Below are 249066 nucleotides of genomic sequence, written 5' to 3'. Positions count from 1 at the left end.
GCCAGGAGTTTTTTAGACGAAAACATCGACCTTATATCGTGACTTGTTTTCAGACGAAAAAAAAGACCATGTATAGGAAGGAGTTTTGAGACGAAAAAAAACGACCATGTATAGTAAGACGTTTTTAGACGAAAAAAAGACAATGTTATAGTAAGGCGTTTTTAGACGAAAACAACGACCATGTATAGGAAGGGGTTTTCACCCGGGAAAAAAACGACCATGTATAGTCGGATGTCCATCCATCCATCCATCATCTACCGCTTATCCGGGGCCGGTCGCGGGGGCAACAGCTTTAGCAGGGAAGCCCAGACTTCCCTCTCCCTAGCTACTTCGTCCAGCTCTCCCCTGAGGATCCCGAGTCGTTCCCAGACAAGCTGGGTGACATAGTCTCTCCAGCGTGTCCTGGGTCTTCCTCGGGGTCTCCTCCCGGTGGGGCATGACCGGAACACCTCACCGGGGAGGCGCTCAGGAGGCATCCGAATAAGATGCCCAAGCCACCTCATCTGGCTCCTCTCGATATGGAGGAGAAGCGGCGGGATGTTTTGAGACGAAAAAAAACAACCATGTATCGTAAGGCTTTTTGAGCGGAAAAAACGACGATGTATAGCTAGGCGTTTTTAGCCGAAAAAACGATTGTGAATAGGAAGAACTTTTTAGATGAAAAAAACGACCACGTATAGGAAGGTGTTTTTATCGGGAAAAAAACGACCATGTATAGAAAGGCGTTTTTATCGGGAAAAAAACGACCATGTATCATGAAGCGTTTTTAGCCGAAAAAACGACCATGTTAGAGTAGGGCGTTTGAACCCGAAAAAAAACGACCATGTATAGAAAGGCGTTTTTAGCCCCAAAAAATACGACCATGTATAGTAAGGCATTTTAACCTGAAAAAAAACGACCATGTATAGTAAGGCGTTTTTAGACGAAAAAAATGACCATGTATCGTAAGCCGTTTTCAGCCGAAAAAACGACCATGTTATAGTAAGGCGTTTTAACCCCCAAAAAACGACCATGTATAATAAGGCGTTTTCAGCCGAAAAACGACCATGTATAGTACGCCGTTTTTATCGGGGAAAAAAAACCAAGCATGTACATAGTAAGGCGATTTTAGCCGAAAGAAACGACCATGTATAGTAAGGTGTTTTAACCCGAAAAAAACGACCAGTATAGTAAGGCGTTTTTAGACGAAAAAACCCCACCATGAATAGTAAGGCGTTTTTATCAGGAAAAAAACGACCATGTTTAGTAAGGCGTTCTTAGCCGAAAAAAACGACCATGTATAGTAAGGCATTTTTAGCCCCAAAAAACGACTATGTATAGTAAGGCATTTTTAGACGGAAAAAACGATCATGTATTGTAAGGCGTTTTTAGCCGAATAAAACAACTATGTAAAGTAAGGCGTTTTTATCGAGGAAAAAAAACCGACCATGTATAGTAAGGTGTTTTATCGCGAAAAAAACGACCATGTATAGTAAGGCGTTTTAACCCAAAAGAAACACCATGTATAGCAAGGCGTTTTTAGAAGAAAAAAGACGATAATAGTAAGGCATTTTGGCTGAAAAAAAAAACGAGCATGTATCGTAAGGTGTTTTGGTGTGAAAAAAAATGACCATGTAAGACGTTTTTTTTCCAGAAAAATATGACCAGTAAGACGTTTTTAGACAAAAAAAACGACCACGTATAGTAAGCCGTTTTTATCGGGGGGGAAACGACCATGTACAGGAAGGCGTATTTAGCCATTTAGCGTATTTAGCGTTTTTAGACCCAAAAAAAAAAAACGACCATGTGTAGTAAGGCGTATTTAGCTGAAAAAAAACGATCATGTATAGTAAGGCGTTTTAACGCGAAAAAAACGACCATGTATAGTAAGGCGTTTTAACGCAAAAAAAACCCAACCATGTATAGTAAGGTGTTTTTAGACCCCCCCCCCCCCCAAAAAAACGACCATGTGTAGCAAGGTGTTTTTAGACGAAAAAAAACGACCATGTAGGCGTTTTAACGCAAAAAAAACGACCATATATAGAAAGGCGTTTTTAGCCAAAAATAAACGACCATAAATAGTAAGGCATTTTTATCAGGAAAAAAAACGACCATGTATTGTAAAGCGTTCTTAGCTGAAAAAAACAACCATGTATAGTAAGGTGTTTTTATCAGAAAAAAAACGACCATGTATAGTAAGGTGTTTTATCACGAAAAAAACGACCATGTATAGTAAGGCGTTTTAACCCAAAAGAAACGACCATGTATAGCAAGGAGTTTTTAGACGAAAAAAACGACCATGTATCGTAAGGCGTTTTTAGCCGAAAAAAACGACCATGTATCGTAAGGCGTTTTTAGCCGAAAAAAAACGACCACGATCATAGTCAGGCGTTTTTATCGAGAAAAAAACGTCTATGTATAGTCGGGCGTTTTTATCCGAAGAAAACGACCATGTGTATAGTAAGGCGTTTTAACGCAAAAAAAACGACCATGTATAGAAAGACTTTTTTAGCCGAAAATAAACGACCATAAATAGTAAGGCATTTTTATCAGGAAAAAAAACGACCATGGCGTGGCAAGGCGTTTTTAGCTGAAAAAAAACAACCATGTATAGTAAGGCGTTTTTATCAGAAAAAAAAACGACCATGTATAGTAAGGTGTTTTATCGCGAAAAAAACGACCATGTATAGTAAGGCGTTTTAACGCAAAAGAAACGACTTGCAGAAAATGCACAAAAGACACGGAATTAATATTTTTAATTGGGTGCAATTCGTGGAATATCCGCTAAGGGGAGACACTGTTTTGATCAGAGGAAAAGACAACATTGTTTTGATCAGAGAAGAAGACAACAGCAGCCTCAGTCTTTCATTGACAGACCCAACACAACAAGCCTCATTTCATTTTTCAGAATTGATGGAAGATCAAGGTCCTTCGTGCCACATGAGGGAGTCACCTGCTCACCACCAGAGTCCACCTCCGAGCACAGACCTGCCTTCGTGCCACATGAGGGAGTCACCTGCTCACCGCCAGAGTCCACTTCCGAGCACAGACCTGCAGGCAACACTTTTTGCTCTTCTTCCTGTTATTTGCAAGGTGCTGAAGTCAAACTTTGAGACAGCCTGAAAAGTAGGAGACATTTACACTCATTCAATGCACCATCATGACTACTGTTTTGATTTTTTTTCCTCCCCCATGCAGCAGTCAACACGATCGGCTTCCTGCTCTCGAAAGACCCAACAGTCTATGTCCCTGGTAAGCTTCATGCCCAACACATCTTTGTCTGCACAAGAAATTGACTTACGTGTAACTCACGGATGCCTTTCCTTTCAGGTCAACACACCTGTCCCACGTTCTTCTCAAGAGCTGACCACTTCGCTGCCCAGCAACAAGCAGAGTGCCATCCAACTTGCAACTTTTTCCTCTGCATTTGTGATTGTCTACTCTGCAAAATAAATAAAGTTTGATTACAAAGAACACTTCAACTCAACTTCATTTTTAAACATCACCACAATCTAACTTTAAAAAAATTACAATTTACAAAATTATTTTGTTTTCTAATATTTTTCTTTTTTTTCCCCAATTTTTTTCCCCAAAAAAATTTGTTCCTGGATTTTTTTTCCAGGCAGAAAAATCCATGCAAGTGGGTGTGGCCTGACTGGAATGATGGCTGATGATTCGCTGATAGCTGTGAAAATGGGTGGAGCATGACAATAACATGCTGTGATTGGTGGAAGGGGGTTTGTTATGCAAATGTAGGGCAGTCTGATTGGTCAGAATTTGGAAAGTGGGCATGGTTATGCAAATTGGAGTTATACGAATTATGGCCTCACCATGATTGGTGGATGTCAAATTGGGTGTGGTTTTTTGGGGCGGCCATTGCAGGACTTTTTCAAACTCCCACTTGAGTCTTGAGCTCAACTTGCACTTGGGTCACATCAGACAGTTTTTTCACTGTTCCCGTCGGTTTCACATAACCCAAAAGCTTGATTCCTGGAGTTTCAAGTCATTTGGAGAACAACGGGAATAGTGAAAAGAGACTGTCTGATGTGACTCAAGCTCAAGACGTCAGTCTTTGAAAAGGCTTCGAGTGAGTTGAAGATGGATTTAGTCATTAAAGGCAAAGACTCAGATTCAAGTTGAACAATTTATTGGACAGAAAAGCGAACATGACAATGTGAAAGCATTTGACCAGTGGATCTTTGTGTGGGCCAGTTCAAATTGCACGCACACAAACACTGACGACACGCCTGAGATGGGAGCATGTGCTTGACCAGTTCATGCGTGATGTCACTGACATTTCATGAGATGCCAAGGGGGACATGAGCACATCCAACTTCTCTCACTGAGACAAAAACTAACTGCTGTGTACGGCGCAACATGATCACACTCTTCTGGTCAGGTTTTTAAATGACATTGAAGTGGGCCAAGTTAGTCATATGTATGTATATATTATATATGCACACATAGACACATTGTTATACTAACTTGGTCCACTTCAAGGTTTAAAAACATATTCCAGAAGTGCTTGATGATGCTCGGGTTGTCTAGACACTCTTGTGCGGTACACGAAGCAGAAGTTTAAATTGAGTGAGAGACAGACAGACAGGCGGGCACTCACCTCCACCTTGTAGTGCAATGTGAGATCAGACATCAGCCCTTCAAGCACACCACACAGCTCAGTACTCACGCGTCCAAATGTAGGTTGCCGTCCCTTCCGCATGTGCTCCGAGTCTGGCAGCTGCGCCTTTGACCCAGTAATCTGACTAATCTGGTCAGGCAGAAAATCAAAACAAAAGTGGAAAGTCACACACTGTAGTCCAGGGGTGGCCAACCAGTCAGAGACGAAGAGCCAATTTTTTTACCGAGTTCCTGCAAAGAGCCACATCATACACATCAGCCACATCATTTTGGCCAAAGATCGACTTTTGAAGCGACCAACTTCCCGCGCGCGCACGCGCACGCGCACACGCGCACGCACACGCGCACGCACACGCGCACACACACACACACACACACGCACACGCACACACACACACACAGACAGACAGACAGAACAGGATCGTGTTCTTTTTAGCATCACATACCTGATGGTCCAGTGCTTGTTGAAGCGCAAATATCTTCTGTCTGTGTCTCACACTCCACTTCTATTGTAGTGTCGTCTTCCTCATTCTCAGGATCTTCATTTGGATATCTTTCCTGCTCTGTGTCCTCGCTCTGAAAATAAATGAATCTAGTGTCCTCTGACTCTCCCTCTCTGGTGCTTTCAACTTGCTCCTCTTCAGACCTTTCACCACCATCATCATCTGACTCTCTCTCTGTGTCGGGATCAATTTGTTTCTTTTTCATATAGAAATATGATGTAATGTCCGTTTTTCTTTTCATTTTTAAAGTTAAATGTTTAAATGAAGAGGAATTAGAATAACTAATGCTACTGTTGGGAGCTTTCGTTTTGTGAGTTTATGTCGAAAATATAAATGGTGTGTCGAAAACAGCACTCGTGTCGTGGTAATTTGCTTCTCTGCAGACTGCTTCTCCTTTTCCCGCTCATTTTTAAGGGTGCAGCGCACTAAAGGGTCCGACGAGAATGTTAAGCCACGCACTTTGGTTCCACCTTTCGCGTCAGCGACTCGGCGCGCCTGCGTAATCTATGCTGGGGGGGGGGGCAGAATCAGTGCTACAGGGGCAATTTGAGTCATTATTGGTAAAGTGGGAGACTTTTACTTTCAACCCGTCCATTTCTAAACGTGCCGCCACTCGCAATGCATCTATTTGAGCGATCCACTCGCGGGTCTGTCCCCACACCTAAAGTACAGTGAGCAACCTCCTTTCGAAAAACAAATGAACAAAGTCACGGGTGTGGGAATAGTTTTGAAACAAATCTGCCGCCCCCCCCCTCCCCTCCCCAATGTGAAGCCATCACACTTCCACTGCTGATAGCAGCTTTGGTGTGGAAAACATACAGAATAGTATTCAAGTTAAACGCTGTTCGCGATTGCTTTTTGATTGACAGCTGAGGTCTACTTTTCGGCGGCGTGCTCGCTTTGCTGACGTTGTTTTCTACGTTGAGTCACAACAACAAAATTAAAGGAGCGACGTATCGTAATAACTCTCCCCAATTGTTTACATCTATACACTCAGAGATCAACTGCGATGTCAGTTCAAAATGTTAAAATTACTCACTCAGAACAGGGCTTGTGGACAGCGGATAAACTTGCTCATTGAACCGGATGTGGTACCGTTCTTGTGCTTGTACTTATTCTTCTTCTTGGTGAATTGGATGCCTTTAGTTTATATCCCCTCTACTGTCCATGAAAGCACAAAGGCGTTTAGGCAAACAATCTGAACTACAGTATTTACAGTATTAGCCAAGCGTGCAAAAACACAAAACACTAAATTAGGGCATATCTTGAAGAACCACAGATTTCAAGGGCAGCTGATCCACCGAGCTGGTGGAAATACCGAGCTTTCGTCTACCCCCGTTTGATCAAAGTAATGGAGAGTGCATTGTAGCAACATCTGTCTCGTCATAGAGGGTGTTCTCAAAGACTGGACAAACTGAAGTGTTCCAAGTTGAAGTATTTAGTTTTGTTGACTGCAAGGAGTAGCTTATGTTTGTTTTGTTCACTGCTGCTGTTGCAGTTAATACTCACTATTTTTCTTAAGATGCAGCATGTTTGATTGTTGTTGGTTGAAGTTTAATTTTGTTGATTGTTTATTGTTTGGAGCCTTTTTAATGTTCAATAAAATAAGTAAGAAGCTATTTCTTTGCTTGATAATTGCAGTCAGTAGAGTGCAATATTTAGTTCAAGGCATTTATCAAAATTTATGCTAAATTTGTCATGAATATTTAAGAGAGGGTGGCCCAGTAGTCCAGTGGTTAGCACGTCGACTTCACAGTGCAGAGGCTGGCAACCGATTCAGGGTGTCCCCCGCCTACTGCCCGAAGATAGCTGGGATAGGCTCCAGCATCCCCCGCGACCCTAGTGAGGATCAAGCGGTTTGGAAAATGGATGGATGGATGGATACTTAAAAGTTAAAAGAGACGTTTGAGAGCCAAAAAGAGTTGGCTTTTTTCACTGAGGCGATCCAAATGAACCGGATCACCGAAAAGATCCGAAAATCCCATCACTACAATACATTGTATTCCATTACACAACATGATTGTATTTTATACAATGTGTATGCAGTACAATATTATGGATATTTTTTGGGATTACATATAAAATATATAATGTATATAATATTATTTACACAAACGTTTGGGGGAGATTGGAGCTCCCTTTCAAGTTCACAGATACCACATCTGCTGTACAAGTGGTGGTGGTGGTAGTGAACAAATAATAAATATTAAGATTTGCTTAATACCATAAGTGTGGAAGACCCATTGCTTGGAATCAGGATTACCTGGAAAATTGAAAAGGTGCCCATTCAAAAATGTCAAACTAAATTATTGTATTTATAATCATTTGCAGCACTGTGTACAAGTTCAAGCATGTCTTCATAATTGTGAGGATGTGATGGAGTGATTATTTGTTTCTCCTTCCTAATGGCTCTGTGGAAATCCCTCCATGAAAGCAAAACCTCACTTCAGGATTAGTGCTTGAGGGAGATTTACAAGTGGGCAGTCACATGCTGCGCTCTTCGTCTGTTCGAGCAACAATGCATGCACGATCTGAAGTTGCTTTCTACGTCAGAGGGTAATGAAGACATGATGTGATGAGGACGTGTGCGTAGGACGTCAACTTTGCAGAGAAGAGTGCCGGCGGGGCTCATGGGACAGGAAAACTGGACACAAATGTTCACTTCAGGGATGAATGCCTCCCCAGGGATGGCGCCGCCGTCACCAGAGATGAGTGGCAGCCCGCCATCAAGAACCTTCCAGTCTGAGGGCTCTCCCAAGATTCCTCCCAACCCTCCAAATTCCCCTGCCATATCCATCATGAGCTCTCCCAGACTGTGGCAGAAGGCCTCCATCTCCAGACTGGCAGAGGAGTTTTTCTGGATTGGTGGGAGTGTGGTCGCTCAACCCAAATGGAGGCTGGGCCAATTTGGTAAGACTCACATTTTTTTTGGAACTATTGTGCGGATTTGGTAGAAAATGATGAAGTGAGTTGATATGATCCACACACTTTTGGGATTTTTAGCACACCTCCAGCAAAGTATGACATTTGTACGCATTCGAATAAACCTGCGGGGAGGCCATATGGATTTGAGACAATCCTTTGGGATTAGCTGCAGGCTGTGTCACATGTAGTTTTCAGATTACAAACTGGGGTCACCTGATCTTGGCGTGTGCGCGCACACACACACACGCACACACACATGCATCTGCTCATTAAAAAAATAAATGTAAAAAAGCTGAAAAAATGTGTTTGTTCAACTCCTATTCAATGTTTTAAGTGTGACAGGTAACAAAAAATGCTTGTAACACCTAAAGGTTATTAAAAAGGAAGAAAAGGTGCCATTTTTGTATTTTAGCAAGAAACATGATGCGGAGGCACATGTTTTGCTTTTGTGCAGTTAGAGGTGTGGGGGTTAGGAACAAGGCTTGAACGCAAATTAACATAAAATTAGTAAATATAATCCATATAACTGATGTTCATTCGAATTGCTGTGAAAATCATCAGGTGAACAAATGCAGGAAAACCATCTGTAAATCACATTGTGACACACCCATGATCTCATAACAGTCAACGGAACCCTTCTCACCTCTCACCTCAGTTCATCGTCCACGTCGGCAACTGCACACCTTTTTATGCATTGTCAACATGAAATTGAGATGAGGTTTTTTTTTTGTTTGGGTGGGGGGGATCTCCCCTGTAGTGGAAAGGTGCATGTGCACGATGCAGACAGGGAGCCAGATGACCAAAATGAAGGGAAAGAAGAAAAGACTCGTACGCTTCTACTACTTGGATGAACATCGCTCGTGTATCCGGTGGCGTCCCTCCAGGAAACAAGACAAAGCCAAAAGTAAGCTATTATAAATGTATATTTTTTTCCCCCTCCTTTAATCATAGAGGAAAAAAATACACTGCACTCACAGTCCAGACAATAGGGAAGTCAAGTGAGAAAGTATAGGGAGAAAAGTGTCCTTATCGCCCATGTTTGGAGGCCTGCAATGCACGAGAGCACCGTCATTAACACTTTAATTAATCATGAATATGAACAGAAATCTTTTCTAAATATCCATTCGTCCATTCGTCCATTGTCTGTCGCTCTTGTGCTCCTTAGGCTGATATATAGCAAATGCATGGATGGACGGTTGAATGGATCCTAAAATTACTTCGTCACAGCATATCAAAGCAATCCACAGCGATCGTTGGAATATGCCCTGCGTACAAAAATACAGCAGAGTTGTCAACGATTTATCGTCTTGTTTCAGTTACAATCGACTCCATCCACGAGGTGCGCGAGGGGAAAAAGTCTGAGGTTTTCAGGAGGTACGCTGACAACCGCTTCGATCCAAATTGCTGCTTCAGCATTTACTATGGCGATCGTGTCAAGTCCCTGGACCTGGTCAGCTCCAATAGCGAGGAGGCCCGCACGTGGATTACCGGACTCAAGTACCTCATGGCCGGCATCAGCGACGAGGACAGCTTGGCTCGGAGGCAGCGCACCCGCGATCAATATCCTTTGATGCTGCCAGAGGAGGCAAAAGGACACACACTTAAGTACAAGTACAAAAATAGAAGTGCGGATTCAAGTCCTAAATTTATCCATCCATCCATTTTCCGAACCGCTTGATTCTCACTAGGGTCGCGGGGGGTGCTGGAGCCTATCCCAGCTGTCTTCGGGCAGTCGGCGGGGCACACCCTGAATCAGTTGCCAGCCAATCCTAGGGCACACAGAGACGAACAACCATCCACGCCCACACTCACACCTAGGGACAATTCAGAGTGTTCAATCAGCCTGCTATGCATATTTTTGGAATGTGGGAGGAAACCGGAGCACCCGGAGAAAACCCACGCAGGCCAGGGGAGAACATGCAAACTCCACACAGGGAGGCCGGAGCTGGAATCGAACCCCAAATTTAACAAAGTGTTTAAAAAAAAACATAATAATACTCTACAATACCAAAGTACTTTGTCACGCCTCCAAGCAATCGTAGAATAGTACCAACCCGCATGTCACCTGCCTTAACTTCAAGTCTCACGTGGCTTCAGCAGACTTTCTCGGAAGCAGACAAAAATGGGGACGGCACCCTGAGCATTGGAGAAGTCCACCAGCTGCTTCACAAGCTCAACGTGAATCTACCCAAACAGAAAGTCCGTGCGATGTTCCAGGTAAGACCTTGACCAAACCTTTCAAGTCTAACATTATGCCGCTTTTTGCATCGATCATATTGGTCACCTTTTGGTTTTCATTCGGGGGAAGGAGACGAGGCTGTTGCAGCAAAGTATAAACTGTGTAGTATAAAAGCAGACCAATGAGCTAAACTCAGTTGCAGCCTGCCGAATTTTACACGCGTACATGCCAGACAATCCCAGGACATAGAAACACAAACAATTCTTCAATCAAGCACTCACATTCACATCATCACTGAGTGGGAAGTGGAAACCACACAGCGACGTCAAGTGACAGAATCACTCCACTGTCAGTGACCGGTGTCAATCAATACAGTTTGCTGTAGATAACTACTATAGTTCAGTAAATGGATGGCACTAGCTACTCAATGAAGAAATATGGTCCTATAGTCTAATGTGTGGTGCAGTTGTGGAAACAATACAAACATAGAGCTCCACATCATGTTGCAGGAGGCAGATACAGATGAGAACCAAGGCTCTTTGGCATTCGAGGAGTTCTGTTCCTTCTACAAGATGATCTCCACGCGGCGAGACCTCTACCTCATCATGATTTCTTACAGCAACCAAAAAGAAGTCATGGACCTGCACGACCTCGCCCGCTTCTTGGAGAACGAGCAGAAGGTACGACGACGTGTCAAAATGTTTGCGTGCTTTTCTACCCCAGCTTACTTACCGCTGGTATTATTTAGTGTGACCGTTGCTTATTTTAAGGAATCGCAGAAACACTCTGCAAAGCCACGTAGGACTTTGCTGTTATGATCACTCTCACTGCAGTCATTTGGACACTGTGATAAAACCCACATAAGGTTGAAGAGAATATGCAAACTCCACACAGGAAAGAGGTTCTAACCTGAACGTCAGAACTATGAGATCGACGTGTTAAGTACTTTTCGGATGAGCTGATGGCACCAGAGTCAAAGGACTGACCAACTGAGGGGTAGCGGCAGACTAAGGGACTAATGTGAAGGGACTTGGTAGTACAGACACAACAAACAGAGAGAATGAGGTGGAGATGGTGAAAACTTTCAAATTACACAATTTAACCCGTTATTTTTGATCGTTAGATGCGAGGTCTACCCAGAGAACACCTGATGGAAATTGTGGCGAAGTTTGAGCCGTGTCCTAACAACCTTCAACGTCTGGTTCTGGGAATAGACGGTACGAGCACGACGCCGACTACATCCGCCAGTTTCAGATGACATCCATTCAACTGTGCTTTCTGTCCAGGTTTCACCAACTACATGCGAAGTCCCGGAGGTGACATCTTCAATCCAGAGCATAACCAGGTGAACCAGGACATGACGCAGCCGCTGTGCAACTACTTCATCGCCACATCACACAACACCTACCTCACCGGAGACCAGCTTCTGTCTCAGTCCAGTGTTGAGATGTACGCTTATGTTCTCCAGGCTGGATGTCGTTGTGTGGAAGGTGAACCTCTTTAACCCGATGCTCCCGTTTCAACATGAGACCACCGTATTTAAAAGATGGTCTCGCGCTTTAGATCGCTCTGATGAATTTCACACTCTAACGTTTGGCAAATACACAATGAAATTTGAAGCAATGGAATTGTGTCGGTGGGGCTGCTATATGTATTGCGTTTGAGTACATTTTCCACCTCTGTTCTTCTGCAGTGGACTGCTGGGATGGGCCAGATGGCGAGCCCATTATTCACCATGGTTACACCTTGACATCCAAAATACTTTTCAAAGATGTCATTGAAACGATCAACAAATACGCCTTCACCAAATCACAGTATGCAGTCATTCAGTCATATGAGCTAGTTGAGGTAACAAATCTTTCAAGTATGTGTTCTTCCTCCCCTCTGCAGGTACCCGGTGATTTTGTCCATAGAGAACCATTGCACTGTGCCTCAGCAGAAGAAAATGGCAGAATATTTGAAGGAGGTGCTGCAGGAGAAGCTGGACCTGTCTAACGTCAACACGCATGAATGCAAAAAGTTGCCCTCCCCAGAAATCCTCAAAGGAAAAATCTTAGTCAAGGTGAGACTGAGACGCCTTACTGACAACCTACAGCGGAACCTGCAAAATCAAGCACGATCCAATTCTTGGACGGGATTTATTCAAACATGCATACGGTGCTTACTGCATCAACCACTCTACCTACCTACCTAGTTGCCAGCCAACCTACCGACTACTTACGACCCCCCTAAGTATCTAATTTACCTGCTACTCACCTGCGCATTTACATACCTAACTACCTAACTTTCTGCCGACGACCTATTGATGAAGCTACTTAATTATGTACGAACATATCTACCTGCTATCTACCTACCTTCTAAGCTACCAAACTACCAACCTTCCTACTTCCCTAGTAAGCTACCTACTTATGGCTCTGTCTACTTGACTCCTACCTACCAACTTACCAACCTAAATACCTCCTAAATATTGACCTACCTACCTACTAAACTGCCTATCCTTTTCCTACTTACAACTCCTGCTACCTCGCTAGAGCTCAGAACATTGATAGGCCCACACTCCACTACGCTCCACTACCTCTTTGACCTGTTGCCCTTTAGGAGGTGCTCCAGCACATTACAAGCCAAAACATACTGATGACTCAAAGACAACCTCCCAAAGCTGTCCTAGCAGCGGATTCAAACCAGTACTACAGAAATCCATCATTCTAATACTGCGTATTTTTATCTTTCAGTGTGGTTTGATGTTTCCGCACATTGGTGCTGCGATTCAATTTTGTTGTACCTTCTGGTACAATAACAATAAAGCCAACTACTGGCCTAGTTACCTGTTTACTTACTCACTTATCAACAACTAAATTACCTACTTCATTAATTGCCTACTTACCTACTTTGTTACCAAACTATTTACTTGTACAGCTAACCATTTACCAACCAACCTGCCGACCCATTTACCTACCTACCTACCTACCTACCTACCTACCTACCTAGGTAGGTTAGGTAGGGCATATACCTCTGTCAAGGAGTACGATCCATACCATCGTGATCCAAATGGTAAAATATGGAAGAAATATTCCTCGATCCTGGTTTTCATCGATATTCAACTAAAGTTATTTGACGTGTTGCAGGGAAAGAAGCTCCCTGCAAACCTGGATCCCAATGCAGAGGAAGGAGATGTGTCTGATGAAGATACCGGGGATGAGGAAGAGGAGGAGGATGAGGAAGAGGAAGATTCCCAGGCAAATTCATCTACTGTTTTAAGCACACTTTCATTGGATGAGCACCGTATTTACTGTACAAGAACTCTCGTAGGAGGAAAACAGCGGTCTAGCTGCTAGACAGCCCAAGAATAAGAAACGCTTCGGCAGATCCATCATGAGGAGCTTCAAACGCAAGGTACGCCTCTTGGGTTGGATGTCTTGGATGCAGAGAACTGAAAATCCAGGTCCAGAAAGTAAAAATTCTACCACAGAAGTGGCTCACGCCAAACCGTGGCAGGATATTTTAAAACTTTCTGGACCTAGGTTTCCCATCCCTGACTGGAAATGCTTGGAACATAACATTAAGTGTCATTTATGTGATTGTTGCAGAGGAAAAAGAGAATCCGGGTGAGGAGTAAGGTCAGGTCTGATGGCGAGTCAGACTACAGCAGCAGCAGGGACAGGACACAAATTGTTTATCACCCCAAGTAAAGCTCTTTTCTGTTTCATCTTTGATCTTCCAATTGTGACTACCCAATTCATAAAAGTCAGAATTGCTCACTCATATAAACATTTTCCAATGGATATCAAAAGGTTTATTTGGTTACTTTATTTCACACTTGAATGGTGGGCAGGCCCTTGAGAGACACAAATATCGTATACAAGCAATTAAAGTTAATTTTCCAAAATACTTTAGGAAGAGGAAGACAATGAGGCTGTCCCGTGCTCTGTCCGACCTCGTCAAGTACACAAAGTCCGTGCGAGTGCACGACATAGAAACACAAGGTAACCTTCATTTTATTTTATGATTTGGGTCTGAGAAATAAATGTAATTTTTTGGTGGGTTTGTTTGTGTTGTTTTGTTTTTGTCTGGAAGCCTTTACAAACACTTGGCAGGTGTCGTCACTCAACGAAACCGTCATGAACCAGATCGTCCTGCTGAAACCTGGTCACCTGGTGCGTTTCAACCAGCGCCAACTCCTGAGGGTCTACCCATCCAACTACCGGGTGGACTCCAGCAACTTCAACCCACAACCCTACTGGAACGCAGGATGTCACATGGGTAAAATTATGAAATAAATAAATGTATATTAGTGTGTGAATATACAAGCATGTTTTACGATTGGATACCTTGTATTCCAGTTGCAATGAACTACCAAACAGAGGGTCGCATGCTTGAACTGAACCAAGCCAAATTCGCAAGCAATGCAAACTGCGGATACATTCTGAAGCCTAAAATCATGCGTAAAGGTATGCAAATATTCTTCATCTGTATGAACTGGCGAGCATCCCCTCGATTGTTTTTGTTTTTTTCAGGTGCCTTTAACCCCAATGTGGAGGATCCACTTCCAGGACAGAAGAAGATTCAATTAGTGCTGAAGATCATCAGCGGACAGCAGCTTCCCAAACCTAAAGACTCCATGTTTGGAGACAGAGGAGAGGTCAGTATAAAATATCGCACTGCGCTCAGGCTATTTCTTTTCAGCCTGTGAAGACACGTTACATATTTGATTGAAAATAAAACGTCTCCTCTCACATGAACACTTTGAGACAGTAATTCATGCCTTTGTCACATCCCGGGTCGATTACTGCAATGCCCTTTACTTTGGAGTCAGCCAGTCCTCCATTAAGCGCCTTCAGCTAGTCCAGAATGCCGCTGCTCGCCTCTTGACTGGTACTCGTAAGAGGGAGCACATAACTCCTACTCTTGCATCCCTTCACTGGCTCCAAATTCATTTTAGAGTTATTTTCAAGATCCTCCTCTTTGTTTTCAAATCTCTGACTAATATCGCGCCACCTTACCTCTCTGAGCTCATCCGCCCCTACACACCTGCCCGGCGCTTCAGGTCTGTAGACCAGACATTATTAGAAGTACCAAGAACTAAACTGAGGCTCAGAGGGAATCGAGCCTTTTCTCTTGCTGGTCTCTCTCTCTGGAATGACCTCCCACTGAACATTCGGCAAGCCTCCTCGCTGCCCATCTTCAAAGCCCTCCTCAAAACTCACTTGTATTCTTTGGAATTCGACTCAGCATGACTTAGATTTGTTCTTGGTTTTACTGTTTGGTGCTTTCTACCGCCTTTATTACCGATTTGTCTTACTGTTTATTGTGCATGTTAAATTGCTCCATGTACAGCACTTTGTATGCAGCGATGGCTGTTTGAAAGTGCTCTATAAATACTGTTGACTTGACTTGATTTGTCTTTGGCACTGACAGATCATTGATCCCTTTGTGGAGGTTGAAATTATTGGCCTACCCATTGACTGTTCAAAGCAGCAAACCAGGGTGGTGGATGATAACGGTATTTCAGTTTTCACATCCCATTAATGTAGCATTACCATTTTGAAAGGTAGGTCAGTAGGTATGAAAGTAGATCAATGCATGAACCCTGCATTTTACTGTCCCTCAGGTTTCAACCCCATGTGGGAGGAAACTCTTGTCTTCCACATTCTAATGCCACAGATTGCTCTGGTGCGCTTTCAAGTCTGGGATCATGATCCCATTGGGAGAGATTTCATTGGCCAGAGGACCATAGCCTTGAGCAGCATGATGCCAGGTGAGAGCCGCAGACTGGCTGTGAAGAGGTGGTCACTATCTGTAAATAGTAAACACTCGTCTGAAATAAATGAGATCCCTCTTTTGTGAACTCTTAGGTTATCGACATGTGTACTTGGAAGGCATGGTGGAGTCTTCCATCTTTGTTCATATTGCTATCATTGATGGCAAGGTAAGTTCTTTGCACGTATGCACATTTAACCTTTCATTTATGAAATATTTTGTGTCATAGGTAAAACCAGCAAATCCTGTGCAAGTGGCCAGAAAGCAAATCCAAAAAGCAGCCCAGAAGCACATGAAGGGACTCCATAAGCAGCCGTCCGTCGACTCGTCTGTGCAGTCCTCGGAAGATTGGCCCCCACCATACCTCCGTAAGGATGCCGACTCCTTCTCGCAAGACAGCAGGAACGGAGAAATGGCCGTTCTGGTTCAAGGGCCCGCCACTAGAGCCGCTATGCACAAAGGGATCATGAGTGAACCCGTGAGACGGGCCCACCGAGTCAAAATTCATGACCCTAGGAGAGGGATCTTCAGCAAGATGTCCTCCATGGATTCAAACCCTGTGCCGGCATTGCTGCTTCAAGACAGCTTTGACCTGGACAGCCCTTCACGTCCAAACAGTCCCACTGAAGACAGACAGGATCATGTTCCAGATAAATTCAATGAGCCTCAGTCTTTGTCTGAAGCTGCTGAGTTGCAGACACTTCACACATTTGGACCAGAGGAACCTGAACCTCCTGTGGTGGTCCAAGCAGAGGCACCGACTGGCCCAGAGCCACCGGACAAAGCGTCACACGCAGCCCCTAACTCAATAACACAACATCCTTTACATTCCGAAGCCAAATTTGTACCTCTTGTCCCTCCACCATCCCCGGCTCGGGTCAGAAGGACCTTAGAGGCCCCTACTATCCCCAGACCCTCCACCCCGATACGAACAAAAGTCCGGTCGTGCAGCTGTGATCGAAATCCCAACACCTCCCCCATTACACCCATGGTCAACCGCAGGCCTGCTTCCCACTGGCAAACCGGGCCAGTCCATAGTATGTATAAGGACAGCGGCCGACAGGTGAGGACTGTACCCAACGGTCTGTGCTTGTCCGACAGTTCATCCAGCAGTGGGAGCAGCTCAGACAGCCTGGAGTTCAAAGATGGCCCGGTTGTAGCGGGTTCGGAGCAGTGCGTTGGCACACTGCAGAGGGAGATGAAGACGCTTTTTGATGAAAAGCTGAGAGCGATCCGATGTCAATCGCCACTTTTGTTTGATGATCAGGATTTGTGAAAACATAGCCTTTAGGCTTTGTCGCTACTGGTCAGGCTACCAATGTACAGTGCTAACTTGATTTACAGTTTTGTACGTTGTGTGATCAGGCTTGTTCGTCACTATGCAGTTACGATATACCCCGCATATTTGCGGTTTAGCATTCGCAAATTCTTGTTTTATTTTGTTTGGGTTTTTTTTGTTTTTTTGGGGAGGGGGTATACTCCACTATTTGATGAAAATTTTGGATATTTGCTTTTTGGGGGCTCAGGGCAACACCATGTTAAACTCAGGGGAAGAACTTCACTGAGCCAGGTCGTAGTTCAAGAGAATAATTGTATAGCAAATGCATTTCCCCAACCTGAATGAATTTAAATTGCTGTTCCAGTCTACTACCTCCCCAAAAGACACCTTTTTTTAATGTATTTTTAATAATAAATAATAATAAAAATAGCACTGTAGTGTATAAAATCTTTTCCAAAAATGAATAAAAGAGATTGTAAAGAAATACACTGCTTTTACATAGTATAATTACTGCCTTTAATGTGTGTGGCTGATAGTGAGTGACATCTGGAACTGGAGTCAGTTTGGCCAACTAAGTTTATGTGTGAGATTCTGTGTGTGAGTTGGGGTCAACAGCAGCTCCTTGCCAGTACCTTTTATTGTATTTGTGTTTCAGTGTCGAACTCAACCAACGTGTGAATGTGCATTGGCTGCTTTGGCACTCCTTGTCCACATATGAAGGCATTACAGTGCGTTCAATTTTTTTTCACAATACTTGAGCCACCACATAGCTTACACTCACTTAACCCTTTAATGCCTGACCCATCAAGGAATACCCAGAAAAATCAGATTTTTGGAAACTGAGATGTTCATTAAACATCAAATTTGGGCTCAAAACACAAAGCAAAATGGCCAGAAAGTGTGATTTTTGCCAAGCACTCCATTCTGACTAATTAATAAAAGAAGAACAAAAACCTGTGACATACACTTTTTATTTATGTTATGCTTCCTTTAATATTAATTTTTCACAATGTTTTATGCAAAGTTTGCTTTTATTTCAGTTCACAGTTAGTTGCTAATTGTTTGAGCATTTGTATTACCGGTACATTTATACAATAGTAGCTCAGTAATAAGTAAGATCTATGTAAGGTTTTTATCAGTGTTATAGGCTATCAAAAAGGGCCAATTATCAGTGTGTAAAGAATGATTCTATGCCTTTTCGGTTTCTTTATCAACAGATTCTTGAGTTCGCTTTGTTGCTCTGTTGCTGCTCCGGAAACGCAAGCTGAGCTCTTCAGTCAGCACTCGGCAGAAAGATTTCTGTGGGCAGAATTTATTGAAACAAAAAAGACGTGTGTAACTCTATGTTGATGTTTTTTCATTGCTTTAATGATTTTGAGTTTGTAAATGAGAGGGAACTTTAATTCCAGGGGTGTCCAAAGTTCCAAAGTCCAATTTCAATTCAAAATACTGAAAAATGAGAAGCTACCGGCGTATGCCTCATCACATCTAATATAAAAATGTGTTGAAAATAACAATCATGTAAAACCAATTGAAAAATTGCTTGATGTATTTGTTTTAGCACGTTTCATAAAGTAGAAGAATTGGAAGGTTGCCCTTGCATCCTTCATTTTTCTGGATGCTCACTCAAAGAAAAAAGCTTGAACACCCCTGCTTCAATCTAACTACTCGTAACAATAAAATACGCCTGCGGTGATATGATCCCACCTTCTGCTCTGCCGCACTGCTGCGACTCCTCGAAGCGAGCTCCAGGATGGCCAGCAGTGTTCCAAGCGTCAGGCCCAACGCAAGCACCACAAACATTCCCTTGAAGCCGTGCGGCTGCGCAGCTGCCGCCTTGGCCTTGTCCGCCATGCAGCTGCTGGCCCACCATTTGCTTTGCAGATAAGCCAGCTCGCCTGCCTCGCTCAGCTGCAGGATGGCTAGGTTCAGGTTCTTTATGAACGGGGATCCTTGGAAAAGTAAGAGTCATGCTTAGTCAGATGATGAACACCCATTTAAACAGAATAGAATGTAAATTCAAAAACGTGTTTCCAAATACGTGTTTGAAAATAAATGCTGAAAACGTGCAAAGATTATATTACAGCAATATAAATGTAACACTTTAGGAGGTCGAATAAGAGGCTTCACCAAGCATGGCGGCAATGCTGTATCCCCTCATGCCGACCACCTCATGGGCTCTGACCAGGTCGCAGTGGCGTGCCACTGCCAAGTCCAGAGATACCGACTCCCCAATGAAGGCAAAGTTGCCCTCTTTCACACGTTGGATGCCTTCATCCATGGACGACACCAGACTTTTGCTTCTCTCCATGTGCTCATAGATCCTACGATATACCGGGTTGTCAGAATTCTAGGCGAGAAAGGAAAAATACAAACATAGAATTGGTTTTATGAAAATGTGATAACGCAACCGATATAAAGCCAATACTTGCTTTATTTTGCTGTAAACGCTGCATTTAAAAGTTTGGGGGTCACTTAGAAATGCCCTTATTTCATAAACATGAAATAGAAATATTTTTAGGTCACACCAAACTTTTGAAGAGCAGTGTACAATAACTCATTTCATTTTAAGTATACGGCATCTTCTGTATTTTATGTTGAGCAGCTCACTGTTAGCTACCAGGTGATCAGTTGTTAACTTCCACCGCTGCCAAGTATGAGCTGGACATTTGTCTGTATCATCATGAGAAGTTTAGCACCCTTTTTAAATATATTTTTCCTTTCATTTTCTGTACCACTTATATTCGCTTGGGACCAAAATAACAAAACATCCAAAACTAAAACTGGAGAAAAAAAAACATGTTTGTTCACAAAATAAAATACAAATGAAAACCAACTGAAACTGCATCTGACATCAATAAAAGCTAATATTAAAGAAAGCAAAAATGCTGTGCAATTTTGTCTTTTTCAATTAATATCGTGCATGAGGTTTTGGTTTATCAATTTTGGTATTGCTGTACATCTGTGCAGAAGAAATAAAGTCAAACTGTTGTTTGATAGTTGTAGTCTTATCTTGTACTCTATATATTAAACAAAATAAACTAATACTAAAACTAACAAAAAATAAACAACAACACATTTTAAAAAACATAAAAACTACAAAAAAATAACTAATAATTAAAACAAAACTAATTGAATTTTAAAAAAAAGTCAAAACAAAATCAAAACTATAATGAAAAATCCCAAACTGTTTTAAGCCTGCCTGTGTCACAGGTGAGCCGGAGTCTACCCCGGCTGACTTTGGGTGAGAGGCAGGGTACACCCTGGACAGGTCCCCAGCAAATCCCAATTTATTTTTATTATTGTCTTCATTATTAAATGGCGGGCCATCATGCACACCTTGAAGAAGGCCAGCGTGGAAGAGGCGCTCAGGCACCCGTATTCAATCACATTCTGATTGGCCAAGTCCTCGAAGCCTTTCACGCTTAGCTGAGTAGACTCAGGGCTTTTGGACAGGCTGAGGTTGGAGAAATAACAAGCCAGGATCACCACAGCAAATAGCCACCAGCTGCAGCAGACAACACGTCCTGAGAGCGCACGGGGATGTGGACCGGCACCTGGCAACAAAACAAAACATTAACTCTGTGCTATCCCGTTAAAAAAAAATAATAAGAAAAAGTTATTTCATAGAGAAGCAGATTGAAGGATATGTAGGCTCTGTCCAAATTCATAGGCCGCATCTTTAGAGGGCCACATTTTTTGGCATGACGTCATTTTTGGCCCAACTTGACCACACTTGGTTTCCAAATTCTAGAAAAAAGCAATTTGCAGGCTGGACTCTTTGACACCTTCAAAGGCTCCTCCCGATGTAGCCTCCGTGGACGGCATAAACTGTTTTTTTGGACAGGCTTAATGTGAATTTGGACACCTCATGTGGTAGAGTCACGCCAGAAGTGATATCATTCTTTTAAAAACGCAGCATGTAAATTTTGACATAGCCATAGTATTTGAAGGTTGAATCAAAATCATAAAGAAGTCATGCAAATTAAATCATGTTCAACAACAACAACAAAAAAGTTGGTCGGAATGTGTGGAACTTAATGTTAACAGCTGGCAATTTCCAAGAGTCTGAGAAACACTCACCTTGATGTCACACTGTGCTAATTACCTTGTAGCGTTAGCGCCCCAGTAGCGTACCAAAGGCTGTGTGCAAAGCTGAAAGTGCTCCGCTCACTCTGAGGTTGACTCCACTCACTCGGGCTGACTCTGACAAAAAATAAATAAAAATCTATGTTAACATTCACCAGTAAAGAATCAATAAGCAATATAGGGCTCTGCCTTTTCAGTATTCATCAATAATACGCAGCTTTTCGCAATCCGTGGGTCTCCTTGGTCCATATCACCCGTGAATAGCAGGGGTCAACTGTACTACAGCTTACAGATGACATTTTGAAACTCTTTTTCATTTGTGTCCCAATGCCTTTAACACACTGCCCTTGTGGCCAAGCCACACACATCAGAAGGAGCAGCACAATGTCCATTGAAATGAAGTAACCAATGTGGCAAAAAGGGTTTGATACTGTATATTTCATCTAATTATATATTTAATGTGTTTCCTTATAAAGTGTAATATTATCGTATGCTAGTTTTCTTATTTTAAAGAAACATTCCAATTTTTGTTTGTTTCCTGGAATATTGGAATAGATTAATGGCATTCATTTTTTATATGTCCCTTTTAAAATGTTACTTAACACATTACTGTATCCGAGCAGAACCTTTTATGACCAACCTGGCTACTATCGAGATGCAGGCAGCCGTTGCCAGGTAGGCGATGATAATACCGGCCCAGGTCTCAGCTGAAAAGGGAGTGAGGAAATCAAAGAAGCCCATCCCCTCTGAGATGTCCTTCTTCAGTAGGATGCTTATTCCCGTCTGCATGAAGGGTTTGGTCATGGCGACCGCCTTCTCCCGAGCCGCGGTCAGGGTCAGAGGTGCGATTGCCAAGTCTGCCTCCTGCAAGAAACCTTAAAATGAAGCTCCTCCATGTCAATTGACAACACTCTTTTGGCAATTTTCTTACCCCTCGCAGCACTTCCCCAACCATCCCGTTCCAGTGTCCGTTGTCATCCTGTCTGCCATACGAAGCGTCCTTCACAAGGTGCACTTTGTACCTGAAGTCCAGCTTTTTGGCGACTTCAGACAGCAGGTCCATGCAGAAGCCTTCCAGTTGTGAGCCTTTGGACATTGTATAAGGCTCTTGCTACAGTTCAGTACAATGTAAAATGTGAATATTTAAGGAGTACGCACCATTATATATGAAAGAAATAGGAGGGTTACCAGAATTGTTGTAATTCTCAGCTCAGATTGCACTGATTAAGGGGGAGACAATATAATCGTTACAATCATTACTTTTAATACTGATCTGTGACATTATGTTTCTTCACTTTTAAGCAAAAAACAGCAGTTAAATATTATAATGGATGCCCAAGCAAGAGGTAGAGGTGTACTGTGAGCATAAACCTTAGTACCATATAAGTCCATACATGAGGAGCTTCAAGAAAATGACTTCCTGGGAAAGGCACAATCACAATAACCGCCAATTGAGGAAAAGGAGAATTGTATGTGTGGACTCAGTCCACACATACAATCCACTTTACTACCAGTCCACTGGACTGGTAGTAAAGTGGCACTAATTGTGAATTACACAATTCTAAATTTAATCTAGTTTAAAATTTTTCTAAAATTTAAAAAAATATATTGTGATCACTGAATGACAACACTGCACCCAGGCTCAAAATAAGCAGTTTCACATGGCAGTCTGTGTGTCAACATTTGCATTTAGCACCTCATCAAAAACATTAAATAGAAAAACTGCAAATCACAAACTTTAACCAATTTCCAAAAATTGAACGAAGAATCTCAATTGTCGGGAGTTGCGAACGTGAGTATCAGTGGTTATTTGTCTACATTTCCCCTGTCCTTGGCTGACAACCTTAAAGGTGTACCCCACTTTTCGCACTACATGTCAGGTGGCAGAGGCTCCAGCTCACTTGTGACAGTAATGCCAACAGGCGCTACAGAAAATAGATGGGTGGATAAAACATCCATCCATTATCCGAACTGCTTATCCTCATGGCCGTGCTGGAGCTCATCCCAGCTGTCTTCGGGCAGTAGACGGAGTACACCCTGAACTGGTTGCCAGTCATTCATTCGCAGGGCACACATAGACGAATCCCCGATCACACTCACCCCTACGGACAATTTAGAGTGTTCACGTTTTTGGAATGTGGCAGGAAACTGGAGTACCTGGAGAAAAACACACACACTCACTGGGAGAATATGCAAACTCCACACAGAAGTCCCGGAGCCGAAATCGAACCCTGCACCTTTGCACTGTGAGGCCGGCGTGCTAACCGTGCCGCCGTGGATTATGCAGTGTGAAATAATTTAAGGCAAAATCATAGAAATTACTTCTGCCTTCAAATGGGTACAGTGGGTTTGATTCCCTCCCGGTGCCCCAAAACCCAACCACTGCTGGGCCAGCCCATATAAAAAGGGCAAAAACAAGCTCATGTTTTCCTGGCTGATGTCACGAAGGAAAATCAAAGCTTCCTTTGTGTATTTGGAATGAACACTTGGAGGGCACAATATCTCCTTCCTGCGTCATGGTGATCTGACCACTCTGGCTTGTTGTTAAGGCCGCACTCTTCAGTCCACAGCGGCATGTCCATTCAAAAGGTGTCAGTGTCATGGCACTGAGACATGAGAGGCTAGTCAAAAGAGTATAAAAAGCGTCAGTCCTCCGGGCCAAGGCCCTCGCAGATCCTCCTTTTCAAAAAGATGACATGTGCACAGGCACTTCCAACCCCATGTCACCGAAAAACACAGGACCTTTGTATGGCCCCGTCTTCCACATTGATGATTTACGACTATTTTTGGATGAAAGGTCAACTTCTTTTCTTCATTCTCAGCAGTTGGACAGGATGTGGAGCGAGACTTTTGATGCAGAGGCGACAAATTATGCATTTATGTCACGTAAGGACAAAAACAACACACTGGGGAGTTTGGTGATGCGCCAAAGGAAGTTGCCAAATGCTGTGACCGGGTCACACATTGATATGCTTGGATTCAGGGATTAAAAACTCTGACATATTTTCTAGAATTTTCTCATCTGGTTAAAATATGTGCACTGTAATGTTGCTGTGGTTGAACGGGGGCCAACCAATCATCCATTTTCTACACTGTATCATCCTTTGTTTGGTAAGAGGTCATCTAAAACCTCGAGTTCGCACTGGACTGGTCACAAGCCAATCCCAGGGGACCTTTTGACGCAACAATCTCATTTACACACGCCGATAGACAAATCAGGGTCTTCAACACATCATGCATGTTGTTGGAATGTGGGACAAAGCTGGAGTACACTGACAAAACCCAAGAAAGCAAAGTCCACAAAGAGGTTCAAACTCAAGACGTCTCAACTGTGAAATTGATTTGCATACAACTAGTCCATTGTGAGAGGGGCAATTTCAGTCCAAAATATGTGGACCTAATTATGCTAAAAGATTATTATTATGGTTGTTCAGATAAGGGATGGATGTTATAAGCATTTCTGAGATTTTGGACTAAATATAGAATTAGTTGGTCAAGTCAAAAATGCATGTACAGTATAGAGCACGATCTGTGCAAATTCCTTACCTGCAGTGCTTTTCCCAATGTTGAAGAAGAATCCAACAGATGATAAAAAGATAAACAGCATCCTGATGATTTGACGTTGTCTATCCTGTAATTTAAAAAGCAAAGTGGCTGTCACATATTTTACATCTTTAATAATACATATGTATTATTTTGTGTAGCCTATTTTGGTCAACACTGCACCTGACCGTTGGTCTGGGACGTTGGATCTCAGTAGAACTGAAGTGCACCACAGAGTGAAAGAGTGTGATGTGATGATTTGCAAATTGGTAATGATAACCAGCAGTGACGCTAGCTTGATGGGAGGAGATTGTGAAAGAGATGTGGAGTCGGGAGAAAAATATTAAAGGGGACAGAGTGTGGGAAAAAGACTTCATTGATTTTAGTACTACTAGCAAGCTGTTGATTGTCATTTCTTAATTAAGATTAAACATAAAACAAAAATAATTATACGTTGTGTATTCAACAAAACTACATAACTTACGGAATACTGCCACTTTTATGCTAACACTCAATGAAAAATACCAGAGACAAGAGAACAAGGTGATCATTGATGTGGCAGTAGTTATAACCACTTAAACAACAGATATTGAACATAAATGGTGTAGCAACTCCTGTAGGTGGACAGTATAACAATACCCGCTGGCATATATATTTTTTAATTTCTTGCACAGACACACAAAAAAAGGCTAATTAATGCAGTTTATTGAATCGCTTGGTTGTGAAAGTGTTCTTTGTGTTATATGTACATTGACTTTCTGATACGACTGTTCCCAGCAAGTGATTCGGGCTAATTGTGAGCATGATCACAGAACAAATGAACTCATAAGGCACCATTGCAGCATAAATATATCAGTGAGTCAAAAACATGATTAAATGGGTAATGGGAAAATTGTATATTTTTAATATGTTTAAGGAGCAGCTACATACAAAACAATGTCCTCGCACTTTTGCAGCATTTTTTAAAATGAAAATGTCAGCTATTAATTTTAAGGTAAATGTTGTAAAATGAGTTCAAATGTATCTATCTTAAAGTGTTTTGGGAACATAGTTTGAGCTGTATTTGGGGTTTCAACTACCGTATTACTATTGCCAATTAGAAACAGGGGAGACTCCCGAGACGCAAAACTCACGAATAGTGTTAACTGCACTGTATGTAAACATAACCACGATGACCAAAGGCGCGCTCTCGCAACATGCCGTTGTTTTTCTCATCGCTTTTTCGCGTTAGGAATTGCGCGACCAAGTGCGGTGAACTCGCGTTGCAAAACTGACCAATCACGATAAGGTGCGCCTTGCCCGCGAAGCGAAGCGGCGGTCTCTGATTGGCTGACAGCAGTTTGGAGGCGTATTTGTCGAGCAATCTTGACCGAATATTTAGCCACATCCAAGGTACATTAATTTGATATCTTTGCGGTTACGCGATCGCATGGCTGTGGACTGGCACCGCTTGGAAGGGTTAAGGCACAGCCATGTGAGCGGCCGGGTTTGGGTGCTTCGTCGTAACCAGGGGGGTTTGAGAAGAGGATGCCGCCGAGTCGGTCCCCAAATGACCGGCGAGCTAGGCTAACAGCTAGCATGTCCGCCGCGGTGGTTCCAAGCCTGATCTGACATTTAGCGAGGTCCTTTTTTTCTTCACCACCCTCCCTCCTGTTTGTCACTCGCAAAGCTGAGGACCACTTTTCACGGTAAGGCAAGACATGTTCGGCGTTTGGAATTTAATCGAGAAATTGCCATGATGTTGTCCGAGTTCTGTGTGCATATGTATGTATGTGTTTAGTGCCCTGTCCGACAGAGAAACGCGATCATAGATATCCCTGCTTTTTTTTTTTTAATTTGCCATGTATGACTACAACGGACTAACTATCTATACCATGACTATCGCCATGTCGTGTCGTCTGATGTATACATACATTTAAATGCCGCATGTCAGCACGGTGCATTGTGTGTGTTTTGTTTTTTTTTGCTGGTGTTGGCAAAATATAATTCTGTCGCTTGTTGCCTCTGCGCTGTTGTAAGCCCAAAATGGCTGACGGACGTTGAGCTACTCGGGTTGGTATTTACCGCCCCTCAACCAAACTACACACAGCAACAACCAGTAAAAATAAAATTACGGATATTCGATTGGACACGGAGGAACGTGACAGCGACACTGGCTCCCAATTGGACCAATTGCGACAGAGACGGGGCGTGTCACCTTGCAGGCAACAGAATCGCACCGGCCAAGCCATTAGACACACATGTGTATAGCTGAACGAGCGCCAAATACATACCCTCTCAACTCATACGGTTTAGCCATAGTTCATACGGATTTTGTGGTGAATCTTGGGTATATGGCCATATCGCACGAATCATACGGATTCTGTGGTGAATCTTGGGTATACGGCCATATCGCACGAATCATACGGATTCAGAAAATTTCCGGGTTTTTTTCACCAACTCCAAATGATTTGGAGTTGGTGAAAAAAGTAACGCAGGAACACAACTCTGAACACAGTAATGCCACTAAGTAGAATGATGATTAGACATTAACCAGACATTGTATTATGGAGATCTACAATAAATATAATTGAAAATTCGTGTGGGTTTTTTTCTGCCGTTATTTTTACATATAAAATGCTTTGTTATGTTAAGGATTTTTTGCTCTTTATAAGGATACGGTTTATACAGGTTGGCGCTCTGAAAAGTTGAAAGGTATGCAAATAGAACCTGTATCAACAAACGTGCCTTTTAAAATATTTAAATATAGTTTTAACTGTTTAAAAAGTCACTTTATTTGTCTAATACAATTACCCCATTCAGCGGCACAAAAGGCAAACTATAAGAAACAGCCTTCAGGCTTATGCAGTGCTGTTCTACCAAAGTAACAAACGTTGTTAAGTAGCTTCTTCCAAAACTTTATTTGACCACCGAGATGTTAATCTTTTGTATTTAATCATCGGTAAAGCAAATTGTTGTTTGCACCTGCAGTTCAAACATACATTACAACATCGACAGATGCTTCTTCTTCAAAGATGCGTTTTGCATTATTTTCACGTTTTTCATCAAAATACCCCACGAACAACCGTACTCGTCACACACCCCATTTCTTGCCTTGTGGAAATTGGCCTCTTTTGAGAGGACCTCAATGAGCGAGCCAGCTCTTATTCTGGCTAATATGCTGCTGGGCCAATAGAGAGCCTGGAGTTTGTTACTGTGACGTCTAGGTATGGCGCTAGGGGACTTAACAGGCATGCTTACAGCATTTCCTTGCAGTAACAGAATCCCAAGTGTACGCAAAGTAAAATGTTAAGTCCGGTCAAGACAATGACAGCATTTTCCCTTATGCAGACAGAACTATGAGTATTTGGTAGATGTACACGTCACGAAAGCACACATAACTAACTGCCAGCGTGTGGTCAAATTCACCGAGTGATTAAGAATGTTCACCGATTATCACAAGCCAACACTGTTAGCTGCTGCTAATCTGTGAATCCAACAAAACAGTGCACCCTTGCCTCCCTTTCCGTTTTGGCATAAAAGCAGCTGCGACACAGACATGAGGTATGTGAGTGCAGTATTTCTAAATCACAGTGCTTCTGTGTGGTAGTGTTTCTGATGGTGTGTCCAGCTGTCACTGGAAAGTGGCTCTGGATCTTCGTCCAGCCTCGGTGATCCAGACATGGGATGAGAAACTCGGTATGGGGTGGTAATATAAATTAGCCTACCAGTAAATGTAATTTAACAGTAAGCAAGACATTTTTCTCCAGGAGACAGTTTCAGAGATGGCCAGATAAAAGATTTGCAGGTACATGGTTGTTTAATTTCACAACTGGGGGGTAGGCACTCAAACATTGTTTACAAGACATTAAAAAGTCCTCTTATCATAACATGTCCTCTTTAGTCTTGCTAGAACGTTATTTTCTCACAACATTTAGTCTTGGCATTAATTTGTCTTCTTTTGCTTGTGTTAAGGTAGCTGGTGTAAGGCCCTCCATGCAGAAGGGGAGAAGGTGGGAATGTAAGACAGCTGTCAGTGAGCTCACCATGGGTCGCGGCCGAGGCAGAGGGCGAGGCAGGGGCAGAGGCTCGGCGGGCCAGTTGCGCTCGCCCTCGCCCTACAGACTGCAGCTTTCTCCTTCGCGGGAGACGCTGACATACGCCCAGGCGCAGAAGATCGTGGAGGTGGACCTGGACGGCAGGCTGCACCGGATCAACATCACCGATCCCCTGCCGGTGATCACAGAGGACGAGATGATGGCCCAGGACATTGTCGAGTGCAACAGCAACAAGGAGAACAGCGTGCAAACTCAGAGGAGGAAACCCTCCAACAGCAAAGGGAGGAGGAATTGCAAAAACGCATCACAGCAAAACAAACGACCCAGCTCCCAACAGCAACTGGCATCTACCAATCCCCTGCAGGTCCAGAGTCCGCTCCCGGAGCCCACCTTCCGCACACTCGGCTCCGTTTGCCCAATCGAAGCCTCTCCCCTCCCCAACGCCTATTACCGCTTCATTGAGAAGTCTGGCGAGGAGCTGGACAGAGTGGCTGAGTACGACATGGACGAGGAAGACCTGGCTTGGCTGGAGATGGTGAACCAGAAGCGAGTGTCCGACGGCCACGCATCCGTGTCCGCCGACACCTTTGAGCTGCTGATCGACCGCTTGGAGAGGGAGTCCATCTTGGAGTCCCGCAGCCAGGCGCTGTCCCAGTGCGCCGTGGACGAGGACGCCTTCTGCTGCGTATGCCTGGACGACGAGTGCCTGAACAGCAACGTCATCCTCTTCTGCGACATTTGCAACCTCGCCGTGCACCAGGAGTGCTACGGCGTGCCCTACGTACCCGAGGGCCAGTGGCTATGCCGCTGCTGCCTGCAGTCGCCCTCCCGCCCCGTAGATTGCGTCCTGTGTCCTAACCGAGGAGGTGCCTTCAAGCAGACCAGCGACGGGCGCTGGGCCCACGTGGTGTGTGCCATATGGATCCCGGAGGTGTGCTTCGCCAACACAGTCTTCCTGGAGCCCGTGGAGGGGGTGAAGAACATCCCCCCGGCCCGTTGGAAGCTCACCTGCTACCTGTGCAAGCAGAAGGGCCACGGCGCGTCCATCCAGTGCCACAAAGCCAACTGCTACCGCGCCTTTCATGTCACCTGCGCCCAGAAAGCCGGACTCTACATGAAGATAGACCCGGTCCGTGAGACGGGCGTCAACGGGACCACCTTCTCAGTGAAGAAGACCGCCTTCTGCGAGCACCACTCCCCGGTGGGGTCCCGGCGGGACGCGTCCGGAGATGAGTCCGTTGAAGGGAGACTGGTGGGGGGTAGGGGAAACAGGGGGCAGCGGTCATACACGCAGAGCTCCCCCACGCCGTCCGCAAAGAAAACATCCAAGGGCCAAAAGAAGAAGAGCACGAAAGGGCCCACGCGTCGTTCCAATGTGCCTGTGCTGCTTGTGCCTCAAATTCCCTCCCACAGGTGAGATCATCGCCATTCGTCCATTTGCTATCTTCAGTGAAAGGGAAGCTGCAGCCTGCTACCGCTCATTGAAAGCGAAAATACTGTATGCGGTATGTTTCCTACTGTCTTACTTGAAACTCTGAGACACCCTCCACAGCAGGAGAATTTAAGTCCTCCGGAACCAGACTGTGTCGCTTGCTAATTTATCTACAGGAAATACCAGCGGGAATAAAGATTCACTTGAAAACAAACAGACCGACCACATCCTCACGTCGCCAAATTAGATCAACACTCAATCCAACTGTGCTTGCCTTATTGCTTTTGGCATCACAAGTACTTGTAAGAATTAATATGTCCTCTCAACAGGCTCAACAAGATCTGCACAGGAGTAGAAGTCCAGCGGAAGAATCAGTTTATGCAGAGGCTTCACAATTACTGGCTCCTCAAGCGACAGTCGCGGAACGGGATGCCTCTGATACGTCGACTTCACCCCTGCATGCAGGCCCACCGGACTGCCCAGCAGGTGAGGAACGGTGGAAAAACAAGGAGTAAGTGAGTCTCAACCGCTGATACCGTGAGAGAGCATCAGGTGTGCCATTTGACATTATTGAGTTTCACTTAAGCGGTTTGAAAATTATTATTTACTAAAAAAAAAAAAAATGATATTCATACATGGGAGAAATAGCTTTGTGTTCAACTAAAGTAAAGAGGCCCAGATACACACTGAGTAAGTCGAGCTGTAAATAAACTAACATGCAATGAAAATTATGTTCCCCTGCATAGTCATTATTATTTGCTTTAAAAAAAAAAAACTGAATACTTCCCTATATGCCAATATTAGGGGGCTATATTGATGTGCGTTGAGAACTTCATTTCGACCAATGTACTGCTTTACTACCATCTTGCGGCATCCATAGGCGATTGCGAATTGTTGGGACGGCATCAATTCATCACAGATTATTTGCCATTTGCAGCCGGGCTCGGTCCCAGTCCCCTGTGAATATTGAGGGAACATTAGTTCAGTGCCGCACTATGAGACCGGTTAGCGTTTTTAGGAAAAATATGTGCTGATCTGGTTGACGCACATTTAACATTAGCCTTTTCTTGTGTGTTTAGAAGGAGCCAGATGAGAAGCTGTGTGCTGCCCGAGAGGAACTGCGGTACTGGCAGAAGTTAAGGCAAGACTTGGAAAGAGCCAGACTTCTGGTGGAACTCATTCGCAAGAGAGAGCGCCTAAAGAGGGAGCAGGTGGGTCATGGGTGTAATTTTAGCAGGAGTTCTCAGCAAAGCCTGAGCATTCAAGCCCTGAATTTCCTTTTCAGATGAAAATTCAGCAGGCTGCAACGGAGCTGAAGCTGACCCCGGCACTGGTGCTCTTGCGGACCACCTTAGAGCAGCTGCAGGAGAAGGACACTGCCAAAATCTTCTCTCAGCCGGTCAATCTAGCAGAGGTTGGTAAAAAGTTCATTTAGCTGTAATTCTGCAACCATTTTTTGGTCAATGTCAGTTTTAAAACTTTCCTTGCGATTGCTCGCGGCTCATGTTGTCATTCGACTCATTCGCAAGGTCCCAGACTACCTGGAGTTCGTATCCCAGCCCATGGACCTGTCCACCATGCGAGCCAAGCTAGAGGGGCATGCCTACTGCTCCGTCGCTGAACTCGAGGCGGACTTTGAGCTCATGATCTCTAACTGCCTCAAGTACAACTCCAAGGACACTTTGTTCCACAAAACGGCCTTACAGCTGCGCGAGGTAGGTGGGGCCGTCCTGCGCCACGCCCACAGGCAGTCGCAGAACATTGGCCTGGACCCGAGCACCGGCATGCACCTGCCCGAGTCTCCCAACAAGCACGGCTTTCAGCAGTGCACCTGGGATGATGGTGAGGCACCATTTAGTCAGTCTGGGTTGAGTTTGCCTTGGGTGACACCCCAAAATTCACACTTATGCTTTTGTTCTCCCTCTCAACCAGTCGACTCCCTCTTGGACCCCGACAACAGGCTTCACCTGCGCACGGACGAACAGCTTAAGGCCTTGCTGGACAAATTGGATGTAGTGACTTCCATGCGAACCAGCGGCGGACGAACCAAACGCATTCGACTGCTGCGGCGAGAAATCAACACGCTGAGGCTGAAGGCGAACCAGCAGCAGCAAAACACGCAGACGCTGAACACCAAGGATGAAGTGCAAGAGGAGGATGAGAAAAAGAAAAAGAAGAAGGCAAAAAGGAAGATTCTAGATCACGGAGTTGTGTTCGCAGGTAATAAAGCTTCTTTTGCTACACGGAGAGGCTGAAAAATAGCCGCATCACTGCCATAGCAAAAGGTCTGGGTGTAAAGTTACAACAGTAATTGTTAGTGCGAAAAATATTTGCAGGCCATAAATATTAAACAATGACCACTTATTGTGATCATTGCGTGTTATTCACAACCTCAAAATGTGACGCTTCACCTTGAGCTAAAAACACTTCACTATGCTGTCAGCCATTATATGCTAAGCACGTCACAGTGTATTGAAAATGTGTAAATTCCAGTTTAGTGTTATCTCAAGAAAAAACGTCATTGGTATGATTGTGATATTTAATGTTCTTTGGTTGAAGTGGGATCTTGTATTATTATTTTAGCGCTCCCACCCCCCAAAAAAACGACGCCCCAGCCCAAACCGTGGACACCACTGAGGTAGTTGATTTTTCATGACCATGATACATGATTTTCCCCCACACAGATGACTCCCCTCCTGTGTTAGAACTTACCTGTCCGGCATCATCCCCGCTGCAAGGCGACGCTCCTCTAGAACCGCCCATCCTGGGCATCGTAACAGGAGGCCAGCGGTCGCCCGGGCGCTCCTACAAGCGGCAGAGATCGTCACGAAGCGGCAGCAAAAGCCAAGGCGAGGAGGAGGCCGAAGTGGGCGAGACGCCGTCTTGCCGACCAGAAGCTGTCCACGAGGGCACGCCGTTGGGAACGCCGCCAGCTCAGCTCGCGGTGGGCGTCGGCCGGCGCACGTCCGTCCTGTTCAAGAAGGCCAAAAACGGCGCGAGAGCCTGCAAAAAGAGATTTCCGCCGCAGCACAACTGCAAAGCGGCAGAGGATCAGACCGACGGCTTGGGCGGCGTCTCCGCCGGCCCGCATTCACCCCACGCCAACATCACCGTCTTACCGCTCACTCCCCCTTCGCCCTCCTCACGCCACCTGAGGTCTCGAGGCCACAGCTCAGACAGCGAGGCGGACAAAGACTCTGGTGAGGCAGGTGAGCAACTTCTTGTTTGTGTCTTGTGGATTCCTGAAACAGGGACATAGCAACATTGAATTGCGGTCAGCTTAGAGAGTATTAGTTGGCTACGCTTGCACTGTATGAGAAACAATGAAGATTCATGTAACTGCATCAACGATACTGTTTTGGAGTAGTGTCCTCCACAAAAAATAAAAAATAAAGCATTTACAGTCCACTACTGCATGAGCGTGGATGTAAACAACATGGCACATTTCACTACATACACAACAGTGGACATGAGCTTTCCTACTAAGTTAAGTATTTTGAATATTTTTTACTCTTGAAAGTTGTGCATTATTTAATTCAATCTTTCTTTCATCAATGTAACTTGATTTTATCTTTCATCAATGTTATCGTTTTTCCTCATTTTAAATTGCTACCAAATTTGAACTTTGTATTCTCCACCCCAAATGGTGAAGAATTTGAATTTTTATCATTGCGTGTGGGCAAAGCACAGGAATACATTTTAACGACTCCGTTCCCCAATGTCAGAACTTGAGCAAATTCGTGCATGAGAAAAGAGATTCATAGGCGCCCTCTATTGGCAGGATATGTTTTCATGCAATTACTCATCTTTTCATGCATCCAGTCCCTCCTCTGTAGCATGCCATCTCACCCATCACTCCTCCTGAGAAGTTCATTTGTCAAATATGCCCCCCGACACCAGTTTCACTGATCGACACAACATTGGGTGGATGTGTATTATCCTAACGGTTCATGAAACCTGTCAAGAACCCATGCTGGTATATGAGCCAGAAGTCGGCTATTATGGTTTGAAGTAGCCATTTTGGGTTAATTATAGGGCTCAAATTCTGACCAGAGAATTGAAACAAATCAGCCACAATCAGAAGCGGGTAGACTTGACAGGCAGACAAAGCTTCATGGCCAAACTATTTCGTCAAGGCATGTCCAGCTCCGGTCATGTAGGGCCACTGTCCTGCCTGTTTTCCATCTCTTTGGGCTGCAACACACCTGATTCAGACGATCAGCTCATCAGCCAGCTCTGAAGCAGCATTAGAATGTTCCTGATTATTTGAATCAGGTGTGTTGCTCCTGGGAAAGCTGGAAAACAGGCAGGTCAGCGGCCCTTGAGGACTGACTTTGGACACCCCTGATTTAGTCCATTTGATCTAATGTTGCTCGAGCATGGTATCAAATTTTGATGATCATTTGGCAAATTTCTTTTTGTTTTTATGTTTAGACCTAACAAACGGAAAACACACCTTTGAGGAACACGACGAAGACCAAAAACTCAAGTGAGTGGGGCGCACTTACCGTCTGCCATTGAAATTTGACCCCGAAATTCAAGAGTTCTCCCTTTCTCTGTTTGCATCCAGCTGCATGGCATCGCCTCCCAAACGTAGCCGAGGGAAACCCGCTCTGGCCAAGGATCCCATCAATGACAGCAGAGACATCTCGGACTCGGGTTTGTTTTGTCTGAGGACATATACAGCCTTAGGCCACACACACATCAATATGACAATGTGGGTGTATGTATTTATTTGACTTACCAACTTGCAACTGATGGTACCTGAATAAGCGTCTATGTATTACAACCGAAATGTTTTTAACAAATGATCTTTACTGGAGTTAACAAGAAAAAGTTTAGGCCGCTGTAATATTTTGCGCAGTTTAAACATTTAACTCAAAGAATCCTTCACACCCCACTAGCGTGAGCCTGCACGCACATATAAACATGTTGAGAGTCGCTGATTCCTAATCAAGCTTTCAAATCCAAATCAACTGTTTTTGTTGTCCACAGGCAAGCCTACACTTCTTTGTCCAGACAGCGAGACGGAGTTGGCGCCTCTCGATCTGGTGTGGGCCAAATGCAGAGGCTATCCATCATACCCGGCCATGGTGAGAAAGAATCCACGCCGAGCCTCACTTCCGCTGAAAGAGCCATTGTTCATAATTCCCCCTCCCCGTGGCAGATTGTTGACCCAGATATGCCCCAGGAAGGACTTCTTCACAACGGCATCCCCATCCCAGTGCCTCCCGTGGAGGTGCTCAAGCTGGGCGAGTGGAGGCGGGCGGAGGCTGGACAAAAGCTCTTCCTGGTGCTCTTCTTTGACACCAAAAGGACCTGGTAAGACCCAGAATGGCTCGACCCAAGATGCTGGGTTCTGACACCATATTGAGCTGTACAGGTTAAATGTCGCATTAATACTGGAATGTGATGCAATCAAATGATTTATCAGCAAAACCCGCCATTTGACCAGGGGTGTGTAGGGCTGGGTGATGATAGAAAAAACATAAGCCTGAGTATTTTGGATTGATACTGAAATCGGGATTCATAAAAACATCTATTCAGTGATTTCAAAACTTAATTTATTCAACCAGCAAAACTTACAACTACCATCATACTTATTCATCCCCGTACCTTGAACACTTTATTCTTGAACACTGTTCTTTTTTGCCATGTACAAAAGGACCTTGTAAATATGTGAAATTCAAGCATCGTGCATTTTCATTTTGCTGCACGTGTCCCTTTGCCTCATTGCGTTTTTGCACACATTAAAACCGTGAAGAACCATCTCCCTTACCGCTGTAATGCATTCGTTTGACCTTATCTGCATTGTTTTTCCTTTTTATTTTCGCAAGTCTTTGGACTTACTAGACCAGGGGTGTCAAACACGGAACCGGCCCCCAAGAAGGGTCTATCAGGCCCGTAAGATAATTTAAAAGTGAAAAAGTACATAAAAGAAACAGAATTAATATATTTGATGAGCTGCAATTTGTGGATCATCCGCTAGGGGAATACTGTTTTGATCACAGTAGAAGACAGCATTGTTTCGATCAGAGAAGAAGACATCAGCAGTCTCAGTCTGTCACTGAGACAGACCCAACACAGCAGTAAAAGCCAGCAACCACATTGCTAGCAAAATAGCATTAGCATCAAAGCCATATTCCGACAGTGACTTTGTTAAACGATGCATGATGAAGGTGGCTGAACTTGTATCTCCCGAGAAGCGGCTAGCTTTTGCCAATATTAGCCTGACGAGGAATACTATACCAGATTTATCGGCAGATTTGAAACAGAGAGTCGTCATTTTGTCAAATGTTTTGTAAAAGATATGTTCATTAAATTTCAACATTTTCCTAATGTTCTTGTGATTCTTTGTACAAAATCAAAGGAGAGACATGATACAGTATTTTGGTTATTTATAGCAGAGTATGATATAATTGTAATGGTCCGGCCCACTTGACATCTATTGAGGCCGTATGTGGCCCACAATGTGAAATGCGTTTGACACCCCTGTACTAGACTAACCTTGGGACCTTGGGTATTGTATTTCATGCAATCTCATGTGGAAATATAGACATAAACTAATAATAAAGGCAATTCCTGCTGTGCGCATACACTTGGCCACTTAGGGCTATTGCAGGTCCATGCATGCATGGAGTATACGCAATGAGATCAGAAGAAGAAAAATAATGTTGCTGTTGAGCTCATTTAATATAACTTGTTTTTCAAAGATTACAACGGATATGTGTCTTTGAAAATGTTCATATTACCTGTACGTATGTGTTCCTACAGCATTTGTGAGTGAATATAAGCTATTTGAAGGAATATAAACTCTGCAAAGTCGATGCTAATTTCTCGTCAGCATCTCAGTAGGGCTTTTACATTGACTTTTTTATTCGCACTGGAGATGTTTTTAAAATGAAACATGTCTTGTATTTGAATACACAATGGGTGGAATTCTTTTTGTTGTGCATCTAGTTTTATAGTAAATCCCAAATGGGGCAGTCAAACAGTTTGAAGCTCACTCGGAGAAAGCGGAATCACATAGTCTGTCGCAATCACCATAGCGCATTCAGGGAACTTTGAAAATTTCAGGAACTAGCAAAACACTCCACGTATTTCAGATCATTATTTTTTTTAAAGTTTTTTTCTTGGATTCTAATGCTTTTATGATTGCGAGAAGCCATACTTGAAATCGCACACACACAAAATATATATATATATATATTGTATTATAATTTCCTATCCTTCTGGGATTACCGTATTTTCCGGACTATAAATCGCTCCAGAGTATAAGTCGCACCAGCCATGAAATGTATAATAAAGAACAAAAAAACATACATAAGTCGCATTTTGGGGGGACATTTATGTGATAAAATGCAACACCAAGAACAGACATGTCATATTTGAAGGCAAATAAAATTAAAACAACGGTCTGAATAAGAGTATGATATGCTAATGTTAAATGATGCATAAACAATGAACTGAGAATTTGCCAGGTATGTTCACGTAAAATTAAGAGTTATTCAGGTAACTGTAGCATAATGATCATGCTAACAAGTTTACCAAACCACTAGTGTCACTCCAAATCACTAAATCCAATGAAATCTTCATCCACTGTGTCACTTTTAAGCAACTCTTCACTGACGTCAGAGTCATCGTAGTTTATTTTTTTGTCAATGTTGAAAGCGTCAACACAGGCCTAGAGCCCCCTCTTGGAGTTTAATGTGAAAATAACATGTCAAATGATAGAATGTGTTAATTATTTCACACATAAGTCGCACCCCCGGCCAAACTATGAAAAAAAAACTGATTTATAATCCGGAAAATACTGTAGCCTTTTTATATCCACTGTATATTCTAGGACAAATGTGTTTGCAAATTACGGACATATTCGTGAACGGTGGTCGAGTTCCCTGCTCTTCTTCCATTTTTGACAGTTTAGGTCAAAAGAATTGTTCAAAGTCCTGCTTGAGCTTGGCTTTGGATCTTGGATCAGCTAAGCTGGCAAATCATGGGTGGAGAATCTTTGTATAAGGGCTTTATGTAAATTAGTATTGGGGAAGTGGGCGAGGGCAGTGTAGAACATCTTGGTTATAGGCAACTCTGTAGACATGTAATTAAAGTCAATTGTCCATAATGGGTCCCCCCCCCTCCCCCCTTAATTTTCAGGCAGTGGCTCCCTCGGGATAAACTGCTGCCCATGGGAATGGATGACACGGTGGACAAACTTCGCCTGATGGAAGGCAAGAAGCCAAGCGTTCGCAAGTCAGTGCACACGGCATACGACCGGGCCATGATGCACTTGAACCGTATCCGAGGCAACCTCAACTTCACACCCACCTCCAACTTTATATGACTTTTATTCTTTTATTGGCATTGAACCGCAAACAAAATAGGAACTTCTCCAGGTGCTCTCATGATGAAGGGTAAGTAGTGGAGAAGTGGAAGTGAGTTTGACACAACTTGCTTGCTTTGCGTTTTTATCGAATGATTTCTTTTGACAGTTTGGCCAAAGTGATTCAAGATTTGTAAATATTGAACTCTGAAAAGGGAAAGATGTATTTAGATTGTATTTTGTGAAAGTCTCACTTGACACTCACTTCATGGCTGGACTTCACACACTTTTATAAACAGTAGACACCAGATTATACAGCGGAATCTCCGAACACAAGCTGCTGAGGTTGACTTCAAAGTTGCTCCAATTTCAAATCAATTTTTCCCCAAAAGGGATCATGTGAAGTTTGTTGTGTGTCAGAAAATCGTTGCTAACTGTACAGGTAATGTTTTAAGCACCTTTCCTAAGGGACATGAGCCAAAGTATATGCATAATGTAGCTAAGTAAAACTAAAATAAAGTAAAACTACTCGCTCTTTGTAAAGGCCTGACAGCAATGTAATGGAGAGTCAAGAAGATGATAGGAATGAGTTGAATAAATCAAACACATTTACTTCCTAGATTAAAGTCAAATTATACAGAAGTGAAAAAATCTATATAAATATTTTAAATGTTTTCAAATGCCATTTCTTTTTTCGGTAAACTCTCATGAGAAGAAAGTTTCTTTATTTTGTAAAAAAGTTGAAAAAAGTCAAATGGGATTTAACTTGCTTCAACGAGGAAAACTCATTCAGGAAAAACAGTAAAATTATGAAATTATTCTTTTAAAATTAGCACTCTACTTCAAGAAAAGCTTTTGTGTTCAATATTTTGGACAACTGTACAGTGTAATGAATTTATTTGAATTCACATCTGCTTGATTGTATTTGATCAGTAAAGTCACTGTAAAGTGAAAAAAATGTCGGCTAATTTTGACACCACAGATAAGAGAAGAGTTGTTAACAACCCTGACAAATATGAATGATTAAAAAAAGTCAAGCATGAAATGAAACTTAATGGTGGACAAAAAAAAAAAAAAAGACTACCGGTACACTTTTATGCACTGTGGGCATGTCAGCTGTGTGCCCTGAAAAACAGCCCCCCACCCAATCCCCCAACCGTGAATCAAATATCAACACTACAGCCAGGAAAAAGGGATCCTACTTCAGCTGGCAACTTTCTTCGGCCAACATATCACTACATGTTTGAGCCACAAAAAAAAAATAACCGTTTCAAGACTCCGGTGGTTGAAATATACCCACCAGGACTTTGCGGGGCTTTTCTACGCTGCGACGAGACACTCTAAAGCAGCCACACCAGCAGACTATTAAAAATATATATATCATTATACTTCCATAGTTTAATACTGTAGTTCTATTCAGAAATAAACCACTGAATTCACTTAAGAGAATCTTTAATTGTGTTGCTCATATTATATTGAGCAACCAGGACAACCATTGTCCAGCCGCTCCTAACTTTATCACACTTTTCCTCTTTCCCGTCACTAGTGCATTTTTCTGTGGTGGTAACACACAAAAAGTAACGGGAAGAAAAAAAAATCACATTTTGGAGGTTCCCCTGTATAATTCTATTATTTATTACTATTTTTACTTTTTTTGCAGAAAACAGTGTACTGTAGTCCAGCCATGATGAGGTATACATTATGTGGGACTTGTAGTCTGTATTTAAGTTTTTCCATATTGTGAAAGTGTATGTGGAGTACCTGCTAAGTGCATACAAAGGCTACTGCGGTCGATCGACTTGAAAAGCACAAACTGGCTCCAGTGCGTGTGTTACATATAATGCGATTGTGATTACTAAGCGTAGTAGTAAACGGTGCATGTGTATAGTTTTGTACATATGTAAATGTTTGTTTATACCGGCTAACAGGAAGTAATTTAAAAGGAATGCCATTTTAGAATTTTAATTTATAGAAACAAAAAGGAAAAACAGCAGTTGAGAGTGTTATTTTAAAGCAAAGACAAATATGTCAAATATGGGAAAATACTTTTTTGTGTGTATGACGCTTCGTAGCTCTTGAAACCGTGACAACTTGCCGGAAGGTTTTCTTTAAAAAAAAAACAAAACAAATAAATAAATAAATAAATCACATGACCTGAGCCATCCCGAGGTTTTTCCCTGTCCTTGGCAGGTCTTGTGTGCAAAAGGCCATATTTTCTCACACAACAATAAAAGCTGTTTGAATCAACTGAATACTTGTTTCTCTCTCCCCATCTCATCTGAAACAATCTAAAAAATTTTTTTTGTTTGAAAAGGTTGTGTTTTGATTTTAACGTTTTAAATCTGAAACAATAACCCAACAAAATGCATTTCTCTCAAAAATGTGTTGGATTTTTTTCAAGCCAAAACACAGTACTGTCCTTTATAAAGGATGCATCACCAAATTTCCCTAAAACTTGGAAATATATACTCTGATGGACAGCAACTTCACAACATTTTTTTTGTATTTAGCTGCAACACGAACTCCCTGGAAAACTTCTGCAGTTTGAAGAGCTCTGAATCAAGAGCAGGGTCGAGAATATTGAATTAAGATCTGCAAGATTCTAGATAACCACCATGTATCCTGTGATACATGATCAAATTTTTTTTCTCATTAATTTGTTAATGTACCATCAGAGCTGTTCAGCAAAGCAAGTGTGGTCCAAAACATGTACAACATTTTAGTATCACTTCAACAATTTATTTATTAATGTGGTTTTGAAATTGCACGTAGTTACAACAAACCCACTATGCACATTTATTTAACACTTATATACTAGTGCAACCGGAGGGTATTTCTTTGTACTGTGATAGAATCTTAAGACTATTTAAAGTGACACCAACAACACATGACTGAATGATGAGGCTGCACCTTTAGAAACCTGACGTAGAAAAAGGATGTGGGATTCTCTACGCAAACAAACATTGCAATGATGACAGATAGTTTGACTGCTGCAGATCAAAACACTTAATTATGGTGAGATGTAACAGACAAATGTCACCTGTTTGAGATTTTTTGCTCTTCAGGGGGTATTAAGCTCCCCCCCCATAAAAAAATGTTTTTTTAAAAGGTCCAAATTTAACTGAAAAAAAAGCAAACGTCGATTACCGGTATGTCTTTTTTACTGTAATCTTCTACTATAAAGTTTTATTTTAGGACAAAAGTCATCGTTGAATTTTAATATGGGATAATTATTTTTTTCTGAAGGGAAAAAAGCGATCATCTTCCAAAATGATTTTGAGAAACAAATGTTCTCTAATAGGAAGTCATATTTATTTTATAAATGTTTTTTTGAAAGAGTATTTTGAGGGAAAAAAGTAGATTATAATGAGAACTCAGTTATTTTTATGTAATCTCAATATTTTGAGATTAAAGTTTAAATTTAACGAGGGGGGAAAATGATTTTCTCCCCAAAAAAGCCTATCTTGTGAAATGTAATTTTTCATTGGAAAAAAAGTCAATCATACAAGAATATACCGGTAATTTTGTGTTACAACTTCTTTTTTTAAAGAATAGATTAATTCCCCCCAAAATAGAAATTTTCATGAGGAAAAAAATTAACATTTTTTTTCTTGTGTGAAGAAACACTTTTCATCTTGAAAATGATTTTATTCTTGAAAAGATGACTTTTCCCCCGAAAAAAAAATTGGAATTAAAAAACAATTGTCATCCTGAAGAAAATGTGACTTTTTATCTTTATTCTTATAAGATTACCACTTGCCCCCCAAAAAAGGTTTCATTTCAAAAAAAAATTATATTGAAAAGAAGACCAGTAGAGGAAAAATATTCAGAAAAAAAACCACTTGTTGAAAAGAAAAAAACCCCTAAAATAATACATTTTAGTTTTTGCAAAAATACAACTTTTTATCTGGAAAATGTATCATTAGCCTATTTACAAAGTTCCCAAAGTTATTATTAACTTACTTTCACAACATGACAAATACCAATGTAGCTCCTAAACATTTAATTATTTCTTGAGTTCTGTGTAGATTGTCATTAATCCAGGTCACAAAGTTTGAATCGAGGCAACCGGATTCTTCTTGTTAAATTTGTTGTCTCCCCCACCCAAAAGACGGTCAAATAGGACTTTGAGGTTCATTTTTCATTCTCGTGATATAATTTTATATGTGACCCCAATTCCCTCAGATTTTCTGAGGGCTGTACTAAAGTGATGAAAAACAAATAAACAATCAGTTCATTATCATCATCATCATCATTCTATTGTGGGTTAAATGTTTTTAGGGCTCTGAGGTTTTATTGCAAGGGCGTTCCGATTTGTCCATCTCCGCTTGCATAATCCTGGTACAGAAGTCTCCCGCGTGATACATTCATAGTTTGATAAAACTAAAGTAAAACCACTTAAATAAGCTCTGTCCACCGCTGCTTCCGGCTGAAAAATTACAAGGTGTTCATACCTCTGCTGTTGAGTCCCGTGCCGGTGAGTGTCAAAATGTAACTTTCGATGGGTGCCCTCAAAGCAAGGACAGGAAGCCATTATCGGACGAATCTGTCTGTTCCGCTTTGGCCCCCCGCGAGCTCTTGGCGGGGTTGGGCGTGGTCGAGTACTTGGGTGGGTACCTGATGAAGAGGCGCTCCTCCTCCTTCTTGATCCAGCGGAGGAGCTTTGTGATGACGGTGATGGCGCATGCCTTGGTTACCAGTGGACTGAAGCACGTGTACAGCTCAAACTTACTTGTCACCTGTGTAAAAATCATCAACCAAATATCTTTAAAACGTAATTTAACAGCTTCAATGTCGTGGTCATGCTACGCTAGCTTTGTCATAGGGAGAAAAGTATCTTGTCATTGCTCGGGCGACTACTGACCACCTACTAGTCGTCTGCCATAATGATGGAGCAACCAGAGGACACAGCCAATTTACAATTTACCCTTTGATAAAGCAGTGGTTCATGGGACATTATGTTGCTCCTACTGGAGTGCATGCCATGGCCACAGTATAATACAGACACTAGGATAAACTGTACAAATAGGCCATCTTGGCTCCTCGGTAGGCCGCTGTTATTCGCAGAAGATAAAGAATTATATGCCTGCGAGTATTGTGATATTGTCTGTCTACGTGTGTTGCTCCACTGTGTTCAAATATCCATTGTTTTTTGGAGGACAAATATCTGCAATGTTACATTTCTGGAAGTTGCATTTTTGTGAACAAAATTGTAATGTGAGATTAAAGATGACATTTTGTGGACTTTTGGAAAAGTTATTTTCTAAGGTTATAATTTATGAAAATCAACGAAATAAATTAGAATTGGTGAAATAAAATGGTAACCAACAAAAACTACATTTTATGTTAAAAAAACCTAAAACTACGAGTAAAAATGTCCTTTGTTTTCAGCTTGGTCAATGAATGTTATTGGGATGATTTTAAACGTTTTGATTACGGTATTGCTGTATGACCATAGAAGGAAGGTCGAGCAACCACTTGGGAATTGCAGTTTATGACAAAATAGTAACCTTTATTTATTTTTATTTGCACCCCACACTTCCATGGGAAAAAAAACTAATCAAAAATAAAATTAAAAACAAATTTAAAAATAAAAACTAACAAACCCAGTCTAAAGACTGATTGAAACTAATTGAAGCTGATAAAAGTCAAAATTAAATCAAAAGCAACTGCAACTATAAATATCCCAAACTATCATGGTCTGATACGTACCCACGCCAACAGAGTTTCCCTCTCGGCCACGTGGTAGATGAGCTTAAGGGGTCGAGAGTTGCTGTGGATGCGGCCGTGCATGTAACGGTAAAGGTCCAGCAGCCTCATTTTCTCCTCCTCTGTGTGGTATGGGGCTTCCATCTCGGGGCTGCCGGGTGAAAAAAAGTCACCGTTGGGGGCATACACAAAAATCCACCAAAGTACATGTTCTGGAAAACTGACGTTTTAAATACAGTATCTTCTAGACCAGGCATGTCCAGCTCCGGTCCTGGAGGGTCACTGCCCGGCCTGTTTTCCATCTCTCTGGGCTGCAACACACCTGATTCAGATGATCAGCTCAACAGTGAGCTCTGAAGCAGCATTAGAACAATCCTGATTATTTGAATCCTCCTGGGAAAGCTGGAAAACAGGCAGGGCAGTGGCCCTTGAGGACCGACCTTGGACACCCCTGTTCTAGACAAATGGTCGGGTCTCCAGAGTTGGAGCCCATCCATTGTTGAAAGTGCATCAGCGAGCGAGCTGTTGTGCACTTCTCCATCACTGTGATGTAACAGTGGGGCTCATTTACTGACCCCACACCTCGAGTCTCTGGCCATGATTTGACATCTAGGAGAGGTCACGATTCAAAGCCACTTTTTTTCCATGCTTTCCACTTGATCACTTTCGTACTACTTGTTCAAATGAATCAACGGGTTTCTTGTATTGCCTTGATTCGACGACAAAGCATGCACAAACAGATTCCTCCTCCATGTCACTCTGGAGATGGGGAGGAATTTCTCTTGTCAAAATAGCTTCATCTTGGGAAGTCTCGGTTGGACTCGCAAAAAATCAGTTGTGATACACTTTACCTCACTTGCATGCTATGACTGACTGGAGACCAGTCCTTGTGGACCCTGCATTTCTCTCACAAAATGTCTGCTGCGATATTCTCTAGCTATCCTCAAATTGACTAGGAACCATGTTGGACACTGTTTGTGAGGAAAAAACTCAGCTGGGATAGGTTCCAGCTCACACCCTAGTCTGCGACTTGCTGACAATATAATGACGATAAGCGCGATAGAACACCACGGAAAAAGCATGAAAGATGAAGAACAAACAAACCTGGTGAACTGTGTGAGCTGGCGGTGGTTGTCGGGCACGTCGAAGGGCTTGTACATGAAGTGCCTGAGGTCAGCGACGCCGACCTGGCTCACACTGTACGTTTGCGCCTTGGCGATGAGGCCCAGCGAGCCTTGCACTGCCATGGCCTCCTCGATACGCCGCTTGCACTCAGCCACTGCGTAGAAGGCCTCCTTGTCGGTGGAGAGCAGCAGCAGGCACACGGTGCACTCGGGCGGGTCCAGGTACGAAATGTATGTGTAGAAGTAACAGTCGGGGTTGAAGAGCGGAAGGCAGATCGGCGTCCAGATCTCGCCGGCCTGGAAAGCGGAGGAGGCGCCGATGAGGTTGAGCAGCAGGTGGATGTCGGCGGGCTCCAGTCGGGCATCCTCAATGACTGCCCTCTCCTGCACCACAGTCAGCAGCTGGTTCTTTGCAATGAGGATAGAAAAGACCAGGTTGGGCGTGATGGCCTTCTGCAAAATCTGGCTGAGGGAGTCCCTGAGCGAGGAGGCGAGCGGCAGGCAATGCACGGCCGTCAAAAGGAAGCTGGGGTCTGAGTCCATCAAGTCCAAGAGGCCGTCCAGGATCTTCTCCGAGCCTGCCAGCAGCCGCCGCAGGTCGTAGTTCTTCTTGTGTTCAAAGATTCGTGAGATGCTGGCCTGTGTGAGCATGCTGATGATCTGGTAGTAGACGTAGAGGAGCTCGCTGCGCAGCTGCTGCTCTGACTGTCGGCTGCTGGATACGCATACCAATACGAGGGGGCCTTTTTGGAGGAAGACCACTGTGTGCTCCTCTGATGGATATGCAGAAAAAACACAATTAAGTCCAATTCAAAATACTACCCCCCCACACCCCCCCCCCCCCCCCGCCCCGCAAAAAAAAGAAAAGAAAAGAAAAAAGTCCAGTGTTTTTTGGTCATTATTTTTTTTCAAAGCTCGAGAATAAATTTGTTGTAACGTCACTACAAAACGAAGCATGTTCTATACCATTAAAAACGGTTTCTGTTTTTTTTCTTTTATTTAGAAAGGGCTTTATTATTTTAAAAAATAGTAATGTGAAATAAAATGATAATATGAAATGCCATTATGTCCCCACAGATGGTGTATTTTAGTGACACTCACCTGAGTATACGGAGCGTATGTTATTATCTCCACTTTGCACAAAGGACACCAGTGCCATCATGACACCCATCGTAGACGACAGAGCTTCTTCGCTGCCATAGCGTGAATAGATGGGCTTTCCGGCTTCGCTCAGCACAAAAACGTGCTTCCTGTGCCGCCGCCAGCTTTCTGCCGTCACATCTTCGTCTCGGTGGGACCCGCCGTGGGCGGCCGGCGGAGATTCCTGGATTCCCACCTCCAACAGTGGTGACGAGTGACCCTTCACGCCGAGGCCTTGCTCCTCCAACTTGGCCTTGGCCAGCACAGTTACAACAAATTCCCCAGAGTCACTTTGGGTGCCGTCCGCCACGTCGTCCTGATGCTCCTCCTGACTTTCTGGCTCGGTTGCTTGGAGAGGAAGAGAGCCTTCTGTGTCCTGAGGGGGTTCTTCTGGGACATCTTGTGCCCGCTCATCTTCACAAGTCGCCTTCCTGGCGACTAGATCTGGAAACATGTGATTACCCAAAAGCGAAAGTGAGGTTGCCAAGGTGTCTGCTGCTGAAATGAAAACACAATGACAAACAGAATATGTCATGAGAAGGTGAAAAGATCAATTGCAACACTATTAGTTCATGACTGTTCTGCCCACAGTAAATGTTTCGGGCCATTTCATTAATAGTAATTCTATATAACTATATATATATATATATATATATATATATTCTATATATAGTATAATATAACTCTGGAGCAACTGGTCCTCCTGAGTTATATTCCTTTCGTTTCACCTTCGAAAGCAATGGCTGTAAGTCTGCTCATGTTTATCATTATTTAGAAATGTGTTTCGGAGATTGTTTTCCCTCAATTGTTGTTATTGGAAACTCGCTAGCTTAGAGTACTACTAACAACGTAGCGACGATGCTAAATTGATGCTAACAAGCTAATTAGCATGTGAAGGTGCTGCGAAAATGCATTGTTTATCACATTTTGAGCTGCATTTATGTCCTTTGTTAAACACCTGACGATTTGTGTTGTACTTGTGTACACGATATTAATGCATGTTATAAATCTGTTCATTTCAGTTCCACTCTACAATTCATTGAGCTGATGTCACAATTGTTCACTGTACGCCGTCAAGACCGTAATAAAGGCGCAAGACGCTCAGTTTCCTGGCTCATGAATAAATGAGTTTGGCTTGCTGTTGACCTGCGTTAACATACTCATAGTATTTAACACGTAGCGATAACAGTACAATGACTGGGGTGAAATATTAAAACCGTCCTCCCTGTAACTAATCCTCTCATCCTTGGCGGCAAATCAAATCGACTCCTATAAGTACAGTAGCATTTAACCCTTGTGCGTTGTGGATGAGGAATATCTAACCATGCAATACCGAGCAATGAGAGCATAAAATGGAGACGTAAATGCTATGGGAAACATTGAAATAACCCATTTGCAAATTCTTGCTCATGATTTGTATACTTTTGCACTACCTATTGCAGTCGAGTGAGTCAATTTCAATTGTAAAATGAATTTCAGGCCATATTGCTCAGCCCTCAGCCTCCATTTAGAGTACTGGTAGTGAAGTCTCTGACAAAAATCTGGGAAAAAATATTGACGTGTAATCTTATATTTTCTAACTAAGAACACATACAGTACTATACATTGGTACAGAATGTGAAACATTTGTGGTTTAAACATTTTTTTAAAAACACTATTACGGCAAGCAGTAGGTCTTGCTTTATGAACCATTTTTAAAAACCTCACATAGCCTTCTTTGTGTCTGTGCATGATTAGAATATTAGCTTTTAAGATTTTGACGGTGTGATGTAATTTTCTGTCACGTTTCTAAATGTTACTGTAAATGTTGCTCTTGACTGGATAAAAATTGCGAACTGAATCAAAATATTGCAATTATCTGACAGCAAAATCATGATTCAATCTTCTCCTAAAATTGTTCAGCCCTACTTAATGGTGATAAGAAGATTCTCCATAACTGCCAGTAAAAAACCCAGGCTAAAATTAAAGGTGAATTTGTGAATCGTAAACTGCAAATATATGGAGGAATACTGTACCTGCTGTGTTAACTTCTAAGGATGAACCACAAATCTTTACTCCCTGTGTCTCTCCCTCTTGATCATTGTCCACGTCCATGACACCATCCCAGTCACTGGAGATTTTGAAAAAAAACGCACATATAAATAAAAGGACAAATAAAACCAATGGCAGCAGGGTGCCAATTGTGGCAAGCCCATCTGCTTCACAGTCAAGAGACCCTGGGTTCAAATCCCAGCTTCGGTCCTCCTGTATGGAGTTACCATGCGTTTCCATGTGTTTTCTCCATGTACTCTGGCTTCCTCCCACATCAGACAAAAATGTTAGACTCACTGATTGATTTTAGGAGAATCGGAACAGGGGTTTGGGGGCCTCTGACCCGACGAATTTTAATATTTTCAGCAGAAAGGGGCATGGCCAACCCCATCTTAAACCCTTATATCTCAGGAATTACGGAGTCAATTTTAACAAAACACTGTTGGACTGTTGGAAAGGAAATTCAGCAAGGATTCCAAATCTACAAACATTTGGAAGATTGGTGCGTATTTGAGTAATTTAGGTTTTGACCTATTATTCAACCTCTTGATCTTGTGGTTCACATGACCGTAACAATTTTTTCCTTAAATATTAACTCTTATAGCGGCCCGGTAGTCCAGTGGTTAGCACGTCGGCTTCACAGTGCAGCGGTACCGGGTTCGATTCCAGCTCCGGCCTCCCTGTGTGGAGTTTGCATGTTCTTCCCGGGCCTGTGTGGGTTTTCTCCGGGTGCTCCGGTTTCCTCCCACATTCCAAAAACATGCGTGGCAGGCTGATTGAACACTCTGAATTGTCCCTAGGTGTGAGTGTGAGTGCGAATGGTTGTTCGTTTCTGTGTGCCCTGCGATTGGCTGGCAACCGATTCAGGGTGTCCCCCGCCTACTGCCCGAAGACACCTGGGATAGGCTCCAGCACCCCCCGCGACCCTAGTGAGGATCAAGCGGCTCGGAAGATGAATGAATGAATGAATGAATGAATGAATGAATGTGATATACCCGTTTCAAATGAACCAAAAGAAATTCTTAAGATTGTTGAAATAAAAATAAAAATGGAAATGTGAAACAGACTGGCTTACTAAAATTATTTGAACAATATTGTTGTTCAATGTAAAGAATGTCAGCCAAGGTCGGCCCCCCGACATTTTAACACATAAAGTCTGGCCCCCATGGCAAAAAGTTTGGACACCCCTGCTCTAAATTGTCCCTAGGTGTGAGTGTGAGTGCGAATGGTTGTTCGTTTCTGTGTGCCCTGCGTTTGGCTGGCAACCGATTCAGGGTGTCCCCCGCCTACTGCCCGAAGACAGCCGGGATAGGCTCCAGCACCCCCCGCGACCCTAGTGAGGATCAAGCGGCTTGGAAGATGAATGAATGAGTGAATTAACTCTTATGGTGGGCGAATGGTGAGAATGTCCGCCTTACAGTGCAGAGGTGCAGGGTTCAATTGCGGGTGCAGCCTTCCTGTATGGAGTTTGCCTGTTCCCCGCGTCCGTGCCGGTGTTGGTTTTTCTCTGGGTACTCCGGTTTCTTCCCACATTTCAAAAACATGCGTGGCAGGTTAATGGAACACTCTCAATCACAGGTGTCAAACTCAAGGCCCAGGAGCCAGCTCCGACCCGCCACATCATTATTTATTGACTAGTCTATGAATAAGGACTCAAAGTAACCGTACACTCAGATATGCATTGAATATAATTGATAAGTCAGTTAATTCATTGAATAGTCAACAAATATTCAATGAATATCTTAGGGTATGGTTACTCTGAGTCCTTATTCCTGTTAAACAATTAATCTTACATCTCTGAAACTCATGATTTAGAGAATTAGTTTGGAAAATGTGCATTCCTTGTTGAATTCCCTTTCCAACAATAGATATTTTGTGAAGATCTAAAGAGTAGTTCCCGAGATATAAGGGGTAAAAGGAAGGCGGCCACACCCATTTTGCCAAACATATTAAAATTCGATGGGGCATAGCTCACAAACCCCGGCTCCGTATGGACTTAAATTTGACATTTACTGTTGTGCCATTACTATCAACAAGTGCACCAAGTTTCATTACAATCCAAATTCGCTTGGTTCAACACAATGGGTGATTCGGCAAGGAATACGTACAGCATGGAACTAGATTAAACAGTACTGTTTTGTACTGACATTCTGCCAGTTTATATTGACAATGACTGTTTTTGAGACAAATGCATTTTAAGGGTATAAGGTAGGTTCCACTGATATGTTGACGGTGTTTTTACATTGAAATTAGACAAGAAAAAGTAGGGGTTTGTCTTATATTCGGGGTCTAGACGTTATACCCATTCACGACGCTAGATGGCGCCAGATATCAATGACGCGAATGCTGAACTTGACTCCCCAGGCCAAAGTGAACCACTGCCACGAAGAATAAAAATAAAAATAGCGGTAAGAATGAAAAGAGAAGAAAATAATAGAGGAGAAAAAATGGAGAAACGTAGTGACAATCTTGAGAAAAGTGGGTCGAAGATCGGCCAGGTTAACCGGCAGCTGAGGAGAAGTTATGATGTAATTTACATTTTAAAAGACAGAAGCCATTAATTTACGATTGTGAATGCACTTTAGATTTGAATGAGGCAAAATAACATGTTTTCTCTCAAATACAGTATATTGTTTAAATCATTTGTTTCAGACATACTGTAATTATTTTCTGTATAAATATTAATTTGGTGTTCAAAAAGTCTTTTTTCAAACTTGAGTCTTGAAAAAGAGGGGGTCGTCTTATATTTGGGCCAATATGGTATTCACTGCTCAAAATACATTGACAGCATAAATCTTAGTAAGGTTGCTTATTTTTTATCACTGCATTATATTGCAATATTGTAAATAGTCAAATCCATTGATTGATTTTGAGGGAACAAATATATTATCTCACAAATTGGGTCACCAACTCCGGCTTGGTGTGGACAATGTTTTCTGAAAGGTATCTGGGATATAGCCCATCCGTGATTCAATCTCGACCAGTCAAAAATGGAAATTGCCTTTTGCTCACTTTAGACCAGTGGTTTATCCTTGTTAGAGGACCGAACCCAACCAGTTCATATGCATGTCATTAGTGAAAAATAAAATGTTGATTTTTTTTTTTTTTACAAATTCAAGACATTAAAACACACATTTATTAAAAACAAAAAAAGTAATAAAAATTACATGGCCCAAGTATATTTTTTTAAATTGTATTACGTACTATCACGACAGTCACACGGTGACAAGTGAGCGAATTTCCCACAGCACTGATTGGACAAGCAATGTCATGTGGTCATCTGCAGCCAGTGATGGCCAAGCTGACATATCATAACTATTTGACATCTTGCGTTGGGTGTGTCTTAACCGTCATGGCAGAGGCTCCATTGAACCGCTGAGACCGATTCACCGAACCCCTAGGGTTCGATCGCACCCAGGTTAAGAACCACTGCTCCAGACCTTGTGACTGACTGCTGACCAGTCCTGGGTGGGTCCAGTTTATCTTGACAAAAGTCAACTGTGATAGGGTGTAACTAACCCGTAGCCTTAATGAGAACAAGTTCTACAGAAAATGAATGGATACTGAGCAGCAAGATGCTTTTTTGTGTGTCGGCAAGTTCAATTTTTTGTTCTATGGTTATCATTACACGTGCCCTCTTTTCCAAGTACCCTCCTGTTGCACCGCCACAAGAAATACACTAAAAAGCAATTACACACGCGTGTGGAATTAAACCTCAGCCAAAGTACCGCTACATTTTCTGACATGCGGTCTGACAACTTGCGGTCGTACCAAAGCAGACATCCCAAGACTCCTGTACAGTACCATGCATTAATGGCAGCAATTTTACGAACGTGGCGTCACATGACGACAGAGGTGCTGGTGGAATACAGTATTATCACATCGAGTACTCTATGGAATTAGCTTGGCACGTCTAGATAATACCTCACAACAAACACAAGTACTGTATTCAACCGTGACTTAGCGGCTGCCAAGAGGCTAACCTCTCGTTAATAATTTGCTTTCACTTGCACCCTTTTGTCTGATGGTATCTTGCACGCCACGGTGAAATTGTATTTTCAATTCTTAGCACATATGTATATCAAGTCAGTAAATGTTGATGCCAGTGGTTAGCGTGACCTACTAGCAAGCGACACACACACACACACAGTTGAATTTAAGCCCAGGCTTAAGAGTCGTCAAACCAAGTGAGCCGGAATCACAACCACAACAGGTAGAACTTACGTTGTTTAGGTACAGACGAAAGCAGAATTCCTAAAAATGCTACATGAAGTCTCGGTGGTCATCAGCCTTGATTCTACCCGTCAATGAGAAGAAAGCAAACTCTTCTCTCTTCTCGCAGGCAATGCATCCGGGTTCACTTACGTCAGCGCTGATTCAGCCAATCGGGTCGCTCGTTGACTCCAGGCGACCCCGCCTTCAAAGTATGTTTTAAACGGCGCCAAGAGCGGGTTTCTTTTTCAAAACGTCGAAATGTTAAACAAGGCGTTACAAAAAAAGAGAATATACATTTGTAATCATAAAACACAAGTATTGCTTATTTATGTAATGGCTCGCCTGATTTGGCAATGTGCTACCTAAACTACGTCAAATCATCCCGTATCCGCCAATAACTCCACCGTAAATATGCAACGCAACGTATTTCCCCCCCCCCCCCCCCACACACACACACACACAAATACAGATCTGTCATTGATTTGGAACAAGTCATATTAGAGTAAAAGTAGCATGTCACCTATCGAATTAACTATTCCAAAGAGGCCAAACCCAATCAAAGACAACATTTTATCTCGAAAATATGATTGATAAAAACATAATTTAAGTGAAAGAACAAAACGGCCAATACATTTTTTCCTAGAGTCATTTCTGCAATAAATAACCACCAAATAATCAAAGCTACTGCATTTTAAACCTAAACTCACTACCTCACTTATGCAATAATGAGCAATATCTGATCCATTTCATTTCATGTGTGTTGTTGAGTTTTGTATTTATTTTATTTTATTCCGTTTTATTTCCTGAAATACACTAAGGAGTGGCGGCCCGGGAGTCCAGTGGTTAGCACGTCGGCTTCACAGTGCAGAGGTACCGGGTTCGATTCCAGCTCCGGCCTCCCTGTGTGGAGTTTGCATGTTCTCCCCGGGCCTGCGTGGGTTTTCTCCGGGTGCTCCGGTTTCCTTTCACATTCCAAAAATATGCATGGCAGGCTGATTGAACACTCTAAATTGTCCCTAGGTGTGAGTGTGAGTGCAAATGGTTGTTCGTCTCTGTGTGCCCTGCGATTGGCTGGCAACCGATTCAGGGTGTCCCCCGCCTACTGCCCGGAGACAGCTGGGATAGGCTCCAGCACCCCCCGCGACCCTAGTGAGGATCAAGCGGTTAGGAAGATGAACACTAAGGAGTGGCACCCAAATTTCGTTGTATGCCAATGACAATAAAGGCGATTCTGATTCTGACCTTAGTTATCGTGATTTTCTCACAGAAAAGCATGCCCTACCAAATTAAAGAATTTCATTCAATTAAAAAAATCCATACTGAGGAGAATATTAGAATTAATCAAGCTGAATGAGCAAACTGTAAATGTTTGCTCTCTTGGAAAAAATCTTGGAAAAACGGTATTGTCTTTCTGAACAAAAAAAAATGCACTGAACATGTTCAAGAATCTTTCCACAAAGTGCATAAATCACCGTCATGTGGGGAACATTCCTGGAATGTACAATTTATGAATTTTAATAGAGTAACATGTACGCATTAGCGTACATTTTAGTTTTCATTACAAAAACATTTAGAAGACACTACAGACTACACAACATATATATATGACTAACAATTCTTGATGTCTTCATATTAAATGTTCTTTAATATGAAAGTGACTGAAAGTGACTGATTTTTTTATTTTATTTTATGTTTTCCCCATTAGTGCTGCATTTGAGATAACTACATACTGTGCACAACAAAGGATTACGCTTGATGGTGGACCACAGCATACTTGGGGGTTTTGCACACCTATCCGCGGATTGTATTATTGTATTTTCTTTCCTTTTATTTTATTTTTGTCAACCCCTATGCATCTATAATGAGTGTCAATTTTACGTGAATTTTGCCGCGAATAGCGTGGGTCAACTATGTGTTATAGTGTATTATCAATTTTAAAAAAGAAAAACAAAATAAGAAAAGGGCGGGCGGAGCTACATAACGTCACTGAGTATCCCTCAACACACTTCCGTAGCCAGCGAAGCCTGCTTCGCTCTGGCGAGCGAGAGACGTTTGTTGTTCTACCGATCGAGCGATGTTCGACAAATGTACTTGTCTATGTACACGACAAACGCTGGGAAGTAACCGGGCATTATGGAGCAGCCTTGGGACTTTGAATTTCTGTCCCGTATCGCCGACGGCTGCTTGTCGTTTCTTTCCGAATTCGCGGAGGACTGGCTCGCCAACGACTTGAGAGTCTCTATATTCAAAATCCTCCTCACCTGGTTGATTTTCAGTCTCCTGGCTATTCACTTTGCTTGGAAGGTTTACGGCAACACGGTGAACGACATGTATTATCGCCAGGGTGAGCATTTGTTTTTCTAGAATTTCTACCCGGTTGCTCGGGTAGCGGTAATAGGGTTGATCTGATTTGCTATCTTGTTGTTGTGTTCAGGTAGCGGCCAAAACGGGGGTACACCTGACAAAACAACTGGCCTGGGGAGCCGGTAGGTATCCCCACACTATTTGTGTGTTACTCTGTGTTGTTATGGTGTTTTTGTAGAGCGTAATCTCATTTTGTCATTGTTGTAGGGGGGGCACATCGGGGGAACCATTCAAATCTCATCGGGATTAGCCAGACATCTGAAACTCCCAGAGACAGTGAATGCACCTTCGAATTCTGACTATTAAGGGTTTGTCGTCAGTTTTTATAAACTTTACATGCTCCTAGAACACGATTGTAAATACACAATTGATTATAAATATTGTGTCTGATTATTAAACAAGATGCCTAGACTCAGTATAGTGGCTCACTGTATATTGGGAAAAATCTTCTGTGGTTTTTGCAGATAATGTGAGCCAATGACAAAGGTGTTCGCAGGGATGAATGGACCCCAAACCCCATTTTTTCCCGAGGGATCCCTTAAGTGCGAATGGAACTTGAATGCCACGATTTACTCACATTAGATGGCGTGGGTCGTGGGAAAATAATCTTGGCAAGTTGATGACATGCGGCACTACTCCTCTGGCATCACATCAAAATATTAACCCAAGATAGAAGATTAGCCCATATTTCAATTTTCAACTTAATCCCCCCCCCCCCAAAAAAAAACATTAGGTCAAAAATGGAATTGTTCAATATTTGGTTTTAATTATGTTTCAATATATTCCACACGGTTCAACAAGGACCACCAGGGATGGGCAAACTACGGCCCGTTGGTCTTTTTAATCCGTCCCGCCGAAGATTGGTGCATAATTAAGGTTTGATTGCATTCATTTCGTTTGAACTTGTAATGACCGGTATTTCAACACCAGGTGGCGCAGTTACTTCAAGTTGCAGAGCACAGGGAGGGAGGGGAAGACGAAGAAAGAGGGAGAGGGTAATGACCATGGAAGGGAACGTGTTATGTATCTGATTAAACGAAGCGAGTAACAAAGTACGAAACATTCAGGAGACGCCTGGAGTCGGAAAGTCTCAAATCTACGAGACTTTGAAAAACAAGGAAGCGATTCTTACTCAGTCCGATTCTGGCAATTTCCATGCTCAGAGTGAATTGCCTGTGGCTCAACCAAATGAACATTTCCTAGAATGGTTTGTTATCATGTTAAAAACTTTCCGCAAACTGGACCGCTAATAAGAGTCAGAGAGCAGTCAAATGTGAACAACAGGGGCTCAGTACACATCCTTGAGAACCAGTGCTGAGTGTGATGGTGGAGGAGAATGTTACATTATTACCCATTATTACATTATTACCCCCCCCCCCCCCGGGAAAATAATTGCCCACCCCTGAACAAGGTGGTAGCAAATAAAACAAAATATTTAAAATTAGACCAAGTTCTTTGCTGGTTGGTTGTTGTTGTTCTTATGCAGATCTGTTTTAAATGTATAACTGTTTTGTTGTTCCCTTTGTATTTGTTATGAGAGCCCCGATTATAAAATTACATAGGTGTCTGGTACAACCGCATGTCGGACATTCCCTAACAAACCAATCAGTGTCAAAATTGGATTGTGGGCCAGGCCATTTGCGGCCCACCATCCACTTTTCAGCGGCCCACGACATGACAAAATAATAAAAGTATTTGACATGGGCCGCAAGTTTAATTAAAAAAGGTGAAGGCGGGCAGAGTGAGCAGGGAGGGCGTCAGAAAAATAATTGCCATTAATACTAAATTTGTTGAAATACTGTGCAACATTTCTCAATAGGCGAAGATTCAAATGAACCATTTATGATTAAAAGAATACAATTTATCTTTAAAACACTGTAGTGAAGAAAGACAATTCAATTTTAGAGGCAAACTTGTTTATTTCACATTGTGCTCTATGGCTGATTTCTGAAGACATCACATTCATGATCCCCCAGGAACTGAAAAATGGCCATCTTACTACAGTTTGTTGTTTTTTTTTTTGGCTGTGAATGTGGAGATGTGATTCAGTTGCTGTTAAATGCAGAGCTGAATATTCGGTGAGATAAAGGGCCACCTTTAAAACATGGAAAATTTCTCAACTATTTCCCTTCAGACCTTAAACAGAAAGATGCTGATATTAATTAGACAATACAAACAATATATAATTGCTTTCTTGACTGACTTCAGCGCAATTCAAAAAGTTGAAGAATCTTAAAGTGGCCCTTTCATCTTTCCATTTATATGTATGTGGCCCTCAAACAAAAAAGTTTGGACACAGAACTGTGGGGGACTTGGTCCACAAATGGCAAGGGTTCACTGTTGTGGATTCAGCTCAAATTACACTCTCAGTCCTATTTGGCACTGTGTGGAATTAGCAGAATGTGCACATCCATGACATTGGTGCAGGTTAAACCTGGGACAACTAAGTTGCGTCCACCAGAGAGATGTGTAAAAAAAGTAAAGGAATCGTTGTTTTTAAGGAAGCTGACAATGTCGAGCTGTTGTTTTTGGGCCTCTTCATACAAGCCTGCATCCGTGATGGCGCCCGCCGCCTCGGTAGGGCCGTCCTGACCGTCAGTTCCGCCACTCAGGAAGACGGGACTGTCTGGCAAGGGGTGCAAGCCTCTCAGCTCCAGTCCCACTCTCATAGCTAGCTCCTGGTTGCGACCCCCACAGCCGTTTCCCGTCAGTTGCACGGTGGGCTCGCCCCCCGCCAACACGCACGTCGTGCCCTTTCCCCGCGAACGGGCCTCCTGCAAACTCTGCATGACACGACGCAGGTCCCCACTCTCTACTCCCACTGCCGGTCCCAGCTTCAGCACCTCTGCGGTGAGCTCGGATGGATTTTCCTCACGGGAGCAGGCAAAACGGGCCAGGAGGCCATAAAGATGAGACACTGACCTCACATCTCCGCACACTGTTGGTGATAGTACAATTGGGCGGAAACCCAGCTCAAGTGCTTGGCGGCCCGCACGCTGGAGGGCAACGCTGTTCGAGCCGATCACGTAATTGGTAACGTGCCCTGCCTCATCTTGTTCAACTTCTTTTCGTGGACTAAGTCTACCCAACACGTCCTCCACAGAGAGAGGGACAGAGTCAAGCAAATTGTAGCGCTCAAGGACTGCCAGCACCTCCTCACGACATACAGGAACCCGCACTGTGGGGCCGCTTGCTATCAGGTCAAGTGGATCGCCGATCACATCTGACAGTATCAAAGCCAACACCTGTGGAGAAGAGCGCACGCTGAAGACACGTTCATACAAAAATGAAAACCAAATATTGCCGATACCGAGTCCCAAGCCGATACTCAGGCAATGCATGAAGAAAAAAAAATCATACATCAGCTTTATATATTAGAGCTGTCAAACGATTAAAATGTTTAATTAAAAATGCAACTGTCATAACTCAAATTCGCAAAAAATTAATCGTGATTATTTTTTATCGTTTCTGAATTTCCTTTTATATTTTTTGTTCTTTTTTTTTTTTGACTGATATTTCAGTTTGCCTCTCCCTCCAAACAATAACGTCAAACCCGCCGCTCTGCCTGGAGTGGAGCTGAGCGCAGGGGAGGTTGTTTGTGTGTGTGTGCGTGTCACTAACTACATCAATACTACATACAGTATAATAATAATTTAAAAAAACATTGTGTAATATAAAACTAATCCATTATGTTCTCTTTCGCAAAATATTTGCACATATGTTTAAATTAGTAGGTTTTAGATCTTTTAATGTTTCGAAATAAAAATCGATATTTTTCACCCAATACTGTACTGGATTAGTTGAAAATTACGTGATCAACCCTGATTTACGATCATGTGATCAGATTGGGGCATCCCCAACAGAAATGGGAAACATTAGCCATTCTTGTATAAAAAGAAAACAAAATGTCTACCAGTGGTACAAAAGGGAAAAACACTCACTGTAATGGGGAAGCATTTATCTCCACGATGATAGCTTTTTCATGATTTTACATGATCCAATGGAAAAAATAAAATTCTTATGTAAAAAAAAATATATACCGGTATATATACAGTTTATACTGTATATAAAAAAAAATGTAATTAAAACATACTGAAATTCTCAAATGTGGATATGTAAGTGGGTATTGCATTTGTCGTGACTGCTGACTACTGTGTAACTTTCTTGTGTTTCTTTTGTTGATGCTTTGCTTCAGTGGTACTTTTGTATCAATGTGTTTTACTTTTCTATTTTATAGGGGGGAAAGCATTTTGTTGGTGAAATAATGAAGCATCAATGTAACAAATTTACATTTAACATTACAAACCTTTTGCACGTTATTTAATAGTAGCAGTAGTATTTAGTAGTGTGTGCATGAATGACTTGCATGCATGTGTGAATGCATTACGTTATCGCTTATTCCTATATGTATATATCTATATATCTATTATATATCTAAATAATCTCATCTTTTCTCTCTAACATTTTTTATCGTAGATTTAACATGACAAACACTTCATCAGAAGCTGCTTGTAATGGTCGAATTTCTGCCATGTTTATGGGTTTCTGCCTTCCATTGAAACACGGTGATCTAATCCGAAATAGACCCATCGCTGCCATATTCTAGCCATAGTTCATCTTTTTTTCCTACTTTCCCAGCAACAGAAGAGTTTTGCCCACTCATTCCCATTAAAAAAAACAAAAAAAAACAGTTGATTGCCATCATTGGCGCTCCTTTTTAGAGTTCCCGTTGTTGTCATTTTACGTCGATGGCGCACAGACTTAAGATATTTAATTTTAAATAATCTCTTAAATGGGAATTCAACAAAACGTCAAAGTAAATGCATAAATTACCTGAGCCGGGTGAGCGCACTGTGCCAGTCCTCCGCCCTTTAACACGGAGAGGGCGCGTCGTACCGTGTTCAGCTCCTGAATGGTGGCGCCAGCGGCCGCCAGTTTACGGGTGATATCCAGTTTTTCTTTGAGCGTTATTGGCGAGATGGGTGCAGGTAGCAATGCAGAACCCCCACCTAGTTTTACAACAACAGTGCCTGTCAACCAAACAACTCGTACATTGGATGGTATACAGCAAGGGTCACCGATATGGTGCCTGTGGGCACAAGGCAGCACCAAAGGTCCACATGAGTAGCCCACGGGCCTAGTATAGCCCACCGATGATGGAGCATTGTGATTTTCAAGGAATTTTGTGTCATGATCATTTGAAAATGGAAAGACAGAGATTTATAGAAATTACCGTAAGTGCCGCATATTGATATTTATAAATGTTGTAATTGTGAAAAGTGGGAAATCGTTTAAATGATTAGTGTCTTCACATAAGTGCATGTCATGAATTATTAGTAACTAGTGCGGTCACTAACTGATGTTTTAGATAAATGACAGAAACGCTTCAACAATGCTGCGAGAAGGCCAATTTCAAAATAAACCGTAGCTTATCAAATATATGGACATCAATGCCTAGGCACACTTATTTTGAAGTTGTTCCCAGCAGTGTGTCAAAGTGTAATAGCTGATTTGACTGTCTTCCAGACTGTTTGGTGCGTTATATTTATGTTGAGGACGCTACAAAAAAAATAATTATAATAATTATGCTGACATTGTATTGTACAGCATCCGTTGCCAGCATTTAAGATAAGATATGATATCCTTTATTCGTCCCACAATGGGGAAATTTACAGCCTCCAGCAGCAAGAATGTATGTAGAAAGAAGAAAGAAAGAGAAAAAAAACAACAAACATCTTCCAATTAAATACAATATGAACACAAATGGATAAAAATTATTATTATTATTATTATTATTGTTATTTTTTATTCATCAGCCTGACAGCAGTCGGTAGGAACGAGCGTCGGTAAGTGCCCCGTAAAGGCTGGGCGAAACACGCACACACCAAAAATATTGCTACAACGTATAGCGTAGACAGCGGACGTGGCTATTTGCTGGATATAAAGACCTGTGTTATAAACCCCATTTTTAATAAATGAATTTCTAATCCGATTATGTATTTTTCTTTTTGAACTGTAGTGGAATGAACATTTTTTTGTATTGCCATGACGTGTATTCCGTTACTCTCCAAGCATGTATTGTATTGTATTGTTATTGTACCTGAAATCAGCACAAGAAGCAGGTCTTTCTCCGTCAGCGCACGTGCTAGCTGAGCAATGCATTCTGCTGCCTTCTGAGCGTTGGCATCGGGCAGATTGTGTTGCGCGCCCTCCATGACTTGGATACGGCTTTTTTCTTTTAACAGCAGGTGGCTACAATGACAAATTTCATGAGTTGGAGTGCCTCCACAGTGGTGTCAATAATGTCAGTCAAGAATTTTAAGTATAAAGTAGTAAAGTCATAATAAAAAGCTATGAACATTTAAATTCATTTCATCTCAAATGTATTTTTTCCATATTTGTCTTTTGACCTTATTCTTCTTACATTTGTACATTTTACAATAATCTTCCCATGATATTCTTGTAAAAATTATTCTCTGAGATTACAAAAAAATTTATTCTCACAAAATTCTGACAATTTTCTTCAACTTTTTAGGGGGGTTGGGAATCATATTTCTCCCATGACAGTTTTATCCTTGTAATATGACCATCACAAAATTGACTTCTCACAGATCATAACTATAGTTTTTCATCCACATTATTGTTTAAAAAAAAGAACTATTCCGGTATTATTCTGAAATTACTTATTTTTTGTAACTTAATTCTCACATTTACCTGTAATCTAACATTATTCAAACAAATTTAGACTTTTTTGTCATAGTGTTCCAACTTTATTATCATGAATGGAACGACAACTTTTTGAATCGTATTTTTTCAACTTTATTCAAAATATTACATAGCATACTAATTCTAGTAAGAATAATTTAAATAACTTTTCCATCTTGTTGCTTTTGCTTACTGTTTGCCATGCTGCCGTAATGTCTGCTGAATGCCATGTGGCACGCTGATGATTCCTCCCACCAAGTGATCTCCCAGAATCCTCTCTGCTTCGGTGGCCATGCCAAGCACCGCTTTTCCAAACCCCACGACATGCACATTGTTTCTTAGCGTGAATTTGCGAGTGCCGCTGCCAATAACCACCACGGAGTCGTCTTGGCGTTGCAAACCCTGCCGAATGGCAACATCCGGCTGCACAGCTTCCACTGCCGCCGCAAACAACTCACGCGCCCGGCAGTGTAGTGACATTTTCCTCCTCCCCAAGAGAGCCAAGAATGGTTGAGGCCGGATCAGAGAAAGAACACGAGCCATTGATGCCTGAAAGAGATTGCCTGAGAGCAGGAAAAACATATATACAGCAGTTTTCCAGTGGTTCTCCAATGCCACTTTTGCATTGCACCAGTTATAACCAAAAACAACCTGGTTCCACCTTCTGTGGTTGCCTGTCCATGACACCTTTTTGAGGTGAATGACAATTGCACCATTCCTCAAAACCTCTTCCAACCTTCTATTCATCTTTTGAGCTAAAATCTAAATGTCAAAAGTATACAACAAAAACAAAGGAATTTATTTTGCCTTTCCGAGACTTTTGGTGGGGACAGTATCTTGACACAATGCTAATCGGAGAGTTCATCATGTAAACGAAAATCAATGGATCACAGAGTCAATAGGCTTTATTAGCTACATTCACAAGTTGCCATAAGTCAAAACTGATTACTGATTCGCACGTAGAGGCCCAGTGCTGAGACCTACCTGCAACAAAGTTGAAATGGAAGCTTCGTCGGTGCGTTTCAACTTAGTAAGCGAGCTAGTGTTTCAAAAGTCAAACTACCGACTCAAAAAAAACTATGCATGTGTGTGTGTAATGATTGACTTGGACTTACCACATGAGGCAACACCATTACCTCCACTGCACACATCTCTTCATTTGTCCCACTGCAGAATGCGCTTAACCAACATAAATGGAAAAGAATCCGAATAGGTTTTTAGCAACCAAGCCGTTTTACCGGTAACATTTGATTCATGAGTTATATTTTTAATGCATCAGGTGAAACTTCATTCAAAACATCTTAAATGGGAGTACGCACACACCACGTGTTTCTGCTTCACCCCAAATAAAGTTCAGATGTTCTAGTAGACCTTGACTGACATTTTTGCCTTCGAGCAGAAGTCTCACAGTTTTGTGCAAACACTAACTGCTGTTTAGAACATTCGTCTTTTTTTTGCATTAATTCTAACATTAAAGGTGGCAATTTAAACTCTGATGTTTGAACAGATAAGGAGCAAAGAGTTCTGTCAACACAACAACTCTCCTGAAACACCTCAGGTTAATATAAATCCACAACACAAAATGTGAGGCAATATGATGAGGTGGAGTCACAGACTGAGGAAGAAAGTACCGGTACTGTGATCTTCCCTCTGTGCCACAGACAGGCACAATGGTGGGGGTAGAGTTTCAAATTGATTAGTTTTTCAAACTAATAAATTGTGAACAAGTGACAAAATGTTTCGATGAATACCTGCTTGAGTTCAGCTTTAAGATAAGATATCCTTTATTCGTCCCACACTGGGGAAATTTACAGCCTCCAGCAGAGTCATCAAACATGCGGTGTGCTCACTCGCGGTCACTTTCTAGAACTCCCCCTTAGAGGCGGGACCTCTCAACCAACTGGAGTATGACGTACAGTTACAGTACAAACATTCATAAAGCACTTCTAATATAATAATAGCCTATTATATGACAGCCGACATGACGCTAGAAGTCAGACGGACACATTTCTTTCTGATAATCAGTGTGTTTTCCGCATTGCCCAAACATATTTTTATTACCGCTGATACAATCTCACATGGCGGGGGTAGCATAGATTTATTCAGGACAGGTTTCCTTAAGGATTGGTCATTTTATATACAGACAGTTGCGATGAAACAGCCATGGTGAACAAGTTTAAACAGAAAACAAGACTTAAAAAACCGAACACTTTCTACTAAATATGTCAATCATTATTTACAATGAATATAATTTGATTCGCCGGTTGAATAACTATTTTAAAAGTTAAAATACACGTTAGTATTAAAATATTAATGTGGTCTATATTTAATTAAATAACTGACAACTTCATTTGGCGTAATAATTTACATGCTTTTTTATGTCGATGCACCTGACCATTACCCTGAGTGAGACATCGGCAAAACCGGTAAGAATCGCCCAAGTACGTGGTAATAGCTCCATACCTCTGAGTTTCTTCGGAGTTGACTCAAAATCCATGTAGCTGGCTTACTCTCCAACCTGACTGAAAAGTACAGCGACACTAATTATTAGTGATGGGTCCAGCTACACCGATGCGTTGATGCATGCGCCGGGCTCACAGAGCAAACCACGTGTCGGTGCATGTGCCGCTTCTTTACGTCGCGTGATTGACACGTGAACTGCACCGGTGCAGTTTAGACTGCATCGGCTGCTTGGCACAGTACAAGCTGCGCCACTTAGTCCAGGGGGCGTCGACTCAGTGCAGGGGGCGTTGACGCAGCAGAAGCCCGCACAGTGTATCCTAAGGAAGTGCGTCTGGCGACACGATGCCGATTGCCGAAACAAGCTAGACCACACCCTCGCTCGAATAAAAATATATGTGACGGGGGTCACAACTATGATGGTCTCGAGCTCCACGTCGCTGCCGCTTCAAGAATACCAGACACTAGGATATGGCTTTTCCTTTTTTTATTGTCTGCAACACAGTATGGCAAATGTATCACTCCGTTACATATATGTTTGGGCAATGCGGAAAACACACTGATTATCAGAAATAAATGTGTCCGCCTGACTTCTAGCGTCATGTCGGCTGTCATATAATAGGCTATTATTATATGAGAAGTGCTTTATGAACGTTTGTACTGTACGTCATACTCCAGTTGGTTGAGAGGTCCCGCCTCTAAGGGGGGGGGGGGGGGTTCCAGAAAGTGACTGCGAGTGAGCACACCGCATCTTTGTGACTCTGCCACGTTGCTATTAAAAGTCACATAAAACGTAAATATTGTCTGCTGACCATCATTACATCGGCTAGGGTAGGTTAGCTGTTGTCGTAGTTCAAAGCTTAATACGTGGCGTGGGTTGGGTCGGCGCCGCAAGTACGTGCTCGCGCGCAGGGCTGAGAGCAGCAGACTATCGACTGCTGAGTGCTGAGACGCGCTTCACTCGAGTGACATTGCTACAGTACGTGCATTATTATGGAGCAGCTTCCGGACAAATACAAATTGTCCGCCGTGTAGAGCCATTTTGATCTCCTTTTGGAGAATAAGGTATTTATTAAAATCTCCTTGTCTCGCCATGTGCCTCTCGGATTTTTGACATGTCTTATTCCATTGTGCGTGTGTCATCTGCACAACAGGGGAAATAGCAAATTTACATCGGTGCTGCTTCGCAAACGAGCATTTGCTCCGGAGCAAATTTTTAAGCAAATAACTTAATGGTGCATGACCGCCATCAACTGATATGGGGTGACTTCTAATTTCGCTCAGCATGTTGGGGAAAGAAAAACCCCGGCACCCTCAAGTATACATCCATTTTCCGATCAGCTTTATCCTCAAGGATCGTGAGGGGGTGCCGCAGCCTATCCCAGCTCTCTTCGGGCAGTCGGCGGGGTCCACCCCGACCCGGTTGCCAGCCAATCGCAGGTCCCCCAAATATCTGAAAAGCATCTTATATTTTTCCTGCTTGTGCTCAGCTTTAGAATGTCCCAATTAAAACGACTTTTTACACTCAACAATAACACATAATCAAACATTTTCTATGAACCTCATACTGATCACACCAAAATAAGAAATTCTCAATCATTTGTAATTCCCCACAGCTGCAATGCCAGATTCATGCTTACCCATCCTAAACAATGTACTTTTTGGCCCGTGTGCCCATACGTCAACCTTGACATGACATGTATAATTTTATCTCTTCCGTCCTCACCGCGTCCCCGTGGCGGCTAGACAGACAACTCCTTCAATGACCACACCGTTGATATTTTCAGCGATTTATTCACCAGCGAGTCAAGAAGGTGTAAAACTGAAACAGACAGACATAAAAACACTTATACGTTGCAACGTAAATCGTGGTAAAACAATGTGCCCCACTGATCCGACATGTGACGAACGCCTGGCTACGTTAGTGTAGTTAACGAGCTATTATGCTAATCGTTGTGCATAAATGTGAATTAAATAGAAACGCCCCACGAATTAGTAATATGGCATACATTTACATAAAATATTTATGTAACCAGGTGCAAGCATCTAAGTAAGGTTACTTAGATGCTTGTAGTGAAGGCTTCCTTGTTTAACAAATGTAGCACTGTCACTTTAAGAGCCACACTAGATCAAAACACGCGGGAACATATGCAGCGTGTGAGAATCAGACCAGAAAGGGTGACATGCACGTAAAGGAGGGTAGTCGCTGAACTGTGCCCACTGCTTGTCCCAACTTGATACACCCATGATCGTCCTCGTAACCCTGGCGATATTCAGAGCACAATATCTGGAGTGGTTCTCTGTATCTGGTTCTCAATATCTGGGGTTGGAGTTTGAAATCTACCACTAGTGAGTCGTGTGAACAGCTGTACAGCGTAAGTGTTCTTAGATCATCATGTTATAAGATGTAAATATGTTTTTTTACTGTAAATTATATGAACTGTGTTATCTGTTCTTTAGAGGGGAGATCATTTGTGTTTGACCACGTGCTTTGTACACACCCAACGCACCGGAACATATCGAGTAAGTGTGGCTGCATCTCAAAACATTGGGTTGTAATGATTATTTGTTCTGCACTAAGAAGTATTGTGGCTTGTAAATAATGTATTTTTATTTCTGTTTTCCTATTGTTGTTTTTTTTCTCTTTCTTTCTTCTTTCTACATACATTCTTGCTGCTGGAGGCTGTAAATTTCCCCAGGGTGGGACGAATAAAGGATATCTTATCTTATCTTAAGCAAGCCACTGCTGTTGTCTATTGTGGCGTAATTGTCTGTAATCTGTTAAATGATTTTTTTTGATCTCTTAGATCCCTTTTCGACCTCTTTTAAAATTCAGTTAACATCTCAGTCTTTCATCTTAATGCTCATTGTTCAGTCGGGAATAAAGCCTACCTAAAATTATTTTGTGTCCAGTCCAGTCTTTCCAAAGACCCGGCTACATTTACATACAGGCTGTGCTTGGCCTACGACACGAAGTTGCAGTCTATCGTTCGGAGGTTCCCCGTGCAACGTTCAACCGGAAGTGTCTCACCCCATAAAGTCCGGTGTGCCCTTCACAATAACGAATTACCCTTACAAAATAAAGCAGCTCTGTATCCATCCATCCATCCATCCATCTTCTACCGCTTATCCGGGGCCAGGTCGCGGGGGCAACAGCTTTAGCAGGGAAGCCCAGACTTCCCCTCTCCCTAGCTACTTCTTCCAGCTCTCCCCGGGGGATCCCGAGGCGTTCCCAGGCAAGCTGGGTGACATAGTCTCTCCAGCGTGTCCTGGGTCTTCCTCGGGGTCTCCTTCCAGTGGGACATGCCCGGAACACCTCACCAGGGAGGCGTTCAGGAGGCATCCGAATCAGATGCCCAAGCCACCTCATCTGGCTCCTCTCGATGTGGAGGAGAAGCGGCTCGACTTGGAGCCCCTCCCGGATGACCGAGCTTCTCACCTTATCTCTAAGGGAGAGCCCGGACACCCTGCGGAGAAAACTCATTTCGGCCACTTGTATCCGGGATCTCGTTCTTTCGGTCACGACCCATAACTCGTGACCATAGATGAGGGTTGGAACGTAGATCGACTGGTAAATTGAGAGCTTCGCCCTTTGGCTCAGCTCCTTCACCACGACAGACCGACACAACGTCCGCATCACAGCAGACGCTGCACCGATCCGCCTGTCGATCTCTCGCTCCCTCCTGCCCTCACTCATGAACAAGACCCCAAGATACTTAAACTCCTCCACTTGGGGCAAGATCTCCCCCCCCCCCCCCCCGACCCGGAGGGGGCACTCCACCCTTTTCCGACTGAGGACCATGGTTTCAGATTTGGAGGTGCTGATTTTCATCCCAACCGCTTCACACTCGGCTGCGAAACGCTCCAGTGAGAGTTGGTGAGCACCGTTTGAAGGAGCCAAGAGCACCACATCATCTGCAAAAAGCAGGGATGCAATACTGAGGCCCCCAAAACGGACCCCCTCAACGCTTCGGCTGCGCCTAGAGATTCTGTCCATAAAGGTTATGAACAGAATCGGTGACAAAGGGCAGCCTTGGCGGAGTCCTACCCTCACTGGAAACGATTCCGACTTACTGCCGGCAATGCGAACCAAACTCTGACATCGGTGGTATAGTGACCGAACAGCCCGTATCAGGGGGTTCGGTGCTCCATACCCACGAAGCACCCCCCACAGAACTCTGCGAGGCACACGGTCAAACGCCTTCTCCAAGTCCACAAAACACATGTAGACTGGTTGGGCGAATTCCCACATACCCTCGAGAACCCTGCTAAGGGTGTAGAGCTGGTCCACTGTTCCACGGCCGGGACGAAAACCACACTGCTCCTCCTCAATCTGAGGCTCGACTTCCTGACGGACCCTCCTCTCCAGCACCCCTGAATAGACCTTACCAGGGAGGCTGAGGAGTGTGATCCCTCTATAGTTGGAACACACCCTCCGGTCCCCCTTTTTAAAAAGAGGGACTACACCCCGGTCTGCCAATCCAGAGGCACTCTCCTCGTTGACCACGCGATGTTGCAGAGGCGTGTCAACCAGGACAGCCCCACAACATCCAGAACCTTGAGGAACTCCGGTCGGATCTCATCCACCTCTGGGGCCTTGCCACCGAGGAGCTTTTTAACCACATCGGTGACTTCAACCACAGAGATAGGAGAGCCCACCTCAGAGTCCCCGGGCTCTGCTTCCTCCAAGGAAGACGTGTTGGTGGAGTTGAGGAGGTCTTCGAAGTACTCTGCCCACCGGTTCACAACATCCCGAGTCAAAGTCAGCAGCGCCCCATCCCCACTGTACACAGTGTTAGTGGTGCACTGCTTCCCCCTCCTGAGACGTCGGATGGTGTTCCAGAATTTCCTCGAAGCCGTCCGGAAGTCGGCTTCCATGGTCTCACCGAACTCTTCCCATGCTCTGGTTTTTGCCTCGGCGACCACCAAAGCTGCGTTCCGCTTGGCCAGTCGATACCCGTCAGCTGCCTCTGGGGTCCCACAGGCCATAAAGGCTCGATAGGACTCCTTCTTCAGCTTGACGGCATCCCTTACTGCTGGTGTCCACCAGCGAGTACGAGGGTTGCCGCCACGACAGGCACCAACCACCTTACGGCCACAACTCAGATTGGCCGCCTCAACAATAGAGGCACGGAACATGGTCCACTCGGACTCAATGTCCCCCGCCTCCCACGGAACATGGGAAAAGCTCTGTCGGAGGTGGGAGTTGAAACTCCTTCTGACAGGGGATTCCGCCAGACGCTCCCAACAAACCCTCACAATACGTTTGGGTCTGCCAGGACGGACCGGCATCTTCCCCCACCATCGGAGCCTACTCATCACCAGGTGGTGATCAGTTGACAGCTCCGCCCCTCTCTTATCCCGAGTGTCCAGAACATGCGGCCACAAATCCGATGACACGACCACAAGGTCGATCATCAAACTACGGCCTAGGGTGTCCTGGTGCCAAGTGCAGATGTGGACACCCTTATGTTTGAACAAGGTGTTCGTTATGGACAGTCCGTGACGAGCACAGAAGTCCAATAACAAAACACCACTCGAGTTCTGATCGGGGGGGCCGTTCCTCCCAATCACGCCCCTCCAGGTCTCACTGTCATTGCCCACGTGAGCATTGAAGTCCCCCAGTAGAACAAGGGAGTCCCCAGCAGGAGTACTCTCCAGCACACCCTCCAAGGACTCCAAAAAGGGTGGGTATGCTGAGCTGCTGTTTGGTGCATATGCACAAACAACAGTCAGGACCCGTCCCCCCACCCGCAGGCGGAAGGATGCAACCCTCTCGTCCACCGGTGTGAACCCCAATGTACAGGCACTGAGTCGGGGGGCAATAAGTATGCCCACACCTGCTCTGCGCCTCTCACCGTGAGCAACTCCAGAGTGAAAGAGTGTCCAACCCCTCTCGAGAGGACTGGTACCAGAACCTAGGCTGTGTGTGGAGGCAAGTCCGACTATTTCCAATCGGAACTTCTCTGCCTCACATACCAGTTCGGGCTCCTTCCCTGCCAGAGAGGTGACATTCCATGTCCCAAGAGCTAGCTTCTGCAGCCGAGGATCGGACCGCCAGAGTCCCCGCCTTTGGCTGCCGCCCAGCTCGCATAGCACCCGACTCCTTTGACCCCTCCCACGGGTGGTGAGACCATGAGAAGGGGGACCCACGTTGCCTCTTCGGGCTGAGCCCGGCCGGGCCCCATGGGTGTAGGCCCGGCCACCAGGCGCTCGCCAACGAGCCCCACCTCCAGGCCTGGCTCCAGAGGGGGGCCCCGGTGACCCGCGTCCGGGCAAGGGAAACTGAGTACCATAAGGGGCTTTGTGAGCCGTGCTTTGTCTGGTCCCTCACCTAGGACCTGTTTGCCATGGGTGACCCTGCCAGGGGCATAAAGCCCCGGTCAACTTAGCTCCTAGGATCATTGGGACACACAAACCCCTCCACCACGGTAAGGTGACGGCTCACGGAGCTCTGTAGTTATAGAAAATAGGAACCAAATGTAACATGTTCCGGGAGCCGGAACAGTCCTCATTTCACCAACCTTCATCTGTTTCTCTTTTACAATATGTTTTAATTTCCGATTGACTAAATGTAACATCTACCTCAAAATTGCCATGTCTTGCACCCTCCTTTGCACCGTTGTCTGCCAACTCATTCCCACAAATCTACGAAGTGCAGGTTGAGTGAATGGCTACCTAACCACTAAAAAATAAATGGAAAATCGCAACCACAGCTTCATGTAGTAACTGCCACACATGATTTAAACCACTTAGTTGGTTTATTTAAAGGCGTATCTATCTTTTTTTTTTTTTGAATCTCAGAATTTGAAAGAAGATGCCATCAGGTGCCGACAGGTATGGCAGCCTCGGTCACACGCTCCCTAGTATTATCCCTGTTTTTGTCATTTTCGTTTGTTTTTGGCGACCCTGAGCAGCTTACTTACACGAGGGAAAAGTTGCTGCGCATTGGGGAGTCTACGCTCGGTCTTTTTTCACCAGCACACGAAAATCCACAAGGTTTTTCGGAGCTAATCGCGAGCGGAGCGGCTGCGCTGTACTGAGCATGGAAACGCCGCCGGAGGAGGGGGAAGCGAGCCGGCGTGCTCGTCAAGCTCCGGCAGCGCGGATTTCGAACCCCGCTCCCGTCGATCCATCTTGCTAATCTACGATCTCTGCCAAACAAGATGGATGAACTTCTTCTCCTCACAAAGACCAACAAAACATTTGCACGTTCTGCTGCGCTCTGCTTCACTGAAACCTGGCTCAGTGACCGCCATCCAGATCCCGCGCTACATCTACCCGGCTTCCGCCTTCTCAGAGCCGACCGCGACACGGAGCTATCGGGGAAATCGAAAGGTGGAGGGATTTGCTTCTATATCAACGAAGAATGGTGCACTGATGTCACGAAGCTCGACGCACACTGCAGCCCGGACCTGGAGTCGCTGTCTTTAAACTGCAAGCCATTCTACTCGCCACGTGAGTTCACCTCCTTTTTACTAGTCGGTGTTTACATTGCGCCACAAGCTAACGCTAACACGGCGATACAAACGCTAGCCGAACAAGTAAACAAACGAACTAAAATACCCAGAGTCACCCCTGATCATTTTGGGTGATTTTAATGGAGCACATCTTAACCGTGAAATTCCCAGATATAAGCAGCACATCGACTGTTTCACCAGAGAAGGCAACATTCTAGATCACTGCTATACAACAATCAAAAATGCATACCGATCGGTCGCCCGTGCAGCATTGGGTCTTTCTGACCACAATTTAATCCACTTAATACCTACATACAGACAAACTCAAATGTGTTAAACCGGTTGTTAAGACTGTGAAAAAATGGACAGATGAAGCAAAGCTAGCTCTACAAGAATGCTTAGACTGCACTGATTGGGGCGTCTTTGAAACTTCAACGGGCACACTGGATGAATACACAGACACTGTAACATCATACATCAGTTTCTGTGAGGACATGTGTGTACCAACGAAGTCCTTCCGCTCCTTCAGCAATAACAAGTCATGGTTTACTCCCAAACTCGGGCAACTCAGGAAAGAGAAAGAGGCCGCATTTAGAAGTGGAGATCGGGCACTGTACAAACATGCCCGAAACCAATTGACAAAGGAAATTAACATCGCAAAGAGAAGCTATGCAGAGAGGCTGAAAAACCAGTTCTCTGGCCTGAAAGCAATCACTAACTATAAAATGCCATCCCCCCAAACAGTGAACAATAAGGGTCTTGCTAATGAACTAAACATGTTTTTCTGCCTATTTGAAAAGGACACCCCCATTTCCCACACACACACACCTCTACCATAAACCACTCTACCTACACCCCCACCCTCTTTTTCTCCACTACAGATCCACGAACAGGACGTGAGACGGCTCTTCAAGCAGCAAAAGATCAAGAAAGCTCCGGGGCCCGACAAAGTGTCCCCCTCCTGCCTGAAAGTCTGCGCTGACCAGCTGGCTCCGGTCTTCACACAAATCTTCAACAGATCCCTGGAGCTGTGTGAGGTCCCATCCTGCTTCAAACAGTCTACCATCATCCCAGTTCCCAAGAAATCGGCAACATCGGAACTGAACGACTATAGGCCTGTCGCCCTGACGTCTGTGGTCATGAAGTCCTTTGAACGCCTTGTGCTGAACCACCTAAAGAACGTCACTGGACCCCTGCTGGACCCTCTCCAGTTTGCCTACCGGGCAAACAGGTCTGTGGAAGACGCAGTCAACATAGGTCTGCACTACATCCTCAAGCACCTCGACAGCACAGGGACCTACGCAAGGATTCTGTTTGTGGATTTCAGCTCTGCGTTCAACACCATCATCCCGGAACTCCTCACCCCCAAACTACTCCACCTCGGTGTGTCGCCTACGATCTGCCAGTGGATCCTCAGCTTCCTGACGGAACGGACACAACAGGTGAGACTGGGAGCAACAACATCATCAATACGCACCACCGGCACTGTAGCCCCACAGGGATGTGTCCTCTCGTCACTGCTCTTCTCTCTCTACACAAACGATTGCACCTCAACAGATCCAGCTGTCAAACTCATAAAGTTCGCAGACGACACCACGGTCATCGGTCTCATCAAAGACGGCGACGAGTCTGCGTACCGCCAACAAGTGGAGCAGCTGGAGCTGTGGTGCGGCCGACACAACCTCGGGCTGAACACGCTCAAGACTGTAGAGATGATCGTGGACTTCAGGAAACATTCTTCTCCTCAGTTGCCCCTCACACTATCCAACTGCCCTGTGTCAACCGTCGAGACCTTCAAGTTCCTGGGAATCACAGTCTCCCAGGACATGAAGTGGGAAGTCAACACCATCTCCATCCTGAAAAGGGCCCGGCAGCGGATGTACTTCCTGAGGCTGCTGAGGAAGCATGGCCTGCCACAGGAGGTGCTACGACAGTTCTACACGGCAGTCATCAAATCAATCCTGTGTTCTTCCATCACGGTTTGGTTTGGGGCCGCCACAAAAAAGGACAAAATCCGACTTCAACGGACAGTTAGGACGGCAGAAAAAATCGTTGGCACCGCCTACCCACTCTTGAGGACTTGCACACTGCAAGAATCAAGACAAGGGCACGGAAAATCCTCCTGGATCCCCCGCACCCTGCCCACCACCTTTTTCAGCCACTCCCCTCAGGCAGACGCTACAGATCCATGCGCACCAAATCCAGTAGACACTTAAACAGCTTCTTCCCTCTAGCCATTAACTCCTTAAACAGTCACTGACATAGTCACTCTTCTTGCACCACAAAATGGTACTACAAAACTACTGGTTACTCTAAAATGGTTCAATGATTTTGTTGTTTACGATGATACTAGTGCAGCGTGTTATACCGGAGACAAATTCCTTGTGTGTTCTACATACTTGGCCAATAAAGATGATTCTGATTCTGATCTATCCCTTTATCTGTCGATAGTTGCTTGAGAAAATATTCTGCCCTCTTTTAACCTTACTGACCCTCGAGTTTATATTTTGCAAATTAGAATGGGCACACAGAAAAAATTATCTTGATCTGCAAAACCGATAGCGATGTACACAAAAAAAACTTGCAGCTTTAACCGCAACCAAAAGGTGGTTTTACAAAGTATTAACCCGGGAAGGTTAAACATTTCGCGCACCCCGCTTTTCAGTTATTTCTATAAATTTTTAAATTATCGTATGAATTTTGTTCCTTTTGCGAATGTGTCCCACTTGGTGTTGATTCTTAAGAAATGTCACAGTAATTTTATTTTCATATAGTATAAAATTATGAAGGGCATCAAGTGGTTATCTCACGTTTCTGAGGATGGGGGGGTCAAATCTGCCCTGGATATATTTCTGAAAACTTTATTTAAAAAAATGTATGTATTCATAAAATATTCAGACACATATTTAAAGGAATGTTGTAATATTTTTGTCACACAAGCTGAAGTACGTAGAAAATGTATGGATGTATGGTCAAAGCAATCAATTTCTTTATCAAGTCCCTTCTAACAATTTGAAATTTTAAAGCACATTGACCACTGGACTTCAGGATCCAGTGTAATTTAATGGATAATTCAAGTAATATTTTAATCAACAAGACAAATTCTGAGTTAAAAATGTTAAATCAGAATGCCTATGAATAAGACAAATAGTGGATAAAAGTAATTGTACAAAATCATCAAAATGCTTTTATTAGCATTTTCTTGGTTGGCATGGCCATTTATTTGACAAAGGCACAAGTTATAATTTCCTACTCACTTCATTTAAAAGTCTATCTAATGAATAAATGCATTACATTCACAGCAATATGCTTTAAAAAAACAAACCCACAGTCTTATCGTAACAGTATGAAAACCTTTGCGAATGTTCAGCTCTATCTGCTCCTTCTAAATCTGCAGCTTTGTTGGAAGTGCAAATGGAAACGACTGCAGTCAAGGAGCAGCTTTCATATCTATGGACGCACCATAAGTAGCTGATCATTGTACATTTCCTTTAAAACACCCAATGGTAACTTGATCCCTTCATACAAATTAAATATTTGACTATTTATTAAATAACACCTAATATTTTACAAGCTTATTTACTGACATCCAGTACAGAATGTTATCAATGAGGTCTCAGAAGAGTGTTGAAGATCAAACTCCAACAACTCAAAAAAATACATAAATAAAATATGTGCCATTGACTGTCTTCTGACACGCAAAACCACTTCAAAGTACCTAACCACCACCATGTGAAACTAGAATCATTTCTTTGTATCGATGCTTTTGCAACACCGCGACAATGCATGTTTTGTTGTGCGCTCAATTGTTCTTCATGCCACAATTGGCATGTTTGCTTGACATGTACCATGTTTGTGCTAGATAACAACACTGACTATATGGTGTTTTTAAGGCTGGGTTTACATTACAGGTTCAAGTGCCAGGTTCTAAATTTAATCCTGATATCAGTTTTTTGGGGGCACTGTCTCCAGTGATACATACAGTATTTGATGCGGCTGTGTTTTCACTGGCTGAAAACATGAAACAAAATGTAGACAGCCAAATTGCACTGAAATAACTCACTAGTGCCAACAGCGGGCAGTGACAACACAAAAGTAGTAAACAGCAATATACAAATAATACGAATATTAGTTGGTCTGTGCTGACACATAATTAAAACGAGAGTAACATTGGCAATAGGTCACTGGCGCAGTGGTGGCCATCTGCAATTACTTTGCTTATTTAAGGAAGAACAAACCACTAATGTCATTTGTTTAGTTGTCTATATGCTTACAATGCAATTTTGAATAACAGCAGGTTTTCGTTTTTGTTGTTTGAGTCGATGCAAGTGTGTCCACATCACCAATCAGTGTATTTAGATGACAGTTACCGGTAGTTAATACTGATGAGATATATTTCCATCGAGACGTATACTTCCACACTCACATTGGCACATATAAGATTCCGATTTGTATCCACTTTTGGAAGAGTCCTGATTCTGATCTGAAGATATCTGATCCAATGTTTTTGTTTGTGTTTTTATGCTCCCATGACGCATATCCCACTTGGGCACTTGAAAGCATAAAAACAAAATCTGAGCTAAAAAAATAAAAATAAATAATCACTTGAACATGTAGTGTAAATTCAGCCAACGAGATTTTGGCACTTGTTTCCTCCCGATTTCCATGGTTCCCTGAGTGCCCACACCCTTATCCCCCAAATTCCATCAGAGCCTGGTGTTTCTATGCAGGTCCAAATGCATTGTCACATAACACACAAGAAACACAAGGCAGTGTTAGAGTATCACCGGGGCATGGGGATGCTTCGCTGGAAAAATAAGAAGCAGAGGTCATTTGTCAGTGACGGTGGCAGCGGCCATTGGGCTTCGCATCGTCCCGCGTGCTGTTGCTGCAAGTTCCTCGATTTCGGTGTTGAGCCGCCGGATCACCCATTCCACGGCTTCACGGCCCTGGAGAGAGAAAGAGAGACAGAGACAGAAAGTGACAGAGATACAGTGAGTGAGTGAGAGTGAGTGTGAGAGAGAGGAACACGAAATAATGAAATACAGTCTAACTGTCCAGCTTACCAGGTAGTTATTAGAGATAAAGTGGGCGAGTAATTGATTCATTTGAGTTTGTTAGAACATTTCTTGTTTTGTTTTGTTTTTGCAGTTCGATTGCACAAAGTGTGTTAGGTTCACTGAAAGCTCAAAATCCTCCACAAGCGCAAATGAAAGTGTGAATGCTTATCTATGTGCTCCGTGACTGACTGGCAACCAGTCACGGGTGTACTCAGCCTCTCTCCCAAAGTCAGAAGGGCTAGGCTGCAGCTCACACTGCAAACCTTATGAGGACAAGCGCAATTTAAAAATTTAAAAAAAATGTAGCAATGAATGAAACCGGATTAAAATTTAACACTTGAAGGCTTGAAGCCTTTGTTCTGCTCCTTCAAAAATTTCTGGACCTCCTAAAAGTTACGTCTTACATTTTAAGTGCAAGCACCAAGCAGTCAGTAAGAACGTGTGATCTCCTACCTTTCCGGCATTGGTTGAGATAGTGCTTGCTAGAATGCCCTCCAAATAGCTGCTTAGACTGACTCCTTTTACAGATATGATGGCTTCTTGCGTCAGGATTGTTCTAAGGAGAAGAATTTAAAAAAAAATACTTAAGAATTGTCATTCTTGTTTGTTGGATCAGTAAGCTTCGATTAACCTACTTTCGAGAATCTTCAGGGTGGGGTTTATACGTGAGCTTCTCATCCACAGACACCAAGTTGGTGAATGTAATCTGCAACGTGGGGAGAGATATCACAAAAGGGCAAAGTTGGCAGATGAGCCTCAAAACAGTACAGCACAACTGCACTATATAATATATATACAATACAGGCAAGTATTCATCCCAGAAAATGTCATTAGCACATGACTTCACAACCATTGAAAAGTGGATCTACAAACGGTCTGTGCATTTAAAACTTTTAGAAATTGCATACAGTCTCATTTTAGGTAAGCTGACCTAAACTATCAAATACTCACATTTGTGGACTGAAGTTGCAAACTCTTCTCGAGTGGATCCACAACTGAGTGCTCTTGAATGTACGTACACGTCCGCGCGTTGCCAATGATCTGGGGACAAATGTGAAGATAGAATTTTGATTAAACATTGGGAAAATATAAATAATGCCAAATACTATCCATACACCCATTTTCTAGAGGGCTTGCCCTCATCAGGGTCTTGTTTGTTGGAGCCTGTCAGATAGATTACAAAAAAGAAAAAAACACTGAGCCTACAAAAACTTCCCCACTCCTGCACTAAATGATACACTTGTAATCATGCTCGGGACAGACAATGCCGCGAGCATCATTGATTGATGTGATCGCAGTTGGTGAGCACACATCCTAAGAGATCCTTGTAGAGGTCAGCTGCCGATTGAGCGATGTGTGTTGAGACTGCATAGCCGCGCAATAGCTTACTTTAGCTAGTTGTCCTTGCAGAGGTCACGAGGGCCGCGAAACAGGAGACGGGCACCAACGAATTTCGTGGTCTCATGAGCGCTTGTTATAACTCAGAAAGTTACATCACATGCTGTCACGGGTTGTAATGCTAACTTGGTACTCAGAGTTACTACTGGAGTGTAGTAGGTCCAACTCTTCTGTCCAAAGACAGGAATAGCACTGTGGGAGTAATTGGTTTTGGATACTCACAGACTTGACGATAGAGGGAAGACCCCACTCAGTGCTGAGAAGCCTTTTGCTGTGCAGTCGGCCCTGCTGGTCGATGGTCCTGTCTAAAACGTCGACCCCGAACACGCTAGGATTCATCGGGTTGGGGTACTTTTGCATCGCTGCCTTGGTCACAGTCTCCCAAGGATGACTGTTGGAGGAAAACAAACAGTCAAGGCCACTTTCAAAGATTTAAAATGAATACAGCAGCACACAACGGCCCTTACTTTTTGGGTATGCATTTGATTGCTTTATGTAATTAAAATGAATGAACTAGAACTGTTTTTCATTCAGCTATTTAATATCCATCTATCCATCTATTTTCTGAACTGTTTATCCTCACAAGGATAGCGGGACGTGCTTGAACCTACTTCAGCTGTCTTCGGGCAGTAGGAAGGGGACACCCTGAACCAGATGCCAGCCAATCGTAGAGCATACAGAGACAAACAATCATCCACGCTCACACTTAGGGACTATTTAGAGTGTTCAATCAGCCTGCCATGCATGTTTTTGGAATGTGGGAGGAAACCCACGCAGGCCCGGGGAGAACATGCAAACTCCACACAGGAAGGTCGGAGCCGGGTTCGAACCAACGACCTCTGCACTGTGAGGTTGACACACTAACCACTTGACACCGGGCAATACTATAATTATATTTTTATGCTATGAACAATGCACAACATGAACGAGTTTTACACAAGTACATCAGAATCAGAATCACCTTTATTGGCCAAGTATGTCGAACACACAAGGAATTTGTCTCCATTAGAACACGCTGCACGAGTATAATCATAAACAAGGGAGAGTGGAGTCGTGAATAAAATACTTTAATTAGGGCCTACAGTATCTCGACCAGTTGTGGTTTGAGATAATAACTTTAGTAAAAGAAGTACCGGCAATGAGAAGTACCTCCTCAAAAATCACATTCATCTACATATATAAAAGTTTTTCCAAAAAAGTAAAGCAATAATTATGTTCCCTGGTGACGAATTACATTCATGATGGAGTAGTTACTAATTCAATGACGTTGTATGGGAAGAAACTACTAACTAGTAACCACAAATAATTTTCAAAAGAGTTTTGCCCAACATTGTTTGCTAGACACTTTCTAGAAAAATTTTGTTTTTGTAAACTACCTTCTTTCTGTTTACAAAGACTGTAGTTTGTACAAGCAGAGCATGTCAGCAAGCATTCATTCATTCATTCATTCATCTTCCGTACCGCTTGATCCTCACTAGGGTCGCGGGGGGTGCTGGAGCCCATCCCAGCCGTCTCCGGGCAGTAGGCGGGGGACACCCTGAATTGGTTGCCAGTCAATCGCAGGGCACACATAGACGAACAACCATCCACGCTCACACTCACACCTAGGGACAATTTAGAGTGTTCAATCAGCCTGCCATGCATATTTTTGGAATGTGGGAGGAAACCGGAGCACCCGGAGAAAACCCACGCAGGCCCGGGGAGAACATGCAAACTCCACACAGGGAGGCCGGAGCTGTCAGCAAGCAACAATCGATAAATATTGAAACGAACTTGAATTTGTTTTGGGAATAAGTCTCTGATACGTCATGAATTTAACTTTGATTCCTACGGCATTTAGCACGTGATAGGTTTGATTAGCTTAAGAATTTTGGCAGGGTTCATTGGTTAATAATAATAACAATATAATTCTCTCCTGCAAGGAATCCCAGGACCCAAAAGGTTAGAGAAGCCTTGACGTAGGGGGAATAAAGTATCAGTGTCGGGGTCCTTTCATAGAAAACTTGATGCAGTTTTCCAGCTACTGAGAGTTGAAGGTCATTCGTGTCTGGTTCCCATGGAGACGCGTGCGCCCGGCCAGACAACGAGGATAGTGACGTCATATTGGGAAAAGTAGGGGAAAGGTTACCCAACTACACGGACCTCTTATGAAATAGGGACGCCGCCGACCTCATGTACACGCACCTTTTCACACTTGTCACACTCTCCGATTATTTCAAACTTACGAGCTATGATATCATGAGTGACCTAAGGCCAACGAACATGACGACAAAATAAAAGTCTATCGGCAGCATGCTATCTTGTTAGCTGGCTAGCAAGGTATTTTTCCGTTTGAAGCTACTCTATGCCCCCATGTATTGTGTAATCCATTCGCAAACTGACAGCATGACGTTGCTTACTAGCACAAAAAAATAGCGCTTTGGGTGAGGTCTCACTTGAATATGTGTTCCGATGTCCAAATCTTCATAGCGCGGAGAGTTGCGGTCGGATGGGTGAATGTAATTCGCCGGGCTGATCCGTTTCACTGAGGCCGGTGTGCGAGATGCCGGGTTGAAGTCAAGACAAGCGTAAGTCCCTCCCCGTGTCCTTCCTCCCCTCGTTCAACAGAGCTGTCACGTGACTGGTATGACGCACATCCGCCTCAGTCAGCATGCGGCATGGCGCGTAACCGGTCTGCTGTCACTCTCACTTGGGGCAGTGGAATGCTGATGGCTTATTAAAATAGCACTCAGTGACATAACAGGAGTTGTTTTCCTTTCTGTTTTTTTTAGAACACGTGTACAACAGGGCGGGCCCAAAAGGTTTACGCTTTAATGATATTATTTTATGTATATATATTTAGTACGTTTACAGTTATCTTTCTTATCCGAAGTCCATCCTTTCCAGACCCTCTTTATATCTTCCCTCGGCGTTTTTTTTAATCTTGCATCATTCCTTCCATCGTTCTTTATGGATCCTTCCTTCATTTAAACCTGATTTTCCTTTTTCACTCTTCCCTCCTTTGCTGTATTATTTTGACCTGTCTCTGTCTTCCTGCCTTCCAGACTTACCTACTGATCTTTGCTCTTTCCCGCCTTCTTCCCTCAGACCAGCTTTTGTGTCACATACCTTTCCTTCCTTTGCTTTATTTTTTTGCCTTCCGTCATTCCCTCCTTCCTTCCATCTCTTCTGCCTGCTTTGCTTTCCTCCAAGCCTCCCCTTTTTTTTCATTCTTTCATGCCTTGTTCACTCACACCCGGTTTTATTAATGCGTCCTTCCTTTGCTACTTTTCTGCCTTTCCCAGTCCCTGGCCTCCTTGCTTCCAGCTCAACCATGCTTTTCTCTCTTCCCTTCTTTGTTCCACCCTTACTTATTTTCTTCCCTGGCACCCATTTGTGATATTGAGTCCTTCCTTCTTCTTTTGCGTGAAACTACTTTTCTTCTTTCTTGAATCAAATAAGTCCCATTATTCACGGCACCTCTTAAAAGAAACAAGTTTATTTAAAAAGTACATACTGTACTTACTTTTGGTCAACCCTTGTAATATACCAGAATAATAGAATGCTTTTTGTCTTTTGTTAGCGAGTATTGCAAAAACAATCATCGGTATTATACAATTGTCCTGCATGGAAGGTTGAAAGTTCTGCGCAACCTTGGAGGAGCAAGGACACATTTTGAGCTGCTGGCTGCACAATGTCAAAAGCAAAGGTTATTGTAAATGGTAGTCATAGACCAGCATGTCTGGTTGTATTTTTTTATTCCTTATAAACAGAAAACCTTTAATGCGGCTGTTCTGATTCTTTCACACAAAATGGGAATTTTATTTTCCCAGCATTGCGACTTTTTTATGTAACATTACGACTTGAGTCTCAAAGCAGTATGACTTTAATTCTATAGTTTTACAACTTTATGCTTTGTATATACATTTTTTTCCACTCAAAATGTGACTTAGTTCCCGAAAAAAACATCCAGCCTGATTCTCGCAGTAATTTTTTTTGAATGTCCGCCTTTATTTACTATGACTTTATTCTCTGAACGTTACAACTTTTTTCTCTTGACATATTTATTCTCACAGTAATATATGATTTTTTTCCATAGTATTGCCACTTTAATATTGCAACCTTATTCTATTATTACTACACTTTATTATACAATTACTTTTCTAATTGTATAATAAATTAGCGCACAGAGCACACAACTATTATCACTTACTTTTTTCTCATGACATTACATATTAATTATTGTAGCATAATATTTTGTTTCGCATAAATTTTAACTGACCCGTAACTGGGTTTTTTTTTCCTCCCTCAAAAACATTGACATTATTCCTGTAACCTTCTGAGACTTTTTGGAACATTAAACCCTTTTGGCAAGGGCATATATATATATATATACAGTATATGTGTATTTATATGTGTGTTTATATATAAAACATTACGACTTTATTTCCGTATTGTATATCAAAACAAGAATGAGGAATTTACTGTGACGGTTGGCCGTTGTAATTGTCAGAGGACTTTGTGCCTTCTCTTTCCTTTACTAAAAAAGTGGAATTACTTATTTCCTGTTGTTCTTCATTCCAAAACTTATTTTCGAAGTTAAAGTGAACTCATTAATGCTGTATGGTTTGGGTGAAAAATAATTGATACGCATGTTAGCCTCTGGTCACAAACCACAATGGAATACATGAGTCGAGATAACTTTATTTCTTTACTTATCACATTGCACAGACACTCAAGGCAGTAAAATGTGTAATCTCAAAGTCCCAGGCCGCTCACAGTGGGAGGAAACAGAATGACAGCCAAGCATACTTTATCAGCGTCATTATGATCCTGCACTTAGTTCGAGTCAAGTCGAGTTAAAATTCTGTAAAATAGTTGAATTATACAAAGGAATAATAGAGCCACGCCAAAAAGAGACTAAATGAAAAATATGCTATAAAATAAAGGTGAAACATATGACAGTAAAGTTGTGAAAGGAAAAAAAGTATTGTACAACTTGTAACATTACAATTATAAGGCCATCATTTACAAGGAAAATTACGGTGAGGGAAAAAAACACTCGTACGCTCAGATAAGCTTGATAAGTTACTGCTGAGAAAGTCGGAACATTATGGGAATAAAGTTGTCATTTTGTTCACACCTCTCTTGCTGGCTTTCAGTGGAAATCTTGCATAAGTCTGGCCATGAGTTGTATCTTACTTAATTCTTGCAACCTTACAATTTTTTTCTTGTAGCCTTCAAACTTTATTTTCATAACTTTGCCACTTCAGTCTTGCAACTTCACAATGTTGCTTGAATCTGGAAACTTTCAGACTTTATTCTGTTCACTTTATGATTTTATTCTTGCAAATGTATGACAATTTTCATCATTTTATATGAATAACATTTCAACTTTAATCAAGTAAATTTTAGACTTTATTCACATGACATCACAACTAGATGCTCTTAATTTCATGGCTTTATTCTCGTAATTTTATGATTTCATTATTGGAATGTTATGACTTTACAGTATTTTCATGACTTAACTTGATTCTCGTAAGAGTCTGACATTTATCGAGTCACAACTTTATTCCCAAAATGTTACGACTTTTACTCTGATACCATTCCCACTATTATTTAACAACATTTTGATTTCTCATAGAAATGCTGCTTTCCCATTCTCTCTCTCTCTCTCTCTCTCTCTCACCTCTCTCTCTCTCTCTCTCTCTCTCTCTCTCTCTCTCTCTCTCTCTCTCTCCTGTATGTATGTATATGTACCGGTATATATGTTAACATGGTGTCTTTTTCTGAACGTTTGCATAACGTCTCTGGAAAGGCTTTAAACAAACTACCGGGTAATCACAAATCATATGAAATACAGATTTCTTAATTAATACAGAGACAGTGACACCTTCATGCAAAGTCAAGTATTTCTCTAGCTACCTGTAGTCTTGAGGACTCATGAGAGCTCAGGCCAATTTCCAGAAATCCATCCATCCATTGAGCTTGTGCTCATTAGCTATAGCCCATCTCAAGTGACTGCGCGAGAGGCAGGATACATCAAAAATTGACAATTTTGGCCTCCAGTGAACCTAACAAGCATGTTGTTTGAATGCGTAAACCCATATACTGTAAGCAAGGGGAGAACAAACTCCACACAAGATTCCCCCGAGTTGAAATTCAATCCCAAAACTTTACAATTGTGAGGCAGACGTTTAAAGCCACAATTGCTACCCTATCTGCAAACATATTCTATTCAAATAAATCAAAGCTACAATCCATCTTAAAGCAACATACAACTGAATATGTATTGTCCAGTGTGTATAAACATTAATAGTGCAAATATCAATGTCATCTGATTCCCTGAAAAAAAGACGAAGCCGATTAAGTATCAAAATGACATATTTAAATCATACTCTCAAAAAATTTCAAAAAACAATGAAGGGCAATGAATTTTCAGTGGCGTGTTGCTTTAAACATCAGTACAGCTAAATAACACGTGTATAAGTATTCCATAGCACCATTTCCTCACATATTTTGTTGAGGCAACGTTTCAAGGTTAGTCCTCATCCACGGTTTCTCAAATTGTTTCTGTCACTATTTCCTCCATAACTTCCATCCGAGACTGAATCCTTGTGGCTGTGGACTTGTCAGGCGGCTCCTGCTCGTCTTCGTCCTCCATTTCGGACTCCATGTCAGCAGTGGCGTCTTGGTACTGCTGGTACTCCGACACCAGGTCATTGAGGTTGCCCTCGGCCTCCGTGAACTCCATCTCATCCATTCCCTCTCCCGTGTACCAGTGGAGAAAGGCCTTGCGCCTGAACATCAGCGCAAACTGATCGCCCACTCGGCGGAATATTTCCTGAATGGCCGTGTTGTTGCCAATGAACGTGGAGGCCATTTTAAGGCCTCGAGGAGGGACGTCGCACACAGCGACCTTGACATTGTGTGGGATCCAGTCCACAAAGTAGTTGCTGTTCTTCTGCTGGACCGCTAGCATTTGTTCATCCACCTGCTTGGTGGACATCCTCCCGCGAAAGACGCCGGCAACTGTGAGGTAGCGGCCCCGTCTGGGGTCGCAGGCTGTCATCATGTTGCGGGGGTCGAACATCTGCTGGGTGAGCTCAGGTACGCTAAGGGCGCGGTACTGCTGACTACCGCGCGCCGTCAGTGGGGCAAAACCAGGCATGAAGAAGTGAAGGCGGGGGAACGGCACCATGTTGACCGCCAGCTTCCTAAGGTCGGCGTTGAGCTGACCGGGGAATCTCAGGGAGGTGGTGACCCCACTCATGGTCATGGACACCAAGTGGTTGAGGTCCCCGTATGTAGGCGTGGTGAGTTTGAGTGTGCGGAAGCAGATGTCGTACAGCGCCTCGTTGTCGATGCAGAAGGTCTCATCCGTGCTCTCCAGGAGCTGGTGCACCGACAGGGTGGCGTTATAAGGCTCCACCACAGTGTCGGAAACCTTTGGCGAGGGCATTACACTGAAGCTGGTCATGATCCGGTCGGGGTACTCCTCTCGGATCTTGTTGATCATTAGGGTCCCCATACCGGAACCTGTGCCGCCGCCTAAGGAGTGAACCAACTGGAAGCCCTGCAGACAGTCGCAGCTCTCGCTTTCGTTCCTCACCCGGTCCATCACCTGTTCGATCAGCTCTGCCCCCTCCGTGTAGTGGCCCTTCGCCCAGTTATTGCCGGCACCCGAGTTGCCTATATCACCATAATGAAGGCAAAAGTTGGAGGCACAAACAAAAAACAATAGACTTCTTTGACTGCTCTAAGTGACTCAAACATTGTTTGTTTCTTTTACATAACTTGTAATTCTCTTTGTTTTATGTTCAGTTTGACGGTAAACTTCAAATGGAAGTGGAAAATAAACCGTTTGAAGTATCTTTTTTAAGCAATTGTTCACCATTTGCCAAACTGCTGCTTTTTGTGAAGTGAGTTGAAATTAGTTCACTAAGGTCAAAAATCAGCCGAATGTCAGTTTGTATTTAAAAAATAAAAATAAAAAATCACTCGTATCACAAAGCACCATTTGTATTCATAATATTTTGGACAGGCAGCACACCATGAATGAAGTTGTCCGGCCTAAACAGAACACCGATTTGACTCCCTCTGATGCTGTCCATGGTTCCAGGCTCCAGGTCAACCAGCAGAGACCGAGGTACATATTTACCACCTGGACAGAGAATGGAGACATATTTGTCGTTGGTAATTCTATCATGGACTCTCTTGATGACGCCTTACCGTGTGCTTCATTGAAGTATACGTTGACTCTGTCCAATTGGACTCTGCTGTCACCCTCATAGATGCCCGTCTTGCCTATTCCATGTTCCTCGCTGATTACTTCCCAAAACTGAGAGGGAAAAGGTCATTGAATGTCAATATAGTCCTTTACATTTTTTTTGTTTGTTTGGGGTTTTTTTGGCATTATAAATATACTCTTGAATAGTGTCCCTGTAATGGGATTCTAATATTCTAATTTACAGTTCAGTCAACCTTATTAGGCAAGCGCACACTTGACTGACATATCATCTGTGTGTCGCTTATTATCTCGTTGTTCCTTTTTCGTGTTTTGCGTTGGCCACGATAAAAACAGAATGACCCACCCTCACCAGTCTCACCCTTATCTCCTCCCAGAATGCACTCACGTCACTCTTGGTTATTGGCATCGGGATTCTACACTTTGAGTCAAAGTGTCGCAGTATTGCAGAATATCGGTGGAGAACCAGGATGGCCTAAACTTCCACTGTTATCCGCACTAAATTGATCTTACCATTCATTTGGAATACCCCAAAATGTGCATTATGTATTCATTACCATAATTTTGCCATTAAGTTCTGGATAATAGTATTACATTAGTCTCAATTTAACTGTCTGACAAAAACAATTATTAGAAAAATTTGAATGCTGTAAGTTACAACAACAAAACAGATATTTTTTTAATATATTACTGTATATATACTGTATGTGTGTGTGTATATATATATAAAAATAGTTTTGTTATATTTAGTACATAAGATATCCTTTATTTGTCCCAGACTGGGGAAATTTACAGTCTACACTAGCAAGATTGTGGGTAGAAAGAAGAAAAAAGAAAAACAAACACCGCAATATAAATACAAATATGGATAAGGTCGCAGTGCTATTTACAATTGTTTTTCACATGATTTAATTTTTTTTTATTCAGCAGCCTGACAGCAGTCAGTAGGAACAAGCAGCAGTATCTCATATAGATTGAAATAAAAAAAGATTTCAGTACTTTGTCTTTCCAAATTCATTCATTAATTTTAAGGTAATTTTCAGCTGAAACATTAAAAAAACACAATATGTAAACACTGTGAGTGTGTATATATCATTGTAAAGTATATCATTTCAGAGCAATTCAGTTTAATTACCTTTGAGCCGATTTGGTTGCCACATTGTCCAATTTGTAGATGTACAATTTCACGCATGGTGACGCAGGCATCAATTGCAGTTGTTTTAGCGGGTGGGTGCCTCTGATACGCCAGAGGGGTCCAACTGGTTATATGTAATGACCAGTGATGTCATCACATGTCAAGCAGGGAGGGAGTGTTTTTTGTGTGTTTGGGGGGGGGGGGGGGGTCACACCGCTTGCCGCTCCCGTTTCAAATGTTCACATTGTGAATTTCTGATGTAGACTAATAGCGTTATTGGTACTCCTGTCTAGGCATTTCTGTTCATATTATCCTCACTTTCAGGCACAGGAGAAAGCTGTTTTTTGCCTACTTGCTGACACAAACATAACACAAGGTGACAGGATCCTTTTTTTCTATCGACGTCTACCTGTGATTTTCAAAGAAAGAGTCAACAGTTTTCATGTATTTCAGTTCTGTCATACAATTTATTCTTATACTATGATACCTTGGAATGTTGAAATACTCTTAAAACGTGGCCTATACCACAGATGTCAAACTCAAGGCCCAGAGGCCACATTCGGCCCTCCACATCATTTTACGTGGTCCGCAAAAGCAAATTATATGTCACCTTCATGACCCCTGGTAAAATCTATCCCAAAATTTTAAATTGTCATGTGTAATAAATAATACTGAGATTTTGTAATATTTTGTTGTTACCCTTTTTACAGTAATTTGAACTAAAATTGAATACATTACTATCCTTGATTTTTGCTTGCAAAACTAGCAATCTATCAATACGTTATGAAATCATACGATGAGACGAGTAAACATTGTTTTGTGTTCACCATCGTAGCGGCCCTCTGAGGGAAGCTGTAACTACAAAGAGGACTGTGACCAAGATAAATTTGACATCCCTGGGTCAATAGAGTTGCAATGCAAATCATTTAACCATCACATATATTGCATTTTAAGAACAGCTTGGATGTTGTTGTTGTTTTTTTTTTAATCGCTTAACCAGCTGTTCTGTGGTATCACGGTGTGTTCCTCATCCTTTAGATAACATTTTGTCACCTCAGTGAGTTGCATCATGACTCCCTCCCTCAACTGTCTGCAGCGGGGGCTAATTCGCCAGCTGGACAACTCATCTACACTGACCTTTATGTGTTTTGCCCCGAGCTCCTTCCTGTTACTTCTTGATCCATTTTTGCGTGTACGTGTACGTATGTGTCTCTTGTCTCGTTTGACTAACTTTGTGTGGAAAGCTCACGTGTGATGTAAACTTTCTGTATGACCTAAGTGAAACCTAGCTGAGAAATCTTAGGCAATTTATGGAAGAGTGCAAAAAAAAAAGTTGAATTATAGAACCGGAAATGGAACTCAACTGTGACCATAGGAAAGGTTTACCTGTTTAGTGCATGAGAAATTTACAACTAATTTCCGATACAGTCACAAAGCTTTATTAATTACAGTATAGCAATACTTACAAAACTCCGCTAGGTGACAGTGTTGCTCAACAAACACCTTTCTGTACTTTGTTTTCATTCATGTTTGTCAGGTTCAAATAAATGTATTTTTAATTTTGTTACACAACATTATTGTCTTCTTTAAAATGTGACTTAGAGGAGACACATTACAGTATTTACATTTTTCACAATTTCACACACTCCTCAGGTGTCTCAGAGGTCTGTTTGCTCTTAAAACTACTCGCAAGATTTTTATGGAGCTTCATTTAACTAATCCCTCCCTCCTCGTGTTTCTGACCTAATATGCACCCTTCCTTAACGTTTAACTCTGAAACCCAATGTAATTGGTCAGTCGCAGAGGGTGTGCCTTCACTCACCAAATGATTGACACCTTGTTAGTTACTCTCTTTGATTGGTTGTTTTTCCACAGCCGTGGTGGTTTCTTGCAAATCAAATTAGAGGTACAACTTGGGGTCAGAGTATTCATTCATTCATTCATCTTCCGAGCCGCTTGATCCTCACTAGGGTCGCGGGGGGTGCTGGAGCCTATCCCAGCTGTCTTCGGGCAGTAGGCGGGGGACACCCTGAATCGGTTACCAGCCAATCGCAGGACACACAGAAACGAACAACAATTCGCACTCACACCTAGGGACAATTTAGAGTGTTCAATCAGCCTGCCACGCATGTTTTTGGAATGTGGGAGGAAACCGGAGTACTGGAGAAAACCCACGCAGGCCCGGGGAGAACATGCAAACTCCACACAGGGAGGCCGGAGCTGGATTCGAACCCGGTACCTCTGCACTGTGAAGCCGACGTGCTAACCACTGGACTACCGGGCCGCCCGCGCTCAGAGTATCATTTTTCAAAATCACAGATCATTTAACCTGTACCACTGCCAGATCCTACTAACACTGTGAACAAATAAGACTTTTTTGGGAAGGGGCGGAGGCTGTTGAATAAAAGGTCTATTTCCTAATCCCCATATCCTAACAAGGTTTGCGAGTGTGCTGGAGCCTATCCCAGCAGTCACACACAGACGAACAACCACCCGCGCTCAAAATCACACCTAGGGACAATTTAAAATGCTCCATTAACCTGCCATGCGCTTTGGAATGTGGGAGGAAACCAGAGTACCTAGAGAAAACCTGTGCAGACCACTGTGCCGCCAATCCCATGTTGACAATTAAGGTGAACATTCAAATATGTGCTGCTTATTAAGAACTAACAAGTAACACTGTTAGCTAACAGGAGTCTAAAATAATACTGCAGCTCTGCTTATCTTTTCACATTGACATGAGTGTGTTCTTGTGCAGGTGAACTCCAGCCATGACTTCAAAATGGCAAGTCTTGGAGCCTGTAAATCAGCAATGATGTCACAAATTGGTTTCCTCACCAAGACATTTTCAGAAAAAGGCAGATTAGATTTACTTGGTATGTTGAATAGGCAGACACCCTTGAGACCCAACTACTATTATACAAGCGATCAAAAAATGTATTTTCTTTTTTAAGCATTACTATGAATACATTTAATAAATGTTTTGCAAAAGTGATAGATTGTGTTCAGTTCACATCAATGCAACTGCATGGGGTTTCCTCCGTTTGATTTCATAAAACACAAAGGAAGTCAGAGATGCGTGTCTTGAATTTTTGAAAAGTGGGTCAGGTTGTGATTTTAGTCAAATTAAAGATGCCACATCTATGACATATGCATTCATCCATTTCAGGTCCTTGCAGATGGTGGCAAAACACTTAACGCTCGAACATAGTATGTTTATGTATGACATAAAGTTCATGTTGTGATAGTCACTAGAAAGTAAGATTGTGAGAAAAGATGATGCTGTTCATGAGTAAATGTTGAACGCCATGTAAAAAAAAACGAAAAAAAAAAACAAAAAAACACTGACGAGACATCCAGTCGCTCACCGTACATTTCATAGTTGCAAATCTGTACATTAATTAGAATCTTGCCATCAAAGGTGGTTTCTCTCAGTTTTGTTCATGTTGTATAATTTTGGGTGTCATAGATTTGGTGTCAAAGTCACTGTTCATTTTGACGTGTTATTTCACAAAATATTTTTGAAAGAAAGAGTTGGTTTTGGTGAAACCAACCCATTGCACTACTGACACTAAAGAAAACAAAAACGTAGAAGCACGCATACCAAATCGGCTGGCAATATGGAGAACTCTCCTTTGAAAACAGCTAACGTTGGATATGTTCAGTAAGATAAAAACACTTTTACAAGTTGGTGGTTATTGATTGATATATTGGGCATGAGTAGGTTGACAAGAGAAGGACTTCAAAAGAGGGGGCTCGGGGTAATCAATCACGTAGTTCAAACCCGGCTTGATTCCAGATGTGTCAAGTCAAAGTAAGACAAAAACTGGAAACAGTAGAAGCGTCACTTCAAAACAAAAGCAAGTCTCGTAAATGAAGCACAGCATGGACTTTAGATCCTTCATTTATTGCTGAAATACATATACCTGTGTGAAGATGTTCTGGTAAAAAATAAAGTATTTAAAGTATATCAATTCAAGTAAAAGTACAGACATCACATGTCAAAAACAACAACAACAAAAAACCTTTTTTTTTTCATGGCAAAAACATCTTCCCACCAGCACATCACCCCCGTTCTCCAACAGCTCCACTTGCTCCCTGTTCAACATCGAATCAACTACAAACTGCTTCTATATACATATATGGCCATCCACAACCTGGCCCCTCCTTACCTATCTGACCTTCTCCAGGTGCATATCCCCTCTCGCTCCCTCAGATCCTCGTCCTCCCTCCGCCTGTCAGTGGCCCCTGCCCGACTGATCACCATGGGAGCCAGAGTCTTCAGTTACGCTGCTCCAAAGCTCTGGAACAACCTACCTCCGGACCTCCAAAACTGCACACCTCTTTCCACTTTCAAGTCCCGACTAAAAACACACCTGTTCAGGATTGCCTACAACACATAGCTCTTCCATTTCCTATATTTTTATGATTTTATGTCCTGTTTTTATATAACATCTCGTTTACGAATTTTTACATTGTATTTTCTTATTGTTTGTACAGTGTCCTTGGGTGGCATGAGAGGCGCTTTTAAATAAAATGCATTATTATTATTATATTATTAAATCATCAAATTGAAACACTGATGTGTCTTCAATTAACATACTATGCTAAGAAGCCGAGAGAAAGTGTGAGGCAGATGTGCTAACACTAGTTCCAATGCAGCCTCATAATATACAGGGTGTCCGCCAAAGCTCTATAAATATGTGGCCACTAGATGACGCCTGAGTTCCTTTTTGTTGACTGTATTGTTGTTCACCATGAGCACAAGCCAAAACTTACTGTTTTCATGCACAACATAATAAACTTTCTACATCATATATTCATATATTCGTATATTCGTCTAATGTCTCGGTCAAATGAAACGATTGTTCGTGACCATAAAGTGATCAAAACGTCATTGAAATACCTTTGAAAAGAAAACACTTGTACCCTAAAAAGTCTCCCCAAAAGGCTGATGAACATTCAATACGAAATGAAATAAAATTACGATTGTATCTAATTAGAAACCTTGGATTATGAACAAACTGCTGCCAGAATGTCCCTGGAGTGAACTGTACAGTATTGTCCTATTTTGTGAAACCGGGCAATGACGTAATGGATCATTAATTTGGCAAATTACATGACAACGGATCACCAATTTTGCATGAAATGCAAAATATCTGTTGATCTAGGCGGCACAGTGTTCCACTGGTGAGCATGGGCACCTCACATCACAGAGGTGGAGGGTTCGACTCCGGCTTTCCTGTGTGAAGTTCGCATGTGCTCTGCTATTGGCTGGCAACCAGTTCAGGGTGGCTACTGCCCGAAGACAGCTGGGACAGAGTTCACCACGCCCGCGACACTTGTGAGGATAAGATGTTTCGAAAATGGATGGATGGATGGAGCTGGCGATGTCATTCAGTTGATCAGATCTGTGTGACGTCTACTATGTCACTATGTTTAATGTAATGACAATAAAAATAATTGTATAATGACAATAAAAAATAATTGTAATAATAATATTTCCGTTTAGTAAAATGTTCATTTCACTAATGCTAGAATATCCCATGCAGAGTGAGGGCGAAAAAATCTGTACTAGAGGAGGTGTAAGAACAACAAATTGGTTTTAGTGTGAAAAGCAGAGCCGGAACTCGAGGTCTGCAATCCATACTACTTGACCGCTGTCCGTCGTTCCCAGGGCTCCGTGAGAGCGGGTTTGCCCCACCCCACCTCTTCAACGCTATCTATCTCAATGTGCAATTCTCCGAGGAAAAAAAGGGTGCACAACACAAATAACGCGGAGCGACGCCGCCGTGGAACAGTTACGTGTCTAAAAACGCCAGCGGTCCCCGGCAACAGGCAGATAAGCTCGGCTGTAACAAACAACGACAGCCACCTTCCCCCCCAAAAGCCGTCTACGCTAGGATGAGGGCTTGAATACACGGCGGTAGGTTCCATGTCTGATGCACATGTAACCACCTTCCAGCAACGGGAGAGTACGAGCCGCCGAGCTAACTTGACAAGGCGGGGATTGCCATCCGTAAAACACCTGGACGTCGAGCTGCATTCAGGGACACGCAGCTGCTTAATGAATTGAGAGAAGGGGAGAAGAAAGCCCCCCACCGCTGATGTGAGGAGAAACGCGCATTTAACGTGACGGGGGAGCGCAGAACGAGGGAAAAGGACGGCGGAGAAGGGGGCCTTTTTCGGGGGGCAGGGGTCTTCTTGGATGTTTGACGCTGAGGGGATCTAATAATAAATAAACCAAATAAAAGAACATAAAAAACGGGAATTACGACGACACGCTCCAGTGAAGCCCCAAGAGGAAATGTCAACTTATTGTACAGAAGTCACCCACCCTCTCCAAAACAAGGATCGAACCAAGATGATTTGCCAAGAAAATTAAGGCAAAATCCAGAGGAAAGTGGTGGTGTGTGTCTTCATCCATGTCCATTTCACATCCCCTTTTGGCAACGTTGATGACTTCATTGCGGATTTATAGTGGAAACACACGGCGCTGCTGTCCTGACTCTTGTTGCCAGTAAATAGCCACTTCCATCCACCATCCCCATCGATGCCTCCCGTTCTAAGAGGGGTCTTCCACTCTTGAGCCTGTCTCGGAATTTAGGATCCATTTTCCTCACGTTACCTTTCCCCACTTTAACCACCCTACCTCTCCCCCGACCCTGTGGTCTTTTTGTGTTTTTTTTGGGGGGGGGGGGAAAGATGGGCTGTCTTGGCAACAGCAAGACGGAAGACCAACGGAACGAGGAGAAGGCCCAGAGGGAAGCCAACAAGAAAATTGAGAAGCAGCTCCAGAAAGACAAACAGCTATACCGCGCCACTCACCGGCTTCTCCTACTAGGTGAGCTTGGTCATCAAATGTGCTGCTCGCTGTGTGTTCTTGTTTAGGGTTGATACAAATGCAATAGCAGTGACTCTGTGGTGGACAACTTTCAAAATGATCCTGCTTTGACACCGTAGGTCACCAACCCCCAAGCTTTATTCCTGATCATTTTGTTCCCTAGATAAATTAGTCCCTCACCATCGCTGAGGTCCACATATTCCACTGTATAGTGTAATCTTCCACGCCGAGGATGCTGTCCCACTAATCTGCTTGGACTGCAGGCAAATTAGGGTTCATTTTTGGGATTAACCGAGTCCTGTATGTCTTAATCTGAAATTGATCTCGGATTTGGGTGTCTGACTCTCACTAATAGCACGACTCCCTGCCAAAGAGTCCACAGGAAGAGATTTTGCTGCCACTTTCTCTCTGACTACTGAAATACTTTAAATATCTCCCAGCCTTTTTAAAATCTGCGGTTGTCAGGTATATTCAGCCTTCAGAGGTCCTGTCAGGGCTGTATAGAGGCAGAAAGGGTCCTGTGTGTATGGGTATTCTGGAATGCCGGGACATGGATTATTTGGCGTCTCTAAGAGTCGTAGGCATTTCCATTCCTCCCCTCCAGTGCATGCCCCAATATTTAAGTGGAGAATGTAGATACATACAGTAGATCGACAGATAGATACTTTATTCATTCAAAAAAGGAGCCACAGAAAAAGACGAAGAGGACATGGCTAAATTGTCCGGACAGAACGGACAGTATTGTGTGTGTGTGTGTGTGTGTGAGGGTATTTGTTACTGTGTGAAGTTTCACACTTCATCCCTGTTGTGTTGATAGCAATTGTAGCTTCCTGACAAGTTTGGATGAAATGGTCGACTATTGTTTCAAACTGTTCCATGTTAATACTGTATTTAGCATTTTTGAGAGTAGTAGTTGGAGGGTGTGTGTGTGGGGGGGGGGGGGGGGGGGTCATTGACCCAGCAATTTTAGTGCTCTGAGTTAAACTATCAGAGCAGTCAGGGTGTGTGTCAGGGTATTCTCAGTTGTAGTGCCGGGACAGCAGTATGAAGTTTTACAGCAGTATGAAAGCATGTAAAATTGAGAGCAATTGTAGATGCCTGACAAGTAGGGATGAAGTGGTCTACTATTTCCGTGTCAATTTGTATTTACGGTTCAAACGGTGGCGTTTCTGATGGTAGGAGTTGACTTTTCACTTCGTCCTTCTAGTGCATGCTGGAACAGCAAAAAAAAAAGGCAAAAGAAGAAGATAGGAACCATAGAAGACAAAAATAATGTTAGATGTATACTATGAAACAGGCTGGGAAACACTTCGAGATCATACTTTACCTGACAAGTCGGGATGAAGCAGGTCATGATAAACCAGGCTAAAATTCCAAACTTTTAGGATTACACTTTCAAATCGTGTTTATGGTTCTTAGCGTAAGTAGTGTCTCAGGGAATAATAGCTGGCTTTCCGCTTCTTCACAGCATATTAAAAAACAGAGAAGAAAGATGCAAACAGTAGAAGTTGAGTCATTTTGAGCTGTTATGGATAAAACTGTGGAAAAATGTGTGGCATTTCCATTAATCCAGTTCCACATCAAGACGGACTTGCTTGGCCCCAAGTGGCCGCCTTTTCATGAGGCATTTTCAGGGCCACGCAGATACAATGGAAATGCTTTTGAGAAGTATTTCAGAGGTGGTTCTAAAACGCCGGCTGTCTGGGACCGAGTTGAGCTGTTGTTGTCACTGTCATCCGATTGGCTGAAAGCGATGTTACAAGGAATGCCTATGCACACGTCTATTTGCTTGTTTTTCCACAAGCACCGCCATCCGGCGGCAAAATCATAATAATGCCGAGGTCCAACAGTCACTTTTCCAGTTCAGACAAGGGCAAATTGCGGCCACATGCCGGCATGAGGGACTCCGTTCACCCGATCGATTGCAAAGTCTCACTCAGACAGGTGTAGTCGTGGGAGCATTCAAAGTGTCTAGAATCCGTGTGTGCTTCAATTTAAATTAGCTCTCTTTTTCCTTTTTTTTTTGTCATACATCTTTAATTAAGTAGCGCTGAACAGCTGCAGCCCTAACAAAGCGCTTTGCAAAACATTTCACATAAAATAACAATAATGCATCAGAACACATAACATAAAATAATAAGATGCAAATGTACACACTGGCGCACACCATATGGGTCAGTCATCCAATCATCAGTGTACATGGGTTAGACAGCCAATCGGGTGATTGGATAGTGATTAGAGGCACTCGATTGCTATCACTTTTCATTATAATGCTCCGAAACAAGACCGTGATGATTTTGAGGGACTTTGAAAACTGTGCATCCTGTGACATCCCTAATTATCAAACCCCTTGCCACCCCACCGCACATTGCAGACCAACCGTCTCGATCTGAGTTTCACATTCTCCCAGTCTTGACTTTCATGGTCCTCTTCCTGTTTCCAGGGGCTGGCGAATCTGGGAAGAGCACGATAGTCAAGCAAATGCGAATATTGCACGTCGATGGCTTCAATGCGGAGTAAGTTGCATTCACTTACGACAATAATGCTGCTTTATTTTTTGCTTGCATCTTGTGTGACTTTTTTTCCTCGCTAGAAAATCGCATGATGCTGAAGAGAAACATTGGCTATGCGATCTGATTTGACATTCTCAAAAATCCATATGACGATTGTAAATATAAAGCAGGTGAAGGTTTTTATTTCACAAAGTTGAAATTCCCTGTTAAGTAGGGCTAAAGGATTTTGAAAAGCAATCTGATTAGGATTCCCTCCCCATTATTGTGATTGCAATTTAATATGCAATTATTTTTTTCATTGTCCTCTTCCCATGAATGTTTTTAACAAACACAAGCAATACATTTATCTCAATTACAATAAGGGTCAGATTGACTTAAAATAAATGGATCTTTTGATTTTATTAGATAAGCTTTTTGGAAAATAAAGGCAAATGAACCATGTTTTAATATGAAAGACGGTTTGTCTTCTTCAAGTAGAGTTGTTATTTACTCAACACTTTGACTTGGCGTCTTTTCAGCATTCACTATGACAACGTCACAAAATTCCACCAAACAAGCACGGCATAAATTTAAATCTGTAAATCGTACGTCAGATTACAACTATAGTGCAAACCACTTTGTGGCATTATCACTGAAAATGTTTCATGTTTTATGAAACAATAAGTGAATGCGGACCGCACTTCTTACAGCACTGAACTTGTCTCGACACTAGGTAAAGACAAAGCTATGAATAAAAATCGTAACAACTGAAGCTAACCAACTGACTGAAATGAAGCATTTTTTTTTCACGAATTTATTGCAGCTTTTGCGATTTGCAAATTGCATTCTACTACGTTGTGATTTTGATTTGAATTTCATGAATTGCTCAGCCCTGCTTTCAAGTCAAACAGATCATCTGTGGGAAATGCGCTGATCGTTTCAGTCTGTTTAAAACTAGTCAAAATAAAATGTTTTAAAAAAAACCTGTTACGTTAGTCATGACATGAACGCTAACACAACCGGAAAGGGATGCTTGAAGTAGCCGATCAGTAATGGCATTGAAGATAATGGAAATGAGATTCTGCTTTTTACAAGCATGTGGAAAGTCTACAAGATTTCAAAGCTCTTATCTGAAGGTAGAGTCTGCCTGAAAGACTTGCGTATCACAGTGACAATGTTATTCCAGTCCAAGAAGTCATCACAAGTATCACTGTGTTGTCTTTTGTGATGATATAAGCCTTATGTAGGGCTCATGTGAAAAAAATAATTCTTGCTTGTCTTCATGCCAGCGTCATTGTACTTACGTCAAATGTTCCGGAGTCAACAGATAAAGTTAGCATGAGCTGAGAAGAAAGGCCTATTTCTTTGCGTTTTCCCACAAACCTCGCCGCAGGTCAAACCCAGCTCATCCTTGTCTTGTGAGGTTCCTCAAACTCCAAATCACATCGATGGAGCAGAAACAAAAGTCTATTTTTTCTTTCTATTTTTCGTCGTCGTTTTCCTCGAAAGCTAAAGTAAGCCACATCATGCGTCCCTCCCCACAAGCTACGCCACCCGGGCTTTCTGCTTTGGCGTCAAGTCGAAGTGCCGATTGTTTTCTCGGACTGAGAAAACTTGGGAATGCAACAGAAATGGAAGTTCACACCGTAAAAAAACTAAAGCAAGGCGCCGTGTTTTATTGAGACTTTTTAAACACAAAACGGTTACAGCAAAACAAAAAAATGCAGAATATGCTGTTATTTGTACTACACCGTATTAAATATGACTAAGTATAATTGTTTTCCCTGTTTATTTTGTAAACCGTTAATCATTTCATCTCTACTTCTACTTACTATCATAACTACCATTTCTGACCCTTGCTTTTTAAGCAATGCAAACATCCACAGTTAATGACATCAGCGGATGTAAATTCCTGATCAGAAACAAATCAACAAGTGTTTTTGGAGGATCGTGATGTGGAACATTCCCGATCAGGACGTGCTCCACTACAAAAAATACTACCTCTGCGGCTGTCCGCTGCCCGATAGTTGGGGGACCACTCACTGTCTTATACTAACCATTTGTCATTCCTGACATGGCATCCAAATGCATGTTTATCGAACAGCCTCGCCACATATTTTACTTGAATGTAACCTGTAACTCACGGCATTTCGGTTCTAAAACAAAACTATGGCAGAATACCTCAAGCGCTGATTTTATCAAACAATCAGACTTCTCTCTACTTTTGAAACCCGTGGGGTTAGCTGCCGTCTATGTCGCCCTCTGAGCGGAGTTCATAACTCATTTTGCAGGGCACAATTTGTCGTCGACATCGGTGTTGTTGTTCCAGGCTGGTAAAATTGTATCTGTGTCATATGATCGAGTGCACACGTATTCTATTGATATCAGTGCATTCTTTGCAGCATCAAGCAAGCGTTTATAATAAAAGACGTCATAATTGGAGTAAATATACTGTGGCTTTGTGTGAATGGAGAAGATTGTCATGACATTGTTTTGTGTTTTGGTCACAGGGAGAAAAAGCAGAAAATACACGATATTAAAAACAATATTAAAGAAGCTATAGAGGTAAGACAAGCGTGTTGACTACGTTGAGGAATTTATCTAAAGATGACCTTTGACTGTCCCCCACCCAGACCATCGTGTCCGCCATGAGTACACTCACGCCACCATGCAAGCTTGCCTGTCCTGCTAACCAGCCGCGCATCGACTACGTCCTCCACCAAATCAACCAGAAGGATTTCGAGTTTTCGTCGGTAAGCACAACCAAACCAGCGGGGCTGCAAAACTGATGAGTGGGATAAATTTGAGCATTTACCCCATTTTCGTTCAATCAGCAAAGGCCAGATTGTTAGATTATCCTGAGCCATTTATCCTGTGGCGTGCGATGTGTTGAGAGAGATTTTTCTTCCCCATTTTGCTCGTAAAATGGTCAAGGCCGACAATCGTAAATGTTTAACACATGGGCTGAATTTGAGCATTTTATTTTTCTGTCCTCCCGATTGAAATCAGCAAAGGACTCATTTCCAGATGTCTCAAAGATTATCACAGACTCTGTGATTGTGATGTGACATGGAACGACAGCAAATTGGGAAGCGATCGGAAGCTCCCGCTGTTGACAGTGTGTGTTATTTGTGTAACATGTTCAACAAATCTTTTACTTCTGTAAGCATGACAAGGAGAAGAGTTTGCAACGTCTGTGTCCCCAAAGTCTGGGCGTATTGTCAAAAAATGCACATCAAGAAATTAAATTCTCATGCATCTATATTTGTGACGCAAATCTTGAGGCGTTATTTGTTCCCACTTTGTAGAAAAAGGGTTTTAAAATGTAGGGTATAATTTAATATTTTTAATTTAATAGAAGAAAATGACCACTTCATTCATATCACATGCTGCAAACTTGATGCTCAAGGTGTCCGAAAACTAATGGCAACGTGGAGCAAGCCTCAAACCTACAACCCTTCATTTTAGAGCCAAGAAAAAGTAAAAGAATAAATCTGAAAATGATTCTCCAAAGTGGTGATGGCATGCAGGTCATAGGCCAGGTGTGCCACAGGTGAGTCAGGCAGTTCCTCCCCTGTGTGTGATGCTCAAATTAATAGGTGCTGGCGGAGGCTGTCTTCTCACCTGAGAACTTCCATTAACACCATTTAAGGGATTCCCCCAGTGAGCATCGGTTTTTCACCTGTGCCTGTGAGCGAGAGCACGTGGTGGCTTGTTTATGATTTGTATGGGTTACCTGAAAAGGATGAACCAGATCAGGTCATCGGTGAAGTTAAAGTTCTGTGACTTTTGCAGCGGACAGCATATTTCTTGGATTTCTCTCAGAAATGTTGCGTGTTTTTTGAGGTGCATTTTTAGAATTCCAAAATATTGTGCAATACTCGAGCTGTATTTTTCCCAGATAAGTTTTAAGAAAGAAAGAAGAAAGAAACACACACCCTTTATTGCAGTCCAAATAACCTGAAATCGGCTTCGGCTCATCTGCGAACCTATTGAGGACAAATGTTATATCGATTGGATGAATATATTTTACTCATCTCCAGTGTAACCTTACCAGATCAACCAAAAAACATAAAATGAACACAAACAGAGCTGAAATTTTGTAGCGAGCGAAGCATACCATACCATGCCATGCTACCTGAACCTTCAGTGTGGGGACCGAGCCAATTTAACCCTTTCAGGGACAGCGGTTACTACATTGGACCATTTATGATGTTATCAGATTACAGGGTGCACGAAAGGGTTACATTTCGTTAGAAGTTCTTTGCTTCTAATACCACAGCTGTTATGTAGCAATTATAAAAAAAAAAAAATAGGCCTGCCAATGCTGTTTCTCTGTACATAAAAATGTGCCGCTACCATAGAATTGCGTAGCAGAATTGCATTGCAAAGTGAGCAACTAGAATATTCTGGTAAATATTGTGTAATGTTATCAAATTCTATTTCTTGTCCTTTAGTTTTATTTGCATTTATCCTCTTTGCCATGACTTGTACCTTTCTGTGTGTGGTTGTATCACTGAAAAAAAAAGATTGATTCTGTTTTTAAACAGTCGACTGAGCTGAAGTCTGCCTAAGGACCCCCCCTCCCCCCACCCCCACGAAACAGTTGACCACTGCTGGTACTGGATAAATTGTTTGAACACCAGTGCATTCAAATGAGTCATACGTGTTCTAATGAGCATAGTTTCCATTGATGTGTGCGTACGTTTGTGTGTAAGCAAGGGGAAGATGATGCCGCGTCTGCAACGTCATTGTACTGTGCGGGTTTTTTTTTTTTTTTTTTTTTTTTGATGATGGGTCTCAACTGGAGAGCTAACGATAACACTATTATAATGCTTGTATTTGTGATCAGTGAAATATATTGTGGAGAGTTTGAGGAGCTTTAAAAAAATAGCATTTTTATTGAACTTTCAACATTCATTGTGGCAAATGCGCGTCTGAAATCATCCATTTGATTGGGCTGCATTATCGCTCTTTCTCTCTCTCCCTCTCTCTCACCCACCGTTTCCCACTCACCCTGCTCCCCCCCCTTGAATGTCCTGAGGGCCTACTGGAAACCAGTTGAACCGGTTGACCCTGCTTTTAAGCGAGGGAGGGATGTCGAGATAAAGCGCACAGAATTTAGATGGTTTTTTTTTCTTCTTCTTAAAATAAGCAGATGCTTTCAGACGGTTAATAATCGCTTAGCTCCAAACTTAAGTTAACTAATTACTGACATGGTTACGGTTAGCATTGACATTGAAATGACAGTGAACCAGAACAATAATTGTAAGTAAATACTCAAGTATTTTGCCACAAAGGCCGTGTGTAATGTTCTTTTTTTGTTAAGTTGTTAATTTTTTTTAGTGACTAAACTTCAACTCGGACTTGTAGCCTTTTTTGTCCCCCCGACGCGTGCCATGCCGTTCTGCTACAGACTTAACACGGCAAAGCTTGGTTGCTCGACTGGCTTTTGAGAAGTTAATCCGAGACGCATTCACTTTCTGCCAAACGGTACCTTCAGTAAAAACGTGTGGTATCAATTAAAATTTTTTTTTATGTAAGGTATTGCGGTACTTCTGTCGTAGTGGTATATTGGGGAACCATAGTGTTGCCAGTACATGGCGAAGAATACTGCCACACTTGCAAAAAGTACCGTGGGGTGCGGGGTGTTAATCAGTCTTTTTTTTCTTTTCCCCACACAAGTGCTTGGGCTCAAAATGGCTTAATTGTGCTTCCCCCGCATCGTGAGTGAGCATCTAAAGATCATCGCGCACAGATAGACCCCTCCGCAGTGACAGCCCAGCTTTGTGTCAGCACAAAGCTCTCGGTTTCTTCATGAACCCAATGAACTGTTTTGCTTCCTGCCGCTGCCAGAGCCCCGCTCCTCTCCCGTCGGCTCCAGACTCAGATGGACGCAGGCTCTGTCTCATAAGTCTAAATATGGGGCCCTACAATGTCAACCCTGCTTGCAGTCATTTTCAACTCATTGATCCAGACCCTTTTTCTTTTATTCTCCCTCTCTCTTTACAGGAGTTTTATGACCACTCAAAGATCCTCTGGCAGGACGACGGCGTGCGGGCCTGCTGGGAACGGTCCAATGAATATCAGCTCATCGATTGTGCGCAGTAGTAAGTTTTGCTTCTGCATAAGTTTCACTCCACCTAACGCACTGCAATGTGTTTGGCTGCCTGGTTCGCATAAGCGTGAAGTCAAGGTTCACTCGTATGGCCATGAGTGCGGTGCCACCTTGACTATGATGGACTGTTTGTTTGGACTCGTTTGTCCGAGCGAAAAAGTGACAACGATTCATCAACATAAGACTCCTTTCCACCAAGCAGTTCAGTTCGTTCAGTTTGCCATCGGTGTTGTTTTTGGCAGACGTCGTCGTCTTTTGGGCGAAAATGCAGATTTTTCATCTCGTCACATTTTAGTCATTGCTATTCATGATACTTTTAGTCAATGAAAACTCCAAACGTTTTTAGTCTAGTTTTCGTTGACAAATACCCAACAAGGTTTTTGTATAGTTTTTCTCAGTTTTAGTTAAAAATAGACATCAAGGGTTTCCATCCACCCAATAACAAAGACTTTTTGATCCACTAAGGATTATGCATTACTGTACACACAGATAAATTGTAGAAAGAGATTATGGAAAGACTTGGGTCGCTTTATGGACACTCACTTTTATTCGGTAATTGCCACTCGCCTCATCACAACTCCCTAGCTCTGCCCAGGTTGTCATGGTCACAAAAGTCAAGTCACATGCCGTGTCGCAGCCCCTATGTTTTTTGTTGTTGTTGTTGTTGTTTTTTATTTTTAATTAAATCACTGAAGGTTACAAAAGCTCATGCTCATGACAGTTTTTGGCGAAATGTAATTCTGAAGTGACAGCAGGCGGAAGGGAAGGAAAGATAACATGTCACCCAGTCCCAGTCATGTCTTAGTTGGAGTTTTCAAGAAAATTAGGAGATGGAATATTTTTTTGTTGAGCCCACGGTCACCGCAGCATATCTTGAATGCAATAAGAAAGAAATGATCATGACTCAACATGACATGCTGCGGAGTATGCAAGGTACCACCAGGGAGATGCGAGAAAGGACCAAGTCATCAATCTTTTTCACATTCTGAGGAACGTTTAAAGTTCTGAACTCTCAGTGAAGATTGAGAGGATTGCATTCGTTTTTTGTTTGTTTGCATTGCACGTTTTTTTTTTTGAATACTTGAGCCCCTTTTGTGGGATACTTCATGTGTTCCAGACACTCACAGACTATCTCCAGCGGCCCCCCACATATGTTGAGTTTTGACTGTAACCCTCCTCTTGCCAAAAGTCTTGTGAGATGGGGTACGGGCCACCCGCAACCTTCGTGAGGACAAGTACCGGTACTATATAAAAATGGATGGATGTTTATGTGACATGCTGAATCAAGCTCTCTGGAACTTATTCACTGGCTTCACTTCTATTTTGTCACTCTACACTTTGAAGACGTCTTACACAAACGGATTACACAATATTACAGTTACAGTTATGTCTCTTATTCCCCTCTTTTGATGATTTGCTAATGAAATGTTTCCGCTCTGTGCTGCCCATGAGAGCATGCGCTGGTCACATGAAGCACATTGAGGGCGGAGGCTCACAGTGTACGCACGCAAGGTTGGCAATTTCCGTTCCTCTTGTGTGTTTTGCGCGTCCTTGTCTGCGTTGCGCGGCCGCAGAGGTTTGCCCAAAAAGATTGTTCAAAAACTGTGCCAAAGGAAAGGATTGATGCCACCTTTAAGCGTGTGATTTCCTCCACCAGGAAGGTGTTTTGAGCACTGTCTGTTCTGTGATGCTGGTTGACTTCCAAAAGTGAAATGAAACTAAAATTTCACTAAAAGTTTCCCCCCCTTACTTTACAAATGTGTTGCTTGTGCTTTCATCTAAAAGTGAAACGGTGCTCAGTATAAAGTCCCAAATTCTCCACTCCCCTTGCTCCTCTTCCTCCGTCTTGTGTCGTCCATCTCTCCTCTTCCTCCTCCTCATCCTCCTCCTCCTCTCCGTTGTATGGATCCGATGTTGGGCTGGGTGGCCAGACCGGAAGTGTGCTCCCCACCCCTCCTTCTGTGTACTTATGTAAACGGAGAAGCAGAGCGAACGAGCGAGGGGAGAGCTATTTTCAGTTCAGGCGGGCTTCAGGAGGAGAAAGAGGGAGCGAGTGTGTCATGAGAGGGACAAACTCTGTGTTATTGATGGAAGGTTGTTGCCGTTAGATGAACACATCCACCTTTGATCAACATGGGAGCTGTCACGGCACCCCCATTTTTTTCCCCACTCGCGTTGATTTTGACTCTGATTGGCCCATTTAGGCTTGCCCTTCACTTCATTTTGCAACACTTTCTTGACTCAGTAGATTACTTCTAGACAATCTGTTCATTTCTGTTGGTGGTCTCAAGATGGTGATTGTCTAATTACATGTACAATGCTCATTTTGTTCAGACCAAGATTCTAAAAGGCTTTGTGATTTTTGTCATATTCGAGTTCTCCTGCTCCAGTAACTAGCTTTTTTTTTCAGTTACCCAAAAGATGGTTAAACTTACGTTGTTCTTGTCCAAAATCCTGAAAAAATAATTCTAAATCCCTCACAGATTTTAGGCTGGATTTAAAGTGATTCAAGTGACAGTTTTATTATTATTATTATTATTATTATTGCTCTGAGCTGTCACAATTGGGATACATCAAGGCAACAAAAATAGAAATAAAACGCATGTAAAGGGATATCTTCACATATGTATCAAGCCTGTTCCAAATGTGGATAAAAATCCAATGGGTATCGGATATCTGCGCACAAACATATGGATCGTGATACCCCGTTAATGCAAACTTGATGTCATTGAAATACACCAATCGCTGACGTAAATACACCCTTGTCTGTACAAACGACACAAAAAGAACACCTGCTGGGATTCCAAAGTACAGTGAAAGCATAGACACGTTTGAAAATGCCTCTTCTCTGGATGCCACAATTTATAGATCAATTAATAGAAATTTACATCTCAGTGTTATTTAAAATCCCAAATGTTCTTTTTTGTTATTCAAACTATCAAAATATTTTGGAACGCAAAGCATTGTAAGTTAGCCGGGAATACGTGCTCAAATAATAATTTCAGAGTGAATTCATGTAGCTGGGGGTAAATAGGGAATGAAAAGGAGTGTCGAGGATGGACGACGATGGAGATGGAGTGGGTGACGCAGAGGAATTTGTGCCAGGCGATGAGGGGTACACGGAGAGGGGAGGACTTGGAGTGGTGCCGGTGTGAAGAGAAATATCTGTTAAGTAATGTTAGCCATGAAGCAAATGACGTGTGCCTCCATATTTTATAAATGGTTGACTTTTCCTGAAGTGTCTGTGATGTGGATAAATCGCCTTGCTTGGTGTTGTGTCATTAACAGGCCTGTTAGCTTGCGAGCTAGCTTTAGGCTAGCGCCTTTCGGTGTGTGGGAAAACTCTGTGACAACTCAGCAGGATATGTTCCAACCACCAGAGGTTTAATGTGGTTATATTTTTGCACCTCAAACATGTAGGGATGTGTTGACACAACAAAGATGCTAGACTTAGTGGTATTTGAGTGCCAGTTGAGTGTGTAGTGGTTTCAGTGCATTCAGCGGGCACAGTCGCAGTGTTTCACAGCGGCGGCAACGGTGTCCTTTTTAACCATTTTAACATTGCGTTTTAGACAAACATTTTCCACATTGTTTAGACGTTTACCAGTACCTTGGCAGTACCAAGGGTTTGAAAAAATAAAATCAAATTGCTGATGTATAACGGCGTTCATACACAATGTAACTCAACATGCTTCATCTACTGGAATTAAAAGTACATTTAAAAGCGATTGCAAACAGAGTTGGAGATTTACTAGTCAAAAACAAAAAAAAAAAACCCAAAAAACCTGCTTAGGTGTATCGCGCATGAACAAGATTTTGAGAAAACATTATATATTAAAAATACTTTGAAAGACCTTAATCATATGTATGGGAAATGAACATAGCTTTTAACCTGGATTGGAAAGCATGTACACTTGATTTATACATTTGGAATCTTCATTCATATAGTGAAGGGTATCGTTAAGATTTTAATGATACTTCTACTCTTAACAGTACTGCTTATCACTCCGGTGCTTCAAAGGTATTTTTGTCAGTACAGTCCTTTTTTTGTTGATAAAAACACAAACAAAATTGTGAGTTAATGATCTATTTTTTAAAATTACAAATTTGCATACAACACAAAGGCACACTTTTTTTCAGTATTTTACAGTAAATGCTATGTAATATTTTATTTACCGTACTTCTATGTTGCCACTCTCCAGGTTTGAGTTTCCATGCAATTTGGATGTCTGCACTTGTGGGTTGTTTCTTTTGTTTTTTGCCTCTGCCTGTGATGCAGCATGATAGCAAGGAGAGAGGATGGACTTGGCCTCTATCCCCTAAACCAGACATTGTATTGTATATACAGATAGTCACTTCTATTATCTTGTTTCTTCTTGTATATGTATTCGTGCAGCATTAGCCGCTTTCACCGCTTCCCTCCTTTCCATTCTTCTTCCCCTATCCGCCATTCCTGTTCTCGTCCCGTCTCTCCCTCTCATTGGCCTCACTCCAGTCGCACAAGATTTGGAGCCGATTGTCTATTTATAGCGTGTGGTTCTGTCGCCATGACAACCAAGCTGGAGGCCAGGGCGCCAGGGAGCTATTTTTAGAGCTGCGCTGTAATGTTAGACACAACCACCTCTCTATTTTCTCTATTTGCTCTCCTGTCTCTTGCTCTGTCTTTTTCTGTCTCTCGCTCTCTGTCTTTCTCTTTCTCACACACACACACACACACACACACACGGCCTGTGTGTGCGTCTCTCCTTTTGGTGTGTAAAGGGTTCATTAAAACATTGTTTTTATTATTATATTTTTATAACAATTCATCTATTATCAAAATCTTTTTATTTCTAAAATGATTGTTTTTATTGCCCAAAATCTGTCAAATTTCCTATGAATGACAACGTACGAAAGAAAAGACTGCTCACTTCCATTCTACATTGTTGCATTGTCCTTATGAGATTTTCACTTTAAAGTGAAATCAATGTTGACACCTTTCTAGAACCCCTAATTAATATAATTATGACTTAAATGTTCACACTTGTTTTCTGAATTGTATGATTGATATATTCATTATTTCTAATAGAATATGTATATTGATTGGTTATACATGTGTATATATATTTTTTTTTCAATTGACAAAATAACGTAATTTTTAAATGAGTCACTTTTTCCGCACCTCCCTTTTTGTTTCTGTCAGAGGTTTACTCAACTTTTATTGGCACATGTATTTGACTTATTAATTGTGGTTTCAATACAATGGTTATTTTACTGCAGCTGCCGTGATTTTAATATTGCTATGAATAGGAAAAATCATTGAGGAAATAGAGAAGTGTGTTTGTCCTGCATGTGTGTGGGCTGGGATAAACAAGAATGCAGAAGGAGGCTGAGCCTCTTCTTTTTTTGTATGTGTGTGTCTTCTTTCTGACTGCTTTTATCGTGTTTGTTCTTTGGCGGCTGCACACAGCGCGCTCAGGGTTGGCATGCTTGCTTCACAATCTGAGGTTCTGGGTTCTAATCTGAGCTTTGACCTTCCTGTCTTCTGTTTGCAAGTTCTGTCTGGGCTTCATCACAGGTCCCATATTCAAAAAACATGCATGTTAGGTTCATTAACAACTCTAAAAGTTTCCATATGTGTCTATCTATATATATATATATATATATATATATATATATATATATTACACACACACACACACACAGTATATGGTGGTCTATTTGTGCTCCATGCAACCAGTCCAGGGGGTACACCACTTCTCTTGTCAAAAGTGTTATGGGATCGGCTCAAATTCAAGTACAAACGTAATTGGAAACGGAGAAGTGTTTTTTGTTGCTCATCTAGCATGTGATTGTTTCATCAGTTCTGTGGTTGTCAAACTGTGGTGCAAGTACGACCAATGTGAGACGCACTCCTCTAGTGGTAAACAAAAGAATCGCCGAATTAAATGTTCCAGCCGTGCATCATTTTACATTGTTACAGTATTCGTTTTAATCCACTACATTACATTTGTTGAGTACGATTCCGTTGTTTTACAGTACATTATATTGTATTTTATAGTACAGTATATTTGGATTTAATACTTTTTGTTTAAAAAAAAACCCATCAAGATACAATTTTTATTGAATGTTTGAATGCCGCTGCTCTCAGGTGTGGGGGTCAGCAGCTAGCCGAGGCTAACCTAGCACCCCCTCACTCGACTTCTTCCGAGTGTGCTACCTGCAACCCTCTTGTCACATTTCACCGCTGCCTGCCACATTCCTGTTTACCTCAGCATACCTGCCCCCAAAAATGGTGGTCATGACCCTTTTTCTTAACTGGAAGAACAGCAGGCATCGGGATGGCATTGAGACGGATGTTTTCCTTCATGTTACAATAGTTTTTCCTGGGGAGGTGGGATACATTCACAAGATCATTAACTTGATGTTTGACTTTTTCTTTGCACTCTTATTCGTCAGCAGTATCTCTCCCGGCCCGATTAGTGCAATTGCTGTCATTGTTGTCTTTGAACAGCCGCCGCCTTGTCAAAGGAATTAACACACATTCGGTGGCACATTCCTGGGTAGGCGCCAGTCTAAATTCATTGTAGGCATGCATACCTACCCCTGGCTCATCAAGCACACACACCCACAAAACACACGCGCACTCTTACTCCAGCGGCTCCATTGACTTTTCTCTTTGCTCTGACAAGTACTGCTCGTGACTCAGAGCGGGTGCCTCTGATCTCACTGTGAATTGCAGCAAACGTCCCCTGGTGGTCATCATGAAAAGGGGCATCCTCTTGCTGTTGTCAACATGGACAGTAGATTTTCCATCAAATGAAATATCCATTGTCTGTGCTTCTCTTTCTTGCAGCTTCTTAGACCGGGTCGATGTGGTTCGACAACATGACTACACGCCAACTGACCAGGTGAGATTACCATCAATATTTAATATCTGCAATTGTTGAATCGAACGCCAATAACGATTTATTTCATTCATTCAGTAATAATGTTGAAAAAAGGCAACAGTTGTCATTTAAAGGATCAATAAGGTAGTTTTGCACTCTTAAATACCCAATTTCTTCAAATAGCGGCCATCCTGCTATGTTGCCCAACCTTTTTTGAGCAAAGGCATGCATGTATGTATGTGTATGTATTTGCATATATATCTCTATATATAAATATATATATATTCTGGTGCCTGAAACTGGTGCTTAAACTGTCCCCAATTATTTGTTGGTCCAGATTCTGGCACCAACAACGTCGGGGGGTGGGGGTTTATCATGATGATCGCAGACGTAGAGGACTAGATTCCCTGATTTTTTTGCAGAAACTGTTGAGCGGTGAACGCCGGCACAATTGTGCCCCACCAGAAGAGCATTTGTGGATGTGCCCAGATAGCATGCGATCTCTGATTTGCAGGCAACCTCGTAATCATCTAGCAATCGAGCAAATGCTAACTGTGCATCGCAGTTATTATTTTTATTATTATTAATAGCGCAGGTACTCTTGGGTAAACGTCGACGTATGCACTGACGTTTGGACGCTTTACGCTGACGTAATGACATAGCTCCTACTTGGCTCTCTGCCTGTGGAAAACCAAACGCGTTCTTCGAAATAAGTTGTTAAGCACCAACTAACTACAGCACTGGCCCTGGCGCCGAACAAGCACCAAGTTTTTTTTTTTTGGGGGGGGGGTGGATAAGGGTTCATGGAGACACACAGACGCTCACACTCACTTTCACACCTATGGAGTCTTTAATAGAGCCCAACACGCATGTTTTTGGAATATGGGAGGAAGCTGACCACTGGCAACTAATTGTGGAAATGGTGTTTGGAATTGTAAGTTTGCCCCATAGCATTTAAACAATACTTGAAGTGGTATTTTAGAAGTTATTTTTCAAATCGTCTTTTCAACTTGTTATCATGTTGCTGTGTTTCAGGACCTGCTGAGATGCAGAGTGCTGACGTCCGGCATCTTTGAGACAAGATTTCAAATAGACAAAGTCAATTTTCAGTGAGTACACATTTTGGAAAAAAGAAGCGTAGAACTAATCACACTAACTTGTGATTGTGAAAGAAACAAGACATTATCAAACGGGTGAAAAGAATTGGCACAATCAAATCAGATTTATTGAGAGTAAAGTCAGCTTTTTCCCCTCCCCAGTATGTTTGATGTAGGTGGTCAGAGAGACGAGCGTCGAAAATGGATCCAGTGTTTTAACGGTAACATTGTCTCTTTCCTTCACCGTCATTCCACAACCCTTTCTTCGCTGGGTTTGTGATCTATAAGTTTGATTATTCTGGTTCCAGACGTGACGGCTATCATTTTTGTGGTGGCGAGTAGCAGTTACAACATGGTGATCAGAGAAGACAATCAGACCAACAGACTACAGGAGGCCCTCAATCTTTTCAAGAATATTTGGAACAACAGGTCTTGATACTTTATACTGCATAAGTTGACCCAAGTGTTCTTTATAGTCTTTCATTTAAAAAAAAAAAATCACGTCGTTTGCCGTTTCCCTCTCTCGGCAGGTGGCTACGGACCATCTCCGTCATTCTCTTCCTGAACAAACAGGACCTCCTCGCCGAGAAGGTCTTAGCAGGGAAGTCCAAAATTGAGGACTATTTTCCTGAGTTTGCACGCTACACGACACCCGACGATGGTAAGAGACAGTTAGAACATTGTTCATAAAAATTGAATTGGATGCAAAAATGCGGCAAAAAGGAACAATAGGGGTTTTCTTCTTTAGAGCCAAGTGTAATTTACAGTGAAACCTCTAAAGTCAAACATAATCCATTCAAGTTATGAAAAATATATTAATGCTTTTTAAATAGGTTCTTCTGTAAAAAAAAGGTGAATTAATGTATTCCACAAATAAGAGTACAGGCAATGTTTGAGGTAACTTTTTAACATTCTTAGTCAAAACATATAAGCTAGCTTTATGCCAACACATAATGATAAACGCCATAAACAGGCTAATGAAACTAGCATCGATGCCCTGATAGTAATAACCCTTTAAGCTTCGTATTGGTTTGAACAACGCATTGATTGCCACATGTAGACAGTCAATATAACAATACTCACAGCATGTATTCTTTATCCTCCATGAAAAACGACTAGTATTACGACAGTGTACCGGGTGACTTAGATGTGAAACTCTTCTTTGTGTTACATACATTTGTACTTTGCTGCCCCCTTGTAGCCAAGGCATGCACACTCAAAGGAGACCTATTGAATTAAAGCATGAAAACATGACACACAGACTGTCTAATCTCTTTACTTTTTTTAAATATTATGTTAGGACTATGGTTTTATAAAAGCACAATTAATTTAGGTTACCGGTACTTTTTCAACTTAAGACCTTCACCAAGAAGATAAAACGACCCCAGACACTATTTCTGGAAATCCGTGAAATATGAATCTGTCTTCCAAACCTTCAGGATCCTACATTGTGTTGCGTACTAACAGTCATTTGATTCAAAACGTTGATTTCCCTTTAGTGAAGTAAACTAACTAATAAGCCTGTTAAATAAGACTGGTGCGGACTGAGTTCAGCTAACACGAATGATTGCGGCTTTATTGTTCAACAGCAGTACCCGAGCCGGGCGAAGATCCACGCGTCACAAGGGCAAAATACTTCATACGGGATGAGTTTCTGGTATGTTCACACTTCAGGTTTTACCTGTTGGAAGTAGCTTCACTCACCTTCATTGTCTTCTACCTGCCAACCCTTTTTTTGTTTGAATTTACTGTTATCTGGTCAGACGGAATAAGATTTTTGACACATTTCAATGCATTAGCGTTGTTATGAAAGTCATGCATTTGTGCTCTATTCATAACCTTCAGATGGTAGGTGACTTAACAGTACAGCAAGAGGCTACCATCTTCTGATATGATTTAAAATTGGACTGTTTTTATTTAAAGGGCGCATGCATTTTTTCACACTTTATGAAAATTCTCAGGTCTTTCAATAGCATATCCGTGGTGTGCTTTTGTCAAAAAGAACCATGATCAAGAAGTACAGTGCATCCGGAAACTATTCACAGTACTTCACTTTTCCAGACTCTTGGCATTTGGTTCTTAGGCATTCACAGGGGACTTAATACCACCTCTATGAATTGTATTTATAGAAACTATCAATCATGTAGATAAACACAATATAATAAAATAAGGTGATGGCTCATTGCGGGGAAATGTAACAAAGTGTCCTAAATTTGGATAATTGACACCGACTGTTTCTTTACCCACTTTTCCCTGCCCACAGAGGATCAGCACTGCCAGCGGGGACGGACGCCATTACTGTTACCCCCACTTCACCTGCGCCGTAGACACTGAAAACATCCGGCGCGTCTTCAGCGACTGTCGCGATATCATCCAGAGGATGCACCTACGGCAGTACGAGCTCTTGTGATGTTGACGACTCCCACACGACCACCCGCTCACTGTTTCCCACTCCCTGCCTTTCTGATTCCTTTGCTCCCTAATCCCCGCCCAAGACCATTAGCCCAGATGGCAACTGTAATTCAGCTGAACCTGAATGCAGGAAGAAGACATAGGGACCCAAGGACACAAACACAAAACATTACAGTTTTAATGTCTCCAAAAGGCCCAATCCAATAGTCGGTTTGAGTTTTCATTCGCTGTGTGCTGCGTAACAATCAGGAGCTGGATAAGATGAGAGAAACTGAGCATTTTGGGCGGTGAAGGTGGAGGGTTGCATGAGGGTGGACTAATGATGGGACTCCACAATTTTCATGGAGGAAGGACAGGAGCAAATCAGAATTTAAGAAAAAATCCAAGATAAATATACACAGTTGGTGTGTGCGTGTGCGCGTATGTGTGTGTGTGTGTGTGTGTGTGTACACAAATAAAAAAAGGTCAGCCCCACCCACACCTCCTGCCTTCATTCACTCATTCCCCCCTACCTTACCAACGCCCACCTCTGGCTTCACGTTTTTATGTTCCTGCCGGACTATTATTCCTGTACAGACTGTAAAATGTATTTTGTACAACTATATTGTAGAAGACAATGACGATGATGAAGAAAAATGACTTGTAGAAGATCCTTGTGCCTTGATCACGACTGTACGTGTCAAAAAAAAAAGGAGAAAAAAAGCGCTAATATGTAAGTTATGTTTTCACTGCGCTGTACAGCTCTATGGCCGTCGTGCAGGACTTATGTTTGTTGCTTTGGTTCCATTTTGGATCCTCTTATGTTTGTTAATTTTTGCTTTGACTCCTCTGATTTATTTACCGGAAATTGGATTTTGGGAGAGAGAAAAAAGAGCAGTTGCGCTCCTAAATGCTGTGTAGTGGCAAATACTGAACCTTAACACAAGTTAATATATACAAAATGTCAGAATACACATATACACAAATACATATATATATTGTGTGTGCACGCCCGTGTGTGTGTGTGAGAGAGAGAGAGAGAGAGAGAGCGGTCACCGGTTTTCCTTATTCTGCAGAATGTGGGTGCAGGGTATTTCTTTTTTAAAGCTTTAACTCTTTGCAGGGGAGGGAACTATACATTTGCCAAACATTTGTTTGTTTCTACATAAACCAAATCCTTTTTTGTTCTTTTGCTTAAAAAAATTACAAACTGTTTCCAGTGTTTCATTCATTTTGACCGTGACTTCCACCCTCACTGCAAACACTAGAAAGTGCATTCCATCCATCCATTTTATAATCCGTTTACCCTCAGCAGGGTCACAAACAAGCATTCACAATCACTCCTTAGAACAATTTAGAGCCTTCAATTAACCTAGCATGCATATGTGGAGTAGGGATGTGAATCTCAGCACTGAGGACGATTCGATACACATCTCGATGCACTACCAGCGATGCGATACTTAAACGATACATGGAATTTTCTGGCGACACGATGCGATACGTTTCACCGTCTTCACGATGTGATACGATGCGATACACATTTAGTTCAAATCAATGCGATCCGATACGATACAGTGCAATTTGTTGTGATATTGTGTGTGCAATTAAACATGATGCAAATACGCAAAGAAAAAAAGTTTTAAAGATTTGAATTCAGTATGGTATTGCAAAAAGTAGACCACTTTATTCCTTATAAACAGTAGAACGTGTAAAACAACGTATTTAAGCCCTTTCACAATTGGGTTTTGTGCAAAGAAAACGTAAACAATTTGGCACCTGAGACTCACAGCTGTTGCCGTAGTGTAAACACAAACAGACTACTCACTGAGTGTCTTATATGAAATATCCATCTCCATAGGACAGAAAAAAAAATACAACTGAAACAATGTGGCAGTCACAGAATTACAGAATTTTCCTCGCTGCTGCTTGCGCGAACTTCCAGTGTTTCGCTAGTTGTGTTCTGGACTGTATGTGACGCACGGCTACCGTCGGTATTCAACACAAAACACAAAGTAATGATGGTGCATTCATTGCGCTTAGGAAAGGGCATATAGGTGACGTTTAACATGAATAAAACGGTGCTTGAATCGGATTTTACCGATACCCACCAATGCATCGCGATGAATCTCGATTTCACCCGTCAATCGCGTCGTACCCAGTGAATGAGCCGATGCACTCGCATCGCGCACGTGCGCATCGATGTATTGATTAATATCGATTATTTTCCACACCCTTAATGTGGAGTCTATCCCAAATCACGAAAGTTGTTCACACGCAGGTTGGGTTACTTACATTTGCAGGGCGCATGACAGTAATTCAGAAGTCATTATTTTCTTTAGAAACCATTGCAAGCCATAAGTATGAATCATCCATCCATCCATTTTCCGCCGCTTATCCGAGGTCGGGTCGCAAGGGCAGCAGCTTTAGTAGGGAAGCCTAAACTTCCCTCTCCGCAGCCATTTCTTCAAGCTCTTCCTGACGGATCCTGAGACATTCCCAGGCTAGCTGGGTGACATCGTCTTTCCAGCGTGACCTGGGTGTCCAGAAGGCATCCTAATCAGATGCCGAGCCACCTCATCTGGCTCCTCTCGATGTGGAGCAGAAGCGGCTCTACTCTGAGCCCCTCCCGGATGACCAAGCTTGTCACCTTATCTCTAAGGGAGAGCCCGGACAAGTATGAAACAATTGGATGGAAAAACAGTAGTACAGTAGTAGTAGTGAAGTGTAATTTGGAATTCCCTCTCTATTCCTGTAGGTGGCCTTAGAATGTCCACCTGGCGTCAGTAACACGATTCTATTCTATATTTGCTGGTCAAGATCTCCTTTTTAGGACTGAAGTAAACTAGTAGATTGAAAACCGCAGCTGGTGCACAAAGCCATGACATCAGCTCCTTGCCAGGTATAAAAGATACGGGCCTGACAGGGGAGGGGGGCTTTTTTACATCCATGCCTTGGGCCACTCAACTTTTTGGAAAGACTTCACTCTGACATTGGTAGAATAAAATCTTTTCCCAATCAGCCGTGGTCCCTGAAGTGCTCATTCGTCGGGAAACAGCCACCGATCACCGAGTGTTTTTTGAAGACCAGCGAAGCAGCAAAAACCATATACCACAGTAGTAATTGTACTCTTATGCCATGTGACGACGTCAAACCAGTCCTTGAAATTGTGGTAACTGAGCGTGGGTTTTTTTTCATTCCACCTACTCCTGTAATGCGCGCCGTTCGTAACCTCGAATCGTCGTATGTTCGTGTCCTTGCGAGAGCGGGGGTGGGGGGGGGTACTCTGACTCAGCCTCCTAAAGTAGTGTCCCTTCTCATAGATTGAAATGTCCCATAAAACTGCGTCATTCATTGTGATTGTCCATCCATCCTAAATATTCTTCTTATTATCCATATTAACACAGTTTATCCTTAACAGGGTCGCAAGGGGGGGGTGCTGGAGTATATCCCAGTTGACTTCCGGCCGAAGGTGGACTATAATCTGAACTGGTCGCCAGTCAGTCGCAGGGAACATATACAGTCGAGGCAAACAACCATTCACACACGCATCCACACCGTTACTTTGGGAACCGAATCTTTACTTTGGGAACCGAATCTACGCTACCCACACACAAGTCAGGCAAGTGTACAAGTACATTATCCCCGACACGTCATTTTTTATCATATGCATTACGTGCTTCTAAAGTTCAACTAAGAACGTAACGTATGTGGTTCCAGTTCATTAGCACTCGTGGCCGATAGGAGGCAGTATTGTGTACTAAAAGCTGATTGTCAACCATCAAAATGAGAGTAGAAGAAAAAAAGTCCCCACCTCCGGCTTTTCCATGCATTGGCGCGCTGAGTGTTTTGTGGCCGAGTTTCGCTGCTTCTCTTTGGGCAGCTGCTGGTGGATTGACTCGTTTCAGTGGTGGTGGTGGCAGCAAGAGTAGTAGAAGTAGTACCCGTAGGGAGGAGAAGAATAAAAACAGCACGATACATAGCAGGCATGAGCGCTGTTCGGTCGGGTTCGGTGGCCGGCCCGGTCCAGCAGGGGCTAAAAGAAGCTCTCATGGAGACCCTGACGGCCATCCTGTCTCCGGTTCAAGAAGTGCGCGCCGCCGCCGAGGAGCAGATTAAAGTGCTGGAAGTGACGGAAGGTGAGGAGCGGTCGAGAATAGAGAGTACTGACCTGGTCCCGGGTGCTGTCGTTGGGTAAACGGCGTTGGGAGCGGGAAGAAGGGGGAGAGGAGAGGGACACCGCGTGCCATGCGGACAAGCTGACTGTCTATTCGGCTAACACATTAGCCGAAATTAGTCCAGTCTCCGTTGGCTAACACGTAAGCTATTGGCTACGTATCAATTAGCAACAGGTAATTTGATGTCAAAACAAACTGTAGTGCACTGGGGAAACAATATCAAAACTAGCTTAATGAGGTAGTCCTTTTCATGGCACGGTTACTATGGTAACCACTCCCTGTCACTCAATCTGACAGTTTCCCCGCGAAAGGGTCTCCATTGCGTGGGGATCCGGGGCTAAATGTCTCTAAATCAACCTATATCACGTCACGTATACTTCCGGGTGGCAAATGCTCACGCAGTCTTCGAAGGCAGCACATATAAACCATTACCCGGTACATCTCATTTGACCAAGGTAGAGGTTCTTCCCTACCGCCCTAGTTTGAATGTGTACTCTTGTTTGAATGTGTGATGTGTCCTTCAAAAAGATGTAACATGGGCTAATTGGCGACAGAATACCAGCAGTAATGATTTTGACAGCCTGACAGCTAAGTTGAATCAAAACTAGACATGGTGAAAATTCAGATTTGAGGGAATGGTTAATTTTTTTATGAAGTGTTGTCATTTTCAATTCAGGGCATATGTAGTCCAGTTTTCTGTCACTCCTAATACAAAGCACAATCACTTGCACTTTTCACTTTCTTCGGCCTCATGACGAGGGAAAATTCACAACAAATGAAAGATGCATATCTGAAATGTGCTTGAGGAAAAGTACAACTGAGGTTACATGTCGTTGCCATAACTGTTCATGAAGCGAACATATATGTGTAAAATTTTTGGACATATATTGCTTCGGTCAACGAACAGCCATTAGGGAAATACAAATTCTTATGAGCACCGCCTACAAAATACTTTTTTGGGGGGCACTATATCCTGCGTTCCTGATTTATAAGGGAATTTAAAATGACTTCAAATGTACGATTTAAAAGTTCACCTCACTGCTGCTTGCTTTGGTCGGCATTTTGGAGGGTTTGTGGAATCAATGTTGAACCTGGGAGGGTGATATTGCGATACATCCATTAATTGTTACTTTGGGCATCAAGATTTTATGTTTCAGTGCCTCTTGGAATTGCGCTCCTTTTGGTGTGCTTATATTGGCCAGTATGAGGTACTATAATACATACCCAAATAATAAGCAAAGAAGAGTTTCACTAATAATTAACTGACTAACCACTCATTCGATCTGGCAGCATCTGGCGATTGGGTCAATGCGTTGTATATCGGTGCAACTTTCACCTCGCAACTCATGCGGAGGACGGCTCTGTGCTGTCATTACACTGTCATTAACCATTCGTTCTCTTAATTCGTGATGCTACATATTGACAAATAACAAACACACTAGGGTTGGGCGATATATCTATCGAATCGAGACATGACCATGCCAAGACCGTTCGTACATCAATATTGTACATAAATAGAGATAATTTTACAATGAAAAATTTACATTTGTACGTTAAAGGGGGCGATTGTAGGTTCCACTGGAATCACTGTGGGCGACGCCTGACATGATGTGCCCTAACATGGCGGGGCTGCAGTGTGAACTTTCCACCAAGAGAGGGTACTAATAGAGTATGAAAAGGTCATGAGGGGTTTAGCTGGAGCACAATGACCAGGAAATGTTGGTGATGATGGTGTTCAATGCCTCAGGGCAAGAAATTTTGCTTCAAACCATTTTTGTGATAAACTTAGTCCCCCCGCCCCACCACCATATTTGTCACTCAGAGAAATCTGTCACCATTTAGTGCTTGTTGTTACACAAATGTTTGCTGAGAACCGCGCGAAGGCTTGTTGAACAAAATGGCAAAGTTAGGTTATTTGTAAGTCAAGGCACCATTGTATTTTTACAGCATATTTTTTTTTTGCTGTGGTGCAAATGGTTCGTCATCATCGTCCTTCTATCAGTACAGAGATTGCAACAATGCCCTAATGTATCCATCTTATGTGTGAGCATGGCGATGGAAGCTATTCTGTCACCACTATGCCAAAATAGCAGCCTCAACAAAATAATTGTCACTTGAAATGGCTGCTTACAGTAACAACAGCTCACAGCGTTTTGCACGTGTCCATTGTCAGTGACTTTTGCGTTAGTTGGTACAGCAATGGAAGTGGGCCCTTTAGGCGGGCCCCCACTTGTCAGCAGGAACATTGTCCACCCCAGCCGCACGTCACTTTGAGATGAAAGCAGTCATTTTGATCTTGGACCCTCACAATGTGACAAAAGCAGGGTACTGTTAGGCTGTGCAGTTATAATAAGTATCAAGCTGGAATTTGGCAGTTCAATCCAATATGAAGATTGCAATTATGTGTTTATTTTATGTTAATTTATATTTATTGTGACATCTTATTTTTCCATTGTAGCTAAAGATCTAAAATTATTTATAAATAAATATTGTAGATAATTTTTTTGCATTATTCAAAATTCCCATTAAAGAATATCAATATCCATGTATTTTAGTTTACACACAGTATACAATTATTGATATTTAATACAATATGAATTGTTAAAAAAAGTAGAAGAATTATCAATCATACGACGAAATAGCAGTAATGCAGAATGTCTTTCAAATATATTTTCTTTCCTTCATTCTACTGTGTGTAGAGTTTGGCGTCCACCTGGCAGAACTGACAGTCGATCCTCAAGGAGCTCTCGCCATCCGCCAGGTGTGTTTGTGTGAAGATGGGCGTGCGTTTCAGATCCAAAAGTCTTTCAGATATGAATCGATAGTGTTTTAGCTGCATCTTAGGTCCTGACTGTACAACCTTTCCCGCCCTGTCCTCAGTTAGCGTCAGTCATCCTGAAGCAGTATGTTGAAACTCACTGGTGTTCCCACTCGGAGAAGTTCCGCCCCCCTGAAACCACCGACCAGGTACCAAACACACCTCAATTTTGCTCCAGCAGAATCCAACAACCCACAGTGAAGTTTTTCTCTGCTTCCCTCTTCAATGCAGGCCAAAGCCGCCATCAGGAGCTTGCTGCCCAGCGGGCTGCGCGAATCCATCAGCAAGGTGCGCTCCAGTGTCGCGTACGCCGTGTCAGCCATTGCACACTGGGACTGGCCCGAGGCTTGGCCGCAGCTCTTCACTCTGCTGATGGAAATGTTGGTCAGCGGAGACGTTAGTGCTGTGCACGGGGCCATGAGGGTCCTTACAGGTACGCTCACAAGAGTCATCAGCTGTCAATCACAGCACTGACACAGAGCGACAACCATTCATACCTATAGAGAAGATAGGCTCTAAAAATAACTTCACATGCTTGTTTTTGGGCTGTGGGAGTACCCACAAGGAACCCACACATGTATGTACTGGGAGAATATACTGACACTGAAATACTAGGATTCAAACCCAGAATCTGCTTGTCCTGGGCTGAGCGTGCTGATCTACCAATCGCTGTGCTTTCAACTGTAGTTTATTGTTATTTCGTCAATGAGTGGGTCATCAATATATTTATCACCAATAGAATTGGATGGTAGTCCACTCTATTATTCCATTCTAGCATTAATGATATCATTAAAATTATTTAACAATGTCACATGTATGATTTAAACATTTTGGACAATGTGTTTTGCTAATAAATGTATAAAATTAAAGTGTTTGGATTTTACATTTTGCAAAAATATTTTTGGAGTTGTAAAATTCAAATCAGATACCGGTATTTAAAAAAAAAAACTAAAATATCCACAGGTAATTTTCGGCATTTGTATCTCATTTTTTATGTATGCATTGAAGCCGTTCTGGACTGGGCGAAACTGAATAAAATAATGTCTAAACTACACGGTTTTTTAATCATATATATATATATATATATATATTTTTTTTTTAAATAATTTTTGTACACACATTTCTCATATTCTTCTTTTCTTCTTTTTTCTTCTTTGAGCATTATAATTTCTCATAATGTAATTTTTCAAAATATCTGAGTATACATAGAGCGAAATATTTTGACACAGTCAATTTTTTTAATGCAGGTGTTTGTTTGGTTTGTTTATTAAACATAAAACATATACAGTAATAATTTGACATTAAATAAGGTAAATAAAATAGTAAACAAGCAAGAAATCCGTCTTCATTCAACACAGTTATGTTCAAGGGACTAGAGAGAAGTAAAAAAACGTATCTAGTCCTACCCCGTTATGTGTTTATATCTAATATATCACTTTTATATCAATCAGAAAAGAAAGAAAGTAAGAAGAAAGGTGAGGTACTAAATACACAAATATCTTACATTTCAATGCATTGCAATCTTCTAGTTGTGGGACATGAATAGTCAAACCCCTTATGTGCTAACACTTCACTAACAAATTAGTACACGCATGTGATTCCTCCCACCAAACTAGCAAAACGTTACTAATAGTGCTATCTTAAATATTCAATTTGAAAAACTACATTCTAATTTCTAAAATCAACTTTAAAGATTATTCAATTCTACCTGTATAGCAGGGATGGGCAACTGGCAGGCCACATGTGGCCTGCGACCACACTCCGCTTCGAGATGCCCAATAGCACAAATGAAAAATTATGGGGCCCTTCAATCATTTGACGTTTCCCATCCTGCTGTATAGCAATTAGTCGAACGAGAGATTGGTGAATAATACTATGATTTTGTTTGGTTATATATTTTTTAAATTTGTGAAAACAATATTCGCGTTGCTTTGCATCTCCAGAATTTACTCGGGAAGTGACGGAGACACAAATGCCGCTTGTGGCTCCCGTCATCTTACCTGAGATGTATAAGATCTTCACAATGGCTGAGGTAACCACCCTCATTGCTTTCCTACCCCGGCCAATTTAACAGGCTCTGTTTATGTATGAATTGTCTTTGCATTTTTACTGTGGCAGGTGTACAGCATTCGTACCCGTTCTAGAGCCGTGGAGATCTTCACCACCTGTGCCAACCTCATTTGCGATATTGAGGCGCTTGAAAAGGTGAGGGCGCACTCAGAATTTGAAATTATCCACACTAATATAACACAAATATTTTAACTGTATTTCCTCTGTGTTTTCAGGGTGCAGCCAAAGCCTTGATCTTCCCTGTCGTGCAGCAGTTTACAGAAGCATTTGTGCAGGCCTTGCAGATGCCAGACGGACCCTCGTCCGACAGCGGCCTGAAGATGGAGGTCCTCAAGGTTAAAAAAAAAAAAAACACTATAGAGTGTGGTTACAAATACAATAATGAACCAGTTTAGGCAGTGGCTTAAAAAAACTTGAGCAGATTATACCTATTTTGTTTTATGGCCAAAATAAGCATTCTGTGCTTGTTATGAAGTGTCTATATTGCAGCCACACTTGAAAAAAAACATTCCCCAACCCGGGGCTCTCTCGTTTAATATGTATAGAGATAGACATTTACTGTGACTACAACTTTATTACTGCCTTGGCATATGTTAATGATAGTTGACTTTATCAAATTCGTCTCACTCTGCCACAACACTTTACGAACCAAGGACCCCCTATTACCTGCTTCAATGGAAACTATAAGCGTGACACCTTCTTCTTGCAGGCAATAACGGCATTGGTACAGAACTTCCCTAAGCCCATGGCGTCTTCCATGCAGCAGATTTTGCCCATCGTTTGGAACACACTCACTGAAAGTGCGGCTTTATATCCTTTTTTGGGAAGCATTCTACACAATCAACAGATATGTGACTGAATGCATTGCTTTGTTCGGTGGAGGACCACAAATTCCATCCATTCACTGGATAGGTCCGCTCTCGAAAAACTCTCTAGTTTACTTCAAAGCTACTTTTCCCTCGGAAGTAATGTAAAGCAGTAATTTCAACCGTTTGCCCAAAATGTGTCTAATTTACTTCATTTTTAAACGCTCGTTTAGAATGTCTGCAAGCAGCCAATCTTATTGCAGCAGGATGTGCCCTGATGAAACCACCCCTCCAAAAAGAAGAGGAGATGGACTGTCATCAGGGTTATTGAACCCATGACTTTTTAAAAGCACAATAAACGGTCAATCGTCCCATGCTGAGTTGCCTCTAAATGCAGGTCGTCATGGGGCTACAGCTGAGAACCAGTGATAAGAGATGGAAAAAGAAATCCTGCTTCCATCATCACAATCTCACAAAAGTGGCGTTTTCATTAACATTTTAACCTACAATCCATAGCTTTTAGATGATTATTGCAAGGAGTTAACCACTGCATAATAATAAAATAACAGACACGCAATGGAGAGTCCACAGGAAGGCATTGGCAGAGTGCTGTCATATCATGGCACTTTGTAGTTGGCGCTGGAGTTAAAAAAAAAAAAAGCTTTGTGACATTCGATTCATTGCGTTGCACGGCAGTCTAGTGGTTAGCACGTCCGCTTCACAATTCAGAGGTCCCATGGCATGAATCTCAGCTTTATCTTTGCTTTTTCTAGAGTGTTCAGAATGTATTCAGGACAAACACGATAGAAAATGGATGAATTGCTTATTTTAGGTTTTAAGTTCCAAGGCTATGGTTGGTCATTGTAATTTTTCCTCCTCGCCATTACTGGAACCCTTTGGCGGTGATGGCACAAACAAAAAAAAAAGCCAATGAAAAATCAAAACAGACTGGTTTTGGTTTTGAAGACAATTTCAAGAAACACCAAACTGGATGTGTAATTTCTTCATCCGCTCTCATGGAAGGGAATCACGGCTGTAGAGTGGTGGAAAAGTCTGTGCTTGAATAAGCCCTTTGCATATTTGAATGAAAACTTGAAATCCCTTAACCAACATGCCCACTTATGTCAGAACGGAAGTCAACTACACAGAGGAAGTGGATGATCCCGTCGACTCAGATGGTGAGCCTGTGACAATGAAGCGAACTATCTACCCAGAGTACCTACTCATTGGCCATTTTGCTGACTGTCGCAGGTGAAGTGTTGGGCTTTGAGAATCTGGTTTTCAGCATCTTCGATTTTGTGCAAACACTGATGGAAAAGAAGAAGTTTAAGGGCACAGTGAAGAAGGCGTTGCCCGAGCTCATCTATTACATCATTCTCTACATGCAAATGACGGAGGACCAGGTGAGACATGGCGTTTGGGGTGAATGTTTCATGCTGTACTGACTGCTTCGCCTTCACGCAGATCAAAGTGTGGTCATCCAACCCTCACCAGTTTGTGGAGGATGAGGACGATGACACGCTCTCCTACACTGTTAGGATCTCCGCTCAGGACCTGCTGCTGGTAGGACAATACTCTGTTCTTCATAAACAAAGGGAACCTTAGTTTCTCCTGCTGATGAACTTGAACTCTCGTCTGCAGGCGGTTGCTGACGAGTTCCAAAATGAGAGCGCTGTAGCATTGGCGGCGGCGGCCACCAGACACCTTCAGGAGGCGGAGCAAGCCAGAAATAGTGGCAATCAGCATTGGTCAGCCTCTTGTTTTTGTTCATTAACTGGCTTTAATATTGGGATTTTTCTGTCTCATCTTGGACTTTGCGGTTAGCATGTCTGTCTCACATTTCTCGGGTTCTGGGTTCGAATCCCAGCTCTGTTTTTAATTGTAAGACTCTAAATTGTTAATAGGAGTGATTGTGAAGTTTTGTGTTGATGGAGGATTTTAAATTTAAACTTTAAATTTCTCTTGTTTGTTTCTCCCAGGTGGAAGATTCATGAGGCCTGCATGTTGGCACTCGGCTCGGTCAAAAGCATCATCACTGAGAGCGTGAAAAACGGTCGCATCCAGTTTGACATGCACGGCTTCTTGGCCAGTGTCGTCTTGGCTGACCTCAACCTGGCAAGTGAGTCTGAAACCGAATGCCCAACTAAACCAACACTTTATGTGTTGAAGAATATATCATCCAATTCTCTCAACCAGCGGTGTCGCCGTTCCTCCTCGGCCGTGCTCTGTGGGCAGCCAGTCGCTTCACAGCCGCAATGTCGCCTGAGCTCATCCAGCAGTTCCTGCAGGCCACAGTGAGCGGTCTCCATGAAGGCCAGCCACCATCTGTGCGTGTATCTTCAGTCAGGGCCATCTGGGGGTGAGTGCCGGGCCATGCCATTCATTGCACAAGCACTGAAATTGTTCAGAAATGCATTTTAGGCAGGATTTCCTCCGCATGGCGTAAGTGACACAATTCCAATGTATTAAATTGCTCCAGTGGCATATTTTCAGGCGTTTATTAAAGACTAAGAGAACAGTATAATACAAACACTGTCAGCACACTCAATGCAGATGACGTTGTTCGACATAACTCATGCCCAGAAACTCACAAGCAAACTTGGCAACACTCACCACCCCACCAGGCCCCGCATCCTAAAGGCAAATGCATGTATGCGGATACTACACTAACACAATAAATGGAAATACAATGTTGACAATTCGTTCAATTAATCACTTGAGCCGCCAATGTAAATCCTGCCGTAAAAGATCAAAGCACAACTTGATAACCTCTTCTAAAGCACAACTGCGTTCTGAGAATCAGAGCTACATCCGACAATTGGGGCACTTACGTTTTCTCATTATCATATCAATAATGGGTCATTTTATTAATCATGTGTATTACGTATACTCCAGGTATTGTGACCAGCTGAAGCTGTCTGAGAACACACACATCCTGCAGCCCTACCTGCCCAGCGTCCTGGAGGGACTGGTGCAGCTGGCAACCCAGTTCAACTCAGAGGTACTGGCGCTGGTCATGGAGACACTGTGCGTCGTGTGTACCTTCGACCCGGCCTTCACCACTAGCGCAGAGAATAAGATCTGTCCCCTCACCATCGCTGTGTTCCTCAAATACAGCAACGGTAATGCTCCTCTCCCTCTCGCACTTATTTCCAATGGTTAACGATAGAACGTTTAATTGGAAACAGAAGTACTGCTGCACATGTACAAAATGTCTCTTTGCTGTCCTCAGACCCAGTGGTGGCTTCCCTGGCGCAGGGCATCTTCAAGGAACTGTCCCAGATCGAAGGCTGTCAGGGACCCATGCAGATACGTCTCATTCCCACGCTGGTCAGCATCATGCAAGCCCCTGCTGATAAAATCCCGACTGGACTCTGTGCTGTAAGTTAGCAAGATGTACAATGATGCCAATACAGAAACAGGCCTTCAATTAAATTTCTTTACTTGGATAAACCAGCAAAGCTTATGATCAATTCATTCTCTCTCTTCCTCTCTACATATATACATAAAATGTATTTTTGTTTGTTTGTTTTTGGATATCCGTAGTCCTTTTTGTTTTATTTCAAACGCTACACTTTGACTCATAGTGTGGTGTACGTTACAGACAGCCATTGACACACTGACCACGGTCGTGCGCAACACCAAGCCGCCCCTTTCTGAGATGCTGGTCTGCCAGGCATTCCCTGTAATGGCACAGTGCACCTTACGCACCGATGACAACACTGTCATGCAGGTAAAGGATGAGGAGTTTCAAGATGGCAAATTATTGGACCAGTGTGAGCAAAATGGCTTCTTTCCTCCTGCAGAACGGCGGCGAGTGTTTGCGGGCATATGTCTCGGTTGCCTTGGAGCAGATCGCGCAGTGGCGTGACGACCAGGGCAACAGCGGCGTTTGGTACGTCATGCAGGTGGTCAACCTGCTGCTGGACCCCAGGACCTCAGAGTTTACTGCCATATTCGTTGGGAGGCTTGTGTCTACGCTCATCTCCCGGGCTGGCACACAGCTCGGCGAGCAGCTGGACCAGATTCTCCGAGCCATCCTGAGCAAGATGCAGCAAGCAGAGACTCTGAGTGTCATGCAGGTAAGTGAAAGCATAATGCAACATTTTAACCCCACAAATCTTGTGAAAAGAATGGAACCGCGATAAAGCCATATTGTACCAATCCTTTAAGGTGGCAAATTAAGATACAGGTTGCGCTTATTTATATTTGTGAAGACAATTTTGACATGACATATTTGTCCTTACTTCCATTTACTTCCAAATTTCTGTTATCCATTTATATGTTCAATAAAGAAACAAACATGACATAGAAGTTGAAATTGTATCTGTAAAATAAGTTGAACCAATGAAATGATGCATGTTTTCTCCTTTGTCGTCCTCCCTCTCTGACTGCAGTCCCTTATTATGGTGTTTGCCCACCTGGTTCACTCCCAGCTGGAGCCCTTATTGGACTTCCTCTGCAGCCTGCCCGGCCCCACGGGAAAACCTGCCCTGGAGTTCGTCATGACGGAGTGGATGAGCAGGCAGCACCTCTTCTATGGACAGTACGAGGGTAAAGTCAGGTCAGGACTTCTATACACTACACTATGCAAACCCCAAAGTCAAATGGGTCAAAATTTGGGAACTCAACCAACAGGTTATGGAAAAATAATTACTGAAATATCCAACAAAATTAAGTGTTCAAAGAGTTCAACCAATTATCAAGGAACTGGTTGTTTTCCACTTTGGTGGTTTTATCATACTCATGGCTAAAATTAAATTAAAAAGTTTAATTTAAAAAATATATATACCGGCATATGTTAAATAACGCAGTCGTCGGGCCGAAACCTCCTTTATAAAATTTCTGTCTTCTTTTTTTTTCCACAAATCTATACAATTGGTCACTTCACATCGGTGGGTGTTATTTTTCCAACTTGTTGAACAAGCTAATGTGCTGAAAAATGGCTTGCTGTCTTTGATGATGCAATGTTAATTGTTGAACATGCCACTTTTGGGGTTTCCTGAAAAGAAGTGATTTTGGAGTTGCCATATATTTTGGAATATAAGTCACTCTGAAGTACACTGGAAGTCGCACCAATCGAAAAATGTATCTTGAAGAAGAGAAAAATGGAGAATAAGTCACATTTTGGGGGAAATGTCATTCTACAAAAACCAAGACCGGGAGCACGGTGTTCGACTGCCTTACAGTGCAGAGGTGCAGGGTTCGATTCCGGCTCTGGGCTTCCTGTGTGGAGTTTGCATGTTCTCCCAGTGCCTGCGTGGGTTTTCTCTGGGTACTCTAATTTCTTCCCACATTCCAAAAACATGCATGGCAGATTAATGGAACATTCTAAATTGTCCCGTGTGTGATTGTGAGCGTGAATAGTTGTTCGTCGATGTGTGCCCTGCGATTTGCTGGCAACCAGTTCAGCAAAACTTACCTAGAATCCTGTGTCGCCTTGTGGCCAAAGGTGGAATTATGGAGTGGAGCTTTTGCCAGTTAGAGCGCCAATTTTAATATATATAAGTTGCACCTGAGTATAAGTCGTAGAACCAGCCAAACTATGAAAAAAGTACAACTTAGCATCTAAAATGTACAGTACAATATTTCCGCCCGATGCCAGCCATACTTAAGGCTATGGTGGTCATGTTCTGCTCTCTGCAGCACGGTGGCTCTTTGTAAACTGCTGCAGTACAGCCTCAACACAGACGACAAGCGTCTCCAAGACATCATGGTGAAGGGGGAAGAGATCTACAACCCCGCGGAAGGCATCCGCACTCGCTCCAAAGCAGCCAAGAGTAAGATCCCAAAAATAATTTAATTTATCTTCACCATAATGCCAAATATTGGATTTGAAGGGGGGGCTTGTGCTTGGTGAAATGGTTTGAATCTGCTATCCCGTCTCTTTGGCAGATCCGGAGCGCTGGACCAACATTCCTTTGCTGGTAAAAATCTTTAAACTGATCATCAATGAACTGTCGACCGTCGTGGAGGCTAACGCCAGCCGAGCCAACCCAGCCGACTGGAGCCAAGGTGACGAGCGAGACTTGGGGTCATTCGATTTTTAAAAGAACTGACCTGACTCGCGATGTTTGTTCAACCCATCCTTCCTCACCATTTCGTGTTTGGCCTTAGATTCAAACAGCATGTGTGAGGAGGAGGAGGAAGAAGGTGACGAGGATGATGACGATGACGAAGAAGGGTTGGCAGGGCAACTGATATCAGACCTCATTGCCTCCAACAAATATGGTACATGCACAGTATTTCCTTTATGTCGACTTCAAATATAGTGTCTTCAACGTACACCATTTTGTTCTGTCTTCCAGATGATGACTATTACGACGATGATAACGAAGATGATCCCGATGCCTTAAATGATCCCTTGGATCAGATTGACCTTCAGGTACACTCATGAGCATTCAGGCTTGTTTTGTGTCCCACTTTACAAAAACATGTATATTAGGTTCATTTAAAGTATCCCTAGGTGTGACTAGTCATTTGTCTGTACAGTACTTATTTTCAATGTCCATGTGATGGTCGCCCCTGCCCACCTGACTTCCGCATAAACACGGCTGTTAGTCGGACTGCTACGGCGTGCTTTTTTTATAGCGTCGAACTTGGTTGCAATGTATGTACCTCAGGGGACAAAACGAATCTGCGTTATAACGGTAGTTGGTTGTAACCATTTGCAATAATGCATGAACTTTTAGAGATATAAAAACATGAAAATGTAGGACAGTATAAACATGTCAATTACAAATGCGTGTATACAGTATTAAGAAAATGTTTTTATTCGACATGAAACAAATGAAAAGTGTTTCTTCTCACCCAGAAGCGGTTCGTGTTCATCTTTCGATCTGTTGGCCTCAAACTGCCTTGATTTTGTTGAAATCGTCGACTGCCATTTCGTAGTCTCAGCTGAGCTTCGTCTGGGACACTGTATGCAAGATCGATAAAAATGTTTTGACGTACCATCAGCGTAAAAAAATTATTCTTGCATAATTAACAGATTGTTAAACGGCGATGCAAAGTAAAACTTGCACGGGTATGCAAACAGGTAAGCATCACGTCTTCCTGTATGTTAAATCGCTCCATGTACAGCACTTTGTATGCAGCGATGGCTGTTTGAAAGTGCTCTATAAATACTGTTGACTTGACTTGACTTGAATTTACAATCAAATGTCGATCTTGCAGCCCACTACACATGAAACAGATTTAAAAAACTGATATAAAGTCATCAAAGCATGTCCTTGTATGTTTTGATTATGAACAGTGGTCACGTCGAAGATTTGATAGCCCGTCTTCTTTCACACAATTGACCCCCCACTCCACCACCACCATCACCATGATTTGAAACGAAACATCACTGCCGGTATCAGACCTTTTTTTAAACCTCTAGGTGAACGAATAGAGCAACTGTAAACAACACAGTTGTTGAGAACACAAAATGGTCTTGGCGCCTATTTTACTCCAGTTAACTCACTCACTGGACCGTGTGCCCTCAACCACTTGCCCTCGAACGTGTATGTTTTTGGCACACGGCGTACAAACAAGACATTAGGGTAGAAGGATCTATAAACCAATCTGAGGCCAGTGTTTTGTGATAATGAACTCTAGCATACCAACTGTTACTATGCTCGAGTTCATGACAATTTCCGGCATAATTTTTGCTCACTCATGATTGAAATGAGTACAAAATTAGCCACATGACTTTATGTTGATACCGTATGTTTGGGATTGTGTCTGCGAATATCTCTAACAACACTAATGAGCCATTGCTGACTTGTATTTGGGGACTGACTGTTGCTGAGTACCTTTTTCATCATGTAGTTTTTGAACACTTCATGGTGTTTATTTCATGAAAATAATACTTTCATCCATAAAAGGGGAAGAAGCTTGATCTACTGAACCATTACTGCCTCATGTCTTGGAATCTACCTGAATGAGTTCTGACTAATTTTGCTACAATGGGTCACATTTGACGTTTTCGCTTCCTGTTTTTCCACCTAGGCCTATTTGACAGACTTCCTGACCCAGTTTGCCCAGCAACCGTGCTACAGCATGTTCTCAGGCCACCTCAACAACAACGAGAGACAAACGCTGCAGTCTATAGGCCTCTAGCCCTTGCTGATTCCTTCCCTTCATCCTTTCCTGCTTGCCTTTCCTCTGTCGCCTCGTCACCGCCACTCACGGCATCAATCGCCCGGAAAAAAGAATGACAAATATGTGCTGATGGCAGAGGAAATAGATGGAACGCACTTCTCTCGGGCACCATGGTTCTCCACACTTGTAAAGGACTGTGTCCTGGTGACACTTTAGAAACTGAACAGGAGACTTGAATGGAAGGTCAAGGCTTTCATGGTGGGCGAGGTGAACTGTGACATATGAACTCTTTGACAAGTTCTGTTTATAACGCTGCCTGTTTTTATGTGTGTGAAAAGTACACAGACAGAATCACCTCCACCCAACAAGAAGAAAAAGAACTTCCTCTTCACAAATTTTGTCGTCCTTATTCTCCAAGGAAATAATGACTGTTTCTTATCATCATGGGGGCGGTTTCACTGATTCCCAGCCTTTTCGTTTGCTTGTGCCCGCGGAAATGTGGGTATTAAAAAAATATTTCTAAATAAAAGTCTGTACAGACAGCTTTTTCCGGGTTTCTAATGCACTTTTAGTGGCTATGAAAATATGTTACCCCTATACTGTTACAAAATAGTGTGGTATTAGGGCTCACTAAGATGCATTTTCAGAAAGAGGCAGCTCGCCAACGATTAACTTTGTTGTTTAGTTTTACGTATGATGCACGTTCAGGCTCTCCAGACAAGCCATTAAAAAGTTAATTTTTACATACAAAGTATGTACCCTTTAAATTATGGCATCTGGGATGCTGTGCTGTCGTCCAATGACCCACATTGCTTTTTGTGTCACCTGAGACCTGCACCGTGAACATATTTTTAAGTATGCTAGCCCAAGTAAAATTTTCCTCCTCCATCAGTCGTCGTCGGCATAAAGAAAACAACTTAATGTACTAACGGGTGTTGAAAGCTACAGATGTATTTTTATTGTCAAATTTGGCTGTAAGAGATTGACTGAGCAACCAATCGCATGATGGAAAAATGCTGACGTTGTTGTGGGCCCGCTTCCGTTGTGAAACATATTTGAACGATGCAAATATGCATTTCAGTTCCATCAAAATTATATCCCTTAATATGAGAGGTATCCGCAACCACACGAAAAGGAAGGCTGTTTTCATGTTTTGTCGATGAAAAGAATGCAGACATACATTTTTTTCCTCAAGAGACTCGTTCAAGTGTAAATGATATGAAATTTCGGAAAGCACGGAGAGAGGTGATCAATGTTGTTTTTGTCATGCTTCAGAGCAATCAGCAGGGGTAGCTGTTTTCTTTAACAAATTCAAAGTTAATGTTTTCGAGACCTTTTTTTATATGATGAGAGGTGGGTAATTTTGGTTCGGTAACACCCTCTTAATTGTTCGAAATTTGTCGCAACAATAATAATCAAGCCAAAGCCGTGTGCACAAAGCTATGTGAACATTTTGAAACGCTCAAAGTAAAATATAAAGAGGCTCCATTAATACTGGGGGAGAGGTTTTAATGATGCTTCTGATTGACCTTATAGATCGAATACCATTCACATATCAATTAAAAGCACTGCTTTTATTAGCGAATAACCATTCCTGAATTCCGAAAAAGAGTACACTTGGAGTAATGCTTGTAGATCATTGCAGTCAAGCAATGATTTATGGTTCGTTTCACTATCGTGTTTGCAATTTGATTCTGTCACGTCCCGTGGTTGCCAGGAGAGGGCGGGCTTTCTGCCCGCCGTTTACACACCTGTCACCCATTAGGGAGTAATTGCGCAGCCTTTATTTGGACGCTCTGGCAGTCTACTCACTGCCGGAGAATTCCACGCCGTGCCAAAATTTCTCTCGCCCAATTCCTACTTGCATTTATTCATTGCCTCTTAGCCTTGTGCTGTATTTACGCGTCGTTGTTTCCTCTTGCGAGTGAAACTTATATTCATTATTCTAATCTGACCCTCCTTGCCATCTTTTTCCACGAGCGTTTTCTGTTGTCCTTTTATTTTATCCCTGGTCCCTATTTTGACCAGCGCTTTTTGTTATTCTCCCTGTCGGGTTATTTTGTGTTCGTTATTAAAGACTCCTTTTGTTATCTGACAAGATCTCTTTTTGTGTCTGCTATTTCGGGGATCCACTTCCTTATTTTGTTGTGCACGGAGCGATCATTCTATCGCTTCGGGCACAACGTGACAGATTCAGATTTTTTTTTCATTATTTTGCGCCACTATCTGATCATAAATTCATTACTATTCTTTTAGTTGGTTTTAAACAACAAGAACAAAACATTACGGGGGTTCTGGAAACTAAATAACGAAGAGATTGAATTGAAAAAATAAGAATTGAAATAAAAGAGGAAATATATATTAAGATAAGTTAATAAGGTAAGAAAACTTTTATTTGTCTCATAATGGCTTTTTTTACATGACTGAAGCAGCTTTTATACGCTCAAGAGCCAAATGGATGAATTTAAGTGAGAGTAGCTCGTTTTTTCTCTCTCGATAAACGTAATAAAGTAATTATGCTTCAGGACTTAAAACAAATGATAACAAAACCACCAAGTATTTAGATCATTCAAAATATGTTGGAGATGTTTACGCTCAGTTATATAAATTAAACTCTTGCATCAGGAAAATTTATTGAATTGGTTAAGAATTTCGACCGACGCTTTCAGAATACGTTAAAGTAAGATGTGATTAACCAATCATCAAATTGGAAATATCTGAGGCTATTCACGCAATGAAAAAAGCATAAATCTCCAGGAAATTATGGGCTTTCAGTGGAATTCCTTGTACATTTTTGAGATATTATTGAAGATCATCTATTTTCATGATTCAAAGAATGCTTTGTTAAAAAAGAAATGTCCACAAGTATGAAACACAGTGTAATAACATTGATACCTCAACCTGATAAAGATCACCTTCTGATGGAAACTGGAGACCTATTACACAGATTATAGAATTCTCTCATTGGTATAGTGTTTGCTAAAAGGTAAAAACGAGGTTTGAATGAGATCGTTAGTGAAACCCAAACTGGATGTATGTCAAACCGACATATTACTCAAACATAAGGTTTGTGCTTAATTTACCTAATTGCTGATTCCATTGATAATGACTCCCTTATAGTTTTACCTGATTTCTACAAAGTTTTTATTTAAACAGATGGCGTTCTGGGGTGAAAATGCCTTTGTATCACAAAACATCGGTAATTCCGACATTTTCTGGCGAACCTGTGAAAGCACCGCCATCATCCGAGCCGGGGTTGAACGACGTCACAGTGTGTTAGTGTGTCATTTTCGACGATAAACCACCGTTAGCCGAAACGCCTCGTTTTTCCTCTCCAGCTTGGATAATGTGTGACAACAACAGTTAGTCATCAAGTAATTTTTTTGTATACGGGACGAGAATGGCGTTTCACACGGGTACGAGCGCATCAGTGGTATTGTCGACGACAACGACTGCCGTTGTGTTGGCGATGCTAGCCGTTGTCCTTTGCTCCAGTCCTGGTAAGACTTTGGTGTTAATCCCTTGTTATCCGGGGCGCACCACTTGCTAACTGCTCATGGCCAATGGTTGACCTTGGCTAATGAACGTTACCCGTTTCGTTATGTTTTATTTCGGGCTATTTAAATCGTTTATTCGCGCGCGAATCGTTGATGTCTTTTCAAGGTTTTTTAAAAAAAATAATAACTACTATAATGTTTATTGCCAGTGAAAACACCGTGCATAATTAAGTAAGCCATATAGTTTACAATTAAAACATTTTTTTATTTTCGCAATTTTTCTTTTCCTTGCTGTAGGAATTTAACATCCGAGTACTTTATTAACTCACCGACGCAAATGAATGGACATTATGGACATTTCCACATTTGGTCTACGGAGGTGTGCTAACTTCCGGTCGGTATTCTCACGCATGGCGAGGTCATCAAATCTTTTTTAAATACAGTACTCGCAGTCTGTTGAAATGACGTAAAGTTACCCTAAAAGACTTATTACCCTTTTATTTTCTCCAGTTATGCAAGTGTTGGGAAGCAACCAAAGCACCATACTGTATCTCATTTCTGTATCACAATACATGCAGGTGCATCTGAACAGATTTGCGCATCATAGTTTAACATGCTCAATGACGGGGCACAAAAAATCCCCACAAAATAGAATACAAAGTCTTTATGTCGTGTTTTATGGTGCAGATGCAAAAAAAATGAGGTTATGAAAACACAAAAGTCAACTAATAAAAATAACAATAATCACGAGCATTTACTACTTACTGCAGGGAGAGGATAAATGTCTTCAGAGTGAGCCATCCTGTGCTGTCTTGAAAAACTGAAGACCCTCTGCTCTTTGTCATGACTGAAGTTGCACACATGACAATTGGGGATTTAATAAAATTTTAATGACTTGTACCTGTCAGTTGAGTTTTCCGATGGGGTTGAATGATTTTGAAAATAAATCTAATTGCAATTATCCAACCACCCTCAATATTGCGATTAAGATTCAATATGCATTTTTCTCAAGGTCCTCGACTGACATATATATTATGCCAAACAATATCAGATTTACTGTGCATAAATGTTTTGGTTTGCTAGGTTTCAAATCGCCTCCTGTGCGATTTGAAAATTGCATTGTACTACATTGCAATGTCAATTTGAATGTACTTCTTTACTATCAGTGAAGGGAATAAAATTAAGATTTCATTTAAATGTAGTGTTTTACATTAACAATGGTCCGAGGCCACTACTTGAATGTGTGGGGACACCATTTTTCGGATGCTTGCCTCCCTGGGCTAGTGCATATTTTTTACATAAATACTTTTAAAATCAATACTTGTCAATACTTGATATTTAATTAATTAAATTGATCAAATATCATTGATCTTATTTACTGCTCTACAAAAAAAGTGCATGTCAAGTCAGTCCACAAGGTATAGCTTGAACAAGATATGAAATGTCAAATGTTAAATAGTTAGATTTTATTCTGAAAAACATGGGAAAAGAAGTAACTACAGCGAAGTAATATTTTCTTGAAGCCTTAGATAAGGGGCCAGTGCCAGTTCTGGCAGTGCCACCAGAACATGGCTCATGGTGGCCCAACAGTATCACCACCCAATTAAGACTTCGTGTTTTATCCTGTTTTAAGGCCATATACGCAACTGTTATCGGTATGCTGGAAGGCAGTTCTGTCCGAACATAAATTGAATACCTCTTCCCTAATGTTGCATTTGCATCTTTTTTTGCAGTTGGAGCCAATGAGGACTGCCTGTGGTACGTGGATAAGAACGGCACATGGCACAACGGCTTCGACTGCCCACTCATCACCTTCTGCTGCGGAAACTGTCATCGCCGCTACTGTTGCCTGGACGCCTTCAAGATGATTACGGAGCGCGAACAGAAACGCTGCATGCTCTTCCAGTTCAGGTCGGTATGGGCCTTCGTTGAATGAACCACCAGAGTCGAACCGTGAATCGCTTGTCTCATTTTCCATCCATCCATTTTTGAATCCGCTTATCTTCACAAGAGTCGCGGGCGTGCTGGAGACTATCCCAGCTGCCTTCGGGCAGTAGGCGGTGTTCACCCTGAACTGGTTGTCAGCCAATCACAGGGCACACATAGACAAACAAACTCACGATCACACCTAGGGACAATTTGGAATGCCCAATCAACCTGCCATGCATGTTTTTGGGATGTGGGAGGCAACCCACGCAGGCACGGGGAGAACATGCAAACTCCAGACAGGAGCACTGAGGCCAACATGCTAACCAGTCGAACACCGTGCCGCCTTGTCTCATTTTGTAAACATAAATATAGGATATCTGGCACACATGTTCTGTTTAACAGAATGGAAGCTTACTAACTACCACAAGAAACTAACAGCATGCAGCATCTCAGCCCGGGACAGAAAGAGACTGGAGCGACTGGTCAGGAAGGCCAGTTCTGTCCTGGGTTGCTCCCTTGACACTCTGGAGGAGGTGGGCAACAGAAGGATGCTAACTAAGCTAAAAGCTATGATGGCCAGTCCATCCCACCCCCTCCAGCCCGCCCTGACAGCACTTGGTAGCTCCTTCAGCCAGAGACTATTACACCCGCGCTGCAAGAAGGAGAGATACCGACGCTCGTTCCTACCGACTGCTGTCAGGCTGATGAATGAAAAATAACAATCATGATAATAATAATAATTAAATGATGTGCAGGAAAATTGTAAATAGTACTGCGATTTATCCATTTGTGTTCATATTGTATTTAATTGAAAGATGTTTGTTGTTTTTTTTTTCTCTTTCTCCTTTCTTCTTTCCACATACATTCTTGCTGCTGGAGGCTGTAAATTTCCCCAGTGTGGGACGAATAAAGGATATCTTATCTTATCTTATCTTATATCTTAACTCATTGTCCATCGATGTTCTGAAGTGCTTGTTGTCGTGTTTGCTGGTTATCTCAAGCCTGTCCCTCCTGACTTTGGGTGGGTGAGAAAGGAAAAGAAACATTTTCAGTTTTGTATTTGATTGGTTTATATTTGGGCCTTGTAGTGCTTTTTATACAAATGTAGTATTTACTGCATTATGACCTGACTATTGTGCTAGTGTAGGTAAGTGATATCCTTCAGCGTGTTCTGACGTACAGTACAGTACAGTACAGTACATGCAAATTTGGGTTAGGTCGCTGCCTGATGAGTGACATTCTGTCATCATCTGAGTCGATTCTTTTCAGCCTGGCGATGAGGTCTTGCGACATGAGCTGACGGGATAGTTTTGCAGAAATTTACCTCAAACTGCAACTAAAATTGTTTCACAAGAATAGGGTCACAAGAGTAGGTCCCTCAATAATTAGGAGTGCTTGACAGTAAATGTCGCCAAGTGAAGAATTTAGGCAAAGCAACTCAAGTGGAAGCTTGTTTGCATGCTGTCAGTACAAAATGAAGCTTTCCTGGCGTCATCTTCATTATGTAAATGTGAATTTAATCTCTTTGGGATGGGCTCTATTGTGGATATAGTTTAAAAAAAAACAATCACTCTGAGCCTGACGAGTCACTTTTTTTCTACCATTTTTAGCGGTCATTTTGTTGCTAAATATTAACCATTGTAAGGTAATCCCCCGCTATTCGCTGGAAATTACAGTAAAACAGTCAAACCCACACACATATGACTCATAACAGAAGAGGAACAGAGCCTTGCCGCAAATAGTGAAAAACTGCAAATATTTTATGTCTCTTGTTTCTTATTGCCTATTTTCTTCGTTTGAACCAGAAATACAGCACAAAACAGTTTAGAATTTCAAAATCATTTTACATTCATTCATTCATTTTCCGTACCGCTTGATCCTCACGAGGGTCGCGGGGGGTGCTGGAGCCTATCCCAGCTGTCTCCGGGCAGTAGGCGGGGGACACCCTGAACCGGTTGCCAGCCAATCACAGGGCACACAGAGACAAACAACCATCCACGCTCACACTCACACCTAGGGACAATTTAGAGTGTTCAATCAGCCTGCCACGCATGTTTTTGGAATGTGGGAGGAAACCGGAGCACCCGGAGAAAACCCACGCAGGCCCGGGGAGAACATGCAAACTCCACACAGGGAGGCCGGAGCTGGAATCGAACCCGGTACCTCTGCACTGTGAAGCCGACGTGCTAACCACTGGACTACTGGGCCGCCCAATCATTTTACATTGTTCTTGAAAATAAATGTCTTACAGAACAAATACGCGTGCACAGTACACACATACTGTTTTTTTTGTTAATAATCCAATCTTAATTTAACCTCCCCAATATAGAAAGCCCGAACCTTAGTCGCGATGTATCACTTCATCATACTTCCTCGACCCGGGCTGCAACTCTCAAATATTTTTAGAATCCATTATTTTTAGTGAGTATCCCCTTTGATTTGTCGAGTAGTCAGTTAAAATATCATGATTAAATTATTCAACACAAGAATGTGTGGCTTCAAGGGGCAGGAATTAATTTTGTCCATTTAGGATTGCCAGCTTTACTATAGTGGTGACTTTGATCGAGTACGACTTTAAGAGGAGACGCCTGCGCTGGTGAGTTACAAGTTGTCAGCAAATGAGCAGCTGGTGTATGAATGTGCTGATTTTCTTTCCATTTGTCCAATAATGCAATTGAAATTGCACTGTGTCAATCAATAACTACCTTGCAGGGAATTAAGTCACGCTTCCAGCAAACCCTGTTGGTCTGTAATGAAATAGCTAATATTAGAGCTCTCGGACTTACACCCAAAGTCAATGTTTGCTATTCGCTTAAACACGAACAAGTCCCAAATCAACTTCAATGGGTTCGAAAAAGGGTTGTCAGAAACAAATCTTTTTGATATCTCTTATACTGTCGATTATTCTGGGAATCCCCGCCCCTTACTCCATACCTCGAGTGTGCCAAACTTGATGTTTGAACATTATACTAACTTCAAAGAACATTTTAACCCTGGTTTTTATATATTTTCTGTAGTCCTTCATGAAAGTAGATGTTTTTTTTTCAATATAAGATATTTGCCACCATTTGCAAACATCTGCTTTTACTTTAGACAACAATCACTTTTGCAGATGTCCTGTTTTTCAATACGGGGATGCATATTAAAACGTTCTTTTTTCAATCCAATTTAACAATTCACTGACAAAAGAAGTGACAGATTGATTATTAAAAATAATCGTTGGTTGCTGCCCTTGATTTTTTTTTTCAGTGAAGAGCTTGTAAGAGCTTCCATAGGAAAAGCAGAAATAGGTGAACCGCCAATATGCAGAGTGACGACAGTATATTGTTTCATTTGTGCATTGTACTGCATTGTGTTAATCCGCGTCGTTTGGCTCCTATCAGTCCGACTACATTAGCTGGCATCGCCTCATCCATCCTGCTCTTCGTGGCCATCATCGCCACCATGGTATGCTGCTTCATGTGTTCCTGCTGTTATCTCTACCAGAGAAGGCTGCAGCGGGGCAGGACTCCTTATGACGGTAGATTTTCCTTTTTATTTTAAACTGGTCCACCTGAAAGTCGGAGTCGCCCCTCATGCCACAATGCGAACGTCTTTGTCCCCCAGCCCAGCAGATCCCAATGGCGAGCTACCCCGTTGAGCCACTCTACGACGCCTACGGAAAACCACTCGGGCCGTCCGAGTATCCGCATGCGGGCTATGCTATGGCACCCCAGTACCCGGGCATGCCTTCGCAGTACCCCGTGATGCAGCCTGGACATTATCCTCCTCCCAATATGGATCCTGCATACAGCCAAGGTAATCACAACATTGTAATTGGTGCATTTACTCAATGTAGGCGCAGCTCCTCATATCAATGTGGACGCATCCAACTTGGCGGTGCAACCACATTGCTGAAGACATTATCTCCACTTAACACAAGATCCTCTCTAATAATACTTGCCATGTCCTTCAATGTTTACAACAAGCGCTCCATCTCCACATTGCGCTTAATCACTTAAAAAAGTGGTCGTTTGACGCAAGTCGTAACATTCTGAGAACAAAGTTGTAATTTTAATGCAGAAAAGCGCCGTAATATTACAAGAATAAAATTGTGCTTTGATCTAGGAAAAAGTTATGTCATGAAAATATTGTATTGTCATTTTATGGAAATTTAGTTGAGATATTATGAGAATACAGTGTTTGATATTACACCATGTGTGTAATTTTACAACATAAAGCTATATATATATTTTTTTTGGTAAATAAAGTATGAATAATCTGTAACAGGTTAAATTTTACATGGAGAAAAAGCGTCAACTTACGGTATTACCGGTAAATGGACAGTTGTAGTAATTTTAAGTGACTGAAGAATTACAGTTTTAAGTGAAATAAGGCAAATTCTGAATCTATTAATTTTTTGTGACACGTCATAATATTTGATATGAAATAAGTTGGAATATAAGATAAGATAGGATATCCTTTATTCGTCCCACACTGGGGAAATTTACAATGACAATTTATGATGAGAATAAACTAAAATTGATTTCTTTTTGTAGATTTACAACATGAACTATTTTTTTTTCTTTCATGAAAAATACTTCCCCTCATCTCCTCATCTTCCGTACCGCTTGATCCTCACTAGGGTCGCGGGGGGTGCTGGAGCCCATCCCAGCCGTCTCCGGGCAGTAGGCGGGGGACACCCTGAATCGGTTGCCAGCCAATCGCAGGGCACACATAGACGAACAACCATCCACGCTCACACTCACACCTAGGGACAATTTAGAGTGTTCAATCAGCCTGCCACGCATGTTTTTGGAATGTGGGAGGAAACCGGAGCACCCGGAGAAAACCCACGCAGGCCCGGGGAGAACATGCAAACTCCACACAGGGAGGCCGGAGCTGGAATCGAACCCGGTACCTCTGCACTGTGAAGCCGACGTGCTAACCACTGGATACTTTTCCCCTTAAAAAAAGTTACTTTTCAAGAAAAAGTCAGTAAGAAAAGAAAAATCTGTTTACAGGAGAGGTGGTTCACATTTTTTACTCTTTCTCGCTGGAAATGAATATTACATAAACCAGGGGTGCTCAAACTTTTTGGATCGAATATCTACTTTTTGATCAACTAACCTCTACCCTGACCGGCATGCACGCACGCACACACACACACACACACACACACACACACACACACACACACACACACACACACACACACACACACACACACACACACACACACACACACAACCTGATGAGAAACAGCCTAAAACTGAGGCATGCGACGCACTTTTGCAGCCTGTTAACTATCGTAGCTCACACATACCGTTTTAAAGTGCTTCCCTGGGCCCTCCTAGATTCCTATTCTTTGCTCGTGCCCTCGGTGAATTGTACACGAAGCGAACTCAGAATGAGAATAATGACGATGAAAGATAAAGCGCAACAGTTCTGATCACAGGCTGCAATTGCAGACTGCTAAGAGCTAACAACTTCCGGTGACATAATCACACGCCACCGTAAATTCAAGATTGACCTGCTTTATTTTATTTTTAAATATTTTTTGCGTAAAAATGAGACTGATAGGGGTGCAGTGTACATTAACACAAAAAAATATATTATTAACATGTACAAAGACACACAAATGGTTGTTTGTTTTTTTTTCTCCTCGACACTCCTCGGATCTACTTAGGACCTGTCTTAGATCTACCGGTAGATCACGATCTACCTAATGAACACCCCTGACATAAACGTAATAATCATTGAAGGAAATGGGTACCATCATAAATATCCTTATATGATGTAAGGCTGCAGTAAATTTATTTATCATTTTAATAATCCATTCATCTCTCAATATTTTTTTCTCTGAGTTGGATTTAAAAGAAAAACAATTTTCAATTTACCCAAAAACGGGACAGATCATGGAGTCCATACCATTTGCAAAATTCTTATTTGATTAATCACAAATCAGTCTGCATTTGTGTGAGACTACAGAAATCTGCAGATAGGTGGAAATCCTGAGGATTTGTTCATTTTTAAAAAATGTCTTTGCAAATTTGCAAAATAGTTGTCCAATAATTTCAGAATGGATGACCTGTCCATTGATTATTGTGCCGCTATGTTGTGAATGCCTGACCGTAAATGTTTTCTCTGTTTTCCAGCTCCTCCACCGTACTCTCCTCCGCAGTATCCTGGTCACTGATCAGCTAAACACACACACACACACCTACACACACACACACGCATTTATTGAAAGTGGTCGGTGACAGTGAAGGGTGAAACGGGACTGTTGAAAAAGAAAAGACATCTTGCACACACCTCAACAAAAAAGGCTTTCGTGTTCATTCAGCATAAAGATAAAAATTCTATAATATATTAGTTTTTTGAAGTCTAACAACATTTCCACTTGTGTCCTCCCTTTTGCAAATTGCGTGTGTTTGCACAGTGTGTGGTCAGCCATTGAAAAGACTCTTTCTTTGACCCAAGATGCAGTAAATCTGACTAGAAAGTGGCCTCATTAACCCGCCGCGCTTTGACTTTCCTATTGTTAAATGGTTTTGGTAAACCAAAGTCGCCCAGAAGATGGGAAAGTGCATCCAAATATTTGACAGGCTGAAATGTTTGGATGAGTTGTACACCGCTACTGGGATCACAGGGTATGTACATTGTGACGTTCCATTGTTTGGTTGTTTTTTTCGTTCTGTTATCGTTTCCCCAAATACATTTTGACGCTTGCTGTCAAGTAGTGTAAATGTGACATGAGGCAACATACTAGCTCATCCCTGTGACTGATCCACAAATATGATTTCATGATGTCTGTCATTTAAGAGTAATTGCTTTGGTACAAAGCAGTTTTCAAGTGCCACGCTGAAAAGAAAAAAAATGGAAAAAAGTATTTTTCATGAGAACTAAGTCTTAATATTATGCGAAACGTTTTAAAAAAAGAACAAGACAAATGTTGGTGCAAGTGAAAGTCAGGGAGGGATGAAATCAGAAATGTTACTAGAAATCAGAAGTTTATTTTTTGTTTGTAAAGATGTCGTCAAAAGTAAAGATGTAGTAATAATAGAAGACCATAAATATATAATAAAAAAATTACTATTCTGAGTAAAAGTTGCCATTGAACTGGAAGAATATTTTTTTTCAGAGAATAATAAGAACAAAGTTGCCAGATTACAAGTTAGTCACATTACAACAAGCAAAGCCATTAAAAAAACCCTCACAATTTAACTTTAAAATCTAGCGTTTTACGAATGAAAGAGTGATCACAAGATTAAACTGTAATATGAAAACATTGTCATTTTAATGGGAATAGTCATAATGCCAAATTTTTGCGGAAACAAAGACAACAAAGTTGGAACTTGAGGGCAAAAAAAATTCTCACACTGTTCATTTCAGAGCCAAACTATAAAACGACGGAAATTGATATATTTCTTCAATATTTTCTGTAGTTCTATTTTACAGAGCAGAAAGTTGAGCATTTTACAATAAACCAAATGGCCAAAGAATGTTCTTTCACATTATTTAAAAAAGATAATAAGATTATATAATATAAAACATGAGTTGATTTTTACCAAAATGTTGTACGAGCGAAGTTTCAACACAATGACAAAAGTGTGTCATTTTACAACTAGCAAAGTGATGACACAAGTCACAATTCGATATGAGGAAAAGTTTTACAATTACATAAAAAGGTCAATTTTCATATGGTAGGAAAAGAATTTCCTGAAGAATACATTGTCATTTTACCTAAATACATTAAGAACAAGTTTGTTATTTTACAAAGGAAAAAATATAATGCAGTTGAAGGAAAGATGTAATTTAACATGGGAGATAATAAGATAAGATAAGATGAGATAAGATTAGATAAGATATTCTTATTTGTCCCACACTGGTGAAATTTACAGCCTCCAGCAGCAAGAATGTGGGTAAAAAGAAGAAAGAAGAAAAAAACAAACACACACATTGTTCAATTAAGTGCAATATAAATACAAAATTGATATATCGCAGTGCTATTAACAATAGTTTTTCACATTATTTAACTATTATTATTATTGTTATTATTTTTATAATATATCTTATAGATAAGATGTAATTATACTAGAATCAATTCGTAACTATTCCAGGAGAAAAAAAGCAAAGCATTTTATGACCAATTTCACTTGAAGTCGTCATTTCACATTCATTTCTGCTGGAAAATCTCTCTTCTTTCACAACTGTCATTATCCTAACATGAATAAAAATTCAAATTTGATGAGAAAAAAAATGGTAATATTCAAAAAGTTGTGATTTCACAAGAACAGGTCATAATATTTATGAATAAAAACGAGAATAAAGTGAGATTTGTGTGTGTGTGTGGGGGAGGGGGAGGAGGGGAGAAAAACATGCTAACTTTCCCAGACCAAAGAAGTAACAAAATGTGAAGTTATGACTTTAGAAGTGCTGTTTTCTTTCCAGTGTGGCGCTGCTATTGTCGGTACGTATGCCATTGTCGCTGCTTGAAATACCGAATGCTTACCTTCTGCTTACTTTGAATTCTCTCATTAGTCGAAGCACTGCATTGTTTTTCATTTGTCGGTCAAAGTTTTTCTATTAGTTGCACCTTGACCAGCATCAGGATGCTACCTACTTCCTTTCTTTTCTCCTTCCCAAAATGAAGTAGAACTGGATTTGCATTGAAGTCAAAGGAGGATGCGCTAGCTTGACGTCCGTGTTGAATATTTGTTGCAATGATTGCTGGTGTAACATATCAAGTCAGGGGAGTTGCTGCTCAGTTACGCTGCTTTGAATTTTTTAACTGGACACACAACATTCCGCCTCACCATTGCCCTGAAACTAACACTGGATTTACGTTGCGAGGGTCAAGTGACACAAGGGCAACCAAAAAATTCACCCCACTAGCATTGTACATGAACGGTGGGATGTTATTAAACTCGATTTAGAGCAGTGGTTCTTAACCTTCTTAAAGGTACCGAACCCAACCAATTAATATGCACGTTCACCGAACCCTTCAAGAGTGAAAAATAAAAATGGGATTTTTTTTTAAGTTCAAGACATTAAAAAAACACATTTATTAAAAACAGAAAAAAAGTGAATACAATTTCAAGAGATAAGTATCTTTTTTTTTTTTTATTCTACGACGTACGATCACGACAGTCACACATTGACGACTAAGCAAACTAAATCTCTCACAGCATTGATTGGACAAGCAATGTCGTGTGATCATCTGCAGCCAGTGATGGCCAAGCGGGCGTGTCATAACTAATTGACATGTTGAGTCGGGTGTGACTTAACCTCCGTGGCTCCGTCGAACCCCTGGGACCGATTCACCGAACCCCTACTGTTCGATCGAACCCAGGTTAAGAACCACTGACAGTATTTGCATAAAACTACACAGGCTATTAGCAGCCGCGTTGCAAAAGAAGCAAAAAACACACTTGGACTTTTGACTGAACGAGGTGCGTTTAACACCAACAAAACAAGACACCTGGAACACAACTACTGTTCAATGGCCAAGTTTTTGTGAGCATACAAGAAAAGATTAATTTCATTTCGGGAGAGAAGCAGCGTGCTGACAGGTGTTTGAATGTGATCGGTTTACTCTGAATACAGCCACATCCCTGTTAATATGAGGGTGTGCACCGCAGTACTTCAGTTGTTGTGTTTTTACTTTCCCTCTTGAAATTATTTTGTTTTTAATGGTGGTGAACATCTTGAAGCTGTTATTATTATTTATTTTTGTTGTTGTTAATCACAAACCCCGGGCACTTGAAGAGGGGTGTGTAGACTTTTTCTACCCACTGTAGGCATTTAATCGGAATTGAGCACTTGGCTCTACAGTGTAAATTAATTTTAAAGGGGTCAGCCATCAAAGTCCATATTTTATAATCCCACTCCTCATTTGTTTTGTGGTGTTTTAACATGATACTGATGAATGATACTGTAACAATACTCTGGCTTTCCAATGTCATGAAATTGACCTCTAGTAGCTAATTTTTAGGCAATCAGATCAATTCTCATCATAATGTGAAGGGAAAAAACCTCAAAGGTTTATACCCTTACGTTTATTTGACAAACTGCAGTTTTCCTCTCTTCTCACCGCCGCTCATGTCGTTGATCTTTGATTTGTATTTTACCCGGTGAGAGCAAACTTATGTCCAGAGTTACTGAGCCAATGTAAAGCACACTGGAAATGTTTGAACGCTTTAACCTGTACTCCACGTAGGAATTCCTCAGTGTCTTTTAGTTGTTGTTTTTTGTTTGTTTGTTTGTTTTAACCTCTTGATCGCGTGTGTCTTATAAAACCTGTTGGGAAATAACTAAAATGGAAGCTATGACATTGTAATATATAACATGAGTGAAGAATTTATTTCTAATGACATAAAGTTTAACTTTGGAATGTATTTTGTCTGTGTCCTGTTTTATTCTAATGATTATTACTTGCCACGAGTGCTTACTTAGAAGATATATTTATGGGCCAGTATGTTGCGCTCTTTAGCAGCTTCAAGTGGCCACGTTGCAAATGGCAGCGAATCAAATGTCCACTTCCACTTTCCATCGATGGAGAAAAGAACATTTGAATATTACATGCGCAACCATTTCGGGGTGTCCCCCACCGGCTCCCCGAAGACAACTGAGATAGGCCCCATGCACGCCGGCGACACTTGTGAGGATAAGTGGATTTAAAAAAAAAACCTGATGCATGGCTGGATGAATATTACATGTTACTGTACGCACATTTTCTTTACATTTAAAAATATCTGCATTTATGAAGTTTAACTCATCTTGATCGTAAAGAGGAAAAGTCATTCTTCATAAACATAAACATTAGACTTTTGGGGCGTTGGTTTTATTTGGGAGGCTTGAATAGGTTCATGGCATTTCCGTTCATTTCAAGGGCGAAAGGTCATTTGAGATCCAAATGAGTTGGTCACAGAAGTACCTAAACTTGTATCTCAAGGCATCGCCATAATTATTTGTTGTGCATTTGTGCAATACATGTCATCGCTATTGCCCATTCCTAAACGTTGATGTGATCTTCCCAGTCCCCTCAAAAAAACGAAGTAAACCAAATCCAGAATGAACAAAAATAGCAGTTGTGTAATGAGAGGAATTGTGTGTACACTAACTCATCTGGCACCTCAGTAAACTGCAGCCCTTCCCATTCCCTTTAAAGGAGCGCGCCGTCCTCTAAACATGGACATGCACTTTCCCAGGATTCCAAGGAATGTCCCAGCCTCTCAGCAGTCCTTCGTCACTGGCCGCCCTCTTTGCAAGCATGTGAGTCCAAACGGGGATCCACGCCTCGCTCTTTCTGGGACGTATGGGAATATTTTGGCCTCAAAGCTACTTGCTACCCTGATTTATTATTTTGGCAGTTTTCAAACGAGATCTTGTCTAAGTATGTCCAGGTGGAAAGTGAGAGGACTAACCCGGATGGGGCGGCAGGTGAGTGAGGATCCAGACCTGGATACCCTGTTGTCCACGCTCTCTCCAGAGGAGATGGAGGAGCTGGAGAAAGACATGATGAAAGTGCCCGACGTCAACCCGGAGGACGGTGAGGTGAGCCTTCAAGGCGAGTCCGCCGGAGGCAAAAACAACCACCACAATGCCAAAAGCAGCCACAAAGAGGACTCGCTCCAGGTACAGTCTTGTTGTTTTGCGTCTCATTTGAGATGCTGCATATCAAACGTTGGCGTGTCTGCCTCACAGTTCTGAGGTTCTGGGTTTGAATCTCAACTCCGATCTTTCTACTTCTTCTCCCCCCATCCCCAAAATATTAATGTTAGGTTCACGTCTTGGAGTTGTCCATAGGTGTGAGTGTCAGTGATGTGCCTGCGATTGGCTGGTGGCCAATTCAGGGTGCATCCCACTTCTGCCACCAAAAGGTCAGTCGGAATTGAAGACTCCAAATTGTCCTTTGGTTTAAACCACGTTTATTATAGTTAACGAAAATTAAGGAAAATATCTAACACAGTCAAAATATTTTCATTCACAAAATGACAATCAGAACAAATAAGCTTTTTCGAAAAGTGCAAGCAAACTATATAGTATGTTTATAAAACTAGAATTATAATTTCATTTTTATTCATTCATATCATTCATGTGCTTCCCGGTTTTCCTTTCAAATGTATTTATTTCGGTATTGTAGGTCCCTAACTAGCAAAGGACAGTCTGAGAGTCCTTTAAGAATTGTCATTTATTTTATTCCACAATCCCAGTACTTTGTGACCTTTCTTTTAAAAAATTATTTTGCACTCGACATATATTCTATTAATTTTTTTAGCAAATATGAAAACGAAACTAAAACAACCCTCGTTTTCTGAAAAAATAAATAAAAATGAACAAACTTGCTCTTCACACTAATTAGAACTAAGTGAATTTGAAACCAAAAGTGAAGATGAAATAAAACTAACTAAAATGAAAAAGCCCAAATTATTTTAACACTGGCACGAACATGAGTGTGAATGGTTATTTGTTGAGTGTGCCCTGTGATTGGCTGACCACTTCCACTCATCAAACGTCAGGTGTAACTGGAAACTCTGAAATGTCCATTGGTGTGAATGTGAATGTTTGACAATATGTTGCCTCGGACTGACGATTGACCACTCCAGAGTTGATCCCACTTCTCTCACTAAAAGTCAGCTTGGATAGTTTCCAGCTCACCCACAACCCTAATGAGGACATTCACAATAGAAAACAGATGGAAGGAGTTTTTTTTTTTTTTAATGCTCTGTGAGTGGCTTGGGACTATTCCAGTTTGGATCCCACTTCTCTCGCTAAGTCATCTGGGATACGCAGGACAAGGGTATAGCAAAAAGATGCATTAGTGGTTAGTTGTCAATGTGCCTCCTGTGATTTTGGCTGGCAGCCAAGCCAGGGTGGATCCCGCTTCGTTCACCAAATGTCAGCTGGTATACAGGTAGACTCCAGCTACCTCATGACCCATACGAGGACAAGCTTTATAGAAAACGAAGGATGCATTTAAGGATTGAGACCTCATGTATCCATGTGTTGTTTGTGTGGGTGGTTTGAAGCAAGAGGCCAGCTGGATCCATCAGATCCCCAACGGGCTGCCCAAAATATTGTTTATCCCTCCGAGGCCTGATTACATTTGACATTCAACCCCTCGCAAGCAACCGCCCCCTTTTGAATGTTGTACACATATTTTTTAATGATCTTTTGTTTGATTTGATTTGATTTGAAGCACTGTGGTCCATTGTCGAGGAGTTTCTGTGCACTCAGTTGGGCGTACGGCTCCTTAATCCATGGCCTCGGTGGAATTCCTCGGTTGATCGCTCCTACGCTCACTGCCTTTTAAGGATGCGTCCGCTAGCCTGGCTCACGGCGGGGATCACAAATCAAACACTTGGCAAACCTGAGCCATATAAAAAAAAAAAAAAAGAAGATGGCCACTATAAACACACATGGCGTGTCGCAGACGGATGAGAAGCCGGACGGTCGTAAAGGGACGCAGAGGCTGAGCTTGATCCAGGCGAGGTTAACACAAACAGATCATCAGGGCAGATTGAAGTGACTTTTCCCAACTTTTGTGTTACACAATTAATGGGAAGAGGTCCTGGAAAAATAATCCCATATTAAATCCTAATCGCAATATCGGAGGGGGGGAGGGGGAATTACAATTACCGGTACAGTATATCTTTTTTGCAAACCTGGACTCAATTGTCAAACATGTCTGAAATGCTCCGAAAACATTGGGGTTCACAATTGTAAACATTTGCTGCAAAGCAGAGTACACACAACAATATTTGAGTCGAGTTTAAGCCTTTTTTTTCGTCCTTCCAATCGCAGTTAGCAAAGGCCCAATTATCAGTTATCTTTAAAAGATGATCCTGAACGATTAGTCTGTGGTTCAGTGTGTGTTATGAAGGATTTTCCTTCCCGGGTATTCTTGGGGGGGAAAAAAAAAGATTGAAACAGACGATTCCAAAAGTCTTTATGCATTGATTTGTGTGGTGAACATAAAGTTTGCCTGGGCCACAGATTCTGTAATTGTCATGAAACAATGTTAGCCTCACTTTTTCTTTTGCTTCTTCTTTTTATTTATTGCAATTTGGATGCCCTGTACCACCATACTGCCTCTCACAGGTCAGTGTTGGCATTACAGATGTACCTTTTGTGAAATGAGATGATTGTCAATGGTTATGTCATGCGTGCGATGTCTTGTGGTAGTCATCTGGAGTACACACCTGATAGGAGAAGTATGAACAGGATTTTTTTTTTATCCTTGTCATGTGTGAAGTCCCTCATGGTCAACGAATTGATTAAGATGTTATCACTCAGTACATGTGTCCTCCACTTTAGGCTTGACTTGCATCTTAAATTCCATGGTCTGGTTCAACTGTGAATTAAACATGCTCATATTTGTTCCCTCATACAGGCTCAACCCAAGAAGGAAAGCCGGAAGCAGGATTACCCGAGAAAGACGGACCTGAGCCAGAAGTGCAACGACACCACTGAAGTCCAAGGACCGGGAGAAAACGAAGTTGATGACGGCGACGAGAAAGTTCCAGAATCCTCAAAAGGGGGTCAAAGTCAGCTCTCCAGAGACCTAAAGGATGGTTGTAAGGAGAAAACAGCATGTGAGGACAACAGCACGACAGACAAGAGAGACAATCACGAGAGCAAAACAAGGGACGTGATAGCCAAGCTCCAGGAGAAGAAGAAGGAGGACGCCCGTAGGGAGGACTGCAGGAGAAGAGATGACACCAAGACCAAGGACATTATCTCCAGGCTACGGGAGAAGAGCGAGAAGGAAGCAGGCAGGGAGCGGGTTCGGCGATCCGACAGCTTCAGGACACAGGGACTGTTTTCCAGGATGCTGGAGAAGCAGAACAAATCGCAGGAGAACGCGACTCCCGAGGAGAAGAAGCCCCAGGATGAGGATAAGGAAAAGAAGGCGGCTCGCAGAGTCCAACGGCAAGCCTCTGAGAAGGAGGATGGAGCGAGAAGAGGTGAAGAACTGCTCAACCACAGCGATCACTTGAAGGAACAGAAAGCAGAAGAGAAGAAAGTCGACACTCGAGAAAAACTCACCAACTGCGTGGCCCCGACCTCCAAAACGAAGGAGGAAGACGTCGCCGACGAAGACGCCGGCATGTTCGACGAGCTCCTGGAGCAGGTCCGAGGCGACGACCCGTCCTTGGTGGAGCTCAACGTCAACAACTCAGAGGTGATCAAGACCAAGACGCTCATCGAGCTGGCCGAGGCGCTGCGCCGCAACACCCATGTCAGGAAGGTGGCGCTGGCCAACTGCCGTGCCGACGACCACGTGGCATACGCCGTCGCCGGCACGCTGCACCACAACTCCAGCGTCACCAGCATCAACTTGGACTCCAACCATCTCACCGGCAAGGGCATCCTGGCCCTTATACAAGCGCTGCGCTACAACACCACCCTCACCGAGCTCCGCTTCCAGAACCAGCGGCACGTCTGCGGAGGCAAGACAGAGATGGAGATGATCAAGGTGCTGAAAGAGAACACCACTCTTCTTAAACTGGGCTACCACTTCGAGCTGGCCGGGCCCAGGATGACCACGACCAACATCCTAAGTCGTAACATGGACCGCCAGCGTCAGAGACGTTTACAGGAGCAGAAGCAGGCCCAGGCCGGAAATGGAACCGACAAGAAGGATACTCTGGAAGTGCCCAAGCCGGGTGGCGGAGGCTCCCATAGGTGTGTAATGGGAAATGGGAATAGGATTATCTAATGCAGTGATGGGGAGTCATTCCTGCCGCAAATAGCATAGACCGAAGAATTACGCCCCCAAACAAAGGGGCCTGTATTGTTAATTGAGGGTATCAAAGGACCACTTTGTCCAAATGAGGCTACACACTGAGGCCCATGCAGGTCAAACCATTTGCAATATGATTGGCTTCTGCATACAGGCAAGGACTGTCTAGAAGGCTAGGTGGGATTCATAAAAACATCTGATTGAACTATATATCTGTTTGTCTTATACTGGCTCAGGTGAGCACACCAGAAGGAGCAGGGCCATTTAATTGTTGCAGTGTGACCAAAAACAGTTTTTTTTATAAAGTATAAGTTTAAAGTACAATTTCATGCAGCACTTTACTGAACACAACAAACAGTTGAACACACAAATTCAAAATGACAACATCTGCAAGGATCTGCTGTAGGCCACAACTCGCAACCAGACTCCCACATCCAGACTGATCAACCCAACTGAGCCATCCTGACTTCAGCCCCTGTTGTCACTCGCCAGGCCACACCACTTAAAGACACATATTCAGTACAATACCACATTATGGAGAGTAATTACACTTCTCTTCGGTTATGGGAAACTCGATTGGTACACGAGCTAACAATTAGCATATATGTGACAGCATTGTTGCCCTTTAAGCAACTGAAATCTGAGTACAGACGGCGCTGCAACATCTGTTTAGCGTATATGACGATACTCACGGACCTATTCTGTATTCCAGAAATTCCACCACATGGAGCTCTCCAAAGGCGTCCCCTAAACCGTCCCCCATGCCTTCGCCCATGCCTTCGCCTAAACTGAGGCCCAAGAAGGGAGCCGGGGCTGCTCCACCACCGCCCCCGCCCCCACCCCCACCTGGGGGTGCGCCCCCACCTCCTCCGCCTCTCATGCTGGAAGTGGACTCCTTGAGGAACTCTTTGACTCCGGTTTCGCGCAGGAGCTTGGATGGGAAGAACCGAGGGGGCGCAAAGAACTCCAGGGATCAGCTGCTCGCCTCCATTAGGGGGAGCAACATCCAACAACTCAAGAAGGTACATCCAATGTTCACAGAACTAACGCTGTTGTAATTAACAGAGCTGCTTAAAATAATTAAAACTAGGACAGAAAAAATATTTTGGTTAACTGAAAAAAAAGAACGATAACTGACTGTAACTGGATTTTATGTTCACAAAACGTTAAACAAACGACAAGTGACATTTTGATTCCTTTTAGTTGTAACCTTTTGTAACCTCACACATGATAACATTGCCCCCCAAAATGGCTCAAAATAAGCAATTTTGTAATTGCTGTTTCCGGGTACAATTTATATTTTGAGCCTCATTATGCGTATTGAATCACTAAACTGAGACTCTAATGCAGAGACTACAGCCAAAAGAAACGTAATAAAAGAAGAACCACCGAAATGGTTCCAAAAAGATGCGCTGGGCTCACATCACCGACCACAAGTAGTCATGGGTCAAGCGGAAGCTCTGTGCTACTTACACAGAAGCAGCTAGCTAGAAACAGCTTTGACTGGCTTCTTGTGTACCCAAACACGTTGCAGAGGCGCTCCTAAGTCAGCAATCATTGCCTGTGTGGATGCTACATTTCTTAGAAGTATCATACTCACGAAGGGATGATGAGAAAAGATGGAGAAACCATATTAAATGTTCAGTTAACCTAAGAATGACACATCTAGCGCATTAAATCATGCACTTAAGTGCTTGAAGTATCAATTACACTTTCCACACACGTCTGGCTGGAACCACGTTAAAGCGGAGAACATCCAAATTTGAACAGCAAAATAGCAGGATAATTAATAAATGACTGAATTCGGGTGAGATGCTCAATTGACAGGAAAGTGAATTCTTTTTCTCATTTAAAGACTGTGTTGCTTTGTTGGACGGACATTTGATTGCTCCAGTCTAGTGCAGCAGCAAACGAACAATTCAGAATGCATTTGTAAAGTGGCCGGTTGTAAGATAAGATGGCAAAAACACCTTATTAATGGGTCACCAATTTCAATCTTTAAATGTCAATGCAAAGTTGTGACTAGAAAACCCAAATTTCAATGATATAGCCACACTGGAACACTTTATTGATTTCCGCATGCCGAGTCCATTTATACGTTTTGCTCCCCCCGCCCACCTCCCAACAGGTACCTGTACCCAAGTGGCTGCAGTGATTTTCCTCGTGGCATCTGGAACGTAAGAAACACGGTCGAACGGATATCTCGCCGCAACAAGACAAACCCTCCCTCGGGTCGAGGGTCCATCTTGCAGGAATGACAGTTTTGACGATGAGGCCGCTCTTTTACCCAGAGTACTTCCCGTGGGATACTGGACCAAAGGACCCTTGTGAAGAACAGGGGCCACGATGGTCTCTGCCAGTCGTCCATTTTGCAGTAATGGACTCATATCGCTCTTTGCTGGTCATTTGCACTAATAGGTACTAGATGAAGTCCATAATACAACATATTGTATCGCGTATGAATGCAAGTGCCTGAGAAAACAGTGAAAATAGTGTACACACGTAATGAGGGGAAAAAACCATTACTGTACTGCAATTTTCATGTGTGGTGTTCTTGAAGTGGCCGACAAAACACAGCACATACAGTATATCAACAGACAATCATAAGTCTCAACCCCGAAACTGGATGTCCGTCGTTGTACGAAGACTGAACTTTTAGGGAAGCATGATTGAGAAAGAGAAGTAGTAGGAAAAGAAATAGAACAAGCCAGGCTAGCTGATAATTGATCTCCATTTTTCATGTCAAAATCCCGGACTCCATGGCCCAACTCTGTGTTGAATACACACGTATAAGGATTTGACCTTGGTGCATATTGAACAAGTTCAACATTGGCGATTGATCGGGAAATAAAAATCCCTCTTAGCACACCCCACACCATAAAATGATTTCTCAGGATAATCGTTGAGAGGCATCCAATAATCAGGACTTTGCTGACTTTGATCGGCAGAAAAGGAAAATATTCAAATTTAGCACGATTGTCGTTATGCGTGTACCCCGCTTTCAACATTTAGAGTTGACGACACTGAACTTTTTCTGAGCGGATCAGGAAGTAAAAATCCCTCTTGATACACTTCATACCACCGTATAACCACCCAAAGGTAATCTTTCAGACACATCCAATATTCTGGCCTGAGCTGACTTTGATCAGAATTGGGGAAAAGCGCTCAAATTTGGACCAATTGGTGGCGTGTGTGTCCCCCACCTGAGTTGTTAAAGCCATTGTCAGTTAATATGTCCAAACTGAGATGAAAACAACAGGGAATACGTCACGATGGCCCAGTTTAAAAAACAACAACATAATGTGGCTCTGGGAAAAAGAACACCAAACCCTGAGTGCCTCCAGTCAAATAAATCTCAGGCAAAGTTCATTTGGAAAAACGCCACTAAGGAGTTTTAATTACGACTTATCAGGAAGTACAAATTCATAAATGTTGTACAGAATCATTTTAGCTAGTGTAATTGATAATCGTATGTAATGTCCATGTAATATAGCTACAGTATGTTTCTGTAAGGTTGATATCAAGCTTCCTGTTGATTGATAACGTTTGAGTGAAGGTCTTTTCTTTGATGACGTTATGGCACTTCCTCTTTGTGTAACCTAGATTTATTTTTTTCCATTTTGCGATGACACACCTTTCTAACGGAGCCTGTATGTCTTCAATAAAACGCTTTACTATGTTGCTGTTGACTCACAAAAGCAATTCATTACCAATTGGTTTGGTTATTCACAGCTCTAATTTAATCATTCAACATTTTCTGAGCATTGTGTTTTCATCCCCATTTTTAAAAAAACATTCTTCATTATTTTTTTAAATACTGATACATCCTACTGTGATGAAAGAAAGATGGTATTAATTAAATGTTATTGAATAAAAATGTTTCCATGATTCAAAACAATTTTGGATAATAAGATGAAAAAATTGGGATTTAAAAAGACATCTTTTTTTTAAGGAAAAAGATTAAAAGGGGGGAAAATGGACATTTTTGTACATCAAGATTTTACAGGTGAAGTCTCTCCAAAATAATTTGGATGGTTGCTTTTAAAAAATACAAGAAAATCGGAAGGGTTTTTTTCTACAGAAAGAAACATTTGAGTTGAAATAAAACACTGGAAATAGTTTTTGAACAATTTTTGATGTAAACCTAAAAAGAAAATATTTCACTAAATGTTTGAATTGAAAAGAAAAGAGAATAGAAAGAAAGATAATGATCCAGAATATATTTTTGGAATGTCTGAAAATCTTGGCAAAAAAAATACACAATTATTTTTTTTATATCCCACAAAATTTGGAGCTACAAAAAAGACATGAATACAACTATTTCCGATTATTTTTTTTTTTTATTCCAACACAGACTTGCTTAACTGCTAATACCGTAGCTATTATGTGATTAGCTACTTCCCAGTTCCGAATGGTATTTACTTGGCATTCTCTCAGATTGTTGTGACATTTATGGGTACAAAGAAGAGAAAAATCTGAAAAATTTGCAAATTTTAAAATACAAATAGATGTTTTTAATGTTTGTCTTTGGATAAAAAGAAAATAAATCTAAATGTTTCAGTCCGTTTTCTTTTAATTGCATGACTAAAATAATGGAGAAACGGGGTTTCATGACAACAAATTAATTCCATAATCATTTTGACTCAATGGCTGTATCTCCTTGACTTCATTCACACTTTTCAAATTCCATTTGCCTTAAATATGCATACATTCGTCTACATCTTCATTACCACCACGACGTCTGAAAGGCTCTGTTCACATCTATTACAAAGTATTATCACGTTGATGGTTTTGCATAGTTTGTTTGCTGAAGTGAGCAGGGTGGAAGCTGTCTAGTGTGGAGACAAAAAGAACAGCAGCAGAAGGCCAGTTTACATCTCCCCAAATGTCTATATTTGGTCATTTCTTCTATGGAGGCTTGGGCTGTAATTCATTCCGTTGTGGTTCCTAATAGCCGGCTGCTGGCCAATCTGTCGCTGCTCTCTGTGTGCTGCTCTGTGTGCTGTTCCTCTGACCAACAACAATGTTTGATTGGGAAGGAATGAAAACATCGGGGTCGAACTTTAACGGGGAGTGTGTGTGCTATGACTTATGCAGTTAAAAATATGCACACACAAAAACCTGGGCTCGTGTGGTCATGTCTTAAAAATGCTTTCCAATGTACTGTATTACAAGGACCAGTCTTCTCCATGGGTGTGTCGAATGACATGTCCATTTACCCTTCATTTTTTTATTTATTCATTTGGATTGGTTGGAATAACTCGTGTGCTTTATATCCATAAATATTTTCATTTAATACTTTTATTCAACAATGAGTTTGGACAATACAGTGGCGTACATATTTTTCTCATTTAAATTTTAATCAGGTTATAATAAAAAGTAAAAAGGAAAATACATGACATGAAAATATAATAACAAGAATAGTGTTAATGATTATTTCCGTCCGTTGATTACTTTGTAATGAGAAACAAAATAGTAGGCACATAAATATGAAATACTAATTAACTTATAATACGTTTTATTCACACTGATATTTACTTTTTTATGAATTATGGTGTTAAACTTGATACATTTTACCTCAGTATCACATTTTGGCGATTTTTGAGTTTCCCACCATTGTTTATGCACCGGGAGGCCCCTTTAAGCGCCGGGTGTTGCGTCATAGCGTCACTCAGTCGTCACATTCCGGCTCCGGCACGGGAGGAAACAGCGGAAGAACAAAATGGAGGAATATGCCAGAGAGCCGTGGTGAGTCCTTTCAGCAAGAATAAGAATTGTTTTTTTTTCTTTAGCACAGCATGGTGTAGGATCTCATTCAAGTGAGTTTGTCTTATCCCCCCCTCCACGAGACTCATCAGAAACCGCCTCGTTTACTGCTGTTAGCATTGATGCTAAACCGACGCTACATTGTGTTAGCCGCATGACATCGTGGCTAAAAGCACGTTGTGGTGACCTTGCGGACTTTCCCCACTTCCTGTACAAATTAAGATGACATCACGTAATTTTTCGATAACTTCGCTCACTGTTTGCTCACAAACGGCAATACCAACGAATGTGACACATTGAGCGCATATAATGACGTCTAGTGGAGGACGTGTTAGCTGTAGATATTTGATAAGCTAACCCCGCTACCCCCGCCAACCTGAGACTACATGATTGCGCAACATGACAAAATATGCCAATAACGATTTAATGACTGTTTAACAGAGTCCTTAAACTCTACTAAACAGTCATTAAATGTTTATCAGATTTAAACACATGCACATCCCAAATAAGTCAAGTTGAGTCCTTACTCGATGTCAAGCAAGTCATAAATCTTGTCGCAGTCTTGCTCGGTCTCATCATATATTGCACATTTGTCACTTCGCTATGCATACAGAGTCCTTGAAAACAAATCTAATGTCCTTCTCGAATGGAAAGTGGGTGAATTCGTGAATTGAGTCTGCAGCAATAGAATTGTTTTAGAATTAAGTATTTGAGTGCAATATTTGGATAAATAAATTGCTTGCATTAAGATATCCTTTATTTGTCTGACACTGGGGAAATTTACAGCCTCCAGCAGCAAGAATGTAGGTAGAAAGAAGAAAAAACAACAACAACAACCACAGTTCAATTAAGTGCAATATAAACACAAAATGGATAAATCGCAGTGCTATTATTATTGAGATGCTAGTTTTATTTTTGCCCATTTATGGTCACCATCCTCCCGTTCCTCCCTTTAATATCTTTGACTTGATTGTGCATGGCTTGAGAAGTTGAGGGCTGGTTTGGTAAGTGATGTGGGTGTCAGCGAATGTGAGGGTAGAGTTAGCTGTCTGTTAACTGCCTCAAGGAGTGAATTCTGGACATTGGCAGCTTCTGTATGAGCGTCCTTATTACGTGTTTGTTTTCTGACCATTTGGTCAATAATGCGGCGGCAATGTCTATTCTTGACCACTTGTTAGGGCACTAGAATGCGTTCTGACTAGCGGGGTAGGCTAAATTAAATTAACCAACATCGATACATAACTCTCTGTGTAGGTGATTTGTCGATGTGCTGTTAAGATAAGATAAGATAAGATATCTTTTATTTGTCCCATAATGGGGAAATTTACAGCCTCCAGCAGCAAGAATGTATGTAGAAAGAAGAGAAAAAAAAACAACAACAAACATCTTTCAATTAAATACAATATGAATGAATGAACACAAATGGATAAATCGCAGTACTATTTACAATTTACCTTCACATCATTTAATTATTATTATTATTATGATTGTTATTTTTTATTCATCAGCTGTTGACATACACATTGCACTTTCGCTTCAGTGTGAAATGAGTGAGGAGTGTTGCACATGCCTGCAATAGCATTAGTCCATATCGAAAAATTAGTTTAAGATAGACACATGTATTGTAATCAAATAATTTGTTATTTGTATAATTTTTACAGCCCGGTGGAATCAGCGATGTTTTCCTGTACATGGAATTTGAATTATTTCTTAATGTTTTCAGTCCCTGGAGGATTGTGGACGACTGTGGGGGTGCCTTCACCATGGGGGCTATTGGAGGTGGAATATTCCAAGCAGTAAAAGGCTTCAGGAACGCACCTTCGGTAAAACCACTCACAACACTGTACCATGTAATCTCATGATGACTTTTGCATAGTTGTTTCATTAAAATTATCAACATAATCACATGAGCGTCAGAGACATTCCCTTGGTGGCATATAACAGCTTCCTCAAAAACTGCCCTCGACTCTGGTTCTTAAACTGAAAGAGACAGTTTTTTTTTTCATGATCCATAACGGTTCCAAAGTATTTCAAGAATTTAACTGTGGTATGCTGTCATTAAAATACTTCAAGGCTCAAGAAATGTAACCATTTTATACCTTTTTTTGTTTTGCGGGTCCAATACCGTCTCATGCAATTGCATGCCCGTAACCACATGAGGGAAACAAAATTCACTGCGGCTCTGCTTACCTCTTTTTGGCTTTGACTTGTGGGTGTCTCTGCCTGATAGTGTTTCAGACTGTGTAATCTAGCGAACGAACTCTTGAGCGTTGCTTGTAAGTGGCTCTCGATCTTCACCCAGCCTAGCCTCTGAGTCATGGCCGTAGAAACTTGGTATAAGGGTGGTACAGTGTACCCCCGCAAATCGTGGGCGATATGGAAATATATATAATTATAAAGATGAAGAATATAAACATAAAAATAAATTTTGTACTGTATAATGTTAATTTTTGAAAAAGAAACAGGTTTGATTGTTTGGATGTAATTTTACTGCTTGACTGTTAAATGTTTACATTGATGAGGTGTCCGCGTTTCAGGCATCCCATTAACATTAAAAAAAATGTAAATTACAAAAATGGGTATTCATGTTTTTCACAGGGCAGTGGTGAAATTATACTCTGAGAATCAGCTGATTAATCGGTTATTGGAATTTTATTCTGACAGATATCGGAATCGTCCTAACAAAAAAAAATCTATATTGGTTGGGTTCTTCCAGAGCCAGAAACTATTAAAATGTCAATATATTCATAATATGTGCCCTGAAAGTTTTTCATTTCAGACTCTAAGTGTTTTTATTGACGCTGTGATCTGTAGGGAATGAATCACAGAATGAGAGGCAGCATGACTGCTATCAAGACCAGAGCTCCACAGCTTGGAGGTAAGATTTATTCATTAATTATGCTCTTGCCATCGACAAACAATGTCTCTGGCGTTTTTTATAAGGTAGCTTTGCGGTGTGGGGAGGCCTCTTCTCCATGATCGACTGTGGCCTGGTGAAGGTACGCGGGAAGGAGGATCCCTGGAATTCCATCACGAGCGGTGCAATGACGGGAGCCATCCTCGCCGCCAGAAGTCAGTCTACAAACGCTTTAGAAAAGATTCCACCCGCGTTGGCCTCAACACACCTGCCGTCGAACCATGAACTGACCCTTTTTACAGATGGACCTGTGGCCATGGTGGGCTCTGCGGCTATGGGGGGCATCCTGTTAGCCTTGATAGAGGGCGCCGGGATCATGCTGTCTAGGTTTGCCTCCTCACAATTTCCGACAGGCAAGTTGGACCACCCTTTATTTTTTGTGATATCGTTTTATACATTTATCCATAGTACAGCCCATATGACTTTTTATTTCCTAAGTGAAGAAAAATGTATAAAACGTTTAGTTTAGTAGATTATGTGTTTTTTTAATATATATTTTTTTAAACGTATTCCTTACATATGCATAACGATGTTCATTTTTGTTTTTGATTTAAAAAGAAAAAAATCCTTCCACCGAGCTCATTTAAAAAAAACAACGGAGATGGCCTAACAATGAATAAATACAGTATAAGCCGACCAATTTGTTTGCATGCTTCCCAAGTATGTGTTTTCTATGCTTGATTTATGACTAACAGCCCTGGAATTACAATATACAGTAGACAACAAACTAACAACTTCATTTGTGTTGGTGTTTCAGGCCCTCAGTTTGCAGAGGAGCCAGCCCCCTCCCCCATGCCCGCCGCGCCCTTTGGAGACTACCGACAATATCAGTGAAAGGACCGATTTCCTCTCGCCCTTCTTTAGCTTTTTTTTTTTTTTTTTTTAATTCCTTGTGGGAGTTACAAAGTGGGAATAACCATAGGGACAAGTAGACCCCCTACCCGCACCACATGATGCACTGAGACTGCACAGTGACATCTGCATTTTCATTTAAAATGCACCTTTTTTTCCAGACGTGCGGCGGAACCTCCAAAAGGGCATGCCCGCGTACACACACAAATACAAAGGCATAATTAAAATGGACGGAAATGTTATTAAAAAGAAAAAAAATACAAAGTTTATACATACACCATCTATGAATGATCTTGGCGATGGTTTCCTTTTAGAAGTGGAATTTGGCCTTCAAGCACAAAAGTCCCTCACTGCTTGTCATTAACCACTTTGCTATTTACATTTGCATCTGTCTAGTGTCAATTTTGTGAATTCTTTTTCTCGTTGTACTGAACAGCCGCACCCTTTGCAATCATTTCTTGTGGTGAAATGGAAAGTACAAAAAAACAAGTGCATGATAAAAATAATCCATTAGCTGCCAAGCTTTTCACGACTTAGCCAAAAACCACAAATGGATAACATAATACTTACCGTAATAACAAATCCCTTAATTTATGACACATCCCTGTGTCATGAAAGTTCCATTTTCTGTTTCTGTGGTTATCATCACTGACAGTATACCCTTTGTGGCAATTTCCTAAAAAGTTATTTTTGACTTTCGCTGCACATTTTTCAAAAATGTTGGTCAAACTACATTCATATTTGAAGGTTCCGCTGTACTGATTTTTTTTAAGGTGTTATTTGGGGTGAATACTTGTAGCGCAGCCACTGCAGATGCTGGCCAGGTGATCCGGTTGACTACGGAATGCGAAGAACACAAAGCATGATTAATTTATTATACTTTAGTGTACTGTGTATACGTTTAAAGGCTCCCCTTTGTATTTGCTCGTTTGCCTTAAATAGAACATGCTCGAGCTCGCCGAGGTCTCTTGTTGCATATAATACATTGACTCCAGTTGGTTTCAAGATAATGTATTTATTCTTACAAAGTAATGAGTCAACTGGGTGTTCTATGCAGATGTTCTTTTTGCATTTTGAATGCAAAAGAGACAGGAGGGAAAGGCATGATTGCAAAGGCACTGCAACTGAATGGTGGAACTCATGCAAGGAAGGGGTAGTTACATCCTGTATTCAATCTCAATGAGAGATTGTACTATAAGACAATAAACAGAAATGTGTTTTAATTTGTCTTTTCGTTTAGTATAGTAGATAACAATGTTTGATGGTGTTGATGAAATTAACCACTAGAGGGCGGCCGTCACAAATGAGACTTACACGGCTTCGCTGTTTTTACGGCGAATTTGTACGGAAATCATAACGACTCATTGTCTTACCGCAAACCTAGAGCAGTACGAAATTCTCAAACATAAAAATATGGATTAAAAATCCATTATAGTCTATACATTTCAAAACAAAAACAGGGTGTACTGTGGTAACTGTTAGGCAAAAATCGCAGAGTGTAGATTAGCAATTTGATGATTTGCCTAAAGTGGCGTTCGGTCCAAATGCTGAGTGGTTGGAATTGCCACTCCAACCTGAGTACTCCACATTAATTAAAAAAAACAACAACAACAACTCTAAATTGTCCCTAGGTGTGAGCCTGAGCTCGGATGGCTGTTCGCCTGTGTGGCCTGCAATGAATGAGCTGGCAACCAGTTCAGGGTGTACCCTGCCTACTGCCCGAAGACAACTGGGATAGGCTACAGCACGCCCCGCGACTCTTGTCAGGATAAGCGTATCAGAAAATGAATGGATGGGGGACATCAAACTTCTATAGTTGGTTATTTAAGTACTGTATATCTGTCTAAGAAAAAAGACTTCATTTTGTGGACTGCTGAGTGATTTCACGATCAGGAAAATACTTAAATGTGTCATAGTGACTTGACAGCAACTCATGGATGTGTCATAAAAACTCTGCTTGCCTTTTTCCCCAGAGAAGAAACAATTTCACCCACACAGCATTTGACTTGCAACAAAAAATGCGGTGTATTTTGAAACAAGCAGAGGAAGCATTCAATCACAGAAACGTAACACATGATAGCAAACTGGGTATTTTTCACCTTTTAGTATGTGAGTAAAGGATTTAGACCAGAGCCAGGCTCGTTGGCAAGGCCGTGATGGCCGGGTCTGCACCCATGGGGCTCGGTCGGGCATAGCCCGAAAAGGCAATGTGGTTCATTTTGAGCTCACCACCTGTGGAAGGGGCCAGCGGGGTCAGGTGCTCTGTGAATTTAATATATAATTAAATGAGAGAGGAAAATAACAAATATAGCACATGTTATAACTATTTAAAAACATACAATAAAATAAAAATGCATAGGATAGTAATGTTTATAATTAGATATTACAGTAATTAATTTTACATGGATTGAAATTTAATAATAGATCAGGATAAAATAAACAAAAATTATGTACATATATATATATATATATATATATATATATATATATTAAGCACATCTAAAAATCGATATAAATTGTATATAATGATACTATCTAAACCAACACCGTCTTGAAATAAATGAAATACAAATAACTATAAATGACAAATAGTGTTAACGTTTTTAGACATTTTACAATGTTAATTTATTATTATTATTATTATCATCATTTCAGAAAGAAGACTAGCAGAAAGAAAGCTCTGCATATGTGGCCCTTTTAATTCCACTAAAAAAAAGCCCAAGTGTGGTTCAGGGCTGAGTAGAAGTGACGTATGGGCTGCGCGCGCAACCGAGCTGACACTTTGCGGAGCGCCCACAGAGACAGCGAAGCGACAAACGGTAAGCGCAAACTTTACTTGACACCAAAAATAAGATAGCGGTCGATACGTATTTACCATCGCTGGGCCTTTCTCCGACTCGACACTCGCGCTGCGTCCCGCTGGTGACCTGCTTTCCTCGGATCGTAACCTGTTTTGCTTGGATAAAACGACATTAAAGCTCCGCGAGTAGCTTCCGAAACACTCCCATTCTAGTCAAGGCCAGGCGGAAGGGCAGGTAACGCTAACCCCGCAAACACCGATGGCTCGTTCCACCCCAGCCCGGGGCTCGTAAACCTCCACTCGGCTCGACTCTTTGTGGAAAACGTCAACGTGAGTTTGCGGCAGGAGGCATTTAGTGGGGGACTGTTGCGTGTTGGCATTTTGAAACTAGGAACGTGTGTGTGTGTGGTGCTGAGCTAACAGGCTATCATGCTAACTAGCCACCGCTCGCGGCCCGTTAAAGCTAGCTAGTTAGCCTCATTATTGATAACGAGCTTTGTAACGGGATTTAGCGGTGTTACTCACACCGTCCGCGCAGGGCACATTTATCTCGTTGGCCCGGATTATAGATTAATGCTACCTCATCTCTGCGAGAGGGCTTTCGAAGCATTGGACAGGAGAAATTGCCTTCACGTTATTAGAGGAAAGTGTTGGTAGTTAGGTTTGGTTCGTTTCCATACCTCGTTACGAATTGCAGGGGAATTTAAATACGAGGAGGATTATTACATCCGATGTCCATATTGTGGGGAAATTAGCCTGTATCACACCATGAAGCGTTTTAAACACCTGTAGCAACCCACTTGTACAGATTGAAGAGCAATAAAGCAATATATAGTGTTCGAAATTAGTCTTTGAAAACGCAACTACAGCACTTGCCCACAAGCAAGTGCCTTTCAAAGCACCTAGAAATAGCAACGTGACAAAACTTCCCAAAAACGACAGTCTGTCAAGGAGCTTAGTCTGGTTGGAATTTCCACTTCACAATGTAACAAGAATTGTGAGCAACAAGAATTGTGAAAATTGGCTGATGTTTTCTGGAGAAATTCGTTTTTGTATGATACTGCCAATGGCAAATCTGGTCGAAAATGCCTTTGAATGAAAAAAAACAAACAAAAAACCTAATTTCATTTTTTTCTCAATATATCTCATCGGCCCTTTGGTTTAGTCTGCTATTCAGAAAAGTCCTTCTGCGCATGGCTGATAAAATTCTGCAAAACATATCCACCAATTTCCCGAGATTCCCCCAAATGGGCCAAAATTACTGTGACGGTTTCAACATGGTGTCACTTGCCCTGAAAACTAAAATTGAAATTAAATCGCGTAAATAGAATATTTGTGCAGTGGCAGTAGAATGGGTCATGTACGTGATTGATATCTATATTTTTTGTGAATTTATTTACTACCAAGGAATTTTTAGTCATTTGAAGTGCTGCTCCTATGAATTGGGTCGTGGTCACTTGTCACATTGCAACTGGGAAAGAAGTTGAGGTTTATATGCCCAAATGACGTGAGTAAAATTCATGAAAATTGCATTCACGACATAGTTTACATTTTTACGCAAGCCTGCGCATGCCATCGTCTGTTACTAACCTATGGTAACGCAGTAGTAAAGTCACTGTGCATCAGTGTTCCAAGGTAAAAATACAGTGCTCAACAAGTTGAGGTCAAGGCAGGTGAAGCTTTATCATTCTCCGAAGCATTAATTGAATCAAGATTTTGTTGATACTCTGGTCCTGTGGAGCCTGTCAGATAGACATTCCTGCTCTCGGAGTTTGAAGTTTTGCTGTACTTGTATGAAAAAAAAATCGTTCAATGCCACAAATTGTGTAAACTACTTGATTGATCTCTCCCCTGTGGTTGAGAGGAAAGAAATTTCATCTGTGTTCATTTCATCTATGTTGCACAAAGAGCACATTTGACAATAAAGTTGACTTGATTGTGTGAGCGGTTCATAACGTCAAAAGATGTGAAACTGAGGACCAACTGTAATTTACTTGCCGTCTGTTACCCAGCTGAGAATCACTTGGGCGAAGCACTTGAATTTGCTGACATTGGAGGAGTTTGTTTGGAGGCATGTTGCAGGCTTTAAAGAGAGAAGTTATACTTCTCCAATCACTTACGCAATTAGAGGTTCTCCTCTTTATCTCCTCTATCCTGTGGGGCCTAACATGGTTACAACGATGAGCTGCTGACTTGAAACAACCGCTTCCCTCCCCACATACACGCTTCAGTCTGTCTGGTACAGGAACAGAGAGTAGAAGAGGCTATTTTAGGCGGTCACTGTGAACCCTTCTTGTGTCTCTGGAAAGAGGATGTGGTTACAGGTCATGGCACCACTGACAGGATGGTTAGACGCATTCCGCTGATGTTGTTGTCCATATCCGAAGAAAAAGCTAAATGTTTTTATGCAGAATTATTGTGTTGATGTTCTATCAAAATCTTCCTTTGTCACTATCAATAATGTGCTATGTTGCCTCACCTCACGTATCTCACGATTTTCAACTGACCAACATTCCTCATTCATCCAGCGTGAAAAGACCAGAACCACTGTATAGTGTTAAACACACACACACACACACACACACACACACACACACACACACACACACACACACACACACAAACCAAATGCTACCATGGCTTTGATAATTTAGTGTGCTTACTAACGTGTAGTAACTTTTAGTGTACATTTTTTTTGTCTTATCACGTTTTAACTCAAGAGCTCCAGCCTTAGACATTTTTTGAATGTATTAATCTACTAGTTACCCCTTCAATTTGAAATTTGATTTTGCATTTTTAAGCAACAAAATGGGCATTTCAGATGCAGGTACAGTGCACTCCGCTTAATAGAACACCGGTTAATAGAGTAATCCGCTTAATAGAGCAAAAGGCTCTGGAACCGATTTGCCTAATGCAATTTCCTATAAAGATACTCCGCTTAGTAGAACAGATCTCCGCTTAATAGAACAGGCCGTAAGCAATGAACATTGTAAACTAGTGGTTTTCGAAGTGTAGCTATCGCGATACTGTACCACTATCGCGAGAAAACGCGGTAGTTCGAGCCGTATACAGTAACAGGTAGCACGCGTCACTCCACACATAGACACACGCACGTCACAATGGCTTCAACTTCATTCAAGAGACGAGGGCTATCACCTGCGGATAAGAAGGACATACTCAGACGATACGATGCATTGCCGGATTCTCAGAAGGTACGCCCGCGGTTTCCAGGACTTCCCTCTTATCCAGCGCATTGAGAGGGAAGTCAACCGCAAAATTACGGACTCCTGTTTCCAGACAAAAGTAACGAATTTTTTCTCGTGATTTGAGATGTTTGACTGAAGTTGATTAAAGTTGTTGTTTTGTTGTTTGATTAAAGATATGGACGTCCACAGTCGAAATATCTCTTCTAACTCGTCAGCAGGGGTTTTTCTGCGTGCATAACTTCGTCGTCGACGTGTCTGAAGGTGTACCTAATAAAGTGTCTCCGGTTAATAGAAACCCCGCTTAGTCGAACAGAAGCGCTTCGGCCCAATGGTGTTCTATTAAGCGGAGTGCACTGTATTATTATTGGCCACTTTGTCGCTATCATCTGTCAGTGGCTTTGAGTGTGTATGACTTGAAAAAAGTGGGACCTTGCCTGGTGAGTGACGTGGGTGTCGTTGGCTGTCATGCTCTCAAGCTACTAAATGGCTAACCGTTAGCTCGACAGCGTACTGATGAGTGCCTGGGCGTCAGTTGTGGCCGCGGCACCTTGTGTGTGAATCGACTTGTTGTTTATTTTGTTAAGTTTGTTTCAGTAACGTAAGTGGAAGTGCACAGATGATAGCAGTGGTAGGCAATAATATGAACAGTAATGGTGGCGATTGTAGATCTTCGAAGCTGTTATGTGCTTGCGTTGTACTATGTTTGTGTGTCACGATGATGGACTCCCTCCTCCTGGCTCGCAGCCATTCCACCAAATGATTTCGGTACGAAGCGATGCGTAAAACTTGAGTAACATTAGTTGGTGTACATAACTGATTCCCGAGAAACTTTTGGGCAGAGATTTTCATTATTCTTTGTTTTTTTTCTTTTGTTTGTAAATTAATAATTTGATTAGTTATTTCAGCACTACTTAACCATGTCGCAAAAACAAAGCCAATGAAAAGCAAAACATGCATATGCAGCTTTTAGACCATTGATTTTTCTGAACAAAATTGTCATTTACATGTTCTTAGTTTTTAAACAATGGACTCTTCTGAACCTTGTTCCATCCATCCATCCATTTTCAACACTGCCTATCCTGAACAGGGTCACGAGGAGTTGCTGGTGCCTATTGCAGCTGTCTTCGGGTGAAAGGCAAAAGACACCCTGAACTGGTCGTCATTCAATCCCAGGGCACATATAGAGACAACCGAACATTCACTCCCACAGTTACATCGTCACTGAGTTGGAATCGATGCCATGTGGCCCGCACACAAGTCTGCCGTGTGTACCACTCTCGCATCAGCGACTCGACTTTATTACAACCAATTAAATTGTTTCAACATCTTGAATCATCTTGGTTGCTTTTATCCACTGAATGAAAAACATTTATCACCACTAAATAGATACATAAAAAATAAGCATTCTCCGCCGTGTAATTTTAAGTAATGACCTTAGTAACAAATTAACGTGTGTGTTGTAATGGCAGGTTTGTAGCCAGCTGCAAATTTGGTTGCCACACATTCATTTCCCATAACGCTTGCTTGTCTTGATAACGTTGTAGCTGACTGGAGCCCATCTCAGCTAACTTTGGGCGTGAGAAGTGGCCTACACCCTGGTCTGGTCGGCAGCTAATCGCCAACAATTTCTGGAAACAAAAGATTTTTCGTTTTGTGTAAAAGTCCTTGTTTTGTGACTATCTTGGGGTTACAGGCAGTTTCGAGGTTGCAAATGTTGTGCAATAAAATGGTTTTATGCTATACAACTATTCCTAGATTTTTCACACTAGTGTTTACTGTAGATGTGACTTTAGTAATGCATTAACATGGGTGAGCAACAAACAAAGGTGACTTCAATTTGATTTTCGTTGCTGCTGTAGGAAGACCTGTGTGTTGAGCAGTCTGAAGAAGCTTTTGGACTTTAGGTGCTGTACCTCATTGGGAACTTGTTAAAATATCTTCTCTACGTTTGCCCAAAAACCTAATTGATCATAATGTGAATTTGTATTAAAATACGAAGAGACCTTCAACCACGAATGATTCTAAATCTCCTGTATTCCAGTGGGATGCAATAAATCACTTAAATTGTGTTTTTAGGACATTAGGAACATGAAATTGAGCAATTTCCCTGTTCAATTCAAAGGCAGCATGACAATCTCAACCATGATTGCATAGGCTCTCTTTCCAGCTACGATTGCTCGCAAATTATAGTCTTATAAGTTATTGCTGTTAAACGTCATTACGTTTGCTCTTGAACGCAAGCTTGCTTTATGCACTTAGCGTCGTATTATCCTCAACAGCTTTGTGTTTGGTTATCGTAGCGGCTGACCTTATCAGTATTTGTCCAGAATGGCAATTTATCCGCCCTCAAACGTCAAGTGGATGTGTGAACATCACGTGCCAGTACGAAGATGGCACTCCCCCTCTGTTGCTTGGCTTAATGGATGGGCGCCTTTCTTGAGGAGGGTCAGCCGTCAATCATAGTCCCACCCTGCTGAGTCAGCAGCTGTGACAGCCTCGCTGTGTGTCAGATTATCCCGCGCCAGGAAATCCTGAATGTAATTTCGCATAGCTTGTCGCAGCCACTTGCACATGCCGCTCGCAGCCCTACATGGACACGCATACCTTTTGGCCCCAGAGGGTGAGTGATGTCACTGTAAAGCGTGTGCTCGCTGGCACGCCGGCTTCCCTCGCTCCTTATTTGCCGGGCCTGACTAGCTGAGCGTTTGTTTTGCAAGGAATGACAGTGTTGTTCAGAGGGAGTGGAAACAGGGCGAGGTTTGCTTGAAGCCATTATGTCCTTACATGGCCTTTTATGTGTTAGCGTTGTTGAAAAGTACAATGCTATTGCTGAAAACCTTTTTAGAAAAATGTGTTGGGCTGTATTTACACTGAAGGGCCAAGCGGCCAAATCCAATTTCATACCCGAAAGGATTTTGACATAATTTATCTGGATCTTGTTTTTGGATACCACAAAAGCCAAGGGTGTGAAGCTATATACTGTATTTTTTAATATGCGGTGTAGCTGTTTTTACATTCTTGGTAAACAGCATCATTGTTGACAGTGCTGATCATGTTAACAAAAATAGGGGATGAATTAAATATTTACTGTGAGGGTGTTCTGTTCATGGTTTTGTGCTGGGCATTCCGATCACCCATGAGTGAGATGGACCAGCACCGAGTTGGATCCACATGGTTTAGCCGCATGTATTTCAGTGTTGGAGCTGCTCAATTATGATGTTTTTAATCATCGATTAATTTGCCGATTAATTTTTTGATTAATTTATGACGGAGACAAAAAAAAAATCCATCCAAGTTTCAGTACATTTCTTCCCATTATTCAAGAACAGGACATTATTTCAAGCCGACAGTGCAGAAAATGCACATACATATCATGATTCAGTTCCTGGTTTGGTTTATAATGTGCAGTGTTAAGGAAATGGGCAGAGGTTGCTGCACCGCACACAGGCTGGTGTCGAGTTGGGCGCAGGCTGCAATGTATGAGCTGCGAATGATCGTTTATTTTATTTAATTTTTTTATCGGTGGCCCATCGTTCGGAGAACCACGATGACTGTTTTTCTTAATTTTGTTAATAATTTGGATTATGGCTGCCCCCACCCCCGTTTTGGGGTAGGGCTTTGCATCCGCCCCCAAAACGTCTCTGGACGTTACTTATTACACATATCCTAAGTCTGCCACGTGAGCGTAAAACATTGAAATTATGTCACTTGATCCATGCAGTTTAAATCTAGCCTAAATCCTTATTGGATTCTACTTGTTTATACGAGTGCAAATCAATAACACCGTTCACATTTACTGCCAAAGTCAGCCGTGCTTTTTTTTCTGCCGCTTGTCTAAATTGCTTCGACAAGGAATGGGGTGTGTCGAGTCGGCTTGGGCCGGTTCATGGTTTCCAGGTACACCGCGATTTTCAAGAATCAAGTTGCACCCATCACGCTTTGATAAATTAAAGACGATGTTAACATTTGACGGTCTTCAAATATAACGTCGAGAGTTGGCATGTCTAAATATGCATTCAGTTTGCTACGAAGGTAGAAAATACGGCTAAACAGCATGGCTAACATTAACACGTTAATTCATAAAGCAGAATTAGCTACTCATTTTTGGCGAAACACATATCGTGTGGTACTACATTTAGTTTTGGAAAAACATTTGTTTCCCACTTTCCCAAATAATACATTTTTGAGCTGTTAATGGCAATACCGTGAAAGCGCAATATATTTGCTCGTGGTTATCATGCTGGCAGAATATGATGCCGGCCTATGCTTGGTGCGGAAGATCGTTCACTTTGAGGTTGTCGTTACAAGGGATCCTTGCTTTATGATATGACCCCAATTTTCATGCAAACCTGAAGCATGCGCATAGTCCAACACAATAATTTAATGAAACAAATGAAAACCAGGAAGTATGGCAATATCTGAGCTTGCCGACTTATGTTTCATGAGTATGTGAACTTAAAGTAGCTCTTTGCATGCCATTTACAATCTTCTGATATCAGTACCGTTGTAAATCAAGAACCCCCCTGTCGGTCAGGGTGCCCGAAAATGCGAGGCCGGGGTGTAAAGTGTAACTGACACGCATGCCCCAAACTTTTTTTTTTTGCTAATTCATAACATATCATCGCTCATCTAACATGATTTTGCAATGTTGTGTCCCTCTGTCGCTTTTTCACTTGTTCCGTTTTAAAGGCAAACAATCAGTGCATATGTGTCGTCATGGATGGGATGCAGCAATTTTGCAGGCGCTCGGTGTAAAAGCGGCGAGTTGTAAGCCGTAAATGATGTGGTGGAGTGGCCCGCATTGATTTGCCCCAACCTTTTGGGCAGAACTTGCCAAAGTGCATGTTCACACAGACCTTGTGACTTCCTGCATCCACATTAGATGCGTGTTGGTGTCAGCGCAAGACACAGTTGATTTCAACACAAGGGCCTTGAGCAGTGAGTCTCATTGCATTGGTACCTTACATATTTGGCAGCAGATTTTTTTAAAATGGCTTTGAAGGCCAATACCAAAATTAGCACTCTTGTCTCCGAAGGCGAAATCTCTATATTGTAGCGCTTGTACCTAATGGTGTGGCTCTTGTGAGCCATTTGAATTGCCAGCTAGTATTTGTGTCTTGGTGCAGCTTTGCCACCTTGACAACAGTAAACAGTGAAGAAGCGTTTGTCACACTTGGCATGCCACGCTAAGTGCGCTGTACTTGGAATGCCACACACTTGCGTCACTGTGTTTAGTTGGCAACACAGATGTGTCTGTGTGTGCCCATGGCACAAGGACCACTTTTACTCTCTACAGCGGATTAACGATTATTAATTATTCACACCGGAGGAGCCTTCATCCGACCACATGGCCCGACCGCTTGCCATCGGAGTCGGCCGTCTCCAGTCTTTTTGTGCACCTCTTTTGAGTGCTTGAAGTGCGCCGCGTAGCTTTTGATGATTTACAAAGCGGTTGATTATCAAACGGCCGCACTGTTTTCATTGCGGCTCAAAATACATTATCCGCTTTTTAAATTTTCACAGCCCCATTCTTTTATCTCTATCGGGTTACGATCGAATAGAATAGAACTTGGGTGTCTCTGTCAACAAGCAAAATGAAAATCATGGAATGTGCGCTCAAGATAACAAATCAGGCTATCAAATGCTCAAAAGAAACTCTGACTTCACCCAATTCCTTGTCAACCTCACTGTGGCGGTCTCTTTGCAGTGACCCACTTGGCTAACCCAGCTGATTAAGCCCCATAATGCGCGCCAGGGATTGGAAGACCTCAAAGCCATATTCCAGAGATTGCACAATTTCTTCCTCGTTATGACCCGCACTTTCCCTACCGGCAGCTGCTTTCTGTCATTTGCTAGAAAAAGACAACACATTGATTTTTCGCAGTACCTAAAAATAGGTAATCTAGCCCCCCCCCCCCCCCCCCCCCCCCAAAAAAAGAGTCTCTCGGTGCACTGCGATCCATGAAAGCAAGACGATTGTGTCATTCTGAGGGATAGAAGTGGGATCCATAAATCACCGGCACAGCGCACTCTTGCACTGCACAGCTGGCTTGTGTTAAACAGAGGTCAGATAGTTTTCACCTCCTCCTCCCTCAAGGAGCTCCACTTTTGGGTGTTTCCCCCATTGTTGTGTTGTGCCTCTTGGCCGTAGCCTCCAGGAATGACTAGAATCCTTCCTTTCTGGAATGGAAAAATTGGGAAATTCCGACTTGCGCTTGAATTGTTTGTCTTTTATTGAAATATTCATTTCTTTCGTCTCTTTTTACTTCTCTCCAGACTGTTTGGCTGTCTGCTGAAGTGATCCCGCCATGCGTGAATACAAGCTAGTGGTGTTAGGCTCTGGAGGTGTGGGCAAGTCCGCTCTGGTAAGTGTGCCTTCTTCAATTTCTCTACTCCTCCCAGCTCCCCATTCAGAGGTGACACCTCTGCAGTCGGGCTGTGCAATGAATCAAAATTCAGTTATGATTCGTACGCTCAACGATTACAATAGTTGTAGTCATCTAAAAACAAAAATAATAATTGTATAAATCTTATCTTGTTTCACTGTCTAATACTATATAGCGAGCATACTTAAGTTCATCATTTTCATTTGACAGGTCTATTGAAATTGTTTAAACTCTACAACAGTTCTGTGGCAATTTACAAGTGTATAACAAGTAACCTCGAATGCATTGTTTGTTTATACAAGGAAACCATACTTGAATTTATACGTAAACACCTTTTTAAATTTAAAAAACAAATCTGGTTTGGTCCAAAAGGAGCTTGCATAATACCAGTGTTTCAGAGAATTAGATTTTTCTTAATGTTTTTTTTTAGTACACATTTTCTTTTTTTGTTCCAAAATAAACAAATGATCGATTGAATAATTCTGATTGCAATTATTACCAAAATAATCGTGATTCATATTATTTTCATAATCCAGCAGCCCTATTCTGCAGTACATTTTCACTTTTAAAGAAGTAGTAAAGGAGACTGATTCTCTCTTTCCTCTAGAACTGCTTCAAACAACAAGGCATATGCAGCAATAGTTACGATTATATTTTCTGTTATATTATTTTTGGTATTTCATGTGAACTGTTCTGTAAATTGAATTGAATACAACTTTATTGTCAAATGTGCTTTTGTATGTGTAACATACAGCACAGATGAAATTTCCCTCTGAACATAAAACAAAGAGGAGCTGTTGTGAAAGCGTGATATAAATAAAGATGTCTTGTCAAGTGAATTCAGAGATTTGTTTCAAAATACATTATACATTGAAGAATTGGTGTGGGGCATGTGGGTAAAGTGGTGCCCAGTGACGCACTTCGGCATTGAGCAAGAGTCTCCCCACCTTCGCTGTGTAAGACCGTGAGCACCTTCATTCACATCGGTGATTCTGGGGCGAGCGCCTCCTGTCCCTGTGACAGCACTTTTGAGCTATAGTCCAGCCACCGGAGACTTTCAGACGCTATATTTACACCGTTCAAACACGTTGGGGTGTGTCGGCGTAAGAAAGGTGTTAGTTGAAGCCGCATCTAATTTTCAGCATGGTGTGGTTTTAAGCGTTCAGCATACAGGCCTACAGCATGAGAGAGTGGAGACATTTGCTTTATTTTTCACAACTTCAAAGGCCTCATTTAATATACTTGGATTTTTTATTATTGTTTTTTGGCTCGTTTCTGGTGTGAAATTTGGAACACGGTTAATTTGACTTTACATTGACTTTGAAGACTTTATTAGACACACTACAATAGCATTACATTGTATCACGTCTCTGGAATCATACACGCAAACTCTCTTCAAAAAAAAAAGAATTATCAAGTTTCTAAGTATCTAAATGTTTTTTAATGCAGCAATGGCGCTGTATTTCCCTGTTAAAAGTGGGCGCCACCATTTTCAGTTAGTGTTCATGTCAGAGAAATAAGGCTAAAAAGTCATCCTGAAGACCGTCGGAGAAACATACACACGCTGTGTCATCTGGAAATATTTTGCTCACAGCCAGTGCAAAGCGACAGACATGGCAAAGCCCATCTGCAAGGCATTTTATCAAGGTACTGACGCTCGAGGCAAGAACACATCCAACAAGTACAAACACCTCGCCGACCGGGATCCCCAATGACATCACAGAGGAGCGACAGCTTACCAGTTTTACGTTTAGTAGCTTGAGGTTTTCAGTATGATTCGTTTTAGTTCTTTTATTTATTAAATTCAAAATTGTTATTGTGACACTTCACAACAATCCAGATCAAGTTTTCTCATTGGGCATCATTGTTGTTGTCCATTGTGCAGATTGCATAATGGAAACCGGATAGATTGCAAAACGTTTCTCTAGTAATCACAGGGCGATTGGGATGCCTCAGTGTTGCACTGAGCTAACTTCAACCAGGTGTTTTTTTTTTTTACTTCCTCCACACTGGTATTTGGAATTGAAATTGTTGGATTAACTTTGACCTTCTAACATTCCAATGTTCCTTTTGTTTGTTTGTTCGTTTTTTCCCGCCTTTACGACATTCCCATCTACATATGCGCCGTCCTACCTCTGTCATTATTTCCAAAGGCAAAACATAGATGCGGGGAATCCCATTTTTGGCAGATGATGCAAAAGGGGATTGCTGTTGTCTTTGAATGCACCGTGGCTGATCCCCACATTATCTTCTCTTTTCCAGACAGTACAATTTGTGCAGGGAATCTTTGTGGAAAAATATGACCCGACAATAGAAGACTCGTACAGAAAGGTGAGTGTCCCGAAAAGTGGGAGCGGCGGCAGCTGAGGTTGGGCAGCTGTTCTGTTGCTTCTCATCATTTTGCTCTTCGGTGCTGTCATGCCCGTTTGCCTGTTTTTTTTTCCTTCTTCCCATTCCTGCAAGGTTTGACCTGTTATTAAAAGCTGATTGCAATGTGACAGTAATTGCTGCCAATTTTTATGCATGTTTTATAAACCATCTGCTGTTTTTCCTTGCAGCAAGTGGAGGTAGACGGGCAGCAATGTATGCTTGAAATTCTCGACACAGCCGGCACAGTAAGTCGGAGTCAGAATGTAACCATTTTTAGTTTGGTGTTGAAAAGATGTGTGAGATTGTTAGCTGGAGCATTGAAGGAGATTAAAAAAAAAATCATGACTTGACGCAGTTATTGATTCTAACCAGCAGTGCGCTTTCAGTATCATTAATTTTAGCAGCTTGGCTATGAGTCTGTTAAGAGAACAATTTTTTTGGTGAAGCTTTGAGGGATCCCGTCTGCAGTTGTAAAAAATACCATAAATACCATGCAATTCTAGCTGGATCCCAGATGAGAAATAATCACGGCTTTGGCCTCCCTCCTTTTAATTCTCGCCATCCTTATCTGTTGGCGTGCCAACTGTTTAGCATTGATCTCCAAAGCGCCACTTTGCCTAAGTGATGTCTCACAGCCTGACAATTCCGAGATGTCCAGCTCTTCTTAATCTGAGGTGCCGGACTGTTAATAAAATTTGCCTGCAATCCTTCGTTTTTACACTTTGATGTGGATAGAGCAGCACACAGTATGAGTTCTGAATGTCTTTGTAGTTTTGTAGCGCTCGTCATGGAAACGCTGTGCGGCGCGTTTCCATTCCCTCTCAGGTTGAATCTCATCTTAAAGCCAAGCGACAACCAATGACGTCTTGTTATATCGCAAGACTCATCATGCTTGTTCTTCCTCATGGTTTTAGGAGCAGTTCACAGCAATGAGGGACCTGTACATGAAGAACGGCCAAGGCTTTGCCCTGGTTTACTCCATCACAGCACAGTCCACCTTTAACGACCTCCAGGACCTGAGGGAACAGATTCTACGAGTAAAGGACACAGAAGATGTAAGTGTGTGTGCATGTGTCCCGTCTTTGTTTTGATTCGTGCTTGAAAAGAAAAGCTCCAGGAACTCGGAGCTGGTAGATTATAGTCTCCTGTGCCTCTGTTCTCAGCCGCCTACATTGTTCCGTTACTATGGAGACCATTCAACGCTGAAAACCGGGCATCTTATGCAAGGCAATTACAAATTCATATTAGCACAAAACAATGGGGGCCGTGGTGTCCCAGTCCTACTTGTGTATACAAAACAATGCGAGGCAACACAGTGCCATTTGTACCCCGCGCATATCATTGTGCGATATATGTCTCTGCGTTGGAGCTGCTTCCATTTGTAGGACATTCCTCCCTTGTAGCTGATTGGTTTGATCCCAGTAAAAACAATGAACGTCTTTGATTGGTTTGATCCCGGTTAAAAACAATGATTGTCTTTCCCTCAGCTCTCATAATTAGTTGTCAGCGTCAGAATTAGATTAGCATCTCATTAGGACTTGCCTCTTTCACAGAGACTGAAAAATTGCTCCATCTGAGCCTGAACAGGCGACCGGCCATTTATCCACCTGTGCCTTTTTATCCAGAAGGCTGTATACGTGGGCTAAAGCCTCTGCTCTCGTCAATAATAAGCATAAGCATAAGAATAAAATTAGCTTCTGCAATAAGCCTTGCCTCGTTCACACAGTGATTCAATAAAATTGCCACAGCAGAAACGAAAAAGATCATGATTTGATCTGCCTTTCACACAGGAACCCAGTGATGGCAGCCTATTGCCGTCTTGCCCTCAGCTCTCATGACCGTTGCACAGAGAAAAAACTGAATCAGCACTTTCTTGGCTGCAAAAAGTCTTTGCCTCCTTCGCACAGAACCCAGCTCAGGCAGGACAATCGCTGCAGCTGTGTGCGCTTTTACGACACGGCTTCCCGTTGTCAGATAATTAGACATCAGCCCCAGCATCTGGTGTTGCATATAAAATATATGTCAGACAGTTGCTTTGAGAATGACAGGGCGGGAGAAGTGAGTGTCAAACTTAACAGTACCTCCAAAGGTGGAAAAATTGTTCGGTCGAGTTTATTCTTGGTGAAAGGCGGAAAAGTGCCGTTGTTGGTTTTCCACACGTTTCTTTCCACTTTTTGGTACATTTTGTTGTGAGGACCTTTTAGAGTAAGGCTCCATTGCCATGGTGGTGTTCTGCTGCTGCAGTGATCGCGTCGGCACCATCAAGGCTGTCCTTTTTTGGAGCTCCTTGCCGGGGAAGGAATGCTACCCCACTTTTTCTTTTCCGTCTACAACCCCTCGTAACCATATTTTGTGGTATCAACGTTCCTTTCTGTCTATTCCTGCCCACCTAATCCAACTCCTATTCAGTGCCTGTTTCTATGTTTTCCCCATTAGCCCACCCTCCTCCATGGCCAGGGGGCCTTGTGGCCCCTCTGTGGTCTGGCACTCCATGTGAATGATTGGAGTTTGCAAGAGAACCCGAGTTCATTAAAGTTACACTCAACTGTGAGGTTGCGCTGCGTTTTATTAGGGCCACTGTGGTTAGGGAGCTATAGTTAGCCTCGGGCTAGCTTGGATTATCTGATTTATGGTAGGGAAACTGACTGCCTTTTACCGAACACCTCGAAAAACGCATTGCAAAAACCCAGATTTCTGACCCAGATTTGTTGCGGAATTCTGCATCTTATTAAGATAGTCTATTGTTGTTTACTTATTGTGATGGCCTTGCATGTGGGAAATGAGGCAAATTCATTGTTGTGCTTCAGCCATTTTTTTGAATGCCGGGTGATCACGATAGTTATAGACACAATGAAAACATTCACACTATATATAATAATCTAATTGTGATTATTATTATTTTCCCTATATCGTGGTTGCCATTTAATGACATTTTTTCCCTTTGCCCTTGTATTTGTTGACAAACTCAAGCAATAAATTATCTTTTTCTATTACAATGAACCATCAGATTTATCAGTCTTGCACGTTTTGGTCTTGTGTTAGGTTAATGCAAAAAATGTTGACAAGTGAGCCATGAATAAATGTTACCAACTTCAATTTGAGTTGTTCACTTATGAAGCATTTTGACTTGCACTGATTTAATCGTTCACTAAAACAACATAAGAAAATTCTGTCATACATGTGCGATGTAAAAAGAAGTCAGGAAATTCTAAATAAGATTACAACGCTCATATTAAGTAACGTGTGACTTTACCACTTCAACTTTTTCAAGTTTCCTGAAACCATATGTACACATGGACTGCGCATTAGAACTGAATTTTTCGAGACACTATAAATAAATAAAATATACATATAAAGTCGACAAAAGAAGCAGTCCCACAACCCGTCCTCCCCCACCCCCCAAATTGTAGCCTTGGCGGTTGGACAGTTGCAGTCTACCTACCACATGGCAATGTTGATGTGAATTTGGTTAATTGTTGTGCCTTAGTTTAAAGCATGTGGGAGGGGTCGAGCAAAAATTGCAGGTGGGTCTGAAACGTCTCACCTTTGATAAAGAGGGGCTTTCACAGATTTTGCGCTGTGCTCTGTGACTTTGGTGACCCCTTTGTCAGCTCATGTGTCAGTCCACTGATGGTTGAAGCATCTTGGGCATGATGTCCCTGACCACTCACGATAACGCACAGCCAACGAAAATGCCGCCAATGTTTTAATTTTCATCCAAGCACAAATTTATGGACTTTTGTTGGCTTTGCTAAGCGAGGAGCAGACTTTCCCCGGTCGTTGCTACAACTGTTTTTGTTCGCCATGCGCCATTTAGGGCCGAGCTGGCAAAACGCGCAGACACCTTTAGTATTGCTAAGCTCAATTACAAGTCTTCAATGGGCCTCATTGCAATGAGCAGTTGCATTTAAGCGTGTTGTTTGTAGCGTATTGTCTCCCCCTCCCCCACCCAGAACCTCAGCAGCTTCCGACAGTGTGCAATTACCAGACTTTTAATGAGTTGACTTTGAACACAACGGGGCCTAGTTTCATCGAAAAAAGAAAAACTAATAAAGTGAGCGAGCAATCTGCGTAGCGTTCACTTCCCAAGCTTCCTTCCAGTTCTTACACAAGACATGTCTTGTGACTTTTCGGGACGGATCTCCATCTCTGCCGGTGCCCTGTTCCCGTGACTCACTGCTCATGTTTGTTTGAAAGTGCTGGCTCTGTTCATTTTAACTGCAATCCAATCTCCAAAGAATGCCACGGCGGGCAGGATTGGACCCGTCTGCAGCATGTTAGCGGTGTCTGAGCAAGTCATGGTTGGCCCGTGTGGACTCTGGCAGCAGGCAAATGCTTCCTTGTGCTGAAACTGAAAATGTCTCTGTCCTTCCAGTCCGCTCATTTCATCCACTTTATCGCAGCTTTGCTCGACCTTTGTGTTAAGCGGCGCATTCCTTGACTCTCCCAGGACCCCTTGGTCAAAATGTCGTTGGGCAGTCCAGTACCCAAGCAGCTTGTTTGGATATCAAACATCATGCCGCGACCCTCCGCAGGGTTAATATAAATATCCCAGCTTCCTGTCGTCCGCCTCGGGGCCCAGGGGGAACGGGCACTTCAAATTTTCTTACAGAATGAAACATCCAGAAAGTTAGGGCTGCAAGCTAGCAGCAGTCGGGGTGCTTCCACATGTTCTTCCGATATCAAGTTTTTCCACATCTCCCAGGCAGGGAGAGAAAAAGCAGGGATCCGCATACAATGATTTAAATGTTGCAGGCCCAGTGCAAGTAAATTTCTCCTGCCGATGTCACATTTGGAAAGTTGAAACATTTCTACACATTTTCGGAAGATGTGGTCACTTGAGGCTTTATCGTACATGCTTCACAATGAAAGATATAAACACACACATCCCAGCGCTGTCATGTAAGGTGCCGGGCGGCCCGTATCACGGAATCCAGCTGAAATGTTTGGAAATGTTCAGGAAGGAAAGCGATGCTATCCCGGCTGGGCGGGGCCCCTGCGGCTTCCTCCGAGCCCAGCGAGCAGTACCAGATAGCCGCTCAGGAAACAGCAGGCAGGATGAGGCGCATCCCGACACTACGACAGCGTTGTTGCAGCGAGGCTCACGTTGTTCGTACATCCTTTTTGGGTCCCCCCTCCCCTCGTTTCTCTTCTGTTCCTGGAAAATAACAGCGGTACTAAAACAGTGGTGGTGGGCATTTCTTTCATTTGTTGCACGCCTTCTCAGTGAGTGCTATGGCTTGTAGAAAAACAAAACAAGTAGCAGTCATTTCATGTAGATTATATCACCCGTTATGTAACCAAAATGATTCTTTTGCTGTCCCAGAGGGGGCGATTGATCCATTTGGATTGTCCTTGTGGCTGTCCTCTTGAAGCTTTGCCAATATACTGTAAGGCGTATCACGCAGAATATTTCGATTGATTGTGACACGGCGCAAGTCCACATAGGTTTTTAAGAATCCAAAACTGGTTAGCCTAAGAACCATTATTGTCAGAGTCATTTTGAAATTAAACATCAATAACATTATCAGTGAGTCTCAGTACTCGAAATCAGTAAAAGTAGTATGAAGACAACAGGATTTGTTATGTTTTCTTAATTTTTGGTTAAAAAAATACTTGAGTAATTGTTAGAAGGCTCCATTTGAACTGTAACTGTTATGTTATTGTCTGTTTTAATTATTTGTGCGGTGTTTCCTCAGGTGCCGATGATCCTGGTGGGCAACAAGTGCGACTTGGAGGATGAGCGTGTGGTGGGCAAGGAGCAGGGCCAGAACCTGGCCAGACAGTGGAACCACTGTGCCTTTTTAGAGTCCTCTGCTAAGTCAAAGATCAACGTCCTTGATGTGAGTGAGCCTTAGGCTGCACATTTTCCCATCCCATGGATATTGATAGCACCTGGATCTGGCCATTCATGACTATTTGAGGAAATGTGACATTGGTTTTGACTTGTTCGTTTGTTCCCTCTCAGATCTTCTATGACTTGGTCAGACAGATAAATAGGAAAACGCCAGTGGAAAAGAAAAAGGCAAAAAAGAAATCCAACTGTGTGCTGCTTTAAAGACCCTCCCATCCTAAAGCCCCTGCAGCAGCTCTGAGCCAGGTATGTTGGGAAACATTTTTACTCTTTAAAACTGCTTCTTAGGATCTTAATACTTCACGTCAAACTACACGAAGGATAAAGAATTACAGGTCACTTAATGTCCTCTTGTCAAGCAAATTCAATTGAAATCGTTTTTGGGGGGGGGTACTTCTGTTTCATGCAAATGTTGCATGTGGCTTTTTTTACCATGATGACAGGAGCAGGGCGGAGCTTAGGGTGTTGCGATGAACTGAGCGTGTATTTGCCAGCTGAGTGACTTTGACGCTATATTTCAAGACTTTTAAGATGACCCTGAGGACTATTTATTAGAATTGTCCCACATTTAATCATCTGTTTGGAAATGCCCCATCAGCTGATTATTGGTATTGGCTGAAAACGATAGCATTTTTAATGGGGTTTTTTTCCTTCCATTTTTAAAGGCAAGACTATATATTTTGTTTACTTGATTTGAACCACTGCAGACTTGGAGCTTTCAAAAAAGTTATGTTGGAATTCAGTCGGATGCCCCCCCCCCCCCCCCCCCCCCCCCCCCCGTCTTCCCCCGTAATGCATTCCTGAGTATCAGATCGAGACTTGGTTTTGGCAGATACTTATAACCAAAAGACTCTGACTCAAGCTTGGGTGCAAAAAATGAGAAGTATATCTCTATTCAAAAAAAAGGAAATTGTGATGAGCAGCAAAATTGGAGATCGCTGAAGACTCAGCCTCCCTCCAAAGCAAATGCAGAAACTCAGTGTTGTAGGGCGTAATGTCAATTAGCCTACTTGTGATTCCATCAAAAGTAGAACTGTGAACTCACAAGCACATTCTAAGAATGCATTTCACAAAAGATTGACTTTTCTCCACCCTTGATAGGGGGAAAGTGGTCCAGAGTCTCAACTATTGGGATACATGAGAGAAAAAAGGCAATTTTTAACATGTGCCGTCTACATATCACTAGCGTCATGAAGGTTGAAATGCTGTAATGGCCTTGATCTTGCGGCTCCACCTCCAGGCAGCAAAGGGTATTACAAAAAGTCGAGACCTGCAGAGGGGGCCCAAGTCCTCACACCGCTGTACTTTGAATAGATGTACAAATACATGTATTTAAAAAATACTCCGGTAATTCAACGCCTATACTTGATTTAAAGTAAACAAAGCGTAAACTCTGAAAACTATTTCAGCACTATCTGTACACAATAATGGTTTTGATAAGTTTTTACAAAAACAGAAAACTTGACAATGTATCCCTCCTTTGAATAAAAATTTTGAAGTTATCAAAACAGTGTTTTCCCATTGCTTTGATATGAAACTGGCACCCCCCCCAAAAAAGCGAAATTATGTAACGATAACCAAAAGAAAACAAATACACCTTGTATGCGTTTTTTCAGATTAGAGTGAATTATCATTGTGAGAAGGGAGTGTATTTAACAATTCTTAGATATGGCCACAGAGGAGGAATATATTGCTTTTCTGAATTTGCTCCTTGATGTTTTTCAGCCTCAGAATTCCCTAAGACCTCAGTCAAGCGCTTAACCACAATTGACTTTATCTCTATTTACATTTTTTTTATGTTGTGTTATCATCCAACGGCATTAGAAAAAAGCATCAAGCTCATTTTGTTGAAATGAAGTGAAGGTCCGCACATCTGTTTTCAAATGTAGGGAGTAAAACTTTAAAGAAAACTAAGCAATCAAATGAAGTACAGTAATCCCTCGTTTATCGCAGTTAATGGGGTCCAAAACCATCCGCGAAGTAGCGTCCAATCAACATAAGCAGGTTTTTTTTTTTAGTCTGCAAACGGTCCGCGAGAAGCGGCAAAACAGCGAGTCACATAGAGCAACATATACAGTACTGTACTCCATGTATATGTAAAAAAAATATTTTTTTATGTTTGAAAAAATCTGCGATGTACTGAACCCGCAATAAACGAATGGCGAACATTATGAGCACTTGGCAAATATGGAATTTGGGCTACGCATGAATCAGTTTTCAATATCTTAATCAGTTTCGGGAGGGCAAGACTCGACTTCCATCACATTGAAGTCGACGACAAAAAAAATCAAACACACTTGTATGACAGCTATGAATGTTGAAGTGATACTCGAAAGGTGAGCTGTCCAGATAAAGGCCTGGAAAAAATGAACTCCACATAATTTGAGTTCAACCATGCTCGCGGGACCATTGCAACAATGGATCCCATTACCATTCCATGGAGGATGTGGGTATTTCTACAAGGCAGCATTGTATGTTGTCTGTTTTAGAGGGAGGAAATTTCTTCCAAATACAGCACATTTGACAATAAAGTTGGACTTGACTTAAGTCATTTAGTTGTCCCCATCCATGTTTTTTATCGACGATGCAAAAAGTGTGAATTTGAGAAAATTTAGTCAGAAAGTCTCCTGAGCAATATTAAGTCATTTACAATTCTTCTAAATTCTAAATGCGGATCAAGAGCGGCCCGGTGGTCTAGTGGTTAGCGCGTCAACCTCACAGTGCAGTGGTACCGGGTTCAATTCCAGCTCCGGCCTCCCTGTGTGGAGTTAGCATGTTCTCCTCGAGCTTGCGTGGGTTTTCTGTGGGTACTCCGGTTTCCTCCCACATTCCAAAATCATGCATGGCAGGCTGACTGGACACTCCAAAATTGTCCCTAGGTGTGATAGTGAGTGTGGATGGTTGTTTGTCTCCGTGTCCCCTGCGATTGGCTGGCAACCGGTTCAGGGTGTCCCCCGCCTACTGCCCGAAGACAGCTGGGATAGGCTCCAGCTCCCCTCGCGACCCTTGTGAGGATAAGCGGATCGGAAAATGGATGAATGGATAAATGTGGATCATCTTGATGCTTTTATTGTAATTGATGATAACATTCACCAAGATTTAATTATAGTTTACCATTTTGACTGCTTTAGTACTCACATCTTCGTGATGAAAAACTTTTCTCGTCTTTTCTCCACTCTACTAGGAGAACCTTTGCTTTATTTTTCTCACAACCCGGCAACAAGTCTTGCTACACTCTTCCTGAATTGCGGATGTATAGGAGTAACATGGATAAATCCATTGCATGAGAAGAAAGCTCTTGCAAATATCATGATATATGAAGATTTTGATGTGTCTTTCAGTATGGGAATTAAGATTTTTTAAAAAAACTTTATTTTATATATTTTGAGGCCGACTAATGGTTACAAATGGTTTACCCGCCCTTCATCACACAGAGAAACGAGATGTTGGGTTGGTATTTATGTAAATAGACCAAATTTTGATGTCACTATTCAACAGAATTGAGAACAGCACGCTCAGACATTTTTTCTGAAAAGGCAGATAAGATGTACTATACATGTACAAACAATCAAGAAGTAATGTCTCTACATCCTCATTAGTTTAATGCCAATGGATGTAATGACACTTGGCAGCCAAGGGAGGGCGCCATGAACTTAAACTCTACGTTGCAATTAACACATGACCTTATACACATGGCCTTATAAAGGGAGGAAGCGATCCAGAATTTAACTGCTGTGTCACCTTGCAGAAATGCTGTAATGAAGAACTGTTGCCCCGATTGGAACGTGCCAGCATTCCAACAGTCCTGCCCACCCTTCCCCTCCCGGCCTCCCCCTCTCCACCCCATCAGCCACAAACGGTGAATCAGCTGAGCGTCCACACCGCTCTATCCTACACGAGATGAGGATGAAGTATGACATGGAGAGAAAAGAAAAAAAAAGATCAAAGAGAAAGACAGTCGGCGAGAGATGACTCTGCTCTCTGCCCCTGAGGACCTTCTTCCCAATGTGTGTCTGCTGAAAGGACACATTTGCTCCATTTCTGCACCAAAAACCAAAAGGCCACAAACTGATGACAACAGCGCAGGAAATCTGTTAAAAGAAAGAAATGAAATGTCCACGAGCCGCCTAAACACGGCTCAAACGGCAGCCCCAGCCCAAGCCCCCGCCCCCTTCTTTTTTTGACACTTTTAACACACACACACACACACACACACACACACAAAATAGTAAGTGAAGCATTAGAAATGGGATTCAGTATTTTTCCATCTTTTTCAATATATCGTATTTGAAAGACATGAATTTAGTTGTGTGATTCTAAATGTTCTTCAAAAACGAGCATGAAAAAATTGCTTCAGCTCATAATTGTAGATGTGGAAAAGTGAGAATCATTATTTTAATTTTTTTGGGACGGCCATAAACATTTTCTCCATGCCTGTCATGTCAGTGATGATAGATCAAGGTCTATAATCTGTATTTTTTACCTTTTCACACCGCTTACTGTTCATGGACTTCTACCGATCTTTCTTTTTCTCTCTCTGTCTCTCTCTGATGTGACTTCATTTTATACTTAGTCACTGGGAATTTCATAGCTCCCATAATATATTCTAATGCCATTTTTTTCTTTTTGCATAATAATGATGCTTCGGACAAAAATGGGTCTTTTATAGAAGAAATAAGGGGGGGATAAGGAATGATTTCTATGTCTCTTGAAGCTGAAATATATTATACTAAACCAACTCAAATAATGCTTCTTGTGTTTTTCTGTCGACAATGTTCCAGCGTTTATGGATTATTAAAGTACATTTTAGTACATTTTCATGATATTGGTCATGTATTTTTGTGAATTAAACTTTTAACCAAAGTGCTTTGGTTACAGGTTGGTCTTTTTAAATCCCTCGTAATCCTATTTTAAGCATGTACAATCGAACCCTGATTTAACGGATTTAGAAGGGGGAAGAGGTCCTCTTTGAGCCATTTGTTGTTTACGGTAATTGTCGAAAAGAAAGCCATCAAAAAGCGCCAGGAAATTTTGCACACAGATGAGCCATCTGAACAAAAATACCGCAGTTTTAATCGAGGTTAATTTTTGTAAGTTTCAAGGTTTGGGTCCGGGAAACTGTTCGCTCCTACACTAAGGTGACCCAGCCAAAGAAAAAAAAAAATGGCGGAGAAACCTTTCCTGGCATTTGATTTTCACAAAAATGTCATTTCTTTTTAGGTTGCAAAAAAAAAAAAAAACACATTCTTCCCACTCACCCACCTGTCCTCCCTCATTAGAGGTGTTCCTATTGTTATGGCCAAGATGGTGTTTGTGTGCGTTGGACTGCAGGTGCGCGCTCGTGGGAGTGATGCTGGGAAGTGCGGAAACTCCCTTCACATTCCCATGACTGATTGAGATTAAAAAAAAAAAAAAAGTCGCACAGCCTTCCTCCTCAGCCAGTCCAGGCTCCTGTGACCATGTTCCGGCGATGCTGGCCCTTTTTTCTGCTGCTGCTGGGTGAGTCACGTTCTTTAAAAATTAAAATAAAATGTATTATTGCTTATAATATGCATGACGTATTTGTTTTTAAAAAGTGTTTCCATTGATGTAAAGTCAATTTTTAGTGGGCCCAATAGCTGTCTATTATGAGCATACTAGTAATAAATGAGCTACAGATACAATACACGTTGGGGTTAGACATTTTTATTACATTTCCCGATGTGGAATTGATCGATTCCTGGAATTTTTTTTTGTATTTTTTTTCTTCAACGAATGAAGTTGTTGAATGAATAGCAACAAGTGGATACATCAGGTTAATTGTAACTTCTGCCATCTGGAAAAGCATTTTTGTTCTGCTTGTCATATGTTGGTGGCAATGAACAAAGATAATATACCTTAGAGATGTTTAACCAATGCTGGTGGGCCACAGTTTTTCATCACCCCTACACTGAGAAGACGTAGGACCTTTTAAATCAGGAAAAATTTTGTTTTTTTTCTTGAAACAATGTATAGCAGAGTATCATAAGATAATTTAGATTCTCAGATGCACAATATAAAAGATTAATTCCCAAATACGAAGGCTTTGAATAAAAAAAGAAAACCCAACATCCTGTGGGAGGGTTTTCCCCTCCAGTGCAAAGGGCTCTGTTGCATAAAAATTACCAATCAAAGATGGCAAAAAAAAAAACTGCTGAAGAGCAAGCCAACATTCAGGGCAAGAGCTGATTTTTTTTTTGGTACATTTTCACAAAAATCAACTCATTCAGAAATTTTGATATTAATATTTGTCATGCGTGTCTTCTAAAATCCTCAAATTAATGGGCTGGCTAACTCACCTGTGTGAACACAGTGCAATAGAGGAGGACACTGAAGTTCATTCCGAATGCATCCCCTCTGCATCATCAACATCACCACCGCCCGTCACAGGAGCCGCTTCTCCAAGCCATCATACGTATTGAATACAGAGCTTAAAACGAACTGTCAACGGTTCTATAGTCAACATTTTCATTTTGAACAATTACGTTCGTCGTCCTTTTGACCCTCCGAAGTCTTACTCCCGGTCTCTCTTCCCAGAATGCATCTGTCCTTGTATCTCCAGCCCCTTGTCGGATGAGAGGAGGCAGTGCGCCTTCCAGGTCAAAGCACAGAACCAGAAGTACCTGGCGGCGGGCAATGTGAGCGACTCTATTCAGGTGTGCGAGCGCACGCGTTGCTGCGTGGGGTACTTCCTCATGGTCCAGGGACAGCTGGAGGTTGACACTCTTGGTAAGAAGACTTTTTGCATTTGACTGGCATTTTCTTCATCAATATTCCTTTTTCAATTCTAGTGGCCAAGTCACAAAATCACAGACAACATCTGAGTATAAGGAGTTTTAGTGACACACTGAAAAGTAAATATTAAAGTCAAAGTTTTTTTTAAATTTATATTATGAAAAAAAGTGATAGGGTGGTATATTTTTGAAATAGTATAGCATATTAATTAAGAATATTAATTTAAGAGGATAGAGAGGGACTGAACAATTTTGAAAAATAATCAAATTGAGATCCCCTTTCCCCAATATTATGATTTCCATTTAATATGCGATTATTTTTATGTATTTATTAATCTTCTTCTCTTGTATTTTATGACACACAAGCACAAAATGAATTTGTATTCTAATAAACTACCCAATTTATTAAACATAAATATTTTGGAGTTTTATATAAACCCAGTGAATTTGGGATGTTGTTTTAAACATAAATAAAAATAGAATGTAATGATTTGCGAATCTTGTTCACGGGCCTCTCGGCCCGCAGTGTTATTCTTTATCTTATTCATGCCATCTTCCGTTCAAGCTTGCGATGTGACTGAAAAATCTTGCCCTGATGCCACCTGCAAGGCGCAGCACCGCTTCAACAACCGGCTGGTGAAGTGTGTGTGCAACACGCACCTCTGTAACAAGAAACTCACCTGGAGCGCGTCATCGGAAGAGCCAGGGCCCACTGACTCCGCGGGTATGACTTCATGACTTTTAACACTCCCCAAAAAATACAAGGCATCAGAAAACACTAAAATCGCCATATTTCCCGAAATAGTGGTCATCCACTTTCTACAGTTCCTCAGATGAGCTCAAGTGAGGAATCTTACCTCGTTTCTCTGCGTCGCATTAGCCATCTTGGGGCTATGTGACTCATCTTTCACATGACATAAAATGCAATACTGAATCTCTAACATTGTAAACATTGTATACCTTTGTCCAAATAAAGGCCAGAGAATATTGTGAACATTCTCCTTGATACTGGCACTTGTATTTTGTCTTTGTAGACAAAACTTGGCTCATCATTGTTTCCGCTGTGTTGGTCATGTGCCTGGTGATTGCGGCAGTGCGTTGGAAATGTCTCTCGCTACACAAAGGTAACTCCAATTTTGAGAGGCAATTTTTTTTTTGCAGGTTAATTCCACAGATCTAATTTGAGAGTTTTATTAACTCATTCACTCTCAAAGACGTATTTAGATGTCTTTTCAGACGCCACACATTTAATCCCAGCTCCTCATTTTATAGGGACTGTACTTGAAAAGGGTCTGAAAATGGCATCTAAATACGTCTTTGGGAGTGAATGAGTTAAACAATACAACAAACAGTTTTTATATAATCTTTCTTTATTTCACATTTTGCATAGCCGCTGTACTTTCTTGCCCAGAAACAAACATGTGAAGCAACATTTATCCATAAAATGGAATAAATTTTCAACAGAAGATCAAAAACGATGGCTACGTGTCAATTTTAGGGTTAGCAATTAGCACGCCCTCTCCGTCTTTCCTCATCACCCGTTTTGTGAGAACGATACTTGTGTGGAAGTTATTCACTGCCCCGTAGGCGATGATTACTGACTTTAGGAGCAACTCCGCAACATTTTTAGTCACAATAGTAGCCAGCCAAAGCTCGTTACTAGCTAGCATAAGTAACACAGAGCTTAGTCGTTAAGCGACCGGTGTGGCTCCATCCCAGGGAAGCATTTTGGGGAACCGTCTTGCTGGTTGATTCTCAGGTTTGTTAACTGCGATGCATAACCGCTTCTTTGGAGCCGTGTATGGTATCTCACCCCTACACACGGCTTTTGTTGAGCCTTGCAACTGTTACTTTGTCCACAGGGTTGACCTTGGTGCTTATCGGAGCCGTCATGCTCTCTTCAAGCACCGGAGCTCGTCCTAGTTCCTCAAATAACAGTTGCAATACAGTAGATTCTATGTCCCAATGAGTAGTTGGCTGGGAATGTTGTATCCATGTCTACAAATTTGGAAGGACACTGTCGAAAAGGCTGGACAAGTGTGGGTATTGAAAGTATCCAAGCGGGTCTCCCGGTTCCAAAACAAGTGTGAGGGTGTCATGCTTTCTGACCCGGTCACAGTTTGGATTTAGGGTTTGCAGATCCTAGTTTTAATCCAGTCTTACAGTTTCACAAGAGGGTCGAGGTTTCAAATCAAGGTTTGAAGACCTTCCATTCCATCTTTCTTTTGTCATCCTTCCTCCCTTTCTGACTTCTTTTCATGCCATCCTTTGACTGTTCCTACGTCTTTCTTCTTGTCATTCTACCGTTCTTACGTAGATCATTGGGTCCTTCCTTCTTTCCTTACATATTTTTGTGTCATCCCTCGTTTCTTTCCATTGTCCCACCTTGCTTGAGTCTTTTTATATTACTCTCTTCCTTCTGTCATGCTTCCTTCCTTCCCTCCTTTCAATCGGTCCTTCATACTTTGCTCCGTTCTTTCCTTCATCCTTTTTTTCTACCCTTGTCTCTTCCTCTACATTTTATACGTCATTCTCTTCTTCTGTCCTTACATCCTTTCATGCACCCTTGTTGCCTTCCTTCCATCCTTCCTTTCTCCCGAGCTACGTTAGCTAGTAATGAGCTTCGGCTGGCTACTATTGTGACTAAACATGTTGCGGAGTCACTCCTAAAGTGAGTAATCATCGCCTCCGGGGCAGTGAATAACCTCCACTTCTCACAAGTGTCGTTCTCACAAAACGGATGATGAGGAAAGACAGAGAAGGCATGCTAATTGCTAACCATAAGATTGACACGTAGCCACTCTACATTTTACATTTTACTTTTATTTTGCTGATAGAGGAGAACACACAAGCTACCCTTCACGTCGCTCCACTGAGTTCTTGCCAAACGCAAAAGTCCCAGATTGATGTCACTGATGTTCAACTGCAGCAGGTAAGCTATTTAAAAAGCTAAACTGTTAAAAATCTTGCCTCAAAATACATCTATCTTTTCTCTTAGATTGTGGCCCGTGGGCATTTTGCCACGGTGTGGCGAGGAATGTACCAAGGATCGACGGTGGCCGTTAAAGTCTACCCTGCTGCCGCTCAGCATGCGTTCAGCTCCGAGAAGGAAGTCTACGGTCTCCCGCTGATGAGGCACGCCGGGATCATCAGCTTCCTGGGTACCGGGAGAAGGTCGGAAGACGGCAGCTGGCTCCTATTTCTGCAGTTGGCAGAATATGTGAGTGTCAAAATGGAATCAAATAAATATAAATACTTGCTATTTAAAAATAGTGCTATTCCAGGCAATGTATGCTCTATAGCAGTAGTTCTTAACCTGGGTTCGATCGAACCTCTGCCATAGAGGTTAAGACACAGCCGACTCAACATGTAAATTAGTTATGACACGCCCGCTTGGCCATCACTGGCTGCAGATGATCACATGACATTGCTTGTCCAATCAGCGCTGCGGGAAATTAATTCACTTAGTAGTAAACATGTGACTCTCCCGATAGTACGTCGTACCAAAAAATAAATAAAAAGATACTTATCTCTTGAAATTTTATTTACTTTTTTCAGTTTTTAATAAATGTGTTTTTTATATCTTGAATTTGCAATAAATATACAGATATAGATATTTATTTTTCACAAATAAAGGGCTCGGTGAATGTGCATATTAATTGGTTGGGTTTGGTACCTTCTAAGAAGGTTAAGAACCACTGCTCTATAGGTTTTAAGTCTGAAGATGACTCGTTTGTTATTGGTTGTTCAGTGAGTTAGTGAGTATGTTTCTTCAGGTGCACTCATGCAACAGAGACCATTTTTCATATCCATACACATAGTTGACTGTTCTTTGACAAAATATTTGTTTCACTAACTTTCAGGGCTCTTTGCACTCGTTTCTGAGTCAGAACACCAACAGCTGGCCCTCGTCACTCAAGTTGTGCCTCTCTTTATCACAAGGACTCTCCTATCTCCACTCGTATCTGCTCACAAAAGGTATTAGGCTGCAATCGTCACGGCTTTTTCCAAATTTTAATTCATTTTGGTGTTGTGGCCTTTTCCGTTTATTTTACTTTTTTCTGCTGTTCGTCTTTTTTTTTCAGAGGGCCACAAGCCGCCCGTGGCCCACAGAGACCTCAGCAGCTTCAATGTGCTCGTCCGGGCAGATGGCACCTGTGCCCTGTGTGATTTTGGTAGCGCTATCATCCTGTGCTCGTGCTCAAGTCATCGCCAAATGGGAAATCTACTGGTGAGTACTCTATTAATCTGTTATGCTAGGCTGTCACTCAGTCTTGATGCCACCTTTCTGTTCATCCACAGAGTCCAAGCCAGGCAGCATGCACCCTGTGCTACATGCCCCCCGAGATTCTGGAGGGTTCTGTGTACCAATTCAGCAGCTGCTTTCTGCATGGGGACGTCTACGCTTTGAGTTTGGTGTTGTGGGAGATATGCATGCGCTGTTCTGACTTGTTTGAAGGTAACAAATTTATTACTGTACGGACACGCTTTAGAGCTTTTGAGATTGCACATTGCCTCACGTCTGAAGCGACAAGATCGGAATGTGTGACTGGACCTTGACGCTGGCCTCTTTTTTTACGTCATCCTTTTACTCCGCTACATTAGCAGGAAGCGGGATTGAAATGTTTTCTCTTGGAAGCTGCAACAACTGGCGTTCCCACATTCTTAAAGTTTGTAACTGTCATAGAAAGTGGACTTGAACAAACAGTTTGCATGTAACGTAAACAAAACGCCAATTTTGTTCTACCGGATGTTGCGCACCTAATTCACTCAAAGGCTCAGGGGGCATAGGAATAAGGTGGATCGCGGTTGTCCTCGTTCGGGTCGCAGGTGAGTTGAGGCTTGTCCAAGCTGACCTTGGGTGAGAGAAGCGAGTTACAGCCTGGACTGGCCGGCCCTGCAATGCCCTAGTTTTGACACTCATACAAAATGTGACCATCAAAACATCCCTGTGGTCTACATGGATACATCCTCACCTCTCTATCTTATTGAAGTACTGAATGTCGGATAATGGATGGATGTTTGGATGTCAGAAGACAAAATTGAGAAAACCCATCACCGTAGCAGATTTCCTCACCACTAGACATGGGCCAGTAGAAGAGCTATTGTGTCCCTCTGCAGATGGTGCCGTGCCACAACACCTCCTCCCTTATGAGCGTGAGCTGGGAGCCCACATGACCCGGGAGAGTCTCACCTCCCATGTGTCTCACATGGAAAAAAGACCCTCCATCCCTGAGCATTGGCAGCAGCTGAGACAGGTATGTTTTCCTCAAGCAACCATAAATTGATGGTTTTGGAAAGAGTAAAAACAGCAAATGACTTTTGGGCCCCATCTCAGGCACCAGCGCTTCAAGATCTATTGACAGAATGCTGGGACGTGGACCCAGATGCCCGGCTGACTGCTCAGTGTGTCGTGGACAGATTAGTCTCCCTTGAGTCGTATTCTTTAGTATGACACTTGTTTTAACAGCCTGTCTATGTGAGTTAAAAAAAGTGTATTTTTCACAATTGAAAACAGTCTCAAGGTATCTTAAATATCAATGACTAAATATTATTCATTAAGAAATGTGTTTAATGATGTCACGTGCTTACATGAATTCTCTTAGCCTCAGTTTCTGCACCATACAGGGATGATAATGGTTTCCTTTTATATTTATGTTCACTCTTTGTGTGCAGCACTTTGTTACTGTTGTGGTTGTTTTTGTGGTCTATAAACAAAGTTGAGTTGAGATTGGAACGTCTCCAATGAAGCTGTGCAACTCTATGTACACACTCACTTGCTTCTGTGTTGAAAATGGCAGCTCTTCACCCAGCCTAGCTTCTAAGTCATGACAGAGAAAGTCACTGTTAACTTCTAAGATGACTCACATTTTTTTACGGGAAGCATCGTAACAGTATGTGCAACTATGTTCGCGTGCGTTTTCCCATTGGCACGTGACATCTAAAGTATCACTAGAATAAACACCTGTGCTGTGGAGACTTCAACCCTACTCCCCACTCTTATGCAGCAGGTTCACATTATGTATGTAACAAGAAGGAATAAAGCTTTATTATAAAATATTTGTTTATATTTATGTGATTATTTTGTGATTGTTTTATATATTGTACAACAATTTGCTAGACCTGTGGTGGTTAGTTATTGAGAAACCTAACTCAGTTGAATTATCACCATTTTGAAAGGCAGAACTCCCGTTTTCAGAGCATTTTCTCCACTGAGCACGAAAAGATTGCCGTTAATTAGTCAGTTAGCGAGCTATTTCATTAACTTACGAGCTTGATCGTTGCAAAACACGCCGGACTTACCAATTTGTATTTGATCATTTTATAGTTGTGATCTATAAGTACGTATTTAGCGTGGGTTTGTGATTAGGCGTGTTCTGATTGACACACAATTCAGTTTACGTCGCCACTTAAGGACTTGACTTCGTTGCAAACGGATGGACTGCTTATATTATAGCCCCCTTGTAATTAGCCATATGATTTACTTAGTTATCATACTCATTATAACACTAAGATTTAGCGAACCGTGTTTCCACCAAGCCTGAAAAAGTTGTGAATTAGCTTGTTCGCTAGCAGCGAGTCGCTACACTTACTATAGAATACAGGCACTCATTTATCGCTGAATTTACAGTTGTTTTTAAATGTAATGGTTTTGTGTTTGTAGGTTACATTTGTTTTTCGTAAAAATATTGTATATAAAAATATTGTAATTGAATAATTGCTTGACAGTGATACGTGACCGTTTTACTTACGTTTCACGTACGTATAGTCACTTACGGAACTCCGTCGTAAACTGAGAATCCCATACATTGCTTGGGCAAGTGCACCTGTCGTGCACAGTGATTGGAATCTCCAGTCCTCCTCCATTCACATTTAATAGGAGCAAACAATAGCTGTGTTTACGTGTGGAAATACTTCACTTTTTTATGTTTATTTGTTCCATCACGTGTAAAAGTGAAGCATAGTGCGTGCGAGTTAAAGGCTGGGCGCGGCTTGCTTTTCCTGCGCATGTTTCTTTTCAGTTGCTGACTGCTCGTCAATGCGGAAGACAAAAAATAGGAGCGTCCCACCGACGAAACAAGCAAGGGTAAACTTTGGGATCACTTCATACTTACAAAATGCTCACTTCAAATTCTTAACAATATGGGTTTGTACCCAAAAATCGAAATTGAATCGTCAAGGTGTTGGGATTAATGACCGTCGTCGTAGTCGGTGTTGATGACGTCTAACATGGATTGTTGATTTTACTCGACAATTCGGACACGAAAATACTATTCCATTGTTTTTTAACTAAAAGACTGAGTTCACTGACCAAAAAGGATGACACATTATCGGTTGTTATAATTGTAATTGTTTGTATAATCGGTTGTCTGGTAAACAGCAAATATTAATAAGAGATGGTTTTATGTGTCCCCCCCCCCCAAAAAAAAACGTATTTTATACATTTTTTCCGCGAATTTTTCTTTTTATGTATTTGTATGTTGTCTTTTTTATTTTTAACTATATTTTGGACCCTTTTTAAAAACCTATTCTAGAATGTTCTCTTGTTTTTTATTTAAATTTTTATTGTCATGTTTTTTCACCTTTTTAAAACATTTTTGTATTTTGTCTTTTTAAACAAATTATTTTTGTTTTTCTTTTTTAAATGTATTTTATGTTATTACTTTTATTATTGTTTTTCTTTTTATATTTCTCTTTTCTAGGCATTCTTTATTCAATACAAAATTAATTTTTTTAATGTATTCTTTTTTGACCTTTTACATTTTTTTACCATCTAAATTTTGCTTTTAGTTTTCTTAGTGTGTATCAATTTATATTTATAAATGTGTTAGTATATTTTATGTTCGGGTAACTTTTTTTACTGCTTATTGATTTTTACATAGAGGAAACGGTTAACAGTTAATTTGAATCTGATATCCAATGAAATATTAATCTGTTACTTTTTTCCTCTCCATGTCTTTCTGAAACTTTCAGTAACACCTGAAGTGTAACCATGTGGCCAAATCAAGGTTTGCAAACATGTTTTTCTTTAGCTGGGTACAAAGTAGTGAGTGGCAACATTGACTGTTTCAATACTTGTGTATTTATATCAGGTCCATCCAACCCAGCCTTCCCTCCTGGCTACAACCCCGCATACCCCTCCGTCCCACCCGCAGGAGCCTTCCCCCAGCCCCCGCATCAACAGTTTTTACCTGTCCAGTATCCAGCGGGTGTCAACCCGGCCATGATACCCAAAGCACCCTCGGGTGCGATGCCATACCCTGGTGTTCCAATGCCACACTCCTACCCTGTGGCACCCGGTGGGTATCCGGTTGCCCCCATTGGAGGCGTCCAAGCCGGTGTGTACCCACATTCCCCCAAAGGTCACCACCATAAAACAAAGGGCCAGCACCAGAAAAAAGGCCACCACTACCATGGCGGGGTCAACCCCCTCAATCCCTTAAGCGGGGTTGTAGGTGGGGGCCTGGCTGGCATGGCCATGGGAATGGTGGGACATAAATCCCACAAGAAGTTGAAGAAGGGGAAGAAACTAAAGAAGGTGCACAAGATGCATGGGCACCACAAACATGGCGGCAAGGTGAGATTGGCACCACTCTCACACCATGCATCCAATCTTGAAATAGAGAAGAGAAGTAGTTCTCAAACTTTTTACACCAAATACCACATTGAAAAAGCAAAATTTTTTGTACTGTATTTTCAATTTTAAAAATTAATGGCGGATCGGGTAAAAGAAATGGAATTAAGTGGGGCATTGAGAAAAATCCAGTGAATAAATCATGCTTTTGTTGGCAGTCTATGAATGCACTGTCAAAAGTGAAATTATGTAGAGTGAACCTTCGCTATTTTCATGACATTGTAACTGTGCTCTGCCGCGCATAATCATAGATCCACAAATAATTGCCCCCGCCCCAAAAAAGGGTGGGGGTAGTAATTGCATATAGATGTCAAAAGACAGTCGGACCACCTGTAGGACCCCCTCACTGGGTCAGCAATTCATACATTTTAAATGGATACTGATTATTTTTTTCCTCCCCGTAGTCCTCCAGTAGCAGCAGCAGCAGTAGTAGCAGCAGCAGTGACTCCGACTGAGGCCATCATTCAATGTATATCGTGTACCCTATTACCACCACACGATTATAACATGGATAACTGCTAAATGGCATTATAGCAATAAAAAAATTATCCGGGATTTCGATGTATATACTATAAACCTCCATGGAAATATAAAGGGGCAAGCTGTTAAAAGATTATTCATGAATACTTCAACAAGATTTGTGGAGTAATGCGGGTCACTATTTTACGGGCTGTGTTTTGTATTTTTCGAGAAGTCTATCTCAAGGCATGTTAGCGCTAACATGTTAGTTACTGATTGTCATATCACTGTTTTGAAATGAATCCATGAAAACAATCTTTAATTTGGTGATCGCCTACAATAAATATATAAAAAGCTGCATATGTCTCATCAATGCTATTAAACGCTACATATACATCTCAGTAAATTATATTATTGTGGAATCATTCATTTATATTTGTAAAGTAGTTGGATTATTTCTACAATAATTGTTAGACTCCTAATCTTCTTTGGGTTTTTGGCCTGTGGGATGAATTTTAACATGATGTGTATTGATATTTTTTTGTCAATTTTTTTAAAGAATAATCTCAACATACTGTATGTAGTGCACAAATCAAAAGCCCTGTTTTTGTTCCCTGTGCGAGTGTGCAAAGTGTGTCCTAGTTTTCTTTTGCTGTTTTCGTAGATGCAAGATATTAAAAAGCGCCGTTTGTGCCGTTGTGGGAGTTGAAACTGCCAACTTACTTCCCGGCCAATGGAAGCAGATCATCACTCCTAATGCCTTATATAATGATTAAGAGGGCGCTGCATGCTGTTGCCATATTCATGAATGAAATACAATTACATCCACCACACATGGTGAACGGGGTTTAGAATCTATCTGACTGCACCTCGATCAAATCCACCTGAGCCACAACTTTGACCAGCTTTTAGTTGGTGTAAAGATTAGTCTACTTTCTGCCACCAAATTGTCAAGTTCGCCGACTGCGTGTCAAAGTAAACGCCCTCGGTTTGCCGGAATGCCAATTTGGCACGGTGCGGTCTGTGAAAATTCCGAAGGATTGCACCTGCACGAAAATCAAGGTATGCCAGGTTTACCCCTTCGCTACTGGTACTTGCGGTGTCTATGAAAATATTTTTTCTCCAATTAGTTTTTAAATGAATTGTGTCGTTACGTATTTTTGAATCGTTTTTACGATTTCATTTTTATGATTAATTTTTAATGTTAATGTTAGTCTATTGGTGTCATCGACATACGTAATGTAAGAATAAATGTCTGGCTTCTGTGTTAGCTTTTATAGACAATCAGAGTTGCGATGCATACATAGCTGATTTTTATGTGTATTCTGAACGTCTGACAGCAACTCAAAATGTGAAATTTTTGGAGTACTATTTCTCCGCATAGCGCCTCTCAAATGTGTGTCATTTTTTCTTTAGTCGTTGTTAGGAGTCATCTGAACATACGTAAGTGCAAGAATTTTTAAAAAATTATGTGAGGAGCTTTGGCATAACTTTTACGAATGTACATGAACGTGTCAACACAACTTGTTTCCCCCTACATTTGTTAAAATTTATATTATTTGTGTGTTTTCTATTTTCTAGTCGTGCGGAAATGTTTTGTTATTATACGGTACAGTATATTTACATATATAAAAATATCCCTCCTCCATATTGGGCGGGTCGCAAACGGGATGTGGGCTCGGCTTGGGTGAAAGGGGAAAGGGGAAAGGTCGGAGTTCGCCATGTTGTTGTCTTTGTGTAAAGGAGTGAAGCTCGGTCTCACATCGCTCTTCCCTCTTCCCCCGAGTCCTCTCTAAACTCTTCCCCCCCTGGGTTTCTACCCTCCCGAACCTCTCCCCTTATACCCTCATAACCCCAACCCACCCCCGGTCACCTTCCAGCGCGCGAACCGGGTAAGTTCGGTCTCCGACTTCAGATGTTTTCGTTGGCAGTGTTGTGGTCCGAAGAAGCGGTAAGAAATCGCGCTTTAGCTTAGCTTAACAACGTGTAGGCCTCAGTGGCCGCGGTGAGTGCGCCGTCTAAAATTAGCTTTGTTAGCTTAGCTAGCCACCGGAAACGTCAAGCGTGGCGCTTCTTTACAGCGCAAATTACCTTTTGTTTGAACCAGATTTATATGAATAGCGTATAGTTTGACGTGGTTGTCGTCTATTGTGAAGCATAATGTCACTGCGTTGAATAAAATAGAAGTTGGGAGTTAGCATTGCTACCTATCGTGCGCATGCCCCCCCCCCCCCCCCCCACACACACTTAGAAGCCTAAAAAATGAACACCTCTCCAAATGCTACTACTCCATTCTGAAGTAAACGCCCAGAACCCATTTAGGAGACGTGTAAGTTGTTTAATCATCAATTTGGAGACTTACGTTTCAATAAGGTGTTTTTTAAATAGGTTTATTGAGGTGGGTGGGAAACGCCGACTTGGCACGATGTTAATGATGACGAAACGGTTAGCCGGCTAGCGATGTTGGCCGTTTGATCGCTTTTCCCCTTTTTACTCAACAAACGCTTTTAACTATATTTGCGCAGCCTCGGTTCTGTTGTCTATGTTGTCACCCTAAAGTAAAATAAATACATTTGGAGGCGTGCTTGTGAGTCTTTTGCGGTTGCTTTCTACGTTAGCGTATGCCTTAACTTTGGAAAGCCTTTCCAGCATTTCTTCGATATCCTTTAAAATACAATTGGCAGGTACACGATTTGACCTCACTAGTAAGCCACCACAGCACACGAGTAGAATGACTGCGTTTTACTATTTACTACAATCTTACTAGCGAAGCAAAACTGCAACTAGTACTACCCGTGAGGAGCCGGATGTTAACAAGTTGAAATGTCGACTTTACAGCCATGTGGGTATCTCTTGATCCATCTTAAGTAGTGATAGGCTAGTACTGATACTAGGCTTCAATACTTGACTTATTTCTGATATCAGGTATATGTACTCATGAAGGCTGTTGATACAAACCGCCGAAATGGTATTATCGAATATCCCAAATATTAAGGTACGCAGTCTGGTGTGCTCTTTGCACTTACTTGTAAGACAATTCAGCATGCTTGTTAATGTGTTACTAGTTATGTTTTTGTCAATTTGTAGAATTTTATCATGTCATGAGTGATACTAGTAGTAAGCAGAGCAGTTATCTACTAGTGCACAGCTTTGCCTCAGTAGTAACATGTAGTTGTCCCAATAGTATGCCAACGTTTCAGTACATTGAATAGATGTTGAAATGGCTTCGAAACTCTTTGTCCTTACCACTAAGACAATTCAAACGGACTGTTTTTGCTTTCACCACCATATTACATTTCTGAACATTAGTACACATACAGCACATTTGACAATAAAGTTGTATCCAATCCAAAGTTAGTAGGACAAAAATTCTAGTGGGCATTTTGGTGCTACCAATTGGGTCGTGGAGGATACCAGTTTGTGACACATTTATACTATACTATACACCCATCCACTTTATAATTCACAAGTTTGTGGGCATGCTGGAGCCTATCCCAGCTGTCTTGGGGCAGTCAGCAGGGTACACCCTACACTGGTTGCCAGCCAGTCACAGGGCATACATAGACGAACAACCATCTGCGCTCACAATCACACCTAAAGCTAATTTAGAGTGTTCTATTAACCTGCCATGCTTGTTTTTGGAATGTGGGAGGAAACCGGACAACCCAGAGAAACCCCACGCACGTACAGCGAGAACATACAAACCTCACACAGGAAGTCCTCACACCGGACTTGCTCAGTGGTCGACCACAGTGCCGGTACATACATACGATTGGGGTGTAACAGATGTACGAGTACTGAACAGTAATTTCCTTCTCCGTTTGGATGCACTCTAGTAGTGGACAAATATTTCTAATTGAAAGGCCAAGGGATGCAGTAGGACATTAACAAGCAGGATAACTTAACTTTTAACTTAATTTTTAATTTTTATGACTACTCCCACTCTTGACTTACGAAACCTTTTACTATATCTTTAGCTGTCCACTTACTGTACTTTATGTGAGCATTTTCATGTCAACATATTGCGCTCTCTCCCTCCAGATCATCTCAGTGACCAAAGAGCCCCCGCCCCTACCCCCACAAGTTTACCACAGAAGTCTCACCCACAGCAGCTGCAGCTATGGACTCCGGTGTGATTGAAGGAGGGCTCAATGTCACCCTTACCATTAGGCTGCTCATGCACGGCAAGGTGAGTTGTGTCATTTTTCGCCTGAATGACCCCCTTCTCAACCTCCGGGGACTGATGTGATGAGTCATGGTATTGACGTGGTACAGTTGAGTACTGCTACACAAGAAACGTGTAGCTGTGATATCCTGACAGTGGAACCTGAACGTGTGCACAATTCGAAATTTAATGGCCGCCATAGGGCTACAACCATTAATGAACTAAAATAATTCTCAGCCTCAAAGCTTGGCAGAGATCATTTTTCCACATGGACTAATGCTACTGCAGACACATGCATCACTCTGGACATAGCGGGAGAGGGATAGACACAATAAGATGATCAGCAGAACACCAGATTTTGAAAAATGTTCAGAAGTTTTTGGGCTAAAATGGTGTGTGTAATGGATGTGAAATGAATTATGCTGCTCATATTTTACTGAGTTGCTCAAACCTTTCCTACGACACACTCATTTCCATTTCTTGTGCAGTGGAGTCAAAATTAATCACTTATCAAATTAATCGGAACACCGGCAGAAAATTTAAATGTCGCTTGTTGAGGCTCACTTACAAGCCACTGTAAGTCAAAGAAAAAGCCAATTGCGTGCGTAGATTTTTATCGTGTGATTTTTGCTGAAATGAGGTCTTACTTGGTCAGGTGGGTGTCTCGCAAAAGGATTCATGCATCTTGAGGGGTGAAGTTTTCATGTTCATTTTAAAATCTGCGCCATTTGATTCAGAACTATTTAAACAAAATGTATATTTTCCCCAAAATCTGCCAAAGCTCATGGATATTGTTTTGTCATTTCAGGAAGTTGGCAGCATCATTGGAAAGGTAAGGTGTCACAGAAGACAATTACACAAAAATGTGTCTCCCCGGTACTAAACATGACTTATTTGTCCTGCTTTTTAGAAAGGCGAATCTGTGAAGAAGATGAGAGAAGAGGTGCCTTCCCTTCATGTCCTCTCCTGCAAATAATCACAACGGGGCGCTTTTTATTGCCAAGCGGTTGTTTTTCATGTCCCGGTTTGTGATTTTTCCACACAGAGCGGCGCACGCATCAACATCTCTGAGGGCAACTGTCCCGAGAGGATCATCACTCTGGCAGGGCCAACCATCGCCATTTTCAAGGCCTTCTCCATGATCATTGATAAACTGGAAGAGGTGTGTCACCACTGAATCTTGGATGGACAACCATAAATCTGTGTTTCCCAACCTAATAACCGATTCAAGGCGCACTACTGAACAAAAATGCCGCATTTGAAGTATATGCCAATATCCTGCACCCCTCACAATAATATTGGTTTGTATTTGTAATTATTGGATCTTCTGCTTTTGAGTGGAAGAGCCATTTCATTGTACATGTCTTTGTATGTCACTGGCATGGATAGGCAACTATATTTATATTGCTAATAGCAAAAATCCACGTATAATTGATGCTTATTAGAACACATTGCAGGGAAAACGTATTTTGTAGTCAAGACAACATTTTCAGACCAAGTGACCAAATTGTTCCCTCAGGACATCACCAGCTCGATGACAAACAGCACAGCCACCAGCAAGCCCCCAGTGACCCTCCGCATCGTGGTGCCCGCCAGCCAGTGCGGCTCGCTCATTGGCAAAGGTGGCTGCAAGATTAAAGAAATCCGAGAGGTGCGCATCCTCCTTTAGAAGCCAAACAAAAGCAGATGCCGGCGCTCCTCCCCCACCCCTCCACTGCACCCACCTCACCTACTTCCCTTTGATTTGTTGTGCTGTCAGTCAACCAGTGCTCAGGTCCAAGTGGCAGGTGACATGCTGCCCAACTCCACGGAGCGCGCCATCAGCATAGCTGGCACGCCCCAGTCGATCATTGAGTGCGTCAAGCAGATCTGTGTTGTCATGCTCGAGGTAAGCAGGAACCTACATAAGAACCGCGTTTGCTACTCCCTTTGGTTTCAACAACCTCATGTTGATGTTCAACAACATCCTTTGCAACAGATTTTTTTGTTGCTCATCGTCTGATGTTGCAAACTGGACCGATTCAAAATCACTGACAAAACATTGCATCTTTTGTAAACTAGTTCCTCTCTGTTCTATGCCATGTTGTCAGCGTTAACGGTGGCAAACCAGCCTAACAATACTAATCCAAAAAAAAGCAAATTTACAGGTTGTACAAGAACCAGTGGATGAAAAATGTACTCGCACTGGCTCAAATTTTAGGGGCAAAATGTAAACATTTACGGGCAGTTTGGAGCCTTGGTACCAACACGTAAAATTAAATTAGATTATTCGTTACTTGATTCTAATGTGGGTATCGCCAAGTATGGGTCAGGTGGCAGTCCTCGTGTTGTAATGAATTCAGATTATGTATACTGTATATCAGTTTGTTTCCAAAAATGTGTGAACAATTGGAGTTAATTGTTGTTTGGGGCATTTCCTTTATTTGTACAAACATACTTTTTATAACCCTATTAATTTTACTTTCTCATTCGCGTATAAACAATCAATGCAGGTACGCTGTTTGTTGTGTGGACTTTATTTTTACAAATATACTATATGGTGTATTAATGAAACTCGTGCCAACAGGGGGAGGGCGTTTTTCAAATAAAATATACAGTATATTTGAATGAACTTAGGGAAACTGTTATCTTTTGTTGTGAGACCTTTAATTGTTTCATATAGACGCATCCGATGATGAATTGGCATGCAGAAGGCCACAATTTGAGGAAACGGTGTTAATAGCAGCTCGAGGTGTCATCGTTACGAGTTTTGTCCCGCACTTATTTCTCAGCTGAGGTTGTGCTCATGCATCTGTCTTGGGTGTCCCTTTCAGTCCCCCCCGAAAGGCGTCACGATTCCCTACCGACCCAAACCTTCAGGATCTCCTGTTATCTTTGCAGGTGGACAGGTACGTCACACGTATTTGCTTATTTTGAGACGTCATAGGTCGATGTGTTTGTGTACAAATCTGAGAAATAAGCTCCTCTTTTCTCTGGCTTTCCTCAATTTCCCTTTCATGTCACTAAAGATGTTTCCTTTGCAAGAAATGTGGAGACTTTGGACGGGACTTGTTGTTGCTGATTTTTTTTTTTTAGTAGCTTGAGCCGACGTCCGATGCAAGGCCTGTGAAAGTTGTGTTCTCATTTGTTTCAGGCGTATGCCGTGCAAGGACAGCATGCCATTCCACAACCAGATGTAAGTGAAGTTTCCGCCTGTGCCAGAGACCGCCCCTTTTGTGCTTGTTTGACAGAAATGGAAATTTTTTGTTGCTCGATGTTGACTTTGCTAATGTTGATTCAGTTCCTCTAATGGCTGCCAGTTCCTTTTAGTCAAGCTAAGTGAGTGACAGCTCGTCAAGCAAACTGAATTGTGCTTGCCAAAAATTGGCTAACCGGATCGGCATCTTCATTGAAAGGGTTTTTTTTTTTTGTTTTTGACTCGGGGGTTAGAGCACAAATCATCTGTTTTTAGCATGGTTTTAGCGGTACCAAGGTGACTCCACTTCCATCCATTTTCTATAAATCTTGATATCTTCAGCCTCTTTTACAACAAGATCAGATGTTAAAAAAAAATAAATTATATATACAATTTGTTCTTCGCGCCTTTTTTTTTGGTTTGCTTTATAAAATACAATAAAATGCACTTTTCTATAGTGCCAAACTATCACTATTGGCACAGACCACCCAAAGTGGTATATTGTTGCTACATAGTATCGTGTAATTAGATGACCCCTGATTGGTGCTAGCATCTGCTGTGACTAATCAAGTCCTTTCTGCCATTCATTCGTACTCAAGACACAGTCACACCTTTTGTTTACTGGTGCGGCCCCCAAAGGCGACGATACCGAATCGATTTTTTACCACCACATCCTTTGACGGCGATATGTGTAAAACAGAACAGCAACTGCACAATTTTTGACAGGCAGAAACCGTTGCCAATCAGATCGTGACGTGCAATAGCGCCACCTACTTGAATGCGGGGTGTTTGCTTTCCTGAATGTGTTAGTCGTGGTTTTTGCTAGAGTTAACATTCACGTTGGTAGATTTGACTGTCTGAAATGGTCCAGTCCAGTGTGCGTCCAACATTTGTTTGTTCGGGTTTGTCCAGACTCTCCACTGGTCCATCAATGACCATCTTCTGCTCGACTGCTTACCCTGTCCTTTAAATAATCCCATGTTTCCCCTTGACTTGATTTTCTTTTGCCTACCTACCTCAAGCATCCTTCCCCTTTTAATCGTCCTGAGATGCTCCTCTTTAAATGCTTATGTCACAGTGAAGTGAGGGAATATTGTTTGCTGGACACTGTAGGTACACCCACACGCACGCTATGAAAACTGTTGTCAAAATTTCTGCATTCTCAACCGTTGGATTTACACACCGGGTCCAAATGCCGAACTCCCAAATTAATGGCACATATTGTTGATTTCAATTGACAAACGCTGTTTGAAAGTGTTTACAGCAAGAGAACATGTGAAAGCTCAAATTCGATGTATACCGCAACGCTTCGTATCCCAGTTGTGACACTAAAAATCTGAATTGTCACCTGAACGCTGGAGTAAAAATGGCCTGATATGGTCATGATGGGTTTTGATTGACACCTCGGAGGGTTCAGCTGGGGTTTTTTTTGTTTTTGTTTTTCTGTACTCCACTGCAATTTACGTCCCTCCCTTAAGATGTGTTATTTGTATGTTTTGAACTGACTTTGATTTGTGTCGTTTTCTTCCCCTTTTCACTCCTTGTTTTCCCTCCAATCTTCTTCCTTCTCCTCCTCCTCTCTCCCCCTCTCACAGTCTTCCTCTGCTGCTATCTCTCCACAGCTCACCAAACTTCACCAGCTGGCTATGCAGCAGAGCCCCTTCCCCATTGCACACAGCAACCAGGGATTCACCGGTATGTGCTGTAAAATGGACATCTGGATCCCAATGTGCTGCAATTTATCATCTTTTTAAAAAATAATTTCTTGAAGGAATTGACGCTTCCGCTCAAACCAGTTCTAATGAGATGAAAATTCCAAACGAGGTAAGCTTCCTTCCAAAAATTTGGGGATGTGGGTGCCTTTAAGTAGTTCTCGGCTAAGCTCCTCCTCCTCTTCAGCTTATTGGCTGCATCATCGGCCGCCAGGGCGCTAAGATCAACGAGATCAGACAAATGTCGGGCGCCCAGATCAAGATTGCAAACCCGGTGGATGGTTCCACCGATCGACAGGTGACCATCACGGGCTCGCCTGCTAGCATCAGCTTGGCAGAATACCTCATCAATGCCAGGTCAGTACGCACGACCACATGTCAGTCAATTGAAGTGAAAACCAAATGAAGACCAAGCAAACATTAACATTCAGTTCGGTACGGACTAAAGTTCCCACGATCGGCTTTGGAGGAAAATTAACAACTACAATGTTAGGGGCGGAGAGGCCCACTGCGAATAGCGAAAACCTGCATGTAGTTGGCATTCCCCTTAAAAAGGTTTATCATTCCCCGTCGATGAACATGATGTTGGTCGTTTCATTACATTGGTTTGTGGTCTGACTAAGTGAAGCTCCTTCCCTCACTTCATAGTTTCTTTGCACCAAAATATGCCCTAAGATGGCCCAAAAGCAAGACTTTTACGTTTGACTGGGATATTACACAAATAACTGAGGATATGTTGTCGCCCCCTAAAATACACAGTAGGTCACAAAAATTGTTTTTAATACGGACTAATATTACTGCAATCGCACATACCACTCCAGATAGAAACGAACTGGCTCAATGACGGTTAGCCAGGATGAGGGAGTGCCTGAAAGACAAAGTGTACGGGTTGGATCATTTTCACAAAATGATGAAGTGTAAAACAAAACTTGTGCAGTATAACAGCATGCCTAGGTGGTAGCACAAGGTAATGTATTAAAGTTAGCTAATTTTAATAAACAAACGGTAAAGAAATTAAAATCTAATACCCAGGCGGCACATGAATGCGCAAACATGCTAACCTGAGCTAATGGCCAACAACTCTTGTTCACTAATGCATGTCACTCATCCTGCCACGGGCCCCCTTTTAAAGCCACACAAATTCATCGCCAGAGATACTACAGTGAAGAAAGCAATACACTTCAGGTGGAATTTGAATAATGAAAAATATATTTGATCCGTAGGTGGTGGTTACATAATCTGTGGCGACGTGAACTGTACTGCTTGGTGGACATGCAAGATGCCGCAATTATTAACTAATGCGCTGTTGGCTCTTGTCCACTGTCCCAACAAAAAACATGGATCTACATTTTGAGTGAACAAAACCCCCTGTGTAAATATTAGTTCTATTAGTATTCATAAGAATTTATGACATAATATAAATTGGATTATAGTGAGAAGATTCCATTAATAAAGTCGTATAAGAATTCATAGAATCAATAAATATGAATTATTTGCTTTGTGGAAAATGCACAACATTTGGATTTCACATGCACTTTATTGGACAACAATATACCAGCATGTACCAGAGCGTGCCCAGCTCTTTATTGGCCCGCAGCCTTGTTTTGATCAACTTGACACGCTCACATTTCACGGTCCCATTCCCGGGGAGGAAGAAAAAAAAAATCACAACTTCCCTTCCTCTGCCATTTGCCCACCGACCAGCCTGCCCTGTGACCCATCCCGACTGTGTTCTCCCTCTTTCTCTCTCCTTGTCTGTTTTTCTACAGTGTAGAGTCCTCTAAACCTCCTCCTCCTCCCTCCTCCTCCTCCTCTTCCTCCTCCTTGAACCCCGAACCGAGCAGCCCGTGCCCTTCCTCCACCTCTACTACTACTACCACTGCTACTGCTACTAGCACCTCCTCTGCTTCCTCCTCCTGTGTGGTGCCCCCCTCAGCCTCCATCCCTCTGTCCTTGTTACCTCCTGGGCCTCCTCCTTCTTCCTCCTCCACATCCTCCTCCGACCCCTCACCTGCCTGTGTGTCCAGTCTCCTCACACTCAAGCCCCTGCCTCTGCTGGCCCTCCATGTTGTCAGCGGGGCCGCCAATTCTGAGCCCAAAATGGCCCCCGAGCTGGGCTCCAAGTCCAAGCGGCGACGGCTCTCCCCTTACTAGCACATCCACTATCTACGCTTGCTTTGGCCACGTGTACTTAACACACACACACACTATACTTAAACCACACACACGTACACCACACCATGTTGCAAGGTTTCTGGTAAGTTCACAGTAAATTTCCATGGGAAGATATGCGCAGCCATTTTTGAATTAATTGGAAATTGAGTCATTTAATGCAAAGGTATCATTCCATCGCTGCCATTGGGCGGAATCCTCATAGTTCCAAATCATTTACCTGAATTTTGCAACCCAACATGCAGGCACACACAAACGCACACACGCAGTTTGCTGCCATATAACTATTGCCTGTCAAGTGTGATTATTATTATTACTATTGAGTTTTGCATGCAGCGCGGATGTGGCCGCTGAAGCCGTTTTTCCTCTTTATGTGTGTAAGCTGTGCTCAGGTAGCGGCTCTTTCTCCTCAGATGATGTCATGCTTGCGCCAATTTGATTTGTTTTGACATCACCGTGGTGACTGCGAGTGCTTTTTTTTTCTCCCCCCCCCCCCCCCATGTACATAAAGGAGCTTTAGTCCTCGCTCAGGTATACACACCACAAATTAAAGTTGAGCTTTGACATTTTTTGGGGGGTGTTTTTAGTGAACCTAATTTCTATGATTGAAATTAAAGTCTGTATTCCTAACCATTAGTCCACTGGCCGCCGTTTGCGAATTTCTTTCTTTCAGGTTCAGTGTGTGTGTGCATGCATGCGTGTACGTATAAATATCAACAAATTGGTGGGTCTGTGAAACTGGAACCTTTTATGTAGGGGCTTTACTGCTCTAACTCTCTGTCTTCTGTTGAGCTCCGAAGCGCACTTTCCGAAGTGGTGTTGCATGAGTTGAAGCCTGCTCTTGTGGGGTTGGACCCGGTGTTGCACTAGAAACACAATAAGGGACCGCCCCTTTTCTGTCCATATTAGATTTTGACCATTCTGAACAATGACTTTTCTCTATTTATGCACTTAATTTAAATTGGCAAAAAGTAGTTACCCCCTCTCGCTCTCAGCAGCTCATAAATACACAAACCGCTGGAAAATACCACATAATAAAAATTAAAAAATTGAACCCCACTCAAGATGCCAAACAAATGCTTTTTCCCATAGGAAATAATTCATTTGTTCCAGGACTTGTTTTGGCTAACATTTTAAACATTGTCGTAGATAAAGTGTAAAAAGGGGAGTAAGCCAATGTCCATTGAAACTACATTAAAGTAAAACTGCTCACCTTTTGAAGATGCCTGCCACATAATGGAGAATGAACAGGAAGATGTTGCTTGGGTATTTACCATTACTGCACATGCGTTTGTGCCTGGTCCACCAGGGGGCAGTATATTACATAGATATACCGCATGTAAATTTCAGGCATCAATTTTTTGTACATGTCACATTGAAGCACTGGTATTCCTTTGCAAGAAAAACGTGTCTAGTCATCACTCGGTGGCGCTATGTAGAATAAATTATCCTATAGATGTCTCACTAAACGCACATATTTAGTGAGGGTTTTTTTGGGGGGGGGGGGATGCATGTGCAGGGGTGTTATTCAGCATTCCTCCTCCTGTGGCGAAACAAATATTAAATGCTAATTTTAATGCCCCACCCTCTTCATATAGTATTTTGAAAACTCATATTTGTCCCCCTGTTGTCCTCGGTCTTAAGATGATACAGTATAGCCAAAGTTTGAAATCATTCGTATGAATCCTCTAGACAGGGGTGCCCAGTAGCCCACAGACTTGTTGCCAAGCGTGTCGGGGAAAATGGAAAAAACAAAGAAGACGCCTCTCCATACATGTTTTTTTGGGGGGGGGTGCGTGTGGATTAAAAAAAAGTATCATGATACCATATTGCCTTTACACAAGTCGTTCGAATCGATCCGAATTTCATGTCCGTCCTGGAGCAAAGCCTAGGCCCTCATTGTTCACTACTGGAACTCGTGGCACAAAACAAAAACAATCCTGGCAGAATGAAAATGGCGTTGGTCTCCAACCATACATTGTGTGTGTATTTGTCCCGCTCCAGGCTTTCCTCGGAGGCCACCGGACTGGCAGCCAACTGATGAGACTCCCAGTCTGCACTACATCTCACCCCCACCAACAACAACAAAAAAAGCTATATTACACCTATATAACACCTTTTTCTTCCTTTGTTAGCATCACTTCATCCACAGCCTCCGTGATTATTTATTTTTTTTGTTTTTGTTTTAGTCCACCCCTAAACTAGGATTTTAATACCCCATTTTTTTGAGAGATGGGGTTTTAAATCAGTTGAGTTTTTTTTAAATATTAGTCTTGAATCCCCTTTTGCAACTTTCATGTTTCAGTGCTGCCGTAAGGAAAGGTTTAGATTTAGTTGTGTACAGCGTAGATTTCTTTGAAAGAAAAAAAAGACACAAATAAAGGATCAAAAAGAAGAATAGAGTCACTCTTTTTATTCCCCTAAAATATATATTTTGTTACACATCAGAGAGTAGCTATACGCGTACACTCGGTCACTGATACGATACGTTGTAGACGTTACCTTTTGTTGTCATTCCCCTCCTTGGATCACGTTTAATTTTTTTGCTGGGATGGGGAGGTGTTTTTTGTCCGGGTTTTTTGAGGGGAACGCTTTTTTGTTGTAAAAACTGCTATATACTTAAAAAAGTTGGAATATTTGTTTTAAATGGAAGTATTTTTTTTAACTACCAAAGGATGGCAGAGAGGGGAGGGACACTGGCAAACACGTGTATGAGGCTATTACGAAGAAAACAAAATGAAGGCAAAGAAAGGGGTTGTGAGCTAGCGCGAGTTAGCTGCTCTTTGCTTTGCTAATTTAATTGATTTTTTTTTTAAATTGTTATTATTTGCAAGAAAAAGGACGTTTGTGCACGTTTTTCCTTTTCTGAGACTAGATATTGGGTGCCACAAATTTGTTTAAAAAAAAGTGAAATAAAAATGTGAAATGCTCTAAACACACTGACTGGGCTTGTTGTCCTTAATATTATATATAGATGGCTTGTGAAATGTCTTCGTTGGACACTAATGCAGTAAAAGAAGAAAAAAAGTAAATGGTCTAAACACGCTCATCCAATCTTGCAGTCCCTGGACTGTGATGCACTAAAACATTGTTTTCCAACCATTATAAAGCCAAGGCATGTCGGAAAATAAAATTGCACAATACAGAGCAAAACGGCTCATAAGAAGGCATACATAGGTTAATTTTATATCTCCTGTTACCTAGTGGAAGATTTGATTGTTCTGCCTGTTATGCTGTGTGGTTGGCATTGAATAATTAAAACGTTTTTATTGAAAAAAAAATCAAATCGACATTGGATAATTTCAATCATTCTGATGGCACACTGGTTGGAAGTCACTGCACTAGAGGGCGCTGTAGACTATTTGAGTTTTATTTTTGCTGCATTCAAATTCCTACCTTAGTTCATTTGCAAAGTTCCCCATCATGGGACTAAAACAATTTACTCAGCTGCAGGGACCACCAGGCACTTATTAGAAGCCAATACTTTTGTCAATTACAATGTTGAGAGAGAGAGAGAAAAAGTAAGTAAGTATCCGGACAGAATGAGGATTCCACAAGTGGAGACCGATAAAATAGTATGAAAAAAATGTTTTCAACAAAGCAACGCAGGACGCCGTTAACAAAGAAGCAGGAAAGTGCGGAACAAATGAAAAGCGTTTGCAACAGGCAAGGAACGACAAAAACATAAATAGCTTGTGAACTAAGGGGAGAAGAGCATCCAAAACATGAGAATACAACACAGAGATGACACCACAATGAAAAAAGTACAAAAAACCCCACCTTGAACGATGTGGCAAAAATGGAGCATGTCGAGAAAATTGAAGCGCTTGGAAAAAGTCGTGAGCAAGGCTTAATAATCCGACATCCAGATAGCCATGTGGTGTGGTTTATAAAGTAGACGGTAATGAGGCCAGATTCAAGTGAGGCACGGCTCATGAGGGAAATGCCCACGCTCCAGCCTTAGAGTCAGAAAAACACAAACAAGACAGGATCGTGTGTGTGTGTATGTGTGCATGTGTGTGTATTACACATATGTATGTTGAAAATACCATAAAATTCAAATAAAACAATTTTTTGTGGAAAATTGACAAAAGAGCAAGACTGTGCTGTATTTTTTTCCAAGTAATTAAACGGATTTAAATGCATTTCTCGGATGATCAGGAATAGAAATTGTCTGCCTCATTTTGCTAAAAATCTGCCATCTTTATTGTATCGCATTCAATGCACCCTCTTTACAAAGCTTACTTCTAAACCATAAATATCCAATATGTATATATCATAAGCATGCTTAAAAAAAAACTAAATAAAGTATTTACATCCAGAGAAATAGTCCAGTAGATGCTGCTATAGACTTGGACATATTGCTTCTTCTTTGTTCACATAACTCTTCCCCTTTTGTTCCCCCACGTTGGGATGCGCAAGCAAGGATACATTCAAATAACAAACACACAAAAAAAGCTTCATGTGGTCAACAAGTAGAAACATCAGCACCTTTTTTTTTTAAACGATACAATCTCGCGCATTAGAAATTTGTTCATTTTACACGGGCGGCTTTATGTACACGTAGAAAATGGCAATGTAATTTACGACGACACAATGTGAATATTCTTGAAGACAACAAATAAATAAATAAATAAATAGACGACAGAGTGCATAATTAGGCCAAACAAAACCTGATTGGATTCCGTCACGTGACACAGTGAGAAACCACACACACTTTGTTCAGTCCGCTCAAAAAGTTCTCATGTCCTGCCTTTGCTGTGTGCGCGTTTGTGATGACGAGGGATTCAATGAGCACCGTCTATCGTACAGGGTTGGGCTGGTGGTGACCTTCACCAGTTCTGGCTGGGCTCCACGCAGCCCGGGTGGTCCAACTCAGCGCTGTCGCAGTCTGAGTCATCGAAGAGAACCTTAAAAAAATGTTTATAGGGGAGAAGAAGGCATTTATTTGAGATGATGCTTTTACTTATGCTTTACGTAGATTCCCCGCAACTATACATATAACATGTTTGTCGGATAGTTTTAAAAAAAAATAATTAACATTAATTCTCGTAGTCGCAACACATTTGAATCTTTTATGAGTGTATACGTGGAAGGCCGAAGGAGCACAGCCCTCAAGAGGAAAGCAAACTTACCTCATCGTAGTTGGGCTCGTGAGTGGCCAGCTGCGTCTTGACGTGGCGGATGGCGGCCTCCTTCTCGGACAGGCCGTCGGAGGCGGCGGGGTCGGCGGGGATCTCGGAGCCCTGTGAGAGGAGGTCGTCGCTCTTGTCATCCAGGCGCTCGTCTGTGTTGGTGCTGACCACGTCGGGCGTGCCGCTGTGCGAGTGGTCCGTGGTGTTGCCTTCCTCGCCGTCCGACACCGACAGGTTCTCTGAGCTGAACGTGGACAGCGACTGGCATTTGCTCATGCTCGCCGGCCTCCGGGGGTCAAATGCAAAGGACACCACGTCAGCTACGGCCGCAGGCAGGCCGCTTCTTACTTTGGAATGGAGACTCGAGCTCTCTAGCTAGCTAGCTAGTTAACTAGCCAGGTTGCAAGCACACAAACTAATGTTTTATATTCATATACATGTATCAAATGATTTTAAGTCAATTATTTTTTGTATTGAAAATCGAACTTGAGTTAAAATGAAAAGGAAACAGTTTAAAATGTATTATAAAAAATATATATATGTATATATATATATATAAAATGTAAATGTTTGAAAATGATTCTGAAAATTTCAAAATAAATAGATGATCGACAATTCAATGGTTTTAATTTTATATATAACCAAAAATCAGTTAATTGGAGCATTCTGCATGCCCACGCTGTTTTTTTTAAAGCAATTCAATTGAATAAATTTTTCTTCCAGAAGTGTTAAAGGTGGAGTTTGCAGTCTTCAATAAAACACCTCCAAAAAAATCAATCCATTTTGTCATGTTTGTCTGTATGACCAGAAGATTATTATTTAAATATCTTCTGAAATCATCTCACTCTGACTCCATTTTATGCCTCTGATGTATTTTTTTACTATTTGACTAAACTTGTCACGACATGTCTAAATTAGCCAATCACAGACTGTAGAGAGAGAAGGCGTGACCCAATGGTGTGTCAGTCATCATCAGGCATGCATGCGCGTGCACAATCAGGCCACCTGTTGTTGCCACCCAACCCAGTCGTGCTGATTGTTTTCTTGACTGCATTATTGAACTCCAGTTAACAACCAAAACTCAGAAGAATTAATTGGACAGTCCTCGAGACAAATCTTGGCTAAACATTATGTTCTGGTGGTTTTCTACGCGGATGGTCAACTGGAGCTGGAAAACAAAGTCGTTGCTCTCCTGGTTGTCAGATAAGTCGATCACTTCTCTTCTATTAAAAAAAAATCTATTGCCTTGCAATTTTCCATTATAAATAAGCTATGCTAACAATGTTGCCGCTGTTTCTAATGACAGCTTGTATAGAGTGCATTTGCTTGTTCGTGAAGTCGGGGATGGCAGCCGAAGTGCGGCTATATTCAGATATTGCAAACAGCTTTAACTATAACAGACTCCAACTTTGAGAATTTTTTTTGTTGTTCTTATAAAATGTGTTACTTGATGACTGATTGTGCCCAAGTGTGCGGTAATACTTAATTCCTCAATGGGGTTGAATGAACATGAGGCAAACCCAAAATTCCTGCTATTCCCATTCTCGTGCAGCGATTGAGAAAAACAAACAAACAAACACACTCACCATCTTCTGGGCAAATCCACTTCGCTGTCCACCTCTCCCTCCTCTTCCTCGGACGACACGCCGCGTCTCTGTGGAAAACGTTTACATGCTCCATCATTCAAAAAGTCATGCAACAATTCCGGAATGTAAAGGGAAGTGTCAACGGCAACATTTGAGCCACTGAAAGCGAAAGCTCCATTTTGTGGAGCTTTCCATTTGGCTGAGCAGTCCAGGTTGTATCCTGCTTCTTTTGGCCAAAGTCAGCTGGGGTAGGCTCCTGCTCACCCACAAGCCGTATGAGGACCAGCGCTGTTGAAAATGTATTGCTCACTTTGCAGTAGGCTCCATTTCCTGAAAGGTCATCTCACCTGACTGCGAGTGACCGCCGCCCTGTAGAGTAGCGCCGATGGCGTGAGGCGTTGACTCCTGGGCGAGCGCGTGATCACTGGGCCCTCCTCCTTCTCCTCGCCATCCTGAGGAAGGCGGGGGCTCCCGGCGGACGACGGCCGCCTCGCTGCCGCCCCCTTGCCGCACGGCGAGTCAGGACTGCTGGCGAACGGGACAGAGGTGGCATCTTCGCTGGGCGTGTCGCTGCGCGGCGGCGTTTCCGCCAGTTCTTCCGCCCCGACGCTCACGTCCGGGCCGCCGTCCGGGCGGCCATCCTCCAACCCGGCCGAGGCGCTCTGGCTACCCGCCCGGTCCAGGCCGGGGACGGCCTGGCCCTTCCTTCGTCCTTCCGCCTCCAGCGTGGTGGAGATGAGGTCGGGGCTGGAGGACGACATCTTCTTGAGCAGCAGGTCATGCTGCAGGCCCCTGAGTGCAGCGCTGGGGTCCAGACGCTGCTTGCTGCTGGGGACCGACGTGGTGACACTGATCATGGCTAGCGATGAAGACAGCGTGGCCTTCAGCTGAGCCAGCTCGCTGCCGCTGCCTTTGCCTGCTTTCCTGTAGCGTGGCTTCCCTCGGCGGGAGCGGCCGGGCGACGTGGAGCCTTTGGTGGGGATGGTCACCTGAGTCATGGAGGAGTCCAGTTTGGGAAGGATTACTTCTGACTTGAGTAAGTCTGGCCTGAAGGAGACAAAGGACACACTTCATTGAACAACGGTGACATAAAAGACGAGGGAACGACCCATATTCATTCATTCATCTTCCGAGCCGCTTGATCCTCACTAGGGTCGCGGGGGGTGCTGGAGCCTATCCCAGCTGTCTTTGGGCAGTAGGCGGGGGACACCCTGAATTGGTTGCCAGCCAATCACAGGGCACACAGAACAACGAACAACCAGCCACGCTCACACTCACACCTAGGGACAATTTAGAGTGTTCAATCAGCCTGCAATGCATGTTTTTGGAATGTGGGAGGAAACCGGAGCACCCGGAGAAAACCCACACAGGCCCGGGGAGAACTCCACACAGGGAGGCCGGAGCTGGATGACCCATATTTATTTAGTTATGTTTTGGGCAGATTCCGATACGCGGCAGAGTACAATTCAGAAAACTGATTAAACAATCCATTAAAAAAAATCTATAATGAATAAAATGGCATGGATGAAGATGTTAGTATTCGTTTAACTTTAGAACATAGAGGAAAATTTGTCAAATGTGACCATTTCATTGCAGGGGAAATTTGAATCTCATTTTCTTCATTTTATCTTGTAATGTTTTCATGTACTGTATTAAAAAAAAAAAAATTGTCATGATTCCGTTTGTGACCAACAGGTGGCACTGTAGGGCATCCCTTGCAGCTGCACACCTGTTGGTCGTTATGTATTTAGTCGTATAAAAGGATTCCCGCCCGACCAGTTAGTGTCAGGTCATTGTTTGTTTGTTGTAGCTGTCATGTTTTTAGGACTTCGTTTTGGAGTACAACCTGCTCTTCCCTCTTGCCTGCTTTTTTGGGGTCCACCACGCAATGTGACAAAAATAAATCACAAAAAGGCCAAATTCAGCACAAAATTAGCTTTTTCATTTTAAAAGGTAATTTCAGTTGATTAAATCAGTCGGTGGATTAATTTAAAACTATTTTAAAATAAAACTTGCATATTTATAACCAAAAAAATCTTATAATTTCCAGATGGATGCATATTTTCGAGAGTCTTATTTGAGAATTTTTTTTAAAAGTATATTTTAAAAGTTTAATTCAAAAAAGTACAAGAATAAAGTACAATATTTTCGAAGGAAAAAAAAGTGTGTTTTTTTTGCCTTCGTTTTGTTTTTTAGCTGAACAGATGAAGATCAAGTGTGTTTTGCTTTATCTTTAGCTTGTAGCAATCGCCGTTCCTTTACCCGCAGAATACCACAAGATGTCAGTCTCACCTTGCAAACATCTTTTTGTTGGCGTGAAAGGTTCAGGTCATTATACTTGATTTGATCTGCATTTTACTTCATAATACAGTGATCAATTTATTTTCCTTCTTGTATGCCACGAATGTTGAAAATGTTACTTAAAACATTTCCTGGAAAAGTTTGTCACGGTTATATGATGGTGACGTTTTGACAGCGGAACGCATTCGCTCCACATTAGTTACAATTCACAATGCAGCGCTGGTGTGGCTTCAGCAAAAATCCTTTTGTTGAGCGCGTCGAACTGACCTCTTGCTGTGCGCGGGCAGCTTCTGAGGCACGTTGCGTTTCTTCATGAGTTTCTCCATGGAGTTGGAGGAGGCCGATTGTCTGGAGCTGTGGTGCTTAAAGCAACCCGGGTACTTCTTGTCCAGCGACTGCTCCCTCCTGAGATGAACAAACGGTCAATATTCACTTGATAGCGAGAGCAAGACGGCGCAGGTCGGTCCCTGCGCCGATGTCAATGTCGTCTGGAGGTGAGGTGAGCTTTCATACTTGAGCAGCTCCTTCTCCTTGAGCTCCAACTGCAGCATGATGGCGTTGAGCTCCATGTAGAGGTTGTTGGCTCGCTCCAGTTTCCTCTCGTAGTGCTCCCGGATGTCAAGTGCATGTCTGTGTGGAGGTGGGAGGGGGGGAATTGTATTATTGACTTGAGATGACAAAATTACTGCACACTGCGTCTTCATTGTACTTTATTGCTAGTTATAGTTAACACTAAGTAGGAGTAAAATGATTCTGATTGAATCGTGATGAATCCCGATTGATGTTGACAAGAACTTTATTACCAATTCTGCTTTCTGAAAGATAAGGATCATTATGTTTTCATGACATCTTTGCTTATTGAATTGCATTTGATTCAATCATTAGATCGTATTTTTACATTTCAGAGGTTTCATTCTTCCCTCTTTCATGCACCTTGTAACATAACATGGAAAGCCGTCCACTGTAGTAACCTCTGTCCCTGAATGGGTTCATATATTTTAAACAATTATTTCAGGATATTTTATATCCACTGCCCTGCGTAATTAGTCTCAACCTTGGTTCTTTGCCTTCTAATACATTATTTTTTTTCTAAATAAATTGGGACCACGGTGGCCCAGTTATCCAGTAGTTAGCGCGTTGACCTCACATTGCAGAGGTCGTGGGTTTGATCCCTTCTTTGCATGTTCTCCCCGGGCCAGCGTGGGTTTTCTCCGGGTACTCCGGTTTCCTCCACATTCCAAAAACATGCATGGCAGGCTGATTGACCACTCCAAATTGTCCCTAGGTGTGAGTGTGAGCGTGGATGGTTGTTCGTCTCTGTCTGCCCTGCAATTGGTTGGCAACCCGTTCAGGGTGTCCCCCGCCTACTGCCTGAAGACAGCTGAGATAGGCTCCAGCACCCCCGTGACTCTTGTGAGGATAATGCGGTTCATAAAATAGATGGATGGATGAATTAAGACCAACATTTGAGAATTTTTCTTTCTCCGCTATTAACGTGTTCATTTTGACAGTCTACTATCAATCGTTATTGCTTCAATATATTCAAAATTTTGGCCTGTATTTACATTTTGCAGTTGCTACATTGTCTTAGTGGCGTGCGCCACATTGCGGAGGATCTGACCTCAGTTCCTCTCTGCGCCGTTTGATGAGCTCCTCATCCAGTCGGTGAAGACATGTTCCCTCGGACTTGATCTTCTCAAAATGGTGTCTGACTTCATCTCTCCACTCAACCTAAAAGGAAACATCATAAAACGCGGACCTTGGTTACGAGGACGGTTCTTGAAATGAACCCACCAAAAAAAAAAGAAAAAGGGCAAAACTTAAATTGCCTGATACGAGCGCATTAAAATAACATTTAGCGCTTCAGAAACATTAGGAAATCATCTGCATTATGGAGACAAAAGCCATTCGGGCAATTAATGACAATCAATAATCGGGGAGCAAATGTGAACATGAACCGACATGCCGTGAACACAAAAACACACGGACGGTGAATCGTGACAGCCGTTATTTGATACCCGTCATAGCGTGGAGGTCAGTTATGCGTTTGTGGGTGTGTTTCTGTGCATGAGTGATGCGCTTCTTATTAAGCTAATGGACTGGATGTGCACTCTTCAATATCGCCAGACCCTTTCTTTGCGCTCTCTCTGCTCCACACCATTAGAGAAATCAATACACTCCAGCAGCGGCAAATTCTTCTTCTCGACGTAACGAGAAAAACCCATTATGGGGCAGAGAAGAGTGAAACCGTGGAAGATCGAGGTGGGACTGGGGGAGCGAGCGGGGCCCGGGGGGTACAGGGAGAAATAATAAGCAGCGAGTGCTTTGATGGAGGTTTTTGCGCCATGACCTTTCAAGGAAATAGGCAGCATGCGTCGCATGGTTATCCAGCGTGTGTATTCTTGGCTCCTCCGACACACACCCTCCTTTTGCAATGACACACTCGACTGCTTCAGAATGACGGAGGTTGGCCGGGCATTAGCGAGTGTGACGTGCCAAACACAAAGAAATAACAGCAGCGATGTGTTTGAGGGCTCAAAGGAAGATCAATCATTAGCGGGCTCCCAGGAGGCCACAAGAGGGCCCCGCTGTAGCCGCACCAGACTGGAAACAAATGTCACGCCTTTCACAGCCAATTATTAATGGAACCTCATCACAGGTTTTCCAGCCGATGAACATTCGTGAAGTCACATTTAATTGAGCCACTTCTTGATAGTGGGATTTTGTGTGGAATGGGATGCACCGGTGTTATCTGAAGGGCTTTTTTTTGGGGGGGGGGGGGGGGAGAAGCGTTTACCCCTGCATTTCAAAATGGGGAGTCAGGAAACCGCGTGGCAATGAAAGCATCGGTGGGACAGAAGAGAAACAAACACTGGAAGGGAAAGGAAGCGTTTCTCATTGGTGGTGTTTTGTTTCAAACGGAATGCTGTTGAATTAGGTGAAGACCTGGTTTTGGGAGTTACCTGTGCACTTACAAATGGGAAATTACGATGAGCACACCACATTGAAATCATCAGTCAAAATGAGGAATGCTAACAAAGAATGGAAAGGGAATGTGGGCCCTCATTAGCTACTGTATTTCTCAGCCTTAGGTAAGAACATTTATGGCGTACTTTGAGTGCGTCTAGAATCTAGACTCTAGATCAGGGGTGCGCATTACGTTGATAGTGATCGATCGGTAGATCGCGAACTGGTCCCAGGTCGATCGCGAGGGGTGTAGAGGAGATTAAAAAAAACATTTGTGTGTCTTTGTGCATGTTAGTAATATATATTTTGGTGTTGATGTACACTGCACCCTTATCATCCTATCAGTTTCATTTTGACAAAAAGTATTTAAAAAAATCAAATAAAATAAAGCAGGTAAATCTTTAACCTACGGTGGCGCGTGACCCGCGTCACCGGAAGTTGTTAGCGCTCAGCAGTCTGCAGTTGCAGCTTGTTATCAGAGCTGTTGCGCTATATCATTTATCGTTCTCATTGTTCTCAATCAGTTTGTTTCGTGTAAAATTCACCGAGGGCACGGGCAAAGAATAGGAATCTCGAGGACCGAGGGAAACACTTTAAAACGGTACGCGTGAGCTACGATCCTTAACAGGCTGCAAAAGTGCATCCCATGCCTGCGTGTTAGGCTGTTGCTCATCATGGCGTGCATGTGTATGCGCATGTGCGGTAACGAGTCGATCGCGGGAGGTTGTTTGATCAAAAAGTCGATCTTCGGTCCAAAAAGTTTGGGCACCACTGGTCTAGAGAGGGAGATACGGTACTTCATTAATCCCATGAGAGTCTTGGCTCACTTGTATACCAGCACTAAAAAGGGACCATGATACCCTGCTGTCTAAAAAATGAAAGTGGACTAATTGTAGCAGCGGTATTTCTTTCAAATTCGGCGTAAAATAGAAATCTGCTTGTGTTTTTATTAGTTTTATTTTATTGTTTTTTTTTAAATTATATAATTTAACATTTTTGGAGTGCAAGATGAAAAAACGTCAGGAAGTTTTGTCTAATTAAGTCAACTACAATTCCCAAAGAACTGTTTGACCTTCTTTCTTGAAGCCGAACAGTAATACCAAAATAAACACATTTAAAATAAAACCCGAAAGCTTGATGAAAACAAAGTACATATTTGGTAGAATTTTCTTTAGTATTAGGGTCGTGAAACGAAGTTTCAGTTAGTTATTGGGTTTTTTTTCTGTTAGTTTTTTTTTTAATGCTCCCTTGAATTTATTTGTGAAAACCTTTTTTCGTTTCATTCTTACTTTTAGCTATTTTAGTTTTCATTCACTATTAATAAACTTAACCCCGGCTGACCTTTGGTGAGAACAGCAGGGAACCCGTCCTTGACATCCAAAACCGGTTTTAAATGTGGTCTTTTTCCGGTGTAGAAGAATTGTACCTGTGACTGGAAGTAGGTTTCTTGCGGGGTCGACAAGATGTCTGCTGAAGCGATGTCAAGATGCAGGAGAATCTGTCGGAACGAGGGTCTGTTTCTTGGTTTGCAATTCCTATTTGGAGACTCGAATTAATTTGGCAAGAGAAAATGGCTTTTTTTTTCATATGCGTTTATCTTTAAAAAAAAAATGCAATTTGTGTTATCTTTCCGCCTGCTTACCAGCTTTGCCTCAAGAGCAGTTTGAAGCTGTCGGGACAGCTGTCAGGTACGGGCAGCTGCAGGCTGTTATTGCCCACTCCCCAGATGATAGCAGAGGAGTCTACGTCCTTGTAGGGCACCTCTCCCGTCAGCATCTCCCACAGCACAACGCCGAAAGACCTGCACACCCACACACACACACACACACACGACGCATATTCAGTTCCAAAAAAGAGTATGACAGAAACGGATGAAAGGTGGCATTACCTAAATGTCACACTTGAAACTTTATGGAAATGCGACCCGCCTTCCTTTGCGACTGTTATCTATGATGGACACTTAATCTCGCTTGAGCGGCACACGTCTTTGGAGATGGAAATGACACCTTTTAGCCACTTTGATAAGAAGTGATGAAATATTTCTCCGATATCGGCAAAATATTTAAAAAAAGTCATTGTTGTCAGAGACGAACCCCCGCGAGAACGTGACAAATCTTTAGAGAGTCTGATGTTGGCAGCTTCTTTCGGTTGCCACGGTGACGGTGTTTCCAAGGAGCCAAGAGCATCGCTCACTTATAGCATCCAGATGGCGTGTTTACATTTGTAACGGTGACATTTTTTGCACCTCTCTGCTTGAATAATCAAACGTCTTGTCCAATCAGCACGGTTGCTTGTTTGAGTTAAAGAATCACCCTGTAATTGAAGGATTCAGTCGCTTCCTTTTGATTAAGAGGACAGCGTCTCTAGCCTTGGCGCGGTGACCACAGCCACTCGAGTGGTCTGTATCAGCGAGGAAACTGCTCACGGAGCTTTTAACCTAAGCGTTGGTGCAGCACTTGTCCAGATTATGATTTGTTGTAAATAGATGCGACTGTTTATATGAATACAGGACATGATATGATCACACTGTTGGGTTCGGTTCCCATTTAGCTGTTACCACTATTGCAATGTTCTCTACTGGTATGACGTTGGATGCATTGAGTCTTTTGAACTGCCAATTTTTTCCGTATGTATTTTCCTCCCCCGCAACTCGGCTGTAAATAACTGTTGGGTCAATATCTAGGTGAAGACAATGTTACAACAGATGAGTTCGATTAGAGTATGTGCTTTAGTTTGGCCTGTTTTGCAAACAAAGAAAAAAAGATTTTTAGCAAGCGGTGAAATGTTTGGCTTTGGAGCAACTGTTGTCGTATTTCATCTAAGTGTAAGATAACCGGGTGCTCTTACAATCAAATGAGCAGTGATCAAGTGATTTACATACATTAAGAGACACTCTATGATATGCATAGGTGATGTGCTCTCATTCTGCATCGAAAAGCTTTTTAATCCTGTTTTCACCTCTCGGCTAATGCACTGCTGGCCCCGGGCCAAAGCAGCCGCAGGATTGGAAGGTTATTCCAGCCTTTCCCGAGCACTGCAGCATCTGGCAAATCAATTATTAAATTAGCGAGCGCTCCTTTTTACTACATGGGCAAGAGCAAAGCGGGGACGATGAGGGAGGGAGCGAGGGATGAGTAGTGGGAGAGCTGAGGGTTGAGCACAGGGCACACCATCAAACATGGCAGGGAGCCTATAGAATTTCTTGTAATGAGATCTTATGATAGATTTTCTTGAAATGAGATCCCTCGCTCTGTACAGTAGTAGCTTCCAGTCCAGTCCTTTTCAAATTGGGGTCTGTGAGCCTTAGCTTGGGGGTCCGCAAAAAACAAAAAACCCCCAAAACATTTTATTATAGGAATAAAGCTCTATTTTGATTGGAAAACAAGTGGTGTCTTTTTTTTTTATAATATAATCCTATTTTAAAAAGAATGAAGCGGTGTGTATTTATTTTTTTACAATCAAATGTGTTATTTCTTTCATTGTTAAACTTTAACAACATGGCACTTTACCTTAGGAAATATCCAACGTGATACTAGAAGGATGATGACTTTTTGATTTTAATTGGTGTTATGATGATGAGGGAATATGTCACCCCTGTGAGGGAGGGGACCCTGGGCCTAAAACCTTTGAGAACCCCTGATCTCACATATCTGACTCTCTTTAGTGATTCACAGTGAAACCATGCAAGAAAAGTCCCAAAAAGATTCCCAGAGGCTACATACCAAATATCCACCTTCTCTGAGACGGGCTCGTTCCGTATGACCTCCGGCGCCATCCAGGCCACCGTACCCGCAAAGGACATCTTGGTGCTCTTATCACTCAGCTCCTTGGACGTGCCAAAATCGGAGATCTTCACCGCGTCATCATACGTGATCAGAATACTGCAAGACAAATGATCGTCAGGACAGTTTGTCGGCACTGCGCCCGGCTGTTACTTTCCAGATTGTTTACGCCGCTCACTTGGGTGATTTGAGGTCCCTGTGGATGATCTTGTGCAAGTGAAGGTAGTTCATCCCGCCAGCGACGCCCATGGCCCAGTCCATGAGGAGTGACGGTGTGATCTTCCTGCCTGCTCTCAGCACCTCGTAGAGCTGGCCCTGGGCACAGTACTCCATGAGGATGCAATAGCACGGAGCCTGCGTGCAAATCCCTCTGTTGGAGAAATACATGCTTTTCATTGGACAGCAACAATATGGGGACACAACCATTTTTCCAAAGAGAATACTACGTTCAGCGGCATCTTCTCTTGCAAGTTTTAATTTATTCCGTGAACACGTTCATATATCGAAACACTTAAAGCGCATTTCCACATTGAAATGAATGAAAATGCCATTGATCCGTTCCAGCACCACGTAAAACACCCCCAAAAATAATGTATAATGTTTTTCAATTACAAAGATAACATTATACTTCATTTAAAACAAATACCATCATAAAAAAATCTAATAGAATTAAACAGTGTCTCATAATTTCATACTTAAAGCAGCTGTGTGGCACCTTAGCCACCAGGGGGAATATGATCTATACATATCTGTAGGACGTACTGTATATACCAGGCATTACCAATGTGGTGCCGGCGGGCAACAGCTCGCCATCGAGGGCCACATAAGTCACCCGCGGGCTTGTTCTAGTTCATCAGTGATGGGACATTGCGATTTTCTCATAATGTTGTAAAAGGATGAATTTGAAAATGTAAACACTGGCAAAGATTTCCAGATATAAAGTGTCTCATATTGATATTGATGTTTCCTAATTATGGGATGTGAGATGAACATTTATAACGGGAACATTAGCCATCCGCCCGTCTATTTTCAATACTGCTTATGCTGTACGTTTTTTTTCTCATTATGAAAAGTAACTTTAGAAAATGTCTCATTTCTGAAGGGTGTATTTAGCTGGTAGTCCTACGCATCGATCAGTATCCAAGAAGTCCTGCTTTCATGCAGGACGACGGAAATCAGAGGATATTCACTGTTTGAGAGCCTGAAATCTCCAATCCATCTTGAGCGTCAATTGCTGTTCCTGACAGCACAAGGGTTCACCTTACCAAAACGTGATGTCCCAAACTATCAGCAAAGGCGGACTTACTTGAAAGTAATGATGTTTGGATGTTTGAGCTTGCGGAGGTGCTTGATATCCGTCTCCTTGATGTTCCGCACTTTCTTCACGGCCACTTCCTGTCCATGTAGCTTGCCCAAGAAAACGGCACCTTGGGCGCCACTGCCCACCCACTGTAGATCTGATATCTCCTCGAAGGGGACTTCCCATGCTTCTGAAAACAGGATGTACCTGTGAGCTTCACTGGAATAAATCGTTCTACATTTCATTCTAATTGAATAATTTTACCGATTTAATTTAGATGAAAAGAAAGTCAAGTGATGCACCTTGAGGTCTGAGTTATTGGACTCTTCCCACTGCACTACACATATAGTTACTAAACTCACGTTTTCAAATACATTTAAAATACAAGTGTGACAAACAATCAGCTTAGAACGGATGCTAATGCTAACAAAGCAGGAGTGATGTGCTAGCTGGGTCATCACTATTATTCAGCCGTTCTTTTTCGATTGCACTTTTCCTCATTGTGGTCGTTGGTGAAATGGAGCCCATCTCAGCTGACTTTTGGTGAGAGAAGTGGGTTACACCCTTGAATGGTCACCAGTTAATTAAAGAAGAGCATTTATAATCACATTCGCACCAATTTCCAATGAACCTAACACGTTTGTGAAATGGGAGAGGAAGCGGGATTACAGAAGGCATGAGCTGAGATTCGAAGTAGAGGTGGACACAATAGTGGATTTCCCGTCCCATCCTACTCCCCCAGACAAAAATCCTGTCACAGTACCGGACCATACCAAAAAAAATAAAAAATCCTGCGCCATTCCGTCCTGCTCCTGTTCAGCATGACACCCTCACCCACTACCGTACCACTCCCATTTTGGAGGTCAGCTTCATAAAGCAACAGCAACAAAAAAAATAATGTTGCATTTGGCTAATTTAATTGAACAGTCTGTCACTCCCTGTCCTGTCCCAATCCTGTGACTAAAGGTACATTTTACTCCCATCCTGTCAGAATCCAGTGGATTCGATCCCAGAACCTCACAAGTATAAAACAGTAAAACGGACTGTGACGCTCCGCTTCTTTTCGCAAGCTGTTGTGCTATCAATGAATCTTTTATAGCTGACTGATGCTTTTATTGTTATGGAAACATTTTAGATATTGTTGCATGAACGCAAACACACCATCACGCTGGTACTGACTCATATTTTTATCATACTTGTTTGGTAGAATTTTGTGAGGCCGTCGCAAAGAACCCTTAAAAGACTGCAAGTCAAAGTGTCATGTAAGTTAATGCCTCTAACTGAAGCAGATAACTAAATTGTCTCTGTTCTTCATTCATAGTTAATTTGGGTTCATTTTAGCATGAGGCTAATTTATAAGACCAGTTAATTTACATATGTAGAAAAATTCTGATCTTGTTGATTGTAATAAAGATTCTTGCTTGTTTGCTAAAAAATGCAACGGAAGAGGACAAACGCATATTAAATCACGATTGCACTCTTAAGGGGGAAAACAATGCAATTAGATTGCTTTTCAAAATGGTTCAGGCCTACTCTGAATTGTGTCTTAGAATATGTATATGACTGGTTTGTTGAGACTGTATGCGCTTTGCGATTGGTGGGCGACCTGTACTAGGTGAACCCCAATCTCTTCCTGAAAGTCAGCTGTCATGGAAGATTCTCAACTACCGGTAGTTATTCTCAATTGGTGGCACAGGACCCAAAAGTGGGTCGTTGAGGCATTATGGATGGGTCACGGGCAACATGACAGGGGGGTGATGCAGACACAGGACAGTTCGAGCAAAAATACATCACGTGGTGTAAGAAGTCAAGCTCAGTTAGCATTTACTGGACTGTAGAATCCTACCAAAAAGTCATTTTGTCGGCCATATTGCTACTTTCTAGTTAGCATGCAAAACATTTAAGGTGCTATCGTGTTCTTTTACAGTTCCAACTAAACGTAATGGGTGTGGAGTCAGTGCGGGAGCTCTTAATCTCCTGCGTGTAATTCTGACTCAGCCTCCCAAATCCTCCTTTAGTACCTTTTGTGGGGCTGATGCGAAACAAGGGTGCAGCACTCGATAAGGGGGAGGGAGAGGATTTGAGAGCTCTCATGTTGGCTGAACAGACGGGGAGTAAGACGGGTTAAAAAGAAGTGAGGGGGTGCCCCTTAAGGGTCGACCGATGGCAGGCTGTTAATGCGGAGGAGGTAGACAACAATATTCAAATACATTTTTCATACTAATAAGCACGGTATAAATGAATAACGCCGTCCGTGGCAAATAAGATGTTTAATAATATCTTAATGTTGAAGTCGTGTGATAGAGCTCCACTGGTCTGCTTTGTGTGTTAAATGGAAGAAATCCAGGCCGGTGGTTAAAATCAATAAAGGGCAATTTTCCTTCTTTTTTTTTTTTTTTTTTTTTTTTTTTGCTATGCTCCAGAGGAGAGCTTTGTCACCATGGAGCCACTCTTCCATTTCTTCCTGTTTGTTCCATGTCTGCCAAGCAGGCTATTGCTGAAAATCACATCACTGATTTCCATAGATATGCAGACCGTGCCACGGTTATTAACCCGCCTGTCATAAAAGGGAGCTTCCAGCATCATGGAGTGCTTTAATGCTTTCCATTTCAATGAATTCTCGACATTGAACCTTTTTGAGCAAGAATGGGAAATTTCAAACTGGAGTCATCGATATACAAGCGCATCTCAATAAATAAACAAGTGGGGGAGATGTTTGTTACTTTATTACATCATAAGTTCAAAACAGTGAAACTCATCTCATGTAGAATACAGATTTGTGAAACATGTAGGAAAATCATTTGACTTATTGTTATATAATTATAATTTTCTTTATGTGGGGAATTGGCGGCGCAAAGTCACCAACATTCCTTAGAAAAATTGAATCACAAAATATTTCACTGTGTTTAGTGAATCCTTTTCACCTACTGAAATGGTTCCCCACAATATTTTAATTAATTAAGATGCGGCTAAATTGACTCCCCAGAGTGAAATATTTCATGAGATTTAAAAATATATCATTTAGATGATTGTAGTTAACAGCTGGCAAAAACCCCCACCTCACTATCGCAGAAAATTTGAATAGTACACAGCAGACAATTAAAACTTTTTAATGCATCCGTATATAATTGTACGACTGAAATACACCGTCTTCACAATACAATATTCTTATTTATTAAGATGCATACTACGTTTCTTAAATGTTTTCCTGAGAATCTCGTCTGGGTCCTGAAAGCAAAATTCATTTCAAAAGTGAATGCTGATCCAAATTTGATATGTTTGACCTTGGATGAGTGTCACGATGCTTATATATATATATATATATATATATATATATATATATATATATATATATTTTGGCAGTGAGGGCTGTGAGGTGCAGATGGATTGAGAGTGATGACCGCTCAGAATAAAGAGAAGCAAAAAGGAGACAATGGAGGAAGTGGAGGAGGAGGCGGAAGGAAATGGCAGTGTGAATCAAATAGAAAAGTGGGTGGGGGGTATTCGGGGGGTAATAAAATATCAGCGAGCCATAAAGACAAGGTTAGATGTAAATCTGCCACCCATGTGAGCGATGTGCAAGGTGTTTATAAGTTTGGCTTCCTCTTCTGCCAGTTTATTGGCTTGTGCCAGGCGCTGCATATTAAACTGTTTCTATTTGCAGCGGTACGCATGTGTATGTGTGCGCGCGTGAATGAGCGCATGCGTGCGCGTGCGTGTGTCAGGTTAATAGAGATGAGAGGCAGAGGGATCAGAGCGTGGCCATGCATAATACATGAGGCAGATTTGGAAGAGGAGTCCCGCGGGAGCGCTCCGCTATTGTAGTGGCCTCAGACATAAACAACAGTGCGTCAGAGGGGGCCGGCTTCATTAGAGGACTGCAGTGGGATGGATGGATGGAGGTGGGGGTGGGCACGAGCAGGCCGATGTGGGTTCTGGGGGTGGGGAATATCCGTGGGGGGGGGGGGATTTTTGGAATAAGACCAGTGGAAATTTTGATGGAGCATCTCGTGCTCTGTAAAAAAAAATGTTTACAACAGGGTTGAGAAAGCTGCAGCTACTGGGGCATTCAGTATATTTGCAGCCCACTGTGTCGCGGCATTATAATTATCCAATCTCACTTTATTGGCCTGAAGAGTATAATTCATCTTTGTTTTCCTATCAATGACTTATAGTGACGACCAGAATTTGGACTACAGCTATCGAATATTATCCCATCAACTAGTTGAATACTCTGATCATAGTTGATTTTTCATTATCAAACAACAAAATTCCCAGGTGCAAAGCTTAGTCTTTTCAACTTGGGGTCGCAGTCATCGCATTCTGTGACTTTGAGTGTCTTTGGCCTTAAAAGTCAGTTAGTGACGTGGGTGTCAGCGAATGAAAAGTAGAATTGTCTTTTGTGAGTTCAGAGGTTAGCAAATGGCGGTTAACTAGCCAGTCCGCGAATCAGTTGAGGTTATCTTCTTTTGTAAACATGAAATGATCCAAACTTTGGACATTCGTTGTCTTTTATGCATGCTTTCATCTGGGCTCGCTGCCAATTTCTACAAAGAGTGGTGCGAGTGTCGAGTCTGTGTTGAAAAATGATCCCTGCAAAGCTTCATGACAGAAATATTGCTTCGACTTATTTTGTCAATCAAATGATTTTGAATAATCATTGCAATCCGAGACAAAACAATGAAATGTTCTTTCACCAGATAGCAGAAGGTGCATACTGTATTGGCCCAAATATAAGACGTTTTTTTTTTGCATTGAAATAAGACTGAAAAAGTGGGGGTCGTCTTATATTCGGGGTCTAGAAATTATACCCATTCACGACGCTAGATGGCGCCAGATATCAATGAAGCGAATAATTTGTTTCAGATGCACTGTAATTATTTTCTGTATAAAAATTGTTGTTCAAAAAGTCTTTTTTTTTTCAAACTTGAGTCTTGAAAAAGAGGGGGTCGTCTTATAATCAAGGCCGTCTTATATTCAGGCCAATACGGTAATTAACATCATCATCAGAGAGCATTATTTTGTGATGTTTTCTTTTACGTTGAGGAAAACTGCGCCTGAGCATTCCAATGGGCCTGCCAATACACACATGCACATGTGCAAAATATAGTATAAATATTTAATAAATAATATAAAATGGTATCTTCAGGTTCAAGGAAGCCACTGTGGCCTTTTTTAAGGTAATCTGAAATGGAGCACCATTTAGTTGGTGTTTGAGCATTGCAACAGAATTATTTATAAATGTAACGTGTCCCTTGCAGGACTTAATTAAATAGACTGATAAGAAAAATATCCCCTAAGCCTGGTTTACAACTGTTTAATGAAATTAATCGTGGTGGTGATATCACTTAATTATCTGAGCAAAGCATCAGAGCAGACTTAAAAAGGTATCTCATGCTGGCTTTAATAGGAGTACTTAATGATGTGCTTGAGGGGGAAGCAAGGTAGCCAGTAAACTTACCGTCCAGGTCGTGCTTGTGTTCAGTGGAGTAGGCCTTCCCGATCATAGTCCAGACCGGTCGCAGACAGCCAAACAAGCCCTCCAGAAAGCCCCCACCTCCTCCACTGGATTGGCACTGCAGCCTGGTGTTGGCCGCGTCGCGCCGCACGGCGCTGCCGTCCGCCTCCGTCCCCTCTCCCTCTGTCCTGGCGGGACCGCTGTCATGCTCGTGCAGCTTGAGGACGCTGTTGGCGAAGTGCTCCTGTTGCTCATCGCCCGGCGTCTGGTGGGGCCCTGTCGTCGGCCCGTCGCCGCCTTCTCCTCTCCCTCCTCCCCCAGGTTGTACTGTGCCCCCCGTGTCTATAGAAAGGACGTTCCGAAGGACGCACTGGGTTGGCGTCAGGTCCATTTCAGGGGTGCAGGGCGTTTCAGCATCGAGCCGGCGAAAGGACGGGGGGTCGGAGAGAGGGGTGTTGAAGCCGGATAGAGACGGAGATGGGGCGCGGGGCTCGTGAAGGAGGGCCATGGGTGAACAACTGGAGAACCGGGAGCCTTGGAAGAGAGGAATATGTGTTAGAAGCCAATTCAGCGTTAAATAATTGCCTCCCGGCACGGCGAATTTTATCCTCTTTATGCAAATTTCATTCTATCACCAGCGTAGAAGTGTCAGTGAACGCAAACATAATACTATGAATGACATCTCCACCAACCTAGGTTTTTATTCAGAAAACTAGATACGTGTTCATCCATATTCATTCCACATTTTTTGCCTGAAACAACTTCTATTTGGGTCAGCTAAAAACACACCTGGCTGCTGCCAAATTACAAATGTATAGTATTTGAAAAGCACATTCACAACATCAGTTCGACCTGCGCATCCCAATGAAGCAAGTCCTATTTGTTATTAATGGCAGAATTTGGGAAGCTACAGAAAATGAATCAAAAGCCATTTGAGGCTTATCATCTTTGTTGTTTCATCTTCTATTAGACAAACACCGGGTTTCAAAAACCAAAATGCAACGTTTAATTCCTAGAAATATTGCCTGAATATTGATATGATCAGTACATAAACAACTGACAGAATATCGACAGGAATACACGGCAACAAACATGAATCGCCATTTGAATGCTAACACCTTTGTTATTGTTGAGTTTTTTTGTTGTTGTCTTTTAATTGGATGCATTATGTCAGTGTACCAAATGAGGTGGCAGGTGGGTGTATAGAAGCGTGAGCACGCGGGGCCTAACTCACATCACATGAATACATCTACGTCACAGAAAAGAAAAACAAACAGCCTTTATGGTTTGCTCCACCACTGACTCATAATACACACAAGATGTCTAATTACTAAAAATAAGAATTGACTGATATAAAAAAAAAAAAGGAACCATACCGGTGCATGGTTATGAGAGGAGCTCAGCCTGTTTCCATGGCGTCCGTGTGGCTATATTTACATCCGAGCCACCAATCAAATCATACATACTTGCAGCACGTATATAAATTCTATGATGAATGAAGGAATACAGACTTCCATGACCATCAAGCTTATTATTCAATTAAGGTAGCGTAAAAGGGACAGCTGGTGCTTCTAACCTGCCTTAATTGCAGAGTCAACACACGAGGCTCAGTCATCGCTGTATCATTTTTTTTACGGGAAAAGAAAAACGCGTATTAAACCACCATTCATGTACTGAACTGTGAGTTGAAATGAGTAAAATTTTGTACGTGTAAATAAAACCGATAAACAACGAACGGGATGAAGTACGGATGGATGAGGACTGCACTGATTTAATATGTATGTGGTGTTTACTGTATGTGTTGAATTATGAGGGATTATATTTGTGTATTTAGCAGTCCCTTGCGCCAAGACAAATTTCTCCATAGGGAGACACATAAAGAGAAAGCTTCAACCTTATCGCATCAAGTTCATGTGAATCTTGAAAAGAACATCAACCTTTGCATCACAAATGCTGGAAACTCGATTTATGATGCTAATTATAAAATGTTTTTGAAGATGTCATTTTTAGAAAATTGTATTTCACTTTTTTGTTGCCTGACTGTGTCCAGACTTTAAGAACGAGTATAGGTGAATACAGAGTAAAAACAAATCATACATTTGCTATACTGTTTTGTCCTCATTATGGTCATGGGTGATCCTTTCTCAGGCGACTTTGAGCGAGAGAAGCCTTGTACACCTTGGACCGGTCAGCAGTCAATCGCAGAGTACGGAGTAATAAACAACTATTCACACTACATTTACATCGATAAGACAAATTTGATTACCCTAACATGCATGTTTTAATGTGGGAGGTTCAACCATAGAACCTCTAACATGCTAACCACTAGCACTCTTTGCTAGTGTATATAAAACCAAAATGACAAATACAAGTATCTTCCCCCCCCCCCCCCCCCCGCCCCTTGATGACGCACAAATGCCTTGACATCCATCAATCAATATTGACAGGAATAATGAGTTAATAATATTTTACGGCAATAGTGGACCCAATAAAATGGGCCCAGAACCCATTATGGGTCCCTAAACCTCATTTTGAAAACCTCTGGTTATGTTATATTCTAACACGACAGCCCCACTTGAAGACCTCCTAAAACAGGGAAAAATGTCTCTTACCTCAGTGTTGAGTGCTCACGTCCATCCTAGTGGAGTCAAATCCTCTTCCCCTTAACGGAAAATGATGAAATACACATGTACTAGTAAAAGGTGTTTATTTTGCGTCCCCCACCTCCGCAATCAAGCTAGTCGCATCCTCATCCTCAGCATCCACGCGTCAGTGACGATCAAGTCCATCAGACTCCTCGCTTTAATCCGTTTTTTATTTTATTTTTTTCAAATACTTGTTTTGCTTCCTTACACCCCCTTTTCCCATCTCCTCTCCTCTCTGAGGATGCTACGCGGCCACACTCGGGATTATATACGGCGACCGTAGCTCACGCCGTAGTCTGTAAACAGGGGCAGGGAAGGGAGGAGCGGTAGAGCGACGGAGGAGGAAGCTGGGGCAGGCGGGGCTTAACGCAGGATATCGTCCAATCGGAGAAGAGATGTGTGGTGACGTTTCCCCGGTGCAGGTAGACGGCTTGATGCGAGTGTGAGGCTACGTTTAGGCGGGTGGGGAGGGGGAGGGGGTGGGGTGGTGTTTATGGGGGGGTCAGCTGGTATGTGAGGTGATCCAAATGATGTCATACACAAAGCACGCAGCATTTGACTGGACAGGTTGTGTAAATCCTTTTCAAACCCTATTAACGCCCTCTGGATGGAGTGTAATTGGTGCATAATCTGTGAGCCAACTACACCCCGCACCCTCTTCCCCTTCTGCCACACTGGGAGACATGAAAGAAGGAAGACCCCCCACTCCTCACCCCTCCACAAACACTTTTATTCAAATCATTGGTTCTGCTACCTTATACTTAACTCTCCAAGTAAGTGCCATCATCATTACTTATATCAAAATACAGCAGCCTAGCGGGACTGTTTGTCAAAAAAACAAGACAGAAGTAAGTCAGGCGGATGGAATCTCCACATCTAATATATTTTAAGGAAAGAAAGACATTATATTGTCTGAGTGAACAAACAATATAATGAACATTGTTCAAGTTTTTATTATACATTATAAAGTGGTGGCTGAAGTAATGATTGACCCAAGTATTACAAAATACGGATATATATATATATACCGGTATATATATCCAAATGCTAACATACCATGGGAAACTACATAGGCACCGTGGCTAACAATTAGCAAATAGTGCTGCAACACATATTTAATAATGTATTAATAAACATTAATTTTATTGATAAATGTCTTTCAGGGCACTCAAGCTCACCATTCAACATAATTAGAAGAAAATTAGCTGTACAGTAAAAAGTAACAGAACATAAAACATCAATTAAAATGGCAAATGATATAAGCTTACTTAAAACCAGGTAGAGTGAAAAAATGGTCTAGAACACTGTAGGTGGGTCTTGATTCTAGCTTTAAAGAGGCTAATGAGCCTGTGTTACATCAATAGGCAAACCATAAAAAAACATCCATATCTTCTTTATATTATCCATCCATCCATCCACCATCCATTTTCTAATCTACTTATCCTAACAAGGGCCGGGTGTGCTGGAGCTTATCCTAGCTGGCCACGGGCAGTAGGTCGGGGACACCCTGAACTGTTTTCCAGCCAATCGCAAGCCGCACATAGACATATAACCATTCACACATAGACATATAACCATTCACACTCATACTCAAAGCAAGGGACAATTTAGAGTGTTCCGGGAACCTGCCATGCATGTTTTTCGAATGTGGTAGGAAACCGGAGTAAACCCGCACAAGGAGAACATGCAAACTCCACACAGGGAGGTCGGAGCCGGATTCGAACACTGTACCCCTGCTTTGTAAAGTGGACGTGCTAACCAGTCGACCCCATCCCGCTCCTTCTTTTTATTATATATATATTTAAATATTATATTACATAATATTAATGCCACACTGAGAAGGCATAAGATGAGCCTCCAGTAATGTACCGTATATCCATGTCTGTCTTATACTATTTGCTTTCTATTTATTACAGTATGCTGTCATTGAATACAATGGTACACACATCGCCACATCTGTGCAAAGTCAAGGTCTGCCATTGTGGCAAGCCAACAACACCACAAAAAGGCTTTCATAGTTAACATAAGCTAATGACTATGGTTACCCCCTAAAACTGTACAATAAAAGCTTATCTATTAGACAAAATATAGACGATAAAGTGGTTACATGTAAAGATATTTGGAAACGATACAAGAATAAACTATCAAATATGAGATCAGGGGCAACTTTAAAACTCTATAACGGGAATGAAGTCATCATTTCACAAGAACGGAACACGAAAAAAAAAATCTTAGTGGGGAATAAATTCTTAAAATACTCCAGTTTTCAACATATTTTGAACTAAACACATTTGGGAATTTGGGAACCCCGCACAGCAAATAGTTGCCAGTTTGAGGAGATGACGAAATTTCTATAAATACGGGACCAAAAATCAAAGTCACACTGAGCCATACTCTTGTTTGTGTAACAGCCGGGATCGTTTTGTGTTTGTGTGCGAGTCTGATAGTTGTAGCTACATGACCCTTTTTGAGTGCTAAATCCAAATCCAGCCTTTATCTCCTGGATTATGCTGGGTTTAAACCCCAACGATGACCTCATCGTCCCACTTGGAGACATTGGGGGAAACCCAAACTAGCTTGTGCATGAGCGCACACACACACACACACACACACACACACACCATAAAGGAGACACGTGAGGAACAGACATTCCAAATGACCTAATCCTCTTTCATTTTGTATTGTGCTCAGCAAGTAAATATTAATAATAACAAGTTATCTTTTGCCCATTGCTTTGTAGAATCAAACCGTCTATATTTCCAGGAGGATATAAATCAGTGCCTCATACTATACTATAGATTATATACTGCATGGCCACCATGGCCAAGTTGAACAAGCGTGTGTGGAACAACAGTCAGTTGACTGTGAACACCAAGCTCAAAGTGTACCAGGCCTGCGTCCTCGGCACTCTCCTTTATGGCAGCGAGTCCTGGACCACATATGCCGGGCAGGAGAAACGACTAAACAGCTTCCACCTACGCTGCCTCAGACGATTCCTGAACATCAGATGGCAGGACAGGGTAACTCACGTCGAAGTTCTCCAACGTGCCGGCACCCCAAGCATGTTCGCTCTTCTCAGTGGGAGGCGCTTGAGGTTGCTCGGCCACGTCCCAAAAGATCTGCTGTATAGGGAATTGCGTGAGGAGGCTCGCCCCCCTGGAAGGCCACAGATTCTCTTCAAAGATGTCTGCAAGCGTGACATGAAACTGGATGGAATCGACCCAAACTCGTGGGAAGCCTCAGCAAACATTTTTCCACTCTGGAGGGCCACAGTCACCAATGGAGTCAAGAGGGCAGAGGATACCAGGAGCAACCGGCAGGCAGAAAAAAGAGCAAAGAGGAAGGCAAGGGCAACGTCTGCCTTACCGCAATTATCCTTCGTGTGCAGCAGCTGCTTCAGAGACTACCACTCTCGAGTTGGATTGTACAGCCACTCTAGAAAATGTAATTGTACATAATCGCGCTACACAATCGTATCCCGAGATGAACGGACGCTGATGACGACGACGAGCCGACCAGTACTGTATTCTATTAAATGAATCTACAGTAGGATCTGTTGTACTATACAATATGCTACACTGTACTCCCATATAATCTACTATGTTGTGCTCTACTATGATGGGCTAGATTACGCTATTTCTTAAGTGTACTTCTTTAAGTGACCTCAGTTAAATTTCTGGACAATATTCGGTGTATATTCTGCAATACGATGCAATATGCTGGATTGCACTGTACCACACTCTGTATTCCATTCTGCACAGTAAAATATTCTTTTATTATCTTATGCTATACTGTTTTATGGTGTACAATATGACACCATACTAAGACAATGCTAGGTTACTGTTCCACTATGCAATTAAATTGTGGACTATACTGTGCTGTGTTGCACTCTACTCTGCTTGGCTAGATTGTTATATTTTCTGGTGTACTAGTGAAAATGTACCATATCATACATTACTGCTACGGCATGTGCATGAATTCTCTTTAATGAATTAATTTTAAGAATTTATTACAGTGGATGACATATCTTAACCAGATTTGCTTTATTGTAATCAGTGGTTGTCAAAGTCGTTTTTTTTTAAACCCTCATTTAATACACCTCTTTAATACACCTCTTTATAGGCACCATTAATTTCACAAAGCACATCATCAATGTTGGCAACGGCCTCACAAATCCTTTACTTCAAGTCACGAATATCTTTGAGCGATACGTAATATCTTTTGAGATAACCCCATGGAAAGAAGTACAAGGGAGTGATATCTGGTGTCCGTGGTGGCCCAAGAATTGCTTTGCCTTCTCTTGACTAGCAGCCAGTTTTGAGGGTTTCATTTAACAGTTCCTCTTTCATCAGCAGAGGTGTCCTGAAACACACAATTACAGTTTGATTACAAACCCCAAGAAACACAATTTTTTGCAAGAAAAACACACCTGGTTTAGATTGGCTCTGTAATAAATTCTTAATATTAAAAATACTTTATGGATGCACTCTCGTCAACTAAATACTATACTATACTGTACGGTTACGTTGTAATCCAATATTGCATGCTGTTTTGATACAGTATCTTGTCAACACATGAAAAAGACATCACAAAACACTCATCTGCCTTACATAATAAATAAAGCAAAGAGCAAGACTCATGAGTTACTCTCCGATTTTCATGTGTCCTAAACTACGGTAGATTGTGATAAGTGTCACCGTGCCCGACAATGACGACAATCGTTCTGCTAAATCCAAAATGGGGGATGACAAGGGAACCTACCGTAATTTAATAAGTAAGGCCCCCCCAAAAATGTGGTTTTGATATTTTACACCGACGTATCACAGGACGAAGTATCACATCACAGATATTTGACACTATTGATATTTTGTCTCTACTCTATTCTTCTAAGAGTGATACAAACCACAAAAAGCCGGTTGACGTGTTCATTAAAATAAATTGGACAATTGTGACAGGGTTTTAACAAGTCTGAACCAATTATCGGCTTCAGCTGGTCCAGAATGCTGCTGCTTCAGGTCTTACTGGAACCAGGAAAGTGGACAACATCACCCTGGTCATAAAATCTCTACACTGACTTCCTGTGAGTCATGGATAGAGTTCAAAAATTTACTGTTGGTCGACAATTGTCAAAAGCAGCACAGAAGCAGCATTGTGCTTCTATGCTCTTCAATTGTGGAACAAATTTACTAAACATCTGAAATCTTCTCAGTACATTTAAATCTGTCTTGAAAACATTATTGATCACTGCTTGTGAGAAAAATATATGCCTTGACGCTTTTAAAATATATACACTGTTAATTACAACCTACATAATCATTTGTTTGAGTGTGAGGATAAGAACATTTTCATGAATCAACAATACTATTTCTTGTTTTCACCATTGTGCTTTTATTTTTTGATATTTAACTCAAAATCTGAGTTTTGTCAGGTTGCCATTTTGTTTGATCTTTTCATGTTCCCTTTTAATTAAGATTTTATCTTGGTTTTCATCCCTTCTTTTTTGGATCATTATTTATTTGCCTCTGTTGGTGCAATACAAATAAACTGCCTTACCTAAATTATCATTAACCACAAAATAAACCAAAAAGAGCTTCCTTTGGTTTTCAATATCATGTCTTGTTGCCGCAACGTAGCTCAATTTTAACATCCCTCGCCAAAATATCATGCTTATTTAAATCTCACATAAAATAGTGGCAAAGAAAGCAAAATGGGCACTGTAATTATTCCGATTGCACTTCTAAGGATCACTTCAGTGCTGTACCTTAAGGCAATGGAGTTGTGGACTCTTTGTGTTATTTTTCTCACCAAACTTTCCTCATGATTTATTTATTGGTGCTTTGAGAGTATCGCTGCTTTTGTGGTGATTCCACATGGACCAAACATGCCCTATATTGTTCATTTTCGGGGGGAAAACTCAAAATTTGCATAGTCAGAATCTATTGGAACACGCCTGCTTGTGTCCCTTGCCGAGTGGCTGATAGAACATTGCTGTATTGTTTGCTACGGTACCTTCAATTCTGTAGGAGCAGATTGACATAAAGGGTCCTGTTTTTGTGCCAAGCACAAGTCTAGCACAAAATGCAGTGTAACTTTGTGCATGGGTAGAGTTTTCTATAAAGCTTTCATGCACCAATAATGATTACCTGACATGATAAGCTGTCTACTGTAGGAATTCCTATCCCTGAAAGGGTTAATTGCCTCCCTCGTGAGGATAATCAGATCGGATAATGGCTGGATGGATTGTATTTTGCTAAACTTTGCATCTGTAAAATTGGGGGTAACGCGGTGTATCTCCTCGGTCGGACGGACGCGCACTATACCCAAGTATGGCGTGCTTGAAATTGTGGAAACAGAAATAGACTCGCTAAGGTTTGCCGTGTATGACTGTGGAATATAAACTGCAAGATTTCCCCCTTGCGGATAATGTAGTTGGCCATGCATGTGACTTGGACAATTGGCACACGAGTGTTCACCTCCACTCCCCACTACTGACTGGGGTGCTATTAAAATATTTTGAAGATGAGAATCACGATAATTCATTAAATTAATTGATTTCTACAATGTATCACACGCTGGTGTCATATTTATGAATGAGATACAATGACATTTACCATACATGTCCGCGAGGGTGGAATTTGTCTGCCAGGGCCTCAATTAATAACACCAAAATCGCTTTGCACCACGAGTTAGATCTCCTTTTTACAGGTTTGTAGTTTACTTTTTGGAACCAATTATGCAGATCTGTCAGGAGGAGCAACAGGAACGTTCAGTGACACATAGCGTGCCTACTAAATTCACAAACATACTGAACGAGATGATGGACCCACAACACAAATGTTGATGCACTCCTTTTTACACCAAGCGTAGACTACTTACTATTACCAAATTGTCGGATGAATCGTGGACGAGGCAACTCTGTGCGCCAGAATTCCCAAAGAGGCCCAACAAGTCCACAAACACAGTATACTAGACTTGGGTCAGCATGAAAATGGCTTTTGACTCTGCGAAAGGAAGGATGCTGAAGGGTACAAAGGGAAAGTCATGCCACCTGACGAGGCGGTCAGGAGCCTCATCACATTCTAGCACATTCTGTGGGAAATTTCTGAGTTTCATCAGGTTTCGGAACACGCACCAAATTTTCATCATAAACTCCTGGTGAGATAAAACATTACACCCATTTTTACGCTGACAGCATGGGTGCCAGTCTACCAAAATAGGGCCCAAATCCATCCTTGAAGGATGCTACGATGACGATATGCTCATCGTGTACGTGCCAACAGGATGCAAATTTCATGGTGGGATCGGGGGAGAGGTTTATAAGGGTCCAGGGTGTTGACTGCACAGTGGGAGATGGTTAGTTGAGAAAGCTATTTATGGTTCCTCACCAAGGGCTCACATGCTCGTCAGAATGGCACGTGCCCTCGCCGCTGAATCGACAACCAATTATCCACATAAACTGGGCTCTGTAATGAGACGAACATGAGGGAAAAAAAAGGCAACAATAATTAGTGCATGGCTTCAATATCATCATGCCATAATAATTACCAGTCAATTATATAATATTGAAAGTAATACTTTGCTATAACATTCATTCATTCATCTTCCGAGCCGCTTGATCCTCACTAGGGTTGCGGGGGGTGCTGGAGCTTATCCCAGCTGTCCTCGGGCAGTAGGCAGGGGACACCCTGAATCGGTTGCCAGCCAATCGCAGGGCACACAGAAACGAACAACCATCCGCACTCACACTCACACTCACACCTAGGGACAATTTAGAGTGTTCAATCAGCCTGCCACGCATGTTTTTTTGGAATGTGGGAGGAAACCGGAGCACCCGGAGAAAACCCACGCAGGCCCGGGGAGAACATGTAAACTCCACACAAGGAGGCCGGAGCTGGAATCGAACCCGGTACCTCTGCACTGTGAAGCCGACGTGCTAACCACTGGACCACCGGGCCGCCCCTTTGCTATAACATCTAAATATTTTTTTTCCATGCTAAAATAACACACTTCTATCCAGAAACCATGGAACTTGAGATCTGTTATGCACTGATGCTTCAAAGACAAACATTTTTTTTTAATTTAACTATTTCTTTCTTGGACGGCTTGAGTGGGTAGCGCGACAACCTCACAGTGTCAAAGTACCCGGGTTTGAATCCGGCTCCGTGTGTGGAGTTTGCATGTTCTCCCCGTGCCTGCGTGGGTTTTCTCAGGGCACTTCGGTTTCCTCCCATATTCTAAAAACATGCGTGGCAGGCTGAGTGAATACTCAAAATTGTCCCTAGGTGTGAGTGTGACCAAGGATAGTTGTTCGTCTCTGTTCTGTGTGCCTTGCGATTGGCTGGCAACCGGTTCAGCGTCTCCCCCACCTACTGCCCGAAGACAGCTGGGATATCCAGCACTCCCCACGACCCTTGTGAGGATAAAATGGTTCGGAAAATGAATATTGCTTTCTTAAAGTCTAATAACTGAATATTAGTATTTTAGACAGTCTTCTGGAAGTAGGCTGGCGTTAAATAGTCATCCACCCAAACTGAATGATTGTCTTCCCAAGTACGGAGGTAAATGCATGTGCTGATGTCAGAGAAAGCTGATCTTGTGGCGAATTTGTCATCAATCAGGAACCCAATGGATCGTGCATATTGTCTACTGGAGGATTCATTAAGAGTGGCGCCATCCAATACAGTTTGCTGTGAAGCGGATATACAATATGTTGTAGAGAAAGGTGGGGGTTGGGGGGGGGGATTCTCCATTGCAACGAGATGATCTCATCTCCTATCTGCCACTCAGGAAGAAGAGTTTTCATTCATAAATTTGATGCGCTCATGTGGCTACATGCATACTGTAGGAGCATGCCAACAGGAAGTCAAGGATGCAGTCATAAAATAAATAAATAAAGCAGGTGAGATCACTCACGGATTCTGTAATGAGGTAGACAAACTTTTTGTGCTCCATAGCCACATTTTGATTTTGAAAACAGCAAAATGCGCAAGGTCAGGGGTGTCCAAACTTCAGCCTGGGGCCATTTGTGGCCCGCCATCCATTTTTAGCGGCCCACAATATGAGAAAAAAAACCCCACACACTAAAAATGACATTTGGAATGGGCCGCAAGGTTAGTTAGAAAAGTTGAAGGTGGACAGAGTGAGAAGCGATGGTGTATTGTACAACTTTTCTCTATATACAAAGATACAAATGAATAATTTATGATTCAAAGAATACCACAATTTATCTTCAAAACACTGTAGTGATTAAAGATAATTTAATTTTAGAGTCTGATTTATGAAGACATTATGTTCACAAATCTTAAGTAACTGTAAAATGGCCGTCTTATGTTGTCTTTTTTTTGGTTCTGAATGTGGAAATGGGATTCGGCTGTTAAGTGCAGAGCTGGATCCATCTGTGAGATAGAGAGATGTTGGCCACCCCAAAAAATCTTCAACTATTTACCTTAAAACATTTCACAGAAGGCCGATGAAATGAACTAGACAATACGAACAATACAAAACTGCTTTCTTGACTGACTTTAGCGTGTTTCAAAAAGTTGAAGAATTTTAAGGTGGTCCTTTCATCTTTAAATTTTTCTATACTATGGCCCTCAAACAAACAAAAAAAGCTATTTTGATGAAAACAGATCAATTTTTCATGTAATTGTTTAATTTATGAACATATCCATCCGAGCCTATCCCAGCGAGAGACGGTACATACTCTGAAGTCGTTGCCAACCAATCACAGAGCATAAAAATAGACAACCAACCAACCAACCACACTCACACTTTTGATACATTATTTATCATTTACAGTGAATCAAGTGATGAAATAAATGAGTCCTGGGATATTTGTTGCATTAATTTAAAGTTTCCCACCCTAAGATTGGTTGGCCGAAATTTTCATTTAATATTCATTTAGCTCCTTAAATTATTTGGTGAATGGGCTTAGTGTAAAATAATAAATAATCTTGCATAATAACATAAATTATGATTCATAAAAAAATTCTAAACATTTAACTTGTTTAATTTATGCTTTTGAACTAAGTAGAGGAATAAAAAAAATAAAAAATACAACAACAAAATACATTATGTTAAATAAATTCATGAATGTACCTTATTTTTTGTTTAAGTACAATTTTAAATAATAACTTCATTATACATAATGCAATTTGAAGTATTTTTTGATCATCGAAATAAACTACTTTAAATACACTTAATTTTTTTTTCTCATCTTTTTACCTTCTCTCTAAATGACCTGACCCATGTCTGTCTGTTAGAAATATCATGGTCCTGGAGCGCAAATGTTTACCCACTCCTGATGCAATGGCTCAGTGGGCCGGATTAAAGAACGTCATAGGCAGTATATGGCCCAGGGGCCATACTTTGCCCACTCCTGCTTTATAAAGTTTCCCTCAGTGAGGATGTGTGACGCTTTCACCATGTTTGACCTTGACAACAATACTGCAGCACACAACCTATTGTGACTTTCCCCTATACATGCGGGTCTCTTGGTATATGACTCACTCTGGAGTGATTTCAAAATATGCTAATTTAACATTTAGATCAAGTGCCGCCTTGAACTGAGGGGAGAGATTAGAGATGCTATGCTTTGGAACCCTCTGAGAGACTCAAAGGCAGCGAGGAGAGGGTTAATCAGCATAGAGGGGGAGCAGAGAGAAGCCTTCCTGACAGTCACGTGGTCTGTGCCGGGAAAAGGAGAGGGATCGAGAGGGGCGGGGCGGGGTTCAGGAGCATGTTGCCGTAGAAACAGAATCGTCAGTCAGCCCGTGTGAAGTCAGCGGCGCAATGTGAGGTGGTGACTGCAATTGGATGGAGGTGGGCGATGGAGTGTGTGTGTGTGTGTGTGTGTGTGTGTGTGTGTGTGTGTGTGTGTGTGTGTGTGAGTGACTCCATTAGAATTCCAAGTGCGTCCACTGCTGTGTGTCACACACACACACACACACACACACACACACACATAATTGACAGCATCATCTGTAGCATGGGTGGGAAAACCATTTGTGGGCTCGGTGTTATGGGGCTTTGTATAACAGATGCTGCAGCATGGTAGACTAGTGGTTAGCAAATCTGCCTCACTGTTCTGAAAATGGGCATTTGAATCTCCGTTCATGTATGTACTCTACGATTGGATGACAATCAATTTTGGATGAATCCCACACTTCTCTTGCCCAAAGTGGAAAGAGAAGTTTGATGGCTTGCCATAAAACATCAAACTAATTTTCATTTTGGTTTGAAGCGGCCATTTTACAGGAATTTCAAAGATGAACTTGTTATTAAGATTTTGTCTGAATCCTACTAAATTTGAACACACAAATGCACAACGATGAATTAAAATTGAGTGTTCATCTTTACATATGGGCACTTTACGTGAGAAAACTTGTCATCAAACACGAAACTCTAATAATTCTCTTCCATTCCATGTACTATGTTGTTCTAGTTCTTCCTTTCATAACTTTGCTGCTGTGAATTGGGAATTTCTCCATTGGGAGACTAATCAAGGTTTTCTTATCTTATTCTTATCTTACAATGCCTCCACAATTCCATCTAATAAAGCTTATAATGAATTCATCAAAGTAAATGGCAAATGCATTCATGAGTGCACCTTTTCAGGAATGGCGATCTCTTAAAAGGGATAGGCACATAAACTACAGCAGCATAAGTGGCGACACTATAATTACACAGGTCTGCCTATACCAATTAAAGATGTAATATGCATAAACCACACTCAAGATTAACATTGTATTAACTACACTTCCCAAATACCCGGGAGTGGGGTAGCTCACCAGCTGCAAAGTGGGGGCGGGTCTTAATAATTACGCACACCATTATTATTATTGTTATTAGGATCTTGTTTTGACTTGAAATGGGTATTTGTAACCAAACAGATATGTGAGCACACACATAGAGAGCAAACACAGCTGAAGTTAGTAAATATGCAGGGTCAAGATATAAACAGTGGCAGCTAAACTTATTATAAATGAATGTGACTGCACAACATATAGTCATCAAACTGCTTATCAGACCGCCACCTTAGATTAAATCCCAATGGCAGCAATGTTATTACTTCAGCCTTATGAATTATGCATGCTATTTATAATATCAACTGATATTGTGTGTTCTTCCCTAAAATGCTTTCTTCACACACACACACACACACACACACATATATGTATATATGGGTGTGTATGTATATATATGTATGTACTGTATATATAAAGAGGTAGGTAGGTAGTTAAATGTGTGTTTGATACTGTGTCTTGATAGCATAGAGGAAATGCGACATAAAAGCTTTGCCCCGAACCTCATAATTGACATTTTGACTGAGCGTCCGAGGGGCTGCGCTCTTCCTTTTAAGGCAAGCGAAGACCAACTCATTTCCTGTCATCGCTGCGTGTAAAACTGGAAGCTGTGAGCAGGAAGAGGAGGAGGAGGGGGCATAATTCTCAGACATGTGACGTTTCCGCACCTCAAGGTTTTGGGGTTGTGAGAGAGGATGGGGGTGGGGACCAAATGGAGAGTGTGCACGGGAGGAGGCGGGTGGATAAATATTGTTTACCGGGCTTGTTTATTTATGTTTCTCTTTGAGCATGACTCATACCTTTTTTTGTGCATCCACTATAAAGTCACACATTTGTTTAGATTATCGCTCTATCAGTGCTAACCAAAAACAGACGTCAGTGGAGGTCCAAGTAAAAGTCAGGATAGGCTACACATAACCAGCTAAGGATAAGGTAATCCTTTCAATTAGCCTAATGTTTTCAGCATAATTCAGAGTCCCTTGCATTGGCTCCCTTAAATTTGTATTCTTGTCGCCGTTCATCAAAGATGTGCCAATTAGCCACTTGACTGCATGAAGCATCAGCGGCATGAAGGGTCATTTATTCGGCTGGAGAGGATTTGGTTGCGACAAATAAAACAAGTGTCAGTACAAGGCGACGTGTTGTTTTGTTGCGTCCAAAGCGATTAAGCAGCGTAATCCCATCAGGAGCGGTATTTGGAGAGTGTAGAGCTGTCCATGGTACTGATTCAAGGCCAAAAACCTGATGGCAAATAATGATGATTAAACTTTTAAATCTGCATTTACACTGCATGCCATACATGGGGAATTTGCAATTCAAAAAATACTTTTTGTCAGTTATGTTTAAAATGTCAGTATGACCTGACTGTGAGGAAAATGACTTGTGAGAAAAATTCAGACCCTATGGCCCCATTGTATGCCCCTTAAAAGTCCTGAAAACCAGGATTCACCCCCACTCACCCGTTTTTAATATGCTTATATTTATTATTTCATATTGATATGTACGTACTTTTTGCCTTCTGCTTTCTTCCTTTCGTAATTTTGCCGCTGTAAATTGGTAATTTCTCCATTGTGAGACAAATAAAGGTTTTCTTATATTGTTGTTATCTCATTTGATTTACAAAAAAACTAAAAAACCCAAAACTGACACACCCAAGAAAAAAAACAACCAATCATAATATGGCCTTAAAGTTTTCAAGATCAGTACTAACACATAATTGGAAATAGCACATACAGGCTAACAAATATCTGTGTTGCAGTGTTACAAGCCTTTAAGCAACAGGTACTTGAACAACAGCGGCGAAACAACACAGATAAACGGGTAAAATAATAAGAATATTCACAAACATGTATTTTTTTTATTATCTATGATGAATATTTTAATGTCTAACTGAGGAGCAAAGACAATTTTGTACATTTATGTACATGGCCAAACCATGCACAGGAGATGTACACTTTCCATTAAATTTAAGCATAGAATGTTGCAAAAACTATTTACTTTATTTATGTCATTATAGTATTTTGTATGAATTATAATATTCTTAATTTCTGATTAAAAACACATTACAAAATTTGCTATGTGTGTCGTATTTGTTATTTTGTGTTGAATGTAAACCGCTTTGTGACAGAGGCAGCTGTTATGGAAGAGTTAAAAATAAAATAAAAATAAATTTAAAAAAATCTCTGGGTACTCCAGTTTCCTCCCACATTCCAAAAACATGCATGGCAGGCTGATTG

The 249066-nt window shown here is 42.1% G+C and overlaps 18 protein-coding genes and 1 long non-coding RNA gene across 41 annotated transcripts; 12 read left to right on the top strand and 7 right to left on the bottom strand.

The window, feature by feature from the left end:
• The first annotated feature begins 7607 nt into the window (after positions 1 to 7607).
• Positions 7608 to 17927, top strand: plch2b (phospholipase C, eta 2b). Its single transcript, XM_052075627.1, has 20 exons — positions 7608 to 8030; positions 8803 to 8949; positions 9362 to 9605; positions 10133 to 10262; positions 10734 to 10904; positions 11348 to 11441; positions 11511 to 11714; positions 11918 to 12038; positions 12115 to 12286; positions 13350 to 13460; positions 13534 to 13617; positions 13812 to 13909; positions 14119 to 14207; positions 14299 to 14484; positions 14565 to 14672; positions 14739 to 14863; positions 15640 to 15724; positions 15833 to 15979; positions 16077 to 16150; positions 16211 to 17927. The coding sequence occupies exons 1-20, from the start codon at positions 7751 to 7753 to the stop codon at positions 17255 to 17257; spliced, it is 3717 nt and encodes a 1238-aa protein (XP_051931587.1). The 5' UTR covers positions 7608 to 7750; the 3' UTR covers positions 17258 to 17927.
• A 288-nt stretch (positions 17928 to 18215) lies between these two features.
• Positions 18216 to 25187, bottom strand: si:dkey-183j2.10 (probable glutamate receptor). Of its 2 annotated transcripts, none has more exons than XM_052075650.1 (10): positions 25076 to 25187; positions 24896 to 24980; positions 22538 to 22569; positions 22281 to 22460; positions 21990 to 22213; positions 21369 to 21466; positions 20600 to 20817; positions 19391 to 19610; positions 18968 to 19212; positions 18216 to 18559 (listed from the first exon to the last, which is right to left on the bottom strand). In XM_052075650.1, exons 2-10 carry the CDS (start codon positions 24954 to 24956, stop codon positions 18449 to 18451), a joined length of 1389 nt encoding a protein of 462 aa, XP_051931610.1. In that variant the 5' UTR covers positions 24957 to 24980; positions 25076 to 25187; the 3' UTR covers positions 18216 to 18448. The 2 variants fall into 2 exon arrangements, with proteins under 2 accessions (XP_051931610.1, XP_051931609.1); XM_052075649.1 differs by having other exon boundaries at positions 25081 to 25187.
• Positions 25188 to 26225: 1038 nt separating this feature from the next.
• Positions 26226 to 40928, top strand: brpf3a (bromodomain and PHD finger containing, 3a). Of its 4 annotated transcripts, none has more exons than XM_052075630.1 (13): positions 26226 to 26580; positions 28851 to 30342; positions 30691 to 30847; positions 31441 to 31572; positions 31647 to 31775; positions 31891 to 32203; positions 32294 to 32581; positions 33046 to 33570; positions 34796 to 34850; positions 34932 to 35020; positions 35357 to 35454; positions 35529 to 35683; positions 38516 to 40928. In XM_052075630.1, the coding sequence occupies exons 2-13, from the start codon at positions 28868 to 28870 to the stop codon at positions 38700 to 38702; spliced, it is 3603 nt and encodes a 1200-aa protein (XP_051931590.1). In that variant the 5' UTR covers positions 26226 to 26580; positions 28851 to 28867; the 3' UTR covers positions 38703 to 40928. The 4 variants fall into 4 exon arrangements, with proteins under 4 accessions (XP_051931590.1, XP_051931591.1, XP_051931589.1 ...); XM_052075631.1 differs by having other exon boundaries at positions 28847 to 30342; positions 33046 to 33561; XM_052075629.1 differs by having other exon boundaries at positions 28847 to 30342.
• Positions 40929 to 41865: 937 nt separating this feature from the next.
• mon1bb (MON1 secretory trafficking family member Bb) lies at positions 41866 to 53081 on the bottom strand. Of its 2 annotated transcripts, none has more exons than XM_052075637.1 (6): positions 52910 to 53081; positions 48670 to 48764; positions 46616 to 47152; positions 45495 to 46287; positions 44394 to 44541; positions 41866 to 43420 (listed from the first exon to the last, which is right to left on the bottom strand). In XM_052075637.1, the coding sequence occupies exons 2-6, from the start codon at positions 48746 to 48748 to the stop codon at positions 43193 to 43195; spliced, it is 1785 nt and encodes a 594-aa protein (XP_051931597.1). In that variant the 5' UTR covers positions 48749 to 48764; positions 52910 to 53081; the 3' UTR covers positions 41866 to 43192. The 2 variants fall into 2 exon arrangements, with proteins under 2 accessions (XP_051931597.1, XP_051931598.1); XM_052075638.1 differs by having other exon boundaries at positions 46616 to 47149; positions 52910 to 53079.
• A 1800-nt stretch (positions 53082 to 54881) lies between these two features.
• On the top strand, positions 54882 to 55972 carry tcta (T cell leukemia translocation altered). The gene is made up of 3 exons (XM_052075675.1): positions 54882 to 55244; positions 55335 to 55386; positions 55472 to 55972. Exons 1-3 carry the CDS (start codon positions 55034 to 55036, stop codon positions 55512 to 55514), a joined length of 306 nt encoding a protein of 101 aa, XP_051931635.1. The 5' UTR covers positions 54882 to 55033; the 3' UTR covers positions 55515 to 55972.
• Positions 55973 to 57163: 1191 nt separating this feature from the next.
• glyctk (glycerate kinase) lies at positions 57164 to 63137 on the bottom strand. 5 transcript variants are annotated; one of them, XM_052075642.1, is made up of 5 exons: positions 63085 to 63137; positions 62163 to 62532; positions 61365 to 61516; positions 60098 to 60273; positions 57164 to 58509 (listed from the first exon to the last, which is right to left on the bottom strand). In XM_052075642.1, exons 2-5 carry the CDS (start codon positions 62510 to 62512, stop codon positions 57637 to 57639), a joined length of 1551 nt encoding a protein of 516 aa, XP_051931602.1. In that variant the 5' UTR covers positions 62513 to 62532; positions 63085 to 63137; the 3' UTR covers positions 57164 to 57636. The 5 variants fall into 5 exon arrangements, with proteins under 5 accessions (XP_051931602.1, XP_051931603.1, XP_051931604.1 ...); XM_052075643.1 differs by having other exon boundaries at positions 62954 to 63131; XM_052075644.1 differs by having other exon boundaries at positions 62163 to 62518; positions 62954 to 63131.
• A 3066-nt stretch (positions 63138 to 66203) lies between these two features.
• LOC127607408 (uncharacterized) lies at positions 66204 to 67532 on the bottom strand. The gene is made up of 2 exons (XR_007964071.1): positions 67379 to 67532; positions 66204 to 66251 (listed from the first exon to the last, which is right to left on the bottom strand). It is a non-coding gene; the product is annotated as an uncharacterized LOC127607408 (long non-coding RNA).
• Positions 67533 to 75049: 7517 nt separating this feature from the next.
• Positions 75050 to 232891, bottom strand: LOC127607401 (PRELI domain containing protein 3B-like). Of its 2 annotated transcripts, XM_052075667.1 has the most exons (7): positions 232888 to 232891; positions 80783 to 80837; positions 78570 to 78738; positions 77901 to 77990; positions 77585 to 77655; positions 77403 to 77505; positions 75050 to 76838 (listed from the first exon to the last, which is right to left on the bottom strand). In XM_052075667.1, exons 2-7 carry the CDS (start codon positions 80812 to 80814, stop codon positions 76719 to 76721), a joined length of 585 nt encoding a protein of 194 aa, XP_051931627.1. In that variant the 5' UTR covers positions 80815 to 80837; positions 232888 to 232891; the 3' UTR covers positions 75050 to 76718. The 2 variants fall into 2 exon arrangements, with proteins under 2 accessions (XP_051931627.1, XP_051931626.1); XM_052075666.1 differs by lacking the exon at positions 232888 to 232891 and having other exon boundaries at positions 80783 to 82487.
• Positions 84175 to 87860, bottom strand: tubb1 (tubulin, beta 1 class VI). Of its 2 annotated transcripts, XM_052075647.1 has the most exons (4): positions 87710 to 87860; positions 86559 to 86667; positions 86380 to 86490; positions 84175 to 86018 (listed from the first exon to the last, which is right to left on the bottom strand). In XM_052075647.1, the coding sequence occupies exons 1-4, from the start codon at positions 87764 to 87766 to the stop codon at positions 84889 to 84891; spliced, it is 1407 nt and encodes a 468-aa protein (XP_051931607.1). In that variant the 5' UTR covers positions 87767 to 87860; the 3' UTR covers positions 84175 to 84888. The 2 variants fall into 2 exon arrangements, with proteins under 2 accessions (XP_051931607.1, XP_051931608.1); XM_052075648.1 differs by lacking the exon at positions 86559 to 86667.
• On the top strand, positions 93352 to 114735 carry LOC127607397 (guanine nucleotide-binding protein G(s) subunit alpha-like). 2 transcript variants are annotated; one of them, XM_052075661.1, is made up of 12 exons: positions 93352 to 94553; positions 96997 to 97069; positions 99556 to 99610; positions 99679 to 99798; positions 103058 to 103155; positions 109999 to 110053; positions 111068 to 111141; positions 111292 to 111350; positions 111438 to 111558; positions 111660 to 111790; positions 112722 to 112786; positions 113393 to 114735. In XM_052075661.1, exons 1-12 carry the CDS (start codon positions 94415 to 94417, stop codon positions 113537 to 113539), a joined length of 1137 nt encoding a protein of 378 aa, XP_051931621.1. In that variant the 5' UTR covers positions 93352 to 94414; the 3' UTR covers positions 113540 to 114735. The 2 variants fall into 2 exon arrangements, with proteins under 2 accessions (XP_051931621.1, XP_051931620.1); XM_052075660.1 differs by having other exon boundaries at positions 93354 to 94553; positions 112719 to 112786.
• Positions 117417 to 132016, top strand: ipo9 (importin 9). The gene is made up of 24 exons (XM_052075676.1): positions 117417 to 117656; positions 120395 to 120456; positions 120576 to 120662; positions 120745 to 120946; positions 122457 to 122545; positions 122632 to 122718; positions 122799 to 122918; positions 123293 to 123393; positions 124497 to 124567; positions 124641 to 124792; positions 124854 to 124952; positions 125031 to 125137; positions 125369 to 125508; positions 125586 to 125748; positions 126285 to 126511; positions 126622 to 126770; positions 126994 to 127122; positions 127196 to 127471; positions 127787 to 127953; positions 129036 to 129169; positions 129285 to 129404; positions 129507 to 129620; positions 129698 to 129774; positions 131382 to 132016. Exons 1-24 carry the CDS (start codon positions 117506 to 117508, stop codon positions 131490 to 131492), a joined length of 3135 nt encoding a protein of 1044 aa, XP_051931636.1. The 5' UTR covers positions 117417 to 117505; the 3' UTR covers positions 131493 to 132016.
• Positions 134694 to 147279, top strand: shisa4 (shisa family member 4). Its single transcript, XM_052075665.1, has 5 exons — positions 134694 to 134974; positions 136705 to 136882; positions 140284 to 140420; positions 140507 to 140698; positions 143038 to 147279. The coding sequence occupies exons 1-5, from the start codon at positions 134875 to 134877 to the stop codon at positions 143076 to 143078; spliced, it is 648 nt and encodes a 215-aa protein (XP_051931625.1). The 5' UTR covers positions 134694 to 134874; the 3' UTR covers positions 143079 to 147279.
• Positions 147710 to 156311, top strand: lmod1b (leiomodin 1b (smooth muscle)). The gene is made up of 4 exons (XM_052075635.1): positions 147710 to 148519; positions 151278 to 152572; positions 153343 to 153652; positions 154759 to 156311. Exons 1-4 carry the CDS (start codon positions 148073 to 148075, stop codon positions 154783 to 154785), a joined length of 2079 nt encoding a protein of 692 aa, XP_051931595.1. The 5' UTR covers positions 147710 to 148072; the 3' UTR covers positions 154786 to 156311.
• On the top strand, positions 158273 to 162228 carry timm17a (translocase of inner mitochondrial membrane 17 homolog A (yeast)). The gene is made up of 6 exons (XM_052075672.1): positions 158273 to 158378; positions 160120 to 160219; positions 161211 to 161274; positions 161340 to 161468; positions 161556 to 161666; positions 162071 to 162228. Exons 1-6 carry the CDS (start codon positions 158353 to 158355, stop codon positions 162145 to 162147), a joined length of 507 nt encoding a protein of 168 aa, XP_051931632.1. The 5' UTR covers positions 158273 to 158352; the 3' UTR covers positions 162148 to 162228.
• LOC127607402 (ras-related protein Rap-1A) lies at positions 164822 to 187007 on the top strand. Of its 3 annotated transcripts, none has more exons than XM_052075668.1 (8): positions 164822 to 164984; positions 174448 to 174536; positions 176820 to 176888; positions 177116 to 177172; positions 177842 to 177982; positions 182627 to 182770; positions 182896 to 183027; positions 186530 to 187007. In XM_052075668.1, exons 2-7 carry the CDS (start codon positions 174480 to 174482, stop codon positions 182983 to 182985), a joined length of 558 nt encoding a protein of 185 aa, XP_051931628.1. In that variant the 5' UTR covers positions 164822 to 164984; positions 174448 to 174479; the 3' UTR covers positions 182986 to 183027; positions 186530 to 187007. The 3 variants fall into 3 exon arrangements, with proteins under 3 accessions (XP_051931628.1, XP_051931630.1, XP_051931629.1); XM_052075670.1 differs by lacking the exon at positions 164822 to 164984 and adding an exon at positions 165021 to 165200; XM_052075669.1 differs by lacking the exon at positions 164822 to 164984 and adding an exon at positions 170640 to 170791.
• Positions 187802 to 195593, top strand: LOC127607392 (anti-Muellerian hormone type-2 receptor-like). Of its 2 annotated transcripts, XM_052075645.1 has the most exons (11): positions 187802 to 188280; positions 189337 to 189528; positions 190099 to 190257; positions 190568 to 190657; positions 192371 to 192465; positions 192532 to 192753; positions 193397 to 193511; positions 193619 to 193764; positions 193836 to 193992; positions 194655 to 194791; positions 194872 to 195593. In XM_052075645.1, the coding sequence occupies exons 1-11, from the start codon at positions 188241 to 188243 to the stop codon at positions 194986 to 194988; spliced, it is 1470 nt and encodes a 489-aa protein (XP_051931605.1). In that variant the 5' UTR covers positions 187802 to 188240; the 3' UTR covers positions 194989 to 195593. The 2 variants fall into 2 exon arrangements, with proteins under 2 accessions (XP_051931605.1, XP_051931606.1); XM_052075646.1 differs by lacking the exon at positions 190099 to 190257.
• prr13 (proline rich 13) lies at positions 196355 to 198984 on the top strand. Its single transcript, XM_052075671.1, has 4 exons — positions 196355 to 196620; positions 197508 to 197542; positions 197627 to 198111; positions 198573 to 198984. Exons 2-4 carry the CDS (start codon positions 197527 to 197529, stop codon positions 198621 to 198623), a joined length of 552 nt encoding a protein of 183 aa, XP_051931631.1. The 5' UTR covers positions 196355 to 196620; positions 197508 to 197526; the 3' UTR covers positions 198624 to 198984.
• Positions 200301 to 212790, top strand: LOC127607395 (poly(rC)-binding protein 2). Of its 7 annotated transcripts, none has more exons than XM_052075653.1 (13): positions 200302 to 200519; positions 202669 to 202816; positions 203601 to 203624; positions 203703 to 203735; positions 203838 to 203954; positions 204312 to 204443; positions 204552 to 204680; positions 205606 to 205680; positions 205926 to 205967; positions 207590 to 207662; positions 207739 to 207791; positions 207867 to 208036; positions 209449 to 210487. In XM_052075653.1, exons 2-13 carry the CDS (start codon positions 202748 to 202750, stop codon positions 209831 to 209833), a joined length of 1302 nt encoding a protein of 433 aa, XP_051931613.1. In that variant the 5' UTR covers positions 200302 to 200519; positions 202669 to 202747; the 3' UTR covers positions 209834 to 210487. The 7 variants fall into 7 exon arrangements, with proteins under 7 accessions (XP_051931615.1, XP_051931613.1, XP_051931614.1 ...); XM_052075652.1 differs by having other exon boundaries at positions 200303 to 200519; positions 207563 to 207662; XM_052075658.1 differs by lacking the exon at positions 209449 to 210487 and adding an exon at positions 211856 to 212790 and having other exon boundaries at positions 200309 to 200519.
• On the bottom strand, positions 214147 to 235346 carry LOC127607386 (mitogen-activated protein kinase kinase kinase 12-like). Of its 2 annotated transcripts, none has more exons than XM_052075634.1 (14): positions 234993 to 235346; positions 232384 to 232914; positions 226929 to 227112; positions 225801 to 225992; positions 225563 to 225721; positions 223483 to 223641; positions 223267 to 223375; positions 220495 to 220604; positions 219387 to 219503; positions 219141 to 219278; positions 216920 to 217619; positions 216573 to 216640; positions 214987 to 215272; positions 214147 to 214761 (listed from the first exon to the last, which is right to left on the bottom strand). In XM_052075634.1, exons 2-14 carry the CDS (start codon positions 232886 to 232888, stop codon positions 214684 to 214686), a joined length of 2805 nt encoding a protein of 934 aa, XP_051931594.1. In that variant the 5' UTR covers positions 232889 to 232914; positions 234993 to 235346; the 3' UTR covers positions 214147 to 214683. The 2 variants fall into 2 exon arrangements, with proteins under 2 accessions (XP_051931594.1, XP_051931593.1); XM_052075633.1 differs by having other exon boundaries at positions 214987 to 215276; positions 216574 to 216640.
• Positions 235347 to 249066: the final 13720 nt, after the last annotated feature.

This window comes from Hippocampus zosterae, chromosome 9 (genome assembly GCF_025434085.1).
Source record: "Hippocampus zosterae strain Florida chromosome 9, ASM2543408v3, whole genome shotgun sequence".
Classification (NCBI taxonomy): Eukaryota; Metazoa; Chordata; class Actinopteri; order Syngnathiformes; family Syngnathidae; genus Hippocampus; species Hippocampus zosterae.
The sequence above is the reverse complement of the archived record's forward strand: the minus strand, read 5'-3'. Positions and strand labels throughout refer to the sequence as shown.

What these genes read in the sequence shown, in the direction of transcription:
- LOC127607402 (XM_052075668.1), top strand. Translation starts at nt 174,480, where the DNA reads ATGCGTGAATACAAGCTAGTGGTGTTAGGCTCTGGAGGTGTGGGCAAG. An exon ending in GTGTGGGCAAGTCCGCTCTG is followed by an intron (nt 174,537 to 176,819) that starts GTAAGTGTGCCT and finishes TCTCTTTTCCAG; the next exon opens with ACAGTACAATTTGTGCAGGG. An exon ending in TTCTCGACACAGCCGGCACA is followed by an intron (nt 177,173 to 177,841) that starts GTAAGTCGGAGT and finishes TCATGGTTTTAG; the next exon opens with GAGCAGTTCACAGCAATGAG.
- LOC127607397 (XM_052075660.1), top strand. Translation starts at nt 94,415, where the DNA reads ATGGGCTGTCTTGGCAACAGCAAGACGGAAGACCAACGGAACGAGGAG. An exon ending in ATATTAAAGAAGCTATAGAG is followed by an intron (nt 99,611 to 99,678) that starts GTAAGACAAGCG and finishes TCCCCCACCCAG; the next exon opens with ACCATCGTGTCCGCCATGAG. An exon ending in CTCATCGATTGTGCGCAGTA is followed by an intron (nt 103,156 to 109,998) that starts GTAAGTTTTGCT and finishes TCTTTCTTGCAG; the next exon opens with CTTCTTAGACCGGGTCGATG.
- plch2b (XM_052075627.1), top strand. Translation starts at nt 7,751, where the DNA reads ATGGGACAGGAAAACTGGACACAAATGTTCACTTCAGGGATGAATGCC. An exon ending in TACGCCTTCACCAAATCACA is followed by an intron (nt 12,039 to 12,114) that starts GTATGCAGTCAT and finishes TCCCCTCTGCAG; the next exon opens with GTACCCGGTGATTTTGTCCA. An exon ending in TGTTTGGAGACAGAGGAGAG is followed by an intron (nt 14,864 to 15,639) that starts GTCAGTATAAAA and finishes TGGCACTGACAG; the next exon opens with ATCATTGATCCCTTTGTGGA.
- lmod1b (XM_052075635.1), top strand. Translation starts at nt 148,073, where the DNA reads ATGGACATGCACTTTCCCAGGATTCCAAGGAATGTCCCAGCCTCTCAG. An exon ending in ACAAAGAGGACTCGCTCCAG is followed by an intron (nt 148,520 to 151,277) that starts GTACAGTCTTGT and finishes TCCCTCATACAG; the next exon opens with GCTCAACCCAAGAAGGAAAG. An exon ending in GGTGGCGGAGGCTCCCATAG is followed by an intron (nt 152,573 to 153,342) that starts GTGTGTAATGGG and finishes TCTGTATTCCAG; the next exon opens with AAATTCCACCACATGGAGCT.
- LOC127607386 (XM_052075633.1), bottom strand. Translation starts at nt 232,888, where the DNA reads ATGGCCCTCCTTCACGAGCCCCGCGCCCCATCTCCGTCTCTATCCGGC. An exon ending in CTGCCCGCGCACAGCAAGAG is followed by an intron (nt 217,620 to 219,140) that starts GTCAGTTCGACG and finishes TGTCTCCTTCAG; the next exon opens with GCCAGACTTACTCAAGTCAG. An exon ending in ACGAGCCCAACTACGATGAG is followed by an intron (nt 214,762 to 214,986) that starts GTAAGTTTGCTT and finishes CATTTTTTTAAG; the next exon opens with GTTCTCTTCGATGACTCAGA.
- timm17a (XM_052075672.1), top strand. Translation starts at nt 158,353, where the DNA reads ATGGAGGAATATGCCAGAGAGCCGTG. An exon ending in GCTTCAGGAACGCACCTTCG is followed by an intron (nt 160,220 to 161,210) that starts GTAAAACCACTC and finishes TGTGATCTGTAG; the next exon opens with GGAATGAATCACAGAATGAG. An exon ending in CAGAGCTCCACAGCTTGGAG is followed by an intron (nt 161,275 to 161,339) that starts GTAAGATTTATT and finishes GTTTTTTATAAG; the next exon opens with GTAGCTTTGCGGTGTGGGGA.
- tubb1 (XM_052075647.1), bottom strand. Translation starts at nt 87,766, where the DNA reads ATGCGTGAAATTGTACATCTACAAATTGGACAATGTGGCAACCAAATC. An exon ending in GCAACCAAATCGGCTCAAAG is followed by an intron (nt 86,668 to 87,709) that starts GTAATTAAACTG and finishes TTTCCCTCTCAG; the next exon opens with TTTTGGGAAGTAATCAGCGA. An exon ending in GCCGGACAACTTCATTCATG is followed by an intron (nt 86,019 to 86,379) that starts GTGTGCTGCCTG and finishes ATGGTGATATAG; the next exon opens with GCAACTCGGGTGCCGGCAAT.
- ipo9 (XM_052075676.1), top strand. Translation starts at nt 117,506, where the DNA reads ATGAGCGCTGTTCGGTCGGGTTCGGTGGCCGGCCCGGTCCAGCAGGGG. An exon ending in ATATTGAGGCGCTTGAAAAG is followed by an intron (nt 122,719 to 122,798) that starts GTGAGGGCGCAC and finishes CTGTGTTTTCAG; the next exon opens with GGTGCAGCCAAAGCCTTGAT. An exon ending in TGCAAATGACGGAGGACCAG is followed by an intron (nt 124,793 to 124,853) that starts GTGAGACATGGC and finishes GCCTTCACGCAG; the next exon opens with ATCAAAGTGTGGTCATCCAA.
- si:dkey-183j2.10 (XM_052075650.1), bottom strand. Translation starts at nt 24,956, where the DNA reads ATGCTGTTTATCTTTTTATCATCTGTTGGATTCTTCTTCAACATTGGG. An exon ending in TGGGGCGCTAACGCTACAAG is followed by an intron (nt 20,818 to 21,368) that starts GTAATTAGCACA and finishes TTTTGTTGCCAG; the next exon opens with GTGCCGGTCCACATCCCCGT. An exon ending in CCACGCTGGCCTTCTTCAAG is followed by an intron (nt 19,611 to 20,599) that starts GTGTGCATGATG and finishes TTTCTCGCCTAG; the next exon opens with AATTCTGACAACCCGGTATA.
- shisa4 (XM_052075665.1), top strand. Translation starts at nt 134,875, where the DNA reads ATGGCGTTTCACACGGGTACGAGCGCATCAGTGGTATTGTCGACGACA. An exon ending in TGCATGCTCTTCCAGTTCAG is followed by an intron (nt 136,883 to 140,283) that starts GTCGGTATGGGC and finishes GGCTCCTATCAG; the next exon opens with TCCGACTACATTAGCTGGCA. An exon ending in GGGCAGGACTCCTTATGACG is followed by an intron (nt 140,421 to 140,506) that starts GTAGATTTTCCT and finishes TTTGTCCCCCAG; the next exon opens with CCCAGCAGATCCCAATGGCG.
- brpf3a (XM_052075630.1), top strand. Translation starts at nt 28,868, where the DNA reads ATGCAGAAGGGGAGAAGGTGGGAATGTAAGACAGCTGTCAGTGAGCTC. An exon ending in AGCGCCTAAAGAGGGAGCAG is followed by an intron (nt 31,573 to 31,646) that starts GTGGGTCATGGG and finishes TTTCCTTTTCAG; the next exon opens with ATGAAAATTCAGCAGGCTGC. An exon ending in CAGAGACATCTCGGACTCGG is followed by an intron (nt 35,021 to 35,356) that starts GTTTGTTTTGTC and finishes TGTTGTCCACAG; the next exon opens with GCAAGCCTACACTTCTTTGT.
- LOC127607395 (XM_052075652.1), top strand. Translation starts at nt 202,748, where the DNA reads ATGGACTCCGGTGTGATTGAAGGAGGGCTCAATGTCACCCTTACCATT. An exon ending in TTATCTTTGCAGGTGGACAG is followed by an intron (nt 205,681 to 205,925) that starts GTACGTCACACG and finishes CATTTGTTTCAG; the next exon opens with GCGTATGCCGTGCAAGGACA. An exon ending in GAATACCTCATCAATGCCAG is followed by an intron (nt 208,037 to 209,448) that starts GTCAGTACGCAC and finishes GTTTTTCTACAG; the next exon opens with TGTAGAGTCCTCTAAACCTC.
- LOC127607401 (XM_052075667.1), bottom strand. Translation starts at nt 80,814, where the DNA reads ATGAAGATTTGGACATCGGAACACATATTCAA. An exon ending in TGCAACTTCAGTCCACAAAT is followed by an intron (nt 77,656 to 77,900) that starts GTGAGTATTTGA and finishes CCCACGTTGCAG; the next exon opens with ATTACATTCACCAACTTGGT. An exon ending in TCTCAACCAATGCCGGAAAG is followed by an intron (nt 76,839 to 77,402) that starts GTAGGAGATCAC and finishes TTCTCTCTCCAG; the next exon opens with GGCCGTGAAGCCGTGGAATG.
- mon1bb (XM_052075637.1), bottom strand. Translation starts at nt 48,748, where the DNA reads ATGGACGTGGACAATGATCAAGAGGGAGAGACACAGGGAGTAAAGATT. An exon ending in CATACGCTCCGTATACTCAG is followed by an intron (nt 46,288 to 46,615) that starts GTGAGTGTCACT and finishes CATATCCATCAG; the next exon opens with AGGAGCACACAGTGGTCTTC. An exon ending in GGGAAACTCTGTTGGCGTGG is followed by an intron (nt 43,421 to 44,393) that starts GTACGTATCAGA and finishes ATTTTTACACAG; the next exon opens with GTGACAAGTAAGTTTGAGCT.
- tcta (XM_052075675.1), top strand. Translation starts at nt 55,034, where the DNA reads ATGGAGCAGCCTTGGGACTTTGAATTTCTGTCCCGTATCGCCGACGGC. An exon ending in CGACATGTATTATCGCCAGG is followed by an intron (nt 55,245 to 55,334) that starts GTGAGCATTTGT and finishes TGTTGTGTTCAG; the next exon opens with GTAGCGGCCAAAACGGGGGT. An exon ending in ACAACTGGCCTGGGGAGCCG is followed by an intron (nt 55,387 to 55,471) that starts GTAGGTATCCCC and finishes TCATTGTTGTAG; the next exon opens with GGGGGGCACATCGGGGGAAC.
- prr13 (XM_052075671.1), top strand. An exon ending in ACCACAAACATGGCGGCAAG is followed by an intron (nt 198,112 to 198,572) that starts GTGAGATTGGCA and finishes TCCTCCCCGTAG; the next exon opens with TCCTCCAGTAGCAGCAGCAG.
- LOC127607392 (XM_052075645.1), top strand. Translation starts at nt 188,241, where the DNA reads ATGTTCCGGCGATGCTGGCCCTTTTTTCTGCTGCTGCTGG. An exon ending in GCTGGAGGTTGACACTCTTG is followed by an intron (nt 189,529 to 190,098) that starts GTAAGAAGACTT and finishes CTTCCGTTCAAG; the next exon opens with CTTGCGATGTGACTGAAAAA. An exon ending in TTCTGCAGTTGGCAGAATAT is followed by an intron (nt 192,754 to 193,396) that starts GTGAGTGTCAAA and finishes ACTAACTTTCAG; the next exon opens with GGCTCTTTGCACTCGTTTCT.
- glyctk (XM_052075639.1), bottom strand. Translation starts at nt 62,716, where the DNA reads ATGAATAGAAGGTTGGAAGAGGTTTTGAGGAATGGTGCAATTGTCATT. An exon ending in GCTTCTTGTGCTGATTTCAG is followed by an intron (nt 60,274 to 61,364) that starts GTACAATAACAA and finishes TTGTAAAACTAG; the next exon opens with GTGGGGGTTCTGCATTGCTA. An exon ending in AGTGCGCTCACCCGGCTCAG is followed by an intron (nt 58,510 to 60,097) that starts GTAATTTATGCA and finishes TCTTCTCCACAG; the next exon opens with GTGTTGGCTTTGATACTGTC.